The 233611-nt window shown below is 42.6% G+C and overlaps 10 protein-coding genes and 1 long non-coding RNA gene across 12 annotated transcripts; 6 read left to right on the top strand and 5 right to left on the bottom strand.

Moving 5' to 3' along the window:
• Positions 1–11030: 11030 nt before the first annotated feature.
• On the top strand, positions 11031–84500 carry arid5b (AT-rich interaction domain 5B; the record flags this gene model as incomplete). Its single annotated transcript, XM_079280480.1, has 10 exons — positions 11031–11051; positions 11378–11632; positions 22020–22254; positions 42289–42519; positions 62341–62504; positions 64188–64467; positions 68771–68823; positions 69881–69978; positions 79972–80182; positions 80359–84500. 10 exons carry the CDS (start codon positions 11031–11033, stop codon positions 82363–82365), a joined length of 3555 nt encoding a protein of 1184 aa, XP_079136606.1. The 3' UTR covers positions 82366–84500.
• Positions 84501–85068: 568 nt separating this feature from the next.
• Positions 85069–93306, bottom strand: rtkn2 (rhotekin 2; the record flags this gene model as incomplete). Of its 2 annotated transcripts, XM_079280623.1 has the most annotated exons (12): positions 85069–88093; positions 88412–88519; positions 88773–88941; positions 89200–89331; positions 89408–89514; positions 90048–90142; positions 90714–90914; positions 91256–91373; positions 91461–91514; positions 91658–91710; positions 91805–92007; positions 93169–93306. In XM_079280623.1, 12 exons carry the CDS (start codon positions 93304–93306, stop codon positions 87414–87416), a joined length of 2058 nt encoding a protein of 685 aa, XP_079136749.1. In that variant the 3' UTR covers positions 85069–87413. The 2 variants fall into 2 exon arrangements, with proteins under 2 accessions (XP_079136749.1, XP_079136750.1); XM_079280624.1 differs by lacking the exon at positions 88412–88519.
• A 2314-nt stretch (positions 93307–95620) lies between these two features.
• On the top strand, positions 95621–144614 carry cep170aa (centrosomal protein 170Aa). The gene is given in 24 exon segments (XM_079280219.1): positions 95621–95722; positions 115399–115458; positions 115963–116109; positions 119558–119647; positions 121255–121336; positions 121576–121631; positions 121762–121999; positions 123767–123819; positions 123821–123905; positions 127868–128041; positions 128496–128801; positions 133472–133813; positions 133929–134218; positions 135587–135679; positions 136387–136504; positions 136720–138267; positions 138539–138589; positions 139642–139915; positions 140128–140287; positions 140743–140910; positions 141028–141116; positions 141248–141341; positions 141442–141493; positions 141909–144614. Coding segments are annotated over 22 exon segments (4800 nt in total). The 5' UTR covers positions 95621–95722; positions 115399–115458; positions 115963–116004; the 3' UTR covers positions 142241–144614.
• LOC306785539 lies at positions 110495–112330 on the top strand. Its single transcript, XR_013772427.1, has 4 exons — positions 110495–110604; positions 110939–111023; positions 111314–111373; positions 112193–112330. It is a non-coding gene; the product is annotated as an uncharacterized lncRNA (long non-coding RNA).
• Positions 144615–145462: 848 nt separating the features above from the next.
• hint1 (histidine triad nucleotide binding protein 1) lies at positions 145463–147392 on the bottom strand. The gene is made up of 3 exons (XM_079279900.1): positions 147258–147392; positions 145971–146075; positions 145463–145768 (listed from the first exon to the last, which is right to left on the bottom strand). Exons 1-3 carry the CDS (start codon positions 147366–147368, stop codon positions 145604–145606), a joined length of 381 nt encoding a protein of 126 aa, XP_079136026.1. The 5' UTR covers positions 147369–147392; the 3' UTR covers positions 145463–145603.
• Positions 147393–147499: 107 nt separating this feature from the next.
• On the top strand, positions 147500–149365 carry lyrm7 (LYR motif containing 7). The gene is made up of 5 exons (XM_079279956.1): positions 147500–147536; positions 147763–147835; positions 147981–148051; positions 148653–148734; positions 148894–149365. The coding sequence occupies exons 1-5, from the start codon at positions 147519–147521 to the stop codon at positions 148962–148964; spliced, it is 315 nt and encodes a 104-aa protein (XP_079136082.1). The 5' UTR covers positions 147500–147518; the 3' UTR covers positions 148965–149365.
• Positions 149366–149714: 349 nt separating this feature from the next.
• dync2li1 (dynein, cytoplasmic 2, light intermediate chain 1) lies at positions 149715–154338 on the top strand. Its single transcript, XM_079280377.1, has 13 exons — positions 149715–149806; positions 149900–150023; positions 150141–150175; positions 150496–150565; positions 150752–150840; positions 150932–151118; positions 151221–151289; positions 151521–151598; positions 151797–151876; positions 151959–152029; positions 152129–152226; positions 152722–152814; positions 154091–154338. Exons 1-13 carry the CDS (start codon positions 149793–149795, stop codon positions 154151–154153), a joined length of 1071 nt encoding a protein of 356 aa, XP_079136503.1. The 5' UTR covers positions 149715–149792; the 3' UTR covers positions 154154–154338.
• Positions 154339–155021: 683 nt separating this feature from the next.
• abcg5 (ATP-binding cassette, sub-family G (WHITE), member 5) lies at positions 155022–163405 on the bottom strand (the record flags this gene model as incomplete). Its single annotated transcript, XM_079279678.1, has 14 exons — positions 155022–155206; positions 155640–155752; positions 155906–156017; positions 156268–156341; positions 156706–156844; positions 158047–158252; positions 158381–158594; positions 158717–158846; positions 159508–159647; positions 160699–160831; positions 160945–161043; positions 162325–162461; positions 162833–162954; positions 163236–163405. 14 exons carry the CDS (start codon positions 163403–163405, stop codon positions 155022–155024), a joined length of 1974 nt encoding a protein of 657 aa, XP_079135804.1.
• Positions 163406–164006: 601 nt separating this feature from the next.
• Positions 164007–169071, top strand: abcg8 (ATP-binding cassette, sub-family G (WHITE), member 8; the record flags this gene model as incomplete). The annotated part of the gene is made up of 13 exons (XM_079279758.1): positions 164007–164051; positions 164335–164436; positions 164578–164725; positions 165146–165384; positions 165538–165670; positions 166315–166584; positions 166827–166986; positions 167253–167354; positions 167648–167847; positions 167972–168048; positions 168230–168497; positions 168602–168729; positions 168934–169071. 13 exons carry the CDS (start codon positions 164007–164009, stop codon positions 169069–169071), a joined length of 2010 nt encoding a protein of 669 aa, XP_079135884.1.
• Positions 169072–170395: 1324 nt separating this feature from the next.
• On the bottom strand, positions 170396–215128 carry lrpprc (leucine-rich pentatricopeptide repeat containing). The gene is made up of 38 exons (XM_079280804.1): positions 214942–215128; positions 214079–214281; positions 213767–213889; positions 213253–213374; positions 212955–213013; positions 212754–212840; positions 212519–212645; positions 212266–212410; positions 211986–212143; positions 211773–211878; positions 211518–211625; positions 205862–205980; positions 205653–205743; positions 204907–204976; positions 203044–203071; positions 202310–202367; positions 201550–201656; positions 200913–200990; positions 200604–200675; positions 200251–200364; positions 200012–200142; positions 199645–199730; positions 195218–195425; positions 191002–191126; positions 189111–189217; positions 184467–184535; positions 184285–184375; positions 183660–183802; positions 182210–182333; positions 181441–181567; positions 179119–179207; positions 178808–179012; positions 177017–177144; positions 176774–176889; positions 173478–173552; positions 173273–173357; positions 172140–172282; positions 170396–170693 (listed from the first exon to the last, which is right to left on the bottom strand). The coding sequence occupies exons 1-38, from the start codon at positions 215118–215120 to the stop codon at positions 170622–170624; spliced, it is 4278 nt and encodes a 1425-aa protein (XP_079136930.1). The 5' UTR covers positions 215121–215128; the 3' UTR covers positions 170396–170621.
• A 742-nt stretch (positions 215129–215870) lies between these two features.
• Positions 215871–217942, bottom strand: znhit2 (zinc finger, HIT-type containing 2; the record flags this gene model as incomplete). The annotated part of the gene is made up of 2 exons (XM_079280120.1): positions 217889–217942; positions 215871–217619 (listed from the first exon to the last, which is right to left on the bottom strand). Exon 2 carries the CDS (start codon positions 217581–217583, stop codon positions 215871–215873), a length of 1713 nt encoding a protein of 570 aa, XP_079136246.1. The 5' UTR covers positions 217584–217619; positions 217889–217942.
• Positions 217943–233611: the final 15669 nt, after the last annotated feature.

Raw genomic sequence — 233611 nt, 5'->3', positions numbered from 1 at the left:
CTCGCTCTTCCATGTAGGTATGTTTGAATATAACAAGTAAACACATGATGTATACAACAGGTAGGTTGCAAATTAACCATAAACTTCAAATATCAGATGAAATAATCAGCATTAAATACATCTGTATCAATAACCTAGATAATTAACAAAGACACATGGTTTAAATATAGGTATACTGCCATCTAGTGGTAGAAAGATGGTAAAGCAACAGCATCCTACATTCCGGGTTACCTGTTCTGCTTTCTATGGAAGCACATTTCAAGAAGTAAAACAAAAATTAAAATGAATAATGCACCAACACTTTAACACACCAGTCATAGAAGCAGCTCTTGGATAGGTTATCCTACATTTGACATAGAAATGGATTAAAGAGTTTTAAATTGAACAACTCATAATTTCTAATAATATATAAAATTGTACACAACTCAGTTCTTGCTCATCAGTCATTAGGGTTTGTCCAACATAAAGTGACAATCATGTAGTCCGATCACATATCTTTATAATTATTATGATGAATCATGTTATTATTTCCCCATGCAGGAAATAACATGTCAGACCAAGTCCACCCTGGCTGAAGCCCACACACACACACACACACGCGCGCGCACACACGCGCACACACACACACACACACACACACACACACGCTCAAGCCAGTTTGCCCTACTTGGCAGAATATTGAGTAGATTAAAATCAATCTGGCCAGCCGGTGTAGGAGAGAGGAAACAGTAGAAAGGCCTGTGACCTTGGAAAGGAGACAGACTTTTCCTGTCTTTGTTCCAAAGTGTCTGTCATCTTCTTGGCTTGCATCACGTGACGACACAATGAGAGTTTCAGACAGTGAAACAAGTAGGAGAGAGAGTATGCAGCTGCATGCAGGGGAAGAAATATTACATCCTGCCTCAAAAATCATTGCGGGTTGAGTTCTTTAAGACACCGCTTGTGTATTTGTTTTCTTGTTTCCAAGTGATTGACGTCGAGAATAAACAAAAAGTGTCACTGAATCTAAAATCAAACCAATTTTAGTTGAGTGTTCCCTCTTGACAACAGCAACTTACTCTGCCAGAGAGTGAGAGTCATAAAGGGAAACAAGCACTGCTTTGTTGACTGAGACAGAAAGGCCATGCAACGTCATACCCCGGCCCTGGTGTTGCCCACTGATTCACGTAAAGTCGCTGCGTTTGCTGTGTCAGCATAAAAAAAGTATCTTTGCAACGTAGAAGAGAATACAATGTGGATCAATGAATCAACTCTGAGATCATAACGCGAAATATTTCTAGTTATACAAACTACAAAGGATGATAACTGTTTAATATATTGAACTAAAAACGTATTAAGGCACTCAGGGACGCGAAAACACAATCAAAACTGGTTCAGTGAAACGAATGTGTACACACAACAAAAAGATCATGTAGCTCTATCGGGGAAGCATGATTCGACTTTTTCTAATAACTGAACTCACAATGGTGGTTGGTTGTGTTCCCATTCATAGTGTACGTATTTGATTGTAAGTTTGAGACTGTGCGGCGCATCAAAGACCAATAAACACCGCGCACAACTCTTTTCTAGACCAGTACATTACGCTTAATTCTATTTATACGTCTTGCCTTCATCAGGGTGGTGTCTCAGGTTATTGAGGCTGACATCTGAGGAAAACAATCTCAGGTAGTTCCCTTATGAAGGCAAGGTAGTTAGAAAAGTTTGGTTTATACAGTGTGGTGCAGAGAGGAAGAGTTATGCAATGTCTTTTAATTTGGATGGCATTCATACCCCTTTATTCTCTTAAGCATTGTGCACATGCTGATAGTTTTCCCTTCAACAGATGTGTTGAGTCGTCCTGCCTTACAAATCTGCAAACGCTCAGAGATTTTTTATTTGTTTGAATTTCAACAGTTTAAGTGTTGCATGCATGAAGAGCTGTTTAAAGGGTTTTTTTCACACATAAGAAGAAAATTCAAGTGAAACACTGATGTTTAAAGCATTAAAATAGTCATATTAAAAGGAGAATATTAGAGGAATTTCAGGTTGTATTCAAAACTGCAGCCTGCACTCAGTAGTGGAAGACGTACTCACGCTTTTTACTATTATTACTAAGTGAAAAATAGCAATACTCAACATGCATTCAAATTTATAATGCAAAAGTATTCAAAATCCTTAAAGTGCAGAGATTAAAAGTGCTCATTATCCAGAATGGCCCATTTCATAAAAATGTATATTATATTATAGTATTATAATTACTGATACATGAATGTGTAAATCACTTTAATGTTGCAGCTGGTAGATCTACTTTTAATTGCCTTATATACTGTTGAGTAGCTTGTGAATTTACCGCTGAGGATCAAAGTCTATAATAACTTTATCATTTATTGTTCATTCTATTTTGTATTATGAATCTAAATCTGCAAAGTAACTACAGTATGTCACTCTGAAATGTAATGAAGTACAAGTATAAAGTAGCTAAAAATGTAATATCCTCACAATTGTACAGTACTTGAGTAAATGTACTTACTTCCCACCACTGCCCGCCTTTGAACGTGCATAAAGCCACAGCTCCACTGCAGCTTTTATCAGTAGCGTGTGACCAACAGCCACACCTCTCTCCAGACGGGCTAATTAATAACTTGACTATTATGTTACACAGTAAATGAACCTTTGTAATCTTGTTGCCACCAGCTCGGTGTCATTACTGTTGTATCCCAACAGGTGGCACTCGACACCACAGCTTCCACATGGAGCCGAGCAAAACAACTCTGGGAGTCTCACCTTTTATTAGTCAACCTGACCTTCATGCAAATAGTCAATTGGCTCAGCCCACTGTGGAGAGGAGGGGGGGGGGGGGGGGGGGGGGTACTGAAGAGGTGTTATTAAGATCAGCAGCCATCGCTCCATGTGTTTGTCGATCTATTTTTAGGAATTATAAAAATGTTTTCACACAGCTCAGTGGATATAACTCATATTTTCCAAAAGAGGGCTCCTTTTAAGGAGAAACAACAGAACCCATTCCTCCTTTGTTTATTCTTTTAATTTTTAAAGCTTTAAAGCCATGTTTGAAACAACACGAGTGGATTGTTTCCCAAATATAAACTGTCTTTAAACAGTACAGGTCACGGGCTAAGCAGGTGGCTAAATGGTCACACAGCTCTGGCCTTGATTCTCTCTCCTCGTTTCAAAATATACTGTTTCAACTCGGGGCCCTGCGGAGTCGCACATGTCAGGCATTTGCATGGGAGAAATTGGACTTAAATGGATAACACATGACTCATTCTGTCTCAGCCTCGACAGCTGCAACAGGCGAAGCAGTTAATGGACAAATATGATTCGCCTCAGAACAGAATGAGTCTTCAAAGCTTTTCCAGTGTGGAATCTTTGACGTAAACACAATAAAAAGATATTGAAGGGGATTTAGTGTGAAACATATTGAGTTACATTCAAACCATATCATGAGTTTTCATTTTCCTTTCACTTGCTGGATTTTTCTTTTTTTTGTGACCTTAAACCTGACAACTGTTATGAATTCTGCATTAGCAATCAAAACAAAAGACTATTATGCAGCGCGGTGCTGGTCCCCGGTTGCTACTTGGCTCATATTCCCTGTACAGTAAACAGCCCACAGATGTTTTACATTGATATTAAGAACCTTAATTTGTCCTCTGCAGGAAAAGGCCGAGCAAAGCGCGGGGATTAAGTTCTCAGCCATGTATCACACACAGCACAGACAGCAATCTCATTTAGCTTGAGTGAAGTTTACAGCGAGTGGGTTTTGCATAGGTCATTAGTTGTCTCAAAATACCCCCCTGTCACCATAGCAACTTCCAAGTGACTGCTAAATTGCCTTGTAAAATGAGATAAATTATTAATGGTGAGAGGTTTTTTTTTTCCTCTTTAATATGTGTGCTCAGACTCTGAGCTCTGAACAAAATACTGTATTTCCTCTCCTGAGCCGCTGTAATGGAACAATTCAGCAGTCGTCGGTCATATTTCAAAACGTATCCATTGTCTCCATTCTTGAATGGGCTGATTGCTGCTTCCTGATTTGCAGATATACATCACAGGGATTACACACGTTACAATGGCATTGCACACATGACAACTGAGGCTGTTATTCAAATAGAATGCATTGTGTCAAATCTTGAAAACTACCAGGGTGAAATGGCTGCGTTGTAATTGCAATTACACATGTTTTGTTTTTTGACATATACATAATGCAGTTCTCTCAGCCCAGATGGGAGGGTGACACGCACCAGTGAATAATCTGATCATAGATGTCTGCTGACATTTATAGCCGTTTCATAACAATTCAGTGTTTGACGGAAAAGGCAGTTGGTGATGCATTACACAGATGGTAAACGCTGAGGTCACTGTCCTCAGCGACTTCATAGTCAATGATAGTTTGACCGCTGGGTGTAATAACTTGACTGATGTTTCAAATGCACGGAGCAAAAATGGTTGCGTATTAATGTGTTCCTCAGATGTAGAGGTCACACCGTGACCTCTTTGCTTCAGAAATACATCTTTATTTTTTAGGTTCAGAACAAACATCAAACATCAAACATCCACAACGCACAGGCAGTAACTCAATCTAACGAAAAGCCTTTTCAATCACTCTCATCTTTTATAGTTATACATATCAGACATTTACATAAATACATTATTCATGCTTCTAATCCGGGTTTCAGATGGGGAGATATCAAATGTGACTGTGTGTGTGTGTGTGTGTGAGAGAGAGAGAGTCCTGATGTGTATGCAGATGGGAGAGGAATGAAGCAGCCCATTTTGTTTGTGGTTTGCACATTTCTGATTCAGTTGAGCACTCTCAATCAATGAGGCAAATTTACATTTGCTGCGGCGGTAATAACCTAAAACCCATCGTGATGTTTACACTTGTATACACTCAAATGCACGTTGCCCTGCTGCATGATTACATTTGTGTGGCGCTTAATACAATGACTCACTTGACATTATCAAACAATTCAGCAGTAATCGTGGCCCATGAATGTGAAATTGTGTATTGCAGGCAATTAGTTCATTGCCATGGCAGTCATACAGACTGGCCCAACCAATGTTTGCCTTGTGAATCACTGCGCCTAAAATATATGAATATATGACATATGATCAATGACCACAGCGATGATTCAATAATTGGTTTGTTGGAAAGGACGGACCTTAATGTTGAATATTGTAACTGAATAGATGGATTGCAGAAAGCATAAATTATGCATAAAACATGATGAAGTATGACTCAGATAAACAAGTGTGGTAATAGATAAGAGCAAAAAGAGATCATATTTTTTCAAGAGCCTTTTTATTCTGCTGTGAACAGTAATAATCCACACAATTCACCGCATGCAGCAACTCCTTTGATGATCTGAAGATATCACTGCGTAACAGATATTTATGAGCTAAGTCAGTTAATATTCAGCCAACAGTGCACTGGCTGACACCTGCTAATACACACAGAAATCATCCCAAATAGCCTCCAGATGAACATATCAAACTTAAGTCCTGATTAAAAGTGATCCTCTCACTAAACGAATTGGATTTCTTGTGTGCATGTGCTGTCGACTGTTGGTGGACTCACATGTGATTGACCGGAGAGAGAGAAATGTAACACCACGTTATAATGAGTCTAAGAGGCTTAAATTAGCCCGGCAACATCACTCGGATCTCCTGTTACCTTTCCTAAAGTCACGCTGCAGACGGGGGCCATTGTCATGTTATTACAGCAGCACAAGGACTTAGGTGTAAAGTTACTAGTGAAACGTGTTCCTCCGGACAAATTGACCTGATGGGTTTTTAATGTCCCAGTGCTTTCCATTGATGATAGATGATGGATATCCACGGGGTAATGCAATTGTGCATGTGGAATTAGTAGGAAACGGAGTGCGTTGCTCTCATTCCTCAGAAGCGTTCTTGCTTTAGTCACCTGTAGATTTTCATAATGCCTGGCTGTACTGCTATGACAAATTTGGATCCCAATATCACATTGAGAGAGAAATGGATGAGGGAGTTTTGGCCACGAGTAATAAAATTCATTGAAAAAATATTTTAAAATAAGTAAAACTTTTACAGTGTGGTTTTGCTCTACTTTCACTTGAGTCATAGTACTTCTCCCCCCCCCCCCCCCCCCCCCCACTAAATAATTACATACTTAAAGGTGCAGTTACTTAAAGGTGCAGTGTGTAGGATTTGGCGTCATCTAGTGATGATGCTGCAGATTGAAATTCTCCCGTGTGCCAAGTGTGTAGGTCAGGACATGGGTCATGTTTTAAATCATCTCACGTGATGCTGCTCAGCCAATCAACTACGTGTATTCTGTTAAGCATCGCGACTCAAGTGAGCAATACATACACAGGGGAGAGACGGGACGAGAGACAGAATTTTTGGAGAAGAACGTAAAGAAGTCATTTCACATGGATATTGTGGCTTTTTTGGTTCACACACCTGAATGAACTGAATTTAAAGCTACAGGGCAAGAACAATTTCTTCTAAGATTAAGTACTTTATTCTAAGATGCTCCATTCCTTGTTTTACTTGAAATGAGAGAAGAACATGCATTTATTATTAGAGTATGTTTTATTTATAATTCATCCAGTCCGATTTGAAACCTGACTAAATATATTGTTGAGATGTTATTCAATTGTACTTTGTTTTTTTCATTTGACAGTCAGTTGTTGACTACATACAGACGTTGGTACAACTATAGGCTACTTCAATATCTATGGCACTAAATCATAGCGCATGTTAGACATTGTTGTGATGTTCCAGACCTTTGCACGAGGACATTTTTCTCGAACTGGACCTCTTTGAATATGAATTGAATACCCCTGGTCTTAATGTCACACATTATTCTTGTAAGACAACTTGCATCTTTATCGCTTAGTTTCCATTGAATACGTTAGGCCCCAAAACACTCCCAGGCTTACTGAGCAGCATGAGGTAAATGAATACTCACAGTCTATTGATTTCTTATTAAAGCAAAAAAGGCTCAGACAATCGGTACAAATGTCCATTAATGGTTAAAAACGGAATATTACCATAGAAAATTACGTTTTCTAATACATAAACAGTCAAAAAAACATTATGTCATTACATATTTGTTGAAATTATTATATCAGTATTATTTTCAGACATTTTTAAGTGGATGAATAAGTACTAATGGTAAGAATTATTCTACAAAGCTTGATTCAAACTTGCATTGTCAGCCGAGGGCAGTGGAAACAAGCTGTAAACACAAGACACTTTTGCGGTTAATATGGCGAACCTTCTGGCCACCTGACCAATCTAAGTCCAATGTTTACTCTCTTTGTAGCCCAGTTTTACTCTAACAACTTCTGAGGGACATTGCAGCTAAATGCTTCGCTACGTCCACTTGCTAGTCGTTGTCTGTCTGCTGTTTGGCGGGTATAGTGCACAGAGGGTTTATCAGATCAAAGCAATTAGCTAAAAGAAGCTAAACGCTCCGTAGAGTTGAATGGGAGCTGAAGAGTCAAGTGATAACTATCTGTGGGTTTGTTGCTTGAAGCAACCCCTTTCAAACATGTGATTCATTGTTCATGTGACAATATTGGAGATATCACACAACAACAGTTGTAGTATATTGACGACTTCTCTCCGATCACTGGGTGAGGTGCAGCTTCTGTGTCCAGATTCAACTGTAAAGCAAAGTATTTGTCGTGTGTTTTGAATAAAAGCCAGTAATATACAAAGATTACACTGCGATTCAAAGACTGTTTTTGTTTTATGATGAACATTCATTCATTTGGTTTTATTGCAAAAAGTTTACGTTATACGTTGAATGTTTTATTCATTAGGTTCTGCACATTGCTTGGCAATTTAATGAGGAAAAATTGATGGAGATTGTCGAAAGTGTATTAAATGAACATTTCTTTCATTTGGTAGAGGCTCAGACGCCTAATTAACTTATTTGTTCAAAGGAACGAAGAAATGCAAATAAATCATTTCCCCTTTGCTTTCTTCTGGGTTGGACCATCAAAGGCTTGATTTAATTTATCTTTGCAGCTCTCTGTGAGTTAATTTTGTACCTGTAGCTCCAATACTATTTTTAGGGCATTCTAACGTTCATATTCATCATTAAGACATGTCAACATATGATCCGAATTATGAAGGAATATGCAATTTTGTATTGCTTTGCTGTGGTTGTAATGGTAACCCCGGCTCTCCCCGGGATGACTTTCCAAACTCATTTGTGGCTCCCTGCTGATGCTGCCTCATTTGGCAGAATGTGGAACACCTGTGCTTAGAAAAGCCAAGGTTTTACCACTCATCCACTCGTTGTACTTGTCTGCTATACCCAACAAATAAGCTCGTTTCTGCCTCAGGGTTTCGTCCACTTTCTCACATTATTTCCCATAATAAAGCCATTTTTAGTGCCTCCATTGTGGAGATTGTTCAGGCTTCTTTGCTCACTCACATGCAGTCAACACAGAGCCGTATTAGTGGTGCAAACAAGCTTTGAAAATGAAACAAAGATAATTGTGAGTGATTTTATTTCACTCAGCCACTCAGCAAAATGCCCCAATAAACAATTGTGCAAGCAGTGATTGCAAAAGTGGAAAAACAGCTTGAGAATGTAAACAGAGTCTGAAGTGAAAAAAAACCTCCCGCTGCAAGATTCACAACCCACATATGTGGCTGGACTTAAAGAGGGCTACTTTCAGATTTACTGAAGGGGATTTGAGCTGTAACCGGTGCGCCTGAAATGAATGTTAAACTGTTCAATATGGCTTACAGTGTATTCCTCAAGCTACGTATTTGTCTACAGACTAATGTAGAGCCCGTATTATATTAATTCAGTCATCCTTTTCATGTTTTGAACTCACTCGCAAGGTTAAACCATGTAAACATATCTTATTGATGTCCTTCATGCAATCTTATCTAATCACAAAGACATGTGGAGATAAAGAGAAGCAGATGAGATCAGACATTTTCACTTCACACTAAACATGCAGCACGCGCTATACCTCCCAATGAGTTTTGAGAAGATGTTCCTCATATTTTGACATTGAATCGTCACATTTGTCCAACACCTTTTGTCTTTATTTGTTTTCCATAAAGATCTGATCAACATGAAGCTCCACTCACAACAACTGACATCAATTTCTGCATCACAACGTTGCTCGGCTCTGGCTGTTGACAAGCAAACACTTGCAATTGCCAGATAAGAGCTCTAGTGGTGCCATTGATTAACCAGGGACTTCATTATAGTGGCTGCCATTAACAATGCAACCCCATTGATTCAGCCACTGAAAAGGCTGGGAGAGAAGTCGGGAGGGATAACACTTAAGAGTCGTGGTTTATATGAGATTCACTGCAGGATTCCAACACTGCTGCAGCCGCATGTAAGACAACAAGCCTCTGTGTAACCCAACTGATGCACTGAACTTGTACTTCAAATATATAAGCGTCACAGAACATTGCCTCAGCTGTTTTAGTATTAATACATCATGTTCTTTGAATAGAGGGCAGTGAAGAGAAACTGCTGGTGCAATTAAAATTTTAGAGGACTGAACTTATGATCCTGCTCTCAAATGTTCTATATTGTATGATGTTGTATTATAATGGTCTATTGCACCTCATTGGGGTAAAAGTCATAATCTATGAGCCTTGATTCCACTATATGTCTTTAAGAGAACGACCAGACAGACATTCATAACAGCAGCAGAACCAGAAGAGAAAAACATGTCCGTTTGGTATACAGGAAAACACTTAACTGGATGTGAATCAATGTGCCTTTATGCTCTGCTCGTCATTTCAGGAAAAAAAAGAAGCGCATTGCGTAATAGTGTACTTGAAATAGCTGGTGTCAGAAGTAGGCCTATGTCGCTGTTGCATGCTCTGTGATCTGAGTAGTGGATAAATGCAGGGCAAAGGGTGGATGACGGCGTAGAAACAGCACCGCGCTGTGGACGGAGCCGGTACTTCTCAACACATTATTTATTCCAGACAGCCGATAAAATACAGCTGACACATTCAGCAGCGGAGACTGAAAGGACAATGAGTCCACACATGTAAATAGAAACCGTGAAGTTTGTGTAACTTTGTCTAAATATTACAGCTGTATTTAATAATCCATAGCTTTGTATTGGTTTTGTAATACCTTTTGTTATTCCCCAGGTGTTGGATGCCTAATCAATATCAATCAACATAATTATATAAAAGGCTTTGATCGTGCCAATGTGTAAACCCGTGTCACATTTATTCCGCTGTCTTCACAAGGTCAGCGCAGCGTCTTAAGATGATTTATGTCTGCATAATGGACCGCCTCGTGAATTCTGTCTCGTGACGCCCCGCTTTTCTAACTCGGCCAATTTTTTGTCTTTTCATGCTCGCCTCAAAATATCCAAAAAGGCCATTATTTTTTAGCATAAACGCCAACCCGCGCGCCTGTGCTCTAACGCATCGCAAAGGTCCGCTCAAAGCAAAGCCGGCACCTCACGGGTCCCCACATTGCCTTTTGAGGAATCATTTGATAGCCCTATTAACTTTCATGTAACATTGTTTCTTGAAGGCATCCACAGCAAGCGCCTCAGTGTCATTACTGTGAGAAATGTGCTTTCATAGTGAACGTCTTTTACAGAAGTCCTGGAAGACACAAGGTCTCAGAAAAGCCCATAAACGCAGTATATGTCCACAAATTAGGCTTCTATGGGCAGATCATTCCCCCAAAACGGTATTTAGTATTTTAAATACAACTACCATCTACTGATCTTTGAAAATCATTTGTGTGTATGATTATATGTTAATATGTATGTCTGAACACGTGATTACGCTTCATAGAAATTCGCCCAAAAAATAATGGCGATATATTTACTTCAATAAATAAATACACATACTTTCACAGTATATCATGCAGTACCTTTACCAGAAAACATATTTTTCCAGTACTCTTAATCGACTTATACACGATGTTTTAAACTCTACAGAAATATGTCCCTTGCAGGACCTTCACGATCCATTCAAGCCAGCAAGTTTGGAGAGCGTGTTGAGTTTAATCAATTCATAACGTCGAGATGGAGCCGAACTCACTGAAGGTAACGTTTGTTATCAACCGTCTATTTATTTTATTTTCGCATTGCGCTAATCACCACTTACTGTAAGATGTACTCACGTGCCTAATCCACAAAAGTTTGCCACATTGCCTTTACCATGACCACATCTGTGTCATATGTTGAACATTAAAAATAGTTACATGATACTAATTATGTGCAGGAAACTGAGATGTCCTAATGTGATATTTGCCAACCGTGCGTAATTACGCAGGGATGTTTAAAACGTTTGTGTCCACTTAGAAACGATTTGTTTACCAAATGAGTTGATAAGCCATTCATTAATTTCCCTGTTTGTGTTTCCTCTACAGTGGGTGGGCTCGTCTTGCGGTTTACATGGACCATATATATTCTATAAAGCCTTTAAATTTAACCGGGACGGTAAACCCAGGATTCTGTCTCTCGGAGACTTTTTCTTCGTCAGATGTAAACCGGAGGATCCTATTTGCATAGCGGAGCTTCAGCTGCTCTGGGAAGAAAGAACAAGCAAGCAACTTTTATCAAGCTCCAAACTTTATTTTCTACCCGAGGATACTCCCCAGGGACGGACAGGCATTCATGGAGAGGTAGGACTATTAATTCATAATGGATCATTATGAATGATTGGTTTTACAACGTGTTTATTCTCTGTGCGCTCTCTTGTTCGCGAGCATTTTATTAAACAGCCTCTTTTCTGCATTAAGAGTTGGCAGTGGATGATTGGTCTCCGGCGGCAGACATTCGCGTAAACGCCTGCATCAATACTGACATTGATGTGCCCGAGCAGCTAAATGATTGACCTACTATTTGTTGTATTTGTTCCATCGTTTTACTTTCACATATCTGCCTATTGTGGTGTCAACTGCTGAATATGCACTTGTCCAGCTGCGCTCAATAAGGCTGCTGCTGCGCTCTATGGGGTTGATTGTGTTATAAAGGGGCAAATCCGCAAGAATCCTGCGCTTAGGCTCTGTCATTTCATTTCTTGGTAAACCGTGTCAAATACTGACATATGGGCGGAAATTGCGAAACGGTAATGAACGCATGGGGTCAACCTGGCTCAGATCGTTCGGTACGATAGGTATTAGATATTTTGTAATGCTGCCTGATGTTGAAAGAGGCAGAGCGAGTCATAAAGCGTGGCGGAGCACACAGCCAGCGCTGACACGTTTTTTTAACGACTCCGCGCTTTGCATATTTTTTCCATGTGGACATTTCCATCCTCAACAATGTTGATATTGTCAGCTCACATCTGAGGCAGCACTTAAAACGCCTCCGCGTTACATTACGCTGTTGTTGGCACAGAAAGGCAATAGTTATGATTGACTGTGGCCATATGTGGCGCTTGTGATCCGATTACATCGTTGCACTGGATGGCATTAGTCAGATATCGAGGGTTCTTCTCATCGGCTGTTAAAACAAATGCTGTGTTGTTTTCCCCACCGATATTCCTCCAGCAGCGACTACAGCACTTTAATTACTCTCTGCTTGTGATCACTTGCGGCTGGATGGAAATGATTCTCTGCTGCTGTTATATTGTTTATAGGGAGGGACAAAGCCGTGTTTGTACTCCACTCTTCCGCTGATGGTTTACTTACATTCTTTCCTCTTGAGTAATAGAGTGGCTATCACATTTCCCTTTCATGAGAAAGGTGGCTATTTATGGGCTGTCGCTCAGACAAGCTATCATCTTTGTGGCAGCCTTCTTCTATGAACGGGTATCATCTCCTGAAGCCCCCTCGCTTTAGCCTTTAACACGCTGCAATTATTTAGTAATTACTTTGAGTGCATGCGCCGCCGATTCCAAGGCCACAGTTGCGCAACGACATGTCAGCTCCGCCCCTTACCCAAAGACTTATTTGCATTTCAAAGTGCTTACATTCCAGTCCAGTTGCGTTTATCTGGAAAATATTGTATTACCGGTAACTACCAGAAGGGCTGCAGTGCCGATGCAAATCAAATCTCAAAGAATTCAAGGAAACACAGAAGGATTCGAGAGGAAACGCAACTGCTGTAGTTTGTGTATTTAATAACAGAGTACAAGCATAAGAGGAATACAAGCTATCTCCCTGCATGACTTATGCAGCAACTTGCATCACAGCACGCGATCCTGCTTGCACCAGATACACATGCACATGCTTTGAAGTTGCAGTCTTGTAATAGAATAAACCAGACTATGAAATATTATAAATTGGAGGATGATATGTTTTAAGTGCATTGTAGGTGTCTGCCGGCTTATCTCAATTAAAGGGCTTGTCGAGCCTCCTGCTCTCAGCAAATCGGACTACTTACTGTATTACACAGCGCAAATTGCCCTGACAACTTCAAGTCAGTTTATGACCTTCACTGAGCCCATTCACATTCTCGCTGACTTTGCCCCATAACAGCAATCTGTGCTGTGTGAGTCAGCGAGGAGCGTTTACAGATGCAACCCATAATCCAGAAAACAAACAGGAAGGGTAAACCAGCATCACAGAAAGATGTGACATTAAAACTCATTGGCTGTTAAAATTGCGCGCCTGAGTGATGAATGTGTGAAAAGATGATTTGTTTTCTGAAAACGTAAACACCTAGAGAGGAGTTCATGTAGGGAAGTGGGGTTTGTAAACCTCACGTTCGTCATCTTTCTTCAGGACTCTGGCAGCGTATGAAGACAGATTAATGGCTGTGGAGTTACTCTGTGAATCTGTAATTGACTGGCTGAAAACCAAGAGTTCAAATTGTTTACTCAGATATGAACTTGATAACATACAGCTCTCAGGAAGTGTGCTATTTTCACAAGGTTTCAGTGCCAAAAGAGGACATCATGAGGCAAAGCCACAACTTGGTGTCATTGCCTCATGACATTTATTCTTAGTTTGACTTTTGAATATTTTCACACATAAAACAGAAGCAGAGTTTAACACTTGACATGCAAACAACCAGGGCTGTGTTTCTCCTTTTCTCCGTGAGATCACGTCTCGTACGGTATTATCTTAAGCCCGAAGCACAATATCCCACAAATACCCAAAGGCACAACTTTTTCAAAACATCAGAACAGCCATATATTGAACCAGCTCACTGGAATTGGATTACTGATTCACTTGTGTTCTCAGCGGCGAGGTATGATGTAATTTCCTGGTTGTTTCTCAGGTATTTTTTTTTTTTTTTTTTATTTTATTAAGATTTTATTTGTACAGGGACAGTTCACATTAATCGACAGCACACATTAATAAAAACATGACTGTAAATGTGACAGTGTTAGCTAAAAAAGCTAATTTTCAACCGTTGTCCCTGGGCACGGTGTTAAAAGCCGCTAAAAACATTTAAACATTTAAAAACTGTTTAAAAAGACAACAACACAAAAACAAGCAAACAGAGCTGTGCAATACAATCCTGCAGACACAGGATCAAACATGACAGACAAGCAGACAGACAGACAGACAGACAGACAGACAGACAGGCAGACAGGCAGCCTCTCCTGCGCTGTGTCGCCATGTTTTGCTGCGCTGTGCGGTGACAAGAGGAACCAACCCATGACCTACTGTGCTTGTTTTTCTTCTGTCACAGGGTTGGAGGTCAATTCCTTTTTAAATGTAGCCAGCTTGAAATCCAGTCAGCTTTGGCTGAAAATAGAAATAGTGATTCATTGAATAAACCTGCCACTCCCGGCATGTGTTTGCAGAGTAGTTGGTGAACAGAGCCAGAGAAATTGTAGAAATCAACCTATTTATTTGTTTTATTTGTTATTGTATTTGATTTATTCTGGGTTAATTATTAAGTATGTGGAGGAAGCTCTATTTTTCATTGCATCTCAGCCTGACGAGCAGTCTTTACCCCCACCAGTTGAGCTCCGCTTGCTCTTTAAACAGGCTTTGTGTCGAGTTGCTCACCCATTATGACAAACCCTCTTTTGGGGCCTCTGCTGTATTTGTGTGCCTGCAAACTGCCACTGACTAAACAGTCACATGTGTTTTAAAACTCATTGAGTGACACATTACTTCTTCTCACTCCAAGTCGCCTGCCTCTCCTGCTGGTGTGCGATACTTTCTGTTTTTGGACTCTTTATTTCAGGAGAGAGCTGTTGTAGATTACAGCACCCACTTATTGTGTTCTCCGCTTCAGGCGGTTAATTACTTTTGCTTATCTTTTACTATATATCCCACTTTAGTGCAAATACAGCAAGGCACTCTTAATGGGAATTCACAACTGCTGAGAATATTTCTGGATCATGTTATATTAATGTGCTATTATCATCACCTCTGATTTCATCTGACCTCTCTTCTCCTCTATTCTGTCCCTCTAGCTGACAAGGCTTTTGCACACACACACACACACGCACACACACATTCCTACACACACACATGCACTGACAGGCTGGGGACTGCAGTACTAGGCCAGTATTGATTGCTGTGGAAAACACTTTGGCATGCGTCCAGAGCCATTTCTTCAGTGCATGGCAGGAGTCCATGCATGTGTTTCAGTGCTTGGAAAGCCAGCTTGTAGGGAAATTAGATTGTATTCATTTGCTGCTTCTTTGATTTTTCCTCAGGGAAAAACCCTGAATGGGTAATTCAGGCATCTGGGATGCTAGTTGAGTTAAGTGTAAGTGGCTTAGATATGAGACCAGCATTTTGATGGATAAGGTCGTTCTGCTGAATAACTCAGGTTTAAATGTGATATGGTGCACTTTTACAGTGATCTTTTTGAGAACATCCATGCTGCCACCGTGTCTTGTCCAGTCTGCGCATCATACCAAATCTCCCCATTCACACAACAATAGCAGGAATTTAGGTGGTTGGGGGGGGGGGGGGGGGGGGCGTCTTTTAGTGTGCATGTGTAGCCTGCGTGCATGTGCCTCCTCCTGCCGCAGAACAAGTCATTAACTCTGAACACTGCCCTCCAGTGAATTCCTCACCATTGCTGAAATAGCATGTAAATTATTGCCAGCTTTTTAGGGCAGTGTAATTTAAAACCTTTAAAACGGAATACCCTGGACTTCAAAGGCTATAAAAAAAACACTAATATTTCCCATTTGGTTAAGGAGTTGTCATTCTCATCCTTCACAATCCTTCTGATTCTTCTCACCACACTGTGTTGTGTCTTTGCCGCCTAAGTAATGATATGTTACAGCAGTTTGTCAAGGGACTTCTGATGCTCTTTAGCCCGTTTTTTTCCACTTTGTCATTGACTAACCACTTGAACAGGCAAACATTTGCCTTGATGCATGACTCCAGTGCCCCCAGCTACAGTGGATCGTTATTATAACCTTTGAGGAGAATACAGCCACAGACGAGAAGCTTTTGCGTAACACTCCAGCCAATATTTCTCTTGTGTGTCTTTTGACAGAAAGACGTGGAAGTATTCAGTCTGTTTTTGTTTTTCTTGTCTTGCGTGTGCATTTGTTAAAATGCAAGAGTACAAAGCTGCTGTGATTCAAGGGAGCTGACGCAGCTTTTTCGCGGTGTCACCTTACATGATGGATGCCTCACCCACTTTCGGAAAGCCTTTGAAAACTCCTGTTATCTCTCTCTTTTTCCCTGTCATTATCACCGCCAAAGAATGCTAAGTTCATATATCACCCCAGCTCATGTGAGCGCAATCTCTTAATGGAATCAGTGAATAAAAGATGAGTTCAGCACCCCTGCAGATATTACAGCAACGTTTATGCATATGAATAAACTGCATGCATTAAGTGGCAGAACATAACATTATGTACAATGATTCTCACCTTTTTAAGTGTTGTACCTTCAACTCTTTCTCGTCTTGAGGCAGTCTCAAAAATCATTCTAATTCAATTGTGCCTGGCTCACTCCCCAGAGCTCCCTTTTTAATTCCTAGATAAGTTTGTTTTGGGACACTGAAGCCAAGGCCTGTCACGGGGAGGGGAGATAGATAATGAACTCATATTGTGTTTCATATTCTGGTTCTCTCTCGCTCTCTTTCGTTCCCTCTCCTTCTTCTGCTCTGTCTCCTCATTGTCCATGTCACCATGTCCATTACTCAATTACTAATCTCCTCTGGCCTTAGGAATTCCAGTGCTGACCTCTCTGAGGCAGCAGGCTGAAACCTTCCCAGCATGACAGGGGCACTGTGTCTGTGTGTGTCAGTGTGTGTGTGTGCATGTATGTGTGTGTGTGAATGTGTGTACCCACAGTATAGAAAGACACCCACCCACCAGGAGCGTGCACCCCTTGACTCCCGAGCTGAAAGTCTTGTCCGAGCGATGAGACGCTCCGCCGCAGAACGCTGACAGTCAGGAATGTCTCCGTCACTGTTCGCGCACAGTGGCGTGGATTTCTCGCAGGGAATTGTTCATGAGTGATGTGGAATATTTAAGGGTGCATTGTTTCTAATTGGATCACCGTACATACAGAATTGGGAATATCCCTCGCGTGCCGTTTTGCCACCAGTGCACCGCCGCATCCATATAAATTGAATGTTATGGATTTTAATTTCAATGAGATTGCTGGAACAGACTTATCTACAGTTTCACAGCAGAAGTCTGTTTTTCTCCACTTTCAGTCCATTATGTGCAGTCATAGCAATAAATTCACGTAATGTTTTTTGGAGATATCTTGCTGCTGCGGTAATAACATAAATTATTGATAGAAGGACGGAGACGGAATGTAACAGTCAGCTGTTAATGTGTCACCTTGCATTTTAACTCAATCATAAAACAAGCAATTGGAGAATGTGCATGTTCATTGACGTAGCCGAGGTACAATTCTGGCACCACATTAAGACGTTTAGTGTGTGATTGAATTTCAGAGTGTGTACGTGCTCTTAATGCATCTGTGTAGGAAGTGCCACTGAAATGACACCAGGCTGTCTGGTATGTTGCTGATGTGGAGTGTCACCTCTTGGCTGGGGGCTTGCAGTCCCGTGACCTATATTATCAAGTGGCGTGCTGGCTGTGTCTGCCGCTTTGCTTAACTATCAGCTGCCTAACTGGAAATGACAGTGCAGTGTGGATGAGCAGCATTTACAGAAGAGCAGGTCTCTAAAGCACGTCTTTGAAACCCCAAAACTGATGAATGCTGCTGGTTTGATTAATCTGTGCAATGTCGTGGTGCTGAAGGAATTAGTCGATAAATTGATTTGACAGAAAATTAATTGACAACAATTATAGTGTTAGATGGATCATTTCAGTCATTTGTTGAGCAAAAATGTGACCGGTTATTTTGATTATTTATCAGTCTGTCAATAAATTTCTTCCATTTTCTTAAATTTTTGTGCCACAATCATATAGTTGAAGCCCAAGTTGGTGCCTTTTAAATTTCTTGTTTTGTTACAGCAACAGTCCAAAACCCAAAGAAATTAAAATGCTCGCAACCAGAGAATTATTGGCCGTTTTGAGTGAGAAACATACAACTTAAACGATTTATTGACTGTCGAAACAGTTGCAGATCAATTGTCTGTCAATTGACTCATTGAATTATAGAATTGTCATTTTATGTGATTGTAAATTGAATAGTTCGAGTTTTGGACTGTTGATTGGACAAAAATAGGTAATATGAAGTGTTTTTGGTTAATTTTTCACGGAATCAATAATAATCACAAGAGATTATACTATGAAGAAAACAATCATTGTTTACAGCCAGTTTGTGTTCTTCTTGTTATTGGTAGAAATTCTTCTGTTTTTTCTTTAATTTTGTAGAGGCACACCAGGCTGGCGTAATGCTGCTGTTGTGATGGTTTCTCAATAACTGGTTCTGACAAACCCCTTCCATGGAAACACAGCACATTTCCTTATTCAATATCCGCCGTAACATTTCTCAATCAAATATCATGACTAACCACAAGCGAGTATGCAACTTCCTGATTGTAAACGCTTCATCACACCCCACAGACTTCAGCCAGTGCAGAGTTTGCGGGTGAAGTAAAAGAAAGCTAATGGACGCGGCCTGTTGCAGCGCCGCTCACAGACTGATTATATTCTGGACCGTGTTGACAGCTGCTGAATTGCTCTCACCTGTTGTGTTTTGCTCTCAAGCTGAACAAGTCCCCAAACAGGATCTGTTGACACTCACACAAGGCAGCATGTCATCCAGCTGATTGATATGGAGGGAATGGCTGTGTGTTTTTACGGTTTGCTGTTGCTGTGTGTATGCTCTGGTGTGCTATTGAATTACTTGGAAGTACTGCTGTTTGACTCATACGTCAGCCGCAAAACATTCAGTACATTATTTTTGCTTCGAATGGACTCAACTGAGATATTTCATGGTTATGTTTCTCTTTATGTGCCGTCAGTAGATTGCATCGAACTACAGTGGCACATTCTGTCGAGATACAGTACAATGTGCTTATTGGCTGTGGGCTGAATGCTATGTACCGTTGCTCTACATTATTCAAATGGCTTGCTTTTCTGAAGGTAGAAACAGCAGTCAGTTTTTCATTGCATGGAAAGCCAGTTACAATCACCCGCCACCATTTGACAGCTGAAGACAGCTCATTATAAGAAGACCGAAAACCCATGTTTGATGTTTCTACTTAGTGAGGGAGGCACAGCTATATCAAGCTATCCCTCGCAGGCTTTTCCTTTATAAGGAAATGCTGTCTCCAACTGGTTGGGATTTGATATGCCTGTAGTTGCAGAAGACGTGAGAACTGAATATGGGTAATTGTATAGACAGAGCCCTCAGAGAGAATCGGAAACGCTGAAAAGTCATGTGTTCATGTGTTTGTTTTTATAATATGGCGACAAAATGAAAGGAACACTTTGAAATAACTTTTCAAAACACGGGGAACGCAGCTTAAAATGCCAAAAGACCAGAAAAACTTGACATTTTAAGCTTCACATTGGAAGGATTTACTGCCGAGTTGTCCTTTTGGATTTCATTCGATCGTAAAGGTTTAGCTTTCACTGCGTTCCCTCTCTCCTCATTCATGCATACGGTGATTAAACATGAGTAAACAATGAGTAAATGAATATTATTTTAATGCCAGTAATATACAGGCTCTTTGAGGGGAAATGTGTACAGGCAGACAGATGCGTGGTAAATTGGAGATAACCAAGGTAAACATCAGAGACCTACTCGGAGTGTCTGCATTTCTGCCTGTACACATCTGTCCTCCAGATTTCCCTGTTTCTATAATAGCCATCTTCCAGCACACTACTCCACTCTGTCGGTAACAAGCACTTCAGCCATTAGTCCTTCAAATGGAAACACATTTAAGCATCTCCGCTTCCTTGCTTCTCCGTCCGACTTGTAGTTCTTCAAGTATGAGCGTTATTAGATGGGGTTGAATCAACCGTAAAAAAAGAAGAAGGTTGAAGCACATACTGAGAGCAAATCTTATTAAGTAAGCCAGCTGAACAGAGTAAAGTATGTACACAAACGCACCACAGTTATATTAGGCTTACCTCAGTGTCAGCCATGCACATCACTGCTATAGATTTCCATTTATAGTTTTCAGACAGTGTCATATTCGTTTTATTGTGTGTCAGGGAGACCACTGGCTCACAGCTTTCTCCTGTTCAATCATTACACTCTCACTCACAACAAATTACATTTCCTCTGCTCCTCTACACTGTCAAGGTGTAATCACAGCCGCTGTGTTAAAAGCATAAAAATCTCAACATTCATGGCGAACATCGGCAGCCTGACTTCCTAAATGCTAATCAAAAAGTCTGAAAACATCTACGTCCCCGTTGACATTGATTTAACTGCTGGCATAAATTCAATTCAGCAATCACCCGCATTATCCATATTCATGGTGCAGTAATTTACTTACATTAATGTGCATCCACAGCCGTAATGCTACTCGACTTACGCATCAATTTGGTTGATAAATAAGGACGTCCTGTTGTTCGTCCAGTTACTTCTAGCTTCTGATTTTAATCCTGTTATTTTCACCCTGATTGAGTTCATTTTATACTCCCACATTACTTGCCAGTGGTGGAATGTAACAAAGTACATTTACTCAAGAAATGAACTTGTGTATTTTTTCAACTTGTTCTACTTCTGCATTTTAGAGGGAACGAATGTACTATTTACGACGCTGCATTTTTGACACTTGTAGTTCCTACTTTGCTGATTAAGATTTTACATGAAACAATATGGCATGGTGCAGTGGTATACTATTACTCTAACCAGTAGTATATATAAAGTTAAGTGTCAAAAATGTATTCCACATTGGCAAACTCTGATACATTAAAATGTATTCTTTAGTGACAAAAAAGAACAATATAATACACTAAAATAACACTTGTGAGCCATTCTTCATAATGACTTCTATTTTAAATTCAGAGGAGGTATTTTTAGACACTGGTATTTATACTTATAGTTAAGGAAAGGCTCTCCATACGTCGTTCCCCAATGTTACATACGCAGTGGAAGTATGGAGAAACACACATAAGAAAAATACATGTTTTGTACTTCAAAGCAGAGCTATAATTGTAAACAAAACTACTCATTACACATCACCTAACCCACTGTTTAGTGAATTAAAGGCTCTAAAATTCAGAGCCTTGGTATATTTTAAAATGGCACAAATAAGGACAAGTCAAACAGAAATACTAAGAAAGTATTTGCTTATAATGTGAGAAAAGGTACAAATCATTTGAAAGCAATATGTTTAAGTAACAAAGGGTCAAGTCGAATGTAAAAACTCACTGTTTATTTGTTAAAGCGCGGGATTTATGGAACTGAAAATGTCAGGGACACTTTGTGAGTTTAAAAAATGCTGAAAAGAAATAGACGAATATAAAAATGTTTGCTCAAAATGGCATGTTGGCCATTATAATATAGTAGAGAAAGTTCAAAAGTGTATTCTTTTAATCCCAAATTGTTTCTGCAATTATATACAGAGCGAAATAGATTTCATGCCGATGTGCTGTTTTTGAAATATTTACGTGTCTGTGCAACAAAACTCTTTCAATCAGAGTCGTAAAATTGTGGCAAAATAAAAGAATCCATGACCTCGACATAGTTGCATTGAACTGCCTATATGCGCTGATTGTAATTGGGATTCTTCCCCGCTTCCTTTCAGCACGAGGTAATTGCAGTGTCTGAGAAGGTGATTGTGCGGCTGGACGACTTGGTGAAGTGGACAGTACCAGACTTCTCAGGATGGACCCACTGTCTGAAGGCCGAGCCCCTCAAACCCTCTGTGCTTCGGGAGCTGGGGACCAACGGGAGGCGGGAGGCCCTCCACCGCTACCGGGAGAGCACCCTGACCAGCGGACTCAACTTCAAGGATGTCCAGCGGGAGAGGACACAGCTTGGTGAGCGTCAGCAGAAACCTCAATTTCTTTTGCCGTTTTTGAGGTTGTTTTTTTTCCATTCCAAAAGGTTACTGCAGAGTTTACAATTTCTCTGGGCTGCTGTGTTGAATGTTTCTGTATTGGTGTCCCGTTTCCACCATAAATCAGCTTATTGTTTATTGTCCTTTGGTTGGTTTAACAAGTGTTGTCTTGACTGCAGTAATTCATCAGTGTGTAGTTGGAATTCCTCCCGATATAATGAGCTGAGAATCACGCTAATAGAGGCAGGACAGAGGTAATGGCAGCGCGTTTGCCAACGCATTATTATCCCACAGTAAAACCGCTCTTTTTAGAGTGCGGCAACAACAAAGGCAGCATTGCAAATATCACATAATTCAGCTGGTAATGTTCTTAAATAATTGAGTCACATCAAACTGCAGTCTACGGCTCCTCTGACGCCGTCTACATCAGTTCAGATCGTAATTGGCTGTGTATCTCTGGAGCTTCAAGGATCATTGCTGTTTGTGTCTGAATGGTTGTCTGGCGTATCCATCATGTATACGGTGCCATTAAGTGTTGGTGATTGTTTGATTCCTGCACCGGGCTCTTTGAGTCTCACGTCAGCATTTCCTATGAATCAAGCCCAACATAAAGCTGGATGTCTCTGTGGATGATTCATCCGATGCAAATAGGAAACTCTGGCATTTGAGCCTAATAATCAGAAAGAACATAATGTTCCCCTTGAACCTGCTTCCCAGTTATTTGCCTCTCTCTCATATGGCTGTGATGTAATGCCTAATACTGATTATAATGGTATAATGTAGCTTAGCAAACATGCTAGAAATACCATCATGTCTTGTCAGATTATATGTATGTATCCTGCCAGAAATGTATCTTTTTAATCCTCAATTAATTCATTTTTCATAATCATTTGATGCCTAAAGCCTTTGTGGAAGTGAAACTGCTACAGGCTTGAAAACATGAGCTTTTATTTTCGCAGAAAAGAGTGGTTTATTGATGAGTCCTGGACTGTTTTCTGCTCCTGATCTTCCAGGAAGAGAATCTGTGGTGTGTTGCTATGCAATGCTGTAATGCCCTTGATTACTCGATATTGCTTGAATCTCATACACAAAAAGGACAAGAGGATCGATAATGGATGCTTTGTTGTTATTCCAGCAATCAATACAGTTTGCTTGTGCTTGTGTGCGTGTGTGTGAGTGTGTGTGTGTGTGATTGCTTGCTTTCACAAATAGATGTGTCAGCCTGCTTCTTAAATGATATTGTGTTCCATATCAGGGCTTTCTATAAATGTGGTGTTTCGTCCAGGTTTTATAGATTTATCCATTGTCTGTGTAATAACCGGACAAGGACGCTATTGCTAAAGAGGGGTTGTGTGTGTGTGTATGTGTGTGTGTGTGTGTGTGTGTGTATGTGTATGTGTGTGTGTGTGTGTGTGTGTGTGTGTGTGTGTGAGTGAATGTGTGCGTGTGTTGCTAATGAGCAGCGCTGCCGTTAATGACTCCATCAGGCTGTTTCTAAATGCACTTGTCACTCCGATGGGACACTCCGCCAGAGAATCTGCCCACTCAGCAGAACGGGCTCAGACTCTGGCAGGGCACCAGAGACACACACGTACACACACATGCACACACGCGCACACACATGCAGATGGACCCATGAACACACGTTACACACCGACAATCAGTGGTGTGCACTCACTTATCCATTTGTTTGTTTGTTCACTCCCTCTTTGGCGTGGTGGTTGTTGACAGTCTAACAATATGAGCGATGCGGAGTGTTTGGGAGAGAGGGTGAGATATTACTTATTCTTCAAAATCAAGTGCACGTTACTCTGAGCAAGGGTTTGCATAGAAATATGAAATATGCCACTGCAATCCTGCTGACTACGGAAATGAAATATTCATGCCCCAGCAGCAGATCAGATATAAAAGCACTCTGAGAACATCTTGCAGCTGAATGTCTGTAATTCTGTGTAATATTGGCTCATTGACTGAACTGACTTTTTATGATACAGCTATATGCTCTTTTTTTGGATTGGATTTATAAACAGAAGTGGCTGCTCGCTCTTTTTACTTGAATGATATATTTTCTGATTCTTATTCTCGGGCTGATCTGTAACTATGTCAGAGGAATTGGATTGTTCCCCATAACAGGATACTGCAGCAATACCACAAGCTGCACAGAGAAACATTGTGAGCTAAAGAGCAATAAAGTGTGCCATTGTTGTCGAGGGAAACCGTTCTCTCTTTTTCTTTTTTCAGTGCGTATCCTAACTTTTCCTGGCACGCTGCCAATGTGAATCAAGTACACTGTTATATATTGTTGTCTCACAGTCAACATATGAAAAATACTGAAGACAAATGTGTCTGAAATATCCAAATGACATTCATATTTCCCCTGATCTGCATCGCATACAGAGAGCAATATGGTTTGGTAAGTAAACAAAGCTCCATTCTGTCTTCAGAAATGCATAAAGGGTGAAACCAAAGAGGCCCGCACAGAGTAAATGAATTAATTAGAGAAACAAGTGACCTTTGCTGCTGTCCTGCAGCATCGACAGCTGTGACTCTAAAACCTGTGAGGCAGAGAGATGATTGGTAGAATTCAAATTCCAGCTTTCGCCAGGCTTTGAAATGCAGTGTTTTAAAACCAGGAGTAAGAGGACATTGAGAATGACGTCATGTTCATACGCCTTTTTAAAAGTGAAAGAAAAAAAATAATTTGAAAAATGAAAGACACAAAGCGTCAGTCTGTTCTTGCCGTGATTTAGACAAGAACATTGGGATCACTCTAATGTTTGAACTGCACATATGATGATATTGCCGGCAACCAATATGCTTAGCTTAGCATGAAGACTGTAAACAGGGGGAAACCGTTAGCTTGGCTCTGTCCTGTCAAATCTCGAGCTCACAAATTAACATCCTGTTTGTTTGATCTCGAAAAAAATGCGGTGGACTATTTCTTGGCTGAGTTCCGTAACGTCTTCCTCTTGTTGCCACTGTGTCGTTGCCACAGAGCCAGGCTAGCTGTTTCCCCCTGTTTCCAGTCTTTGTGCTAGGCTAACCGGCTGCTTGCTGCAGCCTCATATTTACCTTACAAACATGAGAGTGGTATCATCTAACTCTCGGCAAGATCAAGGAGGAAAACGGTTTACAAAATGTTGATTTTAGGATGTATAGTTTTTCAAGGATCTCTATGAGCTAAAAACACAGAACAATCTGTCTCCTCGTGGTCTGCATGTAACACAAAGGACATTAATCACATTAAAAACAGTGTCGTTTCCCACATACAGTAAACCAAGCCCAGTAATCTTATCACTCGAATAATTCTTCGAGTGCATGAAGAGTGATGTATTGTACTTTGCAGTCTTTACATAATCTGTAATGTGATTCACTTAATCAGGTAAGGCAAACCGTCCACTCAGTTTATCTTGTATTGGACTGAGCATTAGAGCTTCTTTTTACTGTTCAATCCACCAGGGATGACTTGCCAGGGAAGTTTACATTGTGCCCCACTATCTCTCCCCAGAGAACTGGCCTGATTCTTTTTTTTTCATTGCTGCCTGCCGAAATTGGTTTCTGCTCGTATACGACGAGGCCGAGCGTCTGCGAGCTGTATCTGCTGATACAGTTTCTTGGCTTTAGCCAGAAGAAACAGAGAGCTGTAGAAGGAAAATAAAATGAATAAAATACAAAAAAAAATAAAAACAAAAGGATTGCTCTTGCTCACAAAACAGCTCAATCGGTTTTCGGTCTCGTCTTTCTTCAATTCAAGCCAGTGAGCAGTGAGTTGAGATGATGTGGAGGATTATACAAGGTCAAAGCTTGTGACTCCTGCATTCAAAGAACATAGATGGTGTTGCTGACTCCTGCCCTCACCTGTAGCATCATCAGTAGCTGGTTCATCCCTCAGCACTGTGAGGATCAGGGCTGTCTGAGTAAACAAGCCGTGTATCCGTGCAGGCGGAGAACATATACAGTGTATTACCAAAGCAGTCACCCCTCCCCTCGACTTTTAATACTATTTCTGTGCTGCAGCACCTTTTGAAAATTTAAGTAAACGACACCATGCAAAAATATTATTATCGGACTTATTACTGTCTGATATTTGATGTCTACTGCAGTGCTGCATATTAAAACTGTTAGGGATGTTAATTAAGGTCAGTTATTCATTTTTCAAGGAAAAGCATGTTATTCATGCAGCTTCTTTATTCTATGAAAAGCTGTAAATAGTGAGCTTTGATTGATGATTTCCATCCAATAGGCCCCTTTCACAGCGGCCATTCTGACATGCAGGGTAAACACAGGTGTAATTGATGAAAGGAATTACGCTCCCATTTTATTCAGTGTGTCACAGCTATTCCAGTGAGCCAACAGGCACAGTGGCCCACATAATTAATGTTGTTAATAACACCTGTGTTTACCCTGCAATGACAAGTAAAACTGGCTGCTACATCAGTGTCCGGAGTCAAATGTGACGTGATGTGATTTGAAGTTGTACTTGAGTTGTATGTATAAAATGAATGACATTATGGCATTTACCTGCTATAATCCTCAATAACTGACCTAACTGACTGTGTCCTAATTCCATACTACTTACTGATTCTCTACGGTATACTGTTGAACAATTTAGCAGTTAGCATTTTATGATGGGTGTGACGCACTACAAGTCAAAGTTGAACCGGTCTCACCTTTTTCCGACGCTCCAAAGACGCGTTGAAACGTCAACCAATCACGTGCTTTTGTTTCGCCCCTTTTCCTTCCACCTAATGAAATTCTGTAAGCAACCCCTCAGTGCTATTTCACGTCCTTACTATGTCTACAACCTCTTGAGCTTGGCTGCTGTGTTGCCTTTGACCCCTTGTCATGTTAAAATAGCATAGCGACGGCTCCTCAGGTGTTTCAAGTTTTGACAGTGAGCGAGCATGCACAATACCAGGAACCTGAAATCAAAGCAGCTAAAAGCAATTCAGCCACCATCAATTGTATTATTTACACCTAGGTGTTTCCTATTATGAAGATGCTACACAGCCAGGCTCGGCGCATATACCTGAGTTGATATCCCGACAATATTTCAGTCGGAACATTTCAATTTGATGTGGAGGCTAGATTCTGTCCCTGTTCAGAGACTGTCGAGAGCGTCACTGAATGTTTGTGATGCGGGCAGGAACCCGGCGATAAGGAAACAGACAGATGCTGTCTTCCCATGGTTGATTTGTCTTGGCGACAATACAGAACAATATTTGGAGACTTTGAGTCACTATCACACATGAAAATGTTTTATGTTGCGACTGCAACGTGGGAAGGAGGAAAGCGGTTTCTTGGAAAAGATAAAGAAAAAGTGTCGCGGTGTTACAAGAGTAATGGTATGGAGAGAGAGAGAGAGAGAGAGAGAGAGAGAATGCTTTAGTAAGACACGCCACACTGTGTTCCTCCATTCAGAATATGTGGCAGATTGTATCGCTTGCACTTGTTTGCTTTCCGCCTTTCAAACATATTTGCTTCCCCTTCTGCTTTTTTTCCGCAGAACTAATTCTACAAACTGTCCAAAATCCTTTTTTGAAGTCATTTAATGGAGTGTTTGTATTGATTATGTGCCTCCCTCACACCCCTCCCCACTTTCTCCCCTTCTTTGGTATGTTGTTTTTCTTCTCTTCTTTTTCGTGGTGCTGGGAGGCTTTATGGCAGTATCTTCTTCATTATGCTCAGACCTGTAGGAGAGAGAATCACAAGCTGTTTTTCCTCGCTGATGTGCTCATATCATTAATTCACTTCTGACTGGCCGGAAGCCAGAGACTTCTAAATCTGTAAGCAGTAAATTGTGTGTCGGGGTGGAAAAATCTATTAGATGTTTGAGCATGCCTCGAATTTGAATGGGAGAAAGAGAGAGAAAGACACACTGTGAGAAAAAGAGAGAGAGAGAGAGAGAGAGAGAGAGACCACCCTACATCTCAGCGATATCCTGTTATGGCTCGCACCGTGATCAAATTCAGCTTCGTCGGACAGCTAACGTTACATTCATTAATAATTTGTGTTATTTTATTTCTAGACTGTCACATAATGTGTTTTTTTGCTTTGCGCGAGGGAGGGGGCTGCAGGCTGATGTGGATGGTTAAACAATGAGAATGGCCTCGGAGGAAATGAAGAGCTCCGTCTCTCCATTAGCGAGGTCTGAAACAACAGTTGTGTCTCTCTTCTCTCCATTAGTCAGGTCTGGAACAACAGAGATGCTATTGATGTGACCTCTGCCAGGCATCTTAAATAGACAGAAAGGGAGTGAGGTTATTTCATAACACACTAGCTTGACTCCTTCTAAGACACATTTCCCAATAGATTTTTTTTTGTTTTTGTGTGTGTGATTATCTTATTATGAAAAGCCATAAAATCACATGAATCAGGAGGTCTTTTTTTAATCTCAGGTTGTGTTTTGTTGCCTGCTAGTTCCAGTTACACTCTGACTCACACTTAGGTGTTACCCAACCAGCAGGCTCACTGAAGAGATTTCTATATTTGTCTTTGTCGAGATGTTGCTCATTTCAAGTATTACTGCAGCATTAATATTTCAGTGCCGAACTGCCTTCTGTACACGTCTCCCTGACATGTTATGTTGACATTCTGCTTTATATCTGGATGATGTTGTGCTGCTCAGTGGGCCTTCTACACATCACAGATTGTACAATTAACAGCTCTGCATATTTTATGAGCGTGCCAGTCCATCTGCTTTATGAATGCATGTAAAACTGTCCTGTCCTGTTGTGTGTATTAAAAGGACTTGAATTTCAAATCCGCATCAAGAAAAAGACACAAATGGACATGGCATTTACTAAATCTCTGTGCCGATTTAAGGTACTCGTACTTTTTATTTTATACATCATACTTCTCCTGCACTACTTTGATTTGTCAGTTTAAGTCTCTGTACTTTACAGATTCAGATTTTGCATACACATATGAAACTCCAGAGCTGATGCATCTTTACAGATTAAACTACCCAACCGTGCATAAAATAGTTCAAATTAGCTCCACTCAACAGTGAAATACTACTTATACCCTAATGCGTCAGGAAGTGTAGAGTATACTCACAGGAACAATGTTGAGGACTGAGTAGGCTCGTGTGCACTTTTAATTGTGATACTTATGGTACATTTAGTTAATAACACTTCCTTGCTTTCACTTAAGTGACACTTTTACTTAAATACAGGATCTGAATGCGTCTTCCACCACTGAATATGAACGGCATCGGCTCAACTGTTTCACATTAAGGCACATGAACTTGATCGATATCGTTGCATTGTCTCGGATAAGTGAATCTAGAGAGTGTCGGTACATTTCATTTGATGCTGGTGTAGGATGATTTCCTATTGTTGTTTCTGTTGGTTCATACAGTTCATCGTGAGTTTCAATTTAATGTGAGCGTAAAAGGGCCGTTGCGATCTCGTAGAACTTGAATCATGACTCACTTTTCAAGCTTTGCGGCTGTATGATTTATAGGACCGATCTGCGCACATTGATAATAATAATAACTTGTATTCCACAGCATGTGTATGTGTGTGGGAACAAAATACCCATTTAATTCTGCCTTAACATTACAGTGTTAGAAAAACAATTTCAGTCAGACCTGTGCTGAGGTAAATAGCTCTCCACTGATTGCAGATCAGCTTTCTCGACATCCACTTAATATCTGTTATAATCTGAAAGGCAGCACTGATGCAAGAGGGTCACATACTGTAATCAGCTGCATGATATATACTGTGGTACACAGTGTGGAAGATAGACTTCTAGCCTTGTAGGAATAACATCGTGTTCATTTCACAGCACAGAGGTAATGCATTTTTCCTGCATTCAAAGGTAATTGCAATGGGGGCTTTGATAGATTCCAGACCTTTGGTGGGAGCTGTGTGTGTGTGTGTGTGTGTGTGTGTGTGTGTGTGTGTGTGTGTGTGTGAGTGTGTGGTTGTATGCTCACACATACTTGCTTGGATACATAACTGTTCTTAATGCTTTTATTAAGCCAAAGAAATACAAATGATGTCATTTGTATTTGCAAAATATCCCTGTGCAGATGGTGTAATATATTTTGGTTTCTATTGACTGCCAGAGGAGTTGGAAGGAGCGCCTGGGCTGCAAACCATCGATCATTGATGCCTCTCTGTCCTCTTTTTCAACCTGTCAGTCCGTTTCCTTGTTATGTACTAGCCTGAGGAGCACTTGGCAAAATGAGAGGCATTCAGCCAGTCTTGTTTTTCCCCTCAGCCATAACTCACGGAAGCTGTTGTTTCAACCGGCGTGTCAGAGGATAATATTTACAGTTAACATTAGCAGAGTCACTGAATCCCGATGTACCAATGTAGTAGGTGCAACCTTTATTGATCTTGCAAATGATGATTATTAAATGGGAGAGAGGACATCTGAGCAAATGGAGCTGGCGCTAGATACATAAATATAACCTGATATTTCAGTATTTGGCTTCCACGAGGAAGCAAAAGTGCATTTATAGCTTCATCACTATGACTGGCAAGGTTTTAAACAATAGAAACCTTTGCCAAGTAATTATCATTCTGTGTCTCTTGTCACTGTGTTGTCATACTGTATACAATATACAAAAGACTCATATTGGACCTTTTTTACTTGCGCGCTGTTGCGAAAAACAAACAAACCCCACAGCAATATTACAGAGAGAAATAGAAAAATATGGCGTGACCAGTAAACATAAAGTTGTTATCGGAGCGAGTAGATATTCTCCATAGAAGTTCTTATCTTTCCATGCGAAATATGAGACAAGCAGCTACAAACACTGTATGTGCTGCATTACACTGATTGCAGCTCTGTGGGTAAAGCGGAGGTTTGCCCCATCAGAAGTCATGTTCTGTAATCTGGAATGAATACGTTTAAAGCCAAGCTGCTCGCAGTTCATCAGAAATGACCTGCTTGTTGAGCCAGATACTGTGTGTTTCACACGAGTAACACGGCAGCCTTGTGGAAACAGTTTGTGCAGGAGCGAGCTGGGGAACTTCAAACTGAGATCATTAGCGGTTGTGGAGAGAAAACAATTGTTAGTGGTTGTTTTCTTTTTTGTGGGGCTGTTAGAGTGTGTAATCACAACTAAGTGCTGGGAGAATTTCCTACAGTTTGCATTGCTGGGATTTGCTTTTGTATCTTCAGTACGCTTTATATCAATGACAGCACATAAACAAGAAATCTGAACAGATGGTGCCGGTTTTTAATGACATATTGCTTTCTGTAAAGTCTCTCTCTGAGCCACAGACGAAGACATCTCCCCTTGGGGAGCGCACCGCTCTAGTTGTTATCATCCGATGCTAATGTCACTCTTTTCTTTCTCACATTGTCAAGTCCTCCAGCGAAATGAATGCAATGTAAATTGAGTATTGTGCTGGATGTAATTATTGAAAAGGGTTCCAGTTGGCTTGACTCTACGGGCTCTGTTTATTTAAAGCCCTCCTCCTCTGTGCAGATCTGATGATAGACAGAGAAGGAGAAAGAGAGGTTCTTATACAATGACAGGAATTCACAATAGAGCCATGCTGAATGACAACCCCCCCCCCCCAAACAAACAACCCCCCTTCTCTTCCTCATTACAGTTTTACTATTGGGAAACTTGCCTGTCTCAAATGGCCACTAGCATTATTCCTTTTCCCCCTCCTGCTCTTTTTGTTCTTCATTCTTTTACTGAAAACATATTAAATCATGTTTCCGTTTGCACAGTTACACCCTGAGAATAAGTCTGAGTAGATAATGAGAGGCCCTTCTTTGAGGAAATACACACGGCAACTTTGATCTAGAATGGCATGTACCGGTAATTCCTTGCCTGACCCAATTCCCAATCTCCTGATAAGATGTTTTTTTTGTGTCTCGCTCTCCCTCCTTTGCTCTAACCTTCCCACAGAACTCACTGAAATGGGAAGTTGCTGTCCCATTAAAGATACATTTAAAGCCAAACATGTCACCCATTTGATTCTGCAGGAGGAGGATATGTGTGGTTGGAAACGCTGTCCGCTACAAGCTGAAACTCTCCATGTATCCCTCTTTCTCCCTGTCGGCGACAACCTCCGAGATCTCTGATCACAGCTGCGCAATTGAGTTTGTGTCGGACAGAGCTGCGTGACAAATGAAAGTGGCCGTCATAGTAGATAGAGTATCATCACCTGCGTGTAGAAGCTTTTAAGCTTGCTTGAGGAGAGGGAACGAGACACGGAGAGGGCTTTCAGTTCGTTGTTTGTGTATAATGCAGCTGTATTGCTGCAACCAAAGATAGTTGATTCAATTTGCTCCCTGTGGTATTTGCACATTTCGGGTTCTTGCAGAGCAGCTTGTTTTTACTCTCAGAATTGACTGCGCCATAAGTGGATTGACCCCCAAAACGCAGCAGTAGTCTTTCATTAGTCAGGATGCAGCCGGGAACCAGACAGCGAACAGTGTTAACGGTCAATCCGTCACTACACAAAAGGGGATCAACATGGCACAAACTTGTCTTCCTCATCTTAAGGGACAGTGTTGCATCTAACCTCGTAGCAATCACGTTTTCAACTTCTCCTCCTCATCACTCGGATAATTCGGAGGGGCCAAAGCTGTACGCATAACTTCATCTCCGGCGCTTTAGAGCGTCTGTGATAGCTCATTTGTTACGAGGCCCCCGTTGTTTTTTGATAGTCAAAGGAACCAATTTGGGTTTTTGACAAGGAGCCCCTCTGAATAATTCCTTCATGTATTACAGGACCTATTAAATGCAAACTTTTCAATCTGGCAATCAATAAGGCAGGCAGCTTTCCCTGGCCCCGCGCCAGACACATTAGGGCTGCGAGCGATGGTTGCTAGGGAGCTGAGCCTGCTCAGGGGAAAGAATGTTTAATGTAATAGAATCACATAAATCAACTGGAGGAAAGTGCTTGTGTTGTTTCTTCTCCTCTCTTCTCTTCTCTCTGTTTAACTGAAAACATTTAATATGGGTGTGTGTTTTTTGAAAATCTAGTACAGACATTTTTTTCTCCCCCCCCCCCTTCTGTCAACCGCAAAAACATCTGGGATGGAATTAAGCTGAGGGAAGTTGAATTTCTCAGTGTTTACGTGTGTGTGTGTGTACTCTTCTTATTATGAGTGTCAGTATGTGTGAGCGTGTGTGTGCACACACACTCGATCTTGTACGCATATAGCTGTGTGTCCCCAATCCCTGTGTCTCACACTTGAATAAATTGAGGTGAAAATTATATAAATGTTTCTTCTTCTTTTTTTTTTCTTTGTCACAGGCCACTGCCCCACCCTGCTGAAATGAATGGGCCACTTTAGTGCTGTGCTATAATTAAGAACAGGAGCCAGCATGCATGGAGGGCTCTCTTTCTCTCTCTTTCTATGTATCACTCCCTGTCAGTGTTACTCTCCCTCTCTCTGCCCTCTGTACAGTTTCACGAGAACATTTCCTCTGGGTGTTAGTGCCCTTTTGTGGGAATATGATTATTTTAGAAGAATTAGTGCACAGTCGTGGCTTGTGAATGTAAAAGCCAGATCTCGCTTCAAGTCATACTCCAACCATTGTATCTGATAACGCAGAATCTTTTTAATATCGGATGCAAAAAACTTGTCCAGCAGATGTGATCAGCTTGAAGTTTTGACAGGTACAATTGATTTACCTCCATAGAAACTTCTGAAACCAGTCCTGCAGCATGAACACTAATCCGCTTTCCATTTATTTGTAAGCTCATATTTTCACAGAAATATGACTAAATACAGTGCTAGTGTCCCATGTTTCTGCTCCTGGGTTTACCACTTAAACAGTTACTTTCTCAATAAACACCAGACTCATGACAGCCATGCTTTGCAGAGTTAAAAAGTGTGAAATATGCGGGTGAAGGTATGAATGTTTGGAGTTTGGACCGGAGTTTACAAATAGAAGGCAAAGAAGTGGATTTTCCTGCTGGGAAGTTTCTACGGAGAGTTGATTCATCTCCACTCTGGGAGCTCATCAGTGGAATATATTGTAACCATGTGTGAGCAAACAGTTGCATCTTTACATATTTGACAGTCACGTAGCAGCAAGAAAGGGAACAAAACAGTGAAGTTGTGGACTGTAAAACCAAAACAACAAGCTGAAAGATGCTGAAACCATCCATAAAGATGATGGGTAATGCAGTCGGTTGATAACCCATTTACTCCATTGTTAATATACTGTAAAGACATTGGCTAGTGCAGCTGGATCATGATGATATAGCAATAAAATAATAACGCTTAATAATAACAAAGACTTTATTGTGGAAAATGTACAGAAATGATGATGCTATCATGATATTTATTTCAGCCATATCGCCCCATTTGATCCTCAAAAGACATATTTGAAGTATCCCTCCATAAACGGCCGTGTGTTGTGTACATTGTGTCTGTTTGTGTGTGAGAGCACAGCTTGCAGCTGATATGATGAGCAGGGGAAAGGCGAGTCAGTGTCTGTGACTGATGTGATGTTGATGACGGACGGCCACCGAGTCATTTGCAAACACAGTATGTTGCTCAATACAGATCCATTAAATGCATCTGAAATATTATTCCAATTCTTCTCCCTTTGAGCAAAACAGGCTGAGTGTTGGTGACACACTGTGCGATCGCTTTGTCTTACACCAATACGGCGATTTATTGATGCCGCATCCGGCGCGTGATTAATGGGATTGTGTTTACAGCACAGACTGACTTGCAATGATCGAAATGTTCTCGCACATTTTGTTTTATTCAAAATGTGGTAGTCATTCACAGATTGGACAAGCGTTGAATCATGCAAATTCAATGAATTTATTTCATTGTGTCATTTAATTCTCTCTTCGTTGGAACCACAAGTATGGAACCCCCCCCCCCCCCCCCCCCCCCCCCGCATCCTTTCCATTCGGTGTCACTGACAGATGCTGTTCCCTCTTTATTTGGTCAGGTTTCAATAACATGAAACCAATAGCCAGATCGGGCGCCTGCTGCTGCTTATATGGACCCCTCTCAGTGTCATGTCCCCTCATTGACAAGTGAGAGGCAGAGAGAATGCGGATGAATCAGAGATGTGTTATATATTATGAGAATGGGCTAAATGGAAACAGGGCAACCTCAGAGATCAATACAGAGCAGAGAGCCTGCAGAACGGAGTGAGAATACCAAACAAGAACCTCCTCCTCTCACCGGTTCTCTCTTTCTTTTTCTCGTCTCCCTCTTTTCTTCACCAATGTGTTCCTTCATGACTATTTCTTTTAAAGCTTTTAACTTTGCTTTGGTGTTAAAAAAAAAAAAAACCCACATCAAATATGAAAGTGACATTATTGGCTCTGGGTTATACATGCCTTGCCATTTCTCGCCAACCCCACAAAAGCTGCAGGGGGATCCAGTAAATTCCTTGGCCGAGCAGATAATGTGGAAATGTTGACAACAGCACATTTTAGCAGAGTGATGATTTAAGAACTACAGCTGGTGACAGCGAGCATGAGAGTAATGGTTTTCAGCTTTTTCCTGCTCCTCTGTGACAAGAGAAATGAGCATACTTGCCTGAAAGATCTTGTCAGAGCTTGTGGGCAGTTTGAGTATTTTTAAGCTTGGGTGAATGTAAATGACACAGTTTACGTGAGTCACATTTTGGGTTTCAATTAGCCAGCGCGGATCTGCTTTTAACTGTCAGCAGCCCTCATATTACGGCTACTTTCAGTCCCAACTCGCAAAGCCGCTGTAGGAATTCTCCAATAAAAGCAGAGGATCTGAGAGATGCAGCAGTGGATTGCCCTCTTTATTTTTCTGGATTGGAATTCAATGATATAAATGATGTTTCATCTGACATCGCAATGGCTATTCATCCAGCGGAGCAGCTGCTTCAGCCACAACTAATGAGTTTCATGTCGTATGCACATTTCTGAAAATCTGATTATGATGAGTAATTTATCATGCTTGTTATGGAAGAGAATCATTTCTTTTCCTTTGGAGCAATTACACAACATATCCTTTAATTCTTTCTGGTAAAATGCGGCGTCAGAGCTGCTACTCCTGTGTCCCTCATTGAGGCTGCAGTACTTTACGTTTTTTTCATAATTTTGTCGTATTTATGAGCAGAATATTGTGCGCATATATTACAGCATGTTACTTTTACTATGTTGGAGGAGATTGAGATTCGTATTTTTCTGTGCAGAGTGCTTCATGACAGCTGTTGTTGTTAATGCCTTTACCAGTCTGCTGTGGACTACAGCACAGCAACGTCGGTTACAGTGTAGTCCAATATTTGTGTTTTTAAAATGACAATGTTTTCACTTTAGCATGTTGTAGCACATTAATTAACTACGAATCCCCTGGAGTTGACAGCTACACCAACCTGTTTTTAGATGTATTCTCCTCATTATTGTTTCATTCATGGCTATTCTGTTGATTCATTTTACGATCAATTGAACAATTGCTTTATTTACTCCATGAAATCTTACAAAATAGTGTAAAATGCACCTCACAATTTTGACCTCCAGTCAATTCGCCTGCTTTGTCTGGCAAAATGCAACGATATTCAATTGAGGATGTTCAATTACGATAAAAGCAGAAAATCCTCCCATTTGGGAAGCTGCAGAGATGTTTATATATTGAGTTTCTGCTCAATAAGTCACTTTAAACAAACCTCAAAAATGCCTGTCAGTCAGCCTTTTTTCAGCACTTGTTTCATTTCATGCCAGCGCAACAAGTAAATCACCTTGCAAAGATCTAAAACCTGGTTTTATTGAAATGCATTTGTGAGTCATTGATTTGTGTGATTTTGAAATACGATTGCTGTGTTCAAAGGAAATTCTGTTTCCCAGAAATGAGGACCGTTGGCTGCTGAAAGCATCCAATTCATTAGTAATTTTGAGAGGAAGACGGACAGCTGATGTTGGAAAAAAAAGCATGATTTCATTTCATCATGTTTTGCTTTAAAAAGTTGCTGTCTGGCAGACGGTTCTCAATTTTCCTTGTTTGGCAAATGCATCAAAGAACAAACATTTATTATAGCATTTATTCTCTGTGATGTATTGCTAAATGTATTATTAGCAACATTTAATCCTTTGCAAGTCGATTTGTATTTTGTGAATACAAAACAATGGCTTCCTGGAAGCCAGTAAATCAATACAATCAAATCTAGCAGTATGGTCTTTGACGCTCTTTCTGCTGTACAGTTGTTTTATTTCACGTCTTCAAAGATGTGTAAAAACAAAGTACAAAAACAAAAGCTCTGCAGTGTAACTACTCATTGTGTTCTCTGTTGGTGCTTTGCTCTCCATCTCTGCTTGTAAAGTTTTTGATTAAAAGAGGTGCTGGAAGAAGTATATTGCTGCACCTGAGTGACAGAAGTTTGTATGCTTTTGTTTTTTTTTGTGAAAATCAACAGATATAGATTTCTTTGAGTTCAGTTGCCTTTCATTTGTGTGGCATCTGTCTTATCCCCTGGGCCGTGATTCATAACAAAGCACAATCCTACAAAGCCACATCAGCAACATACTGTATTGATTCACTGTAGTTTCTTCAATGCCACATTTGGTCAAAAGCGCTACAATGTTTCTATGAATAAACAAAGACAATGCTGGTGTGTGTGTAAAACCTCTATGCAACGAACTGATGGGATCTTCAAGGTATTGCTGGCCACAAATACGTTGAGCAAACTGTCCCTTTTATATAATTATCTTTGACATCAGGGGGTGGATGTCTCAAATCTCCAGTAAAAAACATACAATCATTGGTCCGGACCCGTTGCACGAGCAGATTTTTTTATTCTCTTTTAAACGGACTCCTGCTTGCATTTTAATTTGCATATTACAAAACTGGTTCAGTCATCTGTCTTTATATTTGGCAATTTTAGTGCGATCAGCCGGATATCCTGTCATCTCAAGACACTGTGGAACTCATTCATGCCTTTGTCACTTCTTGGTTATGCTGTTGTAATGCACTTTCTATTTGCGTAACTCAGTCGTCCTTGGAGTGTCTACTACAGCTTGAACACAGTTCTGCCGCCAGACTCCTAAATATGACTACGCGTATGCAAATATCCCTCCTGCTTTTGTTTCATTCGATCAGTACATTTTAGAATTGATTTATTTTTAAAATGACATTCACGTAAGGCCTTGGTGTGGAAGAGCTGCAACCTACAGTATTTAGCTGTAGCCTTAGAGTGGTAGAAGCTGAAGACACACTGACAACAGCAACAACAGAAGAAGCAATAACAACAAGACATAACAAAATGGATCAAGGTCTTTCAGCTGTCTGACTCATCAAAAAGAGAGCAAGTTTTCTTTAAACCTCTGGATTTTATACAGAGAACATTATTAAATTAAGTTAGTGTCCCTTTAATGCTTGTACAGAGCATCAAATGTACAGTATAGTACCACATAATGCACTTAACTTTGAGTATACTTTTATCAGTTTACTGTTTGTTGTGTATTGTATTAGAATATATCGAGTTATAGCTTCAGCAGTCCTGCAGAGCAGTTATGACCCCGAAACTATTGTAGTTTATGAGGTCAGGAGCTTTACAGCGTGTTCTGAAAATAATCTGCCACACCACAGCTGTTTGATCAACACGCTGCAGTGAGAGGTCTGACAGACAGGCAGACAGACAGACAAAGACAATAGATCCAGAGAGAGAGAGAGAGAGAGCAAACAAATTGCATAATGTTCTCAGTGTCTTTCAGCTCTCCAGTGTTGCAGTCACATCCCCGACCAATTAGAAACCTTACGTAAAGATAAGGACGCCCTTTATTTTGAAAGGTCGGCTGTGAGAACAAAAGGATTTTTTGAAGTGTATATATACTCAACTTACATTACACGCACTAATGCACACACACACATACGCCGACATGCATACTTTACGTCTTTGTACTGTTATTAATGCCCTGTGGCTCTCTCTCCAAATTGAATCGAATCAAGTGAAATGCTGCGAGGGTCCTCGGGAGAAAGAGCAGGTCTGATGGTGACCGCTTACAATAAAATCCCTGACATTTTGAAACAACTGACACAATCTTTGATGAATATGTGTCTGCGGTGTAAAATGCATGTGCATGTATGCAGGAATATGTGTGTTTATACATCTGTTGGCTTAGTGGCATCTACCTCCGCACGCAGGCTCTCTCTGCATGCGTGGTGAATGGTTTTAATAATTTCTTTTGAAGTGGTCGTCATATTGGAGTGTCGTGGAACTAATTACGCTGATTGTCGGGAATGCAGCTGCTGCTGATATGAACGGTGTCCTTCCTGCCCTGTTTCTGCTGCACATTTTAGCCTCCAGCTTGATACAATAACACCAAAGAGGGAAAATGTATTTTTCCGTGCCTGTTTTGTCTTTAGAGTGGCAAGGTGAAAAGCTTGCTAGTTAGCCACCCCTGAAATATTAACTTACCAGCAGAAATTCCCATGAATGTCAAGCCAAGGGCTCTGTAAAAGCAGACAGCACAGTGAATAATTCATGTAGAAATTGTGTTTCAAACTGCCTGACTCATCTACTCATCCTGCTTCATCAACCGTTTGAACCGTGTAGTCGGCTTTGTAAGCTAGAAAAATATTAGTGCTCTACTTTCAAACAACACCCTCTGAGAGCAAATGAGTCTCCGAAATGTGACATTGACTGGAGCTTTAGGGAACAATGCACATGCATAATTTGTCTGTGTATTGTGATTTGGCCGATTTCCCGTCATTGTGCAGTACTGTATTGTGCTGTATCACCTCTGCTGAGGTCATTTTATTATGATATAATCACCACAATGCAAGATAATAAACAACACACCTATGAGAGCTTTGGACCAGATACACCTTATTTTACTATATTGGACTTTGTCATATAAAGACATCTCATATTCATGTATGGTATTATATTAGAGCTCTAACAATTTGTCAATAATCGATGAGCAGATCAACAGAAAATGAATCGGGACATTTTTTTTAAAATAATTCCTTAACCATGTGAGTAATATTAGTAACAACAAATGCCAAAAGTCAGCGGTTTAAGCTTCTCAAATGTCAATATCTGCAGGTTTTCTTCGTCTGCTATATTAAACTGTATACGTCTGAAGACAAGATGTCTTTGGAAAATTGTTACATGATTTATATTTCCTGATATTTTATGGTTTGAGCAATTAATCAATTAATCGAGAAAGTAGTTGACAGATTAATCGATTATGACTATAGCCATACATTGCAGACCTATTTTATGTTTTTTTTAAATATCTCTTTGTGTATGATGCTGCATGTCATGTCATTTCCCTTCTGTGTTTATGGTGGGTAATATTTAATCCTGTTTTATGGCAGGAGTGTTAAACATTAAAGGCAGACAAGACGAATGAGACTCAGTTTAACATAGAGCTCCTGAAACGTACCACAAGGGAAACGCTGTGTCCAATATAATTTCAAAAAATTGGAAAATGTCTCTTCTAAACGTTCAAATTGGCTCATTAAAGTATTTATTCTCCTAAAGTGTCTTATTCAACCAGTTCCATCCACTGCGGGATAAAACATAATAATTGAGCATGTAGTTATTTATTTGTTACGATATTTTTGTTGCTGCGTGTGGGTGTTAGATGTTCTGTTAAAGTTAATAAATGTCATTTTAATCAGCATCAGTAACATGTGGCCTTCACAGCTGAAGAGGCTACATTTATCAACATTTATAGTCTGCTGGTTCTGTATTTGTTATAGAAGTGTGATGCCAGGGTAAATGTCATGAACAGATATTGTTAATAAATACAAACGAGACGGCCTTGGTATTTCATGCCGTTGTCTCCAGAATACCCTGAAGACACACAAAGACTCACAAGGTGAAAATAATACCAGCGTCACTGTCACAGCTGGTAAAAAAAACACTCCAGAGCACTTAGTTCTCTGGAACTCATAATTTCGGTAGGTGTTACTGGTGGTTTGATATTCACAGTTTGATTTGTCTCTCAACATTTCTTCCTGGTTTTTATGAGAGTTCATGACGTCAGCTCAGTTTGTACTTCCTGTCCAGAGGTTAGTCAGTCAGTCACAGGTAATAATGCCTCAGTCGATCTTCCATACTTCCATAGGTCAGTGGAATATTAATTACACACACACATCAGGAGCAACACACCCAATGTGGTGGTAAAGGGACGTTTCCCTACCACATAAGTAAAACAGTGAGCCTTGTTATCAACCAATACATTATTACACCAGAGGCCGTCGATCTTAAAGCAAGATGGAAAGCTGTAATTATTAATACAAATTTACCAATCAAAATATCAAGCATCTAGATCTGTTGTTGTATCATTCCTCTTGTCACTCTTATCAGCGACGCATGTCAAGCATTTCAAACATGCAGCCCAACAACGTAACTATTTGTAAAGTTCCCATGCGTCATGTCAGTCTGGTGAAATGTATTATGACCACGAGGAAAGCGTGTGAAACCTTTTAAAGTCACAGCGTTACAGCAAATTCAGGGCATGTTGCGTCCTGAATGGGATGCATTTCCTGAAACACGCAGAGAGACAAATGAATATGTGTTGGATGGGAACGGTTGGAATATCAGGGTAATGCTTGGTACTGGACAAAGCGGCATTTGGCAAAGATGTATTGCTTCCCGACATTTATTGGAATTTCATGAAAATAAAATAAATGTTTTGGCATCTCTCAAAGCAATATGTACATGAAAAGTTTCTTTGTTGTTGGATTTTTTTCATCACATTCTTTCATACTTACCTTCTTGAGATTCATGTGGTACTTAGCAAACGTGACAGTACAACAAAAATACTTAGTTTAAGATCTCAAACATTACAGGCAACCTTGAAATGTAAGGCCAACAGTGAGGAGTAAAAAGTATCATTTTTAACAGCTCAGCAGATGTGCCAGAATATAATCGTAGCCAAAGAATGATCGACGAGAGAAAATAAAGTCGTAGAATCTGAAGAGAAATGGTAGAGTGAATGTGTCATGTAAAATGAAATGTTGCCATTCTCTACAAATCTTACAGGAGCACTTACACAAATAAAAAAAGTTCTCTATTTCCCTGCAAATATTTCCTTTATTTAATGTTTCTGTCTGTATTTTGTGTGTTTTTCAGGCCAGGAGGAGGACGGGAGGAAGGTTCTGGTCCTCAGTTATCCACAGTATTGCCGGTTCCGCTCAGTTTTGGCGCGGCTCAGAGAGCAGCCGTCCTCTCTGCTCATAGACCACACGGTGCTAGCGTTGGGCGGCATCGCTGCGTTGGGCGGTAGCACGAGGATCCTGTACTGCCGGGACACCTTCGAACATCCGGCCCTGCTGCAGAACGAGAGCATCTGTGACGAGTTTGGTGAGTTTGGCAGCTGGCGATTTTGATTGTAGCCTTTGGATAGTTATCATATTAGCTCATCTGCAATGCCAGCAGCCATTACAGGGGCAGTTTATGGCCCATGAAACATCAAAGTACTCATGTCCTGAGCTCTGGACGTAAGCACGCACTTAAAACTCATTCTCACAGTACGGTTCATCTCAAACTTTCAATTATGTCATTTTGGTTTGCGTGACTATTTGTTGAAGTCTGCTTTTTGTGGAAAATGGAAAGTGTATGCTTTTCTTGGGCCAAGAAATTTGACAACAGAAAATGTACTTGATCACATTTGAAATTCTACTTTGTGTAATGGCTGGCTATCAAAATAAAGACCATTAAAGGGCAAAGAAAACTGCCATTCGAGTTTCAAAGCCAAATACAGCACAGACTGTCCTGTGATAAACATGTAAACAACAAACAGCATTTCATGAACTGGGAGAAACAGCCCTGTTTACAGTTTTCTGTCAATGCAATGAGCACCCATATCATTTTACACATCACAGTGTGTTGACGGGTCTCGGGGAGTACTCTGTATGACATGAGCTAAAACTTGTGTGAATCCTTTTGTGGCTCCAGAAGGAGTTGTGCGAAATCAGATGAATTGCCTGAGGTGAAGTCACTTGAGTCAGCATCAGTTATTTGTACGACATGTACTAGAAGTTTGAAAATGAAAAAAAACCCTGGAGGGTGTGGAATTAAAAAGAAGTTAGCTCACCAGACTGCAGTTCGCGTATTGAGGCTACATCAGCCGCTACTAGCAGAACAAACCTTAATCTCCAACAGAGCTGTTTGTGGTCAACTTGCTAAACTAAAGAGAGATGAACAGAAATTGGTATTCCTATATTTGTTGTTTATTACTCTCTATGAGGACGTCCATGCTTCATTTTTCATCGCTGTAATTTGGATTTGTGTGCAGATCGTACGTTTGTGTGCTGTGGTCAATCCTTTGTTTCTTATAACATTTCTATTTTTCCTTTTTGGTCTTTCATTGACCAAATGAATGAAAGCCATTTAACTGAACAAGCTTTTAAATGTTTATTTTAGTTAATTAAGACTTATCATTTGCTCTCAATATGTTCTTCATTTTTCTTTTATGTTTACGAACACAAGTGGCCGCCATTCTAACACCCTCATAAGTCACACCTAAGAAAAAAATGTTGTGGTTCCAGTGAGGAATTTTGAAGTGCTTGAACATGTCTATTGGCCTTTCGCTGTGCTTTCCCTACCGCTCATGAATCCACACATTTTATTAACCCCGAGCTGAGCTAAAACAAAGGAGTAATGTGATTCATCTCTCTTTATATTTCCTCTGCTCGGTAGCACAGTGGAGCTCAGCGGGCTCTTGTGCAGCATCAATTTGACATTCACAGTAACGGCTCCTCTGGTCAAAAGTCATTGTTTTTCTCTTCCTGTAAATTTGCCTGTAGGTAATTGCATTTTAAGAGAGCAGCAGAGGTGAGACCAGAAGGGAAAATGGTTTTAGGCATTGGAAAATAAGTTATGAATAGTAACGCTAACATCCTGTGGCTGCTATTGCTCATTCACTTGGCTGAATAATGCCATTCCTCTGTGAGCCACATTTAAGCTAAAGGTTTATTTGCAGAACCTAAGGGAGTTCTTTTTTTTTTTTTGACTAAGGCAACCAGATTTCTAATGTCATTCACATAAAGGTTTACTAGTTTTGGAGCAGGTTTTTATTTGCACTTGAATTGCTCCTGGGTGATTTGTTTGAAAAACAGCAGAGGTAAGTCATTTCCACCACTCTGCCAAGTGAACTAAGGCCTCAGGGGCGTCTTACTTATTAGGCACAAACACACACGTGAATGTTTGCACATATGTGCTTAGAAACATACACAACTGCTGAGCAAAGTTCTCCTGCCATTTACGGGCTGCATATAAAAAGAGCAGCTATAAACGGCATATTAAATCCACCTTTATTACGATAAATACCAGCACTGTGGACGCATAAGAAGCAATACTGTGCAGCTTTGAAATATTAAAAAGTTAAAATCAATCTGGGGAACAATTTTAGCACTTTCTTCTATGCTTCTTTCGATGCTAATTCTGACCTTTTTAGATTCAGCCAAATCTGCTGTGGCAGCTCTAATAGCCGTCCGTCTTGTCGAGGCTAGTTCATAGAAGTGTGTCAGTGTACCTCAGGGGGTAGAGAAGGCTCAGGGAGAAAAAAAAGTGCTATGGCAGGAATTCACAAAGCCTGTTGGTACAATATTATGTGAAATGTAGCCATCAGATGAAAGCCTGCTGGTGAAATCCAGTCTATTTTTGATAGTCTGGTTATGGTTTCAACACAGCACTGCAGTCGGTGTAAATACAGCGTAATCACGTACAGATTATTATATAAACAGCAGCATATTTTTATTCGAGCATGTGTGGTGTGCGGTTGCTCTGATGTATTTTTTGGAGGTGAGTAGTGACACGTCAACATGCTCCGGCTCCTGTGTACATAATGACTGTGATATCTTCGGTATTTGTTCTCGCTTTACTGGATGATGTAAAGTCGTCCCTGGTATGACAATGACAGTTGAACTCGATCTATATTCATGTGTTTTTTCGTCCACGCCGTGCTTTTGAACCGGCTGGAGCAAAACTGCGGTTGCGTCAGTTACCAGATCTTAAGTCCTGTGATCCATATTCATGTTCAGCGTCCCTCTGTCACCGCTGCAGCTGCTGCCCTCACGGGGGATGACACAGTTTTTGTTTATAATTATCATGCATTCTCTGCCAGCGTGGATTGATTACACCCATGCTACTTCGTGTCCCCAATATAATTTCTTGCCAGCAGGAATTTTACCGCCGCACAATCGCAGAACAGGAAATGTAAGTTGTAATACAGTGCTCATTGTGTACTGAATGGAAAAACAAGCTCTTATACAAACCGAAGGATAAAGGACTTACATACTGTACTGCGCTGTAATAATATTGGCACTACTGAGACTCCTCTGCTGTGAGAAGAAGCCAGAAATAGTTTGAGTGTGCCAGGCCTTTGCCACACTGAATTACAGATGACAAGGTTCAAGGTTTTGTTATTAGCTGTCATGGTTCTGTCGAGTATTTCTCACAGTCATCTGGCATGGATACTAAAAAGCAATAACATAAACATTTGCAAGCGCAACCTCGAGGTGCTGTATATGATATATTTAAACAACAGCTACTCATTTGGGCGTCTGTTAAGGAAAATATTATGACCAACATATTTCCCATTTTCTCTTATTCTAAAGCTGTTCTCCCAAACTGCTGACCTTCCTCTCCCCTCCCCCACTCCTCCAGAAACCTAACACTCCTTATGTGCACATTGCTTAAATCAACAGTATTTTGAAAGTTAGTGAGGCAATCAAGTTTGAGGCAAAGCAGTTGAGTGGAGCGTGCCCCCCCCCCCCCCCCCCCCCCCCTCTTCCTCTTGCTCTTTTTCATTTGTCCTATATTCCTCAGGTCTCTTACTTGGCACAGAAACTGTATATTTCACGCTCAGCTCAGTGTGTTTTGTTTGAAATATCTCTCACTCCGTGCTGGTTTGATTTTTATAAAAAAGAAACATTTCCAGTGCAATCCTTTAGAATCCTTTTTTTTTTGTAATCCTCCAGGGTAGGAGGAGTACAAAAAAACACAATTCATTGCTTCAGTATTTTAACATTGTCCAGATGTACTGATCATGAATTACACAGTCTATTTTTGTAATGTGTTGTGCGTTTGTGCTAGTTTGGTACATCTGTGGCTTCTCTGTGTGTATTTACGTGGATGTTTTTCTACATGTCTGAGTTAGTTGTTATCTGTGTTTGACAGGAAAATAAAGATTTCCTGTTCAGTCACTCGTCCTCAAACTGAAACTGATACTGAAAAATACTTCACTGGAGTAAAAGAGGTGGGGAAAATCTGAAAACCAGTAAACATGCTTAAATTCCAAACCTGTACTCTGAGATACTATCTACAAAAACATGCAGTCCTGCTAGCTTGATTGGGTTGGGCCACCAGATGAACATACAGTATGATGTCATTGTTTCCACAACTTGAACCACTTTCTCGCTCGCTCTTTAAACATGAAATCAGATTAGATGTGATATGCATAGGCCAGTATCGTCCCATGACAGCCCCGTCTGTTAATGTAATCGGCAAACTGCTTGCTAAGCTCGTGTTTTCCCATCTCCTCTGCAGATTTGTGTTAACCGCCAGCCCATGAATTTTTCATCGGCCATATGTCGATGGTATACAGAGGCCATGGAGGAGAAATTTAGAGGAGAAAAGAGCACACATTGTAGCTGCATAGTCTCATTTCACAATCAGGACGTGGACTCTTTATAACAATAAACTGAAGATCTGGTAAAATGATGGTTTGACACAAAATGAAAGATGCACTATAGGCTGCACAGCATACAGTTTAACTTAACATGCCATGCTATGTGACGAGCATTAACACACTGTGAGCAGGATGTGTGTTATTTAATGCTCTAATATTCATGGTATGCACAGGCTGAATTGATGCCACGGTGCTATTTTAACTAAAATCATTTTTCTTCTATTGGCATCAGCAGCATTAGCACTCTTTGGTTGAATGAGACACAGTCTTCCTGATCATTCCTATTATGTCTTTAGCTCTACACATATTGCTTATTTATTTTTGGCAAACAGCGCAGAGAGATAAATAAGCATCTGGGTTTTAGGGTGAGACTCTTTTTTAGAAGTCTGGACCTGTTATTTACAGTGCAAAGGTTTGTCAGCGAAGCAGCGCTGCTTGTCGAGGATAATTGACCAGTAGAGGAAGAAAGAGCGTCCAGGTATACTCTTAGTTCAGTTACAGGATCATAACATGTCATCCTATTTCTGTCTACGCCACTTTAACAGTTTCGGTTTTATTTCCTCACTAAATTCGTTCTGAACAGCCTCCCCTGAATGTCCAGCTGTCAAAGTCTAGATGAGAGCAGTGAGGTGTTGATAAACTCAACAAAAACGATTCAATTATATATCGCCACACGCTCACAGCAATGAGCTCAAATGCAGCAGAGAATAATAATGCGGTCTTTAATTGCCCTGGGTTTTGCCTCTCAGGCCACATACATTGTGATATGCAGAGGATGTGCCTGCAGCCTGAGAGGGAGACCGCAGTCACTACTTTAAGCTAAAAATGAAATTCATATTTTTCTAAAAAAGATGCTAGAATTGAACAATCAAATTTTAAATATTGATAAGACAGAAAGGACAGCGTTCTTTATAGTGTGGATTCCCATACAATAGCATGTGATGTTAAGTAGGGATTATGTATTAATAATACAGTAATTGACACGGCATTTCTATTTCTTTCTTTCATTATAGACTATATAGTTTTGTGGAAAGCAGGATATTACCAATGCCATGCAAATGTGGTATTTTCTATGTTTATAAAATCATGTAGAGTGCAGGAAATAACATTTACACAAATTTAGTTTAGTCTGAAAACCAAACCTATACGCTCTTGAATATTTATTTATATTGGAGATTTCCTCCCTTTTCAGGCAGACATTTCTTTTCATTTCACTTCAGTATGAAAATCTGTTTTCAGTAACATAAAATCTACTTTATATAGGTGATCCAACACAGTGAAACATTTAGTCAGCTTTTTATTGTCACCCTATCATCATATGTTATTGCAGCTGTGAGTGTTTTGAAATCTCTCCCTGTTGCTGCATTTGTAGAAACTCCGACATCCAAGTTTGAGAGTTATCTGCCAAGTAGGAACCATTTCAAATGGAAGTAACAACTAAATTCACATTATCCTATTTGGTGTGTGGTTTTCTTCAGGGTATACTTTTCTGTCAACACATCGTAGTTAATGAATGCAGTGTTTTGTTTTTGGTGGGAAACTTTTAAACATTGGACGTCGGAGTGTCCTTAAACGCACCACCAAAGAGAGTTTTCAGACTTGTTCCTGCTTGCAACTCTGGTACCACAAGATGTTAACATTGACAGAAAATAATAACGGTGTTGAAATGTTGACTGTGAAGGATCATTCATCAAGTACCTTTCATATCGCTGCATGTTGATTTTCGTAGCAAATTAAAATGTCCCAGATGTAGGATGTGAATCAAAGAATTTATGTCGTAAAAGTGATTTGGTATGTGAACATAGCTCCCTGAAGAGGCACAAAGCAATTAACCACTTTGACTTTGGCACGATGGTTACAAATAATTTGACAGGTCATTATCAGGCTTGGAGATGTATAAAAAAAAGAAAGAGTTGTGTAATTTAAAACTCTGAGCAACTGCAGAGCATGTTACTGATTACTTCACACTTCAGCTGACCAGGCCGGCTTGACCTCATTCATAATGGCTTCGATGATTATTCCATAAATACACTTGTCAAATGTGGAAGAGCCACTGTTGGTGAGCATAGTTTTAAATGAAGCAAGATTATGACTGACATGATAAAAGATACCGTGGGTTTGTAGCTGGTATAAAGACGACATATTGTGAGTCATATTTTCACAAAATCCCAGATGTGAGTTGTGATACAACTCCTGAATGTCCCTGATAAAAATGACAGAACAGCGTGTTGCAACCTGGAGCGAGCACGTCTGACTCATCGGTGTAATTGTAGATGCTGTTTACAAAGTCTGTCTCTGCTTGTGAGGCTGGTGTAGAAACGGCTCACAGGGTTGCTGGGTTAAGTGTCGGGCATCTTTCCCCATGTCTGCAGGTAGAGGCTTGTTGCCGGTTGTTGTTTCGGATTTAGTGACGCGAAAAATAATTGTTGCACCATTGCGACATGATGACAGCGAGGATTAAACCAGAAGTGATGGATGTGGTTCATGTTTCCAGGTTGTTGTTGTTTTATCCCCAAATATGACGCAGACATTTCTTGGGTGAAGAGAACGCCTACAGTGTCACTGCTGGCAGCTGCTTTAGAAATGTATTTAAGAAAGTGTTCAACTTTTTAGAATATGCTGCTACTTTCATGTTAAAGAACATTGAAAATACCAAGAGCAGGGGACAGCCTGTGGTGTTGTTTCAATTATTTGTAGATTATTTGAATAAACTGACAAAAATACAATACAATCGCGTATAACCAAGAAAAAAAATGAATGAAAGATAAAAGTATCCATTGGCCTATTTTGTTATGGAAATGATGATTATTTATAATCACCATGGCTTAATGTTGCGTCGCTTTTCAAAAATGATAAAGTCCCCATGATTGGGCTCATTGGCCGACTCAGTCCCATCAAGTGTAACTCGAGCGTGATCTATTAGAATACATATGTTTTATTGATGTATGGGCTTCGTGTTTATCCTGGCATTCATTTATTTATAGGTCGATGCTGTGATTTTCCTTTTCCTCCAGTAATGAATAGGATAAGCCTTGAAGCTTATCCACTGCTCCCTTTCATCTCACCCTCCCTCGCTCTCTCTCCCCATTTCCTCCCTCTCGCTCTCTCTCTCTCTCTCTCTCTCTCTCTCTCTCTCTCTCCTCTCTCTCGCTCTCTCTCTCTCTCTCCCCAAAAAGCCAAATTGAAATACTGTATTTTTAAAGCCCCGGTCCCAAAGAGTTGTTGCTGCAGTCTATCAATGATGTGGAAGCGTTTGAAGGTTATCCCGTTTTTAGCAAATCCTCTACATTATGTAACTTTAACTATGTTTTACATTTGGCACTCCCTGAACGACACTGTGTGTATTATTTGGAACAGTCCCTCTGCGTGCTCTTAACATTTCTGTGCAAAATTAGATTTATTTTTCAATGTCCTCCCCTGGAACAATAGCCATTAAGAGCTACTTGCCAACACTGAAGTGATATGTTCACTTGTCAGATATTTACAGCCTGTATTCTGTCGCAGTGTATTCGTTTATTTTCGTCCTGACAGAAAAGCTGAGTTATTACAGAAGATAGTTTGCCTTGGTGGAGTTCAGCCAACACTACCCAGGTTTTGTCTCGTGTGTGTGTGTGTGTGTCTTCAGCTAAATACTGGGTGATACTCTGAAGCTCTCCAGGGTCAGAGGTCATTGCCTTCCTCAGTGTGTGTGTCAGTCAGTGGATCTGGGTTAAGCTTAAACCCAGCCATGTCTCAATGTGATGTGTGTTAATAAGTACTTAACAGGCGGCGCTACCGTCATGAGGCGATCACATGAGGTGGACGGAATGAGAAAAAAAGAAAAGGAAAGAAATAATTTTCTGCCTATAATTACAGCTTATTTTGACTATAAATTAAGTTAGTAAAAATACTCTTGTGAAACATGTGACACTGTGACTGCGTACCATAATTTTCTATTTACTCTGCAAATGGAAAGCGGGAGTCGACAGCCTTTATGAGTTTGCGCGGTGGTAAAGTACACACATTCACACCCCTGTTGGAACACACATCCCAATGAATCCGATGAGAACGATTTCATAATCCGTCGCAATAATAAACTTCTTTGAACAGTTTAATTGGCTCTTCCTGGAACGGCACGGCTTCGCTTCATTTGATCTGATGAAAGAGTAATGTTGCTTCTCCCCAGGGGGAGAATGCACAACGGCACACAAATAATGAATTAAGAACACTACCCTTTTTTTTCTCTCCTGTTGACTGCCATAATAAAGCAGCAAAATTCACACAGCGCTTATACCACGTTCCCCCTAAATTGCTTTCATGTTTACTTGCTGATGTATTTAATTTTCAGAGCTTGTTTTAAGTGAAAATAATCCTGATTCCTGGAAGGGTAATGGATTGAGGTGACATGGAAATTGAAAGCGCCATTGTTGTCAGACACAATTGGAAACGTTCCAGAAACATTCCCTACATGTGATTCTGTGAAAAGTCACACTCACTGTAAACTGTTCAGGAAATACTAGTTTGAATAGCCTGTATGGCAAGGAGAGGAATTTGATTCATGGGCATCTGGTGTATGTAAAAGCGTAACTCAAGTAGTCTATGCAAAGGAGGAAAAGGTGTGTATGTAAAATTGAAACTGACAAAGTCATGACGGTTTAGGAGAACGTCCTCTCTCCTCGGCTGAGGAATATTAACAGTGACGGTCTGAATGGAGAGTCTGTGTACAGCAACAGTATGGTCACAGAAGTGAGCTCATTACTGGCAAATGCATTATGTATGTGCACATACACACATTTAACTTTACTATTGTGGTGAGAGGATTCCATTTACATGCCCATCTGCTAATTGTAAACCCCCGAACATGCCTGAACCCGATGGCATGGAAATCGGTGTAAAACCAAAACCATGACCTCAGCCGAAATTATCCTCAACTCTATCCCTGAAAAATCTCTTTCCCTAGTTGTGCTTGGCAAGAAATCCTTTACACACACACACACAAACACACACACACACACACACACACAGAGAGACATTTTAACAGTGCTCATAGTCGAAAAACGAAAGTAGAAGAAAGTAGAAGAACGATTAACACAACATTATAACCGCGTGATATAAATACGGGAGAGTATTTTTAATTTCCTGGTAAACAACACACACTTGCTGAGAAGTGGGCTTGTCTCCATGGCAACGCTAGTCAGAGCGTGCCCGGCGTCGCGTTTTGACAGGTTCCTCCTGATGATGATTTATAATTACTACCTGACTTGTTGTCCCCGTCTCCACAAACATATGGCAGGAGCTGCCCTCCGCCATATATCTGCCAGAATGTCCCCTTTTCTGATAATAGCTTTTTAATGTTGCGTTTTGTTGTGCATGCATATAGCAATCACACACACACACACACATGCTCAACCCCACCCCTTTGTAATTACATTTACTGCCGCTCACATAGTTGTTACAGAAAGGAAAGAGAAATAGATAGGAGAAGCAGGCGAGTGGGAGAAAGTCAAAGAAAGAGGCGGAGGAAGGGGGGGGGGGGGGGGTTTGAATTGATTTCACTTTGAATTGATGTGTTCCTCCCAGTGCTGCTGGATTTAAATTTGACAAATTGTCAGGATTAACACAAAGAAGCAGCATTTTTATTTATTTTTTTACAGTGTAGTCACATATTAGAATATAAACACCAGATAATAGCGCCGGTGTGGTGGGCTGCAGTTTAAAATGGCAAGCGAGACTGTTTATTCCATATCCATGCGCGCAGTATTTTATTATGCGGTGTGTTCGCATGCATAAAGCTCATATTTCGATGCAATTGGAAGCAATCTTGTTATATTCACAGAGGCCATAGAGGAGGACAACAATCTATAAACATGATTTATCTACTGCGCATTATCTACCAAGGCATTAGCATAGTCTCTCTATTGTGGACCTTATTACCTGACTGTATACCGAAACCTCAGACTGAAACTTCAGACCTGACCAGAATTTTAAACATCAACCAAACTCAAATGAAAGATTGAAGTGAATTCGTATTGCTCCTACAGTACAGTACAGTAATACAGTTAGTATGAGAGTAGATAGTGATTCCTGTGTTTTTTGAGATGCTTCTCAGAATTAGCACGTTGATTTTATTTACACCCATTCAGTTAATTGGCCTCAATGACCTCCCCTTCCAGGAACAGGAACACTGTCCGCAACCCTCTCACTCATTATGTCTTGGCTTCCGCGAGTTGAATCTAATGAACCAAGTACCTGATTTTACATGTCTGTAGTTCCAGAAGGGCAGGACAACTTGTTCACATACATCCCATTGGTTCGTATTAATGCTCGGCGCACCTGCAGCTGCAACAGCGCGGCGCTCTGTGGAAACCGAAGTCATTTCTAATACTGTGTGATTGAGGTCTGCCACAGGCTACAGACTAGGCTCTGTGAAGGAGATAATGATGCATGCACACACAGCTGTCAGTCAGCCAGCTAAGGGGAATTGTCTTGAGGAAAATAAAAACAGACTTGCTGATATAATGCAGTATTTGTATAGGAAATGATGGGTTTGGGAAATAGAGGGGAACGGAGTGTCAGAGCTGTTCCAACAGGGAGAGGAGATCTGGTGAGAATCTAACCCAAACCAGAAAATCTCACATGGGTTCCTGTCTCTTAGTGTCAAGATATTTATACATTCATACTTAACACATGGGTGCCCATTAGACATAGGGAGTTTAATCGAAGGAGGCGTGTCTTTTTTTCACTTAACACTATTGGTATCGAACCATGCAGATATTCGTGTCTTAATTTGTTCAGAAGTTTTTTGTCTCCACCCCCCAAAAATTGAGATAAATATGATTTAGTTTGTGGTGCTCACAGCCTTGACAATGACATTGAAAGCAACCTTTCTTTCCAGAAACATTGCCCTTGTTTCTCTGAATAATCCACAGATTATTGGGGGGGGGGTTCGGTTGAAAGTAGTTCCAAGGATATGGACACATGTTTGTTGAAAGCTGCTACATACAACTTTACTGTTTCGTTTCAATCTCACCATTCTCATCAACCTTGTTTCAGGCAGCAGCTGTTTTCCTCTTCTTGTTGACGTGTTCAGCACCAAACCGAGGACAGACAAATGTAGCTGGAAGATGGGAGCATTCATCAGATATAGATTCAGATATTTCCCTCAGGAGTTGGTAGAGACCAAAACAGAGTGATATGGACTTACCCTGCAACAAATGTGACTCCAAATGAATGCTAATGTTGCTCCACGTCTGCTGTATGTGAAAATTGGCAAATGTTGTTTCCTAACAACTGCCCCATAACTATTTTACAAGGTGATAAAAATGCCACTGTTGTGTTTTCAGCTTGTTCCGCTCAAAAATAATCAATTAGTGCAGTTTTAAATATATTGTTTTCAATGCTGCGAGCATCACAAGTGAAATTAAATTAAGCCCCTTTGTAATTGGACATTTCAGACCTCTCAGATATCTCAAAACATGAAAATTCGGTTATGCAAATGAAAAAACTCCCAATGCACTATAAGATAGAGGTTGAGAGACAATCAAAGTGCTGTGTGGAGAGACCTCTTTACAAGAAGCTGTTGAGGACTTGCGGATGAGTCGGCTGCACCTCGGGGGACGGTTGTTAGAGCTCTTTTAGTAACAAGCCGGACTAATCCCCGCCTTTCACTCGGGCACATGCTCTAATAGCCGTGTGTTGCAGTGGGGTTTGTGTCAGTAAGGACCAGAGTTCCTGACACAGGTGCTCTCTCCAAACACAAAACTGATACATTTTTCTCTCGTCTTGGTGGTGTTTGCTGCCTTTTTCCTTCATCTGTCTCTTTTTATCTATCTCTCTCTCTCGCTCTCTCTCTCTCTCTGTGATTCTCTTACTCCTCTCCCTCCCTCCCTCCCTCCTTCTCTCCGTCTATTTTATTGGAGGGTGAGGCTGTGTTTGTGTAATAGCAGTAACTAGTATCCATTGTCATGCCTAAGATGGAGCCAAATGCATTCCTCATTAAATTCAGAATAGCTCTCAGCCACAGCAGTACGAAAATATCTTCTTATGTTGCATTCACGGGCGAAAACAGGCAAGAAAATAACACCAGTGTTGAAAATGTTCCAGTGTGTATTGATGGTAAACCCCCTGAGGTTTGCCTAATATGTAACACTGTATTCTTACATTCTGCTGTGAAATGTTGTGCAGTTTATTGACGATGATCTCCCTCTGTATAATTGTGAGAAATGAATTAACACTTGTGACATCTATCAACCTACGGAGGTTTTGATGATTAATAAAAACAGTGTTCTCTGTCCACCCACACACTCTGTCTCACTCTGTGGGCACATTGTGTAATTTTTGATGATTGCGAGGACAGAGATGCTTGAAGTAATACTGTTCATTAAAAACATTTTGTGCTGTCAGTGAGTCTCCAATGACTGTGTGCGGAAATGTGCCTCGAGCGCAGGAACAGAGGAATAACTCTGCCGTCAGATGTGACAAAGTGAGAATTATGAGCCCGTCAGAAATGCTTGATATTAGTACGTGAAATGCGACGTTGGCTACAGTCAGTAACAAAATGATCGAGAGGAGGGAGTGCTTGATGCTCACTCCTAGTCTGTGGTTGCTCGAGCAGACAAAATTATTTTTCAAATCCTGCTGTCATTTACATCCATATTTACGAGCTTGTTGTGTTCTTCTTCCCTGCCTTTGTTGACACGTTGATGCATTTCTTTGCACATTGCCGCCACCTGTAGTCGCCCGTGTGTATCCGTCTGTCCGTGTGTATCCGTCTGTGTGTGTGTTTGTGTGTGCATGAGATAAACACAATGGGGAATGTTCCAGAGCACTAATAGAGATCAAAACCTCTCCTTGGAACCTTAACCTGCATTATAACAATAATAATACAACAACAATAATGTGACCTAAATGTACGTATTATTAATGCAAAAACCTGAAAATCTCTTTTCATGATTATGAATACTCAGCAGAATTGACTACTACTATACTACTATACTTTATAGGCAAATCTCCCTAAAACAAGTGTAAGTCAAAATAATTCCTATATATATATATATACCCTAGGAAATGTGCTGTGTACATATGTGCTCAGTTAGAAACTGTTGCTCAGGCATGTTTCTCAATCATATAGAAACACAGAAACCTCATTTTTCCATCACCTCCTCAAACTGTGGTCAGAAGCATGCCATCCTTGAGCAGAAACACTTGAAATCTCTCCAACCTTTGAGGTCTTTGATGTAGAGTGAAGACGCGCCGTCGCCTGTCACTGCTGGCTGAGGAATCAGTCATCGCTGCCTTTTTTATATTCTCTCTGGTACTGTTAACTTGCTGCTTTTCAGCCTCCCTTGTCACATCCCTGTACCTCCAGTGGAGTTAAAATGTTCCACCAAAGTGTAATATCACTTCACTGATCGCACATTTAATGCTCCGCTGCTCTACAGATTAAAGTCGGTGGCTCAAGAGCTGTATCAGAGGCTGTTTTGTATCATGATTTGTCAGGTTTTATTCATTATTTGTTGTTTTATTTACTTTGGTTTCTTTTTTTTTCACTCTGACAGGTGATGTTATTGTTTCTTATGAATCATATTTTGGAACCCATGACTCATATTCTATTCAATTCTATTTTATTGCATTCAAGTTTTATTTCAATTACAAAACTCTGCTTCTGTTTTCCATCTAAAAAGTTTTCAGCCGTATTATAGCTTCATTATCAGGATCTTTTTATTTTTACATCCATAAAAATGCATCTGGCCAGTGCTTACAGGGTTTAAGTACTGTCTGTCATGGAGCCTTGTGTTTTATGACTGGCTGTAAATTTCCAAGGAACCACTGTAACCGTGTATGGCAGACCATGAGCAACCTTTCTTTGTCTGTGTGTGGGCGTATTCACAGCTACAGTTTCATTTACAAATCCGTCCCAGGAGAGTAATCCTTCTCACCTGTGCACATTCATATCCGTCCTGAAGCTGTGGTCCTTGTGGTCTGCACTCGTCGGATGTTTTGCCGACAACTTCACGCTGTGTTTGGTTAAAAATCTTTTAAGTCCTCTGCCCCTTCATCATGTGGGGTGACTTCAAATTGACTAACTGGATCGCTCTTAGAGAATTCACATCGATAATAACGGAGCTGGAATATAACTCTACTCTATGTCTTTGTGCTGCCGAACTGACTTCAATGGTTATATATATATATATATATTATTTAATCTAAAGATGTGGTTTGTTTCAACATTTATTGACGGGATGTTTCGTCACTTTACTTGGTATTTATATGCTGCCCTTTTGGTCTTGTCACTCTGATCTCATAAAAGCTTTGTGGACTTAATCAGACATTACTTGTTCATACAGGAGGTGAATTATGATTAAAAATGGTTCTGTATTGTTTTGTATTCTGTTCTGTCCTGGGGGACACACTGTACTATACAGACAAGGCCGTGTATTGCAACATGAATGTTACCCTTGGCAGAGAGCTATGCTGATAATTGCTGAGTGGGTGTCAGGCCTTTTGTGAATTTGCAACCAAGTGAGATGACAAAATATGCCAAAACATGTTTTTTTTACCGACCACTACTTGCCTGACTCATCCTCCCCCAGCTCCTCCCTCACCTCTTTGAACTTGGACCTCATTGTTGTGAGAGGAAGTTGAAGTTAAACTGCCGAATTTAAGAGTTTCAGTGAAGACAAGAGTTTAATTTGCAGATTAGTAATTAATTATTCAGTCAGTCAGTCCATCTGCATGGGGGATGAAAGCTCTTTGATGTAACTATCTCATACTTAATATTCACATAATTATTAAATATTATTGCGTAACCTGATGTTGAGCCAGAGTTGTGTTGTCCGTCATTAGTAACTTTTACACTCTGTACTTTGGTATTTCTCAACAGCTTTTATAAGCTTTTATGATCAACATTGATAACAGCCTCATTTCCATTTCCTTAAAATGATTACTGAGAATATTGCAAAGAAAATCATGAAATAACGGTTCCTCCACTCCTGGATTCTAGAGTTTAATAAGACTACAAGTCTACAGCCACGCTAGCAGCTCTGGGAGGTTTTTGAGCTAAATGCTAACATCACCATGCTAACATGTAGTGATGTCAACTTTGTATGATGTTTACCATGTTAACTGTCTTTGTTCAGCAGGTTTGCAAGCTAACAGTTGCTAATTAAAGCTAGACACAAATGACAGGAGTTAGTATACCTGCAAAACTATTTTGTGAAGTTGTGCCAGTCTACCCAATAGTTGCAGAGATAATTCACTTCGGCCCAAAGTCATGTACTGAACAACAGATCAAATTTGACCCCCTAAAGGAAGAAGTAACCACTGCACCATTTGTAGTTGTAACAGATTATTTCACTGATCAGTGTTATCCCAAACTGCTAAATGAAGACATGATTCAGCCGCTAATCTACTTCAATAAATCAAAGTATGTTTTTAATTTCAGTTTGCCAATCAAATACAAAGTAATGTGCCCCATCAGAGTGATAATGTGTCCGTCTGATTTGAAGAGGACTTTCGAAACCACCCTCCTTTAAAGAGGCGATCATGAAGTTAGCACACGTAGATATTGAGCTTTTTTTCTCAGCCAATTTCGTGAGCGTTATCAACCGAGGCCTCCGTCAGTTGAATTCTCCAGCCGGCTTGAAATGTCTCTCCATTCCCAGCAGCCTCTCAATCAATCAGTCCATTTTGTTGTGGTTCCCTGTGGCTCTACTCTGTTGATGCATAGAACTGTCAGAACCCTTCCTGAGCTGTCTGTCTCTAATGACTTTTTCATTGTCATCGACATCAACTGAATGGCAGTGAAACAGAGGTATTAGGGCTTGTATTTAATTGAATCTGAGGGGGGAGAAATTATCAGAAGAAGACGCGTCGTTGTAAAGCTGTGAAGAGCTGAGAGCGTCCGACTGCACCCAGGGATCAAGTTGTCAGGCTGTGCATCTCACCTCTATAGTCGCTGTGACTTCCATAGCTCAGGGGCTGTGCTCTGTGACAAGACTTGATGGATTCACACCCCTGAGAATACCCTTTACCTGCGCGCGTGTGCGTGTGTGTGTGTGTGTGTGTGTGTGTGTGTGTGTGTGTGTGGTTGTGGGTTTGTGGAGGACCAGGAAAGAGTCCTCCAGTCCTCTGGTCACTCGTCTCCAAGTCATGTCAAAGACCCAGATAAGCAGAAAGCCACAGACTGAGAAATAAGTAACTCGATGGGAAGCAAAAGGGAACTTGGCAGTTTGGTCAGCAGAGATTGTTGGTGTATGACTATAGTGCCCATTTTTGGCTCGTCGAGGAAATGACCAAATACTTAAATGCTTTCTTTAGTTTCTAGTACAAAAAAAACAAAACACTTAATGCCCACAGTGTGGTAAAAATATCACATCTCTCAGGGTGCAGTAAAATCATTACCGTGTGATGTTGGCTCTGTTTTTTGCAGACTATAAATGTCTGTGTTTCCATTCTAGAAAATCAATCTGCACAGAGTCAGTTTGATTTTCTTTGTGTTATTCTAAAGCTGATGACTCCTCCCTTATGCAACTCTGCCACGAGGAGAGCAGATCAGCAGTTCTGCACAACATCTGCAGCACAGAAAGATCACCTGCACTTGGCCTTGTGTGCCTGTCAGTGTAAGTTTACAAAAATACACAATGCACCATTTGACCCCAGTGCACAGTAATATCTGCTTGTGTTGTTTAACTAGTGCTTAGTTTGTCCTTCGTAAGAAAGTCGATAGATTTAAACTCACTCGCTGTCGTATCGCCATCTGTTACGCTGCAGCATTTTCTTACGCAGCAGTATTTGACCTGATGAAAGATGTAAACAGACAGGCAGGTTATGTAACTCAGTGTAGGGTGTCGGGGGGGTTGGTGATTGTGAGAGTGTGACCTCACTCAGACCTACGCAACGTTTCTTTAAACTGATGTCACATCTTGAAGAATATAGCTCCTAAAAATGTCATATGTCACATAATCTTTGTGCTTTGTAAGATCGCATATGTGTTGTTAATGCAGTGTGCATGCCTGGCATGTGATCATCAGATACTTTTCTGAAGGTTTTAGTTGAAAAGCACATTTATTGTGATTTGGCATCTATTTATGCTTTGTGTTTTGTCTCCGCCAGGAGGATCATGCAATCGGTCACGCGTGCGTGTGGATATATGTGTCTGTCGACGGCTAATCTTGCATTCTGTTGCAGCAAACTGCAGAATATTTTGGGTGCCCGGTTATGACTGCATGCTTTTATTGCCTGTTTAACACTGCCATCGTCTGCCCGTTGACTCGTCACTCACTACTCTTAATTAAGTGGCCCCTGGCCGGTAGGGGCCGCTCGCGATAACACAGATGAGTGCGCTAACTTTTAATGTTTTAGACGGTGTGTTTGACTAACGGCTAACAGCTAACTGAACTACCAGTACACAAACTGCTGAGTACATCGCCGCCACTCAGTTGCCGCTATGGGCAGAGAGCTTGGTGGGATTTGTTTTCTTTTTGGCAATAGTATGAAGTGTCTTATACGGTGACATTAGGCCAATTGCCTGCATACAATGCAATGCATACAATTGTTTGTGAATTTCAATGAAGTGTGTTTTTATGGAGCCTTTCTCCCCATTCGTGTCTAGACCGGGGTTCGACAATTGTGGGTTATTCATTCAATCACACAATACAGCAGTTGTCGTTGCAGACGCACCTGGCGGAGATCTGCACTCTACTGAGTGTACATTTCTACTTCCATATGGATTTCTTTACAGGGGCTCAAGCACAGCAAATTAGCTCAGGCTATAAACGCTGTATGTGGCATTAAGTATCTTCAGAAATATACACAAGTAAATACGTAGCTAATAGCGTTTATGTAATTTCTCAGCATTAGTGAGTAATTGGCAGACTAAAACAGGCGGAGTGAGCTTAAGAATGAAAACACATTGGCGGAAGAAAACACACCCAGTGCTAAGTACCAAGTCAAGGTTACAGAGTTGAAAACTTGTTTTTGTAGTGCAAAAGGGATGACAAATGCACAACAAATGCCCTTGGAATTTCCCCTGCACTGTTTCTCCACAACGTAGCGATTGTGAAAATAACAACATGGAGTGATAGGATGCTGAGTCGGGATCATTTTACCCTTTCTAATGACTGCCTCTTAGTTTTATTCACCTCCAGTGTTGTTTTAACATTTTCATGATGGGAATTTGATCCGACAAAAATAATCACATAGCCCTTTTGGCAGAGAACAACCTTGGATGTGATTTAATTGTCACTGCAGATGGAAAGAAAGAATGTTGACGCTGTGAAATACGTGACTGAACTTGGATTATTTGAAGTTTCTCTCTTTCTCTCTCCTTTGAGCTTATCTCTGTTTGTGTTGCTGCGTGGAGGCAAGGCACTCTGCCAAGAAGTTACATTACAGTCGCGGGTTGACATAAACGTGGGTGTACAAAGGACTTGGAAGGCTTAAATACTTTATTGTGTGTGTAATGTGAACTGAGCAATTATATCTGCCAGCCTTTCAAACAAAGAGCTCCTATCAGGCAGCTTCATGTGTTTTTAATTAACAGCGTTCAGCTTTAAGACGTGAGCAGGCTAACCAGAGAAATAAAGCCACGGTGATCGGTACATCTGCGATGTTTGAGTGGAATGTAATTCTTTATTATGCTGATGGTGATGATGAGATGTGAAAAAAACAAGAACAAAAATATCCACTTTATAGATGTTGTGAGGTTTTGTTCCATCTGTATCAAATATTTCTTTCAGCAGAAACTGTTCTTCCCTTTGAAGGTTTACCAAATTTTTCCATTTACAGTCTTATACTAAGACTGTTGCGACACCCTCATCTCGATTCCTAAAAATACATCTGTCTGAATTTAAATGTAGTTTCTCTTTCAGGCTGTGAGGGAATTTGAGGATTGTGTTTACTAGCACATTGGAGCAATTTGGCAGCCTGCTACCTCATTCACCACAATGTTGCACTAATCCAGTTTAAAAATAATTAGCTACAGGCTAGCAGGCCTGTAAAATTCCTTTCCCTGATTGTAAATGTTCTTGTCACAGCCTCCTCCTCTTCAGCTAGTTCCCGGACTGGAAATACATCTAAAAACATTTTCACATCTCTTTTATTCTTCCTCTCAAAGTTCACTGACGATGGTTTGCAGATAAAAACATTAGACGTAGCCAAATGTTGAAGATACAAAGTGATTTATAGCCTCTGCAAATTGGTTCCAGTTAAGCTGCCCGATTAGACTTCTTCTCAGGACTGTGTGGGCGTGTACAGACTCAGCGAGTGACATCTTCCTGAGTTAGCTTTGTTGAACCTCTTAGAACGGGACAAATCTCACCTTTGCCATTCTTATTGGCAGATGAAGATTTGCGACCGAATAATTCCCGTCAACGCTCCGACCACCTTCAACCCGAGCAGAGGTCTGATCAGCAAGAATAACTGAAAACACCTGTGTGCTTGTTCAAAGGCTTTAACTGCACGTGTTTCCACCTACATGGCTGTTCTCACTGTCACCGTTTCCTCTCCCTCAGCTCCTAACCTGAAGGGGCGACCTCGGAAGAAGAAGCTGTCCATCTCTCAGAAGAGGGACTCCCAGAGTCAGGCTCAGGGTCAAGGTTCATCGGGGTCAACCCAGGGGCCGACAGCAGTGGCAGCACAGGACCCCTGCAGCCCAGACAGCAGAACTACTACCAAGGTAAGAGAAGATAACAGCAGATAACATTTGACAAAACAGGACTTTATTGATCCTAGAGGGGAAATGCACATATTCACATCACACAGCACAACAGAGGTAAGAAAAGAGATAGAGAACTCTTCATTCAATTAAAAAAATAAGTACAGTCAAATATGAAGTTAAAGAAATTGGAGAGGTGACATGAAGAAAGCTTTGTACAATATACACATTACATAGACTGATATCATTTATATGTGAATTATACAAGTATATGTGCAAAAGTACATGATATGAAGAGTACTATACAGTAAATAGTAGCTTTAAGTCCTCGTTCATGTACTAGCTTTGCAGTAACAACATAAAACTTGTCTGTCATCTTTTTAATGTGAAATTCTTTATGTTTTTACCTTTTTGCTATTTCGTTTTTGTTATTTGTGTTTTTATGTACGCTGCCATCTTGACCAGAGCCCAATTGTGAAAGAGATGCAAAATCTCAATGGGATTATCCTGAAACAATACAGGTCCAAAAGCTGCTTTCCCGATATTCTATATATCTTCAGTGACAAAACAAGGCTGCAACATTTCCCAAACAATTCAATGTGAGAGACACGGCAGCAGTGTAGAGTTATCTGTGACGGCCACCCACGTTGAGGGTTGAGCCAATCTAGGAACCCGTCGGCTGTCGGTCCGTCGTCAATGTAGCCTCCGGGGACAACGGGCAATATTTCTGGGGTTCTGGTGTAGCCAGCGGATATCCGGATAACTGCCAGTGTGTAGAGTCCGATTAGCAGCTTGAGATGAGAGAATGGAGTTGGAGTTGAGAAACAACGTGCACAACTGGATTTCACAAGTAGCCAGTTTGAACTCAGTTACCAGTTTGTTTTTAGCTAACAAAAGCAAAATCATCGTCAGATGATAGCCGGTGGGTGCCGACATTGCATTTTCGGCCAATTCCGCCTCTTTTGCTCGTTTACCTGCACGCAACCACATCCTGCTCAAACGTGATTGGTCAATACTACTCAGACTGCAAACGAAAACGAGACCGCTTCCGATACCAAAATCGTTTTCTGAAGAAAACAATGAATGAAATCCTTTGTGTAGGGAGGTGGTGAGAAACTGTAATCATAACTGTATATCTAAAATAATTTAAGAGGCGTTCAAATATTTACACAATATTATCACATGTGTATTAACAACATGATATCAATAACTCCTTTTTTAAATATCACGTAAAATCTGGAAATCGCAACACCCCTACAGTGCAGATATACATACATATGGAACACGTCAAACAATATATCATTTTCTGTATTGAATAATCTGCCACGTATTTTCTCGGTGTATAAAATACCAGAATACAGTAAAAAAAATATCAGTCTCAGTTTCCTAAAGCCCCAGCGATGTCATGAAATATTTATCTGACTTTGGTTGTAATTCAAAGTGAAGGAAATATCTATATAAGCTCCTCAACTGCTGTTATTCTTATAACCTTGGACAGAAAAAACAATTCTCTGTCGGAGCTGGAGTCAAACTAATCTGTGATGACAGGAAGATCTGCTCCATTGATAACCAACAAGAGGCTGCCAGTAAAATATTTATTTGCGCTTCAACCCAAACACATCTCATCCAAACTGTCTGAAATCATTTGTCTAAGAGTCTGTTAAGGGTTTCATTTTCATCTAAAGTTACACTCTCTCTTTACAGGTCAAACCTCACTGTAAAATGGTACCCAACGGAAAAATCACCCCGGCAGCCAAACACAGGGCCTACGGCCTCAGCAAGAGATCCTCAGCTGAGGAGAAGGAGAGAGGGAAGGATAAGGAAAAGGAAAAAGAGGAGAGCAACGAGAGGGAGGAAATGAAAGAGGAGGAAACATCAGAGGAGAGCCAAGCAGAGGAGCAAGCATTCTTAGTAGAGCTCTACAAGTACATGAAAGAAAGAGACACGCCCATAGAGAGGATCCCCTTCCTCGGCTTCAAACAGAGTGAGTAGCACAACTTATTCTCTTATTCCCTCACTGGCAATGTTTAAACCATGGAGTGCTCTAGTTTAGACTCAAAGGCCTGACAGTAAAGTTAGTGTGGATACATTACGCGGGTTATTTTGGAGATTTAGGTCATAACATCGGCAGTGGGGAAGGTTAATGGGCTGATAAGGGCATCAGAGTAAAAGACACCTGGAGGAGCAAGCGTTAAAGTACCAAACCTGTTCAAAATGTCCGTGCAAGAAAAAACAAACATGTTTGTCAACTCCAAAAATGTCCTGTGCTTTGAGAAAAGAAACAAGAAAGAAAGAAAAGTAAGTGTTAGTTTAGATATCAGAGTGGAATTGCACTCTGTAAGTCATACACGATGGTAAGATAAGCAGGGAAAACCCTGTGTGGATTTTAATCAGCATCTGCAACCACGTTACCTGTAGTGCCCCCTGTTGTGATCAGAAGAGAAACCGGTAGCTGCTTTTCAGTCAAGTCAAGGGCAGACTGTGTTCTAACTATCCATAATATTAGAGCTTTAGGGGAAAAACTAAAGATGGCTGCCAACTACTGCAGGCATTACGCCCAACATCTCTAAATTACACTGCTGTTAAACTATAAAAACACATTCAATCTGCGGTAACAATAAACTAAAGGAATAATTGTCTATGTCGAGAAAAATCACATCGAGTGGTAAAAGACTCTGGAGACTTCCTGTCAGAGCCCATTTTGGCTTTGCTTTTATATAAGGAGAGAATATCTTCTCACAGTTTGTCAAAGGGGTTTCCTGTGAAGGCCAAGAACGTCCTCTAACAATGTTAAAAGAACATCACGTTTATGCGAAACACGTCTGCCCAAGATGAAAGATTTTCCAATGTAGGTCGGATGCTGAGCTTGCACTCGGTGTGCACGGGACGGAGAGGAGAAACATGCACGTAAACATCACTCTGGTCTCTTGAAACTGTTCTCAGTGTTTGTGTTTGTTTTATGTTTCATCTCGATGCAAGACACATGGGAACGTGGGCTCTCACCTCAAAGCGTGGTTTTCAGATGCACTTCTTTCTCAGTCTTTACCCGGGGAAGGAAGTCAAATGAGCTAAGAAAGACGTAGCCACTCACATCGGAACGTAGCACGACAACATCAGCAAATTAACAAGAGGCAGAAGAGGGAGAGAGATGTCTGTTGAATTTTACAATGACAGTTTATAGCGCAGTAAAACTCATTACTCTAAACTGTTACATGAAGGTAAGCTGCGGTCGCCTCGACTCTGCTAACCCTACCGCGGTATTTTGACAATCCTGTCATCTTGTCTGCCGACATGTTCCTGCTTAAATAGGTCATTGTGGTTGAGGGAGATAGAGAGAGAGTGAGGGAGACGTAGCGAGAGACGGAGGGAGAATTACATACCCAACATGCTTTACTTTTAGTTGGCATTTCTCGGTTTGAGCTCAGAATAAAGTCGAGGTCCACGCGCCAACTGTTTTACATACAGTACATGCTTTGAATCTCAAAAGCAGACACATCATAAGCAGGGCCCTCATTAAATGGTGAAATCATGCTGTTTAAACTTCGTCCTTGGCAGCGAGCACACATCAGCGCATGTAAAAAGGAGGGGAAAAAAAGGAAAACGCATCATAATTAATACAACAAGCCTTTAGATGTAATCAGGCGCCGTTCTCATATTCTTCCCTTTAAACTCGCTACAAATGCATTAAAAGAGCAAAGAACTCGCTTTCCTGTAATGGAAAGTGAAATTGTGTTATTTCAGTTGCGTTTGAGTCATAATATTTTTATGACGTTCTCCGAAGTTTCACAAAGCAACAGATGGTTGAATGATTTACCAGAATTACCCAATGCTTTGTTGGCTGTGGCAATTTGATTCACCTCCAAAAAACCCGATCTGAATCTGAACACGGACTGGAGTTTCACCTGATGTGTTGTTTTTTTTTAAGACTGCAATTGTGACTCTTAACAGCCCAGCAGAGAGACATAAACCTCACAAAATCCAGTCAATCTCTCTTTACATTGGCTCATAACATATTTTAAACCCAGTCAAATGAATTGTGTCAGTTTAACACAGTTCCCACCTGTTTTCCCGCCTCACTCTCATGCTGAATTTACATTTCACTCCAGGGTTTGTATGCATAAAACATCTTAGAGCAAAAGTGTAGGTCTGAGACTCCACACCTGTAATAATCACAAGATATTAAGTTTAACATGTTAAAAAAAGGAAAAAGTAGCTAATACCTATTATGAACATTTAGGGCTGCAATTAACAATTATTGTCTTTAATTTTAGTCTATAACATGTCAAAAATAATAAAAACATGCCCTTCAGTCCAGTTGACATCTTCAAACCCCAGAGATATTCAGTGAAATAATTTGGTATGCTGAAATAGTTATTTGATGAAAAAAGAAATTTGTACCGTATCGATTAATACATCTACAATATGAAATGCCTCAAGATGGCTCGATTCAGCCCCAGAAAAAGTATTATTTTAAACGAAAAAGGAAAATGTAGCTCTAAATCTCAACCCATTCATATGGACCCGAAATCACACTTGTCAAAAAAGAGTTGGTTTTACATTCAAGGAGCCGTTACAGTTGGAGGGGAAAACTGTTTTGTGCTACAGTTTATTCATGTAAGCTGCTGTCCTTCTATTTTTTATCACTTGCTTAATATTGACTTTGCTCTACAGCTGCTGCCATTGAAGTTGTACAGTGCAGCAGAGGTGCTGAAAGAGAGAGAGAGAGAGAGAGAGAGAGAGAGAGAGAGAGAGAGCGTGGATTTAGGAAGAATAAAATAGAAATAGTTGTCGTTACATTGTATATTCTGAATGCCCTTGATCTGCAAGATTAACTAGTAACTGTGCGTGTGCGACTATGCCAGACTTGTGTGCTTCAGTGCTCGGGCATCAGCATGTGATTGTGAACATCAGTTCCAATTTGTCTCCCTCTTTCAGCCTTGTTGTCTAATTGCCGTGCCATCGGTGTGTCATCGAGGCCGCATTGTGTTCCTGTTTTGTCATCCTTATCGCAGTGATAATTGCTCCTGCCAAATAGAGGGGAATTAAGAAAAGAAATTGCTAATGACAAGACATCTAAGAAAAGGCATGTTCTGTCATTTCCTTTATCTGTTCTGTTCCCTCTCAGTCCCGTGTGCTATTGTGGTAATTACTGCCGATGCATAACAAGCTAGTTAAATAGACCATCTTTCTGTTTCTACAGTCAGAGAGCACAATACGCCGGAGTGCTCGGTTCAAACAGAAAAACCTACCCAGCTCCCTTTGTTATTCCACCCGTGCATTGACAACGGTAGCAGAGAGGAGGGAAGGAAAAAAATCAATGCTGTCAAATGCGGAGATAGGAAAATGTCATTTTGACAAATGCAAGGCTTTGTGTACGCACAGATTGAATTTTGATGGATTTCTCCCCAGGCGAGGCCTCCTTTTCTTATTTATATGCCTTCATATAAAAATGTTAAACAATGATGTTACAGAAAGCAAATACAAATGTCATTGGCACAAAAAAAGGGCTCCAATGAACTTGTGGTTCTTTGTTTGCGGGAAACATTTTCTTTCAAAGACAGACAGCCATGTGAAGCCTCTCTGAAAGCTTACATGGCTATTTTTAGGAAAATGTTACACAAGACTTGGATTTTGATATGGCCTGTCATGGAGTATTTGCATGGGGAAATCAATGCAAATGAATTAGCATGAGTTCAAACAGAAGTTTGAGCATATTGCCAAGCGTTTGAAGCTCGTAATAGTTTTCATTCATACCTGCAGGCAGCGGCTGAGGGTTAACAAATCTCTTCGTCAGGATGAAGCATATTCTATATTTAATCACACAGCGGTGATTGTACAAGTACTCAATATTCATTGGCAGCCTTTCAGCTGAAGAGCAGTGCTGCTTTGTGTGAAAAGGATAAAAAAAGATCTTTTCATTTACCACTTCTATCTGTGTATCTATCTATTTGTCTGTCTGTCTCACGTATACTTAAGTATTTGGGTATGACATAAAGTACGTACTTCTACTTAACTGCATTTGAAAAGGAAATATTGTCCTTATTACTTTCCTAGATGTATTTCGACACTCTGCATAATGACTACTTTTAAGTATATTTTGTTGATAGTACTTCATAAGTTAAGTATTTTACATGTATTTATTTAGTACTGCTTTTACTTACCAACAGGATCTAAATACTTCCTCCAGCACTGTGTTTATCTCCCTCTGTCTGGTGTGATGACTGTATGTGACGTCATGTCTTTCAGCTCACTTCCTGACTGCTTTGTTTGTCTTCTGTCTTCCACAGTCAACCTTTGGACCATGTTTCAAGCTGCTCAGAAACTAGGAGGATATGAGTTGGTAAGTATTCACATGTGTGGGGATATATTCCCTCTCTGTCGTTGAAGCCCCTCCCCTCTGTCTTCTATCTCCCCCTCTCTCTGTTTCCGTTCTCCTGCTCTCTTGTTATTTATTATCTCCTTCTCTGTCACTTACACCCCACCTCCCTTTGCTTCTTCCCTGCCTTTGCTTTTTCTGCCCTCCTTTTGCCCCTTGAGGTCAGTCACTATTTTCCCAAGAAGAAAGTCTTGCTCAGAGCCACATTTAGCAAAAATGATGCCGTTGTTTCAAAACCCCCCTTAGAGTGGAAAACACATGTTCCTCTGCTCTGCCCTGGTCAGAAGGAAATTGGTCAAATCGCTCATTTTTTCCCATGTTGGAGATGAAGTGAAATGCACAGACAGTGTGTACTCACATGTACTGCATGCACACACGCACGCACACACACAACCGGAGAACTGAGTATGTATGAGGCACAGGCATTGGCAGCCCCACCTGCCGTTTATTCATTCACTGTTCATGTGCGACGTGTTTCCAAAGTGAAGTCAATGTTTGATGTTTAGTCGTCGAGTGTATTGCTCATGCCTGTTTCTTCATTAGCTAGCTGGTTTAATGTCATCAAAACAGACAGCCAGACCAGACCGTAAACAGGATCCTGCTCATATAATTGGAGCTCATAGCCTTTCAAAACCCTCATATCTGCAGCTGATTATCTCACGTTTCATGTCCAGGCTTTGTTGGCTCTGTGGCAGCTTGAAGTTTTGTGTTTTGTGTTGTAGCCCGTCATCTGTTATGGGAAAGGGGGTTAGAGCAGGAACAACTGACTGCATGATGTTAACAGAGCTTATTATGTTAGAGAATTGAGTGTTGAGGATTCAATAACTGGAACACCATGACTCAGTAACTCCCCAAGACCTGAAAATGATCTCAACCACTTGTGTTTTTCTCTTTGTTTTCTTTTCTTTTTTTCTTTCCTACTCTCATATTCTTTTCAATTTCCCTCACTCTACACGAATCGCATCGTCGTCCTTTGTCTCTTATTCTTTTTCCTCTTTGTCTTCTCACCCATCCCCTCCAGATCACAGTCCGCAGACAGTGGAAGCACGTATATGATGAATTGGGCGGGAACCCAAGCAGCACAAGTGCCGCCACGTGTACACGGAGACACTACGAGAGGTGAGTTATCATGTTCGGAGCTTATATATGACACATTATGCATGCACACATGGAACAGTTTGCATCGCCTGAAGTGAGTAAACTCCCTCGCAGCTGCATCAGATATGATTTCACAATGCTTTATTCATAACATCAGGGCACTACTAGAGAAGAATTGATGTTATTCAGGGGAAGTCAATGCACTTACACATATGTGAAGAATAGTCTCTCACTGTTGGGGCATGCAGCGCTAATAGGATTAAGAAATGCTTTCCTTATGCGCCTAAATCAATTCATGATGAGATGAGATTCAGTTATTTTTCTTAGGATTAATTGATTATCGGTAGTTGTGTGGCACTGTGGAACCAATTATGCAGTAAACTCCACCCATGCTGCTGTACAAGCAGGCTAAAGAGGATTTAAAAGCTCAAAACGACTGGAAAGTTTTGAATTCTTAAGTGACCTACATGGATGCACATATAAAAAGTAACCACCCTCTCCATCATATCTGCATTGCAAGCACAGAGCGCTGCAAGATCAAATGAAAACACCAGTTTAATGTATTCCACTAATCATTCAGTCAGATACTGCAGCAGTGTGAACCTCCACATTATAATCACTCAGATGGTATTACCAAACCAAAGCAAGCATATGAATATGATCCTGAGGGAGCTGTGGGGGTATTATTCAGGGCTGCTTGCACACACTCGCACTCCCACGCACGCACAAACATGCACACACGCCCACTTTCCCAAGGTTAAACAAATGCCAAACACGATCTTCCCAACAAGAGATAACCAGTCGCTCATGAGGCAGGTCATTCCTCCGGGCCGGCGACCCTCTCCACATCCCTCCGGCTGCTGCAGGCTCATGCATCAGCACAGCTTAGGCACACACACACACACACACACACACACACACACACACCTGTCAGTAATACAGCAATGTACCAGCAGTACCATATGAGGGAGCCGAGCAGCTTCATATTGTGTCAAGATTGCACGCTCTAAGCGAATTTGCAAAGTGGCAACCGGAGAGGCTTTTCCAGGAAATTTGTGAAACCATAGGTGTGAGAGAGTATTGTTCAGTGTGTTGTATTTGTACACATGTTGACACTGTGCCTCTAAATGTTTCGGCTGAGGGTGCTTTCAGTGTTTATGCTGCGTTCATAGTTCTTCCCCACTGCCTCCAACGGGGGTATGCTTTATTTATACTAATAATAGGTACGGCTTTCAAGTGTCAGAGATGTTGGTCAAATATTGTTTTTTTGCAGGTCAGAATATGTGTTTGATCCTTTCTATTTTGTGAAGTCAGTACGATGCGTCTCTGCCAAGAAATTACTTTGTAGCCAGATGTGGAGAGCTATATTGTCCTTCAGTTTTTAAGGTGTAAATAGGGTCTTGGGAAGACAGGCGGGGTAGGACGAAGCCACGTGGGACGCGTTGAGGTGCGACTGCTGCTGCGCTGGCCTTTCCTTCTCCAGCCACCGAGAAGCAGCTGAGGGAAAATAATGCTGAATCAATACAAAGCAATAATATCCACACACTGCAGTGAATATCAGGATGACAGGGAGAGAAGGTGTAAGAGGGAGGGGTGGAGGTGATGGGGCATGTGTGTGTGTGTGTGTGTGTGAGAGAGAGAGAGAGAGAGAGAGAGAGAGAGAGAGAGAGAGAGAGAGAGAGAGAGAGAGAGAGAGAGAGAGAGAGAGAGATCAGCTGAACCTGAGCAAGTTTCCATTCAGGGGAATAATTTTAGCTGAGCCTTGGTGTTTGGGCTGCTTGGAGGGCAATTAGCTTCATTGTATTAACTCAGCAAACACGGCCATTCTCTCTGCATGATGAATGAGGCTGTTTGTGGGCTCGCTGAAGTGTGCGTTTGTCCCCCAGAGGCGTCTTTGTTTCCACCTTTAATCATTAGTCAATGTGCTACAGAAATATAATTCACAGGGACCAATGTACAGTGTACAAAACTGGAACAACACTTGTCTTTCCCTCTGCTCTCTGAAGGACCACTTCTGATTTGTCTCGGCGGGGCAAAGTACAGTAAAGCAGGGAATGTGAAGCATCACATGGTGGGAAGAAAGGAACCCATATTTCAGGACATAATTGCTTTAAATGAAGTGGATATTCTTGGCCGTCTTGGCATTATTTGGGTTGAAGACTGTGGATATCCGCAAGCATTCAGCTCTCATTTTAAATTATACACATTATCCCTTTACAGCCCTAATGGTAAAATCATATGAAATGGTTTCCTAGGAGATGTTATTGTGAAAGACGGAGCCAGGGGCATAATCACTATATTTACGCTGTCCAGGAGCAGTTGGTAATGGAGTTACATGGCTGAAATTGAACAGGAGATAACCTCAGCTAATTGTAATTTTCAAAGTTACTGTTTTTTAGTCGCAGAGCGCCGTTCATTAGTGTGCAGGGAAAAATCAATGCAGAAATGACCAAGCCAAGGTCTGCCGCTGCGGCTACAGGGAAGCTTTAATGATATTTATTTAAACCGTTTCCCGAGATTAGCTGTCAAGGCCCAGCGCTCTGAATTAAAAATGAGGTCATGAAAAAGATGGCATCAATAACCTTGAAATAGACTGCCTTTTGCTTCTGTGCTGTGCCATTTTCTCTCTCTCTCTCTCTCTCTGTCTCTCTCACTCCCTGCTTTGCACTTCATGCTGTTTCTTTCATTATACAGGTCAGCGCCTTTTAACAGTTCCTACATATTTAATCCTCCTGGTTTTCCTACGTGATCTCTTGTTACAGAAACATCACATTTCAGTATTTCACATTCTCTGTTCATTTCTGCCTGTTACACATTTTTAATACCTCACCATGCCTTGGCACTCTAATGTAATTGCACAACAGGGTTGGTTTTGGGGATGTTGGAGGGGGGGGGGGGGGGGGGGGGGAGTATCCATGGCAACAGAGAAGCAATTTAGAATAATTTGCTATTTAAAAACTCTTAGGTTTTTTGGGCAACAGCAGAGAGCGCAGATGAGGCATTTTGGATTCAATCATTTCATCTTCAAAGTATTAGATCTTTGCCAGATGTACTGAGGCCTGTGAGATATTCTCTAATGCAGATATGTGTTTCTTTTAAGACAGATGCACGTCTGTTCCAATTTTAGTCGACTTGATGTTTTATTGATTCAGCCTTCATTCGTTCCTCCTGGTATCGATGTTCCTCTGCATTCACTAAAGCTGCTCTCCAGCTATGAAAATACATGTGTTGCCTCATAATTATGAGGAAACCTTGAGTCAGTCTTCACGCTGGGAATTACAATAGAGTTCAGATTTTTGGTAAGAGAAAGGAGACCAGGAGTTTTTAAACTGTATTCTGCTGGATGCTCAGTATCTTGCACTCGTCAGCGTCTGTCTGCATTGTCCTTGCTGTATTGCAGATACAGCAAATGTGGCGCATTACACTTTAGCTTGCCTTGTCTAATTCTGTAGCGCAAACACAGATTTCAATTACTCTGGTGTCTAGTTCTAAACCAGAGGGATTACAATAAGAGGTGGTGGGGAGGGAGTATCACCTTCATGTCCTCCCTGCTTTTTATTCCCCAGAGAAACCGGGAGAGAGAAAGAGAGAGACAGAAAGAATGACAGATTTTGAATGAACAAGCAAAAATGATTCAATATTAGGAAATACAGTAGAGGGGAGAAAAAAGGCAGAGAAGTTGCAATGTGAGAACATGGTTGCATATTGTCTGTCAGCATTCCTTAACACTATAAACAATGTCTCAACATGTTGTCCACATCAAAAGCATGGCCAAATACCTTGCATATGCATGACTCTCCTCCTGAATCTGGATGTGAGATTGAGTGGGAATGCAGCCAAAGAGCTGCATGTTCTTTACACTGAAATAGCAGGCAGCTATTTTAACCTCTGAGAGCGAGATGGTTTCCAGAAGACAAAACGCTTCATTGTGCATTCAGTGATAAAACCTCTCTTCTTTTTTCTTTTTTTTTTTGCGGCGATCTAACAAATCACAATATTGGATGATTTCTTTATGCGCAGAATTTAATCAAAAGGTCCAAGGTTTCTCTCCCTAGTGGCGAAGAGAAATCACAAATTACGCCACTGACGTGTGACAGGCAATCGACTGTATGAGAACCTATTCAAGTCGACTGAGATTAATAACTAGTTCAGTGTCGCAAATTAAATGAATGACATTCTTGCAGAGAGTTCAGTCCACTGCAGGGCAGCGAGAGGGAACATATGCTGTATATTTTTGGAAATGACCACTTGAGTGTGTCTTTATGCAGAATAGCACACGTTTATTTAAAACAGTTAGCTGGCTTTGCTCACACCTGCTATGGCGAGCATTTACCACGAGCAGCAGCAGCAGCAGCTAATGAGAGCAAACCCCGGGGGAACAGTAGAGGTCATTTTAAATCTGGTATTTTCAGACTTGACAAAGGACTTAAGTTTGTCATACATTCCTGCGCTGCCCTCCTGTTTTAACTGCATGAATGAGGGTCACCTCAAGTGGTTTGGCTTCGAGACAAAAGAGGGGCTTTGAGGCATGAATCCAAAGCAGAGGGACCAGCTACACTGTGTGTTTATCCCTCTGCAGGCATCTTGTCTCTCGTTGTCTCTCTCTTTCTCCACAGCAGTTATTGCTTCCTCATTGCTGTGATGATGTTTAATCATTGCATTTAGATTCGATAAAGATTTGATTTGATCTTTTTTTTATTTTATTCTCTTTTCCTCACAGGCTTGTAAAAGTAAGTCATTTTCTTTCCTCCACATCTTTCTACAGCCCCCCGGGGTTTGTCCACCAGCTCTTTCAATAGTTTATTTTCCTTCTATTTTTTTTTACGCGTGAAGCAGCTCTTGTGATCTTAACACAACACCAGTTAAAATTAATTTCAGCACGGATGGGAGGGACATTGTTGAAATGTAACAGCCCGCAGGCTTTTCCCCCTCTTTATTTGGTGACTTAGGCATTTCTTGGATTCTAGCACACTGCTTATTCCTGTAACACAAAACTCAGATGAGAGCAGCACATTGCTGGTAAAGTCACCTTGTTTTTGCCAAGTTGTGTTTTTTTGGGGGGAGGTGCTTTGTGTGCAATCCATTATTTCAAAGCCATGTCACATGCTTAGTTGACAATTGTGGTTTGAAGTTGTGCTTTAGACTGTTGGAAGATCACACAGATATAAAACATTTTATTAAAAAGAAAATATATATGTACATGTATATATAATATATATATATATATATATATGTATATGTGTATATGTATAAATGTATATGTATGGATAAAGTTTCAAAAATATTGCTTCATTTTTATATATATATATACTGTATATCAATGTTTGTAAACTTAATTACATGTTATCTGTGCCTATTCACTGTTGAATCTCTTCGCTGCATATTTTACTTGCTTGTTATCAACATGTGAAATGGCTGCTTAAACAAAAGCCGGGGTGATAAATTGGCATGAGAGGAAGTTAAGTATTTATTGACCTCATAAAAATGTTGCCTCTCCTGCCTTAATGAAATTCCTTCCCGGAATCTCTGAGTGCAGCACACGCCCCCTAGTTCAATTCAATTCAATTTATTTTTGTATAGCCCAAAATCACAAATGACAAATTAGCCTCAGAGGGCTTTACAATATGTACACGTTTGACATCCTCTTGTCCCGGAACCCTCACATCAGAACAGGAAAAACTCCCCAAAAAACCCCTTTAACGGGGAGGAAAGAGGAAGAAACCTGTGGGAGAGCAATAGAGGAGGGATCCCTCTCCCAGGATGGACAGAAGTGCAATGATGTCATGTGTAGAACAGGATAGTGAATTACAACACATTCAATGTAATTACAGCACATTCAATGTATGACACAACCACGACAGGAGGCAACACCTGGTCCAGGTAAACCCGGATACACAGGAACCTGTGAGGCGAGAAAGCACAGAGACTCTGGTGAAGAAGCAGGTCAATAATGTGCATTAATGGTATCGGTAATATGAAATAGTAATGTGAGTAATAATAAAAGTGACATTAGCAGTTGGAGTCAGCAGGGCCATGGTAGGAGGAAGGACCAGGGTCCAGATGAAACCATGCTCCATGGAAACCTGTGAGGAGAGGAAGCACAAGGACTCCGGGGAAGAGACAAAATCAGTACTGTGCATTAATGGTGTCGGTAATAGGATTAATAATGTTAATAATGAAGATCGTAGTAGGTGTCAGCAGGGCCATGGCTGGTTGAAGAACCAGTGTCCAGATAAAACTGCGGTCATCCTGTGAGGCGAGAAAGCACAAATACTCCGGGGAAGAAGCAAAGTTAGTAATGAGCATTAATGGGACATCAATGCATACAGACGGAGGTGAAGAAGAGGAGGAGAGAGGTGCTCAGTGTAGGAAGTCCCCCTGTAGTTTTTGCCGATACCAGTTTGTCCATGGGCCGGTCCAAGGCAAGCCAGAGCCAGCCCTAACTATAAGCACTGTCAAAGAGGAAAGTCTTAAGCCTACTCTGAAATGTGGGGAGTGTGTCTGCCCCCCGGACTGAAACGGGAAGCTGGTTCCACAGAAGAGGAGCTTGATAACTGAAGGCTCTGGCTCCCATCCTACTTTTTAAGACTCTAGGAACCACAAGTAACCCTGAATCACTGGATCGCAGCTCTCTAGTAGGGCAGTATGGTACTATAAGCTCTTTAAGATATGATGGAGCCTGACCAGTTCGGGCTTTGTAGGTAAGTAAAAGGATTTTAAATTCTATTCTAGATTTTACAGGGAGCCAGTGCAGAGAAGCTAATACAGGAGTAATATGATCTCTCCTCTTGGTTCTTGCTAGTACACGAGCTGCAGCATTCTGGATCAGCTGGAGAGATTTAAGAGTCTTATTAGAGCAGCCTGAAAATAAGGAATTGCAATAATCTAGTCTAGAGGTAACAAATGCATGAACTAATTTCTCTGCATCGCTTTGAGATAGGATGTGCCTGATTTTTGAAATATTACGTCGGTGAAAAAAGGCAGTCCTAGAAATAAGTTTTATCTGAGAGTTGAAAGACAAATCCTGATCAAAGGTAACTCCAAGATTCTTGACGGTGCTGCTGGATGCCAGCGCAATGCCATCTAGAGAAACTATATCATTAGATAACTGATTTCGGAGGTGTTCTGGGCCTAATAGAATAACTTCAGTTTTGTCTGAGTTTAACATCAGGAAGTTGCAGGTCATCCAGGTTTTTATGTCCTTAAGACACGCTTGCAGTTTAGCGAGCTGGTTGGTTTCGTCTGGTTTGATCGATATATATAATTGAGTATCATCTGCATAACAATGAAAGGTTATAGAGTGTTTTCTGATAATATTGCCTAAAGGAAGCATATATAAGGTGAACAAGATTGGTCCAAGCACAGAACCTTGTGGAACTCCATAACTGACGTTGGTCTTCATCGAGGCTTCATCATTTACATAAACAAACTGATATCGATCCGATAAATAGGATCCAAACCAGTTCAGTGCGGTTCCTTTGATGCCAATATAATGTTCCAGTCTCTGCAACAGGATGCAGTGGTCTATAGTACAGCTGTACTTATTAACTTCAGCTGGCTCTCTTTCAACTTATGCAGTGGCTGCCAAGCTCAACCCTTCCCCTTCCTCGGAGGAAATGACTACTTATATAAGTGGTATTGTATTATGAGTGCTATATAACATGATCATGACTAAGTTAAATATATATACACTGCTTGAAATTGCTCCAGTTCACACTGAGGGCTCTATTATGATTTTACACTTCCTTGTTGAAAGGATCGTGGTGAAAGGTGCCCTGTAGCTTGAACCTTATTTGCTTATTCAGCCACCTGTGTAAATTTACATAAAACTGTAAAAAGTGTATCTATTGGAATTGTTTTTATAGGCTACAGTTTTGGTAAATCATCCTATAATTATCAAGCATAACAAAGCCAATTATTCTGATGTAGGGGACTTCCTGAGACTGATTTTTGGTTTCTTAGCCTTTCCATTTGGAACTATTTAAGGCTCCAGTAATTTCCCGGGCTCAGCTCTTACATTATCCGGGCCTGTGACACCCCACCCCCACTCCATATTGACATTCCATAAAGTTGACCCAGACCAAGGCAGCAGTCTCTTTCCCACAGATCATTGTGATAGTCAACAGTGCACCCTGGCACTCTTACTGGTACTGGTACTGTATACAGTATATATATATATATATACAACACTTTTCTAGCCTTTTGATCATGACATTTGTACACGATGAACACACATTTACAAGCCTGAAGAAATCGAATCCACAGTTTTACAACGGTGAAACATTTAATCTACCTGCCTTTTCTGGGAAATAATACCTATTTCTAGCCTGAGAACCACTTCGGTATTTGTAATAAATTACTACCGCTGTATAAAGATTGCATGTTTTTGTCTCTGTTCTAGGATCCTTCGTTCCTTCATTCAGAATAATTTTTGTTCCTCATTAACATGTCATTATCCCCTCTTTCACTCCCCTTGTTTCCTTTTTCTTTTGCTCTCTTTCCCTCCCTTCTTCTCTTTCATAACCCCTTTGCTCTCCGTCTTTCCAATAAGTCACATTTAATAGTACATTTCCTTTCTTGGCCTGGGGCCTGGTGCCAGACCAGCTGTATGAAATGTAGTTTCACCGCTTTCCCTGCCAGCACTTTTGTTCAGAGGAAAAATAACAAAAAATCCCACAGAGCCTCTTGAACTCTCTGAGGCTTTTTTTTCTTCCTTTTGAAGAGGAGGCGAAACAGCTCTTGATTCATTGTTTGTTTTACCGCCATGTCCCTTAAAAGGAATACTGCAACCGTCTCTTGTCGTTACACGAGAAGACCTTATTTTTCTCATGACTGAGAAAGTCATGTTTCTGTCTGGCTTTTATGGATTGTTATTGTAAGAAAAACCTGACAGGGGAGCTGGAGAGATTTTCAGAGGAGCTTATTGAAGTTTGGAGTGTTGTAGTTTTTCAGTTGTCTTGGTTTCCTCTTCCACAACGTTTCTTATGTCTGGTCTAGTGCCAATTTCCATTTTCTGAGCAATAAAAGTATAAAAGTTTCCCTCACTGGTTTCTTCATGTCATTATTTTACACATGGGTATTGTTATGCTATCCAGATCTTAATGTTCCCATTAGTTATGACATCAGATTCGGAAAATTGACATGAGAGAAATAACAGAAGTCAAAAATAGTTTCATGTTTTTTTTTTCTACAGGATTGTCCTTGTCACTTATATGTACTTAATTAAGTTGGAGCAGAGGCAGCTATCCTGCATTTAATCATGCCAAATGAACAGTGAGCGTAGCGTTACCAGCTGAAATATTTTATTACTGTACTACTTACTTTCAGGGCTTCTGTGATTAATCACATTTATATATTAAATTAGATATGATATGACATATGAGATTCCTTTTAAACATTTGATTTCAATTCTCCCAGGCAAGTTCCCCTCCTTTTCACTCCCCAACACATTCACTTCACACAGACACAAACACAACACACAAATATTCTTTGCCTCAAGGATGAACTAATATCAAATGTGATCTGTCTCAGCAGGAGATGACTGACTCACATTCTCTCTCTCTCTCTCACACAAACACACACATACTCTGGCACCCATCTGAACCTGGATTTCCCCTAGCCTAGATTAATTACAATAGGATTGTTCATGCTTGGCGGTTTTAAAGCAAGGTATTTGATACTCTGCATGCCTGTGGCAAAGCTTCAGCTCATTCTGTTTTTGCTATTACCAAAACAAAATACTTGAGTTGTTTTATTTTACTCTTTTATTCTAAAGTATGGACACCAAAATAGAACAAGCAAGGTTGTTTGTTTGTAATATGCTTCACCTTCCCCACGTTACGGTGCGCAAATTTATAGTTCTGTGTATTTTTTTTTTCAATGTAAAATTGCTGTTTGGTGAAAAATGATTTTTGATCGTGCGTGATAAATTAAAATCACAGATTAGTAATTGTGCCTTTTTACATGATCACACCACAAACTCATCTGCATTCCTTTGCCTGCATTCTTCCTCAGGCTCCTCCTTCCCTATGAGAGGCACGTCAAAGGCGAGCATGACAAGCCCCTCCCCTCGCTCAAAACCAAGAAGCAGGAGGGCGGCCAAGAGAAGGCTTCAGGAGCCAAAGCCAAGGGAGTGGGGGCCAAGAAATTCAAAGGCTCCAACAATCCCAAGCTGGGGAGTAAAAAGGACGGAGGGGAGGCGGTGAAAGACCAAGAACAATCACAGGTCAGTCACAGACCCAATTGCTGCCTCATCAGGATTCCTCCTCGCTCTGAATTCAGTTTAATTTTAATCTCCCTCTGCTTTCTCATCAATACTTCACCCTCATGTTGTCTTTAAAATTGGCCAATACTATAGGAGTGTCTTATTTCTTTTACAACTGTCATTTTGTCTGCATGCAGGACTCCAAGGGGAAAGAGGAGGACCATGAGCTGCCCACAAGCATAAAACAGGAGGTATCTCTGAGAGATGAACCAATTGTAATAGAGGAGGAAGAGTTACACGTTACCCTAAAGAAAGAGGAGTCATTGGCAGTGGAGCAGCCATCTTCACTCTGCCCCAAAGAGCCAGACTGCAGAGCCCCACATGCTGGTCTGTCCCTCCACACGGGGCCCGGTCCCCGGCCTGAATGGAGGCAAATCAGCGAGGCCCTCCAAGCGAAACTCTCCTGTGAACAGCAAACTGAAGGGCATTTCATTCCTAAAATCCCTTACCTGCCTCACCGTTGGGATCAGAACAGACCTGCTGGACATGTTGCTCTGCCCGAGCCCTCCTCCAGGGTCAAAGACTCCATAGAAAGTCACGGTGGGAGAGTGGGGAAAGTGTTACCGATGTGTAAGCAGGCAGACAGAAAGTGTATAGACTTGAGCACAGATTCCTTCCCAGAGAAAGAAGACTACGTGGCCATTAAGAGGGAGTCAACCCAGAACCCCGCACAGACGGCTGCCTACTGCAAATCCAGCCAGGGTGTCATGTCTCCTTTAGCCAAAAAGAAGCTCCTCTCCCAAGTGTGCGAGTCCAACCCTTTCTCCTTTACGTCTCCTTCTCTTCAGCCGCCACATCCCACAGCGACCTCCTCTCTCCCTCTCATATCAGTGCCTGAAAGGGAGAGGGAGAAGAGAAAGGGCGATGAGGAGGTGGTAGGACATAGTCTGACACACGGGTGTGTGTCAGACAGCATCCCGGAGGTAGCGCCCATATTCAGGCCATCGGTCATCCAGCATGCCCAGAGCAGCAAGCCTCACCAACAAGCCGCCGGCGGCCCCTCAGAGAGGAGCGCCGCCGGGGAACTCTCCGAGGCGTACAGCTGCCGGACCAGCCGTCACCTCCAGCCTCAAGTCAATCCGCCATGGCAGCCCTACCTCCCCCAAGCCCATGCCCAGGATGGCGTGGAGAACGCCGGGGAGACGCTACTCCAGGGCCCAGCTTCTCAGCCTCGGAGCTACACGGGCGACTGCTACTCCTCCCCTCACCTCCACAGTCTGTACAGGCAAACTGAGAACTGCCTGAGCCAGGAGAGGATGGTTGGTTTTCCCAACGGAGATCGGAGAGAGCGTTACATCAGAGACCATGAAAGCAGCTTTGTCTGTGGCGGCCTGGAGCAAGAGGGATTGGCCTACAGATCTCACTACGGAGACAGGACTCAAACACACTTAGAGAGGAGAGAGGCAGACGATGAGCCCAGAGACTTTACAATCTCTAAACCTCTCTCTCAAAGGGGGCCGTCCTTCTCGAAGCCCTCTTTCTGCAGTCTCCCTTATCACATCATGCACCAGGGTTTGGATTCCCACCCTAAGGCGTGCAGAGTTCCTCCCATGACCATCTCCCCCCCCAAACAGAACCCAGCAGAGTCATCGCAGCCATTTCCCAGCCCCAAAGCTCCAAGCAATTCGTCCCTCGCCAGCCCCATTCGACCCAGTAAGCGAAGCCTCGTGGAACCCGACGGTGAGGACGCTCCAGAGAGGAAGGTCCGTGTGGTGACGCCGGTCCACCCGGCCGGCGCAATCCGACGCAGCGACCCAGAAGAGCTGAAACCAGCGGAGCCGGCCCACGCCGTTCACCTCAACAACCATCTCCCTGAGGGCCACCCAACCACTACCTACCCTCCACATCTCTACACTGCCATGTACCCACCCGGCAGCCTGATCTCCCACGGAGACGGGCTGCAGCAGCACCCGGGTCTGCAGTACCTAAAGAGCCAGTCGGCAGTGTCTCCCCTCATGCCCCCGCTAGCCTTCCACTCCATGATGCTTCACAGGCAGCTGCTGGCCGCCAGCCCCAGCCCGCACCACTTCTACAGGCACCCGGGCGGGGCAGCACTGTACGGGGACCTGCTGCACCACCTGTACCCTCTCTCCACCCTCCCCCCGCCTCAGCTGTCCTCGGTACACCCCAGCACCAGACTGTGAGAGGATGAATCACTTCACCCTCTCCTTCTTCATCCTCACAAACTTTTTTTCAGCTTCTCTCTTGTCTTTCTGTCTCTCTTGCTCGGGGATTGTGGCTCAGTCTAAAATAAACACTGATTATAAAACGTATCACAGACTGATAAACGCATCATTCAGACTGAAAATTCCATTCTCTCTTTTTTTTAATTTGTGTTTGCCTTTGTTTATATACTTTGCACTGTTCTTTGTTTGTATCACCACTTACTGTATATTTTTTGTTGTCGTTCTCGTTGTATCCTTATTTGCACAATGCTCGCGTGTATGTGCTCACAAATCAGTTTGCCGCTCTCGGTCGCCGCGAGTCAGGTTGTTGCTCTGAACGTGTGAAAAGTGGAGGGCAACAGAGAAAAGCCATTTGTTTACTGCATCTGAGGGCTAAACTCTTTTTGCTTAAAAACACTACGCAAGTAACACGACGACGTAAATGAAAATTCTTCACATAACTAGAGGTGCGTTCGCCTTGCAAACAACGTTCAAGAGCTGTTTAGTGCATTAACACACTTTAGGCAGCCAGGGGTGTTGCGTCTGTTTACATGTCTCCAGCTTGTGCCACAGTAAATCCACCTGGACTCCTTGGCATAGACGTTAACGCTCACTGCGGTGCTGAATACAGCTGTGTCATAACATTCACAGGTGCTGTGTAAAACATATGTACTGTAGAGTCACATTTTACTCGGTTCAGGTCTTTGTTCGTTATATATTTCGGTCCAGATCATACGACACAAAGCAGTTGTCATGTTCAATCTCTTGACAATTCCCGAATGTTTTTTAGTGAGTTAATGAACAGCCGTTTTAATTTTTACTCTCCGAATTGAAAGTAATTTGATCCTAAAGCCCCTTGTGATGAGTAGAGTGTAGCAGCTTGTTTTTGTCTGTCGGACCAGCATAATGAAGCAGCCGTCTGCTGTGGAATGCTCACCACAAGAAATCAGCAGTTCATCTTTTTGTTCTTGACTTGAAAAGACTCTTTTTTTTTGTCTTTATTCAGCACGCTGAAAAGACTCACTGTATGATTTGATAGGAATATTGTCACTTAGGATATTATTGCTTTGCAAATATCTGTGCCTTTTCGCAGTCTTGGATTAGAGTTAGCACTCCAGTTGTTAAGGTTTATCTTCTGTAGCAGGGTAGAAATATCAATATTACTGTCACTCTCGTCTGAAATGCAGCGCACAGACACTCATGCAAAAACTATATGGCACACTTGGCTTTCAGACACCAGACTTGATAGGTAAGGCACAACATGTTGAGTTTTTAAAAATGTAAACAGCTATGCTTTAACCTTCTGGTTCGTGCTTGTGCTTAATGACTCTATTTACTTAGCTGAAACTGTGTCAGACAGTCAATTATAGCAGAACCTGAAAAGATTTATATATTGACACAGGTCTGGTGTCTGTCATCCGCAGGGCATGTGTGCTTTAGGTGTTTTCTCGCAGTGATGAAAAGCTACCAGACATAAAATATGCCGACCATGCACCATGGCCTGAGGTGAAACAACAACACCTGCTCTGGCTTTTACAACCACTATAATTGCAATCCAGGACAGTCGAAATACACAGTCAAACATGTCTGGTGTTTCAAAAGAAGAAGAAAAAAAAGAAGCTGTAAACATCTCTGTGTAAAGTTTAACTGAATACTTAGATAAAGACATCCATTTCTGATAAAGTACTGTACATTGCTGTGTGTAGGTAAAACTGGCATTAGTGCCGGCTCCTGTACAGAACGCTCACACGGGATCAATCCATGACAACCCCGATCTCTCTCTCTCGTCTTATTGTCTGTGTAAATAGCACTGTAGATAGTACCGCGTGGTTGTTGTCATATAAACTGTTATAATCTGTAAATAGTACAAAAACAGTATAAAAGTCGGTTACACAATCGAGCTGGGTCCAAGGTTCACCGTGATCATGTTCGATTTAAACACTACAATTTAAGGATTAGGATACTATTTTTATTTCTTGTCGTTTCACTTTTTTTTCCCTCCACGTTGTTTCCATTAATGTGCATCCTGAAAGTGTTTTTGATACAGTAGCCATCTGTTTACCAATCACCCAGCTGGCGAGCAAGACAAAAAAATAAAGAAATTTTGTATGATATGAGCTCCTGTATATTTAATTAAAATATTTTACTATCTACTCGTGTTTCCTCAGTTGTGTTCTTTGACTGAAGTGGAGATAAATAGCGAGGGCTGAATAAACTGATATTTAATGCCAGTGTACTAACGTCAATGAGATGTTCTTTTCTTTCCCCTGAGTAAATGCAGTGTGAATGGGGATGTGTTATTGTAATACCATTATCTGGCTATGAGATTCCATCCGCCTTAATCTTCACAACAGGCTACCTCTGGGCTCAAAGCCAGAGGAGCCTCTCCAGTATTTGCTGCAGTAGAGAAATGTGCCAGTGCATGTATCTCTATGGGATATGTGTTGGGCTGCAATAAAAGCTATGCTTTGACTTTTATTGCCACCCCCTGGTAAACCTTTACCATGACAAATATGCAGTAATACCTCCAAGCTCAGCAAATATGAAGCAGCCTCACCAGGGTAGAATGTAGGCAGTTTTATTGCAGATCAGCAATAAAAAAAAAATACAGTAATATGCAGTAATACCTCCAAGCTCAGCAAATATGAAGCAGCCTCACCAGGGTAGAATGTAGGCCGTTTTATTGCAGATCAGCAATAAAAAAACATACAGTTAAGATTCCAAGATAACGGGGAACACAGTGAGGAGAAAATTGCACTTTTGGAGAAACAAAAATAACAGATTCTTTATTTTTTTTACATTGCACTACACACAAATTATTCTGCGCTAGGAAGAAGATGAATGTATCCCTACTTACTAGTACATAACCACAGTGCCACTTAAAGTCTAAATAATTCACATGCTAAAGTAAAATTGAGATGACTTGGCAGTATTATACTATGAAAAGGAATTACAGAACATTTAAATCAAAAACAAGACAAAAAAAACTACAAATTATTGCCGTCATGCGTAATTAATACCTGACAAGACACATAAAAGACAGACATTATAAAAAACATTGGAAATTTGGCTCATTAGTTTGGCTCCGATAAAAAAAGTTCAGTCCTTGTTTAGTCATAAAACAGCTGTACATTTACATCACATGCTTTCCCTCAAGCTTAATACCCACAGGGGCAACATTTCCTGCTTTCACTCAGGCTACACAGTTTATATGAAACACTACAGAAATGTTGGCTTTCACTGTAACTGTCAGAAACATTGGCGTGTAATTCAATGTTCCTTCGTCTCTGGCACGCTCACTGCAACTGAAAATAGCCCAAGATTATGATGGACAACACAGGAAGTGCAATATAATCACTGTGGTGATTTTAGCTGTTGCAGCCACATCAGCACCAGTTAAGATTAATGCTACGAGGTCTGACGCAGGAGCCGTCCCTTGTTTTCCCAGGTATATACAGCACTACATCAAAGTGACTAATGTGTTGGTAATACACACAATGCTAATATTGAGCAGCATCCTCTTTTGTGCAATCCATTCTCAGGTTCTTTCAAAGCTTAAACTAAACCCTCCTGTAATCCCCCCCCCCCCTCAATCTACATCTCCCCCTCTTGATTAAACAGAATTTTAGGGGGCGAGATAAAAAAAGAAATGGGATTGCAGCTTTCACCACTCTGCTTCATCTGCACAGACAATTTCAGAGAAAGTAGCTAAACCTAATGTGTTGTACACGGTGTATAATTACGAAGACAGTTCTTCAACATGTGACTGTTGAGTGGTTGAATTGTTTTAGTGGCTGCCAGTATTGGATATGTTCAAAACACAAGGGCATTCATAACTTTAGCCACTCCAAGGACTCATTCATTCGATTATGTTCATGGCATTTACAGGCTGCAGTGTTGAATTATGTTGGACACACTGTGTAGCCACTGAAAACCAAGGTCACTCCATTATTAAGACCTCTGAGAAGTCACATTAGTGCTTGCAATTGCTCCTAAAAACCCGTTCCCTTAAAATCAGCTATAGTGGTCATAAAGTTGTCACAGTGAGTGGAATAAGTCAATAGTTCCAAAAGGAATGACTCGTTCAGTCGGCCAATGGATCAATTCCAATTTGAGTGCTTTTGCAAAGGCTCTTTTCTCCGCTCCATGTTCCAGAGCGGAGAAAAGAGCCTCTCTCTTTTAGTGGGATTGATGATGGCGGTGCTCGGGCCAACGTACAGCTTTCAATTTCGTCTATGGGTTAAGCTGCACGTGAAAGAGTTCTTAAATGGAGAGTGGAGATACGATATCGATGTTGTGATTGGAGGTGCCGACGGGGATTTGGGTCGCCGTGATGGACATTGTGAGGATCTTTTGTTTTTGAAGAGACCGGGTCACCCACCCGTCCTTAAGATTGAAGAAATGGGTCGACATTATTGGGTAATACGACGAGAAAGTCGATAACACTCTCTTATCTATCGGTGCAATGTGAAGTCGGAGCCGGTAGCTGGTTAGCTTAGCATAAAAACTGAAAGCAGGGGGCCTGACTCTGACCAAAGGTAAAGAAAATCTATCAACCAAGACCTTTAAAGCTCACTAATTGATACATTTGATCTTGTTTATTAAATCTTTATAAAAAACCAAAGCATTACAATTTTTCAGTTCAGTTTTTGGATTACAAAAAAAAACATTTTTCAAGTTTTAGAGGTGCTGGTAGGCAGATGTTACCTTTGGACAGAGCTAGGCTACCCGTTTCCAGTCTTTATGCTAAGCTAAGCTAAGCGCCTCCAGTTTCATATTTAGTGTACAGATGAGTGATATTGTTCTTTTCATCCAATTTGTGAGATGAAACACATTTTACGAAATTTGAACTAATCCTTTAAATGTTGACCAAAATCAAATATCCAATTATTGCTCTTTAGGAGCATTAAAATATATATTGATATCGGATTCGATCAAGGCTTTGGAGCTCATTTGGAAAGTTGTAACTGCGTTGTAGATATTCATATTAGTGCTTGGTTAGGGTTAGTTATTGTCGAAGGTCGAGTTCACAAGGCTTTAAGGTTCATCCTCTCTCTGAACGACTTCCTCAGTTTGCTCCTCGCTGCAGGAACAGGACCAGGACCGTGACTTGGTCTGAGGAAGGCATGTTCACCTGCGGCCTCAGAGCTGTGGTGCTGGTGCTCCGGCTGCTGGAGAGGAGGCTGAGGCTGACTTTGTGGTTGTACATCCAGGACGCCCAATGGAGCGTTTTTCCGGCCGAGGGCTCCGGCTCCTCCAGCGTTGCCCCGCTGGAGCTGCTGGATGATGGCAGAGAATTTGGCATCCAGAGATGGTCTGCCAGTTTTGGACCTTGTGGCTGGGCGTGAAGTGCAAGTGTTCTCCTTCTCCTGGTATAAGGGAGGAGGAGGACGATGATGATGAAGAGAGGTGGGGAGGGGAGGTCTGGCAGGACGGCTGGGAGGAGCAGAAGGCGGGGGCGGAGCACGGCGCTTCTTGTTGCCGATGGCTGTAGAGCTGGTGTTGGGGCTTGAACAAGGGGTGGAGGTTTTGCTCTGGGACAGATTAGCTCTCTGCACTACCACTGAATGGGACCCTTCAAACAGGGAGGACCAATTAGGCGCGTCCTTCTCCTCTTCGTGACCAATCAGAAAGCGGCCGTCTGTCTCCTCTATCTTGTTGTGGATGATGTCTGTGATGCTCTCAAACTTGCCAGGTGAATTTATACCTGCACGTCAAAAAATAAACATTGAAGTGAAGTGAAATAGATCAGGCAAAATGTTAAATTAACGTTTTTTTCTCTCCATTAAAGTAGTTTTATTAAAATGCAGAGAAATATAATGTAAAAGGGTTTTATTTAAATGCTTCACTGCTTAAATTAAAGCAATTATGCGTGTTTAATGTAATAAAGTAATTTCACTGATTTCACATTTGTTTCGAGCATCACATCTTCTATAAACGACGTAATATACAAAATCCTGAAGCCAGCGAATCATCAACCTCGGTCTCAGTCACTTCACCCACTCGCTCCAATTACTCTACTCACTGAGGTCATTGTAAACAGAGTCAGCCTGCTTGGTGAGGAAGAGGGATGGCTTCCGCGGTGACGCGACCTCAATCTTCATTAGCTGGTTGCAGCATTGCAGCCACTGGCCTGGTTGTAAACAAGGAGAGGCATGAGAGAGATAAGAGGTTATGCTATCTTTTCTCGCTAAGTTTAGCTAAAAACATGTGCAGCAACCTTTCTTGCCCAAACAGACCGACATACACGCACTCCACCACGAGCCCTTTTTAGAAAATATACCTGCTCTGTACACACTGCATGTAACCTATACCTTTTATATACACACTTCTGCTGTATGTTTACACTGAAACACACACACACACACACACACACACACACTCACTCTGATCATAGAGGTGCTGGTGGAGGGCGTCCAACCAGTCCTCCAGCTCCTGGCTGGTCTCTGTGGTGAAGACGATGCTCTCAGACCCCTCTGGTGACGGGTTGACGATGGACAGACTCCTGGATTTCTGGCCTGCCGACTCTTTCTCCATCACGCGGATCCGGGTGTCCTGCAGACACAACACAAACAACTTAGCTTACGGTGATGGTGCTGTTGGAGATATGCGCCAAACGGTACATCGCTGATATTGCAGAAAACAAATGATTCAGCAGTAAAATGCCAAAGATGCAAGCAGGATCTATATATTGTTATTCTGCAAATGTTAAAAGGGATTATTTATCTCATAAATACATTCACACAGAAGCATCAGTGTAACTTCTTCCCGTACTGTGTGATAGCTGCCCTGTAGCCAGAGATTCGGTCTTACCTTGTTGACGGGTACGCTGAGAGTGGGCTGCACTTTAGCATCAATTTCTTCCGGGGTGAAGTAGCAAGACAAAATGCCAGAACTCAGCACACAGTAAAGACTGCAGCAGCGGTACATCCCCGCCACAGTTTGCTGAAAAATCAAACTAAAGTATGAACCCAGGAACCAGCTATCGAGCTAACGCTAACGATAACAGCAGTGAACGCACCTTCTGGCTCAGGTAGCCGGTCATCATGCTCTGTGTCATGCAGGCCGGCTGGGCCACCAACCGGCAGCAGAGGTTGCCATAAAGCGGAAGCCAAGAGGACCACTCAGCTGTGTGGATGAAGATAAAACCTACATGTTAATAAAGTACTATATGCTTTTTAAAGGCCCTCGTTAAGAACTGTTTCAATCTTAAGTGAAAAGGTAAAAACCCACCACAATTAAACAACTTTCCTTTTTTATCATTTGTTAAATATTCCTAAACCTTTCAGGTTACAACGGTGTAGTGTTACACCTCAAACACACATTAGAACTGCTTCTTGTCATATGAGCCTTATCAATAACCCGCAATGTGCACTGTGGATCTAAACACCACATGCCGCAAACTCGTACCAAATGTTTACTCATGAAATTAAGAGCTAGATGACAAAAACCTGCCTCAGCACTCACATTCGTATCCATTTAATCGCTCACGCAAAGCAAGGAACGTTTTCCACGCTGAACTTCAATCATTGTGTATTTTGTTTAATTTTAATAGTGTAAAAATACTGGATCATTACCACAGTGCTGATTTAAATCAGAGACTAAAAAGCTGAATCCATTTATAACCCCAGATATCACATTTCTGTGCCTTTGCTTCTTACCGTCTTGGAGGACGATGAGGGAGTGAGACTGGAAGCTGCCTTCAGCCTCAGGCAGACACAGTGAAGTGTGGGCCAGCAGGTTGTACTTGGCTCCACTGGTACAGGTAGGAGTACACACAAACACAGAGTTTAGCGTCCTTTAAAAGTTTCCTGCATCGACTTATTTGCATTCCTTGGCTTCCCAGGCTTAACCATAAAAGATTCATGCTCAACTCTAACCCTCATATTAAAGAGACTAACCCTTCAACTCAAACATGTGCACACATACCCAGCAGTTTTTCCTTTGTGTAAATGATCTCTTTGTTCAAAGGCCTAATGATCCCAATGTTTCTTCCCCACCGACAGCTGGTTTATATCACTTACAGATGTTCAGTTTGAGAGATTTAAATGCCGTTGAGTACAAATAAAATACAGCTGGGCGGGAACATTAAAAACATGCACTTTTTTCAATAAAATAGTTATTATTGGCACGAAAACACAATCAGTGAATGTCCCTAAGCATGTCAGTATTCAAAACCCGAAAATATTGGTTTACGTCGGGGTACAGTGGGGCTACACCAGTCGTTCCAGTAAAATGCCATAATTGAGTCTGTTCCCAACTGCAAGAATCTTAAACCTCGGAGCCAGGATTCTGTAAAGGGTTTTATGGGGAAACACAATACATACAAGGGGATGGGGTTGTGCTGCAGGAAGGTGTCAGGGTCCGGACTGTCCAGCAGAGGGCTCAGCTTCTTCCCAGCCGTCTTTCCAAAGGAGTGGCGGAGCTTCTTGGCCAGTTTCTTTGGCGTATTTGCCATCGTGAGCTCTTCCTCCAGGGCACAGCTCCACAGCTCCACCTTCAGCTCAAACTGAGGAACTGCTTCTTTACTATGAGAGGACGGAGACGTTTCAATCAGAGCATAAACAATAACATCTCTATAAACCACGTTAGAGCAAGATTAAAAAACAACTTCAAACCAAACACTGAAGATGTATAAATAATAAATATCACTGCACAGTGACTGTGACCTGGAATATTCCAAACAATAGATGTGTCAGTGTTTGTAGAAATAAACTCTAATACATATTCTGATATCCATGATACAAAATAAAGAACACATTTCCAGCAACATACTCAATACAGACATTTTCTTTCCACCACTGCACAGCAGCACCAGAATGGGGCTTCCCTAAAGTAAGTGCAGCTGTTCTAAGCGTATTATACTCACAAGACGGTGACTCCCTCAAAGCAGACATCAGTGACCGATCTGTCCACCACCACCATTTCTGTGTCAAACACCTCCGAGCCAATCTGCATCAGACAGAACACGGCCACCCGACGGGAGCCTAACAAACAGGAGCGGGACGTGCAGTGTGTGAAATGACATGAGGCGAAGCTAAACAGAGGGCACGAGAGGAGGCAAAGCAACTTACTGCCTCTGTTGTTGAAGTAGGCTGAATCCCTCCACATCAAAGGCATGCGCAGCCCTAAATCCGCAGAGGGAACAAGTGAATTAACAAAGAAACATTTTGCAAAAATAAGTCATCTTAGAAAGTATTACTATTATAAGTTATTACGCACAGACACTCTCCAGTGTTAAACTATTCTGAACAGAGGGGAGAGATCTTACCAGACATTGCAATTGTCCCATTACAGGGAACACGATCATCTGGATCTGAACATCTGAAATAAAATTGGAGAAAAAAAAACACAGAGCTTAAGATAACACCAGGACACCCTCCACACCTGAGAACACAGCGAGCATCCAGCCCCTCACCTCATGACTGCTCCAATCCCGTGCTGCTGCTCCTCTTTCTTCTTCTGCAGCTGTGCGAGATAAGCTCTGATCCTGGCGTGACAGGTCAGCAGGTTCTTGGAGGCGTTGAGAACCTGCTCTCTCTTACTGCAGGCCAGCAGCAGCTTGTACGCACCCTCACGCATTCGCATCTCAAAGTCCAGCTTTTCCTGCACGTCGGTGTTCTTCTCGGACAGAACACGCAAAAGGGAAAGATGACCAAAAACACACACACACACACACACACACACACACACACACACACACACACACACACACACACACACACACACACACACACACACACACACACACACACACACACACACACACACACACACACACAAGAATGAATACAAGGACCAAAGTGGAGTTAAACTGAAGTTGCACTTGAATGTTGTTTTCGGCAAGTGTTGTTCCACCACTCAGTGAAGTAACGCACATAAATTATACACAGAAACAAGAACCCTTTTTGACAATGATACGTTTGAAAATGTCACACTTGAAGAGCAACTTTTGTGGCAGATCGTGATGGGAAATGATGCGAGCAGAATAGGAGAGGAGTGGTTATGAAAGGCACTAATAATCAGTTAGATTCATAATTGTCAACATACTGTGTGTATATGTTCAACAGGGCGAAATAGTGAGCACATGACTTTATCCAGATGGTAATATATAAGTGAGTAGTGGCAGAAAAAACGTGTTTGGGAAGTTTTAACACACGTATCTGTGGCCTAGATGGAGTAATACATTCTAAATATTGCCTTTTCAATTTGGAAATTTGGTCTTGGTGAGGTTATAAATTGTCAAGTGAAGTTCAGATGTACATGCACAGTTGTTTTAGGATTACAAACATCATGTTACAAACTAAAATATGAACCTTTAGCTTCTTATAAATCTGTGGTATGTACAATCACATCCACTTCCTCTATTGTCTGCAGACTGTCACACAGAAGATTTGGGCTTTTGGTCTGCAATGACATTAGAGGAGAGCTTTATTCCTGCTCATGCTCAGCAGCATTCAACAATGCACAGTGCGTAGATCTGGTTTCAGGGACCTGAATGGCGATAAAAGGGTCAACTCCCGTATTGGATAACAACCGACCCGCTGGGGATGGTGTGTGTAGGTGTGTGCGTGTAGGTATGCGTGTGTGAGTGCTTCAGAAAGACAAGTTAGAAAATGAAAGTCGTTATTTACACGTTATTTGATCACAGCCTATCGAAGAGTTGTTATTGAATCAGTGTAAACTTAAACAGCTGATTAGCTTGTTTACGTCATTATAAATCGTGTTGACGGCAGAGCACGCGCGCGACCCCCCTCCGTGACGTTATCCGTCTGATCGTACCTCTGTCTGCAGGTACAACGTGCTCTGTCGTATTTTCTTCCGCTTAATCTCCATGGCCATCGCGGAACCGGCCGACAACAACGACGACCCGGAGCTCCCGTTTCGCTTGGTAGTTTGAACGTCCCGCGGATCGTCCATGTTGTTCGTTCATTCGCTGGCAGAAAAAGCACGAGCGGCGCGTTCCTGCTCCAACTGACAACGCCCCTCCAACGGACAGAGGGGGTTCGATTTGGGACACCTCGTCTGCCGTAATGCCGATATTGTCAGTTAAACTAAAATTACGTATAACTTCTAATACGGACACCACCATTTTTTTTAAACACACAAAGGTAAATGCCGGTGTTCCGGATTAAAAGCAAACTGTGGTGAAGTCGCCGACAATAGCTCAAATAAAAAATAAAAAGCGTACAGGGTCCGTTGTTCGAAAAACAAACAAGCGCTCCGCCCTCGCCAGCCGGTACTTCCAAAGACTTAAATCGAGTGCTTTCACGTCGAAAGGGAGGGGGCGTAATTGAGCCAGACAACGTTGTCGATTTTGAAATATATTTTTTTAAAGCAAAAAATATCGAATGTTTTGGGGTGTTATTTTAGTGGATATGCACATTTCAAATACTTTAAAACTTAAATTAAGTCGTTGGCAGCATATCATATATTTATATCAATTTTGCAGCCTGGTGCGGATTTCTCTGAGTAGACTGGTCTGATTATTCTTTTACTTTTTAATATATGCAATCAAAACATTTCAGTGAACTCAAAGTGGATTAATTATTCCGCTTATGTTCAGCTGTGAATAGGTTTTAAAGCTTTCAGTCACTGTGACAGTATATTGTCACAAGCTAAAATGAAATATCGTTTCAAAATGACTCCAGTAAATGTAACGTCGTTATATTCTTGTTGCAAAATCGTCATTAAATTCGATAATTTCTTTCGTTCTTGAAGTTCTGTAGACATCCTTCTTAATTTGAGCTGCGCATTGTGCAGCAGACACATCATGGTAAAGTCACAAAACACCCTGAAACGTGACCAGTGAGTCCAGGCAACCCGCCCTCCCGGTTCTGGCTGACGGCTTCTGGTCGAGTTGGAAGCGTCCATGGTTGGAAGTGTAGACGCAGGCGCTGCTGTGGATGAACTGTGTCAAGCTAGACAGAGACGTACATCTGAACCCCGGAAATTACGATATCTGCTTTCAAAATTAAAAGTTGTTTTTTTCTTTTTCTGAAAATGAGATAAGATGCATGTCTAATCCTCTGATCCAGTGATGTCAGCTACTTTGCCATCTGTAGGGTATTTTTCTTTTTCCATAAGCTGTAAATGTCTGTTGGTGTTATTTCAGCTGCATCTGATTTATTATAGTCCAATCAACATGACCATGTTAAATTAAAAAAAACACATGAATGCAACAATTATGCTTCAGTTCTTGTAGCCTACTTCAGTCAAAAACCTTGACCTTTCTCCTATTAAGAAATCAAACTTATTAAACAAGTTATACCAAAAACAATGATATTTTGGGTAACAACAATGTACTATTACAAGACTGGCTGTATCACAAGGATAAAGGGTAACAACACCATTATTTTTAAATAAATAAAACTAGTACATCAAATTGAAGATACATGGTCCACATATCAAAGCCTATCTATTTCTATTTAAATACAGTAATTAAAACACACGCCTTCATTATGATGGAATTTAAAAAGAAGTGATCCAATGTTAGAACTGTCTTATTAGTTGCATCTTCTATATGGACATCAAGACAATGTTTTGTCACATTTTTTTAAATGAATTGTTTGATTATTGATACATAGCAATCTCCATATTATATTTTTAGTTGTGGTGGGACTAGGTTGCCATACCTCCTCAATTTCCTTAGTTTAAATTGATCAACAATTAGCTTCATTGTGTACACATACAAGAAATTAGACTGTGGTCTTAAGTTGCTCTCAGTGTACTTACGGTACACACAGTTCAAAAAACTATTTAGTTAAAATAGACTTACAACAACAAAAAGGACAACAAAACTGACCAAATAAATATAAATATATAACTATTATGTATGTACAAGGAGGTGAATATATATATATATATATATATATATATATATATATATATATATATATATATATATATATATATGTGTGTATACTGTATATAAATACATATTATCAGAACCATATTGTTTTGTCCTGACTTTTATATCACAGTTGTCTAAGTGCTAATCTCTCCCCACAGATTTAGGGATGTTGAACTACATTTTGCTTAATCTGTGGTCACATGATTAGTTGTGCATATGGTTGCCAGGCGAGGCTTGACACATGCCTCACTCACAAAGCGTGGTCGCTCTGATTTTATTCTGAAAGTTTCCCCCGGAAGTTGTGTGTTTACCATTCCCGCTGACTGGACGCGTCTTTCACAGGATGTCGGTCGGCTCGCGTCTCGCCGCTATTTTGCAGGGAGAGAAGCGTTATCGCTGAGCGACGGAGGGAGAGAAGGCCGACGCACGGAGCCAAGACTGAACACACCTTCAACTGAAACACGCACCAGAGAGGAAACACGGGTGAGAGGAGCGGATACTTTACTTTACTTCTCGCACTGAAACCTGCATTCAGTTTGCATGCATCAAATGTAATAAGCAACAATACCATGTTGTGACTGGGTGGCTCCTGGTTTACTGATGGCAGCAGCATGACCAGCCTGCTCCGCCTTTGTAAAGCGACACAGCCTCGACATTTAAAAAAAAGAATAAAAAAAAACACCGGCCACGTTTGCCCTCTGTGCTATTATTATTTGTTATTGCCTTGTTGGTTATATTAGACGCTCCCTTCTGTAACCGCACGGAGGCTAAGGAGACAGGATGCACATCACAGTGAAGGTCGCTTTGTGTGTTATCTCACTGGAAACACACTAAACTCCGGGGTCCTCCTTTGAGTCTCTTTATATTGTCTGAAGTGTGTATATTAAGGCACCGTAGGCCTATTCCACTCAGTAATATAGCGTCAGATGTGTTTTTCCTTAAATCGGACCCTCCTCCTCCTCCTCCTCTCCTCCTGTGAGGAGGCTTTGTTTTCGTGGGGCAGATGTAGCTGGCCTACATGCATCCGCTCTCTTTGTGTTGAGTTTGATTCTCGCTGTCATCATCACATGAGATGTAAAAACTTAGGAGGAAATAGGGAAGACGATGTACCACGACTGCATTACAGTGTCTTTAACACTGATATCTCATCGTACATTGACAAAGACCTTTAAGATGTCTTATTTGTATGCCTCTTACATACAAATGTGTGCAACATTTTTTAAATAGTGTAATTATTGTCTATGTATCAGGTCACAGAAATAGGGATGGATTTAGTTAAAATGCTAGATGCATGGCAAATACCAAAGTTACACAACTGTTCAAAACAATTGAAAGCAGCAGCTTGATTTTATTATCATAATCATATCTCTTAATTGTATTTCGTGTTATTAAAGGTGGGCCAACCAGTGGAGACAGCATTCTGTCCAGGTCAGGGTTTATAACACTCATACTGGACCGGTGTGTCCCTCTGTAGGCTGCACACCACTGAGTCTTGTTAGTCTCCTCCTCCCTCAAGCTGTACGAATTCAAATTCTTTTTTGACTTTGAGCCATAGAATGTGCAGATAATACCATCCAGTCTGGCGTTGCTCCTTTCCTTTTCGACCTTTCATTCTGCCTTGTTTCCCGCCTCCTCCCCGCAAATGTGGTTTTGCCAGCAGGCTGGTTGTCTCTACAGGCGGTTGCATTTTTTAAAAACTGTGTCAGTGTCACAGGACGGACTCTCAGAGAGGAAGCAGCAGCAGCAGCAACGTCCCAGCTAGACTGAGGCCCAGCCTGCCTTCATACGTGTCCACTTACACAGTTACAGTGGAGGCGATAACTGAGGCAAATATGTGAATGCATAATAGTGCACTCAGACCTTTTATATCTCCACTTGTGTTGGTCTGTTCTTTCTTCTGAAAAACTTACTTTAAATGTGTTTCCGGCTCAGTGTTATGATCAGCAAAGAGCAGAATATACGTGTTTGTAAAGGTTTCCTTCTATAATGTGAACCTGTTTTCTCTCCTCGTCTATAGTTGGTGTTGAGGACTTGTCTGGCCGGCCCATGGCCATTGTGTATTGAAGGAAGTTTAGGAAGTGAGTTCATTTTTACTTCAGTGGTGAGGGAGTGTTATTTGTGACTAAAAAAAAACAATCCAGCCTGGAACTCAATATTTTGAATGTGTTCTATTCTCTAACGTGTTTTTGTACCAGGAGGACTTTGGCTAAACACAGCAGTGGATCTCACGTCTGTAATCTGCTTTTTTTAGAAACTTTAAAAGGGTGATGAGAGTCAGGTATAGCTTCGCCTGGTGACGCTGCGGCTTCTGTGAAGAGTCAGCGAAAGAAGGGGCGGCGAATAGAAACGTGTGTGGAAGAGACAGGAGAGCAGTGCAGCAGTTTGTGGACGCGATCATCAGCCTCTCCCTTGTTATGGAACATGAAGGGCGTGTCTGAGCTTCTTTTTTTTCTGCGTATAACTTCTCAAAATGAATAATGGAACGGAGCGAGCACATCTGTTTTGGGGTGGGACATGCTCCTCTCTGGGGTATTGTGTGCTTCTTTCCACTGCAGATATTGATCTTGTATTTGGGCCGTCTGCATCTCTTCCTCTGGTTGTCCTGTTGTGCCAACGTTGATCGTTCTTTCTCTCTCCTAAGTGCCAGTGCGGATTTCACTATTTCTGTCTGCTGCTGAGGCTATTGCTGCTGTCATAATCAACATGGAGGTTTGGCCAAATACTAATGTTCCCCTTCAAGGGCCACGGGTCAGTCATTATCTGCTCAGCAGGGGCCACGCAGGGCCATAAAAGCACTCACACCAACAGTTAACCTGAAGCACTGTGTGCTCTGGCTCCTGTTGGTGCTTAATACAGTTATTTATTCATATGACAGTGTTATTCAATAATGTTGCAGAGGGTAAATTGATTAACCAGTTGAAATACCTCTTTGTTTTCAGGAATAGAGTTTTAAGTATTTAAATTCAGGATATACAATACATCTTAACTGTTCAACAGATCTAAGTTAAAGATTTTATATGCAACTGGGCTGCAACACATTTTTCCTTATGGATTTATCTGCCAATTATCTTTTCCAGTAATTGTTTGATCTTTAAAAAGGACAGAAATAAGTGAACAAATATCCATCACGATTTCCTCATGGCCGAGGTGACGCATTAAAATTGTTTTTTTTTTGTCCGACCAACAGTCCAAAGCCCCAAAATGTTTGACTTGCAGTGACATAAAGCAAAGAAAAGCAGCAAATCTTCACGTTGCAGAAGCTTGAACCAGATAATGTTTTGTGTGATCACTTCAAAAATGTACCCGCGTGTTTAATCAACTCTCAAAATATCTGTTAACTAATACATTAACCAACTGAAATGTTCTGCTCTATTATAATATGTAATGCTCGAACAGTTAGATGGTGAATTGAAGTTTGTGAATTAGTTTACCACACATTCTCCTGCTCTTATGCTCTTATTGTGAAAGCTGCCTCCAGAAACATCCTCTGAAGAACGTTGTGCACACACGCTTTCAGGAGAATGAATTCGATGCACCAAAAACGACTCCGCTGCAGGCCATGTGCTTCATTAATTCTCTTGGATTATTAATAATCCATTTTTTTTATGATCTCTTTATCGGTACGCGCTTGTTCAGAGCGCTGGGTAACCCTCTCTTAGACTCCACAGGAATAATAACTTCACTTTCTCAGATAATGGCCGGAAGGCAGGCGGTGCTTTTAATACAGTTTAATAACATCGGTGTGAAGCCAACGTCTAAATGTCGGCCTGCAGGTGACGTGGAGCACGGGGATCACCGAGCATGTGGCGGGTCTGTGTCTTATGGACGGCGGCGAGCTGTTTTGTGTACGGTGATGACAATAGAGCCGGCTGTGCGGATGCTGGCTACATGGAGGTGTTCTGCCCGTTTGTTCCTCTCGCCAACTGCTCATGTGACGCCTGTGGCCGCTTTTCTGCACCACATGGTGTTTTCTGCTGCATGGGACACTTTTTACCCACATGCTGCATTAACACACATAAAGCCACACGAGGTGAGGTGCTCTACTGACACCGCAGTGATTAATTATCTCCTTGCACGGCGCTGTGGTCCTGTCGGGATGAATGCTGCTGTTCAGTCTTTATCTGGCTGCATGAATTCAGAAATATTCAAATAATTCTTTTTTCTTTGTTGCATTTTCTTTTTCCATTTTTTGTCCTAATACATATAATCTTACTCCAAGAAGCATCCTTGGCTGGTAAATCCACTAAACTGCAGTCATACATCCAGTTGTAGTTGACCAGTGATTGTTTTGCTTTTGGTCTATTCTTCATTTATGAGGGGAGGTAAAGTAGGCCGACTAGATTCAAATGTCAAATAGAATCAAAGACTTAAAGACTGATACCCCCGGAGCAGCCATGGCGTGCTCCTTTGTGCACTCTCAAATTTAGGATGAGAACATTTCATACAGACTGTATTGTTTAACTGCTATCAAACAAAAACAGTAATGCTCGCAGGTGATGAAGTAAGATTTTTAAAAAGGGGAAAAAGAGCAGCAACATTATAGCTCATATCGGCCCAGCTGACAACATTGTGTCTGGTCGTTATCTGCATCATATAAGACCAGTTTCTCTTTTTGTTCGAAGTTTAGAGAGGAACAAACGATGGTCTACCTCTCCTGCACTCTTTCATGTCTGTAAATCCGCAGTGGAGCCCGTCATTGGGGACCACCAGCCGTCTGTCTGTCCGTTTGTCCGGAGGTTGCTCCACTGTCTCGTCTTGCCTGGTTTGTTCTTTATACCCCTCAGGGTCTGGGGGGGGGGGGGGGGGGGGGCTTCCTTTCTCCCAAAATACCTCCAGGGTTGCAAGACCAATTCAGGCTCCCTTATCTATCACCCATTGATTTACTGACCTGACGTCAGCATTTTCAAAGGGAACAAGCTGCTGCTCTTCTATTGGTCTTGACCTCCTATTGGTTGTACTCACACCTTAGAGGTGCTGTCTAGCACCACACACCCTCTATTCTCTTTGTTTCCACTGTTGCAAAGCTGCAGCGTTGATTCTATTATTTATTACATTTTAGGTTAATGCATAAAGTGTTAATACACAAGAGTCATGTTTTTCAATCTGGCAACATCTTCAGCATTAAGCCGTCTTTACTGTGGTGTTTCTACGCTACACTTTCAAAAAGTCACTTTGCAGCGAGTCGGTATCACAATACCTCCCTCAGATGTTGTTCTCTTTGGAGTTTAATGCGTTTAAATATATCTCTTTTCTTCGGGCTATCGCTGCTCCAGCTCCTCTAACTACAGAGGGCTATTTATATCAGATCCGCTTCTGCTGCTGTTGTAAACATTAAATGCATCGCCTCCTGTCGCCAGAGGATTTCTCCTGGGAAAGACCACAGACATGGAAGTTTAGAGCGATAGATGCCTCGTACGTTTTCACCTTTTTGGTTTTCTTAATCAGTAAGCAGCAAAATATGACATATGGCAATATCTATCTGTTGTCATTATACACTAGGGACCTAGCCAAGCATGGTTTTGGCTTCATGAGTGGTTTTATGATGCACTGTAGCTACTGGTACGTTTTAAAGTGGCTACACTGAGATAAGGCTGCATGTTTTTAAATGTGGGTCGACAACCGCACCCTGAGGCTAAGTTTGGCTCCCATCATAAGACCACAATGTGGACGTGTGAGTCCGTCTCTTTCTCCCCTGCTTTATTTCTCACTTTGCTTTGCTTAACAATTGTGTGTTTGTATAAATGTGTCTGTGTGTGGAGGCGACACACAGCAGCTGTCACTGTGTGTGTGATGCGGTCTGAGTCAGCCATTAGGGTTGCTGTGGTGACGTGAAGGTCTGGGAGGGTGAGGCAGACGAGTCGTGGTGTTGCATCATTCTGGGATACGCTCTGGAGCCAAATGCTGCGTGGAGAGCAGCAGCCATGTGTTGCAGCACAGAAACATATTCGGGGAGGACGGTAAACAATGTCAATTACATCACTTCCTGTCCCCCGTTCAGACATCGTCTGTGATTGGCTCGTTCGGAGTGGAGGGAAAAGATGCGAATTGTTGGAAAGACATTTAGCTGGAGAACAGAAACATAGCGATTAGCCACAGCTAATTAATCAGATTATCCAGCAGTGCTTTATAATCACCCCACTGAATATTTAATTCTATAATGGATATTAACAGCAGTGCTCGTACTCATTTGCTTCAAATCTGCACCTTCGTTAGTGTTCTAAGATGATTTTCCTCATGACAATGTGATTCAGCCTCACTGTAGATGACACATGTTGTTTTTTATGAATGCCAGACAGACAGACAGACAGTCATCAAATCAACATCAGATGCACTGGAAGTGCAAAGCATGCTTCCTGTCTCTTCACTGTCCATCTCCTCGATACAAAGAATTCACAGTCACCGTAGAATAATCCAGCCTTTCACTCTGTGTGTGTGTGTGTGTGTGTGTGTGTGTGTGTGTGTGTGTGTGTGTGTGTTTGTCTTTGTATCCCGGTGGGGACTTTGACCTGACTGCACACAGACCCATGGGGACTCGTGTCACCGTGGGGACAAAAACTGAGGTCCCCACCGGCAAACCCCTCCTACAAGCTTCAGAACAGTGTCTAGACATGCCCCATGTAGTTTTCTCAGAAGTCCCCTGGAAACCATTTTCAAGAAAAAAATGTGTGTGTGTGTGTATGAATGCTCCCCTAGTGTATACACACTAGTACTGCAGTCCCCATGAGGTAGGCTGTTCTTGAAGTGTGTATCGCTGTTTGTCCACTCTCTATTGCCCCCTATTGGTCAAAAGTAGTATTACAGTTTGGGAATACACTTTAAATGTGTCTTTTTGACCAAAGATAAGCATGAATGAAATGCTACATTTGATAAAAAATAAATATATGTATAAATAAATAAATACACAAATACTTAATATTAATATTGATATTATTTATATTGCTATAGTTTTTTAAAAATTTGCATGAAAACAACGATAACCATAATGTATATTGTCTATATATTTCTCATGTAAAATGCCTGTTTTAAGTTTCTTCCATACAATTGTAATGATATTTTACCACAATTCATTATCTCATCATTGATATTATTGACAATAACAACAACAATTATAATAATAGTCTATATTTGATTTATTTTGCCATGTCAGAGGTGTAAGATCAATAAGGTCTTGTTTTGTTGCACTGCTTTTTTAAAACTAACTTTTAAACAGTGCTCACTGTTCAATGACAATGATATTGATGATAACAGACAAATGCAGGTTTAGAGTTGTATCCATAAACATAAAATAGGAGTAGAAAATACATTTTCCTTTAAATCAATACAGCAGGATGGTTTGAGGGGCGGCTATTTTCTTGTGTACACTTACTATTGCAATCGTTATATTAGGCTAATCTCCGTGTAAACTACATATGGCAAGTTGCGGACTCACTGAGAGGTTTTGCAGTAATGACTGAAAAGACAAGGGGAGTAGTAACATCACAAAGCATAGAGAGTCGCAACTTAATGCTTCATCCACACACTCTTGTACAGCGTGGGAAAGCACATTGATATAGCCAGATGCCGTTCTTGAAGTCGGAGAAAAATAAGTCCCATTACTCCCATTATTCATTCACTTGTTGGCGTGTGTGTGGGCTGGTGTCAGCAATGTCTTGCTCCTTATTTATTTATGTTTTATGATTTTGGACTCTACAAAATTAATTGAATTATTTATTTATTATATCTTTAAGCATGTTATAGCATTCTGTGTCAGTTTTTGATTTGATTGTTCTATTATTATACTATTCAAATGCTATGCATCTTCTATAGTAGGTCTATAATACGCCAACTGAAACAGTATAGGGTTACGGTGGTGTGCTTATATATTTACCCATAGTGTTAATACTTAAAGTGCTTTCCTGTTATTTGTAGCCTATAGTATCACTCTAAAACATATTTTACTGTACGATGCCTTCAGCCTGAAATCAACAGGGTGTGAGCTATTTATTCAGGTTTTAGGAGCAGCATATCAGACAGGATATATTACGCAGCAGGATAAAGAGTCGTGAATTTCTACATTGAATAAAATATACTAGGATAGTTTGGGTTTGGTTGTCCTCCAAGGATATTTGAATATTTTTGACTTAAAGTATGCAATTTGACATCATTTTGGACCACTATTACGACCATAGATAACGCTGCAAAAGCTAAAAAATAAACTTTCTGTATAGGGAGTTAGGGCGAGGGACTGTTAGACCCAGCGATGCTGCTGGCCACCAGCCCGCTGTTGTGACCATCTTCTGTAACTAGTGAAGCATTTAAGCATAGTGGAATTAGCAAGCTAGCTAACTAGCCAGTTGTCTAGTTTGCTAGCCAGCTTGCTAATTTAACAATGCTTGAATGCTTCCCTATTTACAGAAAATTAGCCACCCAAGTTGCTACTCATCTGGCTGGTGCTGAAAGTGGGCCCTTCTACATTTCACTCTTTGGTGTACCATGATTTATTTTTCGCACCAGCAGTTCTCACAAGCAGCTGCGAGCTCATAATGCTTTTCTGACCTCTTCATATCAGTTTCTCTGGATGAATCATGATGGCAATTCATAACAGTGCAATGCCAGTGTTTTTGCACCGTGCTTAAGTATGCTTAGTATGATTTTACAGGGCAAACATTTCCAGAAGAAACAAAAGGTCAGACAAAGCCTGTGATACATGTAAATAATGGAATAACTCTCTGCCTGCTCAGGAGAAAGATAAGCTACCTAGCTCAGTAGCTAGCCATCTGTCTCTGGAGCTAAGTCTGCTCTCTTCCAAGCTGCAACAACACTTAGCCACACAGACGTGCGTTGTCATTATAACAACTAACTCTTCAATAGACCACGGAAAACCGTAAAATGTATTTATATGGTGGCACCCCTTGTAGCTAGCAAAGCTCATTGTAAGTTGTTTTGTAACAACTAGCTATATGGTGGCTACAGGCCTCATTTTTTAACTCTTACTTTGAATATTCCCGTGGTGACCTTCTGATCTAATGCATGGAATCTGAGGATAAAACTCTCTTGCGCACAACACTATATATATACTATAGGAAGAACTTGGAGCAACATTGCATTGGGGTAAGGATAAAAACCCTGACTTTTTGTCCCGCCCTTCCGGACTGCCGAGTTACGATTTTCCAAAGTTCTGTACAGTTTCCCGTAGTGATTTATGGCATTTTGCATTCATTTGGCTTAAATAGACGTTCAGTTAATACCTAGAAAGCAATGGGCTAGCATGCTGACAATTTCACAGTAATTAAATCTTTCCACATAGATTGAGTGGTATGAAAATCAATGGGAAATTCCGTACACCTTTCCTGTAGTAATTTATGGCATTTTTACTTTATCTTGACTTTATTTGGCCTAATTTCCCCAGAAAAGAATGGGCTAGGAGGCTGACATTTTCACAGAAATTCAAGGTTTGTCCATTCATTAAATGGTATGAAAATCAAGTGGAAATTCCAAACACTTTCTCCATAGTGAACTATGGATTTTTGACCTAAGTTGGCCTAAATTCGCATAGAGAACAACGGGCTAGGACCCTGAAATTTTCACAGCCAGTCGACCTTTGGCCAAAGACCACGTGGTATGAAAATCAAGTGGAAATTCCATACACTTTCTCCATAGTGAACTATGGATTTTTGACCTAAGTCGGCCTAAATTTGCATAGAGAACAACGGGCTAGGACCCTGAAATTTTCACAGCCAGTCGACCTTTGGCCAAAGACCACGTGGTATGAAAATCAAGTGGAAATTCCATACACTTTCTCCATAGTGAACTATGGATTTTTGACCTAAGTCGGCCTAAATTTGCATAGAGAACAACGGGCTAGGACCCTGACATTTTCACAGCCAGTCGACCTTTGCCCACACATTAAATAGTGCGAATATCAATTGGAAATGGACTGTGTTTATTTCACCCAACAGAAAGGATTCGAACCAAATGACACTTATCTTCCCAAGTGGCCGAAAGCCAGTTTACACCAGTCTTTTCTCTAACTTTTTATACTTTAAAACGGGGTAGAGTTTTGAATCCTTTTCTCCTTCAAAGAGGGGCTCGTCACCATTACATACCTATAATCTGGACGTCGTAACTGCAAGTTAAGGTCCCCAAAAACAGCCACAAAGGGCTTAATTGGGGCCTTAATCCCTTATATTAGTGGATTTTTTGACATATGCAAGAATGGCCATAACTTCTCAAATATGGATCCCAGAACCCACATATTGTGGACACACATTGTGGACTAGGCCTACAATAGGATCACCTGAATAAAATCCCTCTAGATTATCTAGAAAATATTTTTGCCTGTATCAAACTCCGACTTCAGCATGGGGTACACGTGCCTAAACTGTACACCCTGTCGCACTCTTGGTGAGATTAGACCAACTTTTACTTCTGAAGATGTCAGAGCCCTGCTTTTTTAATATGTTGTAGACAAGCCCCAATGAGGCACATTCAAGTTGGATGGGACTCCCTAGCACTTAGCATGCCTGCGCGGGAAGAGGGGCAGTTGGCCTACATTTGAATGGGGCATTTTGAACGATAAAATGAATGGAAAGTGATTACCCAAACGGCCCATCCTTCAACTAGTCATAACTTCTCACAACATGGTTGAATTTGATGGGATATTATGAACTGGGTAAACTGGGTGAGATGGGTGAACTGGGTGAGATGGGTGAACTGGGTGAACTGGGTGAACTGGGTGAACTGGATGAGATGGGTGAACTATGGATTTGTCACCGAACTCGGCCCAAATTCCCATAGAAAGCAATGGGCTAGGACCCTGAAAATTGAACGGTCAGTCGACCTTTGGCCGATGACCATGTGGTATGAAAATCAAGGGGAAATTCCAAACACTTTTCCCATAGTGAATTATGGATTTCTCACCGAACTCGGCCCAAATTCCCATAGAAAGCAATGGGCTAGGACCCTGAAAATTGAACGGTCAGTCGACCTTTGGCCAATGACCATGTGGTATGAAAATCAAGGGGAAATTCCAAACACTTTTCCCACAGTGAATTATGGATTTCTCACCGAACTCGGCCCAAATTCCCATAGAAAGCAATGGGCTATGACCCTGAAAATTGAACGGTCAGTTGACCTTTGGCCAATGACCATGTGGTATGAAAATCAAGGGGAAATTCCAAACACTTTTCCCATAGTGAATTATGGATTTCTCACCGAACTCGGCCCAAATTCCCATAGAAAGCAATGGGCTAGGACCCTGAAAGTTTAACAGTCAGTCGACCTTTGGCCAAAGACCATGTGGTATGAAAATCAAGGGGAAATTCCATACACTTTCTGCGATGGTACACTTTCTGCTATGGTAAACTCCGTACACGTAGAAATTACGGCCTTTTGACTCAATTCTGCCTAAAGACACCTAGAAAACAATGGGCTAGGAGGCTGAAATTTTCACATTAAGTCAACCTCTGCCCCAAGATGAAATGGTCTGAATATCAACGGGAAATTCTATACAGTTTTCCCATAGTGATTCATGGCATTTAGCATTTATTTGGCTTAAATAGACGTTCAGTTAATACCCCTAGAAAGCAATGGGCTAGCACGCTGAAATTTTCACAGTCAGTCGGCCCTTGGCCACAAACCACGTGGTATGAAAATCAATAGGAAATTCGGTACACTTTTCCCGTAGTAATATATGGCATTTTTCTTCATTTTAAAGTTATTTGGCCTAATTACCCCATAAAACAATGGGCTAGGACCGTGAAATTTTCACAGTCATTCCATCTTTGCCCCATCGTTAAATGGTATAAAACTCAATGGGACATTCCAAACACTTTTCCCATAGTGAACTATGGATGTCTCTACCCAGATGACACTTATGTTCCGACATGGCCTTCAACAGTCTTTTCTCTCAAAATGTCCACTTTAATTTAAAGTAGAGATTTGATTCATTTTCTCCTTCAAAGAGGGGCTCGTCACCATTACACACCTATAATCTGGGCCTCGTAGCTGCAAGTTAAGGTCCCCAAAAACAGCCCCAAAAGTCAAAATTGAGGCATATGACCTAATCTTTCGGCCTGTTTTGGCAAGTGAGAAACGGGCCATTAAATCGTAGTGAAAGGTTGGAACTGCCTGATTTTTGCATAAATCAGTCGCCTGTGATAAGGTGATGCAGGATCTAAAGCGAGATATCTGTAGAACCTTGGGAAAGCTAACTTCCGGTAGCAGCATGCTAACGACTTGAATCCAATTGAACCTTGAAGAGGGTCCTGTTTTGTCCATCATATGTGAATTTCATCAAAGAAGGCCATTGACAAGTGTTTTAAAATTGATCAATATTAAAAAGTGGTCACAATCCAGATTTTACCAGTCTTTTCTCAAACTTTTTATACTTTAAAAAGGGGTAGGGTTTTAAATCCCTTTCTGCCTCAAAGAGGGGCTCGTCACCATTACACACCTATAATCTGGGCCTCATAGCTGCAAGTTAAGGTCCCCAAAAACAGCCACAAAGGGCTTAATTGGGCTCAATTGGGGCCTTATTCACTTATATTTTGGCATATGCAAGAATGGCCATAATTTCTCAAATATGGGTCCTAGAACCCCCAGATTGTGCACACACATTGTGGACAAGGCCTACAATAGGACCACCTGGAAAAAATCCCTCTAGATTATCCAGAACTGATTTTTGCCTGTATCAAACTCAGACTTCAGCATGGGGTACATGTCCCTAAGCTGTACACCCTGTCGTACTCTTGATGAGATCAGACCATCTTTTACTTCGGAAGATGTCAGAGCCCTGTTTTTTTAATATGTTGTAGACAGGCCCCAATGAGGCACATTCAAGTTGGATGGTACTCCCTAGCACTTAGCATGCCTGCGCGGGAGGAGGGAATTGGCCTACATTTGAATGGGGGATTTTGCCAGGATAAAATTAATGGAAAGTGATGACCAACTGCCCCATCCTTCAAATAATCATAACTTCTCACAACATGGTTGAATTTGATGGGAAATTGCTTGGCAACATTCCCCTTGATGACTTGAATAGGAAAATATTGCGGAAAAATCTGCAGACCCTCTGGAATGCTATCTCCTGTTAGCAGCATGCTAATGACTTGAATCTAATTGTACCTTGAAGAGGGTCCTCTTGTGTCCATCATATGTGAACTTTAGCATAAAAAGCCATTTACAAGTGTTTTTATTGCACCCAACAGAAACAGCAACATGTACACATCATTAACAGTCTTTTCATAATATGTTAGTTAAATACACATATAAATACTTCTGTTGAATACAATGGCTTGTAAATAGTTGTAGTTTCTATTTTATGAATATCAATGGTTGTATAATTTTTTAACAGTTCAAAAATGCTTCTATTACTTAACTTCATTAGAAATGCTTGTTTCATTTCAATGTCCTTTTTTAATTGAATTTTTTTTTACATACTTTATACTAAATTCTAGTTGAGCAATAAAGTCTCAACTTAAGCAGGTATTTTATGTAATCCTTCCGTTTTAGTAATTACTATTACCTGTCTAAGTTATTAACAACGGCTGCAGACCAGGCCGAGCCTCAGAGCTCCCTCATGCTGATCGTGACCGAAGGAGTGGGGGATGGGTGAGGTTACGGTGGGGACAGTCAATGTCATGTTCTGTGTAAAGTACCTTAAGTTTCATTGCTGACATTACACAAAACCTGACGTTTACCATCATCATGGGGACCATGGCGTGGCCCCTCCCCCATCAGTGCATGCGCCCGTGGAGAGGTGACTCACTGCCTCAGACTGTCGAGCGGCTCCACACACATGTAACTTGACGGGCTAGCTGTGGAACCTGGATGGAAATGGTAAGTTTTTAATTATTGTCCTTGCTCCTAATGTTGGTACATGTACTGCCATATAAAAAGAGCTGTTGCAATGTGCTGGAAGTTAACCGAGATGGACAGCTAATATTAGCTAACACTAAGCTAACATGTGCAGCTAGCATGTGCAGCTAACAGAGCTAAAGGTGGAGGTCTGAACAGACGTGAGTGGAGCTTCCTGCTGTCACAGTGTTTTAACACATTGATATTCAGGCTAAATGTAGCCTCTGCTCCAAGGAGATGAACTACAGCAACAAGGGCTCACATGTCCTCTCATCACACTGTTCACTGTTTCGGGCTTGTCACCTTTTTCACTCATGAGTTTGCAGGTATGCGATCTGAGACCAGCCTACCGTTAACGGAAGGCTGGACAACTAATTACAGTTAACTACAAATGGATAATTTACACATCGTGGGGCTTTTTTACAGTCACAAAATGATATTTAGATATTGTTTAGAATTTATATTTTATCATCATTATCTTTTCCCACAGAACGTGAATATTATGCTCAACAAAGAGACATATTTGACATATTGAGTCAAGGTTAACTTTAAAAAAAAGTATTTCTTCACATGTAAGCAGATATTGTAATTCAAATAACCATGGGTATTGAAGTAGAATATTTAGCCTCATACTTTCAGAAATAAGTAGATCACCTTACTATAATGCAGCCTATAAGACCAGAACAAATTACTTTTAATTTCAGTCAAAATGTAATAATAGCAGCTCAGGCAACAATTTTAATTACACAAAATTCTACCACTGCAGCTTGAAATACTGAGAAAGTCTTTTGTAATAGTGGAGAATATTATACTGAATACTTCAGGGAGTCTATTGGTTTCAATCCCAAACTGATCATACTCTCAGGGTTTAAATCATATAACTATTTAAAAATAGTCTAGACGCAAATGAAACACATTTTGACCCATCAAAGATGATGTTGAAGTTATTAGTTCATCGTAAACCATATTAACATTTCTATCCTCTAATATATTTGCAGGCGCTGATGTGACAGATGGCTTTAACCCTGACCAGACCAACGAGGTAGGATATGTCATCTTCTTTGGGTTCTTAATTGACAGTTAACCTGCTCGACTGTGAATGTCGAACAGAAATCAAAACAATGCTAGAGTAATTCATTTCTTACAGACTACAGCTAGTTAATCACACATATTAGACTTCCATTATTACGACAGTGTTTCCCACAAGGAGAAATTAAATAGTTTGCACTGCAGCCACTTATTCATAATGTCTGATGAAATATAAGTTGTAGTATTTGTTGTTTGGTTGTGTATTATTTTATTTATGTAAAACAGTGTCGATTGGTAGGTAGGTAGGTAGACTGGTAGGTCGACTGATAGGTAGGCAGACTGGTAGGTTGGGAGCCTGTCTAAACATTACAAAAAAATGATTTGTTTTTCAGGAAGAACACCAGCGGTCCAGTGACAATACCGATATTCTTGACCCCACTCCAGCTGATGTCGATGAGGACACAAGTGTTCCAGAGCTCATGAGAACCGACAGTGGAGTTGTAAGTTTATTTGCAAAACTTCACATTCTAACATGAAAAGGGCCATGACATCTGTCAGTTTACAGGAATCAGGGTAATATTTCCAGAGGCTGTGATGATTATTGAAAGCGGTAATGTGAAGTGCCACTACGAGACAAAGCACAAGTCTTTTGAGCTAACGTCCCGCATCTCAAATAAAGGCACAGGAAAATAAACCTAAGAGCCCAGCACTCAATTTCTTTTCTAAACATGTTGCCTAGTTTTAGTCTATTGTTTTGTCTTGACATTTATTATTGTTAAATGCTTGTGATTTTACAATGAAGAATATCCAAGTCTAATCCTTTCTTTTTTTAAGCTCAACAGACAAATGCTCAGAGACAAAAGAGAACCTCTATCAAGTTCTGAGTACAGTGATGAGGATGATCCACATCCAGCCAAAGGTAATATTTCGAGTAAATGTGAGGATTGTGAAAATTTCTGATAAAATATTTCTCTTGGAAAGAAAGCACACACTGTCCAGGTACATTGCTAGCCTTAATCATTTGCATGCCTTTTACCTTGCCTGTATTATTTATTGATTTATTTCCAATCACTTTCCCTAATACAGTTTCCTTAAAATACCACATGAGTGTTTATTCTGTGGGCACCAACAGATTGTAGACACTATTTGATTGGATGTATGAAATTAATTGAAAGTCTGTTATTCTCAGTTTTGCTTGTGTTTTAATAGGTAGTTTGGATGAAAAGATGCTGGTTGGAGAGGCCTCTGGTCAATCACACACAAAAAAAGGTAATCTTTTCAAAGTTGTTCAGTTTCTCACCTAGGATCAAGTTATTTAGTGAGTCCACTGACATGAGAATACATTTTATAGATTCCCTATCCAAAATAGAAATAAACTAATAAACTATCATGTATCGTTATGTAGTATGTAACTTAGTTAATACGTGTATTAAGTAGTTCAAATGAGCTCCACCTTTACCAGCTGCAACATTAAAGTGATACATTCATTAATGCATCGATAATTATTATCCAATGATTTCAGCCTACTATAAATATATTATTTTGTCCATTCTGCATAGTGAGTATACTTTAACTTTCAATATTACTCTGTGCGTTTCTATCACGCACCTGGTTTTTGTGTGCCCAGGTTTTGAGGCTAATGAAACACCATATTAAAGTAACTGGCATCATTACGTAAGGAAATATAATTTCACATCATCCAGTATATTGAATTCAGAATCATCTATGTAAAGGACTCATTTGTTCAGGTCAGTAGATCTCATCTAGTCCTAAATCACATAATGTCCTCTGGACTAAATGGACAATGACCAGTTGTTTTAAATGAAGTACTCCACTTGTGTCATGTAATACTGAAGCTAGTGTTAGTAAACCGTGTCTTTGTTCATACTTCTGCAACTACCGTCTATATTTCTGCTGCGAGTTCTATTTTTGTATTAGACACTGTTGCTCCAAATACTTATGTTACTGCAACTACAGGTTGTTCTACTCGTATTTTGTGTACTGCTACAGTCAAGATCGATACAACATTATAGCCTCAGTACTTGCTGGTTTTTGAATAACATTAAATTACTGTCTCATTTTATTCAGGGTCATCACAAACAAAAAAACAGAAGTGGACCAACGACGAAATCCAGGCTGTGGAAAAAACACTCATGGACCACATCAGATCTTGGAAGGTTCCTGGAATGCATTCAGACGTCACCACTAGCTCTCAAAGGAAGGAGGTGGGAGGCAGTGAAATTTTACACAAAAAACCGAATTGATGCACTAAAGCGAAAGTCTTTGCAAGAAAGGTAAGCTTTTACATTTGTGCACTATTGTGTTCAGATGGAAGACCACAGGTACAATCTTTGCTGGACATTTATGCACTTCTGTTGCTGGACGTTGTTCAATATTGTCAAATGGAAGGTTTAACAGGTTTTTTGTTTTTTTTGAAGAATTCATAATCGTGCCTGTTCTCTTTGACATTCCTCCTTTTCTTTGTTAAATATTTGAATATTTCTATTTGCGTTACGGCATTAAAGTTGTACGAATCTATTTTGTGATACACAAACATATTTTCGTTGTATTTTTTGTTATTTAAAACCATTTCACTACACTTAAAAAGTGTACATTGCAGTGCAGTTGTAATAGAAGTTGTACACAACAGTTGTGAGGCATTGAAAGGTTTTGAAACAGTAAGTGTTGAAATAATGTTTACAGAATTACAATTTAAGTATTGTAGTAGTCAAGTTCAGTATTTGTTTTGCAAGTGAAATACTACTTTGAAATATTATGCTGAGAGCATTGCAGTTGTGATACTGTGATATTCAGCTCCATCATTTGTAGGGTTTTTTTTCAACTGAAATACAAAGCACTGAATATCACAGTATCAAAACTGTAATGCTTTCAACTGTAATATTCAGTGTACTATATCTGAAAAATGCACAGAACTTTGAAATAAAGCTGTGAAGTTTGAACATTTCTGATTCTGATCTGACATTTACATTGAGTGGAGTTCAATATACACAGATGAGTCATTATACAATTACAACATTTAATGGTGAATCCACAAATGCAATATTAAATGAATTAACAAAATATAATACAGAAACAACTCTTTTTTTAAAATAAAGCTCTAGTTTCTATAAACTTACCCTCCATTGAATACCTTATATAGGCTTGAATACCTTATATAGGCTTGAATACCTTATATAGGCTTGAATTCCGTATATAGGCTTGAAAGACACATTTTTAACAGTGTCCCCTGGTGGTGGTTTGTATTATGACATGATAGGAGCGTCCCCGCTGGGATAGAAACACCAGACAAAAATTCAGTTTGTTAAATTTGAGAAGTTTTGATACTTGAGTTGATATTTTGGTTCCCAGGACCAAAACAAAATTTATGTGATGAAAAGTATGCCGTTATTCCATTCAGAAAATGAGGTCCCCACGCGTAACCTCTACACAGGCGTCCCCACCATGTAGCAAAAACGTGTATGTGTGTGTGTGTGTGTGTGTGTGTGTGTGTGTGTGTGTGTGTGTGTGTGTGTGTGTGTGTGTGCCACTGGTGAGGAAATATGTTTTTTGTATTTCGTCTGAACTCACTGCTTACCACCAGGACTGTAATGAGCACATGTAAAGCAGACGACGTCCTTCAGCCCTACCGCCGCATTCCTGCTGCTGCGCCGTGGCGTTCACGTGTGACAGCAGGAAGGTTTCTTTAATGGCACCACACAGGCTGGTGATGCTCCGTATTCAGGCTCCTCGGCCACATTCTCGTGCACGTTGCATTCTGCAGTGAGTGTGCAGCAGTGGTTATTGACACGGCAAGCCTTCAGGTGCTTTGGTGGCAGTGGGGAGGAGAAACCACACGTAATTATCGTGTAATGGCAGTGCTGGTGTTTAATTGTCGGCTTTCTCTGATCGTGTGTTCATAGTGTGGTGCTCCAGTGTAATATCTACACACAATACCTGTTCCGTATTCCTAATACACTTCTTCCATGGATAATTGAAGATGCACGCTGTTTACATGAGTCTGGTTTGGACACAGCAATCCTGTCAATGAGCTTGAGACTGATATGAAAATATATCCAAAACACACTTAATCTGTGGCAGCATGTTGCAGCAGATGACTTATGCCAGAGCACTTAACAACTGTCTAAAATGTCCTCATCAAACGTTTCACATATCACATCAAATTGTCGGATATTCTGAGCTGTCACTGTGATGAAAACTGATCCCGTTGACATCAGAGACAGCTGTTGCTTTGGTGCCGTCATGTTCTCCGTGCGAGGAACTGTCTAGAGGTGTGCCGTTGATTCAAATTGTACCCGTGGGATTATTGAGTTGGTATACCAAGTACTTATGAGGTCAACTGAGCAAAAGCTGAGCTCAATAATCTTTAATTCCCTCTCTGATTGGCTTTTCTCGGCACTTTCTACACACGACAGAGCTCCTGTTATTTTAGCGCCGCTTCAATTTACCGTGAAAAGCTTCTTTTCGCACGTTTGACGTTGAAATAAATAATTATGAACCGTATTAAGATTGCCTAAACCTCTGTATGTTATTCAACATTAAGGTGTAACCAAATGCAGAAATATAGTTTTTTATGATTTTTCCAAAACTGAGGTAACCGATGCTCCACTTCATTCGAAGAGGCTCCACTCTGTTTTGTTGTCATCTTGTGACAGGGTGAAAAGTTAAATTAGGAAAAGGGTACTTTTGGCTGTTTGCAGCCAGTGACTCATCCCATAGCCAATCAGTTATTTTAAAAAAAGCAGTTAGTTAGTTCTGCTTAATCTGTTGTTCCTTTCGGCTTTGAGCAGTATGAAAGTCGCTGTTGCTGGCTCTGACCTCCTTTCCTGCTCTTCTGGAAGAGAGCGAGGGGAGGAGGTGGGCAGCAGGGGAAAATAAATGTCCTGCTGGGGAGCCCAGCCAACATTCCTACATCACTTCCTCCTCCAACATCTGGCAATGATCAGGGCGGGCAGAGAGAGAAAGAGAGAGAGAGAGAGGACGTATCTCCCTGGTTGGCTGACTGTTCATTTCCAGGAGTAGACGGAGAGGCATCGCTTCGCAAGACCGCCCACTCAACCTCATTCCCCCTCCCAGCGAAACCAAGCAAGATGGACTGTTCTCATGCTGTGCATGTTTACACTGAGTCCATAACACTACTCTCCGTCCTTATTGACTCATATATTCTTTCATACATCTCGGCTATTTGTGTCACGTTGCAAAGAAATGCATGTTGTGTTTTTGCCTGCTTCTGTGACTATAAATGAAAGAGAGTCTTTTCCTCTCTTCTTCCTCAGGATGGCCTAGCCGTGTTGTGTTGCCAGCAGTTGATCAGCAGTGACCTACCTGGACCACAGGTGTGTAATAGAACTCGCTACTTCATTTTACAATTTATAGAACAACTTACTTGCATGTACATTGCCTCTAAGATAAGGCAAAATGATGGTCTTCAAACCTTAGGGCCATGTTTGCAAATACTTAAAAATGTCTCTTCTAGAAATACTATTATTGAATTGACTTTTGCATATTGCGAGGTTGACTCTGATACTGGACCAACACTGGGATGAGTTATACTCTTTTAACCAATATGCAGCCAAATAAATGATCTCCTTTACTTGTTTCAGAAGAGAGACTTCCTTTTATATTTTAACTCCTGCTTATCACAGCACTGTGTGTGTGTTTGGACTTAATTGGTTCAACAAAGCAAGCGGCCCTGCTGTTATTTTATAGGTTATCTTCATCCATTAAACTGTTTCAGTATTTCAGTAGATGTGAGTTTGTTCAGATGATGACAGAGCAATTTGGATTCTGAGCATGAAGATCATGAACAGAACTGCTCAACGTTCTTTATTAAACTGCAGATTAGCTGATCCACTGCTCAGGGGCAGCAGCAGGTTGCAGAGATGAGCGTGACCTCGTGGTTCCTGGTGAGCAGCGGGGGTACTCGCCACCGACTCCCCCGGGAAATGATCTTTGTGGGCCGGGACGACTGCGAGCTCATGCTACAGGTGACAACACTTTATTCCTCGACTGACAGCGGCTTAAACACACCAGAGTGGGCGAAGTGTGCTTGTTGCATTTTCGCTGTAGAAGTCGCTGTCTTTATCAAAGAAGAAACGCAGTCTGATAACAGTTTGAGTCTTAGTAAGTTACTAGGTCCTAAGATAGTATGATAACCAGATAACACACAGAGCCTGACACTGATGTGAGGTTTCAATTGCTCATTTCAGTCATATAAATAACCTGCTGATCTCACAGCAGTCTGTCACATCAGCTAACTGGTCACTCTGAGTACCATTAGCCCTCAATGCAGGAGCAGAAACTGTTTCTATGTTATCATATTAGTGTGTGTGTGTGTGTGTGTGTACTGCGGTGGTGTCTGTGCAGCTGTGCATACATCCAGGGAGACCATGTGTATGCTTGCTCTTGTTTACCTCTGGTCACTGCACTGTCAATAGAAAGTGGGGCAGATACCTCCTGCGTTAGATCTTCTCTGAGGGGGTTGTAGTGTGTAGAGGGAGCATCCATGGCAGCGGTCTCTGTTATGACAATATATTTTAGTTGTCTGTCTGAACGTCTGAGTGTCGAGGAGACAGTCAGGACTCTCTCTGATGTTTATTCATTTTTACTGTGTTGGTTGAAATCAGCCTCACTTTTCAGATCTATTTTATGAAATGTTTTTAATATTACCACATTTAAATTAGAGTTGTTTCTAGGATTCTACTTTCTATACAGCACTTTGTAAACGACTCAAAACACAAGTATTGTATAATTATTGTCACAATGTAACAAATGATGCTCTATGCCTTCTAGATATAATTAATATTGGTGCTGTTGATACTTACAGTATCTTGTAGAATTGTAATTCATTAATGGGGTTTCTGGGTTGTAGAGGCTGAATCATAAAACATACCTAAATCTGTACTTCATTTGTGGATGAACAATAGCTAATGACTGAATAAAGTCATTTTCACTTGAGACGTTTTTGAGCTTTAAGCTATTCATCGGCAAAACTGAGTGGAGTCTAAAAATAGTCAGTGTGGTCTCTAATTTTTATAAATTTGGATTAAATATTACGTATTATTTGGTGGTTATAGAGTTGATGTTTTGCTGTTGAATTGTATGAATAGACCGAGACTCTAACTATTAAGGCGAGAGGGTTTTATGTTTTGATGTTCCGGTCTAAATGAGAATTTGACTGGATTTGATTTGAAGTTTTTTAAATATACTGAAACACTACTTCTATGCATTCTACAAATATCACTTCGACGTGTACTTATACATACAACTTGAGAAGTACTCTCTGTTCTGCAGCTATTGATTGTATCACGAAACCTCCAGTCTCCACTTACAGATGTTCACAAGGTCAAGAATACACTTTCAGTGAGAAATACTGCTTTATTTATGAATACCTTTCACAGTTATAGACAGCAGCAGTGTGTCTGTAGTTGACCTTTCAGTTTTCTGATTGCTCCCTGCTGACCTCAATCCTCTCACAGTCCAGCTCTGTGATGAGGAAACGTCAAAAGGGAAGTAATGAGGCTCATCTACTGAAGCAAGGAGCGTTTTAATGTGTCTCAGTCAACTGCTCCTGCATGTGTCTGAATGTGTTATTGTATTCATATCCTTGTGATGTCTTTATAATGATAGAAAGATTCGGGAACTCTTCCAAATTGAAGACATTTCTTGGCATTTTTGTGTTTGTGTGCTACTTTGTGCAGCTGATTAGTTGTCCTCCATGTGACTGCTTTACAGAGCCACGGCCTGATCACATGGCTAAACGTCAGCTTGTGTCATGAACCAAGTAAAACACACACACACACACACACACTCACAGGCAGAATATTAAATATAAAACGATTGTATGATGACAGAATTATCACTCTGTTACTCACTACAAGCTCTTTCCTCATGATCAGATCTAGACTCTTACTTTATTTATGTATTGAAAAGGGGAAGCAGTGTAATAAATACATGAACACAGTTTCCATGGTGTCAGCCTAAATCATATAATAGTCAGTGAGGCTATTAAAGCTCTTTCTGTCTCTCAGAATTATTCCCTCTGGCTCCTATAGCTCAACTCATCTGCAGTGTGTGTGTGTGTGTGTGTGTGTGTGTGTGTGTTTCTTCTTTACTTGATGAATCAGATTCGCCTCATGACTTTATCCCTTCCTCTTCTTGTTATCATTTTATCTCCTTCTCTTTCACTTCATGCGCAAAAAATGAACACAACTGAGCTCCTCCACATCTGTATTCTCAGTTGCTTCGGCACGTATTCGCTCGGTCAGCAGTTTATCCGTGTGTAACAGCATGAGTCTGCTCTGTCCTGCGGTGTGAGGTACAACAAGCAGCTCAGTCCGTTTCTATCCTGTTTGATCAAGACTAATCTCACGAAGGTGATCTGTTGGAGGGTTGGCTCTTCCCTTTGCTTTACTACAGATGAGGTTTTTACTTTAGCGTGAGGGTGCAGTCTGAGAATATATATGAGATCCAGCTCCCAGTCAGAACGGCCTGACTTCAGCACAATAATCGAATTATTGCCTGAATCTCACAGTGCAAATCACTATTCTGGTTTTCATCTTTTTTTATTTTCACTCCCATGTTGTAAAAAGTGTATTTATGAATAATGAGTGAGACAAAGTGGCTCAGTTGCACTTCAGCACCGTTTGTCAGATATTATCACTGTGTTTGGTCACCACTGGGAAAAGAAATGACGGCTGGAATTTTTTGTCACCCCAAATTATCAGCAAATCACAGAGAAATGTTGTACCTTACACTGAAACATCTGGCAAGCAGCTGCAAACACAGCAAACCTTTGAATCAAATGTGAAAGCGACCAGTTCCAGGACAAGGTTTCCTTTGTTTCTTGTATTTTATGATGAGCCTTATCTGAAGGCCGTTCGAACAGACATTTGGAGACCGCAGGAAATTTTCTCATCAGTCAATGTCAGTGCATACCTGAGAGGGATATTTGCCACATTCCACAATATATGTCTATCTGAGTCTAACATTCACCATGCAGAAGGTTCTACAGTTAGTGCTGTTTGTGTGTGTGTGTGTGTGTGTGTGTGTGTGTGTGTGTGTGTGTGTGTGTGTGTGTGTGTGTACAGCTGTGGAAGTGTCGATATGTTGTGTGCAGTGTCAGAGACATTGAAATACCTTCTGATATGCTTGAAGTTGATATTACAGTAGATATCATGCATAGTGACATTGAGGCTCACGATTCTTGGCATTGGCTGCTCATACCTGCATAAAGATGTAACACAGCACAGTCTGCTCCAGTCACACACAGCCCTCTAATGGTGTGTGTGTGTGGAAGAAACAGATGCTATTCTGCAGTTCACAGTCAGGCTTACACTCTTGTAAAGATGTGAAGACATTTTGAAGAAGGGCACTACAGATGAAGAGTTGCCACTGGGTTAATTCTTCATGTTTGTGTATGTTTTCGTTTTGTAGTCGCGCAGCGTGGATAAGCAGCATGCGGTCATCAACTTCGAGGCTGGGACAGACGAACACAAGGTCAAGGACCTGGGCAGCCTGAATGGGGTGAGTTCACTGATGGAAATATGCAAAACGGAGAGAGGGAGAGGGTCGGACAAAGGTAAGAGGACAGGAGGGAACAAAGGGGGAGAGATGAGAGAATGAGCTCAACCAGCTGAAGGAGGAGTAAAGGGGTTTAGAGGAAAACAGAAGAAGACATTCAAGGTAAAAGTAGAGGGAGCCGAGGTCCTGAAGGGTTAGAGGTTAACTTGTTTTTTTAGCAATCAATAGGACCTTTTATGTTACTGCTGATAATCAATCTCTCTGTCAATAAAGATTTGTATCAGGACTGAGGCCAATAGGAATCGAATCCTAATTATGCAAATTACAACATAAGGGCACAATCTGTGATCCAAATATATACAAAGGGCAATTTAAGTCTAAAATGTAAGTCTATCAGTCCTATATGTTCTCATGATTTCGGAAAATTTGGTTTCTGCTGACAATCGCAGGAGATAATATGATCTGCATATTTTTTTTATTTTCTGGAAATAATTTAAAAAAATCAGTGTTAGGATTCAGTGTGTAGAGAAACACACCGTAAAGTCTCTGTTGGCTGCTAAAAGGTATTTTGGAAAACATAGTGAACAACCTTTTGGGGATAGATGACATAAAACTTGCCACATGCAGTTAGTCATGTGTAGTGATTAACACTCAGCCTCACATCCTCTCCAGCTATCAGACAGGAAGTTGGAGTCAGAGCCTCTTCCTGCTGTGTCATGAACCATCCAGCTTCTTGGGCTGGATTCAGAGGAAGTTTTCTTCTGCTGAGTCAGTGGATATATATATATATGTACAGATTTGCCACAATGCTGATTTAAAAAGCTGTGCTTGGGCAGTGTCACCATTTACTATGTTACTGAAGGCGTCTCACTGCTGCTTTGTAGAGCTGTCGTGAACTCATCTCACTAGAGAGGACGCAGGAATGTTTTATTACAACAGTGCAAGAATGATAGAATTTCATTTGCAGTTCAGTGAAACCTGATACCTCAGAGCTGCACAGTAGAAGGAGGGGGGGGGGGGGAGTCGGAGTGGGAGAAAAGAAAGATGGTAAAGAAAACGGTCAGGGAAAGAAATGGATTGTCGTACTTCGGCCTTTACTTCTGGCTGTACAGACTGATCTCTTGTTAAGAGATCCCAGGATGAGCTGATTCAACTGTTGGCAGAACGCATACTATCACTCACAGGCAACCCACGTGTCTGGCAATGAGAATACTGTTATAGCTTCTAAAACCCTAAAACCAGAAAAGAAATATCTGAGTAACACATGTTCCAGCTTCTCAAATGTGAGTTTTTTTTCAGTTTTTCTTGTCATATATGAGATTAAAGTGATTATCCTTGAGGTTTGGATTGTTGTCTGAACAAAACAAGCACGTTGAGAACATCCCTGTGGAAATCTGTTGAAACTATTCTTGGCATTTTTAACAATTTTCTATCTCATAGACAAAACCATCAACTGAGACGATAATTGGCAGATTAATCGTTGTTAGCTGCAACTCTAATTTCCACAGACGCTGCAACGTGTGCTTTAACTGTGGACCAGCCTAATCAGATGCCTTTTTGTGGTGTTATCTTCCTTCCTGTCACATCTTGGTTTTTCCTTCCCCCTGCAGACGTTTGTAAATGATGTCCGCATTCAGGAGCAGATGTACTTCACTCTGAAGTTGGAGGACAAGCTGAGGTTTGGATATGATATCCTTTCACTTGTCTGATCTTTTAACCCCTTCAGCCCTCACACATCCACCAGTGGGTTAATCGTTCCACAGAAATATTGAGCAGCAAAGCATTTTTCAAGCCTCGATATTATTGTATAAATTATTTTTTACTGTGAACTATTTGATGATGGTCAATTGTTTTGTGCATTACTGTGTCTAAGGTTTGTGTGTGTGTGTGCTATTGTGGCCAATATTTCCTTAACACGTCAGTTTCACATACCAACCTGTTCACGGTGGTGAGAGGAGAGCTCACTGTGCCTGAAGAGGCTCTAAAGGTAAGAACACACACACACTAACATAGCCTGTGCTCTAACACACTGTACAATATCTATGTTTACCATGATACACAGTTGTATTATACTACTAAATAGCTGAGTACTTTTTCTTCTCTTCACCTTCTTTTAGCATGAAAAGTTCACCAGCGGCCTCCAGCTCAGCAAGAAGCCGTCCAACGGTGAAACCACTACCACCACCACCACCACCACAAGCAAGTCCCCCGCTAAGACCCCAACAAAGACGCTGAAGTCCCCCAGTGGCAGCAACCCAAGGCCAGGGGAGAGTAGAGCAACAGACGGGGTCACTTCCTCCAAAGAGCCTCCAGCTAAACCTGTGGACCCTCACAAAGCTGAGGAGAAGATACCAGGTGAGAGACAGATCTTGCTGAAAATTAAAGCTCGGAGACACTTTGGCACAGAACTCACAGCAGCCAAGCATTGAATGGCAGATCGACCCTCACCTATCCTATGATAGGAGTCACAGCTGCCCCTAAAATGATTGGCCAGTACGGGTATCGAACCCACAACCTTGGCGTTATTAGCACCACGCTCTAACCAACTGAGCTAACCTGCCACTTATTCCTGCGTATTAGCCTATGGAAACAGTTTAAACAATATGCCGAGACCAATAATTTCAATTTGATGTGTTATTATGACTTTCTGCAACTTGAAGAGAACATGTTTCTGCATCTTTTTACTGTGGGCGTATATTTCACGGTCCACTGTTGTGCAACATTTCAAGCTACATTACGATGTATATTTAAAGAGGTGTTGAAGCATTTTAGAAAACACATTTTCAGACAGATTATGATGAAGTGAAACTAAGTGTGGTGTGGTGGGGTTTTATCTCAGGCCAGTAGGGGGTGGACATAGTCAGCAGGGAGTGGGCTTTAACCACCACACCAGCATGCAGCCAGTCCGTTTCAACATAAAGGCGCTTTAGGTCTGAGGGCGTCTCAAACAATTGACATCACGATCCAGGCTGGGGTGCTAGCAGGGGTCCTGGTTAAGCCCCAGATGTTGAAACAAGGCCACACGGGGTTTGTGTTATTGCACAGATTAAGCAGTAACAGGGTCAGAGCGCCTGCATAATGTAAACCCATATGCCAGCACTACTTTTCTTAAAATGAAGTGACATTCACAGGCACGCATGTACATTTGCAAATTTGTAAAACAAAATATGCAAACACACACGTACGGTGTTGCATGTCTTCCCCATCTGCTGCTCATGTTTTTAATGATACCCTCTCTGCGGTTCTGTGGATGCAATCTTACAGTGTTAGTACTGTAATACCAGGCCTCACCCAGACATTATACCTCATAGTGGGCACACATTCAGTAGCTTTTATAGAGAAGGCCCCCTTCTTACTGAACGCAATTAGGCACACAGCATCTGTAATTATCTGCACATACTGTGCTTGACTGTACATAGCTTAGGATAAGGGATATTAAAGTAAAGGAAGAGAATAGAGCAGGAAGAAGTTAACACATGAGGAGACTTCCTGTGGTATAGCAGTGTAAGCTACAACACAGCTGATTCAAATTCAGCTTGACACCTTTTGTTGCCTGTCTTTCCCGTCTCTTTCAACTATGTTTCCTGTCACTTCTCTACTCTGGTGTCCAGGTAAAAAAAAGAAGTTACTGCAGGATGCTTGTCCCTTTTCAGCTTTAATTGTAATTGGGACAGAGAGGCAAACGGAAAGTCCCTCTGTCATTTGAACGACGTGAGTCTGAGAGAGAGAGAGAGAGAGAGAGAGAGAGAGAGAGAGAGAGAGAGAGAGAGAGAGAGAGAGAGAGAGAGAGAGAGAGAGAGAGAGAGAGAGAGAAGAGAGAGAGAGAGAGAGAGAGAGAGAGAGCATGATAAAGAGTGTGCATGTGTGTGTGTCCATCCTGCTGGCTAAAGTTCTTAAAATAGGTCAGTGGTGCAAGACTCGACCAGAGGGGAATTAATGCACCAACACACACATACACAAAGAGCAGCTGGGTTCACTTTGTGTCATCCTGATACAATAAACAGCTTATTTTGACACTACCAGAGTATGTACTTAATAAACATGTTTAACATGACAAATCCCAGTTAAAGCTACTTTCAAATGTGCACAGGCTTTGTTAAAATGTGTCTGCATCTGTCTCAGGGGATGCTGCAGCGCTGCCTCGTGGGACCCCGCTGTACGGCCAGCCGTCTTGGGTGGGGGGATGGGGATGCAGATGACGAGAACTCCTTCAAACAGGAACTCAAGTCATCCAACAAAAAACACGACAGCTCCGTTTCAGGTAGGAGGTATTCCGAACTTCTAACGACCATCATACACATCATCTCCTCATCACTATAATTCAAACGTGCAGTGCAGGAAATTATGCATACAAGGGTTTGAAGTTAATGTTTGAAAGGGATATATATCATATTGCCAAAACATCAGTGGTGTAAATGGAAGAAAGCTGGTTGATTGTTAAATGATGCCTCTGTATTTGTCACTTTTTACCATTGGTAAGTTAAATAAAGAGTTAGACACTGTAAAAACAAAAAATACAACAAAATAGTTCCTATATGAATATACCAAACAATTTTGTGTATTTTGTCTTACATGACAGTTCGGGCTGCACAATATATTAATTTAACGTCATCGCAATGTCATCACACATCGCAAAAACTGCAATGTTGCATCTTCAATGTAGAAACAATGTATTAAATGGCGTTCTGTCTGTAGGCGCTGTGTTGTGTGATACAGGCTGTTAACACTTTGAGCCCTCGCCGTTGGGCATCGCCTGATTGGTCAGAATCCGCACGCATGCGAGTGCGGTTTATCAGAGTAGTGCTGCCACACTACTCTGCATGGTTGAAGGAGGAACGTGTGACAAGATCAGTGCAGACAAAGGTGCCAGAGAGTTGTGATGAATAAGTTGTTTTTAAGTTGTTGTTTTGAATGTGTATTGTGAACATCCAGATGCTCTGGGATTGTTTTCAATCAGTTGAAAACTGAACTTAAAATGTAACTATATGCTGTCTTGTATTGGTGCATTTTGTGTTCAGTTCAATGTTCTATTTGTTCAATGAAAGACTTCTGGACATATTTTCCCTCATACATAGATTTCATACTGAAAGCAGCAGAAAAGCGAAAACGAATCCACTTCTCTCAAGTATATATTGTTATTGTGACAACGTTCTTGCACTCTGCATTTTCTTATGACGATGGCCACAAGACACAGATTTCATACAGAATTTGATGTAATACTGACGCCTTTAATGCTATTGGAGCCATGCATTGTGTGATAAATCAGTAAAAATAAGCACATCAGCATTTATTTTTATTTTTAGTTTCAGCAAAAAGAAAAAATGTCGTAGGTATTACTGTACAAACAGGATGCTATTGGTAGCCCACAGATGAAATGCAATACTAAATTGAGTCATGCAGTGCAAATGATTATATCTCAGTGCTGAAACAGCAGCGTGATCTCAATGCCCTCTTGTTCTGTTTACTTGCTGTGTGTTGGGGTAATGGCCAGCCCGACTGTGTGTCTGTGCACTTAACAATGTATATCCAAGTGCACACAAAGGCTTTTTTCAGAGCCTGTATGTATGCATGTCTGTCTGTTTGTTCACAATACGTGCCTGTATTGTGACCGTTGGACTGGGGGGGATCCCGTGAACTGCTGCTGGATACTCAGAGTAACAGGATTAGAGGCTACACCAATGTTGAATCAGCTCAGCGATACGAAATCAGTCTGTGCCAGGCTGGTGTAGTGTGGTCCAGTGTAGTCGGAAGGAGTGGGGGGAGGGAGGTTAATCACACACAAACGTTGGAGCAGACTGAAGCGTCCTCAAATCTCTCGCCACATCTGGATGGATAGTCTGGGAGCGTCTTCACCAGCCTATGGCGGAATCCTTCCTTTGATTTAACAATCAGTTAAATCATTTCTGTGCTTCCCCACCTACCGTAGATTCTGCTGTGGATTTTACCAAAGTATTTTGCTGTTGGAATAAGATTAGAAAAGACTGTAATTTTGGAGTCAATCTGTGAAAGCGTGGCAGGGTGATTTGAAACCCTAAAAGCTTTCCAAAGAAATTAGGCGAATGGGATTGGCCCCGTCAGCCATGGAAGTGGGTGAGTTGAAGGCACTTTGCCCTCTTGGAACGTTGACTTTTTGACCGAGTAGATGACTGAATAGATGTTTTGACGTTGGATTTGTGGCGTGAGGCCAGCAGCACGCTCCCCAGGGGGTGTTGCACAGTGCATTTATGTAGGTTACATGGATCTCAGCATCAAAAGAAGACCTTATCAGTGTGCATGTCTTTAAAAAAGTGAGCACGACCTCTGAATGTGCTCTGATAAACCGTTAACACCAGAAATACAGTAGCCGTGAAGGGGAAGTGAAAGTTGCATGCATGTGAATGTCAGTGAAGTTTCGTGTGTGTGTCCTTTTCTCCTTCCCATTGAATAGGCTGCGTTTGCTTGTCACAGCCCCCTACCCCCCTTCCTTGTGTATTGTCACTCGAGCCACTTGGGTTACGCCGTTGCACCAGCTCCCCCATTCCTCTCAACACACAAGCACACTCATGCACACAGCGTTCAAACTCTCTCAATCCATACTGCAGCGGTCATTAGCTAACCACTCTCTAATTCTCCGGTAAGTATAGCTCTCAATTCCATATGCTTTGGCCAATGGAGCTGGTGGAGGACTGTACATTTTAATCCACTTTTTATTTGTGCGACCTGTTTTCTTACCTGTGGTTTAAAAAAACAGATTTTACAGCTCTTTATTTTAGCTGTCTTTAGAATTTGAATGAGAAGTCAGACGTACTGCAGGTTATAAACAGTAGTATTTAACAGTTAGTTAAAGTCTGACACACTTACTGAATACAAGTCTTTTGTAGGTATCTTGAATGCCCATAGATTCCACGGTGTCATTAATCTGTTTTACTGTGTCTGTTGTCAGTTTTAATCTTCGTATGAAGTAGAACTTTAAAGCTGATTCTATAAAGCCTAGGATTTGCATGTTTGTGGCGAACAAAAGAGACATTCCGCGTCACAGTCAGCAGGAGTTTAAACTGTATGGTTTTCACATGAATGACATTTAATTCATTCATACAACTCTTAACTTCACAGACATTACTAGGTGCTTCCCAGACAAGCCATGTGATTTGTGATGATGTCAATGGAAGCTCTGATAATATTCACACTCATTCACACGTATTACATTTGTGAGACACAGGAAGTGCTCTTCATAATTTCAAGAACTGAGCAAACGGAGATACGGAACTTACTGTTGTTTTTTCAGTTGAATATGTTTCTTTTTGACTTGTCTGTCTTATTTGCGTGGTGTTTCGTTCTCAGATAAACCATCTTTCATTTAACATATTTTACCTCAAGATCTTAATATTTGCGCTCAGTTTAAATCCATGTTGTGAATCTTGCCAACGTTGCAGAGCAGCTTATGCTGGCAACTGCAGTTTTTGTTTCAAAGATGAGTCCAAAGAGATTTTGTTAGTACCATTGAAGTGGAAAATAAGCTCTTTAATTCAGAGATTGTGAGAATCATATTTATGAAACATACTATTTGTGAGAAATTAGTAATTATATTCTGCAAAGTCAGTTTCCGTATCTTGTTTCTTTTTGCCAATTGCCATATGTTCCTACATTTGCCGCCCAACATGTAGCAGATGGCCCCTCTAATTTCTGAAAGTATCATTTATCATATTCAGATCCCACAGAGGCTCTGTTTGTTAATACGAACAGATGAGGAAATAAGTGCTCCATATTGTGAGCGCCCCAAAGAGCTGGACCAGCACTTCTTATCCGGAGTGACTTATGTTTATGTTTGCATGTATGTCTATTTGAGAGTCAAACTGAGAGACAGACAGACATATGTGCATGTCTTTGTAGTATTTGTAGGTTCGAGGGCTGCATCCTCCCCCAGAAGGAGACAGTAATTCTGATGAATGGTGAGACACACTTGCTAAAGAGAGGACCATGATTGAATTGGTCCATTTTGGGTTGAGCTTGTCCTTTCACTTTTGACTTTTAATCATGAATCCTAGCATTCATCTCTTACTATGACATTGAAGCATTGGGGTGTTATGTTACTAAACTAATAAATGCTCAATATTTAGATAGAAGCTTTGACAGACTGACAACTGCTATATGAAAACAGATTTCCCCACGAGGACATCAGAAGACACGTTTTGTCATCTACTCTTCTGTTAACCTGAAACGTCTTTATGTGTTTTTCAACCTCAGACAGCAAGGAGGCTCGTCGAGGGGAGAAAGCTAAAGAGGACGGCCTTCTTGCGTCCACCGGCCACGATTCCAGCTACTTTGAGATGCCCACGAAGGAGGGTCACATGGCCAGTAACGGCATACATGAGATTCCCACCAAGGACACAGAGGGCACCGCCGCTCAGAACTCTGCAGGTGAAGTATACATTCGATTTATTCAGCTTTATGGCAAATAACACGAGTGTCTTTTAGAGTTTAAAGGGAATGTATGGTTATAGTGTCTGCGTTAACGATCTTTGTAGTTCCTAATTACAGATAGTAAAGCACTATTACATTGATTTGTAACATTATTACAATTTCTATATTCACAGTAGCATTTGAGACCCATCAAGTCGGCATTTGTGATAAATGTTTTATCATCATTTATGGCTCAAAGAAACATTCATTCAATAAGCGTAAAACAGGAAGTGGCACTATGCTGAGCACACACAGCGAAGAGATCATTCTGCAACTGAAGCCATCAGCTGATTTAATCATAATCGGATAAATATCCATGGATTGTGTATTTACATAATTGTAAGTGCAGCACCCAGCACCTCTATGTTTAGTTGTACTTACTGACAACACACCTGCATCGTCTGCTCCACAGCTCAAGGCCACGCCTCCTTCACCATCGAGTTCGACAGCACTTCTCCAGGGAAAGTCACCATCAAAGACCACGTGTCAAAGAGCACACCCGACCAGCACAGATCGCGCTCCAAGAAGGGTGGAGCGGGAAGCGGAGGAGCAGGAGGGAGGGACTTGAGCACACTGCAAGCTGCTATGATGGCATCGGAGAGCAAGGTAGCCGATTGGCTGGCCCAGAACGACCCCACGCTGGTGCGCGGCGAGTTAACGGAGGACGACAGCAAGAGCATCAAGAGCGATGTGCCGGTCCATCTCAAAAGGCTAAAAGGTGGAGGTTGTTTTCCGTTAACATTTCTATGTGTGTGAATTGTGTAAAAGTTTTCCGGTTCTCTGCTTCTTTCTTGATCATTACACCTTCTCTCCTTTCTCTCACAAAAGATTCTTATGTACTGTCTAAAATTTCTACATGTCTCTTCCTATACAATGTAAACACTGGGTTATGCTTTGTTGGCAGTAGTAACCAGGCCAGGGGATTAGAAGCTTGCAGACAGAAACATTTAAACCCATATCTACTGCCCTGACATCCAATGACCAACCTTAGCATGAGTAGCATAGCACGGCCCCCAATACATTTCACTTTTTCACCATTTACAGACATATTATCCAGTGAGGAGCACATACTCGACACATATCCTACTTCATGGCATGCCTGACTACAAGAGCTTTAAATGTGGCTTTTGGTTTGACTCTTTTGCATTGTCAGTGTGGTCATCGAAGTTGTCTCTGTTCACCTCTGTTGGCTTGTTGCTATGTATCCTATGGGTAAGGTTTAATATTGCTGTGACTGTAAATTGCATGCTTCTCTGCATTTCTTTGTTCTCTTTTACCTGCAAGTAACCAACTGCTGAGTAGGCTCCGGCTGCCAGGGGTTTTGTGAGAACGGGCTGTGCTAGGCGAGGCTATGCTCGGCTCTGTACTGAGGCAAGGCTATGGTAGACTACATGCTGGTCATGAGTTAATTAAATGGAGGCCAATTTATTATGTTGTTGACATGTGTGGGGGGGGGGGGGACCAGCAAACAGGAGCTGATGAAAATGGAAATCTGTGAAGCAGGAGAGGAAGTCAGGAAAGCTAATTCATTAGGAGTTAGTACTACATGCATGTCTACTGGCTGACGGCGTGGTCACATGATGGATGATGATGCTGCTAACTGACTGTCTGGGACTTCTAGGCACTGCAGTGTTTCCAATTGAAGCTGTGGCTGGTTGGTACCTGATGAATTGTATTTCAGTACCTGAGGGAAGAAATCGGAAAATCTGACAAAACCACGAAATGGGAAGTGATTTTGACGTGAGTTAAGGGAGGAAGACCAAGGATAACTGTAACACAGAGAAAAGGAAGGATGGAACGAGGGAGAGGACAAGGTAACAATGGATAGAGGGCAGGTGGACAGCTGGATGGAAAGCTGTCTGTTGAAGCCGGCTGTGGCCATGTGCGGTGTGCAAAACAGGTACAGTGGGAAGATGGGCGAGAGGGTGAGGAAGATCCTCGCTGTTACTCTGAGATCAGCATTTGCAGCAATAACAGCAAAGGTGATTGGACAAAGAAAGGCAGGAAGGAGGGGGGGGGGCTTGTTGCCTGGACTGCAGTGAAAGCTGAGAAAGGAGGTGGCAAAAGGAGGAGAGAACTAGATAGTTGTTATAGTAACAGTGATGCAAATGATGGCAGGGGAAGAGACAATACAGGCATACATTTACAAATGGACAAAAACAAAGTAGCAGCGGACATCTCTTTGTGTCCGTGTGAGTGTGACGGCTGCAGGAGCGCGTGTGAGAAACGCATTTCAGTGCTGACGGAGGGCGCGGGTGAAGCATGTGGATTTGTGTGTGTGAAATTCGTCGCGTCTGTGTTTGCTGCGTGTGTGTGTGTGGTTGAGGCATGCTCAGCGCTGATGTGCAGTGTAGCATGTGTGAGGAGAGGCATGCGTGATGTTGCTGAGGGTGTGTTACTAGGCAGAGAGAGAGGCAGAGGTTTAGCGAAGGAAAGCTTTTGATTGGTAAGCATCAAGGTGAGTGTTTCTGTTCTTGCTGTAAAGAGCAATGTAGAGGATGCATCTTCATACTGTATGTTATCGCTGTCAATGTTGGAAACGTGTGTATTGTTGTAACATCTGAAAATCGGGGCATTTTCTGTGCCAGATGTGAGTCCGATCAGTGCAAAGCTATAAATGTGTGATCTGAAATGTCCTTGAGATTGCATTTTATTGTATTTTATGTGCATTGATATTAATTTGCAGGAGTGGAAAATGCTAAACAGATACACAAGGCTTCAATATTGCGTGTGCATATTATACTGTGTGGTACGCTCTTGTACAGCACTGTATGTTGGGGTTGCATGTTTGCTTGTCTGTGGCTGTGCATGCATGTTAAGTAAGTGCATCCTTGTGTTTTGTGTGTATTTTGTGTGTGTGTGTGTGTGTGTGTGTGCAGCCAGCAGCGGAGACAGAGTTCAGCTCCCCTGTGAGTCATGGTGGGGCGAGCGGGGCCGAGCGCTGGACTCTCACAGATAACTCTGTTCTCCTCTTGCCCGGCAAACAGCTTCTTTGTCCGGGGGACATAGCATGAAAGACCTGCCTCTCTCTGTCAGCTTATCTGCTGATCTGCTCAACCTGCGGTAACGCTCTGCTGCTTTCCTCCCTCATTCCATTTATGCTTTTTTTCCCCCCATGAAATATATGCTTTATTTAATTTCAAACAGTGATAAAAGACAGGAAAGCCGGAGGAGCTGAGTGGTGGAATGTGACAAATGAGCTGCAGAGTCTGAAATGGGCCCGAGGCCACTGAGCTTTTGGGATACTCTAGTGTAGAAACAGCACTTCAATAAAACAGCAATTTAATATTTTACTGAAATAAATTTGACAGGGTACTGAGAGACAAAAAAAAGAAAACAGGAGAGCCTGAGATATCTTGATATGAAAGATTTATATCACGAAATAATGTTTTCTGGTAGTTCAATAAAGAAATAATCAATATGAAAGAAACACATAATAAAGCCTGACTTTCTGCGAATTTTGAGTCAGTGTGTGTTTGTTATTATCAATTTAGACAATGTTATTGTGTATCACGGCACCTCGATATATGATTTGCTCACGATACGATACTATAGATGAAAGATGATTGAATTATCGCCCAGCAACACCGTATCGTCTGACTGTCTTTCAAGCTGCCCCCCCCCCCCTTTGTAACACAGGCTTTCTGTTCTAAATGCCAACTTCCCCAGGCTGAATCGAGATAACCCTCTGTGACATCTCTGCGACTGTGACATCTCGACAAAAGACATTATTCAACTGCTTCACACACTGAGCAGTACTAACTTGACGAGTGAACTATGTGGGCGACTGTGGCTCAGTGGGAAGCGGGTCGTCCTTCAGTCAGAGGATCGGCGGTTCGATCCCTGGCTGTGCATGCGGTGTATGAATGATAACACAGTCCTGATGGGCAGGTGGCACCTTGCGTGGTAGCGGTGTATGAGTAGGTGTGAATGGGTGAATGACATGTAGTGTTATAGCAATTTGAGTGGTCGGAAGAATAGAAAAAGTCCATTTACCAACATGCAATACCTCAATGATTATCCATCATTTTCATACAGTACACTGTCCATAATTTGACTTTCAGTGCAGATCACAGTTAAGATGAATCTAGAAAGAAAAGATGTCAGACTGATTGAAAGTCACTGTGTGTGGACGGTTATGGTCCAGTCAGTCCTCTGTCCTCGTGGAGAGCAGTCCACCTCTACTACTTGATTTATCTCGAGCACCGTGTAGCTACCGTGAAAACAGCTTTAAACTTCACCACTCGGTTATTTCACTCCAATGACTTTTTAAATATGTATATAATCTCACACTGTATAAAATGTAAAGAAATAAATCGATTCAAATAATCTGCTGGTGAGCTGGGACAGATGCAGTCTTGAGTCTAGATTATGGAGTGATGAATTCATTTTCATACCATCGTGTTTTGCATTCATTAGTTGGGACATATCAAATGAAATCCAAACATGAGCGATGAGTTATGAAAGTGGTTTGTGGTTTCCAATGATCACCCACAACAACAGTCGTGTGTGTGTTTTTCCACTTCTCCGTCTAATACCCTGACGGACTGTTTGCTGGTTAACTGACAGCTGATTGATTGAGTGGTTTTCAACTCTAATGGTAATATACTATAACAACCTGAGCCTTAAGAATCCCCCCCCCCCTCTCTGTTTGGCTTTTTATTTCCTCCCACTTCATTCAGTTCCTCCACTCTCCCATCCAACCTCTATTCCTCTTCCCTGTCCTCCTTCCCAGTTAAGCCTCCCCTTTTCTTTCCCAGTCTACTCTCACCTCCTCCTCCTCCTCCTCCATCCCCGTAGCCCTTTCTCCCAGCTTCCTTCTCTCCATGTTCTCCTCCTCCCCTCCCCCTTGCCGCCCTCTCACTGGCAGTAGGCAGGGCCAGTAATGGTGTGGGTGGCATGTCTGGATCAGGGTGGCACACTGTCTGCCTTCGCACAAAACTGAGAGGACGTGCTGATTGAACCCAGACTGATCACGTTTTAGAAATAGCAGTAATGTGGGAGGTAAACCAGGCATTGAGAACATAGGATCTGTTCTGGATGTGCTTTTAGGAAGATGTGGTTCTGTGCTGCACTCTACTGCTGTGTCTTCATGGACAGCTGTTGTATGTTGCTACGGTACTGTTGTGTACACATGTTAAGATGTGGATTTAAGAATAGTAGTTCATGTAACATCCAACAGGTTACCAGGATATGTCTCTAGGTTACAGTATAAGTCAGCGGTTGTAGATACATAAATAGTTTGAACCCAACCCAGATATGCAAACAGATCTATTTGACTGTAGATCGTAATTGGTAGACATGTTTATTTTTCCCACCAAGCATTTGTTGTTGAAAAACAAGAATGGTAAAAACTCAACCGTGTTCCCTCTTGTTGTGTCCTGATAGGCAGCAAACATGAGGATGGCACCCAGAGTGACTCAGAGAATGGAGTGGGCCTACGTTTCGCCAACCGCCGCCACGCCCTCGAGGAACGCCTAAAAGCAGCACATAGCCTCGCGGGAGCGGTCGGGGGGAGCATAACTGCCAGCGGGTCAAGAACGAGTGGCAGCCGCACGTCCTTCATGATCGAGCTCTACGACGAGGAAAACCCTCGCAAGCGGCGATCATATTCGTTTTCCCAGAGTGCATCCCTGCATGGGCTTGGAGCTGGTGGGGAGGGACTATTTCCTCAGCCTCCCTCTCACCCCAAGGTGTTCAGCATTTCCACCTCTGCTGCTTCAGACTCAGGTAATAAAACTGTTCCATCATGTCTCATGTGTAATCTGTTACTACAGCAACTTGTCTCCGTATGTTTCTTTGTTTGTAACAGCTTTATTTCTGCTCTACATAATGCTACCTGTAGGCAAGGTCCCGGCTCCGATATCGGCGACAGTGACTGCAGGAGCCCCTACGGCTGCCCGGGTCCTACTCAAGCAGAGGTCAGAGGACCAGAGTATCGGTCGCAGCTCGGCCAGTACCGGGCTGGCGACAGGCAGCCCCACCAGCCCCAGCGAGGACACCTCGGTCGTGGGGAGAGGAGCGGGAACTGCTGGAGGGGAGGCAGGGGATGACCACAGCGATAAGGGGACCTACACTATCGAGCTGGAGAACCAGAATGCAGAGGAAGAGGAGGCCAGGCGCATGATAGACAAGGTAGGAGGAGTCTTCAGAGATGTTTGCAACTACCTGCTCTATGTAGGATCAGTTCTGTCTTTTTATTATGAATTCATGCCATAAACGCCACCACCAATTTGTAATAAAACAAGAAATTTGAAGGCCGCTACAGTTCGCCACAAATCAAGGGAGGTTTTCTCTTTTTATTTCTTTTTTACTGTTCGGTCTTAAAGTTCAGATCACTCTCATCACACCAGGAAACACAAACATCCTCCTTAGTGCCTTCTTTGCTTATCTGTGATCGTAAAAGTAGCAAGTGGAACGACGAGAGCATCGTTCAAACTTAATCTGCAGTAACTCTAAAGAGAAGAATTTGACCAAGAACAAACAGACCACGGCGCGGTTAATCGTCTCTTTATTAGCTGCTTCGTTGGCAATTTTAAGGGTTAGAAAATCCTTTGAGACTGGTTTGTGTTGGTGCCACTAAAACAAAGCTATCATCTCCATCCTCTCTGTCCCATCGGTAATCCTAATGCTTCTGTAATAGCCCGTGGAGACGTGCTTCAACAAGCACTGCCTTGTTTGATTAAACGACGTTCCGGGGCGGTTGAAAAAACATAATCTGTTTCTTGCTGCAGCCCGTGTTCTGTGGCACGGCAGTGAAAAGGGCAGGACTCTCAGTGAGAGATGGTTTAGTTTGCAGGGTGAAGCTAATATTTCCTTTGGCCATCATCACAAGAAAAGTAGGAATTTAAATACTTACAAAAGCAAAGATGGCTAAACCGTTTGAAACAGACGTTCACTGGTCTTTTTAAATGCCACCTACCAGATTCGGAAGTTGGGATTTATTTTTAGGAAGTTAAGTTGTTGCCAACCAGGGTTTATCACATGGACATCATTTAAACTTTTCTAAATGACATGTTAAAGAAGCGCATGTCCCTTTAAGTGTTGTATACAGGTGTTATCTTAGGGAGAGCAGTGATAATAATTAGCGGGGTGTCTTTCGAGTCACTGGAAATGTTGTTATGCTAATTCCTGTAATTAACTGACAACCTAATTGGCACACTACTCGCAGTCCGTCCGCTCTCGTTTCCGTCTCCCCCCTTTTGTAAATTGGGTGTGCGTCTGATTTCTGTTTGTTGCCATGGTACCGGTACTCAACTATCAAGTGCAGATCGTTGCTTTAATTGATCATATTACCGTAGTGTTTATGTATCACGAGGGTATTTAATTATCATTACAAAGTGTGCTACAGAACTTATATGCTTCGGAGGCATACAGAGAAAAGATAGGAAAGTATGACGATACATAATGCCATCAGATTTGCTGCATTATACTTCAGCAGGATGTCCATCTTTGACCACATTGTCAGCTCTCGTTCCCTCTTGCTTTTTCAATCATTTGTAGGTGTTTGGTGTGCAGCAGAACCAGGACTCCTCTAGTCTCTCAGACCTGAAAGGAGAAGGAAAAGGAAAGGAGACCAGAGAGACGGGGAAAGAGGTAGAAAACTTTAACCTTTGTGTTTATACGTTCACCGATACAAGAGTGTCCATTACTGCAATATCGATGTTGCTCTCACTCCCAATGTTTCATTGTGCCTCTCAGGCCTGTGTAGTATAACAGAGTCATGGCTGAGACTAAGAATCATGGCTGAGTTTCACAATGTGAGTCACAGTCACTCCCATGGCTGGACCGCTGTACTCCCCTAGCCTTTTCATGGGAGTAGGCTAGTCCTCCCGGAGACTGACCTAGATCATACTCAGATATGGTGAGACATGATCGGCCCTCCAGGAGGGGGAGGGGAGAGTGTTTATGAGAATTTTCGATCTGTTGAAGTCTTTGATGTCATTTATATTTCTCACATTTTCCAAGAAAAGTGATGAGCAACTGTTCAGCTTCACTTAAAACGTTCTTGATCAGATGACGGCGGGTTCTCTTGGGCGTAAAAGCAGCGTATTCAGGCATGTTTCGATTTTTAAGTAAAATACAAATACAGGAGTTTGTCTTTAATATCACGCCATTCATTCTCAGAAACCTAATCATTTCCATTATCATGCATTACATTTCAGATGAACAAATACATGCTAATCTCACACGTGATCTCTTCTATAAATTCTATGCCACCACTAATTGCTCTTTTCTTCTGTTTTTCCTCGCTCCTGTGTCCTACTCTCTTGTCACCCCACCCCCCACTCGTGTCCCCTTAGGCTCTTGCTGGCGACTCGAGTTGGGTCTCTCAGTGGGCCAGTCTATCTGCCAATCACACCAGGACCGACCCAGAGGGCTCAGGAGCAGAAACAGCCGCCTTCCTCCACAAAGAAAGAGGTACATAGTCACTTGACTCTCAGATAATGAAGAGCTGAATGAATGAATGAACAAATGAATATGCTGGAGTCAATTTTTTTTTTTAATACTAAATATTTTCCCTTACAGGCATGTACATTATAAAGCAGCACTTGAAGTCCCTTGAATGTGCTTACAATTCATGTAAAAAAAAAAAAAAAGTAATCTCAGTTAACTCTTTGTCCTTTGTTCTGTAGGAACTGATGCCTATGAGTCGGGTGCGTCCCTCAGCAGAGGCGAGTCCTCTTCCAGTCTAACCGACCGTAAGCGCAGGACCCTCCCCCAGCTCCCTGTGGATGACCCCCGGGCTAAGTCCAGCATCAAAGCTCTTGGACTGAGGTCAGAGATCGGAGAGAAACAGGACACTGAACCCCAGGAAAAAGAGAACAAGGGAGACGGGGAGTCCCCCACTCCCATGAGGGACGGTGAGATGACCAGTAAACGGAAACAAAGCTCCACATCCTCTCCATCCAAGGCTCCTCTCCGGTCCTCAGGCAGCACGGAGCGGAGGAAGAGGTCGGAGGAGAGGAACGGAGGAGGATCGGGAGAAGAGAAGTCAGGGAAGCCTCTTGTACGTCAGGGTAGCTTCACAATTGAGAAGCCCAGCGCTAATGTCCCTACAGAGCTCATCCCACGCATCAACAGAGGCAGCAGTGGGCGTGAACGCAGTGACTCCGTGGGCAGCATGGATACTGCTACGCTCCTGAAGGACACTGAAGCTGTCATGGCATTCCTGGAGGCCAAACTAAGAGATGAAAACAAACTAGACCAGAAAGGTAGTAAAACTGGCGTCCCCCCTCGGCCTGACTCCATCTCTCCTGAGTCGGATGTTGACACGGCCAGCACAGCTAGTCATGTGACTGGGGAGACAGAGAGGAGAGCATCAGCTGGGGGAGAACATAAACGACGCTCCTTCAGCAGCATGCATCGTGAGAAGAGCAACATCAGCACAGCTTCCAAGACCAGCGTCACCAACGCAAGTGCCCGCGATCGCTTGGATAGGAAGTCTAAAACAAGAACTACAGAGGGGACTAGCCGAACCGATGCACGGCGCTCTGTTCAGCCGTCCTCTGCCTCCTCCAGAGCGCGCCAGCCTTCTCAGGATCTCACTGATGATGACCAGACTTCTTCCTTCCCCATCTCCGACATCCTCTCCTCAGACCAGGAGACCTACTCTGGACCCGTGGGGCGCTCAGCACACGGACGTGGCTCAGACGATTTTCTGCATTCCAAACTGGATAGCAGGTCTAAAACTTCGACCAGCGGATCCTCCAAAACCAGGAGCTCTCTCCAGGCAGCCACAACCTCATCCATCAGCAAGCAGGCCGCACTGCCTCAGCCGCGGCCCACAAGAGCCTCCCTGCTCCGCCGCGCCCGGCTGGGCGACGCTTCTGACACGGATCTAGCTGATGCAGACCGGGTGTCTGTGGCTTCTGAGGTGTCCACCACCAGCTCCACCTCCAAGCCGCCGTCCGGTCGAAAGGGATTGTCACGACTGGACATGCTGGCTCAGCCGCGTAGGACTCGTCTGGGCTCCATCTCAGCCCGCAGTGACTCAGAGTGCACTATGACACGGAGCTCCACCTCTTCACCCCGTCTGTCAGCCGAGACTGCGCTGCGTCTGGGCCTGCGCTCATCAACACCAACAGAGAGCAGGCTGACACCCAGAATGAGGGCCAACAGCGTGTCGAAACTGAATGAGACCAAGACTAAGACCACTACGTCTGGATACTGCTCTCCCACAGGTGAGCGCGTCACCTGGATAACTCATTCCCGGTTTATTCTGGTTTTCTCATAAATTGTGGGAAAAAGCAAAGAAATGTCTTATTCGATTATTTCTGTTCTAAATTAGTTATTTCTAAAAGCACGGTTCTTTGTAAAAAAATAATAATGTGGCGTAAGAATCAAGTCCACACAGTCTACACACCATTGCATACCTCACTATGTGTAAACATTTTGTCTGTGAACATTTTCACTGTGTTGTGACAAACTTGTGCGTTGGTTGTCATCGTCCAGAGAGCTCTCAGCCCGAACCTGAGGGCGGTGATGCTGAGGAGGAGCTGATGGGTACTGTACCAGAACTGTGTGTGTGTGTGTGTGTGTGTGTGTGTGTGTGTGTGTGTGTGTGTGTGTGTGTGTGTGTGTGTGTGTGTGTGTGTGTGTGTGTGTGTGTGTGTGTGTGTGTGTGGTGTCAGACCTGGGTCACAGCAGATTTGAGATTTGCAATGAAATTCTTCATGTGTTTGGAATTCTTTGCCAGATGTAAATTTGAAAGCGTGGTTTGTGGTGTTACGACAGCACAACAATGCATTTCAGTGAGTAAAGTGGGAGTGACCCAGCTCTAGCATATGTTGCCAGGTTAACTCTGCATCTCCCCCCCCTGATATTCATCAACTGTTGCTGTGATGAAGACCCATATGTTCTATTCTTGGAGCTCAAACTTCAAAAACCCACGAGCAAATGGTTTTGGAATAGTGCGCCACCTTGTGGAGATTTGTATTCACGACACCTCCGCTTTGTCCCATTTCACCCTGAGACAGACAGAGCATGGTGTTGTCTCATCATGGTGCAGCTGGTGTGTGACCGTATTGAAGCAGCTTAACATATGGCGCTATCAAGATTTGATGTACCTTGCTTTTTGTTGGCTGCCTGGAGCTTTTAGATAAACTCACGTCGAGTTTATTTTTGCTGCTGTTGCTGTTGTTGTCAGTGTGGTTTTATCATCGCTAAAACATAACTATCGAACATAACAACAACTTAACAAACTGAGATTCAGAAAGAAAATCAAATGCTTTGCTTCACCAATCTTTATTATTCCCAGCCCCCCCCCCCCCCCGTTTTGGATGTGCAGTATATTGCAGAAACATCTTGTTTTGTATCTTTGTAAAATAAGGTATATCTACATTTATTTAAGTCCACAGTCAAAAAGACCCTCCATGATGTAGTGCTTGCACAGTATTTGAATTTTGCCGATCGAAGCAGAATCATCTGGGCGCTGCCTCAGTAACAAAGTCTGTCGTGTTCAAAAGCTAATTTATTAACTTCATGAATAACAAATGTAATGGAATAAATACACCGTAATGCTGACTAAACGTTTTGCCCTTCCATTACCTTCACAGTGTCCAGCAGCAGCAGGTGGAGACGTCTGCCGCCGGAGTACGGCTCCACCTCAGAGGAAGAGTTTGGCTCCAGCCGGAATTCTCCGAAGCACGGAGGACGCTCCCACATGCGTCCTCATCACCTCGCCCCGCACCGCAGCTCAAGACTCGGCGCCGCCGGCAGCCCGGGCGCCGCCGTGGTGACGGCTCCGGGGGGAGGGGTGATCAAACACCGCATGAGAGAGCAAGAGGAGTACATCAAGGACTGGACAGCACACAGCGAGGAGATAGCCAGGTATTGATCTGCACTGATATGCATAAGACTGACCTATTAACTCATTCAAATGATGAAGTCTTGCATGAATCTTTGATATGTTTTAATATTGTATTGTAATGTTTGATAAGAGCTGCCCTTAATGCCTTAACTTCTAGGTTGCATGTGTTCAGCTTTCTAAAGAACTCCTCCATCTGTCTGATGGTTAACAGGTTATTCCCCTGTGTGCGCAGGATCAGCCAGGACCTGGCTAAGGACTTAGCCATCTTGGCCCGTGAGATCCACGATGTGGCTGGCGAGATCGACTCAGTCAGCTCATCTGGCACGGCACCCAGCACCACCGTCAGCACCGCCGCCACCACCCCGGGATCGGCCATCGACACCCGGGAAGAGGTAGGCCCTGCACGTCCCACGCAGCCGGACATAGAGGAGAGCATGAGAAAGGTGCCCGTTCTTCTTCTTCTAGCGTTGCCTTACTGCGTGTGCTTCCATTGCGCCTTTGCCATCCCTCCTGTGTTGCTTGTATGAAAATCTTTTTTTGCTTCACAACTTTCATCTGCCGTGAGAGGTATTCATTTATTAATCTCCCATCTGCTCCACTTTCATTCCTGTATTACTTTTGCCATGATAGGATTTACTTATTTCAGCAAAGGGTTGAATCTGACTTTTTAACTGGACAATTAAAGCTTCAGAGCTGCTTATCTCTCTTTGACAGACCTCCTAATTCTTTCATTTCTCACAAATATTAACTCTATTAAACAAAGCTTGAATAACATTGTGAGAAATCTCTTCAAGTTTTTGATTTCTATGTCTGTCTCCCTTTTACATCTCTCCCTGTCTTTGCTCAGTTGGTGGATCGGGTGTTTGATGAGAGTCTGAACTTCAGGAAGATCCCACCTGTGATTTCGACCAATAAGGCGCCAGAGATCAACGGCAAGCCAGTGGAGCTCCGCCCCCGTGCCCCCGACAGTCTGGAGCCCCGAGCTCTGAGGAGACGCACCTGGAACCGAGAGGAGGTGAGCATCGCACAGAGCATGACATCACAAATATACCAACGTGGAGGCTTTCACAAGAACACTTCAGCAGTTACCTTCAGGTTGTCGAACTTCTTTTCTTCCGCTCTGTGTTTTCAGGCAGTGTTGGACAGCCTGCTGCTCAATTCAGTTTCTCAGCTGTCCACCAAGATCAGACACTCTATCGACAAAACAGCAGGAAAAATCAGGTAATTATACTTTGCAATATTATAACTGTCTGTGAGTATAGAACAGTGTATCTATTTAAGATGTATTGATTCCTCGGTGTTGCTTTGAATAGCCACTCTGTGACATGTGTCCTGGTGTTGTTTTTCTCCAGGATATTGTTTAAAGATAAAGACAGGAACTGGGATGAAATTGAGAATAAACTGCGATCGGAGACTGACATACCACTCCTGAAAACCTCCAACAAGGTACAGAAGCCGGTCCGTCTGAGTAACATTTGATGACAAGAAGAGTGCAGTGCTATTGGGAGCTAATACTTTTGTTGTTGTTGTTTCCTCCTCTCTGCAGGAGTTCTCCTCAATTCTGCATGAACTGAAGAGAGTTGAGAAGCAGCTTCAAGGTAAACCCAAGTATAATCACACCGGTACTGAACTAGGAACACACTTTTGGTATATTTTCGCTGCAGCATCATTTTATTTGTTTATTTGCATTCCATGATAGAGGAGGGCATGAATATGAATGAGAGAAAGCAGCGAAAGTAGAGAAGGTCTCTGTACAAGTATTTCTCTATCATGTTAAATATTCATGACTACATGTGCAAATAATCAAGTTCAAATAAAACACAAGAAGTTATTTCTTATCATGAGTTAACACTCAAAAAATCATGAAGAAACCACTCAATAAAATAGGTTTTCAGGGCTTTTAACACAAAAAAAGATCCGAATCCCAAGTTTATTTTAGCTGTGACTGTATGTATACATTGAGTTTTAGACATAGCCGTCCACACATTGACTCTCTCCCTGTTTCTGTCGCAGTGATCAATGTAATGGTGGACCCAGATGGGACTCTGGACGCCCTGGCCAGCCTCGGCCTGACCAGCCCCACCACCCCTACAAAGCCCCAAACCGCCAGAACAACCTCCACTTCTGCCACCAGCCCCATGTCTGCTCCCTCAGCCAAAGAATCCCTGCCGGCGATCCTTCCCGGACCTGCAGGATCAGCAGCCTCTGCCAGGGTTCAAGCTTCCTCTGCCAGCACAGAGGAGACCGCACGAGAGCCCAGCGTGAGTCTGGGGTTAACAGGAGTCGGAGGACTGCCCTTCAACCGCATATGGCCGAGCGGAGAGGAGGCCATCGCGCAGAAGTGAACAGAACGTTTCCCTGAACTCAATGTTAAGTGAATGAACAGGAGTCTGGACTGGAGCGCAGGTGGCTGCTGACCACACCAGTCTAGGATTATGGGTATAATACAAACACAATTTAGCTGAAGTGTTACCAGATCTGGTCGGTTATGAAGTGCTTCAACTGACCTAAACCCCCAACTGATGCATCGTGGATATACCCTCAACGTAAATTCACCCTCGAATGATTTGGATCGAGTCATGTTATGAGTTTTTCAACTTAAACCTGACTTCCTGATGGACAGAAGGCGTCCGGGCTGCTCTCTCGGTGGACAGATCTCTGTGGTTGTACAGTCTCCACTCTTCTCTAGTCTCCTCCTCTTGCCTTCTCCATGTGTCTGGACCCTAACCTACACTAAGGACATGCCTTAAAAACACATCCTCGATAGTAGCAGACCTCGTCCCCTCAAATAATATACAGAACAGCTTTTAAGACTTTAATACCGTACTTTCAGACAAACAGAATGCATTGTAAAATAACACGTGGAAAATATGTTCTATTTACACTATGATGAAACACAGGACACTGCAGTGATTTATTAGCTCTTGTTGAGTACAAAGAGTATTTCAGCAGCCTTAAGTAACCACTCTGACAAACCACGCAGTCATACAGACATGATTAATGCCTGAAACGGTTCATAAATCAAGCAGAATTTCAGCTGTTTTTCATAACTCTAACCGTCCATTGATGCTTCTCTGAAACCGACTCTGTTGAAAAGGATTTGTAGTGCCTCCCCATCTCTGTGCTCGCCTAGTTCTCTGTTACCCATTATGTTTTACTCTCTGCCTCCCTTCCTGTCTCTCCCCAGTAGTTTGGAAAAGTGTTTCACTCCAGTAGCATGTCCAGGACGGAGCTGAGCGCTTTCTTCCTGCAAGTTGGTGTCTGTGTTGATCTTACTAATACTGAATGGTAGTTTTAAACAATAGTTAACCGCCTTTGGGAAACCAATGATTATGTTGAGACAAAAATATTCACTTACCAAAGTTAACAAGTTTCTTGGTATTGCCATTGTTAAACAGTTGAGCCATTTTGAAAATTCATCTGTTGTGCAAAAGCCTGGGAATCTTTATTTCAAAATGTGGCAGTTCATCTTCTATGCCTCACCCTCTGCAGCCCGCCCGTCTTCTCCGAATGTCAAGGCCATCTTTCATTCATCATAATGAAACGCTAGCTTAATCATTGCTGCCTTATCGTTTTTGATCCATGTGACATGTGCCCTGAGCTATCTGCTACAGTGCATCCACTCAAGTGTCCTATGATTTCCAATTGGCTTTTATTATCCTCTTTCTAGTCACGGCTGATGTGACTTTTTTTTTTTAAACAATGAGCGACAAAAATAACTCTTTGAACGAAATATTTTTTAATATTTAGATACTGGTATTGTAGATATTGTAGAGTTACTTGTTGATGCTTTGAATCGCCCCACACTACATTTCATTTCTTGGTCACCAGTTTAAGTACACACAAAACCTGAACATGCAAAAGCTGCTGGGATTGTTTCAATTCACGTCTCGTTGAAAGGAGCGCGGGCGACCTACAAGGAGGCTTTGTTGTGGTTCAAAGTGCTTCTTTGAGGAGCGTCAGTGAGTAGACATGTACACATCTTTGAAAATAAGCGACTTCATATCGGTGCATTCTTCTATTTCCACCATGGAGAGAAGTTAACATATAGTTAACCTATTTCTCATTGTCTTCACGGGGACTCACCACTTTCTGAACCTCTCTTCAGCTTATAGTCTGTGTTCTAGAGTAAGACGACTTTAAAGGCAGTATATTAGTACTTAGATGCTCGTGAATTTAGGGACCAGAATACATGTTCATTTCCTTTCCTCTCTATACTGTACTGTACAATGTTTTTCAATTGCCTCAAAGTGCCCATTTTGTCTATGGACGGGCATCGATTGAAAGAAAAGAAAAAGACATAGTTGTCTTAAAAGATTTCTCTTATTTTGCACATCAGATTGTGGTGTTTTTCATTCAGACGTAGTGAAGAAGCAGTGAAAGGCTGCATCAAATGTCAAATGGTGTGACAGAGCATATCAGCAATGATGGCCTTGCCTCTCTGGAACTATTCTGTCTGTACAAACGAAGCCTCTAATCGTCCTTTTTTTGCTTTTCCTCCCCGTTTTATCAAAAGAAATGAAATGAGGGGACTGTGAATGCTAGGTACATGTTCATTTTTAAGTCACTACGTGTCATCTGATCAGTGTTCTTTGTCATTTTTGTAAAGAAAAACAATTTTATTTATTTTTTGTTTTATATTTTGTGGATGTTTCATGCATTTTATATTTGTTCAACTATCTACATCGTTTCTTACTGTTAATAAAACAAAGCCATTCACTTGTTTCTCTATTTTTATTTGTATTCTGTTTAAAAATGTAACTTTATCTTTATACACAAGCAGCCAATGACAGACAAGGAACCGATATCTATTGATTTAAAACTGGATTGCATTTTTTTCTCCCACAATAACTCCCAACAGGGACTTTTTAAATCAAAGAAAAGGCAAAGAGTTCATTCAGATTGAATTTTAATAATTCTTACTGAATAAAAGAGCCGTCTAATCTCTGTGCTATTAATCAGGTCTCAACTGAAAATGCGAATGACTCAGCAACCCTTTTTTTGACGCCTGAACTCTGTAAAACATTTGCATGATTCACTTAATCAAGACTCAGAAACACTTAATTTAAGTGTTTCTGACAACCATAGACTGGACACGGAGACTTATTGTGGTATTACATATTTAAGCACCAATGAGCATATTGAAACTAGTCAGCTAAGTGCTGTGCTTAATACAAGGCGAAATCAATCTTTATTTACTAAGGCGAGTGACTGCATGGCACCTTGGGTAGCACGTGGTAACGGATGACAAAGTGTATCTCACTAATGGAAAACTATAGTGTGAGAGCTACAGCAGCAGTTCTTTCACTGCGCACAACATACTGTTCACAGACCCGCGAGTTCTGTCTTCAACCGCAGTGATTCGATTTCTCATCGCAGCAGTAGCAGCAGGCCAATTCTGTCTTTCACTGATATGCTTGCAAAAGACACAGAGGGAACATGAGCAGCGGTGCTTGAAATCCCAACAGTACTACAAAAATGTATAACATAATACAAATATGCCACACAATTGAAGTTTACTTCATATCTGTAAAAGAAAGAATTTTAGATAAAGACAAACAAGACACTCTGTTGTGAGGTGCATTTTATTATCATTGCTGAATTTTCTGTTTGACTCATATTTCCCATGACAAACTGGTTTAGTGGAAGTTAAACAGTACACATTGTCAGACGTGAACACTGACGGCAGGATGGATGGAGACAGGAGGTTAACCGGGGGGCCACTTCATCAAGCGTCCACCCAGGACGTGGATGTGGATGTGGTAGACAGACTGGCCTCCGTCCGGCCCATCATTGACCACAATCCTGTAGCCTTTGGACAGTCCCGCATCTTCAGCACACTTCTTTGCAACTAGCATCATGTGGCCCAACAGCTAGTAGACAGATGTAGAATGAATGAGTGTCACTGAAGGTTGAATACATACACGTGTTTATAAGAATGAGCAGACAACCCCTAGTTAACAATGTAGTGTTCACAGACAGCGTTGCATTGTGTAAAGGGTTCCATCTAGTGGTGACTGTTGTTGGACAAATCACTAGAAATGATGAAAAACTAGGTCAGACAATCACACTTACCTCAGCGTCACTGTCCTCCGCTTTTGACAGCTGAACAATTGGCTTTTTTGGGACGACGAGGATGTGAGTGGGAGCTTGAGGAGTAATATCGGGGAAGGCCACACACTGAAATATAAATAAAACAAATTAAGAAGTATATAGTGCAATAAATGCTACATCAAATTGTATAGTGACTTCCTCTTTAGTTGTTTGTGTGTTGGCTGAATATGTTTTGCTGTTGCATTTTGTTACGATGTTTTATTGGACTGTATTATTTTCAAAGATCTTGCTGATATGTTGTCCTCCTCATTTAAAGTATACTTTAAGATCTAGTTCATGGTCAAAGTGCAATTGTTCATTTAAATGCATCTATTCCAGCTCTCTCGGCCCTTAAAACTATATGTAATAAGAATAAATAAAAGACAACAATTTCTGTAGCTCGACACCAAGACTATGACAGCATGATGGGTAAAAGTGAGAAAGACACGTGGTACAATGTGGTTACAAAGAAATTAAAAATGGTATCAATGTATGTTCCAGCTGAAGACCTCATGAATTCCTGGTAATCACATATCTCCGAAATGAAATCGAAATGATGTGTCTCAATATTACATTGTTTTTTTAAAGCTGCTACTTGCCATTATGGACATCACACACAGTATTTGTGTATCTTTATGTTGCATTTGAGGTCTCAAAGATGCCACATTGTGTAACGCATCGTTTCACCCATTTAGACTCAAATGTGTGGTTAAATCCATTATAAACCAATAGACACAACACAAGCAGTGAAACCTTGTTTTTCCACTGTGTGAATTCTCGGTGTTGCCTTCTGCAGCCTTTGGTAACTCAAACACAAGCAGCTTCACATTTTGAGGGTTTTACTCACAAGTTCTGATTTCATTACCCAGACCACAGCAACAATAACACATGCATGCTCACAGTCTGTAGGGACTATATCATTTAAAGGATCTGATAGAGCCAACTATCTGCAGATGCCAAGTGGCAGCAAACGCAACATGAGCAATTACTTCACTTGTAAAATGCTGAACCAAAACTAAGCCATGGATAGGATTCGTTTAGCCTGTGTAGTCTGAGAGTTAACTGTGTTTACACAACTGGTTTTGGGTTGGTTTTAGTCTGTGATAAACGGCCTTAGTTACACATAACACATTGTGTAAATTACAGTAAAGTAGCAGTTTCTGTAAAGCTAGCGCTGAGCTAACGTGAGCTGAACGTGTACCTGCAAGGAGTAGTGCGACTTATAGCGGCCAATAAGTGTGTTTATGAGTGGACGTGTTTCGTGCATACCTTGTCATCTTCATAGAGCAGTTCTACAGGGATCTCTTTGCGTATAATCTTTCCAAATATCGTGTCTCCGCCCGGCTGGGCAGCCTGCGCCTTTGCCATTTCATCAGCCATGTTTGCGCAGATGAGCCGCCTGTCAGCGCTACTCCTGTCTTCGTGAAACTATAGCGAACGCTCATTGGCTACAAAAAACGCATAATTTCAGAACTCTGTGTTGATTGGACGATGTTGGTTCCAACCCGGAAGTGAACTGAATAAGTCAAGATGGGGACTCGTTTGAAGGTGAGGACGGGATATGATCATGCTTTATGAAAAATAACATCAGTAAAACAATGTGTCCTCTTCGTTTCTTTTGCTGGTTTGATTATAAGAATACGTGACTGCATGTTTTAGGAAGCAGATCGCTAAAACTGCAGGGAACTGTTATTAATATCCACAACTGCGTGTGTTCAAGAACAACTGTCAAGGTCCTGATGTTGCTAAAAGCTGAATGTCTGTATGATTGCAGGTCTTAAACGCGTTTAAAGCGCTGCACAGAACAAGGGTGGCTGTATTCAAAGACGATGCCAGAGCGCTGTCAGGTGAGTTATGTAGTGTGTTGGTTTGATTCCCCGCAGAAGAACGTCTTGTGTTTGGTGATGTTTACCAACCCCTTTACAGACAGTAGATAACTTTGGTGCATGCTCTCCAGTATCAAATGCATTTCTATTTTTTTTCTCCACAAAGCTGCAAGATTAAAGATCAACGATGAGTTCCGGAAAAACAAAAATGAAACATCAGAAGAAAACATTGTGAAGGTACAGAGAAAGTGACATGGTGTGTTTATGTATATTGTAATTGAATCTGGCTTTACTACATCAGTTATGAATTTAAATAAATATGTGCATATTCCACTGTAATGTCATCTATTGGCTGGAGTCATGGACAGTAGACGATTCGCTCCTAATCCTGATCTAAAACATTTCATATTGATTATCTGCAGATAATCAGTCCAATCCAATGTGTTTTAATTATGTTGTTGTTGAATAATTCAGCTGTACAGTCAGGGCTGTGGTAAGCATACAGTAAAACAAACGGATTCAACAAAACAGTTACACTATCTTTGGAATGACAAGACTCTGTTTTGTTGCATGCAAGATAATTACAATAACTATGACTTCCTATAGGATTTTGTGTAATATTTGTGGTGAAGAGTGTCAGTGTAGATCTGCTGTGGCAGCACTGCAAAGGATTGCAAAAGCATCTCTGGCATGTTCATGTGCAGTTTTCAAGCTCAGCAGTACTTTATATTTATGTTTAACCTGCAAAAGATGCAAAACAAAAGAGGGGCCGCTATGTTTGCAGAGGGGCCCACTGTCTCATAATCTCCCCACACTCTTTACCCTTCTGCTATGACAGATGATCAAAATGGGCTCAGATGTGGAAGCTGTTCTTCGAGAGGGTGTGCTACAAATGGAACATGTTGGAGATAAGACACTCTGTATGTTGTTGTGTTTTTTTAAAGAACATTAGTACCACGCTAGAAAGTCAAATGTGTATGCAAATAATATGCAACAGGAATCTTGATTCTCTGAATTATTGCATGTGGTATGTCCGAATGTTATGGCTGCTATTTATTTTCTCTCTCTCTCCGTCTCAGTGCTTCGACCTAGAGAGAGTCTTCTACTGGAAAATGTACCCTATTGTGACCAGCCCAGGAGAAAGTCATGACATGTCTCATCACATCTTTTTCATCAAAAAAGAGACTCGCTATCATCTCATACCATCCGTCTGCATTTTAAAGGATTCAACCCAAAACAAAATTTCAACTTGTTCAGGATCTCATGAACAAAGAACATTTTAAAAATGCATCGCTGCATGAAGAAATACCTTGTTTTGATTCACTGAAGATCTCTGCTATTCTGTTTAAAGAAGTCTCTGCTATAAACTGGATGTTGTAATTCCATGTACAGCATTTTGTCAAATGTAATTGAAATGTGTTTTCATTTGATTTAGGAGTTGTCAGCCTGTTTTGAGCTTGTGATTTGAACTAGTGGGGAAATGTTACTTTTCTGCTACTGAAATGTAGTTCTGAATGTGTTCTGATTAAAGGGGAGTGTTCCCAGACTATCTCCGGTTTAATTTATTGTTCAACTCGCTAGAAATGAAGACCTCAACAACCCCTCAGGAAATGCATGGCGTTATACGTTATACAGTAGGGTATACAGTTAGTATTTTATAACAGAATTTGCGAGCATGAAAAACAACAAAAAAATATGTTATATGCATGATGTTGATAAACGTGAACTATAATAGCTTAACTTATTTAACTATATAACTATACAAATCTATGCAGCATAAGTCTTACTTTCTTCCGATCTTTGCCTTTCTAAAGAATATAACTACATTTCCCACGACGCTCATTAAGGAGTAACAATAATTACGTCATCAAACTGCGCCGTTACTCTGGCAACGTTTGGTCGGGTTTCCCTCGGTGGTAGCTAAGCTAGCTGTTAGTTAGCTTGTCAAGTTGTCAAACTTGGTTACAAGTCAAATGTGATGCCAAAAATAAGGTGAGGATCCGTTTGTACGCCAGTTTTCTCATTTAACATCACCATAGAGATAATAACATGCTTTGTTTCGCTTTTTTGTGTTGTGTTTGTCAGCTCAGACACACTATGGGAGCAGGCTGCGGCCGAGGTCCACAGCCGAGAGGCGGAAGGTGGGGAAGAGGATGGAGGAGAGACGGTCAGCGAGAGGACCGTGTTTCTCATGGGGAGCAAGTCTGGGGTATGTTTACAACATAGACCCGACATTTATTTACTTCTAATGGAAGCACTCTTGTCTTGTTACTAGCTACATACGCGGTACGTTAGCTAGTAAGCCCACCTTTTCGTTTTCTTTCAGGGTAAAACGTCCATTCTCCTCAGATGCCTCGACAGGTGAGTGTGTGTGTCGTCTATCTTAAAAACAGCATCTCTAGCCTCACAATAACCTTCTTTATATTCTGTATGTAGACTAATGTTTAAGACACATGCCAGTTATGAACAATAATGCTTTGATCATATAAAAGCTTTTAGCTTCATCTCAAGGTCTTCTTTAACAGAGCCGATCACATGGCACAATAATGACACCTGTGCCAGCTACATTTGACAAACAAAACACAGCAAGATTAGGTTTTAAGCACTGAAAGTGAGTAAATTGATCTTTAAGCTTTTGCTTTGTTGTGTGACAACAATAATACTGTTTTTTAATCCACCAGGGATGAACCATCCAAACCAACTCTGGCGCTGGAGTACACTTTTGGCAGACGGGCCCGAGGACACAACATAGTAAGGAAGCCCTGTTCGTATTGGACACTTTGGGGAAGAAATGGGATAAAAACTGATAGTCCTGATCATTTGTGACCAAACCTACTGGTTTTATATTACTCCAGTAAATACCTTATTTTTGCAGTAAATGCGAATGTGTGCACAATTGCACATACTGTGTAACTTGAACTTGGTTTCACCTTTCAGCCCAAAGACATAGCCCACCTATGGGAACTGGGAGGAGGGACCTCTTTGTCAGACCTGGTCCAGATCCCCATCACTGCCGTCGGCATCAGGTAGGTCACTGTTCCCGAGGTCTTGTTGTCTCCTTTTTTTTAAATACCGTATATCCTGCCAGATCACATGGTCCTTCCTGTCTTTTCCCAGGTCTCTCTCTGTCATCCTCATTCTGGACCTGTCTAAACCCAACGCCCTGTGGGGAACCATGGAAAGGCTGCAGCAGGCAGCACAACATCAGTTGGAGAAAGTCTCTTCCCAGGCACAACACACACAGAAAGCCAAACACCAGACGCCTGCTTATTCAGCAGCACGTGTGTTACCTAAAGACTATCCTGTAAGACCTCAGCTCATTACACTCAGTCGATTCTTTCTTTACTGTACAGTACAGACATAAGATGGTACATGTGTCCTGTGTTAACTGTGACTTTGTCAACAGGACAGAGAGCTGATCAGTCCCTTTCCTGTTCCTCTGCTGATTATTGGCAGCAAATATGACATCTTTCAGGTAAAACACACACTTCAACTTATTTATTGAGGTGGCCTCCTGGTGGCTGAATGACATATGTTTTATGATATTTGTTGACTTGTTATTGGTAGAACTTTTTTTAGGCAGAGAAGTTGTTAAAAGGTCTGCTGTGTTATAGTCACAGCTACATTGTTGTAACTTCTATGATCCTGGTTTGATTTATGTAACATATTATAGACTGAGAGCTTTATTTTTCCATGTGCGTTGCAGGAATTTGACTCGGACAAGAGGAAAGTGGTTTGTAAAACACTGCGTTTTGTTGCCCACTACTACGCGGCTTCTCTTATTGTAAGTGTGCTTTGATCATACATGTAACATATTTACATTTAACATAACTTTTGTTGAAAACATACTGCAATTTGCACTTTGTAATCTTTTTTTGCTTTGTCTCACCATTAAATTCACCCATTCTATGAACTGTTGCTGATCCAATTATCTTTTATTCCATATGTTTTTCTCTGTTCCTGTGTCTCATCTTATCATCAGTTCACAAGCATCAAGTCTGAGAACTTAATGTCAAAAACCAAGAGCTTCTTCTCCCACCTGGCTTTCGGTCTGGACAGAGGGTGAGGAGGATACTGGTTGTACACCAACCGTTACTGACATGTTATGCTTTGGTTTTAGTTGTATTTTCTATTCTTTGATCAGGAAAACTGTGTCCCTTGACTCCACTAAGCCTCTCGTCATTGCAGCAGGCTCCGACTCCTTCAACCAAATAGGTGAGTACAGCATCACTCGGTGGCCAAAAGCAGTAGTGCATTTAGATGTAATTAAAATGCTATTGCACCTTCTGCCTTGATATTTGTGGATTGCTTTAGGTTCCCCTCACTCTACTGATGTGGACATCACATCTCTCCATGCCAAAAACCCAAAGGACCTCTGGAAGAAAGTCTACGAGCGTGTCTTCCCCCAAGAGGTAGTTTCTTTGTCTTAATTAGTAACACAAAGTGCAGCTGTTTCAGCCTCTGATGTTTAAAGGTACAGTGTGTGGTATTTAGGGGGATCTATTGGCAGAATAATATTACTAAGCATGTTTTACGTAGTGGATAGTCACCTGAAAATAAGACTGGCTGTGTTTTCGTTCCCGTAACCGCCATGTTTCTACGGTAGCCTACAACGGCCAAACCAAACACTTGCTCTAGATGGGGCCATTTGCATTTTTGTGTTTTATTGTTTTCGTGTTTTTGGTTTAGTTCTTCCAAACGGGTGAAGTTTCAGTTGGCTGTAATCTGCAACCTCACCACTAGATGTCGCCATATCCTACACACTAGACCTTTAAACACCCTCACACTGGACAATCATATTCACAGCATTCCTCCCCATAAATATGCATGTTTACATGAATAAAGACCGTTGTCAACTGTCCATTTATAATATATCTCTGCTCATCTAACTGACTTTGTCTGAGCAGAATACCAGTGAGCAGAGGGAAGTAAAGGATCCAGCCAAAGACCCACAGTACAGTGAGCCTCAGATTGATGCCATGAGAGCCCAGAAAGACCAGGTAGCACATCTTGACCAATCACATGCTTGTGTTGTATTACAGCTGCACACGTATACTACACATGGCAAAGCACATCATAAACTACTGCAATCAGTGTCGTGAACCCCCATGAGTCTGCAGCTTGATGATCAGTCAGTGTTAACCAGAACGTTCACTTCTCTGTGCTTTGTGATCCTGACCTTTGACCTCACGGTGAAGAGGAACAAGTATTGAAGAAGATAACAGATTAAAAAACAGATTAAGAGGGAAATGAAGAGGAGTAGTGTCGACGATTCGATTTAATGGGAGTTCAGACAGGGTGACATTTCAGAGTGCTATAACATTTTCTGTTGAGTGCCGTATTTTTGGTGAATTTAGGTCACACAAAAAAAACGGAATCAGCTGTTGCCCTTCCACTGCCCAAGTTAGGCTGAATTAAATAACAATAATTCAGACTTTATCAGAGAGACAGGTAGATCTGCTGTTGAACACTGTCTTAATCAAGTTCAACGCTCGAGAGTAACCTTGTGTCTGTCAGTAGCCTGCAGCCGTGTTTCTGTCTCGTTAACAGGCTGTAATATATCCAGGTTATAAACTCAGACATCCGTGGTGTTCTTGTCGACCTGTGGTAGTGCCACTCTGGCACTTGAACTTTAGTAACCTCACAGCGCTGTTATCGCTGACTGACTCACCTGATGCTGGTCGAACAGGTATAGAGGAAAAGTTAGAAGACCCAGTTGCATGTCAGGCCACCCACCTTTCTGAGAGTGTGTACTTCTAGACCCAGTTTGTGCCTCTTATGTGTGATTACATTTACATCCTCAAACACTCTTCTGACCATCTGGATGATAGAAATATTCACAGCGCATTGTGTGTATCATCGAGGTCTAACAAACACTGAATACATTTCCTTCCTCAGTAAAACATTCTCAAAGCTGATTTTTCTTTGCATCCTGCGTTGTTTACATCCATGTTTACGAGAAAGCTTTTTTTTCCTGCCTTTCCTGCATATCTTGGCACATTGGCACATTGGCAGGACTTTACCTACCTTTCTATATTGCACAAGTATGGCTGTGTCAAAAAATAACTTCCGGTACATATTCCTTTGTTACATTTTAAAAAGTACAAATATATGACTTGAAGTCATTACTGCATTAATGGAGAACAAAACCTCGTTTACTATTATGAGTGTGCAGGCATTTCTGCATTATAGCGTGTGTCTGCCTGCACTTTTCCATTCTACTTCAATGATGAAGAAATGGTGTCATGTTTTTTCATCTCTCTTTGTGTTTTTCAGGAGTTGGAGCAGTATAAAAGGAATGCAGCTAAGTCCTGGAAAGGACTGGAGCTGGAGACATGAGAGAGAGCCAGCTTTATGGTCTCTCACACACACACACACACACACACACACACCACATATGATATCAATGTAAATACAGGATACAATTTGCTTTATTTATTTCCTTTTGTGTCATTGTGTCTATTTTAAACATAACAAAACTACTTGTATGATGATGATGAAATGTTTTCTGAAAAAATAAACAAAATTACAATAAGCATCACTTCCTATTCATGAAACATTACAATCACGATATTTAAAAAAATAAAATACAAAAGTGACATTTTTGTGATGATACACAGCGGTCCATCATTTCAATCAAACTGGTGATTTACAGTTTACGCTTAAGTTTAAACGTACCACTTCATATACAGTTTTATATGAAAATGATTAACTTGACATCAGTGCAGATATTTACAGGACCTTATTTTTAATCTGTGCGGCCGTCTCAGATGTTTGAGCCCATTCAGTGTTAAAGCAGCAGGTTTGGTGCTTTTTAGTAAAAAGACCACTCGGTTATCTGGCTGCATATCAGGTGGTCTAGTGTCCGTGGATGCTGTACTGTACACTTAGCATCCTGGACTGGTATTGTTTGAGGAAACGTCTAACAGAAGCTCTGCATTCATCATTGCTCTGAACTTTCTTGTACTTTATTCTGTTAAAGTGCTGACCCGGTGATATCCCTTGAATGTTGGAGGAAAGGGGGCAGCCACAGATGATACATGTTAGCAGGAGCCACAGTACTTCAGTGTTCCTCTTCTCAGACTAACTTAATGCTGTAAATCTGTTTTAGATCTTCTCAACCAAACTCAGTTCATCTTGCTGTTATAAACAAAAGACCCCCCCCCCCCCCTCCCACTCACACACACACAAATGTGTGTCTGTGGTTTTAGTGACGTACGAGCTTGTCTCTGATCTTGAAGCTGATGATGCCCAGCAGCAGGAGAGCAGGGAGGAAGGAGTAGAGGAGGACAAAGTCTAGTGTGTATCGAGACAGAGCCCCAGGATAGCCCTCATCAATGATCTGACTGCCTTGAGTGAGCATACAGGCTCCCGGCAAAGGTTTGGAAACGTCTGCAACAACACAACACACCGGAAGGAAGATGTTAACAATTTGTCTGGTTTAAAACACGGCTTCAGTTCCCCAAAACAGCCGGTGAGCGTCCTTCAATCTGCCTTGCCATGTGTCCTTGAACACTGAACTCATTCATGACATACAATACTTGTAAAGATAGAAGAAGAGATTGAAGACGATAGCTGTGAATCACATTTCCTTAACTAGATTGCAAAATATATTCCCAGTGATGTCAAGGCAGAGAAATATAAATCACTTGCAAAAAGTTGTGTTTACATGTTGTTGTTTTTAAGTTCTACTCAAGATGGTATACTTTGTTTGTGAGCTGTGAATATAACATGTTAAGTTTTCATTGATGTATGTATTATGGGTCCCTTTTCATGCTCAGGGTCGGTGGAATCAGATGGTCCCATCACGGTAAAAACAACTTACTGCATGTGAAGTTGAGTCCGTGGAACTCTGTGACGATGAGCAGCTCACAGCTGTACTTCTGGAAGGTCAGGTAGCTGAGCCACTGGAAGACCATCGGCATCTGCTGGGTGCTCCTGTTGAGAGGAGGAGGGAGGTGCGTTACTGGCGCCATAATATTCATTCACATTGAAGAGCTTATTGCCTATTAGAGGTCCAAATCACAACAGGCTTGGCTAAACGTTACTTAAACGTACTAATTAAATGTAAAAGATATTGAGGTGTCTCACCTGAGGAAGCCAGATCCCACTAAGATCCCCGCAATGTTGAGCAGAGCCACTCCAGTGTTGACCATGTTCGGGTCGTGGACCACTCCCAATAGCACCACAGTTAACAACTCACCTGAGGAAAAGCAACAGATATACTAATACATGCAACGTAAAGCCAGTAACAGTGAAAACATGACATTAAAAGGATCTTTATTTAAGTCAAACACATTTGTACACTTGTGTTTCTAAAACACTGATAGTCTATTCCTGTCAGTGTTGCCAACAAACTGGTAAAGGATATGAAACATGGCGATAAGCAGACTAGCATGTCCCTATAATCCTGTGAAGAAATAGAAGATGACGGTCAAGTAACCTTGTCTCACCTATAATATGTGGCACCAGGACAACAGCAGAATAACACAGGAAGCGCAAGCTGTCAGGGTGCATCCCCACCGTCCTGAGAGGATCATTTGTAGAAGTTAGTGCTGTTAGACGCTAAGTTTAAAACTCTTTAATGTTCTGCTCAACTGCTTGGTGGAGCACATTGTGAGTCACTATATCGTGTTGAAGAATGTGTTTGATTCAACTCAATCTGATTGAGTCATTTCTACCTCTTGATTTAGGCTAAAAGATAAACTAGATGTTGCTGTAACAAAAACACTCCAGACATGAAGCAACGTCGCAACAGTTTGGTAGAGGCTTGTAAAAAAGAACCTGCGGTGCTGTTAACCAGGTGGCCGTATGGAATATGAGATCTATTAGATCCTTGTGTCTGCACATGCTTTAAGAAGCCCCATAGCAAACAAATACACACTACCCACCAGTAAAGGAAGGAGGTGAAGATGAAAACACTCAGGATGCTGAAGGGCAGGATGTGGAAGATGTAGGCTAAGAACATTTGCCATTTACTGTACAGACCATCCTGACTCTCCTGATCACTGATGGCTCGCAACGCCGGGACTGTTGGAGATGAGCAGAGAGAGAGAGAGAGAGAGAGAGCGAGAGAGCAGATCATGTGATGAGTGGAAAAGAGGAGAAACATTACATACTGAAAGCCTGCCTGCCTGCCGGTGTTTTATCACATCTCTTATCCTCAGTACCTGTGACAGCCAGAGCCCTAAAGCTAAGATTCTACACTCAGCTGCAAGCTGAAGAAGAAGGAGAAGAGATAATCCTCACATATAGCCAATATCCTTCACTGGTTAGTGTTTGTATCGTCTTTTGACATACACTCAATGCACATAATTAATGTTCAGATAGATTCTACAAACGCAACACCTTTAAAGATCCATTTAGCTTTAAAAATTCTCACTGAGACATAAAAAATAAAATAAAATGTGTCCAAGCCGCGTAAATATTAAGTTCCCAACAAGACATAGCACAAGATCAGATCAAAAAAATAAAGTTCATGAAACCATCATACAGGTCCTAAAATAGGCCCTGACTTGTTGTACGGTAGTTGCTTCTGTGTGTGTCTATACAGTAAATGTGTAAACGTTTATCTGTATTTGAGGTGACCTTAAGTCACAGCAGCTGTTATAAATAGGAAACATGAACACAGAGAGACGCACATACAGATAGGCACAGATAATATAGACAGCATGTGTGTGTAGCAGGTCTAAAAGGCACTTGGGTTCAGTGATCTCTAAATGGAGTAAAGTTCATTCTGCCCTGTAGGTAAACTGCAACTACTTTGTGAGGCTGACCAGCTGCAGTTTTAATCTATAATACGAGTACTATACTTACAACTCATCACTTAATCTTTTACTCTGACCTATGAGAGACACTGAAAGTACACGGAGTCTCTTCGGGCGCTTCCACAGAGCAACATCTCAGCTAGACTTCACACCTTTCTGCTGAAGGGAACAGAAATACTGCAGGCAGCGGAATCCTTTCACCTACTGAACGGGAGATAAGCGAGCTTACACGGCTGAGATAAAGACGTTTCAAACACGCTGTTTAACGTACGATAGACCACACACACACACACACACACACACTTCATCCACTTCAGAATTCCCCCAAAGTCATCGTATCCATCTCATGTCGGTATTTGTTCAGTGATGTTGTCAGACACTTGCAGTTTAAAGGCCTTGGACATTCCACCACAAGGTGAAATGTGTTTTTCCGCTCTATGTGCAGATGTGTGGTGTGAAACTCACAGAGAGCGACTGCATTCAGCATGCCAGTGTAGGGCGAAGCGCCGATGCTCTGATAGATGATGCCGATGCGGTCCTGCACAGCACCCTTGTTGACGTCGTTGTCTAAATGCATCACGAAGAAGGCCACGAAGAGACCGTAGATCAGGTTCTGCAACAAACGCATCAGAACACCCATCCTGTCTCGGGACAGGTTTCTTACCGTCCGCCTGCACACAGAGAACACACATGGAAGTACAGGGACACACATAGAGAGCACAGGACAGATGCATGGTACAGATGATGCCTTTATAGATGATGTCTTCACAAGGGGACTGAAGACTCGCTCAGCACTGACCTGAGCAGAACTTCAAGTTTGGCGGCACCGCTGGGCGACTCTTTGCTCTTAAAGGGGATGGCTGGCTTGTCTGCGCGCTGCAGGCTCTGCTCCACTTTTCCCAGCATGCTCTGGTAGATGGCAGACCTCTGATAGGATGACGTGATCCCATGCATGCGACTGAAGGTGGTTGCCTCCCTCTCACTGCTGCGCGTGTCCACTGAGGTGAAGTCAACTGTTTGACATCGCAGCAATTTGAGTATTTTAACGTTCAGTCCACACATTCGTTTATATGTTGTATATTGTCGAGATGAACATATTCTTTATTTGTTGTAGCTGGATCATAGCATGCAGTACCATAGATGTCAAAGGGGTTGCAGTACTCTGGACACTCATATCCACATTGGCTGAAGAAGTCCACCATCTCCTCTGGCTGCCCACAGAACACCAGCTCCCCCCGACTCATTAGAGCTATGCTGCTAAACACCTGGGAGACACACACACACACACACACACACACACAAATAAAGAGTTTATTATCATCAGCATGCCTATCAACTAATCTACAACACGTGATCTTCTGCCTCGGTAGAAAACGGTGAGTTTTTCTGTGTTTAAAGGAAAGATATTTTCCACGTCTGAAAACAACAATCGCATGGCCACATGTACATTGCAATAGTCTTTGATTGCTCTAATTGTTTCCCCTGTCCATCATGACAGAGAAAAGAATGTAATTCTAATGTAAGAGATGGAGGACAAATGAAAATGACTTCTAAAGTTTAGCTGAAGTTAATGAGGCTTCAGCAGACAAAGTGTTTCTATTCCTCCACTGCAGCTGAGCAAGGAAACGTCTGTAGAAACAAAGAGAGGAAATTACATACTTATAAGGTTGTAACTTTTGAAGATAACCTCTTGATTTCACTAACAGAAGGAGGACAGTGGATTTTGTCCCCCGTCACTTCCATTGAAATCCCATTATACCGGGATCTCTTCATGTCCAGTACTGAGAGCAGGAGCAAAAGCTGTTTTGGTGTACATATGGCCGTATGGGTATTGTTTTAAGATAGCCTTGAAATAATGTGTAAATATCGTTTAGAGCAAGTTTTCTGTCTATTTATCTATTTTCTTAAGTTTATCTGGAAGCTCACCCTGAAGAGCTCGGAGCGCGGCTGGTGGATGGTTACGATGACGATGCGGTTCCTCTTGGCCAGCTCTGCCAGCAGCACCACAATCTGATTTGCGGTCATGCTGTCCAGGCCAGTGGTCGGCTCGTCCAATAGGATCACTCCTGCAATGACATCACCCCAATGACGCAGGTGTGTCCCACATTGATGCATCCAGAACAAGAGAGAAGGCAGGACAATAACTTTTTTTTCTCCTTTTAAGTTGGAAACTTTTAAAATGTACTTTTTATTAAGTGGCACATTCCGGACTCTCAACGGGGCCAACTTCACTCCTGAAGATAAGTGAGTCCTTTTTCTTTTTTTTGTTAATTACTCTAATTAGGACAATTAAAAGATTGGCTCTTTGCATTATGAAAGCAGAGTGGAATTAGCAGATGCTTTAATTGTGAGATTAATTCATTTCCTGGTTGATTGGAGAGGCAGCGAATGGGAACTCTTCATTACGCTGTGTGTGTGTGTGTGTGTGTGTGTTTCCATTGCCAGTCTAATCCTGAATGAGGACTGAGACCTTTCAATCTCCCTGGAGGAATGTAGACCTGATAAACTACACCTGGGATGAGCACAGGCGAGCACACACGCACACACACACACACACACACACACACACACACACACACACACACACACACACACACACACACAGAGGTGGGTCTCTGCTCATTCCCTGAGTGGTGTGATAACCCAGTCTTTCATTATGCTTCTCGATCTCTCCCTCTGTCCCGTTCTCTGTCCTTTCCTTAGTCCTCTCTTACTTAGATCCCTTTGTTTCTCAGCGTGGACTTCTAAAAATCTTCGGGGAGAGATGGCTTTTGTAGTGAACTTTCTTCTGTTCTCTGGATAGCTCAGTCCTGTTGCTTCCAACAGTATATGTATGAAATATCACATGTTTTATCCAGTCATTTACGAAACAGAGTGAGCAAAACTTTCTGATATTGTGCCACAGCCCCTTTTGTATCATCCTCGTCCCATGTGTTTCAAAGCTTTAACATGATCACCTCTAACGCTTCAGTTTACGCCACACCTCCTCATTTGAGTTATGGAAAGCTTGAAGGATTTAAGAGATAATGGCTTTTACCTTGATACACCTTAAATCAGCAGCAACAGCAGACTTTAGTTCCTTTGGAACTCATATTTCCCAGCTGCAGAGGTACTCACTTGGGTCCTGAAGTAGCTGGCTGGCGATGGAGACCCTCCTCCTCTCGCCCCCGGAGATCCCTGGGAAAACACGACCCCCAATAACACTTCGGGCCACGTGACTCAGACTCAGCTCGGCCATCACCGCCGACACCTGCACAGGAGTCAGGTGTCATGGTAAAGATATTTTCTCGAGCCGGGAGAAATGCTTCAGCTGAAGAAATGGTGATTGCGTGGACAGAGCAGAGGAGGCTCTCTGAAAGTCACCTTCTTCTTTATAGCTTTGGTCGAGTGTTTCCGCAGGGCCAGCTGAGCTGTGTAGGTCAGAGTCTCCTCCACTGTCAGATAACTCAGCAAGTTATCACTCTGTAAAAGAAAGGGACAAAGAGAGAATATCAGAAAAGACGAGAAACAAGTAAGAGATGCAGTGAGGCAGACAATATTTAACAAGGATACATTGACAGTGTATTGTAAAATAGCTTCCTAAATGTTTCCTTTATAAGAGAGATGAGTAACAAGACTACAGGTTAACACAGAGAAAAGGTTAAGACACTGCTGCTTGTAATTAATCTCCACTAAGAGGTATATATCTGTATTATCTCCTCCGTATTCCTCTTGTCTGTCCATCAATATTCAAACTACAGTCTATCATGACACTTAATGTTGTCTCTGGCATGAACTTTACTGTAAACACACTAAGCTTCACACTATTAGCAACAGAAAAGTGTCGATTTCAGAGTATTATCTAAAGTATCACATCCCTGCACACCGAGGTGTACATCCATATAGGACACATACAGCAGTACTCTGAATATTTGTATGTTCGTATACGCCGACTGGAACATACCTCTGCCCCAGACACACACACACACACACACACACACACACACACATTTATGCCTTGCCCCTGCTGCCTGCCTCAATTAACACATGGCGCCTCCCAATCCCACTTCTCCTCAGTCTCTCATCTGAATGACTTTAATATCAGGAGCTCATATCACCTCCTCATCTACAGCTTAGCAGGGGAAGTTAATGACGAGGCTTCGAGAGCAGAGGAGGGGTGCTATCAGCTGGAAGAGGGAGATGATTTGAAAGGAAGCAAGGCCGGTTTTAAGCCAGTGTTTTTAATTCAAGCTTTGGATACACTTGAGCACCTCTCATTGAGAGATTAAGTGTATGAGGAGGCCAGCAAGGGCCTTTAGTTAATTTCATCCAGAGGCCAGGGCAACCTTTTCAGGAGTTTTTGCAAAATGGTGCGTGCTCATTGAGTTTGTAGTTTGGTATTCATGGTGAATAAACACAAGCAACTTAAATACACACAAACTGTCTGCATGCAGCCACCCACATGTGGTACGGGGCAAAGTTTCACCTGATGTCAGTGTGTTATGAGAACTAGGGCAAAGGGAAACCACCGTTGAGCCTCTTTATTCGCAGTTCAGCAGCTTTATGCTGCTGTTTGGAAGCACAAACAACTGGTTCCAGTCACATTCTACAAACAAATCCAATGTTTGATTGTGTTGCTCTCTTGTTGAGATGTGCCGAAGGCCCCGTTTGAAACATCCAAAAAAAAAAGAATTACTTTCTCGAGGTCACAAATAACTGATTGTCTGTGTTTGACCCTTGATGTACTTTATGTCTGTGTGTTACCTGCAGCACATAGGAGAAGCAGTCCTGATACTCTTCTCTCTTCAGTTTCATGCCGTTAACGAAGACCTCCCCCAACAGTGTGCCACAGTTTCCAATCCTCCCTGAGATGGCATCCAACAGCGTGGTCTTTCCTGAGCCTTTACAAGGCAAGATGCACACACACACACACACACATGGATATATATGACGTACAGTAAAAAAAGATCTGATCACATATCTAAGAACATTTTAGATTGGCAATAGACGGATTCTCCAAACACATAAATCCCTGTTTGCTGCAGAGGGACATTTCCCCATTCTCACATTCCAGTCTTAACCACTTCATTTGAGCTTCAACCTGAATAAAAAGGTTCTGTTGCATTGCCTTTATTTCACCTAAATTTTGTCTAAATCACAAAATCTCTCAGAAGAATCCATTAAAAACGTATCTTATTATATGGTCCTTACATGGGATTATTTTGTTGTTGTGCTGAAACACTTTGCACTTTTGACTGAGCTAAGAGCGAACCTGAATTGCCCAGTATGCCCATAATCTGCCCGCTGTCCACGTGGAAGGAGACATCGTTGAGGATCTGACGAGTCCATCGCTTCCTGTAGGTGGGTAAGCCCCACCACGGACCAACACGCTCACTAGAACACACACACACACACACACACACACACACACACACACAGAGGCACGATCTTCAATTGATTCATATGTGTATCACCAGTCAGCAGTGTGTTTTATTTGACACTACATAGACAAAACTTTGCAACTTCTCATGCGTTACATTTATTCTTCTGCCATCATGAAAATGCAGATAATGTGTCCCAAACATGCCTGTGTATGAGCATAATGATATAGTATAATGTCGAATTGATTCTCAGCGTGTTGTTGTCTCTCAGTCATCCTCTTGTACACTCTTTACCTGACTGTGTAGTGGATCTTCCTGACACTGAGACAACAGGAGGGCTCTGATCGCTCCTCTCCAGCGTCCCCACATTCGTCCCTCTTCCCCTCCGACACAAACTTGAAGGACTCCCTGACTTTGCTGCCGTTCTCTGGCTCCACCGCCTGCATTGAATAAACTTTGTTCATGTCTCCGGCCAGTCTGCTACTCCAAACAACAACCGTATGTCAAGTCCGTCTCAGATCAGTTTCTTCATATCCACGCGCTCGTAAACAGGAAGTGAAGCTCTAAATTTGAGTTGTCTTAGACACCCAGACTTTGTTTCTCTGCACCCATTGCCTGTTCAGAGCAGCAGTGCGATAGCAGTGGTGTCTCTCAGGAACCATAAACACACAGTGAACGCTGCGTTATCTCAGAGAACTTTGATCTGGAGCTCTATAAAGAAGACCAAAAAAAAAAAAAGTAGGGATAACTGTCTGACTGTCTCAGTCCTCAAGTTGAGCGCTGGGACCAGAGAAGACACGAGTAACAGGAGCAGATGAAGAACTGACGTGACATGAATTTGGACGCTTTGAGGCAGAAGGCGTTGAGACAAGAGGAGATCTTCAGCTGGACTGGAGTCAAAGATCGAACAGAGAGAAGAAACGGTGAACAGCGGCGCAACGGGCGAACAACGAGTAACAAAGGCAGAAACCCATAGAGAGAAAAAGAGAGGAACAGAACAGAAGAAGAGAAAGGGGGGCGTCGACCTCTTGACCCTACAATCGTCAACCAGCAGCTTGCCTCGTCATGGACACAGATACTGGCCTCAATCATACATACAGCTCCTCACAGGTCAGTTCATTACGTGGGATCCCGAGGCATTGGTTTGAAGTTCCTCTGCTGATATACTGATAAACTTTGGTTAAATCAACCAAAAGTCCTTGATTCCTTTCTCCCACATTTAGGGATTACATAATGGTAATTTTAGTGGCATTGTCAAATGGACCCTGGACCAACAAAAGGTCTCGGGCAACTGTTTGCACACACAACGATGCACTCAAACTTAAAAATTAAAAATGTCGAATGAGTGCGTGCCTCTCTGAAACCAGCAGACCTGTCTGCTCCTCTTTAACAGCATCGAGACACCGAGTTGTTCTCGTCTGAAGAAGACAGCAGTCTCTACTTCACCTACAGTGGAGGGTGCAATGAGCTGGAAGTCAACAACCTGCATTATGAGGTAACCGACGGGCAGCCGCTCTGCTCTCATGCACAGTTATATTTAGCCTTTAACTGTTGCATGTTTTACTGCATATGTGCATGTTGCTGTATATGTGTTAAGTGTGTGTGTGTGTGTGTGTGTGTGTGTATGTGCTCGCAGGTGGACACAGCAGCTCAGATCCCGTGGTACGAGAGGTTATCAGAGTTCAAGTTGCCGTGGGCGATAAAAGGGAACAAGCAGACAGCCATCAACAAGCTCAGCCTCCGAGTCCGCAGCGGACAAATGCTGGCAGTCATTGGCAGCTCAGGTGATACACACACACACACACACACACACACACACACACACACACACACACACACACACACACACACACACACACACACACACACACACACACACACACACACACACACACACACACACACACACACAGCTGAACCTGTCAAGTCAGCAGCATTACATTACACCCAAAGCCTCAATTACATGACACGTATTACACAACAGAGAAACAATAAAGACGTTATCTTTCTTTAGACTCCAGCAGCATGAACTATAAAGAAAGCAAGAAAACATCTGCTACATCTGCTTATCAACGCCTCAAACTTCTTGTAGTAGGCTCCCTGCCTTCCTACGCTGCTCACAGCTCAGCTCATATTTTGACTTGCATGGTGATTCTAGTTTGATGCTTCATTGTTGCTTTAAATACATAATCATCTTCTCCCAGGTTGCGGTAAAACATCTTTGCTCGACATAATAACATGTCGCGATGAGGCCGGTGCGATGACATCCGGTCAGGTTCTGATTAACGGGAAGCCCAACACGCCGCAGCTGGTGAAGAAGAGCATCGCTCATGTCCGCCAAGACGACCGCCTTCTTCCTCACCTCACTGTCCGTGAAACTCTGGCCTTTGTTGCCAAACTGAGGCTCCCCACCCACTTCACACAGGCCCAGAGGGACCAGAGGGTAAGATTAAACCAAAGAAGGACCTTGTAATACAAACACTGGCCTCATACTTGAGAGGTCACGCTCCTATAACAACACGTATATTCTCCATTTGCTGAAAACACTGTTCTGTGTGCTGTGAAAGACAAACTTTGTGCTGTTTTTCTGTCACAGGTGGATGATGTCATCGCAGAGCTGCGGCTGCGACAGTGCGCTCACACCAGGGTGGGAAACGACTACGTGAGGGGCGTTTCTGGAGGCGAGCGGAGGAGAGTCAGTATCGCTGTCCAACTTCTGTGGAACCCCGGTGAGCGAAAACAACCTCTTGAAACTCTTGATTTTCCCCTTTTGCTTTCATTTTTAAGTTTTTATTTCTCTATTTCTCAAACTGGCTTGTAATTTAATCGTAAAATCCCAAATTTAAAGTTTTGGTTAAAGGCAGATTCTCCTCACGTGGGAGCTGTTCAGTTGTTGCCAGCTGAGTTTTTTACACATCAACCTCCACCACCTACAGGAAAGGAAAGTAATAGTGGCAGTTTAGACCCGCAGATATGTGTTTATGTTGCCACCTACAGGCAAAGAAAATAGTGGCTGCAGCAATGGCAGATTATTTATTATACTATATATTTTGTGTTATTTTTTTTATGACTTTTTTTATGACAGATTTTTTTATGGCATATTTTCAATGACATATACAATTACTTTTTAGAACATTTCTATGACATTCTTTACATATATACCACGAAGTATTATCCACACATCTCATTGCCTGTCCTGATAAGATTGAATCCCGTTAGATATCTCAGGCCCCAGCCATCCCGCATCGCCACAACCCCCTTACCACCACCAGTGGATCGCCAACAACAAGACGGGAGGGGACAATTCCGGCAAGAGAGTCGTGTCTTTTTATGGATGATTGAACTGTTTTTTTTTTTTTTTTTTACATTTCAGGTATTTTGATCCTGGACGAGCCCACGTCAGGATTGGACAGCTTCACAGCCCACAACCTGGTGATCACACTGTCCCGCCTGGCTCGGGGAAACCGTCTAGTCCTGCTGTCGGTCCACCAGCCTCGGTCTGACATCTTCCAGCTCTTCGACCTCGTCGTCCTGCTGTCGTCGGGTTCGGCCGTTTACTGCGGCGCCGCTCGTGACATGGTGCCTTACTTCACTACCCTCGGATACCCCTGCCCACGATACTGCAACCCCTCTGACTTCTATGGTTAGTGTGTGTAGAAGGCTGTCTAAACGGCATCAAGAAGTGTTTGTTTTCAGCGCCCAACCATCTCTGACAGCTCATTGGCTTAGAGGACATTTAGCACCAAGGAAGGTGACACCAATGCAGAAAAACTGCTTCAAATTTGTCAAAACTCAGATTAATGATAAATATCTTGAAACATCCTCGGAGTCAACTGTGACCCATTCCTCTTTATGACACTATTTATTCTGATTGTATGTGTCCAGTTGATCTGATCAGTATAGACCGGCGCAGTCCAGAGCAAGAGGCCGAGTGTTTGGAGCGTTCCACCGTTCTGGCTGAGCAGTTCATGGAAAAGGTCCGAGACACAAACACTCACATGTGGAAACCAGCTGGGACCAACACAGAACCAACACCAACTGAGAGGTAGCAGTGTGTTTAAGCTTGCTCTCTTTTCTTCACCTAGACATTCACGTTTTCCCCAACTTTTACCTCCCTTCTCCCCAGCAATGAAATAACTTGATGTCAAGGCAGGGTTGGCATCTCACTTATCGAAGCAGCGGCTACATGGTGTTTTTGGGTTGCTTGAACAACTTGCTACCCAACAACGTAGCTGTGTTTTGAGTGACCCGTCTCAGAGACAAAAGTATTTTTGTGTTTTGTAATTGTAATCACTGTGTTCCTGCCTGCAGCCCTCAGCAGATGAGCACAGTTAAAGGAGAGGAAGTCGTCACTATTTCCAAGCAGAGTAACAGACTACCCGGCCGACTTCACCAATTTACCATCCTCATCAGGTGAGAGCAACTCACAGCGATGAATGACAGCAGTGGTTTACAGACAGACTTAGATATTGACATTTGCTCTCTACTTTTGAATAAGTTCTCTGTTACTTCTATTCATTTTTAATTTCTCTGCTCAGTGCAAACTAGTTTTCATAAAGTCTTCAGGTGTTTCAACTGACTCGGGTTGGTGGTCACGTGTGCAGTCGTCTTATTGTAGCCGGCTGTTTATTGGTTAACGTGAGATAAATATCAGCAAATATCACAATAATTGGTAATCCGTATCGTGTGTTTGTCTTCTCCCTCAGGCGTCACATGTACAATGACTTCAGAGACCTGGTCACCTTATTCGTCCACGGCTTCGAGGCCCTCCTCATGGCACTGCTGATCGGTTGTCTCTACTACGGGGCAGGAGAAGAGCGTCTGTCCATTCAGGACACAGTCGCCCTGCTCTACATGATCGGAGCTCTCACCCCGTTCGCTGTGGTGCTGGACGTCATAGCTAAATGTGAGTAGCTACAGCTGTCAGTCTGCAGTTCACAACAGTTATAATCAGTTAGAATCGTTGCGGCACGCTGATACTAGAGGTCGTAATGCTGCAACTCATCAGACTAACTTCATGTTCTCTGCAGGTCACACAGAGAGAGCCATGCTCTACCACGAGCTGGAGGACGGCATGTACTCCGTCACCTCCTACTTCTTTGCCAAGGTAAGCCACAGTGATCTCCAGTAGGGGTCAGCCTCGCCCCACGCTGGAGTCCCTCTTCAGTGTATTGTACAGTACTGTGGTGTTGGAAAGCATGTCTCCGTGCAGCTAGAATCAAGTGTCCACAATGTGTGAATTTCTCTTCATTTCTGTAGATTTGAACGTATGCATTCCCCACATTCAGATCCTGGGGGAGCTACCAGAGCACTGCGTGTTCACCCTGGTGTACGGCCTGCCCATCTATTGGCTGGCCGGTCTTAACGAGGCTCCGGACCGTTTCCTGCTCAACTTCCTGCTGGTGTGGCTGATGGTTTACTGCAGCCGGGCCATGGCTCTGTTTGTAGCTGCCGCGCTGCCCACCCTGCAGACCTCAGCCTTCATGGGCAACTCCCTTTTCACCGTCTTCTATTTGACCGGAGGCTTCGTCATCGGCCTGGAGAATATGTGGCTCGGTGAGGAGATGGATTCATGTTCCTTCAGTGGAAAGATGTGTGAGGGTAGAGAACAGCTGGCCAGTCTGTGACGGTTACACCTCTGCATGTTCTTGACTTCTCAGTGGCCTCGTGGTTCTCTCACGCCTCCTTCATGCGTTGGGGTTTTGAGGGCATGCTGCAGGTGCAGTTCAGTGGCAACATGTACCCCGTCACCATCAGAAACTTCACCATCTATGTTGACGGCATACACGTGAGTTAGAAACTAAAACACAAATACAGAAGAACTGATTCACTCTGTCCATTTTCTGAATAGGTTGTGCAGTTTTGTTAGTCGGAAAACCACAATATTTGTCAATAATTGCACATAAATGAACACAGCTATTGAAACCAACGTACTTTACACGGTCATGTCAACACCCCTCTCATCCTGTAACCCTCTCTCTTTGTCTTTGAGGTGGTGGAGGCCATGAACATGAACCAGTATCCTCTGTACTCGTGCTATCTGGTCCTGCTGGCAGTCTGTCTGGTCTTCATGGCGCTCTATTACGTGTGCCTAAAATTCATCAAGCAGAAGTCCAGTCAGGACTGGTGAACACATCTGGGCCAGTTTCAACAATCACACCGAGCGCTGGCTGAAATCACACAAATGACATCAGAGTCGGGGAGTGTGTGTTTTTGTGCAGCAGTGGAAGGAAGTCATTTTGGTTCAAGTTCGACTGGTTCGACACTGAGCCATGCTGTCTTCTGTCATTTTACTGTTCTTATTGGGATGTTTTATAGTGAGTAGAGTGCTACATTTAGGGGATAAAAGTAAGATATATCTTTGGAAATACCATTTACCATTACATAGACTTGTTTTAGTGGTAAAAACACATGAAGTGACCCCCCTGGCACCTCAGAAGTGCTCTTAAATATATATTAAAACATCCTCAAAGTGCAGCAATTTTTCTCATCTTTAGTTGAAATAATCTTATCATATATCCAGCGTTAACATGTGAATAATTAGGATTTGGGTCAGAAATCCTCGTTTAGGAGAAGCATGTGTTGCAGTACTGCTGTGTGCTGCTGGGTGGCAGCAGAGCGCCGCACCAACGTCAAAGTTGAAATGATTCTCTCGGCTCCATCTTTGCAAATGATTCGAGCGCCACTTTGGCTGATATCCATCTGCAGCTTTTGCGTGTTCCATTTTCAATCTTCTTTTTTTCTAAAGCTTTATCTCTTTTTGTATATGTAAGCTTAACAATGTGCGGCCAGTATAGGAAGCACTGAAAGAAAAGCCTGGTAGAGGTTTAGTAAGTCACACTTGGAAAAAAAGAAAAAAGGAGCTTGTACTTGTGTCCTCATAGATTGAAGATTATGTAAACTGTGTGTTTTTGTACTGTTGCAAAAGCCTGAATAATATTTTACAGACATGGTTTGAGTAAATTAGTAAAGTATTAAATCAAATTGCTCCACTTGAGCGTGTTTATTATTTGTATCCTTTGACCTGGTCATTCAGTAACATGGTGTAGTCACTTTGAGCTCAAATCATATCCAATGACTTTATTTTAAGACCTTTTAATGACGTACTTTACTTTCATGACATATCGTACTCTGACTTTTTATGACCTATTGTACTGGTTTTTGTGACATACTTTACTTAGATTTTTTTTCTGACTTTTGTCGACATACTCAACGACTTTTTTATGACATCCGACTTCACTTTTTAAAGACTGATTACTTTTATTCGTCTTTTTCCATGACATACCTTACTATAACTTTTTTCCAACAAACTATCATGGGATCGTACATGCCGCCTCAATAGGACACCTCAATGGAGCTGAACCATTGTAAATGTAGTGCGTTACACTACCTGCTGCCCTGAAGAACAGGTTCATTGAACCACCAAATGTCTTTTAAACCACAAAGACTCAGGCTCAGAATGTGACATTTATTAGCATAAATACTTCTGTACATTCTCAACATCATCATCAATAATATTATCAAGAGTGGACAGAGTATAACATCCAACCGTTATAACACAATACTCTATACTTCAGCGCGGACACCTTATGAAAAAGAAAGAAAGTGTGATAGGACGAACAAAGTTGGGATTTGGAAGGAGGTCGGAGGTCGGAGGTCAGAGGAGAGGAGGATGAATCTTTATGCCTCAGCCGTCTGCTGGACTTTGGCTGCTCTCTCTTTCAGCTTGTCTGCATAAAACTTAAAGGACTCCTGGAAAGAAAAAGAAAGACAGTTTAGCAAACTCTTTTTTTAATGACATACCATACGATGACATTTTAAAATAAAATAAAATCCATGTAAACTCAGATCATGGAATTACACATTTACATTATCTTCCCTCATGAAGTAAGGCAGACACTCGTAAATTTAAATGTTAAATAAAATTGATGAATGTGACAAGTTCTCTTAAATTACTCGTACACGCCACTGAAGACCAAATCTGTTAGTAGATGTTTTGCTGTTGTCACCATGGTGTAGTAACCTCGATGTAGATGGATAGGAGGGAGAACAACGAGGACTGGTGGGTTTCTACCCGAGATGCGTTCATAGAAACTTCCGACCCCCGTAACGGTTCACCTTTCCCTCTCCTTGCAACTCCTCTGGCTCTCTTTCGCTTCTAAAACCCAGCAGTCACTTAACTATCCTGACAGCCAGTGAATAATGCAGCAGCTGCTCTGCCTTCATCCCTCTCTTTCTCCTTCTATCTTTGCACTGCAGGTGAATGAAGGTAAGAGGTGGGCTTCATCCTACACCTGCCTCCAGGGGACAGTGCATTAAAGTGCTGGGGCTGAGAGGTCTCTCTGTGTGTGTGTGTGTGTATGCGTGAGTCCTCTGCCAAAAATAGAGCCACATCAAGTTACACAATGTGCTGAAATGCTCAAAAACACTCGGCGCCAGAAACAGAGAGCGACTATCGCAGCGACACCATCTCGGTTACACAATATATGTACTCTGACCCACACACACACACACACACACACACACACACACACAGGAGGCTAGCTGCAGGCCTGAGCAGGAAGACTGCTCTGTCACATTACTACGGTACTCACAGACCACAGCACACACACACACACAATGGCACGCATTAGGATGCCATCCGGACAACTGCCAGCACCAGTTTAGGAACTGCGATGAGTGCTGCGTTTGTATTTGAACACAGATCTGTTCATAATATGTTGTTCATGTCTGCATGGTTATATCAATATGGATAGGTGTGTGTGTGTGTGTGTGTGTGTGTGTGTGTGCGCGCTTAATCCACTGTGTGCCAGTGTAAAGCAGGGTTGGGAGTGAAATCATATCAATACATGATCATGACAAACTTTGTTTTACCGTTTTCTGGCATTTTACAGACCAAACCGTTGATGGGTATTGAGCAACAAATTGGCAGATTAAGTTTATGATTTCAGCTAAAAGCTTGTTTGAGTCCAGAAGTATTGCTTATCGTAAAACAGTTTTTTGTAGGCTGGCTAAGCACTCATCCATACTTCTCCACTGCTATTCTACTTCCAAAAAAACAGCACGTTCAATTAGTTTCTGTCCAACATCTTTTAACGCTGGGCTCATTCACATTTGCAACTGATTTGTGTCGAGCAGCTCCTTCGTGCGTGTGTGTGTGTGTGTGTGTGTGTGTGTGTGTGTGTGTGAGAGACTCACAGGTGGCTCAGTGAAGGGTGCAGTCTCTCCTTCAGTACGGTAAAGCACAGCAAGTCGTTTGAGTGACAGCTCGTCTATGACCGCCCCCTCCTTCTGCATCTGCTCGTGCAGAGCCTTGGCTGACGATAGGTCCTTATCCAGAACTGTCAGACAAGAGGAGGGATGGGGGGGGGGGAGTTAAGTCAGCAAATGACACAAAAACCTCTACATGTGAAAAAATGATTTAATGTTGACATTTAGAAAAAATAATCCAACTTTGTCTCTTATCAATAAATTGGCACCAAGAACTGAAATGCACATGCATACTGTCCACAATTTTGAGTTCCACTGCTTTGAAAGAGTAGAAATCTTAATTTAGAACAATAATGTAAATAAAAAAATTCACAAGATTATTTCAGAATTATAGGTGTTGAATCAGTAACTTTGCGTATAGAATCTCCTTCCTCAAATGGTTGAAATGATGTTCTGTCGATGTGAAGCCTCACGAGTGTGTGCGGTAGTGCGTATCAAAGAAACAAAAGTGGAAAGTAAGGTCACTACTAAAAAAAGACAAGCGAAAGTTAAAAAGACGAGAAAAAACAACAACTTGGGGACGAGCAGAGCAGCGCTAAATGTGTCCCCTATGGCCGCCTTCACCGACCAGCTAGCTGATGCTAATTAAATAGTCATGTCTGCTCATCTCTGGTGTGACAAGGTACGTAAGAGGGGAGACGGGAGGGTGAGAAGGTGAAGAGACGGGGAGGGCATGAGGGGAGGATAGAGGGAAAAGAAATGATGGGAGGACAAAAAAATTGAGGACAAGAAAAGATAGAGTAAAAAGGCAGAGAGGGCAAGAAAACGATGAGGAGAGGAGGGAAAAAAGAAAAGTTGAGTGGTGGACTGTGTTGCGATTAGCATGCTAGGCTAGCCAGGACCGCTAACTCATTAGAGGACATGTGTTCTTCTAACCCCTGAATGTCTGCCTACACCCACACACTCCTTGATCTGATGCATTGTTAATGTCTCCGCCTGCTGCACCAGACGAGGCCTTGTGTGTGTGTGTGTGTGTGTGTGTGTGTGTGTGTGTGTGTGTGTGTGTGTGTGTGTGTGTGTGTGTGTGTGTGTGTGTGTGTGTGTGTGTGTGTGTGTCTTACCATGGCATTTCATCAGGTACGGGTACAGCACCTCCTTCTCAGTGAAGTCTGGAATCAGGCTCAGCAGGGCCTTGATCTTTCCCAACTGTTATACATACGTAAACAATACCGTTGATTAACTTGTATTTGGTCAGTACAATATTGTCATTACTAACAGAAATCATGGAAAAAAAGTACACAAATTATTCTTTAAAAATGGTTTTACCTGTCCGGGACTCTGAGCCTTCTGAGCCAAGTAGGACACCAGCACATCCTTCTGTTCAGCCACAGCGTTACAGCGCTACAGCAAGACGAGAGGGACAAAAGAAACGTGAGACATACAACATGTGTTATTGGGCTATATGAATAAAACTGGCGTGACATATTTAGTACCAAGTGGAAATGCTATAAAAGTAAAGCCTAAGCTTGAGCTGTTAATATCGTCCAATATATCAGCATGTGGAGACACTGAACAGAGGAAAGTGTTGCAGAATTATCTCTTTGCATCAATCATCCGACACTGGTCAGTGATGCTGATTAAATGAAATGGATAAAAAAATAAGTAAAAAGTAACTTTTGTGCGCTACATCTAAATAATACGATATATATTATATTTAGTATATAAAGACGTTTAACCTGTGCATGACTGCTTATGATGAAGACATGTCATGTCACGTCATTCTCCTGGCTGTGCAGCAATGAGGTCCGATTACTAGCCAGTCGTAAACTAACGTGTTTCACTCCTTCTGCGCCTCGTACAGAATTGAAGGCGAGTGGCCTGTAAGGCTTTTAACAGGATGACACACACCCACACACACCCCTAACACCCCCACACACACACGGAGCAAGTTGCCTTCTTTCGGAGTCACCGAGCAGCAGAATGGCTCGAGTACAATCAGACCAACACTTCACTCCACTCCGTGCTCTCACTCACTCTCTCTCCTCCGGTAATGTCCACCCCTCGCTACACCAACCTCTCCCAAAGGTGACGCCACAACCGACTTGGCCTCCCGTCTCCACTGCTCCTCACACATACTGCCTAAAAGCTCTGTATAGATACCCAGGGAATGCCTCCTTTTCCTCAATGCCCCCCCCCCCGTCCCAACACACAGAAGCACGTAGACGAGTCGGTAGAGCTCGTGCCTCACTGCTTCTCTCCGTCACAGTTTCACTTCATCCCTCTCGCTCCCCGCCGACCTTACGTCCTCCTCTCCCGATAGCCTCGTCATCATTATTGACCGCTCGCCTACTTAAAAGCGTTTCATAGTTTTGGAGGAGTCGGGCCGCTACACGCCAGTGACCGCGGAAGAGCGGCGTCAAGAAGAAGAAGAAGAAGAAGAAGAAGGGCCACAATGAAGAAATGAAAAGGAGCACTCCAGTTTAGCCTGATGTCACATCAGCGGAGTCCGAAACTTACAAACTTAACACAAGACAAATGGGAGAACGCACTTCAGAGTCTTTGTAGTTTCACTATCCGACACCATGAGCGTTTGATACTGGAGTTTTGTTTTCTTGTTACACGGGTTTTGCATTTAGCATTTAAATGTTCAGGGTTTAAGAGGCATGGCATCCTGACTACTGGTTATTATCAACGGTTTACATTTGTAATGTCTGTAGAGCACTTTAAACTGTGACTCAACTCAATATATTATGTTATGTTGGACTGCCAAACCTCTACGGTATAGACATCAATTAGAAAAGTCCAAAAAGAACATCCCACTTCCTCCTTCCGTCTCTACTTGCTCTTCTGACATGAAACCTGATAACAGACATTTTTTAATTGTTTTTCCATCTGGAGCTTCTACCTCAGAGAGCGAAAGGGTGGAAAAAAAACAAGCCAAGATGCATATCAAGCAAGAAGCATATTATAGCTTTAAAATAATGTAATCCATAGTTTGTGTTTAAATAGTCATGAAGACGAGAGTAGTAAGTAATGTATCTGTCAGACATCCCCGTTTAAAGATTGAGAGGGATAATCATTGGAGATGTCGGGGGGGAATGAAGAGCGGAGCGGTGTTCCTTTATTTCCTCCAGGTTCCCTCTTTGTTGGTCTGTTTCAGAAGAGTTGTAGTTACTGACCCACTTGGTAGATAAAAGGTAAGAAAACAAAGTCAGGCCTCGGCACAAAGCACATTTTAGAAGCACTGTATGTGCACACTTTCTTTCCCCCAATCTCATGAATTACTACAGTTTGGAAACACCCTTGCTGTTCTGTGTATTACAATAATATTTAAAACTGTAATGCTGTAATTTACTGACCTTTGGTTGCATGTTCAAGTATTAACGACTCAGATTTGGTTGTATTGATAGCCCTTTGTACGCTTGTTCAAAAGGTACTTTGATCAGACCTATTGTGCTGCAAAATTAAGATTCCTAAGAATTTGATATGAATTTGATACAAATCCAAAAACAAACGTATGTCAGGGTGAAAATGTGAGCAGCTAAGATTGTGTGACAAGAACATAGAATGCCGTGAAAAACGGATTCCTTTCGTCCATGTTTAAAAAGTGATGAAGTGTGGTGTGTGAGGGCGGTAAGTGATATATCTGTGTTCATTAGTGCCACACATGCAACTGAATGACTGAGAGGGGTGATCACTCAGCAAGCGAGAGAGAAATATTCGCTGTTAGAGAGAGCAGCGTCTTCGTGGCTCTCTCTGAGTTTCTTGATCTCTTTTGAGTCTTCGTCATCTGCATCCTTCACCTCGTCTCTCACCCATCTAGCGTATTCATATTCATGTCCCCAGGCTCAATGCAAAGCCATTGAGCTGTAATGTATGAACTGTGTTAAATAAGTGAAGTGGTCGGAGGCCAATTTCAGACCACCAGACTCGTCTGTAGAATGTGGGGAAGAACGTCCTGACATAGAAGATGTGAGGCTGGATGAATAAGTCAACGTCTCCATCATCACTTGGGTCTGACAACCGGACGAAGGCATCACCAGCTCCCTTGTTGATTTTTTTTTTTTCAGATTTCAATTACTTTGATGTAGTAATTTAAAATGTAGTCAAGAGTGAGACACTCAAAGTAGTGCGCACTGGGACAAAATGCGCCTGATGATTTAAAATTTAGTTTAAGTGGTCACAAAAAGTAAAAAAAAAAAAAAAAGGGTTAGGTCATGTGTGCAGATTCAACCTAAATAAAGACGAGTACCGGTACCGGCACATGGCCATCTTAATATGAACGTTACACATGTTCCACGATAGCAGATTGTTATTCCTTGAGAGGCGACCCTCCTCTCCTCTTTACACAAAGACAAAACGGAGAGGAATAAATGCAAGTGTGATGAGAAACAGTCTGACCTGAAAAACATGGATTTCTTCACTTCCTGTTGAAATAGTGATGGAGAGAAGTGAGCGACAGCAGCGAGTAATGCATCGTCATGAATGTGCATGACTGCCGGTCAATTTCCCTCCAGTAGTAACTAAAGTATCTCAACGCAGCCTCTGTGGAACACGACCAAATACATCTGGAAGCACGTGTAGGCACGCACACACACACACACACACAGACTCATACTCACAGCCAACATGAACTTGGCGTCCTCGACTTTGTCCATATCCAGCAGCTGGAGGAAGAGGTCTGAAGCTGGTCTGTAGCAGGCAAAATGGTTGGCTAGCCGCTCTGCCATCGCAGACACTGCAACACAGCACCAACATTTCAATCAACGGTCAGTGGTTTTATTATGTGTTGTTTTAGGACTGGATTGCATCAGTCTTAGTATTTATATTTCTCTCTACGTACGCATTGAGAGTGTGTGTCTTACATTTGTCTAAAGCTTTGTCGTTGTTATCTTCCAACACCTTCCTGAAGACGAAGGACACACTGGGGTTTGTGCTGTTTGGACTCGTGAAGACCGCCTCCAACACCTCCACTGCTGACTCCACGTCGCCACTAAGGAGTGGGAGGGAGGAATAAAGATTTAGTTCATTAGAGTAGACCAAAACAACACATGTACATGTTTAATCTTCAAACAGATCAAAAGAAAATGGGCACACTTCTTCCTGTATTGGTGCTGAAGACTCATTGGATGTAAATCCATTTCAGTCTTTTATGCCAGAGATACTGGGCTGGGAGCAAAACCATAAAATCAGTGATCAATAAACCATAATCAACCCCTTTAAGTGTGATGTCACCCTTTGGGGGGGAAAGATATGGACACAATATATTATGAGAAACTGATCAGATTGAAGAATAATAAAAAATACTGTTTTAGACTTTTTTAATTTAATTTTAAAATCTATTGGTTGATTTTTTTCCTCCCACTAAGTGCAGACCGACTCTTTCTTCCACTGATGCTCACTCACTCTCTCACACACACACACACACACACACACACACACACACACTCTCTCGGTTTTCTGCTGAGGTTGCCTCAACCAAACAAAGCCTGCACAACAAAGCGCTACAAATCTAAAACAACTCAATCTGGCAACCCCACCTCGCTACGAACACTTTACGCTGCCTGCTCCCTCCCCACCCGTCAGCAGTCGTAATGAATATTTAACATACAGGGTGTGTGTGCGGCTCCGTGTTTGTATACGCGAGAGCGTCCGGCGGTGGGGGAACATATCTACGCTGATTGTTGCGACTGGGACCGTCTGAATAATTCAGCGGGGGGGCCCCTCTAAATCTGGCGCTCCGCTTTCCGGGCCTGCTCGCTTTTCCGCCCCGGCTCTTAACCAGTCAGCTTGACTCAGATACAGCGGGGACGCACGTGTCAGAGCCGCTCAGAGAGCAGCTCCTGGAGGTCAGGGTTCAAGCCGACAGGCCCGCGCTGCGATGGCCAATCGGGCGTGAGACCGTCTGGCTGTTCTTCCTTCCTGCCGGCGCCGCTCGAGCTGGGGGACAGCGCTAATGCCGCAAGTGGCGCGATGAAAGCTTGATGCACAATGTGCTTTGTACATTTGTCCTCTGTTGTTTGAGAAGCGACAAAGCAGAAGTGGAGGACGGGCGTTTTCGTGACATTAAAAGGAAGCCATGAATAATCCTATTACGCCTGTGCTTCCTATTTGTACTCGACGCCCCGCTCGCCCTGTAAGCTTTTACTTTAAGAGTGTGTCAACATGGGTCTTGTCACACTCTGCTGCTGGTGTTGCATTAAACTGTTTATCTCTGTGTGCGGCTCAGTAATACCAACAGAGTTACAAAATAGTATAAAAGGCTTCAGGCTGGATTGTAAATTGCGTCAGACATTGAAATGATTTTGTTTTGTGCGTGCAACATGCAGCCCTGCCCATCTACAGGGATTTGTTTTTCTGTTTGCCGTCTGCCTGCTCTCTATTTGACTGTACGTACAGATAAAGGCGATAAGACGACCACTTTCTCGAAACGTCACAGTTAAGGAAATTAAAAGTCTAATGTGCCTAGATGAGACTTATTCATGACATGAATCATGAGTTAAAGAGCCTTTGTGTCGACCTGTATGCGAGTAGAGGATGTTTCAAATGACTCCGGTGGCTCAGTTTTAGTGTGTACAGAAATAAGACAATCGCAACAGAAATTGAAAAGTCAAAAAACACAAGTTCAGTGATCAAATCGCCATATATGAGCTTACTTCTTGATGTGTGCGAGGGCCGTGTTGTTGACAAACACCATGCTGGACAGGCTGAGGGTCGTGCCGAGGCCCTTCAGCCGTGACTCCACTTCCTGGATCCCCGCCACGTCGCCATTGCTACCCAGGGTCTGGACCAGTCTGGTGATGGCGAGCTGCGAGGGCACGTGGTTCACCTGCAGCATAGACTTCAGTTTCTCCAGAGCCTCTGCGGAGGAGGGCAAGCGGTGAGTGTCTGTCTGTGAGTGTGTGTGTGTGTGTGTGCGTGTGAAATAAGCATGCATGCGTGTTTACCCACACGTCTTGTTTCCCACCTTTATACTGGCCTGTCTTGCTGTGTGTGATGATGAGCAGACTGTTGGCGATATCACTCAGCTGGAAGCCGGGCACACGAGACGCAGCACTGAGAGAAACACACAAGTATGTTCTTGGTTCAACGATACACTTCTCATTCAAGACAACCTGTTATTTGCACTAAAGTTTGGTGAAACTTCTGACCCGGATAGACTGTAAACAGCTTTTATAAAGTCCATTATTTCTAACTTTAGAGCCGATACGGTACTCCACCATAAACACCGTATCTCTTCTATACCACTTATACGGCATCACATTCAGAAAAACCGTTACACAGACGGAGCGGATAAACACATGAGCTGAAAGACAGGAGACTGACAGAACAATGGGAACAAATGTGATTGACAGCAAGCCTGAGCCTCTTGTAAAGCGCTCGCTGTAAACCAGAAAATACAGACATCAAACAGTTGATTACTTCCTGCTGAGCCGCTGCATGTGTGCGTTTGTATATCGGTCTGTGGATTTATGTGGGAGGGTGAGGCCAGGACGGAGCTGAATTGAGGCCTCCGACTTTCCCTCCCTCGCTGCGTCCACTCGCTGTCCTCCTCCTTTTCATTTCGTTGCCACTAAAACCTCAATCAAGCTTGCCTCTCGTCCCTTTTTTTCCCCCCTTCTTTAAATTGTTATTATGGCCCTGCAACTAGATTAATCCGTCCGCTCAATTGAGCATCAGGCTGGCAATCCTTATCACCGCTGCGACACCAGGCCAAGCGGCATCCGGCAGCCGCTGTGACAGGGTCACGGCGGAGATTGGAGCGGTAACAGGGTCGCCGACGGATTGTACGTGGAGTCTTATCGGGTGGGAGAAAATCTCGAGAGGCCGTCTCGCACTCACCTTTTCCCCCACAAACACACACTCGCCTTCTCCTTCGAGGGGCATTGTGCTTCAGCCAATGAATCCAACATTCACCCCTTCCTCTCTCTCATCATCACTCTCTCCCAATCCCTTAATCTCACCATAAGCACCCCGCTGCTCAATTCTGTACAGATTACCCCAAAACAAACACACACACACACATCGAGAGAATTAATGCCTATAGCGTCTTCATTAACCTCGTACCTGATTAAATCTAGCCCTCCTCGCCTCAGACGCTCTTTTTATCGCCTTCCTTTCCTCCCCATTTCCATCTTCCCCCGACTTTCCTCTCAGCTCATTTCACTTCTCATTTAGAGTGCAGATAAACGAAGCTTTTATCCAGGCAGGGATGCCGCGATCCAATTCAAACAGAGACTGGAGATGGGTTAGCACTCGTGTTGCCTCGCGCTTGTTGAAACAGTGGTCTAAAATGGATACGAATTATTTCTCATAACATAAGAGAGCGAACCATGTAGAGAGCGGAAAACAGGGAAGAGACTGATAGTGTAATGGATGTTTTTACATGTCCCTACAAATTAGTAACTGCATCTCTTTTTTCAGTGTATCATGTCATTATCATCTCCTTTGTTTCTGTGTTTTTCCTCTGCAGCGAGAAAGTGATGTAAAGACGGGGACAAAGGGAGATAAAGAAAAGGAGATCACCTAAAAAGACAAACTGAGAAGGTCAGCTCTGCACTAAGCTCAGATCTCTAATACCTCTGGCTGTCCATCCATTTGTCTCCAGGCTCAAACCTATGGCCCCCGGAACGCAACAACACATGATACATTACTAATTGAAAGAAGATTGTTTTTGCGCGACGTCACCCGCTTCCCAGAAAACCAAAATGAATGTGTGTGTGTGTGTGTGTGTGTTTGGGCTTAGTAAGAACCACTGTTCATATCCAGCAGGGCTGAGTGTGTTGGCACACAATCCGTTTATAATCCTCGTGTCTGTCTAAGAGATGGAGTTTTAGCCTGAGGTGACCCGGAGCCACAGGCTGAGGAGACGGGTGAAGTAGCAGAGCACCAACGTAAATACAAGTTGTATTCGTTGTGTTGATAACCAAGATACACTGCTGTGTAGTCCGTCAGCCCTACGGGGGAATATGCCACAATATTTATTTATATTAACTGATAAATGACACTGAAAAAGGGAGATGGGACTTGGTATTCAGATGCAGTTGGTCATCACAAATTAGAAACCAGGACAAAATGCTAAAATGGGAAGAAATGAGCAAAACGATGGAGAGCAATGGCTCATGTTTTCCCAGACTGCCAAACCTGACAATCATGGTTTAAACTGCTGAAACATACTTGTATATACTGTTTATGACTGTAGAACTTTGAATAAATAGGAATGTGTTTCTGTTTGGCTTTACCAAAACGTGTCATTTTTCATGACAGAATGAGACGTTACGGCACTCACATGTCCTTGACTGCCATGGCGTCCTCGATGGCTCCCTCGGCCAACAGCGCGCGGATCAGTACATCGTAAGGGGCGGGGCTTAATGCCACACCCTTTTTATCTGTGTCCTTTACCATCTTATAGGCTTCTGTAGACGGAGAGAACAAGACAAAGAAAGGGTTGGACAGGATCTAGAAAATCGTGGAGGCTTTTAAGGTGTTTTAAGGTCTTTTTTAACTGGAGGTGCTTGTTAGATGGTCGACACCTTTTCCACCTCGGAACTGGGAGGGGATGTGTCTGACAATTATTTAAACTTTTCAAAACAGGCAATCAAACAATCTACGCAGCGTCTGGCGGGGTGCGTAGGTGAGAAGCATGCAGGGTTACAACTTCGAGGAAAGATTGCACCAATGTGCAGACTTTAAAGAAAATGAGCAACATCTGGAGAGCTAGATGATACAGATCCAGTGAATTTTCTCCAAAAGACGGGAGGGTAACATACTTATATTCATCAAATTGCGAGACAAAGGACGCCAACTGGATTCAGATCGGCTTTATTATACCACACAGGGAAATTATTTTGGACAACATACAGCCTGGAGTAATTGCTGTACATTTGAATAAGCAGTTGCTAAACAAACAAAGAATATCAGGGGTGTTGGAGTTTTACTGTTCAAAAAGATCTTTATTGAAGCTTCAAATGGAAACGTTACACCTCTCAGACAGGTAAACCTGCTTCTTCTGAGTTTAGTTCAGCTCTGTGTCATATGTGTGACCTCCTGCTGCTTACCTTTGGCCTTGCCCTTTTTACAGAGGGCCATCAGACGGGTCTGGAATTCAGGACCACTGTCGGCTGGGGAGAGGCTAGTTGCCGTCTTGACCTGCTGTGTGGCGGCAGCTTGTTGGTACCAGCTCTGGAGATGAAACACACAAAAGAGAAAACAGTGATGAATCTCAAAAGTACAGCTCCATCCAGCACACACACACGTTCAACTGTAGCAATGAGCTGGTGTGTGTATGCGAGTGTATGAATGCAATAATGCTGGGCAGGCAGGGCCGGGTCCCCTAATGCTCAGTCACCCGTGTAGCAGTGAGGGGAGTGGGTTAAGCTGTATTGGCTAGGGGCAAATTAGGTCTGGCACCCCAGGGGCAAAATGAAAAGCGGAGTCAACTTAAGAGCCCCAGGGGGTCACCAAGTTCATCGCTCCAGGCAACAGCAATCACTTCCTGTCTCATCATGCTTCGGGCTACCGGAGTTCGCTCGCATGCAAAAACAAAGCTGAGGAAAAGTGCAGCAATGCAACACAGTAATATTATGTTATTTTAACCCAAACTCTCCTCTTGTATGCACATTTTTTTTTAACACATTCACATCAGGTCCACTTTGTCTCCTTTGGGGCAGAGTGCAGTCGAGGCCACGTGCACATGTTTAACTAAGAATCCAGCGGCAGCCATATGGTGGCATTTAGCTGCTGGCGAAATGAGTCGGGCATTACAGATTTACAGACAGATCAAGCAGTAATTCCTTTCACCAGCCAGCCAGCCGGTCTGATTGACCACACTTCAGATCAGAGCTTCAATCCTGTTTCCTCTGCATGTAATGAACAGAAGCTTAAAGTGGAGTGGGGTGAGGGGGGGGGGCTGTATGGAGCGAGCAGTTGATAAGAGTCTTCTGGGGGTTAGCTCCTATGATCAGAGGTCAGGGTCAGCTTGCTCTTTGGTAAATCTATGCCGTGTGAATTTAATTGGACAGGAGACCATTGAATGTCAAATGATGGAGCGCAGCTTCAGTTATTACATGCAGTTCCAATGAAGCTCCCGGTCATATCAATACGGGACGATATAGAGTTCATACTAGAGCCACATTAACAGTGAACAGAATACTACATTTAGAGTTTGTTTACTTCAGCTTCTTAATGATGTTTCAGTTATTTATGGCAATATTATTTCATTTCTTAGCTGTTATAGCTCCTCTTTTTGTGTCCTCTCTCTATTTGACTTTTTAAGAAATCTACGCACAGCCACCATTGTGATTTGTGTCCAACCATCAGCGCTACATGCTTGTGTGTTATGTTTGACCTCAGGCACAGAGTCCTCCAGAGCTTCTGGGAACCTCTTTTGCTTTTTTTCTGCTCTGCTTCCCTCCCCCCTTAGGAACCTCCTGGCAATTCTTCTTCTGAATAACAGATCCGTCTGACGAGCGTCACTGGGACGTACATATGATAAAGCTGGGGTTTTACCTCAGGCACCTCAAAGGGCACCTCCTGGCCGTTATTCTTCAAGACGTCTGCCAGCATACGCAGGGTCCTCTCCCTGGGAATGACGTTCTCCTCCTGCATCTTCATCCACACTGCTTCTGCCTTCTCCCAGTTGTTCGTCTCCTCTGCAAACAACAGGAAACAAAGCAGAATTAATTAAAGGCGTGTACTTATGTAATGCGCTATGAACGCCATGACACACAGACCCATGTGGTTGTATAGTCCGTCTATATTGCTTGTAGCTCATCACTCAGCCTGCACCAGAGTCATTTCAAAGAAAGCGCTCCATACTGAGAGGGCAATCAAAGCACGAATCTGATCAACTGACTGACCCTCAACTATGCTGTAATTTAGGAAACACACGAGGTGTGTGTGCAGGGAAGTTGGGGTAATGGGTTGACAATCAGCCGTAACACTCCAATCACAACTGTTATCTGCTCTGCTCTCCACTGCAGCAAGCACACCATGTCTTGTGCTCTTACTTCCGACTGATCCTCTCTCTCTTACACACACACACACACACACACACACACACACACACAGAAGAGGATACCGGCAGTAAGTGGGAGGTCGCAAACGGAGGCATAAAAGAGAGAAAGAGACTTACTGTAGAGCCGAAGGACGTAACTGTACATCTCATCTCTGTCGCACTCAAACAGCTTGGCGGTCATCTCCACCATCTGCTCCAAGGCCTCCATCTATGCACACAAACACAACAATATATATCATTTGTACTTGTTTTTTATGTGAATTTCTGGGTGCGTGTGCATGTGTGTTTGAAGGGGTTACCTGGTTGGAAGAAATGCATTTCTCGGCATACCAGTGCAGGCGTCCAGGCCGTGACCTCAACCCAGGGGTCTACAAAAAGGGAAACAAACGGAGAAGAATTTCTTTGGAAAGAATCCAGAGAATAGATGAATGACAGTATCAAAAACCTTAGCTGCACTGAACATCTCCTGGGTGCCACTGGATGAGACCTACGTGGGTGTCAGGTGAGATGTGTAGAGTCTCTCAGCCCGAGAGCAATCCCACTTCGTTCCCAGATCTCAAGCGATTAACTTATTATTACGGATAGAAATGACGGCGAAATCCATAAAAATAAGGTCCAAGCTGTGCGTTAAATCCGGCCTGGAGCATCTTAAAGCATCAGACCTAAATCACAGTATAATCACTACGAAAAATAAGCGAAGTCACCATTAATGCATTATCCATGGAGTAAATGCCTATTGATCCATAAAACCCATCCAGCCTGATAGGGATTTTAAATATTGCTGTTAGTTGATGTCCACCAATTCTATTTTAGAATCAATAGATGGATATATCATTGTGTAAAGACATGAACTGTCTGCCGAATAAGGGATTGTACTTTTATGTGAGGGCAGAAGACTGATGTATTTTCAGAACATCTTTAACTGTAAAAATAAAATGTGAAATGAATCTTTGTGTGGCTTTTAGTGGACTTACAGTATATAGTACATGAAAGCTGCATCAATACACAGAAAACACAACACACCTGGTTAGGGGAGTCTGATACATGCATTTGACATCAGAGCTGCAACTAAAGATTCTTTTCATCGAGTCTGTTGGTTATTTTCCCGCTGAATTTTCCCGTTTTCATCCAAACCATCAAACTACACACGCATAAACGCACAATCACCACAGATTTCACTGATAAAAACTTGATGACAATGATGAGATCATCATTGTCATCAAGTTGATTTCGATTTGTGCTACTATCATCTTGTCAAGGCTTCAGAGCGAGGTCATGACAACAATTATATTAAAAGAAGCAGCCTAGTCACATATTTCAGATGCTCAAACCAGCAAACTGATTTTCAAAATTCTACAAAATTGCACGTTAAAAACAGACCATGGGTTTCAAATATACGGACTATAAAGTCCCAACAGTCTTGAAATGTTGTGAGATTTGTAGAACATTTAGGCCAACAATGATGCGCAGATACAGTGTGAGGGATGTCAAATGAGGGCCGACATAGATTGATCTGCAGGCTCGTGTAGCTGAGATGTAGCCTGATATGCGGAGTGACTAGATGATTATTATCATGGAATAACAGTGATTAGGATTCCATCTGTCTCTTGGGGCTTTGATACAATCTGAATAAGACTAGGATTGAGAAATCTTGCTCTTCGTATCTCGCTGGTAATCCGTAAAAGAAAAAATGAAAAAAAGTAAGAGAGAGAGAGAGAGAGAAAGAGAGAGAGAGAGAAAGAGAAGGAGAGAGATCTGCCAGGAAGTTAATCTGAACGGGGATCAACAGCGCTCAATCCCCGCTGGCCTCTTTGATGGGAGCCCATCATACTGTGAGAGGGTGGAGAGTCAAGAAAAGACGGACTTCATCCCTTTCTCTGACTGTCCCTCACTGCCGTCATCCTTTACTCTCTCAATCCTCTCAATCCCTCCCTCCTCCTCCAAAGCTCCTACTCAGCCCCCCCCCCCCGCATCCCTCCATCCCTCCATCCTGCCCAGGCAAAGGCATTATGTTCTTACCCAAGCAGCCAAAGGGACAAATTTAAATGTGTGGCACGCACTCACTCCCTCTCTCTAACCTTCTTAGAGACTAAGGCCCACAGTGCAAGTGCTGCATCTTTTTGCCTCCGATTCCCCTTTACTTGGTAAAGTCTTGCGGGCTCAAAGCAGCCGTCTGCACATCTACTCTCAAACACACACACACACACACACACACTGTGTGTTTGGGATTTTGAATCCGTCAGGACAAATCTCCCTAATCTGGGCAGAAAACAAAATCCTCAGAACTAAGAAGGCACATAATTTACACACGCACGGGTTGATCAAAAGAATACAAAGTAGAAACAAACAACGGCACAGACACTCTCACTTTCAGAAAGAGACAATGGAAAATCAGGTGGGATTATCAGGACATTCCACACACACACACACACACAGCAGAGTGTGTTACAGTCCATCACTCTGCCTCTTTAAAAGTCTTGCGTGACCTTTAGATGCTTCATTTATCCCATGTACACAAAAAGAAACGTATAGATCCGACCTCGTCTCACCTCCACTTAACAAACCCTCTCCATCTCAATTCCTAATGTTCTAATTCCACTAATCACCTGGCCACTTAGTCTCTCCACACACACACACACACACACACACACACACACACACACGTAATGGCTCACCACTCTTCAGCAATACTACCTAACCTTGACCATCACACACATGCCACAATAATAGGCCCGGCCACCTGACAATCCTCGACCTAACCGTGACCATTTAGCACAAAATTGGCCACCTTTCTCGATCATTACATTTAATTAGCTGTGATTAATCAGCTGGCAATTATACCAAACACAGCCCAAAGAGAGACACCACTCTGGACCGCTACTTGACGCTCTCTGAGGGGGAGAAAACATGTATTTGAGTGTCTGTGCATGCATATTTGAGTGATAGATATGATTCTATTGTATTGTCTCAGTCATACAAGTATAATGAGTGACAGTTCAGAAGGGAACTTTCTGTTCGGAGACTTTGTTCTAAACTTCTACGCAGGTGAGACTTCTGTCCGATTGTCCTCCAAAAGAGAGCAAACCACTAAACTGACAACTCGGAGTCTTGGACACCAACTGCTGATTAGACTCTGAAGCTGCATCAATCAATATTATTATTTTAACAACGGATAAAATGCCTCCGCTCTACAGAAATAAGAACTTGAGCAAATTTCAGCTTTTTGTGTTGGTTTCCGGCCCCCAACGTTAGAGTTTTGGTCCGCTCTCATCGATCTCATTTCCAGACGCAGCAGGCAGTTGTTTTTTGGTGAGAACCTCAGGTAAACTAAACGTACTCTTCCTCGTCAGCGCAAAACAGCAGACGGAGAAAGTTAGCCACTAGCTGGTGAACACAGTGGAGCATTAAGCAGCTAAAGAACCAGATATTTTTCTCAGCAGCTAAAAATAAAGGCAGTGAGTAGCTGACATTACATTCATCAGTTTGCCCAAAACACGACGCACTCTCTGCAACAACTTCAGCCAAGTGGTAACATGCTAATGTTGCTTGCACCAAAGTGGCCAAAACATTTTTTATAGTAAATGGCCCTCATAGCCTCAGAGTTGTGTGTAAATAGAATACCTTTGGTTTCGACTGTCTTGTGTTTATGACATTTAAAAGCCAAATAATAATGAAAGAAAATATTTCTTATCAACATTTTTAATATTCTGACATTTCCCACACCAACAGGAAGCCATCACAGGTAGAAGCGCCTTGTAAGGAAATGTGTTTTCTGTTATTGAGGGCGAAAGGAGACAGCAGTGCGTCCATGACGAACTAAAAGCCAACAGATGGGGTTGATGCAGCTGAGCTTTTGTCTCTCTAACCCACATCTCTCACTGACAACATGTACATCTGTGGTCCACTTACAAGCCATCTCCAATCTCACACATCGCCGGCATGTAGCCGACTCGGTTATAAGTAGGATAACAATACAATCTAGCAGAGGGGGAATGAGAGCCACCATAACAACATGTCAATAATATTTAAGAGGGTTTGAAAATCCTCGAGGGATAAATCCCTCTTTGAGAGCGCACCAGGACACGAGAGAAAGCGGAGTCGGAGTGAGGGAGTTAAGGTATTTTTTTGTTCTCATCCTGATCAGACAGCATAATGGCCTTGTTTCCCTTTCATCTGATGTCAGGCTCATCCTCCCTATTCGTTTATTCATCATCTTTCTGTCCCGCTATCCAGTCCCCGATCGCCTGTCTCGGTTTTATCCATGTGAAAATCGCGTCTTATCTGCCCCATTTGCCCCTCTCTTTTTCTCACACGAATCTGCAAGGCTTACAGCGGGACTTAAGACGACAAAGATATAAATATTCATAGCTGCAATAACAACAAAGAGTACGGCATGTCCACTGTGGCTCATGACAATTGTGCAGATGTTATCCTGTTGTTATTCAAGGTAGCTCCTAGAAGATTGAGAATCCAATTTAATATTTATATTACATGCGTTTCGATCTGTTTTTGTGTGAGTTTGCCTACTTGTGAAATCAGGCCCTCTTATTGTTTTCATTGTTTACCGCGGAAATCATTATTTCAGTTCATTAAATGATCAGTCATCCTTTTATTCGTTACATTAATCTTGATATCCCAAAGAAACACTATAAATCAAGTTTATTGTTATTGGAAACATCACTATATGGATACAATACCAAAGGACAGACCTGAACAAAATCAGACTAAGCTTTTGGTGCTCGAGTGTAGATTTAAAATGTGATGATCTGTTCGAACTACATGGTTCAATAAAAGAGTTTGTTCATTTATTTTTATTTGTTTTACTCTTGAAACGTTAGTTCCAGGATTAAGCAGTATCAGAAGACTCAAGCCACAGTGTGTGTGTGTGTGTGTGTGTGTGTGTGTGTGTGTGTGTGTGTGTGTGTGTGTGCGTGTGTGTTTACCTCAATGATCTTACGAGCCTCCCGGTAGCGGCCCGTCTGCAGGAACGCGAAGAACAGATCATACAACATGGTCATCTCTCCTCGCTCCTGACTCACAAAGTCCATGGCTGAAGGAGAAAGACGGTGAAGCAGACGGACGGGGAAATAGAGCAGAGAAAGGTCGAGAATAAAATGGCCTGCAAGGTGAACAAACACACTTCATCTTTTCCTCCTGATTCCATTATTTGGCACAATGTCCGAGGCACAAAGCAGCCATATCAAGTCTGCTCTCAAACAAACACACAGGTCCCGAATGAAAGCCTAAGCTCTCGTGGTAAACTTGCTAAAGCGCTCTGCTCAGCGTTACGTGCTATCTCTGTCCAGCAGCTTCAGGACAGGTACCCCACACACACACACACACACACACACACACAGTTATCCAAATGTACCTGCATATTCAGCGAAGCGAGAATAATCCCTCGGCCCTTTACTTTCCATCATCTGAAGTCAATAGAAAGAACTTTGATCATGAAGGACTTGATTCACGGTCTAAACCTAATGTAGACAGGTTTCAGACCAGCTGGACTACATTTAAGTTGCCTTTTCGGCATTTAAATTCTAATTTCAGGGTTTTGGTGGAAGACCGAGCCACATTTGCTCATTGATAGCACTTCTCCTCCTCCACTACCCATGGTTCCTGTGTAGACCATGACAGAAGCCTCCGGGTTAAACGCACGTATTGTACGATGACCTGTTCTCATTTCGGAGTAGTTGAGAGGTTGCTATGGTTACCAGAGCCTCACAAAAACCCTTCGTTTTATTTATCTGTTGATGCTTGAACTCAAAGCACGGTCAGACGTGACGAGGCATCATGTTCTCAGAGCGCTGAAGGCCACTCCTCTTCTGTAGGTCTGCACGGTTTCAGTACATTTCTGCAATTATTTCTGACGGGCTATTTCAACGGGCACTTAACATTTACTCGCAATGCCGTCGGGTCGAGTGCGCCTCAAGGTTTGTGTCAAAAAGTCTCCTGCTCTTTATGAGGAAGTGGGAGACGGAATCATTTGTTATTTCAAGATCCAGTTGTGGGGAGCTGGAACTGGTTTACTTGCATCCTTCAGAGAATCATTGTGAAAGGAATTTAGAGGGTTAGAGACGAGGGTGGGAGGGCAGGGTGGATGAGGGAGTGGGTGAAAGGGGAGAGAAGGCGGTGGAGAGGCGCTCCACTGCACGGTTTCAACCTTTAAGCACTCCAGAGCCACTTTCCCCTGCAGCACGTTGAACTTGACCTTTTCACCACGTTGCTGTCAACCTTCAGGGCGACTGTTCAAAACGTGATCGTTGGCCGTGCTTCACCGCGGCCTGAACCGTTCTCCCACTCTGGTCCTCTTACACACACACACACACACACACACACTTGTAATTGTTGGCATTTGTTGCATGCGCATCGAATGCAAACATTGCGCGGGCACTTTGGATTCAGCGCTGCCCAACACACAGAAACGAATAGTTGAAAGTTAGAGTCAACCAGGAGAGGTTTGAAAACTATATGTCTGCAAGAAGCAGGGACAGTGTGAACTGCAATTTTGAACTTTAATGAGGCCATTTTGACATAATAATCCGATAAAGTGTGATGTTTGGCATCCTGGTGGCCTCTGGCTTAAGGTGCTGACCATGATGACCACAGTTCAAATCCAACCGGGGACCTTTGTGGCATGTCGTGCACATAAAACATAAATCCAATTTTTTTTAGAATGACACTTTTTTTTTTTAAACAGCAAATTTTAGAAACTGGAACCTTCACATGCTTGTCTTTGTTTGGTAAACTACTAAAGTTAATAAGCAAAAACCAATGACCGTTCTTATGATTTACTTAATTATGATGATAACAAAAAGATGACAAATGAGTAACCTTTCTGCAGCAGATCGGTGTCTCCTTTCTCCACCAGACCGACAATGATGTCGTGGATGCGAGGCAGGTGGCTGTAGCGCTTCTGACACTCCAGTGCTGCATCTAGAGCGCCGGACAGGTCCTTACTGCGGGAACGTGACACACACACACACACACACACACACACACACACACACAGAGGGAGAAAGAGAGCGAGTTAGGCGTCAGGTCCGTCCAGTCAGTCATGTACGGGAGATTGTGTCGGTAAAGAATAGAGAGTATCGTGGGTCGTTAACCCCGTGACCTCCTATTCAAACACCGTGACCCTCCGCAACAATGCAGGCCTTTGAATTCACGACAGCACGAACTGTATGTGATGAAGCCTTTTGGCCCCAATACATCATTCTCACACAATCAGGCACGCTCTCACACACCTGTCGGCGAGGGCCTAATGTCTCTCTGGACAGGCTTTTAGAGGGGAAGCAATAAAACAGACAAAAAGGCTCAACTGATCTTTACCCTCTCTGCTGTGCTCCTCTTGTGCCTTCCAACTTCTCTCCCTCCTTCTCGTCTTTTGTCCTCCCCAAAGCTCCCCTCATTTCCTCGTCTCATTTCCCTTACCTCCTGTTCCTCTCCCTTCTCCTTCATTCTCCCTTTCCCCCTCACCATCTTCCTTTTGATTTCATGCTGTCAGCTCTCACTCCCCATCGGGTGACCTCGCCCCCCAGCTGAGCAATTTAGCGGAAATATAGCAACAACATTAGAGCCCCCCCTACCACCGGCTCGCTCCCTTCGTCTCATGTCATCCTTATCTTGCTCAATTTATCCTCCCTCGCTTTGCCCGTCCCTCCCGAGCGGACGAACAAACAAAAGAGCGCGTAGAGGGAGGATGAGTGCGCCTGATGGAGTGATAACAAGAAGAGTAGAGAGACAGAGATAACGAAAGGAAGCAAGAGAACGAGAAGCTGAGAGACGGGAGAGGGAGACCACTTCAATCCCCTCTATTGTGACAGCGCTGCCATCAATCTGTTGATTGGGTAATTACCATGTCAATCACACAGAGGTTAAAGCAGATAGGGCACCTATGGGGGAGGTAGGGGGCAGAGTCAGTGAATGAGGAACAGACGGACGGACAGAGCGTGAGAGAGATTGAGAGTGAACAGGTATAATTTCTGAAGTGTTTTCTCCTCTAATCAATTAGACAAGTGGATAAGGGAAATATGCCCAAAAAGACCAACAACCCGGAAAAAAAAACCAGAGGAAATGGCATGACCTTGAGTTCGGCTCCTGTGAGGCAGTGGCAGAAGAGAGGGAGGGAGGGATGGAGGGCGGAGGAATGGAGTGATTAGGGTTGGAAGGTAAAGAGGTCCGCTAATTGAAATGAAGAGGGACAACATTATTCAGCAGCGCCAGTCAAGAGGCTATTCAACCGCACAACAGTCTGATTGAACAACACAGAAGAGAGACTAAGAGACGTTTGAAAGTGAGAGAAATAGTGTGGACATGGAATGAGGCAGAGGAGGGGGGGGGGGGGTACCGGTACACAATTTACTACAACAATGACACGACAATGAGAGCAGAAAGTAGTTTGTAATTAACGTAATGTGGCATATATGCACAATTAACTAAACACTTTTGTTGTGGCGCACATGGCTTTTTACATTGGAGCCATTTCTACCCGTTGTATCCAAGTCATGCTGGTTTGTTTCATCTGTCCACCTCGTTCTCTCTTTCATCACGCTCCTCCACACACAGCTACTTATAATCCCTCCATCCTAATGAGACATCTTTAAAAAAAAAAAAAAACATCCCATCACTCGCCTGGCATTGCAATTAAACCCATCTGCCTTCCTCCCCTCTCCCCCTCTCTCCACCCACCAATCCACCCCAAAAAAAAAAGAGCTAAGGATGTCGAAAGATAGATAATTTCCCTTAGGTACAATTTAACTGTCACTTTGCGTTGCCATTTACTGCGGCGCACAGCCTTGTTAATGTCCTCAACTTTGCATGTCAGCCACTTTCCAGCCAATTAAGCCCTGAAAAAAAAAAAACGGAGCGCTTTGCTCGGTGGAAAACCTGAAGGATTAGACAAGGAAGCTCATTTTGCCTCATCTCATCCCCCCCACCCCTCTCCCTCTCCCTCTCCGTCCCCATCTTTTGTTCGGAGGAGATCGGCTGTCCTTGCGTGGGGGAAGACGAGGTGTCGGTGTCTCGAAACGCAAATGAGACTGCGATCATGACACCACTAGCCCACATGTGTTTAAGGATGGCACTAATGTTTACGTCAGTACACACAGGTGAATGCTCCCATGATGCAGTTACCTAAAGAAAACCTACATGACCGTGTACGTGTCTACAGCTCTTAAAGCTTCATAATGCCAGCTCTTTATTTTGTTAGACATATTAGCATTTCCTCTAATAATAATCACTTCGATAAGGAGTTGGCAATCTGGGCTAGCGTAGCAGCAGGTTAGCCCATACGACACTGAGCGGACGGGCTTGAAGGCTAGCGGGGCGGCGCGTGTGATGGGCTGTCAAGGGCTAATCTGTCGGAGAAGTGTTCATTAAGTCATTAGCGCTGACGCAGCAAAGAGAAGGGGTGCAGGCGGGAGTGATGGCCGCTTTTATCGCTTCGCTCTGTCCCTCCTCCACCCAAACTATCGGTTTATCCCCTGACTGACGGAATGAAGAGGTGGAGACGAACAGAGGAAGATGAAAGCTTAAAAAAAAAGAGGAGAAGAGGAGATTGATTCAACTGGAGCGCAAAAGTCAAGTGTTGTGGTACTCAAATCTGCCCCGAGGCTCGGCTGAACCGCTGCTGGAACTGCACGTTAAATCCACTTTACATTCCTAAACATTTCACACTTTTTAGATTGATGCCAATGAAAAGCAAAAATGCAGTTAGGCTTCATTTAAGACCCTTTTCAAGGTTGTTCAGTTCCTGGAACCGATGTTACAGATGTAAAGATGAGCCACTCAGTCATTATCTCACTCCCGCAGGAGGAATCTGCTAAAATCAAAGTTGGTAACGAGAGAGTAAATGAGTGGATTGCTGCCGTTTAGTGTTTGAAGAAGCTACACTCTCCAAACAACAACAAACCGTATGCTCTGCTTCCTTTAATTTGTTGACTATTTCCAAGCCTCGACAACCAGCCAGCTAAAATTCCAGCAGTTAGCTTGTTCACTTGTGTTCATTAGTGTGTGTTCACTGCGGTATCATTTGGAGGAAGCACAACTGGCACTTGATTTGTGATCAGGACTGCGGTAAGCCGTCGTGTATGTGTGCGTTCGTATTTGTGTTTTGGCGGCTGTTGACGACCCAGGAGTAAATTAGCCTGCTAATCTCACAGAGGCAGTGATTAACGAGTGAACCTGGAAACTCTGTTGGTGCCAGAGACCAGACTTACAGCAAAACAAACAGCGGCGGGGGAGAACCTGTGTGTGTGTGTGTGCACACACGAGCTTCATGTTCAAAAGGTCTCTACCTCTACCGCAGCGTGCACACTAGAGGTAAATAGTGTGTATGAAAGCATGTGTGTAGTGGAGGGCCCCTAACGGCGCACTGCGTGGCGGTGGTAAATCCAGCAATTAGTGCTCTGTACATAATTAACATGCTAATGAGTTGATCTTCTTAAAAGCTGCTCCGGCAAATAGAACACACACATACTGAATAGAGTTGAGGGGTGGGGCAACACCAGTGACCCCACAGCCAGTGTTTGGTAACGTTCATTTGCATAGTTGCATTGTGGGAAGAATCATTGATGGCTATCTCTCACACACACACACACCTTGGAGTAGAGCAGTGGGTGTTTCAGGAGATCAGGGGTGGGGGCTCATGGGAGAGGTTGCAGCTGGCGAATCCTCTAACAAACTAAATCTGTCTCGAACACCGCGCGCACGCACACACACACACACACACACACACGTAAATGAGCAATTTCCACATCCTCTCTCTGTCTGAATCGCTGACCCAGAATGTAACCTCAGCTATGATCATAGGGAGGGATGAGTGACTCATTGAGACACACACACACACACACACACACACACACACACACACACACACCTACCTGGAAACTGGATTTGGCAGACACAAATCCGAAAACATAAGTGAGCTGGTTGTCTGGTTCGTGGAGAACTTCAGCCATACCGTCACCATTACCGTAACACAAATGATTATTATTATTATTATTGTTAAATCTGTGTCTACAAGGGCAACACAGTCCGTTTGTCTTACCTGTCCAGGTAGGCAGTAATCAGGGGCGAGCAGAGATTGGCGGTGGGCTTGGCCAGTCCGAGGGTGAAGATGGCGTCCTGCAGGCGTCGGATGGTGGGGGCGCCGCCCTTGGGCACCACGGCGTTGAGCGTGTGAAAGAGCATGGTGACGTGTGTGTCGTTCAACACCACATCCTTCTCTTTCATCTCCTTCAGGATGTCCACAGCCTCTGTGGTGGACGGACAGAGAGACAAAGACGGACGTTGGTAACGTGAGAGAAAGGTTCACATCAGTAACAACTCGACATGCATGACGCTTCGGTTGAACTCAAAAGAAGTGACGGTGAGAGTGATTTAAGAGGTGGAGACGAAAGGACGAATAAAAAGATTAAAAGGCAACGAGAAAGAGAGAATATGCAGCATGATGAGGGAACATGAAGCGAGAGATGGGCCTCGCTCAGCTGGGAGAAAAGTAGGGTGTGTGAATATGATAAAAGGCCCCTTTAGCTAATTCCATGTGGGGAAAACAAACCCATATTAAAACAGCATTTTGCGCCCAGCGGGGATGCAAATCCAATCCCGTATAATGCCAACTCTGCGCTAATTGCTGCTTGCGGTTTTCTAAACTAGACTACAATTACCGGACCCCTACAATGGAGGCCGGCTCTTTGCCGTGGCCATGTGGAAAGCACTTGGGGGGCTAAATTATAGGTATGCGGCGACAAGGGCCCGCTGTGGCCCCAGTGAGACCTCGGTAAGCGGGCTGAGGGGTGGATCAGTTTGGTCAAGTCCAACCGGTAATTGAGGGCTTTTTACCAGGCCACGCGCCCATCTGGCCAACACTGGGGGCTAAATGGTGAAAAGGCAGCATGTGTGTGTGTGTGTGTGGGGTGTATCAGCATAAAGGTAATTAAGATGGGTTTACTGTCTATTTAGACAGCTGCTAATGGGCTGACAGCGATACAGCCGCTCTCCATCACAGATACTCATCTATACAGCATGACCAAGATGGAGAGATGCAGAGACACAGAACACATTTGAATAATGTGTATTAAGGCAGTCCTCCAACTGCAACATGTGCACTTTGCTTAGAATTCACCCAACAAAAATCTGAATCTGAGCAAAATCTTAACAAATGTGAGTCTAATGATACCAACACCTACATAGCTAGTAATATAACAAAACCCCTCAAACAGGATTGTCACTCTCTACTGCGAACACACACACACTTATGGGCTGAGGGACGGGGCCACTGGTGAGTGCTTTGGCATCCTAATTTCAGTCTGTCTCTCCGTCTCTCTGTGCCAGTTGTTTTGGCGCTGGGAACCAAAAGCCGTCACATATTTAATGGGACAGGGGGAAATAGAGGGAGGACAGGTGGATCGGGGGTCAGTGGCAATGGAGGAGACACTGCTAAATAGGGGGGAGTTAAAGGGAGGACAATGGGCCTCACTCACTGATATGTGCGTAGAGACGTTCTGACATTGCACACATAATAGGTGCATGTTAATATGCGCAAAATTACCATTGGATTCATGACACGTGCCGACCGGCCAATTTTGTTCTTACCATCTCATGTTAGTGAGTCAGGCTCATTCTTGAGTCCAGTATTTGCAACAAAGCAAAGCCCGTAAAGCAAAAAAAACGTCTCCTGAAGAAATTGAGAGACTAGTGTCTGAGGTGGAAGGCACGAAAGGTTTGCTTTGCTTGGGCTGAAACAACAGTGAGGACTTTCACCCAGAGGTCTGACTGACCCCACCACGTCTGCTCTGCTGTGATCACGGTCACATTGTGAGACATAATGCACAGACATGCAACAGGGCCCACCACCTCTACCACATAGGAGCCAGACAGATAGACTTTATAGTTAATTGGCCTCTTTCTCGTGGTGTTCCGTGTCTCTTCGTAGTTGTTCTGCGTCACTCGGTGATGTTCCTTTGGCCTTAATTCGAAACCTCTTTGCGGGGCGCCATAATATTCTGGATGCAGGAAAAAGCCTGCTCCTGGAGTCAGAAGAGCGTGCAAGTATGTGACTGGAAAACAGAATGAAGCCGTGTCCGTCACCAGAGCTCTGATTCAGGTGCCATTACAGACTGCTTGCCATATAATTGAGGTCCACTTACATATCAGCCAATAGTGTAAACAGAGATGAGAGACGGACAAACTAAAGTGGGTAACAAAAGTATCTTGAGTAACTCAAACAAAAGCACGGGCAACTTTAAAAAAAACTAAAAGGCAATGAAAAAAAATCAATCAGATCAGGAGCTGGCATCAACATTAATGGCCCTATAATTAACTGACCTGCTGTGAAGCCTGTGATGTTTATCACTTCATATGAAACGTATTCTCACTCTGTCTCTCTCCATGTCTCCCTCCCTCCCTCCCTCCCTCCCTCCTTCTAGCCATACCTCTCTCCATCACTCCCTGACAGACCCGCTAATCACTGAGACCAATGGCGTGGAGTTGATCTGCCCAAATGGAGCTACACTAGCTAACATCCCTCCGTCCTACATCCAAACCCCCATCTCTCCCGTTATCCGTCCGCTTAGCCAGTATGCATATCCATCAGCTCAGCCGAGCATCCTGGCCAGCAAAGCGAGCCAAACCCCACACACACACACACACACCAAGAGATGGGGAGGCAGACAGGCCAGGTAAACAAACATCACACAGCCCAGTGGTTCATCTAATGTTGCATGACTTGACTGCTGGTGACACACACACCACTGAAAACGAGTCCAGGCCCACCTCAAGCCAGTACAAGTTGTGTTTACCGAAGTGGGAGGATGGACAGATGGAGGCAGAGGGGCAAGGGCAGGTCAAAGAGACACGTATTGATGGAGGAGAGGTGTAGTTAAAAAATGGAGGGAGAGAAGCGAAGGTAGCAGGAGCTAAAGGGGGTGTTCAGGCCCACGTTGATACGTAGGGCAGGTTCAACAGGATGCACTCATTCTGGGGTGAGATACGCAAAAGAAGTAAGTAGGAAAACATTTAAAGCCAACGCAACAGTTTACATCCATGCTGTCCAAAATGTCACTTCTTCATTTTGTTCTGCATGGAAGACGAAAGTTTAATACATTTTGGGACAATTATTGGACAACAGTGTTGCTATTGTTTCTGCACTCGTAAGAAAAAAACAACACACAAACAAAGAGATGGAAGGTTCGACAGATGGATGACAGATGTGAAGATTAAAAGGACCATGATGGAGATGTGAGGAGTGAGCAGCAGAGGTTGAAGAGACGGTGGAAGGAAGGCGGCATAAGGATAAAGTCAAAAAGGATGAAGTGAGGTAAAAACAAAAGTTGCCTGGCGAGGTGGGACGGGAGGCTTTGCGCCAAGGGCAAAAACAACAAAGCCATTAGAGCTTAAAGGGTGAGAAATAAAGCAAGATGCCAGGAGACATGATCTTCAGCTGGGCCTGGTGTGTGCTAGGAGCCGGGCGGACCAGCGTCTGGGCGGGGACAGGCTAACATCAAGGTTAGCCATGTGTGCTAATGTGGCTGACAAGCGTCCCTTCCATATGCACACTCTGGCTAATGGCAAATGCGTTAGCGCTGCGTATACACACACCCCGGCGAACACACACATGCGGACACACCAACCGTCGTGCCCACCAAATGCCTTTTGCTTGAATTCACATGCAAATTTGCGTGTCACTCTGAGTGTGAGTGTGTGTGTGTGTGTGTGAAATGCTCAAGCACTTCGACGGACATGATCTGCCATTAGCATCAAGGCGGATTTCAATAATTCTGGAAAAATACACAGTCCTGTAATTTTCCCCCTCTCTCATTTGTCACTGATGCAGATGTGTGTGTGTGTGTGTGTGTGTGTAGGTGGAGAATGAGAGAATGACACGCTTCGAGACGGCGGGGGAGAGAGAGGCGGGGTCAGGTAGAGAGACAGAGACGAAGACGGAGAGAGGGGCGGGGAGGAGAGACGAGGACAGACAAGGGAAACGTTTTGCCTGTCATTGTGTGCAAAAAGCAGAGCGGCAAAACTGATGGTAATTGGGTCTTCGATGGGCTGAAGGACACCCACCGTAGCATTCTGAAAATGGCCGGCTAATGTGGTTTGAGGGAGGGAGAAAGACGGATTGTGACAGAGTTGGTGACACACACACACACACACACACACACACACACACACATCTGTGGGCCTTTTGGGGTTCAGGCATGATCTCCTTTGATCCAGCTTACTGTCAGAGAAAACGTGAGGAAGTGCTGGTGGGAATCGCCGATTAACCAATAATTCAATCAACACGAAGTTAAGAGCTTTCTTGGTAATCGATCAATTGTTTTCAATCCTTCAAGAAAAAATGCTTTTGAAGAAGTTCCCTTGGCTCTGAGAACTTTTGGTTTGGTTTGAGGCTTTATGACTAAATGAATAAAAATAAAAAAGACAGACTGATCAATAACAAAAGGTAGTTGCAGCCCTTGGGGAACTTACCCTCCACTTTGCCGTTCTTCGAGAGGGTCTTGACCAGTGTGATGTATTTGCTGGGATCCAGCACGACTGACGAGTCCTTGCGGCTCCTAAAGACAGAGACAAAGAGGAGGAGAGACGAGATTAATGTATTCCACTTGAAGTAATGCAACTCATCTGTTGTACACTCTCCTGTTAAGACTTCAGTCTGATGAAGTGGGGAGTGAAACAAGGGAGGAAGGGAAGAGTTTCCTCTGTTTTAACAAGTCAACAGAGCGGCTGGACTCCGCATTAATGTCTCCCCTAATACCACTCAAGTTAAACTTTAATGGCCACCACTGGTCGCAGCGGTACTGTGTGTGTGTGCGTGTGTGTGTCCTGCTTCACTCACATTTCCCTCTTCAGGTTGAGCGCCTCCTCCATATTGTCGTGGCGGCAGCACATGTTGATGAGGATGGCGTAGCCGCCGGCTGTCATCTCCTCCTCGTGCTCCTGCTTCAGCTCAAGGGCGCGCTGCAGGTTCTGATGGGACAACAACACTCTCAGAAACGAAACACGGACGGAACTCACAGACGGAGCAACTCGTTTCAAGAAAAAGAAGAGGTTTTGTGACGACCAAACAAATCCTACCTCTTCAGCACAGAGCGCCTGGATGGCTTGTTTGAGAACAACGTCCAAAGGTTTGCTCTCCGCTTTCAGTTCGGACAGTTTCTTCTCAAGTGCCAACACCTTCCCCTCAATTCCCTGATGGAGACAGAGCGGTGTTAAACACATGTACATGACCAACATGTGTACATGGGTTTGTACGAATAGACACAACAGGGTTCTATCACAAGATTACACACATTAACAGGAAACAACGAGGCAAACTGTGTGTTTTATTCCTCTTTTCTTTTGCAAATTCAAATGTGACGCAAAGTTCAAGCAATACAAATTTCCCAAAAGATAAACATACACATTCAAATTAAAACTGTCCTACTTACAGTGACACGGGTAAAAGCCGACACAGAGCTACTGGACGCTCGGTCTTTGGGGTCCACCAAAGCAACCACATCCTGAAACACACGCACACACAGTTAATATTTGACTTCTACATTAGGGCAGCTGTACAAAAATACATGTTAACACAGAATAAGTATTAAAAATACATCATCATATTGTGCCTTTGGCTGTTGAGTCGGTCTACTCTACTGAAGCTTTTCTCAAGTGACTCAATACTCTCAAAGTTCTATGATGACAGTAAGTTGTACTGCATTCAGACGTTGTGATCTACATCCGAGATCCGTCTGTACCTTGATGAGCTCTGGGAGGTTGTAGGACTGCAGACGGTTCCTGATGCCTCTGTAGATGTTTCCTGAAATGGTTACGTTCTGAAGAGGAACACGAGGGAGAAAATGCAACATCATCAAACCATCCATCAGCTCACAAAAAGATTCAATAGGAGCTGAAGCTGTTACATTTGTTGTGCTTGTATACAATTTAACCCAACATTAATGCTTTTGAAAAAATAAAAACAGATCAGCGAATTTTTAGTCAGACAGACTAATGATGAAGTTTATTTTGCTCAGTTGTGACTCCTGGTTTCCAGCATGTAAAGGATCATGGTGTCGTTCTGCTTTCTGGTAAATACACACCATACTTTACTGTCTGTAAACTCCACATGGTCCTGAGTGAGATGATGAAAGATATCATTTATTTTATGAATCCGAAATGTTCACTGGATTGTTTTTTTTATTTTTTACAACTTGACCTTTCAGCAAATCCACATTGGACCAGGAAACTCCAAGCAGCCAGTTAAGACGTGACCTTTAGCCAAAAGTGTAAAACATGATGTCATCTGCCACAACAGGTCTGGTTGTCCCAAACAGAAATAGAGCGCGGGGGGTAGGTCATGTGTCTCGTAGTGTGTGTGTGCGCGTGTGTGTGTACCTGAGCCTTTAGTTGATTGAAGTATTTTCGCAGTTTGTCTTCCTGTGTTTGCACCTCCCCCTCCGGCATGCTGTCGATCAAATTGTACATGAAGAAAGCTGCCGCTTCTGGAGGGGACGGAAACACACACAGTGAGCAGTTGTCTTGGGAATAAATTAAATTTGCCACCGTGTCAGTCATTGCATCCATTTATACTATTTTTCTGTAACCTCTGCAGAGTGTGTGTTTGTGTTTCTTTTCTGCTGACAGAGGCTGCTTTTGGGCCGGAGTGTGAGTGAATGTGCGATGGCTGGCACTGACAGCTTCCCCCTACTTCAACTCTCCACACACACGCAGTCTAATGGGATGCGACATGGATAACAGTCTCCATCGCTCCCACCAGCGCTGGGGACTCACATTGACACGGAGCGACATTAGCACACGCACGCACACGCACGCACACGCACGCACACGCACGCGCACACACACACACACGCAGGCTTCATGACGAGAAGTGGGCCGGTCAGCAGTATGTTGCGACCGAGACTGAACATAAACACACACAGATACACACACTGGGCATCTTTCTGTCATCTGAATTATAGTTGGAAGCTGACTGAGACAGAGACTGCAAGTTTGAATTCTGATACGTGATAGATGACACACACACACACCCCCTACCTTCTCTCGCTTTCTCACTTACACAAACACGCATCTTGCATAGAAGGACACCGTCAGATATGAATGTCCTGACCTTCTGGTGGTAGAAATGTTTGCTTACCTGAAGCCTTGGAGTTTCCTTTGGAGAAACGCTCATCTTTGTACAAGAGCTCAGTAATCTGGGAAAATAAAAAATAAGGTAAATAAACACACACACGAGAAAAAAACGAGTAGTGGAGCATGAGTAAGAACACCGCCACCACAGAAAGGGTTGGGGGTTAAATTGTGCGATAGAAAATCTAATGCTAAACATTTCTTTTTTTAATTTATCTTTTTTTATATTAAGTCTTAAACCACAACATTTTGTAGTAAGTTAAATTCATAGGATGTGTATGAACTAATTGTGTTTTTATGTCTGCAAACCATGTTGCCTAAAACTGAACCGTGAAGGTGAATAAAGCATCTTTAAATCAACTGAATAACCATCCCAAACACTTCTATAGTCATACGCTCAGTGGGCCACATGGAGTTTTGGATAAAATGCAGCAGATGGTATTTGTCATATTGTATATTCTTCCTAAATATAACTTGTGTGTAGCAGTTCTGTTGTGAGGAATAAGCCATCATACTGTATAGACCGCTCAAGATTCATCTAATGCCTTAAACACTTAAGAGTTTTGCTTAAACTTTAATGACTGTTTTCATTAAGTGTTCTCTTTTTGTTTTATTTTTCACTTTTTTACATGTAGGCTCTTTTTCTGGACAATTTTTAAGCTACTGCTATTCTTATAATCCTGCTGGTTCAATATGTGGTTCTCCAGACACTCGAACAATGTGGGCACAATCGCGTCTTACCTTCACCATGCTCTCCACATCAGACGACCTGCAGGGGGCAGTAGAGGACAAGACATGAGCAGCCGGTGGACATGCGCCCTCAGCGGGCTAACGAGACTCCAACGTGTCAGGGTAAATGTGCAATTTGCTTATAAGTGAGGGTACGTTTTGCTTTTAGGTCACAAAACATAAAAGGACATCTACATTTCTGGAAGTACATCCACATTCTCCTCTTCCATGTCTTTCTCCACCGTTCTTTCAAGCCAAACAAACTCCGATAAACCATCACTCTAAAGTTCTCAAATCACAATACAGCAAAAGGTCTCTGGACTGAGCTCTCTTTACTATTGATTGCTTGTAGCGGTGTACAGTTGGTGAACTACGGATTTAAATCTATAATGTAGTTGCACTTATTTCAATAGGATGTGAATATTAATTCTAAACAGTGAGAATATAACGGGAGTTTAAAAAAATCTATTGTATACAAACACACTTCATAAATATTTGAAATTAATGAGTTTAGTTAATTAAATTATCCGACAGATTTTTCAGTTTGACTCTCAAGCGACAAGCGTACAAGAGAGGAGAGACGGCAGTACAAAAGCCTGGGAAGCTTACACACACACACACTCTCTTTCTCACACACACACACACACACACACGCACACACGCGCGCTAAATGATGACAACGTGTTACATTTTTGGCGTTGTCAGCTAGTTGGTGGAGAGGAGAGAGAAGAAGAGGTCTTTAATGATTAAATTATCCCCTGACCTTGTCTTTGACAGGGGCAGGTCCCTCATTGCAATGACACGGCGCGCACACACACACACACACACACACTCCCCCCTTCCCCCAAGTGACAAGCCCAATTATGACCCTGTCAGGCAACCTAACAGTTAGAGGAGTGTGTAGGTGTGTGTATGTGTGTGTTAATCCAATGAGAGCAAAGCAAATAGAGGAAAGGGAGCGGATTCAGACGCAATGAAATAGACGAAAAAACTATTTGTGAATACACTGACTTTAAATAAATACATTTATTTTAGGTTTTGAAATAAGCTAAAACTCAATCAGCAATCCTGCATTTCCTGTTACTACCCATGTTTTCCTTGAAAAAAAATATATATTTACTTTATCCTTAATATTAGATAAATCATCAACATCAGTTACAACAAGCGATGTATTGGCTGAATGGAAATTTCAAAGTTAAACTCAAGAGAGGATTTAGGCTTTTTAGTGGAAGAAATAACTTTGGTCCCTGCAGACAACTCAGCGTTTTTCTCTTTGACTCACCTCCAGCATCGCTCAGGGGCCGGAGTGTTTCCGTGTAGTGCTAAACTGTAAATATTCATAAACACCCCGTCAACAAAAGCCCACGGGTCAGGTCCTGGTCCTAAGGCTAACTGTGTGTGTGTGTGTGTGTGTGTGTGTGTGTGTGTGTGTGTGTGTGTGTGTGTGTGTGTGTGTGTGTGAGAGTGAGATCAGTACGGGGTCCGGGCATCAGGGCCAGTGGTGGGCATCTGCTAATTTACATATCTCCCACGGTGCTTTGGGGCGAGAGCTGAGCGATGACTGCCTCCATATGTATGAGGCAGCCGTGTATGTGTGTGTGTGTGTGTGTGTGAGAGAGAGATGGAGTGTTTTTCCCTGCAGCTGCCTGCCAACACACACACACACACACACACAGTCAGACAGACAGACGCTGTAGATGGTGTGATAGGCTGCACATGTCATCATCATAACATATGCCGCGGTGACCTCCATAGTGCTACAGGCCTCCCTGAAACGCCAGTCAGGAGTTATGAGGCAAAATATGGAGAAATATGGAATATCAAATGATGGAGAACACATTAAGATGTAAATAGACGACGGGCTAATTGACTCACTTTCTGAAGCCCAGGATGAGGCTGCCGCGGAAAACACTGAGGTCCATGGAGGGGCAGGAGGGATCAGACACTGGAAACAGAGAGGAGACGGACTGATCAGGGCTGCTATTCTTCATTGTTGATTTTTCTACTAATTGACTTTTGGACTTGGTAAAAGGGGCAGTGGTGGGAGTCTGATTATTAGGGTTAGGGTTAAAAAGGTTTGATTTATGGGACAAAAAGTCAAATAATTGTTCAATTTACTGTGATATCAACCAGAAAAGAAGCTTGATAAACGTATTTCTTGAGGGTGTGCTGTGTTAATGTAAATACTGCATAGCGGGGAGAAATATATGAAAACTGTCCTAATGTGGGGGGCGGGGGGGGAATCCATTCGGGACACGGAGGGTTTGTCTGTGAAAACGATGTGGATGTTTGAGACTAAAACGAGATGAAAGACAGAAAAAAAAAAAACAAGAGTCATCCATTATGTAACAGCCTTCTCTATCCCATCCCTCCTCTGCCAGTCCAGGCGCCTCTCGCTCTTTACATATTCACACAGACTAATCTCTTAAAAGGCCTGATGAGCACAGAGGAGTAAGTGGGCAAATGTGAGAGCGAAGGAGCAAGAGTGTGTGTGTGTGTGGGTCCAATTAGCCCGCAGGCAAAGTAGCGATTTTTATGATGATGGGTGCTCAAGATGCAGTAGAGCTTCTTTGGAATGTGTCAGAGTGTGTGTGTGTGTGTGTGTGTGTATTTAGGCTTACGTATGGTGTAGAGTTCGGCCAGGTTGCTAACAGCCAACGAGCGAACCTCTGAAGACACGAAGCCCTCCGAATCCAAAGAGATGCCTGCATCCTGAACAGATAAAAATCACCTTTAAGTCAGCAAAAACTTCTTAAATGCACATTGGCCACATGTGAACACACACACACACACACACACACACACACACGGAGACATATTTATGGATTACCTTGAGGGCCTGACGAGCTGCTTCCATGCTGGGGAAGACAGGGAGGACGTAGTTGGATAAAGTTTCCACATCAGGACACAGCTCGAGCTCCTGCATGCCCTTCAACACCTCAACTACACCTACGACACACACGCAAAAAGTAATTAATATCAACTTTTTAAAAGTATGAGATCGGACCGCAATTCATATTCCATCCATATTTTTACATTTCTTGTTTATTAAATGCCAGAAAATAGGAAAAGGTTCCCAGAATCCAAGTTGGTGTCTTTAAACTAGTCGTCCTAAACCAAAGAATACTCAATTTAATATGATGTAACACAGAGGAAAGCAGCAAACGTGTGGTTTGGTGTTTGTACTAAATGACTCCAATAATAAATTGAATTGGTGCTTTCATTTTTAGACTTAGACTGAAACTTCTTCATCAGACTAATTGTTTCAGCTTTATTCCATCTCATCTTTATGTCCATGATAATGCAAGTTGAATAAGTTTGTGATGTAATAAACAATATTTGGATCAATAGTCAAAACATAACATGCATGTGCAGCAAACCTTTTTGTTTGACCATTTGAATTCAATCGCTGCACTTTTACAGATGCACAAACACTTTCCTCCACTCACGCTCACGCACAGGCCTGGAGTTGTGTCGGCACTTTTTAAATGTGGGTCTAAGAAATGAGCTGGCACATACTTTCTCTCAACCCTTCACTTGAATCGGCAGGCATTAACCCACAAACACACACCCACACACACACACTCCATCAACAAAATGCTAGTGGCTGCTTCCCTCTCCACCTTGGACTGACGGATACGTGTACATAAACACGCACTCGGCCTGAAGTGGACTCTTGCACCATCACCCTGCTCTCCAGCGGAGCCCCGAGGTCCTGCCCCAGGGAGGGAGGCCAAAACAGCCACATGCATATGGAACAGCCACACATGCGCTCTCCAAATGCCCGCTGGTGTCTGCGTGTTCGCGAGTGTGTGCACATGTGGAGGAGGCACTGCAGCACTTTGCATATGTCTGGGAGCGTGCCCGTGAAGGACATGCATCTAAATGAGGGCACAGGCCAGGCCAGTCCCCCCCCCCCCCCCCCCCCGTGTGTGTGTGCGCGTTCATTGCTATGCGCTTCGAGGTGCATCTATATGCTATAAATGTACCAATACACCTTGTTACCTTGTTCCCATGCGGACTTCAGCAAACTACCTCAAAGTGCACACCTCAGGATGCTGTGTGTATTTACTCTCACTCAGGTTCTAAAACACACACACACACACACACACACACACACATCCCAAGAGGGTGTGTGTGTGTATGTGTTCACCTGGCAGTCGCTCTCTTTAGCTAAATAAAAGATGAGGCCCGGGCTTTTATATGCCATTAAAACCTGGCTGCATTATCCCAGGCAGGGCAACCTGAACCACTCCATCCATCCATCCGAATCACTCATTCATCTTCCCCTCTCACTATCCATCTATCCTGCTTTCAAGAAAAAAAAGAGTCAACAGGAGATATTCCTCTTTCTTCTCAATGGAGGATCCATCCGTTTTGCTCTCCAGCCGTCCATTCTTACCCCCTAATCGCTTTCATCCGGGCTTGTTTTTTTATGAAAGAAGAGTGGGAACTCCTGCTTTCCTCCTGAATAATCCATAATCAACTTCACGGCGAGCCAGACAGACAGAAAACAAGTGAATGGAGAACTGGAGGTAGAAACGCATCCGCCGGCCTTTTCTCACTCGCGCTTTTTCCGGCTTCCTTGCGTTGAGCTTTCATGAACATCAGAACTTTTCTGTTGTCTAACGAGCATGTTTGTGTGCGTTTTTTTTTTCTTTCTGTCAAGTTACTTCTGAGACCACGGGCTCAGTTTTCCCTTTCATTATTTACATTCGTATGGAAAAGTCTCTGCGGGTCGGAGCTAAGCAGTAATAAGTGAGGCTAGTAAGAGGAGACGTCAGATTGGCCTGCGAGTGGTGCTGTTCACATTCTAGGACAGCTTTTATGAAAAACTACTGGATGACTGTGGTAAATATAAAGCCACCGCTTGCAGCCGGTTATCTTAGCTTAGCACAAAGACTAGAAGCAGCTAGCCTGGCCTCAGAAAATCCTGGATTCCTGACAAAGTCACAGTGAAGACAAGAGAAGTCTAGAAAGACAAAGAAAGAACGAGGAGGTACTGCAGTGACTTGAACCTGTCAATGTGTGGAGGACTACACCAAAATAAGATTTAAGAAAAACAGTGAAGAAACTACACAAAATAATATGATATAATAATGAAGTGTCATTTATACTGTTCTTCCTTTAGGTCTTCTACTTTTCACTCCATAGTCCTCATATGCGTGTAACACTTTTTCCCTTCTCCCCTGTCTGTACAATTTAAATAAAGATTCGGCACAGAGTGGAGGCCGTCCAGGGTGGTCAGCATGAAGCCTGACACACCATCCGGGCAAGAAGCATCAAAGTAGTGAGTTAAGCATGGCAGTGGTCACAAGATATCATCATCAGATTCATGTCTTCAGGTTAACTGTCACAGACGAGAAGAGAGGACGGAGGAAAGAGAGGAACAGAGGAGTGGAGCGAACCGGTCGCTGTCATCTCCTCCCGTCCTTGGACATGAGTACCTGTCACTTCTCCTTTTCTCTCTCCTCCAACACCATCCGTCTGGCCGTCTCTCCGCGTCCATGACTCTCTAAAGGTAGACTTTGTTTGCTGCGAGGCACTGACGGGTTGTTGTTTAAAAACAGAACGGAATACGAAGACAATTTCCATTTTGGAGGCAAAAAAACCCTGCAGCATCTTTTCTCTTTCTTCTTTTAATCAAGGTAATGTTTGGCTCTCATCCGACCAATTAACACAGCCGAGGCTAACATACAGTTCATGGAGGGCTGCATTACAGATAGCTGTGGCAGTGCTTCTTCAATGCAGCCACTCTACTCGACAGAGCTGCATGAAAGAAAGGGTTGAAAATGAGGTCACACAAGTCGAGTCAGGTGTGGGTGGAGAGGGAGCGGCCAGGAAGGAGAGCCTTTACGCCTCTCATCACCCAAAAACACACAAGACCACAAACTTCCTCTCCCTCCCTTTCCATGTTCCTCGTGTCAGAAGTGATAAGAGAGCGCTGCGTCGCTAGGACTGACAAGCGGTGACTAGCTGGCGGCAGGTGGGAAGTATGGCCCAGCATATGCTTCTGCTAAACCCGCCAAATCCACACCTCATCAAAATGCCAAGGGATTTTTTTCCCTCCCCAGTTTCTCCCCCCGTTGCTCTCCACCAATTCTACGGATCTGGCCTCTCTGCCCGCTAGTGACACCTGTGGACAAAAAGTGACACGGCGCTTAATATTTCATGGGCCGTGCACAGTGGGGCGCGTAATCCAAAGTGAATTCCCTCAGAGCGCTTGCATTTACATGAAATCAAGTCACTCCTCATCAGTCACATCACCTGCACTGCCCCCCCCCCCTCCCTCACAACTGTGGACACACACACACACACACACACACACACACACACACACACACACACACCTCCTGCAGCCAATGAGTGTGAAAGAGAGCAGGAAGGAAAGAGAGGGGGGGGAAGCGGCTGCATCTTTCATGAGGGTTAAGGCTAACACCGTTGGAAACAAGCCACTGAGTTAGAAAAAGAGAAGTTTTCCCACTTCCCTTCCGTCCGTCCTTCTTTCCTGTCTGTGATAACTAAATGGATGCAGCCCGATGTGTTTGAGAGGCTTTGAGACGTGCGGTTGGGGGATTCAAGTAAGAGTGTGTACGTGTGGTTGTGCATGTTTAAACTCATGTCTAGTCCTCTTCTTCATGCTGCCAAGCAAGGCGCTGAGGCATCTTCAAACTGAGAATGTGTCTGGACCGCACACACAGAAGTCAATCTGCACCGACGGCCACACTGGTCTAACCAGTTCCTCCTCCCTGCCAGCTCAAATGCTGTCAATTAGCTGACGGGGGAAAAGTACATCATTTATTAATCGTTTTAAAAAAACCCAAAGAGAGAGCCGGAGCTCAGCATAAATAAAGCACTTAAAACCCAAGCCCCTGCTGAACGCATTTGACAGGGTACATTCATAAAGGAGCTGCGAATTCTGACAAGTCTTCTAACGCCGGCTATCTGCCACTGAGACGATTTCCTGCACAAAAAAAACAAGGGAAAGAAAATCACCATTTCCTTCAGCAGAGACGGATATTGGAAACAGAAATATTCCACTAAACTGTACACGCTGGCAGATAGACGGGACAAAACTTTAAGACATCAATACCAGTTTTACACCAAGATTTGGACAAGCGCCCAAAAACATGCATGCTCCCCATTATTACTTCTTGTAATATGAGCTATTTTTACAGAAACTAAATAAATGATCTTGTTATATCCCTTCAGCTTGAGTGATTTATGACTCATGCTACCGATCTTCCAATTTAAAAAACGAGAACAGACTTTATACAGTCTTAAAATCTTGTTTTTGTTGAAAAATAAATGGGCAAAGGAAACGAGGGACGGAGGAAGATTTGGGTGAAGAATTGAGCCGAGAAACAAGTTTGGTTTGATAAAGGATTTGAGTACAGCCTCCGGAGCAGAATGACCTCTGACCTCTCAGCCTCAGGCCTGTATGTGCATCCATGTATGTGTGTTTGCATGTGCTTCGGGCTTCTCAGCCCCCCAGTGTCCCCAACGAGGAACCATAGGCGCCTCCCAGCTTGGGGCAAAGGTCGACAGATCATCCACCACTTTCTTCTTTCAGCAGCTTCTGCACGGTTGATTCAGAGTCAGCTACGACTTTAACTAAGACATGCCTCTCCTAACGTCCTCGATCAGGATGAACAGAGATTGGTTGCACTGTGCTTGCAGCTTACTATTGTACTCTAGAGTCTGTTTGTGCAGGAAATGCCATAATACTACCGTCAGAAAGTTCCTATTTCCTAGGAAAACATGTCCTGTGGCCGTGCACCCGGGAGGCTACAACAGGGCAGAATCTGTAGATTAGGAAGTAGAATAAAAACGATGACATTCATGTCTGAGCGCACTCTTTGAAAGTCAGGGAGTCTTTTGGGCTGTTCAGAGTGGCTGACATGGGGAGTTCTAAACTTTGTGATCTATTCCTAGAGCTCTCCGGAGAGACCTGTGTGTGTGTGTGTGTGTGTGTGTGTTGTTTCATCTCTTCCTGCTCTAACTCTCTCATGCAGGGATCAGACCTCTTTGCCCTCGACTGCCCCAGCACAGTGAAATCTGTCCCAGTTGGACCACTCTGTAGGGCATTAATATTTGAGGGAAACACTTCTTTAAAAGCTCTTTCTGGTACAGAGGACTGAGGAAGTCATAATCCCCTGTACACCACAAAAATAACACGCGCGCTCATAAACTAAGAATATCATGCGCACCGAAAAACAAAACTCTCCATTTCAGATGGGATGCGCAAACAGCTGGTGGGACCTTTTTTTTTTTCCTACTTGGGGCTCATTCACTTTCAAAATGTACTGGTCTCTCTGAAGCTACTGCCTTTGCATTGATCTTAAGCACAGCATAGAATAAGCACATTTGATATGACTTAAATAATGTGTGTGTGTGTGTGCGTGCGTGCGTGCGTGCGTGCGTGCGTGCGTGCGTGCGTGCGTGCGTGCGTGCGTGCGTGCGTGCGTGCGTGCGTGCGTGTGTACCAGCTGTGTTGCTGTCTTTCACATGCTGCGTGAGGAGGGGCCAAAAGTAGTGTGGCCTTATGGGTGAGTCCTGCTCCTTCATCATCTTCATCAGCTCTAAAGACATACCTGCAAAAAAATTAAAAATAAACTGCGTTACCATGATACAAATATATGATATTCACAATTCACCAGATGCACATAGATGAGTGTGTGTATAGAAATAGTGGCTGCAGAGGAATATCTCAATGGAAGTTCATGAGGTGTGTGCTGTACCAGTCTTCTTGGCCTCCAGAGCGCAGGACAGAGCGAAGCTGAGTGCCGCAGTGTGCATGTCCGACTCCTGCAGCTCTTTGCAAAAGCTGCCGATCTTCTCCAGTGACTGTGGTGCACACACACACACACACACAAAGACATCGGAAATGAAATTCAAAGAACAAAATGAATAGAGTGTAATAGGTTAGGGGAGCAATGGGAGACATGTCTTACTGTGTCCATGTTGACACAGTGTCTGAGGAAGAAGTTGCCCAGGTTAGCCGGGTCTGAGTTGAAGCTTTCCGACTGCAGTGTGGGGAAAGTCTTGAGGATGTGAAAAGCCGTGTCCTCCTGGCTCTGGGTGATGAGCCTCAGGCACAAGTTCATGGCATCTACAGGAAGAAAAACAAATGCTCATTCTGCTCAGCTTCATAAAACTGCAGAGATGATTGCAAATACAGCAGATTAGTCAAGTTTAGCTGCTACAGTGATGTGGAGGTGTGTGTGTTTGTACCTGGAACGTAGCCCCTCTCGTGCCTCAAGCGCTCCACCATGTCTGGGATGTGCTGCTGGTGTCCGGCTTTGGCCAGAGTGAAGATGACCTGCATGATGTCCCTGTCCATCAGAATGCAGTCTGCACTCTCTGCTGCCTCCATAGTCTGACACAGAGAGAGAGAGAGACAGAGAGGATGGAGAGAACAAGGAAAGTGTGAGTTTGGGAAGCATGGGAGGATGGGGAGGAGATGAAGAGAAGGAAAAACACACACCTTCTTCAAACTGTCCAGGTCTCCCTTCTCAGCGTAGGCGATAAGCAGCGATATATAAGTGTCGGGACCCGGTTCGATTCCTGCTCCCCGCATCACAGACAGGATGTTGTTAGCGCTCTCGATGTCCCTGCACAGTGACAAATGACAGCTGGTTTAGACTCGAATTATTCCAACACCGACACTTATTGTGGGCCATTAAACACAGTGTGCTGGAAGCAGAAGCAGCGACACTCACCCTGCACGAGCATGGCCGGTCACCAGGGAGTTGAAAACGGCCTCTGTGATCGGTAAATCTTTGCTTTTCATGAAACCCAATATGGTGCTAAGAAAAAAAAAAAAAGCAATGTGGCAATATGTTTGACTGAAAGTCAGCTGCTGTTTTGCAACCTTCTGCCTAGTAGCAGATGTCAGAGCATGAACTCTGTTGTTTGCTCACCTCGCTCCCTCAATATCTCCATTTTGGCAGTATGCTGCTATGAGTCTCTGGTAGGTAACCTGTGCACAACAATAACAAGGGAATCAAACAGAGATTATAATCACCTGCTGTATAGGAACAGGTAAAAGGGATTTAAATAATTCATCTGCATAATCAACTACAATACACTGCAAAGCAACTAAAACTCTTCCTAGGGAGGTCTGTTTCTCTTCCATTGGCATTGTTGTGGTTGAGGGGTTCAAGCAAGCAGAAATCGGGTGTTTTCTCTCAGTGTTGCACTCTGCACTGCAGCGCTTACTCTGTTGGGCTGCACGTTAGCCGCTTCCATCTTGGCCAGGAAGTCGGTGGGGGAGAACTTGAACTCATTCTGCAGGTAAACCTTCAGCAAGGCATTGTCGTGGCTAACATCATACTGTGCACCTGGGGAGGACAATGTACAAATATACAACTGTAACATCTACAACATACAGTGAGAAAAAACCCCAACACCCGCTAGCATGATCGAAAAGCTGGTTTTCTTTAAACAATCGACAAAGCGACACCGTTTATCATAGCAAGAAGCTGTAAAAGAAACGGCATTATTCTGTGATTTTCATCTTTCAGACGGTCTTTAAATACGTGATGAGGATGCACTCTAATACAGTTGTCTTTAGTGTAACTCTCCCCAATTCAATCCCAGTCTAATAATACGAGTGAAAGACTCAGCTAACAGTTTAAATACCTGCAATCATGGTTAACATATTTTAAGTTCAGCAGCAATGTAGTACTCTTAATAAGTCGGTAGGGTTGTTGCCTTTGGTGCGGCCTCTTACCCAACTCCTGCAGCTTCTCCCACACATGGTGGGCCAGCTCAGTGCGCTCCTCCAGGGGAACCTCGGGCAGCAGCGACCCGCAGCTCCGCAGCAGTAACAAGGCCTGGTTCCCACTGGGATAACCTGCAGACAGACACCAAAGAACCAACAGGTGAGGATGGACGTAGAAAAAGAAAGAAAAAGGGTCTAACAAGAGGAAACATAGAGCACGCTCCGTTCATTATGCGCTATATTATAGCTTCATGTTGCTCATGTTCAGAAGAGGAATCATGAACTGCCTCCGTCTTGCATCACTGTTGAAGCTGCCTATACCTGTCCTGCAGATGTCGTGGAAGATGCGGAGCAGCAGGGTCTTGGTGATGCGACCGGTTCTCCTCACGGAGCTGTCCAGCTTGGCCAGAGCCCAGTCGAACTGCTGCGCCTGCTTGGAGCGCACCACGACGCTGGCCTCGTCCTTCTGCTCTGTGGCCACGGCATAGTTACGCACACAGCCCGCGGCGTACGGCCACACGCGGCTGAGGAGGACCAGATTGTGAAAACGTTTATCAGCACAGGGTGTGTTGGGTCAGGATGTGTTGGGTGCACAACAATACACGTGTTAAATAAGCAGTAACATGAATACATCTGTGGATGCTCGTCCTGTTTAAAGACTGCTTGTGGTTCTGACCTTGACAGAGAAACAAGCCCCCTGCAGAGTAACCCGTGTCTGTTATCTCTCAGCTTTTACATCAGCTGAGTTTCTCAAGGAATTCATGATAAAATGCCAAATTTGACAATTATCTGCATATAATAAGCTGCAGCATGACAAATGTGCCAATGATGGGTATTTTCTTAGAAGCTATAATTTAGCAAATACAAACTATAGCAACAAGCTAACGTATTACCAGCAGTTACATTAGGATTAAGAAGCAAGTGACTGTCATTGGCTTAATTATGAGACAGAGCTTGACTTGGTTACACAATGTCTGATCATCACCTTGTGTAATGCGGGAGCCATGTTTACCTAACAGCTAGCCATGCAGCTAACTATTAGCTAACTTATTTATTTATGTATACATTTAATACTGCAGCTCATGCAGGCCTAGTGTAGATACGTCATTGTCATTGAGCCTCAATGACATCTCACGCGTGGATTACAGCTAACGACACCGGGCTAACAGACGTGTGCGTGATACCTGGACGCGTGTCCCGACGCGGGGCCGATCTGTCGGCCACAAACTCTGGGCCTTGTGCCGCCGAGAGCTCCGCTGTACAGCCGACCGAGCGGCGGCCCGTTCCTCTTGGTCCCTGTGATCTGAAGCAAGCCCGAAGGCGAAAACTTCAGTAGCCGTGCTGATCTCAAGAGCGCAGCCATGTTTTCTCCTGTCGCACTGTGTGGAAGGGCATCCGCACCACGTGACCGGTCAAAAGAAAGCCACGCGAGAGCACGGATGTCACTGTAATATCGCAGCTGATGGTTCTACAGACTTAATAATGCATTATAATAGTTTCGTTTAATAATGCCATTATAGTAGCTAAAGCTGTCAAACTAACACAGTGGAGTAGAAGTGGCATAATCCGGGATATATTAAAATTGTACTTACCTAATGTACTTATGCACATTATATCATATAGTCATTTTAATATAGCTAACCTTGCAAAAAAGGCCCAAAAAAACAAGTAAGAAGACCGGAAGTTTGTCAAAATACATTCTTATAATTTAATTTTCTGTAAATTACACAGAAACCCAAACAACCAAATAAAAAAGGCAGCTTATTAAATGTACATATTTTTACATCTCAATCTTATGACCACCCCAAAATGTTAATACCTACATATGCAAATACTCCACTGCTTTTTGTCCATTCATGAATTTATTCACAATTCTTGCTTCGTTATGAAATTAAATAAAATTATTTGCATGAAATTATGAAATACAAAAAGATGCCTTCTTATATTTTATTGTAGCAAATGTTTTTGTACCTATTCATCATTTTAAACTTTATTTACATTACTAAACAACAGTATATAAGGATCCGACCAGTTTCACAGTGAGATGAAGTTATTCATATATTTTTTATTACATCATGAGCTTTTACAAACATCAATATGTTCAACAAAGATTTCATTGGCTAACTTCTTCGATCAACCGCCCCTTCCCTCTGCTCTTCCCTTTCTTCAAGCTCTCCTCAACAACAGTCTTTTCTCTCTCCATGCTGCTCCTCACACTCTCTCGTTTACCGTGTTCGTTCCACAACTCGATAGCTAGTCTACGAATCCTGTGCGCGTTGTCCAGCACCCAGGCTTGAAAGAACTCACACTTCTTGCTTGCCAGGAAGTACTTCTGTCTCTTTGCTCCTTCTTCTCCCTTTTTAGAAAGAGCTGTTCTGGCCTTGGAGAGCACCGAGCGGAGCTGACTCAGGGCTGCCAGGCAGTATCCTGAAGCATCCTTTCTGTCTTGGCCGGTCGTGACGTGAGCCACGGCTTCCGCCGCCCTGGCCGGGGCAAGAGGATCCTCCTTGTCCAGGTAACCTCCGCTCAAAATGAGAGCTTCTCCACAGTCTAAGGCCTCTTGGACGGAGTTGAACGTCCTGCTGGAGTTCAGTGCCTCAGACAAAGCAAGGATCGTGTCACAGACCTCAAACATCAGTGAATCGGTGTCGTTGTTAAACAGGCACAGCGTGAAGGTGTAGCCAAAAAGTGCATTGACCAAACCATAGCATACAAGCGGAGATGGATTAGCACATAAGGAAGTCAATTTGGGGATTTTTGCAGATATTTGAGGGACACTGGGAGCTGCTGAACTTCCCTTTCCCTTGCTTGTTTCCTTTATGTTTCCTCCTTTAATCTTCTTCAGCTTTGGAGCTGATTTGCACAGATTCTTGACCTTATTATCAGCTTCCTGTTCAGCCATAGTTGCTGAATTTTCCCTCTCCAGTTTGCTCACTTCCTCCTCCAGTGCTCTCCCTCCATCCTCATGCTCCTCCCACCACGGCTTCCACAGGGGAATCAGTCCCCCGAGGGCTCCACCCTTCATCAGACCCATGAACGTTTCCTTCTCTTTGCTATTAAGAACTTCCCACAGCTCCTCCTCGGAAAGTGTGTCAATGTCCAGCCCCGTGAGCCGATCGGCCAAGTCCAAGTCCCCTTCTGCACCTTCAGCGCCCTCATCCGGGTCTCCGTGCAGCTGCTCCCCTTCTCCAAACTCTGCAAGTTGTCTCAAAATAGCCTCAATCTCTGTTGCGCTCCCTTCCCCTGACTGTTGAAGCTCTGCTAACCTGGACAGGAGCTCCACAACCTGCACTTTCTCCATTGCCTCGCCTTCCCCTTCATCTGCATATTCCGACACAATACCAGCATCCCTTAACAAACTTTCCATCCCCCCATCTGTATTTTCTGCCTTTTGTCTGAGTCCCACAAGGATCTCCTGCATTTTATTCCTCCCTTCGCTTTCTGTTTTCCCCATATCCTTCAGCTCCCGGAGGACAGACTCCTTGTAAAACTCCTCAGAGCACACGGAGTGATCTGGGCTCTGGTAGCAAGCCAAGCCGCAGTACTGCAGGTTACACCGAGGACAGGTGTAACAAGAGGGCTTACATTTACACAGCATGCAGACTGCACTGCTCCTGGCGTCACTGCCGTCCACTGCTGCCTCCTCTCGGGTCTTGGCTGGCGTGAGAAACTCCTCTTGTCCAGAAGCAGCTCCTCTGGACGGGAGCAGAAGCCCATCTCTGGTCACTGTGTCGGGCTCGGTGTCGGTCCACTCCTCCTTTGGACCGATGTCGGTCAGAAGGCTCCTCACGGACGGAGGAAGTCTCCGTCTAATTAAGGGATTCATTGGAGGCTGTGTGGTCTCAAATCCAAAAGAGGTAATCTAAGAATTGAAGAAAGTAAAAGTATCATAGTTAGCAAGTAGTGATGTATGTAATACGTAGTTACGTAACGTTAACTGTCCCAAAGTTGATTTGACAGTGTGAGGTGCTAACGTTAGCTTCAAACACAGTGTGCTATAAGTAGCGTTGCATCTGTAAAACGCTTTAAAATCACTTTAAAAGTCGCCCAAAATGCTCTGCTGACGAGGAGTAGTGTCAATAAAACACGCTTCCATCAGTGTTACTATCTTAAAGAACGAAATCGACTTACTTCACAGCATTTGCAGCAACACCAACGTTTCACGTTTGCCGTCCAAATCCAACTACCACGTCGCCTATTGATGACGTGTGTTGGTGTACAGCCCTTTTTTTTCGTTTTCTTCACAGCTAAAGATAGTCCAGCGAGTCCGATGTGTTTTGCAAATATATTCGTTAGAAATAAAATAAGATGAGATGAAATACAAGTAAATAAAAGTATAGAAAAATTCAATTACAATTTTTTTTTAAACACCATATTTGGTGATAAAACATAGCACAAGCTCCATTAAGTAGCTGTTCTGGAGCTTTCAGTCATGTTACATGATCTTCATCAGTAGAGTTGACGTCTTGCTTCCAATACATTTGGAAAAGACAATTTAGCAAACTATAATTTCCTGATATCCTGATATGATGTTGCCTAATTTTGAAGCAATCTTTTTTTCTACAAAATTTCATTTTCTGTTGAACATAACCATTTGGCTAATAATCTACAGACCACATCGAGGAGGATAGATAGATAGATAGACAGACAGATAGATAGATAGACAGACAGACAGACAGACAGACAGATAGATAGATAGATAGATAGATAGATAGATAGATAGATAGATAGATAGATAGACAGACAGACAGACAGACAGACAGACAGACAGACAGACAGACAGACACTTTATTAATCCCGCAAGGGGACTTTTTTTTGCTACAGCAGCATTTATAGGTACAGGGAAATTTTAAGGAAAAGCAGTAAAAAAAAATACACATAAAAATGCACAATGTACACAATAAATCCAGGTGAAAAGAACACAACCTTTCAAATCCAAAGTCCAATCAGTAACACAAGTGTGTAGCTTTCTTTACTTTGCGATGTAGATTAATTGGTCTTGGGACATTTGTTATATTTTTTACCATGACCATGTAGAGCCGGTCTAAGTCTGCTGCCATTGCTTGTTATTGCATCCACTCAGTTGTTTAGAAACCTGAAACAGTTTAAATGCTCACTCACCAATACACAGAAAGTCTTCTCTGTGCGAACTGTTGACCAACTGACTGACCAAATCTGTCATAACTGTTTAATGAGGTTTAGCAGTGGAGCTGCCCACACACTTGAATGGTTTAGTCCAAATTAAGATGGTTGATTCCAAAGATGAGCTTGTCCGTAGACTAGCCTGGCAGCTAAATGAATGAACAAACTTGTTATGATGAAAAGTTGTGACTTTTTTAAGTTAGAGCTTCTTCGTTGTGCGAAAGCAGCCTGGCAGATTTTAATGACTCATCACAAGCAATGTATGCATGTCACAGTCTGACTAACTGTCCCTCCATCTAACTTCCTGTCAATCTGTACATCATGCATGTCTGTCTCCATGTGCGTCTTCCTGACTGTGCTGTGTGTCTACATCTCCCGTGGGGCTGTTTGCTATGAGGTGATTGTCTCCTGCAGGGGGTCAAGCATGGTAAAGGTCACGCAGGTGGGGAGTTGTCAGATGGCCGTCCACCCCTCACTGGGCCGAGGGGTTCCCGTGCCGCCTGTCAGAGCCTGTGGGGAAAGGGGGAGGAGGAGGAGGGGGGTCTGAGGTCGACGTGTGCCATGCTGTCTTGGCCCCGCCCCTGGCTGCCGTGCCAGCAGTCCTGGGTGGGCTGCTGCCTCCTCGTGTCTCCTTTGTTCTTCGATGGCATGTCCTGTGACATGTTGGTACCCCCCCCAACACCGAATCCACAAGCTTACTGACTGTTAGACTGATGGTATGTAAAGCGGAGTCTCATCCAGCCTTTTGTCCTCTTTGCATGAGTTTTGGCACAGGTTTGACATGCATTTATTCTATAGTATAATCAAAGAGGGAAAGGATGGCTACAATAACCGGTTATATGGTGTGGATCACACAGTAACTACTTGGACACCATGAAGACTCCCAAGTCAATTTTAGCCATGAAAACCTACATTTATAGCCTTATGCATTGTGTGTGTGTGTGTGTGTGTGTGTGTGTGTGTGTGTGTGTGTGTGTGTGTGTGTGTGTGTGTGTGTGTGTGTGTGTGTGTGTGTGTGTGTGTGTGTGTGTGTGTGTGTGTGTGCGCGCGCGCATAGGGGGGTCTCATAACCAGTTTCTATGTGAGCAGCCGGAAGCCAGTGTTTCAGTTTCACTGACTGACTTTTGCACATGCAATCAAACTTGAAAACATGAGGAATTGAATGTTTACTTTGTAACTATATCATAAAATCAAATGGACGTAACCTCACCTGTAGTGCACAGTTTACAAGATGAAACAAGGTGAGATGCATGTGACTCTATTTAATTATCTATTTAAAAATCTCTTATATAGGAGTGCCCTGGTTTGCAGCAGCCAAATAATGTGGAGCACAGAAGTTACAGAATTACATATACTTATAATAAGGAATATAAAATAGTATTAAGAAAACAGATGCAAACAGAAGGAAAATGATACAATGAATGAAAACAGATGCACAAGAAATTCTTAAAAAACAAAAACAGCACTGATGTCTTTGAGTGAGTCAGTGAGTGTGGGGTGGTGGAAGGCCGAGCAACAACACCCTTTCGCTCCCTCGCTCTCTCATCCTCCTTTCATCTCTCCTTCATATACCTTTTTTCATGAATGAACCCAGGAATGTAAGCTCAGCTCCCCAGCATGAAAGCATCAATGTACTCCTTCAATAATTCATCTCCAGGATCTATTATTTACCTATTATTATAAGGCTCCACTGTGCACACACATACCCCTCATACCCCCTCTCTGTCTTCCTTCCTTTAATTGTCATCCTTTGCCAGGTCACTTAATTCATACAAACAAATCCTTATTTCCTGTGCAGCTCCTTGATCTGCCTCGACTAGTGGCCTCTCCCTTTCAGTGTGTGTGTGTGTGTGTGTGTGTGTTTGTGCACGGTGCAGTGCAGTGCGGCATGTGATGTGCTAAAACACAGGTAGATGGAGCGGTAACCTCTCGGTGACCTAAAGCGGCGATTGACAGCAGTGACAGTGGAAACGAGCAGGAAGAAGGAAAAAGAAACCTTGCAGCACTCAAGAAGTCAACCTTCTCTCTGTCTCTGTGTCTCTCGACCAAGGCAGGAAATACAGGGTCCGATGCATCACGGTAGCCTACACCAGTGATTTCATGGGCTATTATTTCTTTCTACACCAACGGTTTTTATGTACTGTTATCTTGCAGCTCTAGACTAGACTTTTTCTTGTGCTTTAGTCAGTCAGCCTCTCTTTCTCTTTCTCTCAATTCAATTCAATTCAATGAGCTTTATTGGCATGAACCAAAACATGTTGTTGCCAACCCTCTCTCTCTCTCTCTCTCTCTCTCTCTCTCTCTCTCTCCCTTTGGATGTGATTTGTAATAATGTATTATTGTGATAAGGGTGTAATACAGAGTTTAGATTAGAAATTGCAAACTTTGATCTCATCAAGCTGTTTTTTCTTGGGTTGTTTTAAAGTGCTATTTAGGATGTTTTCAATCTTTTTTCTGCCTGTTTTGGAAAATCTATTCACGATTTTATAAATGCAATGCTGATTTGTGGTGTTTTATGTTGTTTACTAATCGGAATTAAAACTGCCAACAAACAGTGTAATAGCGGGGCTCACACATTCCCTGCTTAAAAATGACCATATAGAGAATACTGAATAAGTTATAGAAAAATAAGAGACACAAGCAAGAACTCATCATTGAGAAGATTGGCAGATTTTTCAGTCTCTACCATTTGTATGCCAGTGGGTTAAATGATGTGGAATGTGTTGTGTGTTTTTTTTACTATATATGGCACAAAGCAGAGAGGGTGTAACAAGCAAAAAGCAATTGGGAATAGTGCTTGCAACATGCCATGTCCTCGTCAGTAGAGTGACAGGCGTGACGAAAACATGTGGAGTGATGACATTCAAACCTCTTAACAACCAGTCAATACAAACTCATGCTGTGCAGCCAAACATAATTCGAACGCACTTGACTTTATTTTTAAAGCTAGGGGAGCTCCCAACGTTTCTAAAGATACCAAATATGCCATGCTGAATTTGGGGATGTATGCAGTAACTTTGACTCCCAAGACATCTATAATATTCTTATTTGATGATTGGTACAGAATATGTAAGAACAATATCATGACATCACCAATAGAATGTTTAAAAATGAATTATGTAGGACTTTTCTATCCTGTTTAGTCTGACCTCTCTTTGTCTTTTCATGGCTGTAAAAAATAAAAAGCAGAGTGAGACTTCCATGTTTTCCCCTCTACTTCCCCTTCTCCATCACACCATTCCCGCAGGAGCAAACCTGAGACTGACTTTGTATCGGTGTATCACCCGCCTTCATCTGTCTGACCTCCGGCCCCGCCTCCCTCCATCCCCACGAGAGGGAGCAGCGGATCAAGAAAAAAAGGAGGAATGGAGGAAGGAGCGAGGGAGCGAAAGAGAGAAGTGTGTCTGTGTCCCAAAGGACTGGTGTCTGTCTGTCTACATCAGGAAGTGAGAATGTGATGGCAGGAGAGGCAGAGCAGAGACATCCCTTCAGTGTGTGTGTGTGTGTGTGTGTGTGTGTGTGTGTGTGTGTGTGTGTGTGAGTGTGTGTGTGTGTGCTTGTGTGTTTTTGTATGGACCTTGTTGAGCTGAGGTGTCATATATGTGAAGATCACAGTTTCAAGCTAGTGGCAACCAGGGATGACGCTCTAAACGCTGACGCTGTGTGTGTGTGTGTGTGTGTGTGTGTGTCTTTTGGGACATTTGATGGAGATTACAGTAATACCACTTTTAGAGTCTGAAAGTGAAAATGTTTTCAAGCATGTCACTGTGGAAAAAAAGAGAGTGACATCTTCTCATCTAGACCCTGATGTACACACACACACACACACACACACACAATCTACCGGTAGAATTGTTTTTTTGTCATTTTCGTCGACATCACCTGTCGTGTTCCAAATGTGTTTATTTGAATTGATTTCAAACTGGATGTTATTTTAAATCATTATATCAATAAATAAAATACCATTGAAGTAATGTTTAGGTTGGCGTAGCAGACCATTTATCCTTAATTTACCTTTCAACTAACGTTGTTTAGTCTTTTCCAACATTTCTTTACATGAAAGTAATAATCTGAAAGATTTGCATTTGAATAAATGTCTGTTAAATCGCTTTGTATCGCTTGATGAGGATACACAATGGTGATTGGCAGAGTTACGAACTGGTTGTCATGTGACAAAATTCACGTGAAAGATCCCACAAGTGAAACCCAAAATCCTTATGGCCATTGGGCACGTCAAAGAGGACGAAACGGAGATCTTTGAGATTGCATGCAAAAATATTTCAAACATTCATTCGATACATTTAATGCTATCTATTTCTATTCATCTGCTATTAATTTAGCTGTCCATTTTAACATTTCTTTCCATTGCTTCTCGCTAAATGTTTCAACCGTATCCATTACTTTTTGCGAACTATTTCAACGTTTAGCAACACTTTTATCAAACTCCTTCTCTGTTGGCTTGCAAACTAGTTTCACAATCGCAACACATATCCAGGTCATATATCAAGCTTAGCTCAGCTACTCTTCATCCTTTCCATGTATAGCGCCTGGTAACTGAAGTCCCCTCTTGGAGTACAAGTACCCCTGGCTGCAACACACTGATCTATATTATGCATCTTGCACAGTAATCCGCGGCATATGTACACACACAAACTGTGTGGATGAATAATTCGATAGACACAGGGCCGTCTCTCTGTTTCCCCTCACACATACAGCTACACGAATGTAGGCCAACTCACTGTCGGCTTCACTTCCCTCTCAGTGCAGTCAAAACAACACGCTCGCCGTGGTCTCCTCTTGTTTATCAACCTCTATCCATCTCTTGTTGCTTCCATCTTTAACTCTCTCTTTTATGAGGTGTGAGTCACGAAGAATTGTCTCGGAGATCAACAAAGCAACTGTTCCTGTGATCCCACAGCACTCACAGTGACGTTGATATAGTTACAGTCACATCATTATAGCCGTATTAACAGGGAGAACCCTTCACGCTCCAACACCTACATGCCTTCACCGCATGCTATCTTCTGTGTCCGATGTGTGTTCTCACTCATTTACTCTGTGTGTGTGTGTGTGTGTGTGTGTGTGTGTGTGTGTGTGTGTGTGTGTCCTTTTTTCTAGCTTGACTGATGAAGCTCGACACACATTCATGGTATCTTCAGCATAATGTTTGCTCAATCTGCTATTCAATATGCAGCACACTGCAGATATGTTCTGGAATAAAGGTGTAAGTTATTGTCTAGAGGTGGAGAGCCTTTCCATCATCACAATAAAACATCTGCTGTTTGAGCATTTACTATAATATGAGACTAAGACTGTGTTCAAAATTGCACACTAACATACTATTCAAAATAAATACCAATATTACGAATTACTAATTACTATATTCAACAACTTTCATTCAACAGTAGCTCGGATTGGTAATGTCGTGATCGATACAGTCATGTGATGCAGAGAAGACATCTTGCTTGAGTGGACTTGAGTTTAAAAAGTCAGCTGGTAATCATGAATCTACGAGGCAGTGCACACAGACTGAGTATACAGTATTCAGTACGTTAGTATGCAGTACGTATGCAGTATGTTAGTATGTAGTAGGCTAAGGTAGTTTGCAAATTCAAAAGTCAGTTTGCAATTTCAAACATATAGTCAAGTTCCAGACCTTGAAGGCAAAGGTACAACAGAGGAGCTATCTCAAATATTGAGAAGGGACAATGGAACACTTGGCATTTTGGGCATGCACATAATCACACACTCTTACTGTGTTAGTGTTAGCCGGAGAAGGTTGTGCGTTAGTGTGTTTGACAGCTCTCCGACCCAGGCTGCGATGTTGACATTAGTGGACCAGGACACATCACCTCTGCTTCAGGAAAAGGCCTACGGTGAGCCTGCCCTTAAGCACAGCACGGGGCTCTCTGGATGTGTGTGTGTGTGTGTGTGTGGTTTTACTCCATATTTACCGTCTTTGTTAAAGTAAAAGCACCACACACATCTACACTGTAGCACCTGCTAATGCCTGAACAGATTTACCTTTCTCAGGCGGGAAAACTCAATATTTTCCTTTGAATCTCTTTTTAAGACTCACTTTTAGCAAAGATGTTTCGTGGTATATTGTTGTCTCTATTTGAATGTTTTTATGTTGCTTACATCTCGATCCTATTTACTTTTATCATGTTTTTATTGTAGAAACATGACACTTTGTAACATTGCTGTTGAAAGGCGCTTTATAAACAAAGTTATTGTCATTATTACTTTTAGCTCTCCAATGCATGTTTGTGCGTGTGTATTAAAAGCCTCTCGCTGCTCTAATCTTTCATTTCAACCATTTGCATGATTGCTTTACAGCACAAGGAGCCTCGGGCTCCTCAGAGTGTTGTTGACTTCCTCACGGCTGTCGCGAAATCAAATCCGATCAAGTTTTATATTCCACAAATTGTCACCACACCAACTCTGGAGGATTGAGTGAATGGAGAAGGACGGCGAGACGCAAACAAACAAGCACGTAGATGAATAGCCCAACACCGACGTCAACAACATGTCTGAGCAGACACAGGCCCTCTCAACCGTGACATGCAATTGGTACGCAGGAAAAGAAGAAAAAGGTCAACAAAATGAGACAGAGCAAACTAATAGGGAAAGGAATTCATACATCTGAAATCTGCCTCAACCCTAACACTCATTGTTTTTCTGTGTGTGTGTGTGTGTGTGTGTGTTGTCTGTGTGTTTGTGAGCACATATGTATGAAGTCCAGAACTCTCTTTTGATAGATGTGGTGTGGAATGTCAGGCATGTCTCGTCGCATTAGGGAACAGTGAGGACACTGCCTGCCATTGCGCTCCGATGAAGGCGCCTCAACAATGGTTACTCCACTCCCACCACTCTTCAACCCCTCCCCAAAGCCTTGGCACTTATCAGTTAGAGCAGTGATTCTCAACTGGACCCGTTTTCAGTGGGTCGTGGACCCGTTTTCAGCGGGCCTTTGCCTGAAAGTTGTGATTTTATTTTGAAGGGCATTTGTTTTATGCAGCGGAATTATTCCAGCATTTACGGCACTTGTTCAGTGGTGCAGGAAAAACACCGACCAATGCGTTGTGAATCACATCACGTGATGAAGCTCAGCCAATCAAATATGAGTATTCGGACAAGTTTCCTGACTTGAGTGAGATGTACACACACCGTGACACACGGGGAGAGACGAGGATAGAGAGAGCAGAGCAGGACTGTTGAGGTGTGAGTTGTGAAAGTCACCCAGGCTTATTTTTATTGACAGATATTTCTCCTTCACTTGCTTATTGGTAGACTTTGTCCTCTTTTTGTCTTTCGTTTATCTTTGTATGATTCTCACTCATTCACCCATCACTCTAAGTACCGTTTCTTCCTCCTTTCCTCCCTCTCCTGGCTTCGCTTAGATCTCCCCCTGACCTTTGACATCCATCCATGCATCCACCAGCCCTTTGGTGTCTTGTCCATCTCTGTATCTGTCGCCTGTCTAGCCTCAAGTCACACTCTTAATCCCAATCTCCGTTTTATCCTCAACCCTTCCACCTCTCTATCCTTGGGCCTGTTGGCTGCAGGTGGCTGTAGCAGGTCCGTCACAGGGTGGCGAAGCTGTCATTCACTGTGCATGTGTATGGTGTTGTGTGTGCGTATGGTGAGAGGGGTGTGAAGGCAGCTGTCACTCTGTCTCAGGATCACATGCTGGCTGTGAGACATGCTGAAAAGTAACTGACATCCAACCAGCAAAACACACAGACACAGACACACCAAGGAGTCATGTGAGAATCTTTATTTTACACATTCAATGAACTTGGCATTCATGAAAATGCTTCAATTCTAATTCAACTTTGATATTTTTGACACATATTTGTCTGTCAAACAACAGAACTGAGAACGACTCACTGTCATATAAACATTTTTTTAACAGAAGTCCACATGTTGAAGCACCAAAAGCTTGTTGTTCCTTTCTCATCAGGGACAGTACGGGGGTCTGGTTCTCAACTAAAACATGTGATGCATCCGATGTGCCAGCTCCAGGGATGCTGACCCTGCTCTGTAACATCTGTCGACAGAGGTCAAGTGAAGAGAGGAGTTCCCTCAAGGATCAGTAAAATGTTGTTTTATTTGTATTCATTATTCATGCCTGTCCCACCAAGCAGAGTCTTCATATGTCAACAATACCAGTTCATACGCATTGTGTTTTTGTCCGATTGGAGGGAAACGATTAGCCGAGCCGACGATCAACGCACCAAACCTCACTTTTCAGCTCCTCTCCAGCCGGCTGTGTGTTGTATTTTTTCTGTCGTTTTCTTTACAGTATTTGCATGTATGGGAATGTGTACGTGCGCTTCTCTGTGGACATATGTGTAAAGTAATGCATGTGTATCCATGTCTGCATGTAAGTGTGTGTGTGTGTGTGTGTGTGTGTGTGTGTGTGTGTGTGTGTGTGTGTGTGTGTGTGTGTGTGTGTGTGTGTGTGTGTGTGTGTGTGTGTGAATCTCTCGTCTCTTTCGGTTCCCGGCCTGTTCAGGTTAATAACACATTCACACACCACTGGGCACACCATCGATCCCCCTCAACACACACACACACACACACACACACACACACACACACACACACACACACACACACACACACACACACACACACACACAGACACCACATCACCTCCTTCTCTTGTACACCATTGATCCTCTCCTCTCCTCTCCTCTCCTCTCCTCTCCTCTCCTCTCCTCTCCTCTCCTCTCTTCATTTGGAAATGCCTGCACAGCTAGTTGGTGGTGTGTATGTGTGTGTGTATCTTTCTGATGTCCGGTGAGACAGGGGAGGCGGGCAGGTCTCTATCGGCCACAGCACAGCTGTCGTTTCAGGTTAGTGCAGGCGAGAGGTGGCTGAGGAAGAGGTGGAGAGGGATGAATAAGTGAAGAGGCTGCAGACTGGACTCATGTTACTAAATGTAGAAAGGCTAACGGACCAGACTGCTGTTGAGCTCTGCATGTGTGTGTGTGCGTGTGACAGAGACAGAGAGGGAGCGAATGTGTATGATTCTACATCTGCACTACTGAGGACCTGCTGCCTGTCCCGCTGAGCTTCCAATTAGCACACACCACTAGAGCAAGACACACACACACAGACACACACAGTCACAAACACACACTGAGGACCCTAGAGAGAGGCCTGAAACCTGCCTGTCAGCTGCTGTTAGCTCACACTGCACTGGGCCGACACCACAACACACACAGAGACACACACACACACACACACACAAACACACACACAAACTTGAATGCAAATTTACACTGGGATTAAGATTGATAAAAGGTACTTAATACACATGTGTATGCGTGTGTGTGTGTCTCTGTGTGTGTATAGAAATACAACCAATGCAAGTTGAGAAACGTTTCTCAAATTTCTCTGTAACCATCTGATCGAATGCATCTGGAAGACATCTGAAGGTCCACGTGTAGCACACACACACACACACACACACACGTACACACAAGTTTACACTTATCACTCAGAACCCTCCACAGCATTGCCTATTTTGTCTTTGTGCATATTTGAATGACATCATCAATAATGGACATGTACCCATTCTGTGGTAGGGCAAGCTAGGATCTCACAGTGCTAACACACACACACACACACACACAATAAGTGGGTCAGACTGGTTTACTTCGGATCTCTAATTATATGTTTGTATGAATTAAGTGATACTTCCAATAAGTCACTTAGTTTCAATTTCAGCACGAGTTCCTGATGGTTACTTAATGACGTACAAAAAACAGCAATATGCAATCTGTGAGATGTTTTTGTGATCCATAAGACGTTTGCTCCCTGAATTGACAGAGTAAAGTTACTGTATCCCAACCTCTGCGTACACTGTGTTTATGTTGAACTCCATTTGATTTATTGCTGCTGAAAGCAAGCAGCAAAGTTATCAGAGACTTGGGCTGAGAACGGGTACAGATTTAGTGTCTCACAAGGACACTTCAGCGGGGGGGAATGCTTCCTGAGATGAGGCGCAGAGATGACACACACAGGTCATCTTCAATGACAAAAAGTAAAAGGTTGTTTCCCCCCCCTGAGCTGTGATGTCAACGCCTCGATACTCTTACTCGTCTGCTTCATGCATCCTTTCCTTACTTTACAATTCACCTCCCCCTTTCCCTGAACCCTCCATCTCAAGAGCATCTTTCCACAGAGCCAAAACAAATCTACTGTACCTTGTGCGTGTTCCCTTGGGTGAGATCGACGTGACACCACAAACTCATGGCCAATGCAGAAATGCAGGCAGAGAAAGAGCTGGGACGGACTATGAAGACGAGGTGGATGCAAGAAACCGAGGCGGTGGCCTTCTCTCCGCCCGCTCAGGGGGAAGATTGTCCTTGCTTTGTTAAACGATTTCTTCCAGCTGAACTCTTCTCCCAATATCACTCAAAGAGAGATCTGAGGACGAAATGAAGATTGCATGTATACCCAGAGTTCCCAGGGTCACCTTGGCATACAGCTCACTCAAGAAATCTATCCGTTTACTGCCATTTCAACAGCCATTGAGGCTGTTTTTGTCACTGCGCTGACCAAGAAGCAGTCAGACGCCCACAGAGTATGCTTGATATTTTTTTAGATGTGACCGCAACAGCAAAAGGAGCAGGTTGAATGCCGCTTCAATGCAGAGGGGGGACATAAATGATTAAAGCTAATCATATAGAACGCAGTTACAGATGCACAGAACATGAATTGTGAATACCACAGGAGGTTTAGTCCCACTCCAACATCAGGAGAAACACTTTAAGGGACAAAATGGTGTGTGGGCAAAGCCTACAGTAAATTGTTTTCAATACATGTACATCACGAAAGTACCTGAACCTCTGACTGAACGTAGAGAAATTTAAAGTTCTAAGATCAAATCAAAAATGTCTTACCGTATACTTATTACCAGTGGATTTACAGTAAAACAAATGTAAGAATAAACCTTTTTGTCAGACTTTTGAGGGCATTGTTTTTGCAAACAGTTGGTATAAGAACCAGGACTTTCAGTGTTTGTTACCGTATCTTCCTCTCTGTCCCTTTTCATCTTCTTCCCTCCCTGTTTCTCCTGCGTTTGGCAGCAGTACCTCTCTCCCCCAGCAGATGGGGGTGTGATACTACTGATCCACAGCAGCCATTCATCTCTCACCCTGCACAGTGGGCGCACTTAGCCCGGGCTCTAATTTACCAACTCAGGCCAGCCTTCTATAGCAGGGCATTTCAGCAGCACTGTATTTACACTGAAACTGCATGGGGTTCGATATCCTCTCAGGCCTTTCAGCCACTGCGGCCTGAAGTTGTCGGTTAGACTGGCAGGATTAATCTGGGCTGGAGAAGTGAATCAGTGGCTTGATGTTCCTTCATCACCTCCTGTTAAGGTTCCCTTTCAGCAAGGCATTAATGTCGAACTCGTGGAGCTGCCCAGTGGTTCTAGCTGAATGGAAGCTTCGGTCACAGATTCAAATCCTCAATTTCAGCTCTAAATAAAGTGTTACGAGCATTCAAATACGTTTTCAAATATGGTAGGAGAGACATCAATCGAGTCTACCAAAAGAATAAAATAATCAGGGAATATTTCATTATTATAGATATAAAAATGGAATACAAATGCAGTGACTGCAGCCCTGATATTATTATAGCTGCAAAAGTCCAGCACTTCATTTTTTACCAACTTTCCCCATGACAATATTCATCTCATCTCTTTTTTTCAAAGTAGAGCTGGTCCCACAATGTCACTTTCTGATGACGATATATGGCCCTCTAATATACAGACCATGTGCACACATGTTCCCGTGGCAGCATATGTCTGCTACTGGACATTACATGTGCTCAGAACACTCTGTTCATGTGTGTGCATGCATGCATGTGTGAGATATATTCATAGTGTGACATATGCTTGGAAAATACATGCGTCAGCAAGGTTTGGCCATGCATGTCAATGAAATATGTCCTCACATAGCCCACATATGTGCACATGCACTGTTTTTTAGTACATGTGCGTGTGTGTGTGTGTGTGTGTGTGTGTGTGTGTGTGTGTGTGTGTGTGTGTGTGTGTGTGTGTATGTGTGTGTGTGTGTGTGTGTGTGTGTGTGTGTGTGTGTGTGTGAATTTGTACATCGAGCGCAAGCCTGTGTGTGTGATAGTAATCCGGATTGGGCAGCTGCGCTCATTTGTATTCAGCCCTAAGGCACTTCTAGGCCGTCTCGCTGATTAGGGATCAGAGACAGAGAGAGAAAAAGGAGGGAGAGAGAAGTGGTAAGAGAGAGAGAGAGAGAGAGAGAGAGAGAGAGAGAGAGAGAGAGAGAGAGAGAGACAGAGTGAGCGTTGTAAACAAAAAGAGAGAGAGAGAGGTCCTCTCCCAGTTGGATAATGACTGTAATCCCATTAAGCAGGGTGCGCAGCTTGCCCCCCCCCCCCCCCCACATAACGTGCATTAATGGGCCAATGTATATGTAAGTGGTTGTGGTGTACATTCTCTTTTTATCACACACACACAAACACACACACAGCATAAACACTCTATACATTATATCCAGGAAATGAAACTGATTTGCCCTCACAAACATTCAATAAAGCCCTGATGTAACATAAGCAGGCTTGAAGAGAAGACTTGTATGATGACATGTAAATCAAATGAGCATTGTATATTTTCAGGCACGGTTTGCCAACAATTATTGTTTTGACCCGGCTCCTCAGTTGACAAAAGAAACCTGCTCCCTCTGAGGAGCAGGAAATCAGCTTTTCAAGTGCTCTCGTGTTTGAAGAGTGGAGGGCAAGGCAAGGCGTGATTGCTGCACTCTGCAGGATCAGACGTGGGGTGATTTCATACAAGCAGAGAAAAAGCAGCGGAGGCACTGAACTCAGTATTTACTCTGCTAACTTGTGCTGATCTGCAGAGAAAAATAATGGTAAAGAAACACCTCTTTCGTATGTTAAGCAGCTGATAAAAATACAATTCAACAATCCAGCTTGTGGCCTCCTTCAACACAAAGCGTGTGTGTGTTTCACCTCATTTATATAATGTGGCAGAATAAACAAATGGCTGGTGCAGGAGTTGTTAACCCAACAGTAAATGAACCCATCATCATGGATATGCAGGAAAAAGTATGCAGGAAAATGTGGTACACAGGTGAAGAGCGTGATTCTGCCAGGCTTATTTTGTTCAAACTATAGGAGACTTTGAACAAAATTCTTCCAAGGGGCATGAATTTCATGTGGTGGATAAGCTGCAGCCACAGTATTGTGTCCTGGGACGGAAGGTGGGCAATGCTGAGCAATTACTTCTGAAGCCTACAGAGCCCAGAGAGAAGCAAGAAATATAAAGCAGCGTACTGTGTTTATAATGTACTCTGGCTGTGGTCTATGCGCCTTAAGACAGGCTCCTTCAGAGACACATTCCCTTTTTTAACCTTCATAATCTTTCCTGTGAGGTTTTGGTAACTTTGCAATGCAAATAGTTTCTGCTTCTTGTGCAGTTTGCTTTTGACTTCTTGTGTTTTAATAAATACATTCTCCAGCTTTTGGCTGATCTTCCAAAAAAATACTCCATCTGGATGAAATCAAGTACGTGAAATATTTCAGGACAATTTTCTATGTAACATTTCTGAACCTGTGAACACGAACAGCTGAAGACTTCTCATGGTGTCATTGTGCAACACAGGGGTGCACAACTAAATGCAGTTGTAGCCTATTTTCAACACAGGGAAAACATGACAAACAAAAAAGCAAAAAACACAGTAGTGTACAGTCTGTACAACATCAGAATCAGCATTTAGATAAAACAACAAGCAAACAAGACAAAATGACTGATTCAATCTCATATCTAATGTCTGTGTTTTCTTATTGTTGAGTTTTATCATTTCTAAACTTCCCTCAGGAATGATATATATTTATTAACTAGGGAATACCCCCTACTGAACACCTTCCCCCTGGCCCAGAAGCACCATGGGCTCAATGAACCATCACGCTTCAGTGAAACAAAAAGAAAATTGACTTTTTAGATTGGTTTCCAGTGTGATATTAATGACTTTATATCGTGACTTTGCTGTTATAAACACAATTCGGTTCAGAATTTATTCGTTTTTAAAATTGTATTTGTGCTTTTAAAGACAAATATTTAGTCATGAAAAAGAAAAGAGTATTGATACGAGTAGCTCCTTTTAGTAATACAATCCTAAAGATTCCAAGTCCTACCAGATGGCCACTGTAGTTCTCTAACACGCTCGGAAAGGGAGGGGTGAACGTAGGAGTGTGTTGTTGCTTGCAATCTGACACCTCACCACTAGATGCCACTAAATCTGCCCTAAAAACAAGGGCATATACATGTACATCCTAAAATATGTCAACAAGGCCAGCAACTCTAGTTGTTACTAATCCTCGAATATTAGCAAATTTTACTTTTAAAAAACACAAAATGTATGTATCTTAATCAGTAATTTGTTGCTCTATTGTTGATTCATTTATTGTCTACTAATTAGCTGAGATCTCAATTCTGTCTCTCTGTTTGTACTGATTTTTAACAACATGCATGCCAATTGTCCGCCAAGTACTTCCTGGAACTAGCTGAAGTCTATATGAATCACATGACACAATCAATCATTTTGAACTTCTGTTGACGCTGCTCTATCTTTTCTAAATAAATGAAATGTGCATGTTTAGCCTGGCATATTGAATTTTCACAGAACATCG

The sequence above is a fragment of the Melanostigma gelatinosum genome, assembly GCF_949748355.1.
Source record: "Melanostigma gelatinosum genome assembly, chromosome: 12".
NCBI lineage: Eukaryota > Metazoa > Chordata > Actinopteri > Perciformes > Zoarcidae > Melanostigma > Melanostigma gelatinosum.
The sequence above is the reverse complement of the archived record's forward strand: the minus strand, read 5'-3'. Positions and strand labels throughout refer to the sequence as shown.

Excerpts from the sequence above, each read along its gene's own strand:
- hint1 (XM_079279900.1), bottom strand. The coding sequence starts at position 147,368 with ATGGCTGATGAAATGGCAAAGGCGCAGGCTGCCCAGCCGGGCGGAGAC. Across the intron at positions 146,076-147,257 it reads TGCTCTATGAAGATGACAAG|TGTGTGGCCTTCCCCGATAT; the intron begins GTATGCACGAAA and ends TTTATATTTCAG. Across the intron at positions 145,769-145,970 it reads CGGAGGACAGTGACGCTGAG|CTGTTGGGCCACATGATGCT; the intron begins GTAAGTGTGATT and ends TCTGTCTACTAG.
- lyrm7 (XM_079279956.1), top strand. Across the intron at positions 148,052-148,652 it reads CAGAAGAAAACATTGTGAAG|ATGATCAAAATGGGCTCAGA; the intron begins GTACAGAGAAAG and ends CTGCTATGACAG. Across the intron at positions 148,735-148,893 it reads TGTTGGAGATAAGACACTCT|TGCTTCGACCTAGAGAGAGT; the intron begins GTATGTTGTTGT and ends TCTCCGTCTCAG.
- dync2li1 (XM_079280377.1), top strand. Across the intron at positions 151,877-151,958 it reads GCTTTCGGTCTGGACAGAGG|GAAAACTGTGTCCCTTGACT; the intron begins GTGAGGAGGATA and ends TTCTTTGATCAG. Across the intron at positions 152,815-154,090 it reads TGAGAGCCCAGAAAGACCAG|GAGTTGGAGCAGTATAAAAG; the intron begins GTAGCACATCTT and ends TGTGTTTTTCAG.
- lrpprc (XM_079280804.1), bottom strand. The coding sequence starts at position 215,120 with ATGGCTGCGCTCTTGAGATCAGCACGGCTACTGAAGTTTTCGCCTTCG. Across the intron at positions 213,890-214,078 it reads CCACGACATCTGCAGGACAG|GTTATCCCAGTGGGAACCAG; the intron begins GTATAGGCAGCT and ends GTCTGTCTGCAG. Across the intron at positions 202,368-203,043 it reads ATGTGGAGAGCATGGTGAAG|ATTACTGAGCTCTTGTACAA; the intron begins GTAAGACGCGAT and ends TTATTTTCCCAG.